General features: G+C 38.1%; 4 protein-coding genes across 5 annotated transcripts; 2 read left to right on the forward strand and 2 right to left on the reverse strand.

Moving 5' to 3' along the window:
- Positions 1–4,766: 4,766 nt before the first annotated feature.
- DSE (dermatan sulfate epimerase) lies at positions 4,767–38,554 on the reverse strand. 2 transcript variants are annotated; one of them, XM_036381417.2, is made up of 6 exons: positions 38,498–38,554; positions 26,608–27,076; positions 14,987–15,240; positions 11,035–11,274; positions 9,780–9,987; positions 4,767–8,302 (listed from the first exon to the last, which is right to left on the reverse strand). In XM_036381417.2, the coding sequence occupies exons 2-6, from the start codon at positions 27,021–27,023 to the stop codon at positions 6,541–6,543; spliced, it is 2,880 nt and encodes a 959-aa protein (XP_036237310.1). In that variant the 5' UTR covers positions 27,024–27,076; positions 38,498–38,554; the 3' UTR covers positions 4,767–6,540. The 2 variants fall into 2 exon arrangements, with proteins under 2 accessions (XP_036237310.1, XP_036237311.1); XM_036381418.2 differs by lacking the exons at positions 9,780–9,987; positions 11,035–11,274; positions 26,608–27,076; positions 38,498–38,554 and having other exon boundaries at positions 14,987–15,069.
- A 12,454-nt stretch (positions 38,555–51,008) lies between these two features.
- Positions 51,009–176,795, reverse strand: NT5DC1 (5'-nucleotidase domain containing 1). The gene is made up of 12 exons (XM_036380921.2): positions 176,561–176,795; positions 174,573–174,664; positions 172,888–172,959; positions 171,233–171,339; positions 169,515–169,594; positions 165,769–165,850; positions 95,551–95,725; positions 90,972–91,069; positions 69,281–69,399; positions 68,347–68,505; positions 62,174–62,342; positions 51,009–51,230 (listed from the first exon to the last, which is right to left on the reverse strand). Exons 1-12 carry the CDS (start codon positions 176,651–176,653, stop codon positions 51,124–51,126), a joined length of 1,353 nt encoding a protein of 450 aa, XP_036236814.1. The 5' UTR covers positions 176,654–176,795; the 3' UTR covers positions 51,009–51,123.
- COL10A1 (collagen type X alpha 1 chain) lies at positions 153,732–160,251 on the forward strand. The gene is made up of 2 exons (XM_036380920.2): positions 153,732–153,870; positions 158,357–160,251. The coding sequence occupies exons 1-2, from the start codon at positions 153,732–153,734 to the stop codon at positions 160,249–160,251; spliced, it is 2,034 nt and encodes a 677-aa protein (XP_036236813.1).
- Positions 176,796–192,398: 15,603 nt separating the features above from the next.
- On the forward strand, positions 192,399–237,087 carry FRK (fyn related Src family tyrosine kinase). Its single transcript, XM_036380345.1, has 8 exons — positions 192,399–192,829; positions 213,896–214,017; positions 220,401–220,561; positions 221,176–221,344; positions 228,895–229,053; positions 232,789–232,970; positions 234,858–235,023; positions 236,894–237,087. The coding sequence occupies exons 1-8, from the start codon at positions 192,399–192,401 to the stop codon at positions 237,085–237,087; spliced, it is 1,584 nt and encodes a 527-aa protein (XP_036236238.1).
- The last annotated feature ends 51,271 nt before the right edge of the window (positions 237,088–288,358 follow it).

A 288,358-nucleotide genomic window follows, 5' to 3' on the forward strand; every position in this document is an offset into this window, starting at 1 on the left:
AATGCTGTCTGCAGATTAAGTGGCAAATATTTGCTGAACGTATATGAAAATATATGATAGAAGCATAGGATTAGAAAGGTAGAAGTTATCATGTTTTATGATGAAATTAAGTAGCCTTGGTGAGGCAGATTATAGTTAAGACTAATCAGGCAAATCACCCTGGGTAGTTAACTAGTCAGTTCTAAGAAAGAAAAATTCGGTCTTTTTCATTTACTATGGAAAATGAAACACCATAAAATTACTTTGCAAATTGAAGCACATTAAACCCAAAATATTTCTATGCTCTTATTATAGATGTTTTATATTTCGTGCGTCCTTGCCTTCTTCAGGTTATACCATCACACCTTGCTGCCTTGGAATTGCTGCATAGCTGAGAGTTCACAGAGTCACAGAATCATAGAATGGTCTTGGTTGGAAGAGACTTGAAAGATCACCTGGTTCCAACCCTCCTGCCATGTGCTAGGAACCTTCCACTGGACCAGGGCACTCAGGGGCCCATCCAGTCTGGTCTTGAACACTTTCAGGGATGGGGCAGAACCTTTCTGGATGACCTGTCCCAGAGCCTCACCACCCCCACAGTAAAGAACTTCTTCCTGATATCTAATCTAAATATCTAAATCTTTCTTAAGGGCATTCACCCTTGTCTTAAGATATGATCTGTTCCACTCTGTGAGGGCGTATGTTTGTCCTAACGGTGCCTAACCATGTGCTACAAAACATGCTTTGTACTTTTCCAAACAATTAATTATTCTTTCTCTTTTCAAACTTGAACAAATTAATTAGCTGTTTAGTTCATGGTAGTACACTACTGTCTCCAGTTTCCCGTTTCAGGTTCCTTTGCTGCTAAATTTTGTTTCTCATAGAAACTTTTCTAACAGTAATGCAGGCCAAGAATTGAGACCCTATCCTTTTCAAAGTTGTCAGAGAAATGAAAAGTTTCTGGCTTCTGATCCTCAACCTCCCTTGCTCATATATTTTTTCTAATCAATCTAATCCTTAGCTACACAATACCCAAGCTGTTTCAGCTCACCACTACTGTACAAGCTCTGTCAGGCTCTCTGGTAACCATGTCTGGCTTGTATTAAAGGCTGAACTCTATTACACTCAGCAGCACTTGTGTGTGCACTTCCATTTTTTTAATGGGAAGATATGATTCAAAAAGAAAGAATGATATATGGGACATAAGGAGAAAATATTCCCTGTTGCCTATATTTTATGTTAGCAGTAACTTTCCAAGTCTCTCGGTCTGCCCTCATTTATTCTGCAATGTTCAAATACTCCATCATCATTGTCATGATGGCATTTGCAGCTATGTTATTGATCATCTTCTATTCCTCTAGCTTCCATAAAGGCAGAGTTCTTCAATTGCCCTTTTAGGGACTCTGGTCCTCTGCCCATTTCCCCTTACTACCAACTTGCAATTGGGTCCACCAGAGGAAACTCCATGACAAACTTAGTAAGTGAAAGAATACGATTACTTTACTTGATCAAAATAAGGGTTATGCCATATAAAAAAGGACATGCATGAGAGAAGTGAATACAGTTCTAAACTACAATTAATAGTAAAGGTCAACTATAAATGCTGTAGCATCTTTACTAGGTCATGGAGAAACTTGGCCTTCCTTAACATGTCCCAAAGAGTTCAGCTCCTCCTTTCAAAGACAGTCCAGTTCTTTAGGGATAGAAAGAAATGCATATGCTGATCACCTATTCCCTCTTGCCACAGGGTGAATTCATCTAGCTTACTCTCACAGCAGCATGGCAGTGTAGTGAAATTTCCATGCCCCAATCCTCCTCAAGTTTTCTTCACTAGCATTTTCTATAGGCATATCCAATGTGCCCAGCTTTCCTGGCATTCCTCGCTTCCCATGTCACATTAACAAAGATGGAGTGGGGAACCAGGGGTTTTATACTCATGATTTTAGAAGCATTCCACCTCCTTGAAGAATGCCTTCCAACTGGAGGTAGGTATGAAACTAGACTGAGTATGTAATTTTTGGTGAAAAAATGTATGTCAATATTTTGGGGACAGTCATAAACTCATATATACTTGTTATGGAGTATTGTTCACAGTAACAGAGCCCTGGGGGTTGGAGTGGGACAGGTTTACTCTTGATTGTCCCAGGGTCAGTTAGGAAACCAGTAAAATCATTGATGGTTTTGGACACAAGTCAAAGGGGAAAAAAGGCACAAATGTCTTATTCCATAATTCATTTCAGCTAGCAATTTTTCTCTGTGTCCTAAATTTCTGGAAAATCATCATAAATGTTCTGAATGCTTTATCAGCCTGAAGAACCTGGCAGGAAAGGTAGCATCTGGGGAAAATGCTGAAGGAATGCACTCATATATTGTATAGTTGTGTCCAGTCTCCTGCCTGTCTGAAGCATGGAATAATTTTGTTCCTTAGTTGAGAGGGTCCAGGGCTCTTATTTGAAGTGCTTTGACATTGTTTCAAGGTTGAACTTGTTTGGAAAACAGTCTCTATTCTGATGACAGTACAGACATATCCAGCACTAGATTGCATAGGCCTTCTGCTGCAAAGAGCTCCTGGAGTCAGCTGCCAAGAAAGGACAGAAAGTGACATCTTGGCTTCATTAGCTCAGTCTGACTTACCAGCCTCAAGTTACCCAACTGATTTTAGCCGACTAGACAGAGCAAAGGGATTGAAGTTAGACAAAAGTATTTATGATCCCAACTGAGCCTTTTGCAGACCAAGTAAATGTGAATGCAATGTCCTGGTGCAGAAATACAGCTATTTTCCGAATTCTATATGGTTTCAAACACCAAGAAAATGCTTTTCATCAGTGGAAAATACATAGACTAACAGAATTTCAGACACATAATTCTTCAGAATAAGCTTTCATCTTACAAGTTTTAAGAAATGAAGTAATGTGCTCCTTTCCCTTTGCTTCCTTGAGTCACAATGATGTATATAACATAGATAGACATTTTTTGACTGGACTCAAAAAAATAATTGAAAGAATCTAAGAACCAGATTCCACTTCCACCCTCAAACATATACACCACTACCTGTGGGCTGAATTGCCATTCACTTTGTTCAGAATACAGTGAATTAACTTTAGACTAAATTAGACTACAGTCCTGAAATGAAGCACGCATGATTGAAGAGCAGCAATTGAAGAGAAATTGAGTGAAGTCAGCAGGGTTTCAGATGAACACAGAAACCCATCCACATACATCAAGTTCTTGGATAGCCACTTTTTCCTGTGGCCAGAGATGCAGAAAATGAACATTTTCAGACATGAAAAAGAAGAAGAATAAGAATGGGAGCAGAGGCATGTGCCAGAAACACCTCAGTTTTTTTACTCCACTTAAAAGTTAAGTTTGCTGTTGGGTGCCATACAGTGGCATTTCAGAAGTTGTTCAGTATACCCAGCCTAGATAAACACAGTGGTAAATGCTTCTACCACGGACACAGAGCCCACCAAGGCTGCTTCTCTTGCTCAGCTCAGACAAAGGATGCAAAGGCAAGGAGAGCATTCTGTCCTGCATAACCAAGTGTGGAGGAACACCATCTTTCCCCAGCCCTCCCACAAGCCAGTAGGGCTGTTGGGCTGATCCCATTTACCTGCTCTTCCTCACAACACTTTCCTAGTGAAGCAAGGGCAGCTTGGATTTTTCAGAGTACTTCAATCTGAGGCCTCAAACTGTTTCTTTTCTGTGACACAGACATATCTAGCCAACACCCGATTGCCCATGCCACATTATTGATGGCATAGAACAATCTGTTCTTCCATTGTTTCAAAATCAAAATCACAAAAAGTTACAGTCCTTGGCAAGGAATGAGTGAGACAAGAATAGAAAAAAAGAGTGGAAACAGAACCACTGGAGACAGCCTTTTTAAAGGCTCTGGCCTGGAAAAGAATAACTAAGGATTCTTTTCATATCTAAAAGACAGTCAACACAATTAAGGCTTAATTTGCTTCTTTAGTTGCCCAATCTGAATCAAAGTCACATCTGTGCAAGTGGAGTTCAGAGTAGCAAGTAATGACAGTCATGTACACCTAAATCCTTAACAGATGCAAACCAAGCACAGGCTACAAAACTCCTGGATGCACACTTTCTGCTGAAATGGGTCTGGTCTCTCACTGAGGAGGGTCAGGCTGCTGCATTTCATTTCTCTTTACAGTATCATTGCACACACACCATTCGTTTGAATGCTGGTCTGCTTTAAAAGCTGCTTTAAGACCTGGCTGTGAGCACAGGCAGCTCTTGCAGCCACCACTTTCCCTTGGCACTGCTGGAACAGTGCAGAGAAGCATAGTGTAAATGAGAGCTAACGTGCAAAACCATACCTTAATTGCTGATCTCTGCAGTTTCATTTGACAGCTACACAAATCCCACACTAGAACTTAGAGCCACACTACACAGCAAAGAATTGCAGGCACTTCTGAGTCTTCTAGATTACAGCGTGGCTTTCTGCTTGTTCAAAGCAACAGCAAATTGACACAGGGGAAAAGTGCACAGACATTTAATAAACTCTTGATTTTTTTGGTGTTTCATGACAAATAATAGTATCACCTAATAATGGAAAACTAACAGTGTCTTTAAAATGGAACATAAGCCAACAGCTATTTTTGCATGTGTTTATGTCATCACAGTGTAAAGGCAGAAATAAAGAGATTTCCAGTTATCCACAGCTTGTCACAGTATAGTCGCTTTCAGCAGGTACAACTGGAGCTGTATGGGTGATAGTCCCCAGGCTCAGCTCCCTTTGCCTTAAGAAACAAAGTGAGTGAGTTGAAAGAGACCATTATCCACCACACATGTCCTTTGCAATCAGGGAAAAGGGGAAAGTATGTCTTGAAGGTGTTCCAAGGCCTTTGGTGAGCTGAGTTACTGTCTGAAGGCTCTCATAATCCAGACACTATGCATGGATCAGAAATTAACTGGGTACCTAAATCTTTGCTCAGATAAAATGTAGCCAATTTCATTGAATAAATCCAGGCACTGGAGACTGCAGTAGGGCTTATTTATGTGAATACAGTGCTCTGAACTGACTCAGAACGTAGTGAAAATATTCTGACCTATTCACTGAAGATGTTTAGACAAGAAAAGCTCATCACATTTCCAAACACAGACTTGCAGAAGGCTTAACAGGAGTAATGTAAATAAGATACATCTAAATGGTGTAAAGAATAGGAAGCAAAGGTTTGTGGTTTGAACCAAGTACTGATGAACATAATTACTGTAATTATCAGGAAAAATATTTAAATAAAAGAAAACCAACTTTTCCATAGAGATAATTATAATGCTTTTATTTAGCAAAGGTACTGAAGAATTTTTTTTCTGTAAAGACATACAGGTATGCCCCAATTCCACAGTTTCAATTCTCTCAAATAGCTATGAGTTTTTGAAATTAGTTTAATGACCAGAGGGGAATATATGTGGAGATGTCAAACTTATTTTTGTCATAAACCACATGATTCCATTTACCACTAATCCCCAAATAATTGACCTGGGGCCACCAAGAGCCTGCAGAACCCTTGCTGGTGCTTTATAGAGAACAGGCTGTTCGCAAAATTTTAACTGTCCTCTTTCTAGCCATTTGAAAGAAAAAAATACATTAAATACTTCCTTGATACATATTTTTCCATACTGGCAGTTGCTGAGGTTACCACAGGATTGCTTTGGTTCTTTGTATTTTTAAAATTACATATGGAAGGGCAGTGATCTAGGACATTATTTCCCTACTAAGATGTGCTTCAAACTATAGAAAACTTTCTTGAAACCCTGCCTTGTAAAATGGAGAAAAGACCCTACATAATTCAGCACTCTACAGCCTACACTTGGCTAAAATAGAAATGGTTTTATTTTCCTGAGAATTGCATTCTGTTCTACTTTGAGTTAAACCCATATTTGCCTTCTACTACTACCTACTAGTGATGTGCCCCTCACTTGGCAAGCACTGACATGACTGTCATTTCCCCACTGTGCCAGATTGTAAAGCATGTAAGAGATGGGACAATATAAGGGTCTGCAATAATGATACAGGGGTGTCCCATATTGAGCCATTCTTTGGTTTGGCAGACAGAAATGAAGTCTGCCGCTAAGATCTGCCTCGTATACGTATGTTTGAATGTCCTCGTCTTAGGAGAATGTCCAGAGACATCCCTAGCAGCCCGAAGTGAAAACTCACTACATGCAAATCAAATTCTATATAAAAAAAGACCTTAGAAACAAACCTATCAAGAGGGCTCATCTCACCAAAAAATTAATTACAACTTTACATTACTGAAGTCTAATGAACAAAGCACAACATTCCCTCAGACATGAGGCCCAACTCAAAACACAAAGGAGGAGTACTTATTAAGTACTGACTTTTCTGAGATATTAATTGCTTGCCCTATTATTTAATCTCTTCTGGTCTGAAAACAATCTTTCCCCAGATGTTTTTGGAATGTTTCAGAAAAAAAAAAAAAGATAAAAAAAAAAGATATAAACTTTGGCCCTATTAGGGTTAATGTTTTTGCATAGACATATATGACCATAAACTGGTCAACTAGTAGAGGTCTTCTGCTAACATTGTGACTGAGAACAGGAAGAATACAGCCACAATAATATACAGCTGTCTACTAAAAGTATTGCATACAGACATCTTTGGCCATGCAGTCTCTTGGCCTTCTGGAAATAAGTGAGCTGCATTGCTAGCATGACAAAAAAAATAGCAATGTTGAGAATTAGAAAGAGGCGAGTATAAGAAGCTGATATTGATGGGGCACTTCGAGCAGTTGCCACCATTTGTGCCAGCCCTGATCGGCCTTTGATTGACACCCCAGTTTTGTGCTTCACATAAGTGATATCTGCAAAGTCCAGAAGATCTTTCATTTCCTCATCTTCGTCTACAGGCAACTCTTTTTGTGCTTGAGTCTGTGCCTTTTGTCGCACTTTTCTTTCATTTACCTCAATCTGTGCAAAAATGTCAGGAACAGCATCAACAAATTTGTAGCCTTTGGCTACCTTTCTGTTTTTCTTTGCTCTGCCACGTTGCTGCTGCTGCTGCCTCTGTGAGATTGCAAATATCCTGTCAATGGCCTCCTCTGTCTGCCTCTTATCTGAAAACCTCAGCAGGCGCTCAGCAGTCTTCCTAAAGCTGGCCGTGTTGCGTACACGAGACAGGATTTGCTTCTCAAGCTGCTGGAAGACGGGCTTAAAATGTTGCAGGTTCCTCTCCACGATGCCTACGTAGTCCTTCACTTCTGGCACTGTGGAGCTCCTGATGGCAGAGGCTCGGTCAAAGACAATTTTCTGGCGGTCTGCAATAACCTGTGCAAAGGCAGAGCGGGAGCCATCCTCGACGGGCCACAGGTACACGGCGTAGGCGTGCTCACCAGTGGTCACAAAAACATCCAGCTGCGGGGAATCTCCACGCACGGTGAAGCTCTGCACGTCCACAGAGGGCCCAATGAAAAGGTAGATGGCCCTCGTGACGGGGTGCCGCAGCAGGGTTGTTACATTCACGTAGTTTGTTCCATTGTAGGGGTAGCCCCGGGGATACATCCTCGAGGCAATGGTGGCTTTCTCACTGTGGCCAGTGTCGTCCATCCAGTACATCTTATATATCCCATCACGGTGCCTAATAAAGGCCCCATGGACATCATCAACAACTGTTTCTTCAAAAGGCACATCCACATTGTGGAAGAAACTGGTCGCTGCCTCCAGAGGGCTGTCATCTTCTAGGTGGATTTGGTCCACTAGCAAGAGAAGCTGGGGATGGAGAAGTATAAGGTTTCGTTGCAATTTTCTCAGCTTCAGTTTAGGATTGTATGCACCCACTCCTTCTCCCCTGATAAAAACCACCCCGCTTCTCTCCATGGCAGCAACCACTCGTCCCTGACAGTCTCCAGCCAAGTCATGTTTATATTTAAGCCACTTTGAGGAACAGTCTTCTGTAATCTGCCCTTCCCATGGGGAGAAGCAGCTCTTAGACACAGCAGGGGAAAACATTAACACATTATTAAAAAAAGTATATTTTGGCCCATAAAGAGCTTCTGTTATGAAAGGTACACCATTGGGAGCGAAAGTGAAGGAGTTCTGGTCTGGGTGTTCGTGGCCAGCATTAAAGTTCCTCCACCCCTTGATCCACTCTTTGTACTTGTTCTTATGAACAATATCGTATATTGCACGTCCTCCCAGCTTTCCTGACTTGAAGGAAAGGAAAGGCCTGTTGATTTCAGCTGGCAAAGCACTTCCGTAAGTCACCACTCCCCAGTCCTCAAAATAATGTAGCTTAGGAACTCCATAGTCTGGTGGAGGTACAGAGCGCAAACTTGCATCATACCTGCAAAAAAAGATGAGAAAAATTGGGTTAAAAATCCCTTGACTGATTCCACTATCAGCACTTGTAAAAAACTCAAAAAAACATTCTCTATTTACATGAAAGAGCAAGCCAACAATATAAAGCCCACAGTTATGCTTCCGAATCATATAGCTGTAATTATTATTCATCATACTAATCCCTATACAAATTTGTTGTGTGCTTTTTACAGAACAATAGCTGAAAGCATCTGCTCTGCATTTAAAGCAAGCAGTCTTTTTGCAGCCCAAAAATAAGAGTACCACTAATTTCAAACTAGCCATGTTTTGCTCTAGATAGTCATAAAACTACCAACTATAACACAGTTAATGTATGTTAGTTTCTTTCTTCAAACTAGGCTGAAGAAAAATTTTCATGGTTTTTCTTGTATGAATTGTAAGACATAAGACATTTTGTTTAAAAAGAAGCTTTAATTCTAGAAAAGGTTAAAATTATTACAATTTTATCTGTGGGAGTTAAACAAGAAAAATCCAAACCAAAACCTTCTGGCATTGTTTTTAAGCAACGAAAATAAACAAAACCATATTAAGCCCACTAACATTTCTGTTAGATGGTTCCAGAATCAGATTTATTCCTACAACTAACCAGGAGTTTTTGGCAGGCTCTAGACAGTCACAGAATTTCCATGAAGAGACAGGAGAAAACAGTGATGGGATGAGGTTGTAGAAAACATATTTTGTATTTTGAAAGTAAGAAGATGAAGGCTGCTTGGAGCCTAAGAAACATGCACTCTAATGTGCACATCATAAGGGCAAACCAACAGATATTCAATAAGATTTTTCTTGCAAGAGAGAAAGAGCTACACTAACTCCTCAAAAATATACTTATCTCCACAAAGTAAGGGAATTCATATGTAGATCTAAAGCTTCTTGAGTCTTTTAATTTCTTACTTTAAGAAGATTGACATAGAAGTTAGCATAACTGTAAATTACATGGGAAAATATCCATCTAGCATGGCATTTTTTCCAAGCATAACTTGCTAATTAGTGTGCAAATCCTGTTAACAGTAGCCTTACAGCTTGGATTACTTAACTTTTAAAAGAAAGTTTATACTATTTTACAGAACTTTTGAATGAAAACTTATGCTTTAAATATTCACCTAATTCATCATAAAAGAACCCAACAGGATTAAATCCCATTAGAATAGACCAAATTAAACAAAGACTACATACAGGGAAATTTTCAGTTCCTTTGGAATGGCCTGTATTCTATGAAAGCAATAGACAGTGGAAAGAAACCATAAAATCAGATGTAGGACAAGACCAGGGTGCTCCCTGTGGCAACCTGTGCTAAATGAAGAAGTTCTTCTGTGCCTCCTGACCCGGGTGGCACACAGACAGCCTGAGCCCAGCCTCTACGGTGCACATCTAAAGATAATGAATTAACACTAACAGCAAACAGCTGCCAGGTTCCCTTTGAGCCCACTCATTCCCTTTCATACCAGAGAAATTCAGTGTGGAGAGTGCACCACCTCTGCCCTTTGGATGGTGTGCCTGGGCCCTCCACCACTCGGTTCCTTCTGATCTGCTCTGCCAGCCAGTTCCCGCTGCCATTGCGCATGACAAACTTGTCGAGAAACACCAGCTGGCTCTCCGGCCCGTAGAACCAGTTATAGTTGGAATCTGCGATGGCCACAGTTCTCTGGAACCCTTGGGGAAAAGTGAGAAGGAGAAAGCACAAATAAGCACACAAAGATGCTTTTGAAGAGCATGCCAGTGTAGCCAAGAAGCCAAGTGGTGCAAACAGAGGCAGCCTTTTCAGATGCTTATAGACCTGCTTGTAAATGAGCCGTAAATAGGTTACACAGGAGTGGTTTCCTTCTTCTGCAGCTAACTTGAATATTCACCTTTCTTCTTTGGCTTTGGGCTATGGACAGCCAAAGCACTACACAAAATCTAAGACACAATCCACTTCCTCTCCTCACTCAGGTCTGGCAAAGGTAACTTTCCCTTTACAGTTTTCATGGTTTTATGTGAATCTATACTCTGCAAAGGAATAAACCAGAGGTGCCCCCAAAGAACAAAATAATCAGCTTCACCTTGAAACTATCAGTGTGAGTTCATTTTGCTCTTAGGAACCTCTTCCCGAAGGATGCCTGAGGTCTCACATGGAGTCAGCACAATTCCTTATGTGCATGTGCTGGCAACACCAAAGCTGCATTCAGCCCCCCTTACATGGGTAGATCTGGGGTTCCAAGAGAGTTATCTAAGTTTTTTTTAACCTGGAATTTGAGCTAAGTTATTTAGCTAAGCTAATTGAGAGTTATCCAAGTTTTTTTTACCTGGAATGTAAGTTCCTAATGAAGTGTCCTGCAAATAAGCAACACAGGGGGTAACAGCTTTAAACTGAAAGAGGGTAGACCTAGTTTAGATATGAGGAAGAGGTTCTTTCCTTTGGGGATAGTGAGGCAGGTGAACAGGTTGTTAAGTTATGGATGCTTCACTCCTGGCAGTGTTCAAGGCTAGGTTGGATGGGGCTTTGAGCAACCTGTGCTAGTAGAAAGTGTCCCTCATTTAGAAGCAGTGATAAACAAGGCTGTTACTGTTTTGATAACTGTTGAAGGTAAAATCCAAGGAAATGGTTATTTTGAAAAATATCCAAGTAGAGTGCTATTTTAAAATGGCCTATTTAAAGTATGAAATTTATTGCTGCTTCAAAAATAAAGATATTCATCTTCATTCACCCAAAGGACCTACCTGGCAGGACAGTCCTATACATAAATGCAAAGTGCTGCTTGAGCCAGGGGTGGCTGAAGTGATTGATGTCAAAATGCCTTTGGACAAGAAACATGTACTGAAACAGTGATCTGGTTGTGTAGCTGCCATAAGCCACCCCTTCATAGAGGGAGCCATCTGTGACCTCCCGCAGCAGGACTACTGACTTCTCCATGATTGCCAACACTTGCTTGGTCCACAAGTAAGCTTCCTGAAGGTAGCCTGAAAGAAATGACAATGGCAAAACTAATTACAACAAAACAGTGCATAGATGGTGCTGTCTGTATTCCCACAGTGGGATCTTCACAGCAAGGAATCTGCAGTCCAGGGGTCTATAATACAACCTACTGCTGCAGCATCCCTGTACTAGCGTGAAAAATAAAATACTGCATTTAAATACAGCAAAGCAAGGTCACATGGGCATGGGAAAATCTATCAAACACATTTTTTTTTTGTAATAATATGGGGCTATACTTTACAACTTAAAAAGAAAGTCTTCTGAACACATTCAGGACATGCAAAAAAGGGAAGAACCAAACCAAGACTATTTATTGCATTTCAAATTAAAACTGTATGTAAACAAACCAATGGCCCCAGTAGAGGGCTCCAATAATGCAACAATTCTGATTGGTCATTTTTCACTGGCAGGATCACCAGCATGGTAAGGAGATCCAGAGAGACTAAAAAAGTAAAAAAGTTCACATTTGAGCAGCAGTTAACTGATATGACGATGAGCTAACTCATGCTCTATTTTAAGATCTGCTCTGTTCTACTTATATTTTCAGTTTGTTGTACAACCTAAAGGGTTATCCAAATAAAAGCTATTTTGGAAGAGTTTTGCATGGGTAATTCCAAAAGTAGATTCCTCAGTTCCAGAATAAAATTAATCTTCCAAGCAGATAAATTCTCAGCCTCCAGATATACAAGCCCTGAGCAGTTTCAGTTTTTCTAAAGAAAAGCATTTCAGAGATTTTACTGTTTTGGTCTGCTCTACACAAATCAAGACCTGGGAAGAGGTCACAAGAAACCTTCTCAGTGCCAGTCTGCTTTCACTAAACACAAGTATGAGGGCCTTAGCACTGTACTTATGTATTGCAGAAGTCAGCATAAACCAGCAGAGGAAAGGCTTTTTGGATTGAGTAGCAAGAGAGGCGGGACTAAACAGACATCAACTGCCTTGTGCTTCTACACGGCAGCTTAGTGTTCTCCCAGTTCAAAGTGTCTGGACACAGATTGAACCAGACTTAACTCCACCCTATAGCAAAGCCCAGCTGGCACATGTTACACCTCACTACGTGGTGAAGCAGTGCCTGCTGAATGAAGCACATGTGCCAGGCCAAGGGAGTAGGAGCTACAGTCAATCCTGTTACTCAGAGTGTTTCATCCCATTGCCACCAACACTGTATTTATGCTCAGCAGAGTGATGAGTAATTCAGGCATCCTACCAGCCAAGGCTGCCAAATCCTGTTCTGTTAACAGTGACAAAAAAAAAAAAAAAAAAAAGAGCAGTGTCTAAGCAAAACAGACAACCTGAGTCTATCACAGTACTTTAAACACCTGGCTGAAGAGAAAACTGTGATGGGGAAAGCCTGAGCAACAGGGACAGTGGTACTACTTACTTCCACTTCACTCCCAGCCATTAAGACACTCTTTCATTACTCTTCATGGAGTGGTAGCACAGTGGTCTGTCAGAATAAAATCCTGAATGTTTCCACTCCTGTTTTCCCTTGTGACATAAAAGGGAAGCTAGTTTTTGACTGCTGCAAGAAAGTGATTTGCACACTGTTCAGCACAGTGCCTTTACCATTGTAATGCATTAATGTTCTGTTTACTCCAGGTATATCTATGCTATAACACTACACTTGTAGTATGCTAAAAGAACAATAATACATTGAAATGAAAAAATTAAAAGACTCAACACCCTGTCAGGCTACATGACAAACCAGAACAAATCTCACCTAAATTTAGCAGTATATAAACCAGGTATCTATATCAATATCAAGGCCTTACTCAAGTTTCTGTTTTGAACATCTGAGTGTCTAAATACAAAGACTTTGCCATATGCACGTGCCTAGAATTAACTTCAATTAGTTTCACTTTCATTCCTTTGGAAACGTTTACATTCTTTGAAATTGGCTGTTTAGTGTCTACAAGCTTCAATAGTTGAATTGTGTTTAAACTTACTAGTTGGAATTTAAACCTTCTGTGAGAAAGGTCTACACTGAGATACATTATTTGCAATTGATATGTATCTGTTACAGAAGCATAACATGTTCATTACTTTTCTCCTTCCTTTTTTTTTCTCCTTCAGATTATTTTCTTTCATATTGGAATTACAATTTGGTTTTTTATTCATTTTAGACTAACAGAAAAACCTCATTTAAGTTGCTATTAAAAAAATGAAGTTTCTCTATATCAAAACAACAGCATTTAAATTTAGAAATATAAAGTCTGTTTTGACCTATTTTCATTTGAAATATTACAATTTTCAAATTGCTCAAGAATTCATTAGTTTCCTGCTTTTTTCCTTCCTCCTCCCCTCAAACACCATCACTTTAGTGAAAAAAATATTGCCCAGCTTTGTGATGCCTTCATTGTTTTACACAAGGCATACTTATGGTCTATACCTAATGAAAAGCAGAATTATCTTGCAAACTGCCAGCTTTCTGCTCCAACAAAGGCTTAGGGAAGGATGGAATTATATGAAATTTAGCAAACCCACTGAATAAACATGGCTTTGAGTCTTCAATTTGTGGAAGGCAAGACAGGAGAATAGGGAATAACTTCCACACATGCTCTTGATGCTTTTCAACATATACACATCAGTCAGTGTGTTTGTTTTGACAGGCACTTAGCAAAAAATGACCCTCCAAACAAAGTAGGTGCCACAGTTTTTTGTCACATTTCTTTGGGCACTTGAAAGCTCCAGTGATGTGCAGATGTGCCTCTGTTTGGCAGGGCTGAGCAGCTTGGCTGCTCATCAGCATCCAGAAACTAGATTTTCCTGGACTAGCAGTGCATAAGTAATTCCACTGGGAATCATGTTTTCAAAATACTTCTAGCACATATAAAATAACTACCTGATGAAATATGGATTCATTCTTATAAAAGCGGGAGCTGGCTCCATGACTTCCATCTCTCAGCTGAAGTACCTCTGGGGTTTAAAGTCAAGATTGCTCACCTGATTTCTCTCTCACTCTGTGACTTGCATTCTCCAGCAGGACAGGGACAGCCCCTTGACAGAGCAGGCAAAAGCTACTGGCCAGAGTATTCACCTTGGAAATGCGAAGGATGGTTTTATGCCCCCGAAGCAAAGAAGAGGAAACCAGGCACAAATGTTTGTTGTGGGGTGCAATAGCAGAGTTCAGAGGAAAAAAAGTACAGCCTCGGGTATCTCCATAGAAAAGGCTGTTGGGAAGAAAACTCCTAAGCTATGACACTTGGGTGGATAAAGTTACACTTTTGCAGATCCTCCAGGTGACAGGACAAAAGCCTTGGATGAAATTCCAGGCTATCCTGTTGTCTGGCTCCCAGGTCAGAGCACTGGATGTTTCTGACTGCTGACTTTCACAATGCTTTGTGTAAGGAGACCAAGCATCATTCTGCATTGATGATCTACTCTGAAAGACACTGTCCATGAATCAGGACGGACAAACTGTACACAAGGGGATTTTTAACTCTTATAAACTGTGAGGTAAGAATTTCAGAATCACTTAGAGAACTGAACTTATATACATACTCATAATGACTTGTACATCTGCCCACAGATTTTTGTTCTATTCACTAAATTAAATTTTACTGAGCAGCAAAAGAGTAAACCCAATAGTGCTGTACACTAAAGAAGCATTTTTATCAAATCCTGAACTTTGCTGCTTAAGTGGCTGATTTGAGTTGATAGACTTTAGAAAAAACATTCCTATGGCTTAGCACATACCTTGATTCATCAGCACCAGGCTTCCAGCCAGCAGGGCCACACAGTTGGTAGGCTGGTGGTTGTGAAGGTACTGGAAGCCCCATCCACGTCTGTATGATGCTTCGTACATGTATCCCGAGGCATTGGCAATTACTTCAAGAAATCTCTCCTGTTGAATCTTGCTAAGGTAGTTGTACAAGAAGTCATAAGCAGTGGCAAAACCAACCAAGGAGTGAGCAAGAGGTACTTCATCCCAGGGGGCATCCTTCACTAGCCTGTCAAAAAATAAAGACGGCAATTAATTGAGTTTCACCTACTTAGCTTTCCCCTTTACTCCACTGTGATATGTCTATGACTTTAAGTCTCCCACGTTAGATGTTTGTTGAACATTTGTTAAATGTTCAACAAATATTTTAGAATTTTAACACAGTAGTAAGCTACTTACCAAGTCTCTAAACTATTTTTTCCCCATCCTAAGTATGGACAGCATTAATCTTCAAAGCTCAAAATCTTTTTTATAAAGATTAAATTGCTAAATGTTAGAAAAATGTTTGAAATATTCTGGGTTTTGCTAGGAGAAAGATAGGCAGAATACTGATTGTGCAGAAATAGAACCTATTCATCTGAAGAATGATTAATATAATTTTTGATAAAGTAATATGCCATGGCTTATACTCCTCCAACCTCCTGTAACAGATCTTTTTTCTTTTCCAAAGGAGTGACTTGATAAATGTTGCCTATGAGACTAAAGCTGTCTTTACAGCAAATATAATAAAACAACTTATTACACTGTTTTTTCATGTCCCAAATGCATTCAAGGACAGAAGTTGAGAAGAGGAAACTTAGTTTTACTACAGCTTGAATTAACATTCTTAATAAACACTGGGGTTTTTTAATGATAAGAAAGAAAAGAGGTAAAATGCTGTCAATACTCAAAAATTATTTTCTAGGAACTACTGACTTGTGTCCAATGATTACACTGAACTTAGAAAAACAGTACATTTTGACCAAGCAAATTCATAAAATAGGTGGTATGGAGAAAATATTCCTCTTAAATCAAGAATACATTGTGTACCAATGACTTTAGTTTTGCAGTTCTTCCAGCCCACGGTTCTACAGAAAAAGAAAATGTGAAGGAATACATAGTGAAAGTAAACTCCTATAAACTGAAAAATCATCAGTTGCTTTCATGCTTTCATGTTCTCCTCTTTCACTTTTTTTGCAATCTATTTTTTATTACAGAAATGAATCAAAATTGTTGAGATGAGTGTCCTACTGCAATGAGTAGAAATGATGCTGTGCTCCTGAAGGCACACACATTCCAGTTTCAACTACTTAATGACTCGACAAATATGATTTCATCTTCATTTGTGTAAGCAGCAGTGTGAAGAGATGAGAAAAAAAATCCCCAAAGAGTAAGATAAAACCAAAGAAGTTCTGCTGCAGAAGCATTTATTGGCATTCCAAATGCATTAATAAAGCCTGTAAAAATTATGAGCGTCAGCCTAGGGCGCTGCAATGATGGTAAAAGATATCATGTGCAAGTTAAAAAAAAACCTTTAATTTTTATTTCAGCATTTTAAATCATTGGAAGAACTCAAGTTTGGCACATTCATACTGTCACGTAAAGAAACTATCCGTATGCTTTTTGATCAGATGAATTTCTGATCAATAGTTTTAACTGTTCACCTTCTCTCAGCTTTGATTCCATATTCTGTTTGCAGTAAAGTTAAACATTCTTTTTTCCTTTTTAAAAATTAAATATTTGTCTCACAGATTTAAATTAAATACATCAATCTGAGTTATCTGGTTATTCATCAATCTCAATTAATTCTCTATTTCTGCTTCTTCATCTTTCCTTATAATTGAAAGAGCTATTAAAATGCTGTTGATCCTATACATAAAACTAAAGTTACATTCTATGCTAATTATATGCAACACTGGCACCATGATTCCTGTCAGGAATCCTTTGACACAGAAAAATTCCTTTCATCAGCTATATCATGAATTCTAATTTCCAAGGTATTTTTAGTCTCATTAAACCTTTGCATATTCAGAAATCAGAGTTCAAATCGGTACAGGGAATTTCACTTTTAAGGCATCTGCTTGGAACAATTACAAAGAGTTTGAGGCTTAACTATACATTAGGGTGGAAGAAAAGTCCAATGAAAGAATTTGAGCTATTTAAAAAATTTAATTCAAAGTTCAGTATCTTTTTAACAACACACAAGCTCCTAATTAGATTCTGCTTAAACCTATTGTGCTGAAACCTGATCTTTACCTGACTAAATTTAAAATGGGATTTGCCAGTGGAACTGATTTATTGTAACCTTGACTGTTAAGGTGTATGCTAACTTTATGTTTAGCTTCTAACAGAGTACCACATCAAATTCTACTGTGTAAGAGCATATAATAGTCTCCATGACACTGCTTCTGACAAAATAGAAAGCAGTCTTCTACAAGGGAGGTGATAAATTGAGAAGTTATAACTGCATTTAGGCTCCTGATCTCTTCAGGAAAGAAACAAAAACCAAAAAAACCCAAAACAAACCCCACAGCCTTTCTGTGTAAAAACCTTTATGTTAGGCACCCTTATCATACATACTGACACAGTTACCCAGCTTGGGTTAGACAAGCAATTTTGTCACAACACCCCTCAAATTGCACTTCTGTACAGTTAAGTCTTGCATAAAATTTCACAGAGGAGATTCACACAAGTAATAGGGAAAATTAAAGATGACTATTTAAAGATCCTAATTTCTAAATACATAAACCCACAGTCAACATCTGTTCTTAAGGTGAAGCTCTTTTGAAGAAACAACTCTTCAGCTGCTATAAATCAGTGCTACTCCCCTTAACTTAGTTTCAAGGGAACCAAGCAATGTACACCAAACGTGGAAAATTATTCACAAGAAGAATGATCAAGTAGCAAACATTACATGGATTTGTATCTAAATAATGTTCTCATTTTTCAAATGCATCTCCCAGTGTCAGACTTGGTAAATAGCCTGACTGATAAACTGGGGGAAAGCACAGAGCCAGAGGTGTGCACTGAATGCAAGTGAATTAAGTGTTTTCAGGGCTAACTGTTAACTACTAAGAAAAGTGGTATGTATTTATACAAAGATAGGTAAAAACAAGCCCACACTTTGTCCTGTACAACAAGCTATTTTCTAAGCTACTCAAGACTAAAACTGAACATAAGAGAGTGTGAACTTCAGCTTCACAATTACTGTGTCTGATGACAGCGAGTAACCTCTACCTCAAGGCTGCATTAGCCTTGTCAGCCTTTAATGGCATCAGATCTTACAAAAGCAAACAAACAAATCCAAAGTAAATAAAAATATCTGTAATGGGTTTTTTTTTATACAGAACAGCTACTTAGTTGCAGACATATGAACTTTAAGCAAAGGCCACTGTTTAAAAATTCTAAAATATATTTTAAATTCTAAAAGATAAAGGCACCCCTACAGTACCTTTTTGCACTTATATACCTGTATCTGTAGGTATAGGTATATTTGGAAGAGGTGCCTATCTGGAAACTTGAGAAGGTTATGAAAGAGGAAAAAGTGCTGAACAGGTTTGCTACCTCATGATCAAACTCCATAAACATCCAAAACCATATGCATTGTTCTGCACAAAAATCTGCTGTCTGGACAAATCCTGTGAATGGCACAGGATAAATACATGCCTGGGGTGTTCTTTAAATTTGTGTTCATCTGTATCCTATAAAATATGTTTGTTACATTTAGAGCTTGGTATGAATCCTCCATGAAGAAACTGGAGAAATAAAGAGATCATGGATAAGGCTAGAATTATGGATAAGTAGTATGGTTTTCCTACACGTGTTGAGAATTTTAGCATGTTGCAATGTGGTTTATCTGTTTTAGATTTTTCACCTTCTGCAATGAACAACGAATATGAAGAGGGGGATTAAGACCCTGTTTTCCACTCATCAATTTTCCACCAAGAACCTGGTCAAGAATCATGCATGCACAGCATTTGTTCTATGTGTACACAGCACCTTCATTAAACACAATTCCAAGCTCTAAGTAAGTACACCATTTGCATAAAATTTTGGATGGAAAGCAAAAACCAGTATCACCAACAAAGCCAAGATCACTACAACCTCTCAGTTTCTTGACAACATTCCTGATGCTACTACTGCCTCTTCTCTTAGTAGAAATGTGTTTCTTTAATTTCTCACTACTCACTACCAAATAACTACTTCCTTACTGAAAGCAGGGTCACCTGGGCTGGGGCAGTCCCAGACATGAGTGGGAAAAGAATTCACTGAGAACAACCCTACAGAGGTGGATTTTGGGGTTCAGGTGGATGAAAAGCTGGACATGACCAGTGATGTGCCCCTGTAGCCCAGGAAGCCAGTTCTAAGCTCAGCAAAAGCAGCATGGCCAGCCAGCAGGACAGGGATTCTGCTCCTCCACTCTACCCTGGTGAGACCCCACCTGCAGTGATGCAAACTGCTCTGGGCTCCTCAACAAAAGAAGGACATGGACCTTCTGGAGCAAGTCGAGAGGAAACCAGAATGATGCTCAGATGGCTGGAGCACCTCTCCTATGCAGACAGGCTGAGAGAGATGGGGTTGTTCAGCCTGGAAGTCTCCAGGGAGACATTACCGAAACCTTCTAATGCCTAAAGGGGGACATAGGAAAAAGAGGGGTTTTGCATGGGCAGATAATGGTAAGACATAGGGGAAAGGTTTTAAACTGAAAAAGGAGATGAAGAGTTATGAAGAAACTCTTCACTGTGAGGGTGGTGAGGCACTGACACAGGTTGCCCAGAGAAGTTGTGGATGCCCCAAATCTGGAAGTGCTCAAGGAAGTGCTTGGCTGGATGGGGCTTTCAGCAACATTGTCCAGTCCAAGTTGTTCCTGCCCAGAGCAGGGGTTTTGGAACTGGAGGATCTCTAATGTCCCTTCCCAACACAAACAATTCTGTTTCTATGATTCTATTAGAATTTCTCTCAGAAATACAAGCCAAGAAGGAAAAACCACTATATGGCCAGTTCAAGGCAGGATTTAAATCAAACTCTGCTGCTCAAGTGAGTTCCTTGATCATGACCTGTGGGATGTTTACATTCATCTTTCCTTCACTGTGTATCCAGTTCTTAAAAACAAATTGAAGTAAATAGGAAAATAACCCTCTTTAATCTGAGATATAGAATACCCTTCCAAGCAGTGTGAGATGGGATTTCTGGCCTCTAGGTCAACAGCTAACATGGTATCAGTGCATGTAAAATGAAGAATTAAGCACATCCTGACGCATGCATTACACAAGTAATCCACATCCTGAATTTTAATGCTCCAAACTTTCCCATGACAAATCACTTCAGAATAACTCCTGGAGGAGGAAATTGAAGGAAGGATGCCAGTACTTGCTCCTCAGTACTGAAATTCTCAATCTCACTAGGTGCATGCAAAGGAAATGAGTGAGAACTCTCTCCTAATGGCTTAGAGGTGAAAATTACTTCTAAGACAGCCCTGTAGTGCATTTTGATGCCATCTACCTCAGATATTGGTACTCAGCTGTGAGCATGCTTGAGTTTAATGCACACAAGATGTCAAGTGTGGATGTAAACAAGGCATGCAAGGGGGCCAAGTGACCTCTTGATCGCTTGTGCAGTTGTACAGCCCTCCCAATGCCACAGGCAATGCCTTGGCACTCTTCCTATTGTCCTGACCCACTTCTGAGGGTCTGTCCTGACCCACTCCCTATCAAGAGGGAGAACACCTTTCAAGGCGAATGAGACTACCAACATTTATTTTATAAACCAGACCAAATCTTAAATATTTTTCTTACAAAGTCTCCAAAACAAAGTAATTTTTTTGATCAAGTGGAATATTTTCTTAATAAATGGAGCAATACTCTACAATTGTCGTTTTGGGGAGAAAAAAGAAGACTCTCTGAAAAAAAAAACCAACCTCTCAGCTTTTACCCTTCCCACATTTTTCTGGTTGGCTGCCAAAGCAAAAACCCCATTATCTGCCCAACCTTAGGCCTTGGTCCTTTGCAAAAACAAAGAAGTTAAAAAACATACTTGAAAAACTGATGTTTTATGTTTCTGGTGTCTAAGGTAAAACAGGTTTGCTTCTCTCTTTAGCAATCATGTTTCAGCAGCAGCCAATCTCACATGCTTGTGTTCATTGCAGCTCAGTTGACAGAAAGAAAGGCAAAGGAGTGGTTAAATGTAAAAGGCTACATTCATGTCAGTATAGGAAAAAGAGGCAACATATAGACAGATGTTTTAAGAGCTTACTATAAAAATAGAGTTGTACTGCTTAGGTGCTATGGGGAGGAAAGTAAACTTTAGCTCCTTAAAAATCTTAATCTACTTTTTAACCTCTTCCCCTCTGTTTCCTCATAGGTCTATGATCATCATTCTGATGCTTCTAAAGCTTCTTTCAGATCTTATCTCATTTTTGGCTTTGATCACAAGAGTCCTTCGCACACAGGGCTTGCTTTTATGATGCTTCTGTGTTGACACATTAATAAACTAGAACTGACTCTGTTTCATTTTTTCTCAATGTCATGTTAAGCAGACATAGAAATTTAATGATGTTATTTTTTAGGAGATTGCCTCTAGCTCTTGTTTTAGCAAATTTTTATACCAGTCATGCTACAAAGTGAGCTCCCAGTAGCTAGCACAGAACATCAGCATCAATATATCTTCTATACCAATTTAGATATTAAAGGAGCTCTCCAAAATCCAGCTAGCCATTTAATTTCATAGACATGCACAATTTCTATTTTTAAACACTACATATGTAGAAGATAAAAACAGCATAAGGGTTTGATATTTCACTTACTAACATAATATATATTCCAGATATCAAATTCATCCTCCTACCCTCCCTTTTCTTTCTTTTTCCTCTTTGTAGGAGACAGTGTATCAGCATCCTCCGAGCTTCTTTTATACTAACTTTTATTCCACAGTCTTACAAAGCCCCCCTAAGTTTTCTTTGAATGTGATTGCTGGTTGATTACTGGGAGTCAAACAGATGCTATAAATTTCTGGTGTCAGCACGGAGACTTGCTTTATTGCAACTTGACATATATGAATTCATTTTAGTTAAATCATTATCCACATGTTTAATTATTTACACATGCACAGATTGCTATTTTTACCTTGCAATCTGTACTGTTCAACATCAAGCACTATCTGGATACTAACAGCCAGGGTCCCATTGAGGGGGAGGATGCTCCAATACTTTTTAATAAGCAGTGACTAACAGAAGGCTACATGATTGCTAGTTTATAAGAAAGCAGCAGAAAGGTCACAGATTTGTTATTCCAAAGCCTCCTGTTAGTTTCTCCTTAGTTGCTGCTATTGCCCTGGAATGTCTGCATGTGCTTGACAGTAATTATCTGCCCTGTGAAACCCACAGAATCCCACACCTTACTGCACATTGGTAACATACTTGGCTTTAAAAGTGGGGCATCAACTATGTGCAAAAACACCCAAAAAAAAACCCACAGAAATTTCTTTCTGGCCATTGCAACTTGGAACCTCTCTCTTGCTAAAAGAAGGGTGCAGAATTTGTGAACTCCCAAGGCGTTTGTTTGTAAGGTGGGCTTAGTAAAGAAGAGAGCTTTTGGCTGCTTTGTCCAAACCAGAGAGTCTGACTGAAGTGTTATTTCTGCACAATGTGTGACTCTGATTACATCATTCTGCTCAGCACGGGAACGGGACGAGCCAGCGGCATATGGAAAGAATCACGAGCACAGATCTCCTTGGCCAAAACGCCCTTCTGGTGGGGACTGCTCTAGGGGCCAGTCGGAGATAAAATGCCAGAAAACACATCCATATCCTCTGTCCCCTCTAAAAAAAGGTAATACAGGTTCAAATATAAGGACAAACTTCCCATAAGATTTTAGACAGTATCTAGATATCCAACCCATGGAAAACTAACGGGGTTTATTTAATACCAGCTTTTAATTTTTAGAGGCAAAACCATTAATGCTCATCTATTTCAACTAAAATATTAATGCATGTTTGTTTGCTGTTGCTAGTCTCCACAAGTGTCGTTCCCAGATTATTTTGGGTGATTGTTATAGTTAGCTGTTACCCAGTGCCCCTCTGTTTATTTTAAAATGTAAACCTACTCCAGGATGTAGCCATTAGGGATGCTCTGCTAATGAGCAGCATGCCTGTCCACATGGGTTGTTATGACAAACGGCTCAACCTCTGTTAGTTGACACAAATGGGACCTCAGTCATGGGTGTACTTTATTATGTGACATAAAATGACTACTTTAATAGATGAGAAAGGACCAGAGTTCTTAATTACATGCCCCTTCCATGTATATATCAATTACCAGTAGACTTTCTCATAATTGGATCCTGGGATATTTGGACTATTGAGGATTCCACTAATGTAAAGAAGAAATTTAAAATGTCAGTCTCCTTAATCTCCTAGCATTCTGAAACATATAACCAGTGACATTTTAAACCATATTTCTTTTATTCAGCTACTGCATATGCTAAAAACATATACTTTTGTTTTCTGGTAAGGCTTAGATTTTACTCAATGTTGCCACAAAAACTAGAGAAAACTCATTAAGATGAATTTTTTTTTAATTCCAAAGCTATTTTAGAGTCAATGCCATAACAGCAGAAGTCAAAAGAAATCCAGATTATACCGCTGAAAGAATTAAGTTGCCAATGCCAGATTTAACTTTTCAGCTTTAACTTTCATGTTGATGAATCTGTCAGTGACAAAAAAGATATTTTTCCAGAAATTTTACATGTCAGTCTTGGCACCTACATTAATGAGGAGGTCTAAGGAGAGACCCATGTTACTTACCTTATGGATACGTCTTTGGAAAAGCCCTCTTTCCTGATGAAATAAAAAGTTATGGCAGAGGACTCTCCTAACACGCAAGGCTCCAAAGTCAGGCAACATCGAGACTCCTTCTCACCCTCCTGATCAGAAGACATGCCCTCAAATTATTTAATAAGGACAATAATAATAATATATCATCCAGAACGGCATTTTCCCAAAGTCTGAGGAAAACTAAACATGCCTAGATAGACTGACAAAAAATTCCACCACTCTGACACTGCCAGAACAGCTTATATAACAGCCATAACTCCTATTTATCATGCTTATTCTCCTAGTCTTATCCTAAGTGGAGAAGTACGTGCAGTAACATTTTCTGGTACTTTTAAATTGAGTTAATTAGGAAAAACAGATTTACATAATCTGTCTGCCCAGTCCTTCAGCCTCTGAACCCAGCCTATTTGAGCAAAGCCAGACAGTGCAGCACATGCCTCGGAGATGTCACATTCCTACTTTTCTGAAAACCACTGTTGGACAAGGGAGAAAGATCTGTATTACTGCCACCGCTGATGGGGCTACAGTATAAACTCCATGCTGACAGCATTCAGACATAAGTTCTCAGGGGGAAAACAAAAATGGAAACCAGATCCATGTTTCTGCCACAGCATTTGAAGAGCTGGCCAGCTGGAGGTTATACAAAGGCCAGCTTAGCCCAGCTCTATTGCCTATGTTTAAAATTTCCTCCTGTGCTTTCACTACTATTGCAGCCACTTCTTTTGCCAAGCAGAGAACCCTGATTAAACCTTGATTGATTTCTGAATGGGATGTCTACACCAGAAGGGAAAGACAGGAAAAGCATGGTTTCTCTTTCACCAGGGTAATGCAAGATACTTGCTTGAGAAAAAACAGTACTTGGAGGCAAGTAAATAACATCAAAGCCAAGTGGAAATGGGATATCTGCTTGGTTCTGATTGGTATCTGGTCCACTGGGACAAGGGAGAGCATTATAACAAAAGACAGAACAACCACAATTAATCCAGGGCAGGAATCACAGGACATAAGGAACTTAAATAACGTTGAGACAGAGAGTAAGATGTAGGAAACTGAAAAAAACAGACACAAACAAGTCCTCCTACTCAAAATAATGCTTCCCCCTCTTTCTTATTTCATTAAAACAGATGGCCACGTAACTATAGCCTTCCCAAAACAAGTTAAGAAAGAGTGTGAACAATGAAACTAAGGAGGAAGGTGTTGACTTTGGAGCAGCCTGTCTCCTATTGGAGATGGTCACACATCCTTGGATTCGCCTCTGTAAGCTATATCCCTCTGTCTGTGTGCCAAGAGAAACCGTCTCCACACTGTCTCCAGAGCTAAGACTGAAGCTTTGTATTGCTATGCTTCAGTGCAAGATTTTGGAAATTACCACCACTGTTGAGACAATATTTTCCTTCCTAAATCCCATGTCCTGTCTTCTGTGACATGCAGGCCAGTGAGTCCCTGCTGTCTCCCACCACTTCTTTTGCTCTAGCTCATATATTTCTGTGGCATTCACCATTTTAATCCTTAGTGCAGGGGAACCCAAACACTATAATGGCTTTTCAATAATGCCCATCAGGATCCCAAATATAGATACAGATCCCAAATTATGCTAGCTCAAATCCAGCATTATTCCAGTGATGGCCCATGGAAGTATAACATTTATAGGACATTACTAGTTGGTTACTAGAGGGTAAGGAATAGTAGTTTGAGCAATGAACACCGCTTGAACAGCTGATGCTTCTCTTCCTGTGCTGACTTGAATCTTGACGTACACTTGTGCTGAGCTGCTGTCACCGCAGAGCTGTAGGAAAGCAGCTATGACAGAAGGGAGCAGTGCCCCATCCAGCTCTATCTTGCTGCCCTGGGCAGATGCCACCCTCCTGGCAAAGCCCACATTCCCATCTTCTGACCTATTCACAGTGACAGCAATCCTGGACCATAGTCTGCAAAGGTGCACCAAGTGGCAGCTGCTGCAGGGACGTAGGGGAAATGCATCTGCCAGAGCAAAGAGAGGAGATAAATTGCAGGTGGGTATGAAAAGCAGGAGACCTTGGGGTCTCAATTCTAGAATCACTCCTATAGTGAGAACATCAACTTCTGTTCCCATAGAAAGAGTGTGGCACAGAGAAGACAGAGTAACTTGTAGGGATGGCAACTCAAATCCAGGGGAAGTTAATCCAGGAGGTGGTCATCAAAACACCAGTTACCCAGGCATTTCCAGTAATCAGATGGACAACTATCATGTCCTAGGATGTCTTAAGGAGAGGCCCAAGAATCATGCAGCCAAGTGAAGCTGTCAGCCTGAACTAAAGCTCAGACTGATGTTAGAGCAAACTGCAGAAGCCCAAGAGTGTTATTTTTACCTAATTATACCTTTTTCATAGGTCCCTCTTTCCTAAATTCTTCCTAAGGAAGAATTAGTTACCCAAGATATCTATGAATCTGGGGGGAAACATTTCGAAGTAACACTTTTAGCACTTCTTGCCAAAAAACAAATGTGAAACTCTTCCTTCTGATTTAGAGTGGATTACTTTTTGGTTTTTTACAAGCAAACAGGCTGGGGCATAAAGAATCATGCTCCTTTCAGCACCAACTTTCAAGAAGATAAGTCCAGTGATGGTGAAAAGCTGTGTGTCACTGCTGATCCTGATGAGGGTAAATGCATTCAGCAAGTTAGTCACTGTTAAAATGAATATTAGTATAACTGACATAATTTAAGCTATTCACTTATCCACTTACTCCTCCAACTGTAAGCAGTTTATACAGTAAGAATAACTTAAAAAAAAAAAAGACAAAAATCTACCAACTAGGCTGAGCCGCCATCCTCTCCATGTAATCCTTAGCCATGTTGATGGCCTCCATGTTTTCAGGGAAGAGCACACAGAACATTGCCAGGGCCCCAAGGTTGTTGCCATAAATTTCATTCCAGCGAGCGCTGAACTCCTTTGGGTCCCAGGGAGGAAGGTACTCCAGGGGATTTGACAGCATGGTTTGCACTGCTTCGATCAGACGAGCCGCAATGTGCTGGTGTGTGGTGCTGGCTTGGAGCCGCAGGGTCTCCACGTCCCCTTTGGAGAAGTAGAGCATGGGGTAGCTGTCATAGTTGGCGTTGACAAAAGGAACCATCGTGTCTTGGTCCTCCCTGGCGCCGCAGACAAAGGCGAAGCAAACCGCGTGTATGAAAAACACACTTGGGGCTCCCCGTGTGTGAGTCCTCATTGTGGCATCAGATCTCCAGGTCTCAATGGCAGCCAAACCATCTTTGAAATGTCCTGTGGTAGATGGACATGAAAGAATGAGTTAGAAAATGAATCTGTGACACACTATCATTCAGGAAATATGATTCTACCTAAAGACCCCCGTGTATTCTCCAGGTGACTTTCAAATCATATCTACTTGAATATGTCAGATGAAACATCTAAACAGCAATTCACCTAAGAGAAACAACACTTTGAAGAAAACCCCTTCCTTCCCATACCTTGCCCTCTAGCAGCTGATACCAGCTGAAGGGACACAACAACAGCTCTTGTACTCGAGATTTGAAATAATTGCAACGGTGCCTAATATGAAGCAGCACTGACTGCACTGGCAAGGGGAGCAGGGCGGGAAGGGAGGAGAAAGGGGGAGAGCCAGGAAGCTGGTGGCAGCCAAGCCTGCGTGCTGCCTTGGCTGATGTTAGCAGCTGGAGAGAGGGAAAGATGAGGAATGCTGGAGGTTTGCGCCGGGGTCACTTTATACAGGGCTCAAGGCCTCCAGTTCTGACACGTCCTCATTTTAAAAAAAGAAAAGAAAAGAGCAAGTCAGGAGTCAAAAAGGGAAACAGTAAGTGGCAGAGTCTTAGAAAAACAGCTGAAATACTTTGCCTTCCGGGAATTTAGGGGTTTGCATTATTAGTGTTTTTTTTCCAAAGGGCTTTCCATTTTACATGTGGAGATTTATTGCCAGTTACCAAGAAGGCTAAACATTGTATTAAAATGCATAGTCTTCTATGTACATTATTTCTTGAAATGTGCTCAAATGAGAAATCTATGCAGAGACAAATGTAATTTAAACATAGTAAGTTACTTTGTAGAAATTACCAACTATCTGGCCTAAAGTCACAGATAAAACATGGCCAAGATCCCCCTGAGGAAAGCCAGCAAATTCCTAGAATTCTTATGAGGGAAAAGGTTATGGAAAGCAGACTCAAGTGAGACAGTTTTATGTAAATAATGAACAGTAGTTTTCAATTATTAAAAGGAGAAATAGAAGGAAAGAAAACTTAAAAACAGATACTTTTTTTTTCTCCCATGGAAAACCAGTTTCATAGGATTCAGTCATAAAACTTGTAGGAAGTTAAAGTACAAAGCAACCTTTTACTTCTCCCCACAGGTCCCTATTCCACAGCCAAAATTTTCTAATAGAAGCTAGACTGCTAAAACCTTATTTAGAGACCCACATCCTGTTTGAACAAAGTCATTAATATGAGAAAACTTTGACAGACAAGGACCCTTCATGACTACTGGGTGCCCAGACCCCCTAGATTTTTGTGCTCAGATCCTAAAATTAATTTGTGAGCAAATCTCCTTGGCCAAGAAATACATCATTTCTTGTGAATTTGTACCTACAAATAATATTGTACCCTGTAACTGCTTAAATTTATCTATTACAGCGAGCAGAATAAGTGCTTAAACAGAGCGTAAGGGAAGATGAAATTTTCATAGTATTCTAATGCATTTTGCAAGTACATTTTGCCCTGTTTTGGAGGTAAACCAGTTGTTACAGGACACATTATCACAGGCTGGTTTATTTGGTAACACTTTTACTATATCTACAGAGTCTCTCACCACATACACATGCACCACAGTTTATCCAGACCTACTAAAATCTACTTGTATATATTCTTCCCTATGCTGAAGGAAACTATACAACAGTGTATTTTGAGAGGATGGAGGTAAAAACCAGCCAAAGCAATACATTATGGTTGAAATATGATGTAATGTTTTCATTGATGAAAAAACTGCTTTATCATAATAATAAAAAAAAACCCACTACAGTTTTTTTAAAAGCCTCTGTGATCCTTAGAACTGTGGGCAGAGGAAAGAACCTAAAAAATACCTCAAAAAAAGCCAAAAATGCCTGTAGCTTTTTCTGTGTTAACCATTTATTGAAAAAAACTTCCTGGTTCACACAAGCAGAAAAAAATCCCAGCTAGCAGTAAGGACTTCATGCATTCTTTCCTTTGGTTTGATTTCTGTAAGTGTTCTGCACATCAGTGACAATTAAGAACATACATAAATTTAGGGATGGTTTTAAGAGCTCCCTAAATTAAGTTATTTCTGATCAACCATTAGGGAATATACAGTAAAGTTTCCCAGAACTCCTCTGCAAATCTGAACACACATTTCCCAGCATTACACCATCATTAAACACATCCAGTCTTGCCAAAAAGTCATAGTCTGTACTATTAGGTATTCAATAGCCTCCCACATTTTCACCCTTTATTCATGTGCACATTTCACTGAGAAAGTAAACCCTATTTTTTTACCTTTACATGAGGAACCACTGTGCCACATTCTTTAGGCTAACAACAGAATAACTGAAAACGAACCTATTGGATATTTATTCAGAGTCATGATCTGGAAGAAAATCGATAGGCAGTGGCAAAAGCAGGAACACAAAATCATTTATTCTTGGTTAAATTATACTGGCACCCTTCCTATGATAAGAAGACAATAACTCTCAGCAGCCACGACTCACTAAGAACAGTGAGCCCTGTCCCATAACCTTGCAGGGCTCAGCCTGGTGTGACTGAAGGATGGCAGTAGGCAACTGGAAGGGAGTGCACCTTCCTTTCCACGCAAACCTCTGAACCTTGGTTATCAGCATAGCTTAGGTAGAGCTGGATCTGTGCAGGTAACTGTCCACATAAGCTTCAGCTTACCAGTTGTGAGTGAACTTGTTACAATTTTTTTGTACTTTGCCTGATACACAGGGCTTGAAAGAACTGGAGTCTGGGCCTTCTGATCATTTAATGTGCACTCACAATACCATTTTTTAAAGCTAAAGGAATTTCTTACTCTCATATTACACCGCATCATTACCAGTCATGTCTTCCAAGAAAAACTTCACCAAGCAACTCAACCTTTTCTGAAAACGCGGGGGTGATAACGTATTAAAAATTAAAAGGAAAATGAAGGATGCTTGCCCATGAAAGAAAATCATATTATATGGTATGCTTTGAAAATGTTGTCATTTAGTTCTAGATTGAAAGAGTATTTTGCATGATTTCAACTCCACTGCCAGCAGAAACAAACAATAAACACCATCAATTATTCCAGAAAAAAACCACCCAACACAGATTAAATCTTAACAATTTTAGTTCTCCCCATCTGCATCAACTGATACATGTTCAGCTGTAGGGAAAGAAAAAAAAGTATTGTAAAACTGAAACCACTAACTAAACTAAACATTTGTTTATACAGATAACTTTACCAAATAAACTATTTAAAATAAAAGAGAGGCCCATTTACTCCTGCCACATGTGCACAGAAATGTCACTTCACCCGTGAGAGCAGCGGAGTGAAAGAGGGGCAGAGGAGGAGGGAGAGGAAATGATGGCAGTGTTAGGATCACCAGCTTGCACAGCTGTTCTTGAAGCAATCTGACCTTCTTGTGGGTGATTAAAAATTAAAAACAGGTAAGGAACCATGTTTTTCTGTAGTATCAGTTCTGAAGAGCCACTCTGCTTTGTAGCTGCTTTTACCTGGGACCAAACTTGCAACACTTCTTAAAAATCAGAATTGCAGGTGTCTCTGCTGGCATCTCCCATGCTAGCCATGACCCATCTCTGACATGGGCACCTTGTCAACATTTACAGTCAGGAACAAAAAAGGTGGGATTTCAGGTGACTAAAACTTCCACAAAACGGAGGCATTACAACACCATACATTATTCAGGTTTCTGAATAAAAGATCTTCCCAGAGCCCAGGACTGGGACATGAACACATCAGACTCTTTGTCTTCTTTTGGAAGCAACTATTTTCCACAAAGGCTACAGTTCTCATTATGGTTACCTGAGATACCTGAGAAACAAATGTTTGCCTAAGAAATGTGTTCAAATATTTAAAGGAAAATCTGTTCCACCATACTGACGAAAATCAAATCTTCTGGTTCAGTGCCCGAACTTTTACCTTAGTAAATGACCTCTGAGCACGGATATAAATTCATCATTGCTTTGCACTTCATAAATTATTGACAGTGAAAATGAACTTTTTTTCTCCATTTTTTTCAATGCTTGTAATATTATAACATACAGTTTCATTCTAAACAACAGTGTCATTACAGTTTTGTTACAAATTGCATCACAAGAACTGGTATTAAAACTAAAATAAGCAATTTTAGAACCCAGTGCTAAAACAGGTAAGAAAGTCATAGGTATTTCAACAAGAAATGGTCAATTACCAGAAACAGGTGCTGTCCTATCAAAACTGTGAAACTAATAGATAACATTGCAATGAGATGTGTGTGGAATATTGTTCCATTAAATGGAGAGGGATGTACAACTGCCAAAATGTAACACAAGAAGTGGTAGGTTAGATCACAGTGGAGAAAAGCAAACTTCTGCAGGATCTCTTTTTTTTTGCACTTGGTTCAAATATCTGAAAGATCTCTTCACATACATTGCAATTGACTTTGCTGCTGATGAGAGATGCAGAATCTATAACATGGAATATATCAGTTGGAATTTTTGGTAACATATAATGCTAGAATTCTAAAATCATGCCAGTTACACCAACTGAAGAGCTGTTTTGTTCAACAAGGTCTGTTTCACCACCAATCTAAATATTTTGCAAACATATTTAAGAATGGGAGAGCAATTTAGTCTTCTAACTGAATGCAATGACATTCTGGTACTAAAGAATGCAGGATAAGTCCATGAAAACAGAGAGGTGAAAGAGTCAATGGAGACTAATTCCCATATATATATATATTGCCACTTGGTTCCAGAGAACCATATCCAATACAGCATAATTAGATGCGTGATGGGGCAGAACCAATAAAACTATAAACTTATCTTTGTGCTGTAATAATCACAGTCAATCTGTTGACTGAAGTCCCATGCTGGATAGCTTCTACATCAACAAGCAGTACTGTTGAGACCCTTTCAAAGCAGGACACCAGGGTGGGAAACTCCCACGTCCCAAGAGACAGGAGCAGTCAGGAGTCCTTCAGCCACCTTTTGACTGGTGAGCCAAAACCAGTGACTTTATGGCTCTCCAATAAAAACACTGGAAAAGTGTAAAAATCACTGCTTAAAACTTGAAAAACACCTATTACAACCTTAATCACCAGGGGACATTACTTCATTTCTTCCTCTGTTTTTTTCACTATGAAAAACATACTACAATTATAGAATTTCAAAGGTATTTCAAAACTTAAATACAGAAATCCCAAAAATAATTCAGAATTACATCTGCCATAAAATAAAGCACAGCTCAGGTACCCAGGTGTTAGTACTGCACTTGTTCTGAAATGATTCGAAATACCTTGAAAGAAGTTTGTATCAGCTTTTATGTCTGACTAACAGCTGTGCTGTGAAAATCCCAATGGCAACCAGAAACAGCCAGTTCCTATAGGGATTATCAGTATATGCCATCTTGTCAGCAGTCAAGATTTAAACTTGTGTCTGTCCTTTGATCTAACACAAAATTAAATGGATCTGTGTAGAGCAGTACACAGCTGTGTCAGACCATAATTCCAGGAGAATGGAGGGTTGCATTCATTCTCCACCATGCTACAGGTAAGACAGCAACTGCAAAATATTTTTATAAGTTCACAGTAGGATCTGTAAGACATCTGTGAAGGAAGTTTCATCTGTTCATTCCTTCCAGTTAAAAGCTTGTTTGTCTATTTTATCACAGTATATATAATTAACAGAGCATGCACACACACACACATAACCTTCTCTCTGCCTCAAGTGAAAACATGATTTAAATAGTCTGCATGTCCAAACCATAATCAGGGAATTTAGAATTTCCCTCTATTTTACAATTTATCCTCCTGTAAAAAATGCTTTCTCAGTAATTTTTTGGTTGCACTAATACTACTATTCCTAACCCTTACTAGGATCTTTTATTCCATATCTCACTCTGTAGAATGAGTAAAGAAGTAATTTTGACATCTAGAATCCTGCAGATGATCATTCCCAACCAGTACAGGCATGCCTGTTAAGGCATCCACATTCAGTGAATGAAAGCCCAATCACTTTTACCACTGAAGGCTTAAAACTATAAGCTACCAGAGAAAGATTCCTTCTAGAACACCAGCACTGTATCCTGTGCTGACATAATTTTAAAAGGCCATTTCAACAAAAATGAAATTTGATTTTTACTTTAGAAGTGTTTTCACAAATGTTAACACTATAGGAAGGCAGTTTGAGAATTTTCATCTAGGCCAAGAGGATATACTCCCTACCTTTGCTCCATTGATGTCCCAGAAGCCAAGCAAACCACTCATCTACGTGTTACACTATTACAGCATGTGGGGCACCTCTGGGGTTTAGGACTATGACAGTAAGAGGCACTTCAGAAACACAGAACAAAGGCTCCTGCACAATCTGGGTGGTGAAACAATATTCCTTTGGCAAGGACTGAGAAATAACTCATCTTCCTGGCCCTGGCAAAGAGGCCCACTTGGGTCAGTAAGGCTGTGAACCCTTTGGAGTTAGGTATCAGGAATGATGTTTAGGGTTTCCTCTGAGAGCAGCCCACAGCCCTAAGGCACAACCACCCACCACAAGAAGGGAGCAAGGGAACAGAATGCCTCTTCTGGAGGGAACAGAATGCCAGGCTGGAGCCTCTGTGCGGATCCAGTGGTACAGCCATGGAGCACAGGAGGAACTGGAAAAACTTCACATGGCAATGGCAATGCCCAGGAGGCACAAATAAAGGACAGGAAAAAATAATCCTACATGCAAAAGGGGAAAGCCAATTTACTGCTGCCAGAATTCCTCCTTGTGCCTAACCCACCCCAGGGAATTGCATGCTATCCATCTTCCCTCACTTCTGAGGAGGCTGATTACAACACCAGAAACTTCTGATACCAAAACAAGTGTTTTAATTTCAGACTTTAACTTTTATCCTCTTTCCAACTAACTCTACTTTGCTAGCCTTGACCTCTTCCAAATACTTGCAAATGTTTTAAGCCCCCTTATTTGTTGTTCTTGACCATCTATAATTAATAGTTTTAATATTCTCTGTTTATTGTTTTAATTCTCTTTCATTTGATTGTCTTCAAGATGTTGTAAACAAATTATGTGATTCTGCTGGAGTGTTACAAAACCAGTTCTCACTCTCTGTATCTAAAACTACAAACTTGAGTAGCTTAAGATATTATTTGTTATTTGTAAAGCATTTCCACAGAACTTCATATTATTAGACAGGAATTCTAAAATGCATCACATCCTTCAGTTGCTATGGGATCAAAACTCATTTTAACTATACTTCCATATCCTGTTTATGATGCAGTGTTGCACACAAAACTATATTGATATTTTATTGTTATTTTTATGTGATGGTTTTGGCTAGGGTGTGGCTTTTATCTATTATACAGACTGTATCTCAATCCACGAATGTTCTCACTTTAATTCTTCCAATTATTTCCCTCAGCCCACTGAAGGGAGGGAACAAGTGGCTGTGTGGGGCAGGAGCTGGGATAAAACCATGGCAATCATATATGTTAAATTATTGTGGCAGCATAGAGGAGCACCTGCAAAGTCCAAAGATGCTGATGCTAGTCCGTTTCTGAACCTAAGAAGTTTGTAATCTCAGCAATTTAAACCAACACTTACTTTTATATTATCTGCAGATAACCTTAGAGTGTGAGTATGCAGACCCCAAATCTGTACTTACACAGAAGAACCACTGGTTCATTTGTTACAGGATAAATGTCACTGTGGTTATAGACCTAAACTGTATCACCCTACTGGTCGCAGCATCTCTCTACAGATGAGTGTGTTGTTCATTCTTCTTCATACAATTCTGCTGTTATGTCATTATCTAGGGTTTCTCCACAGAGAGACAGAGCATATAGGTTCTCTCTCTCTCTCTCTCTCTCTCCATAGATGTAATACACATATACCCATATGCAACTGCTTTTTTCAGGGTACAAACTGGGACAGACAATAAAATGTATTGTCCTGTAGTTCCTTCGGGGCTATTATTGTTCTCCCAGTGCTCCCCAGAATACCCTAAACAAAAGCCTTGAAAAATGTGGTCATTACATTTTCAAGGACAGAAATCTCAACTGCAGATGGAGTTAAACAGCTCCATGATTCCTGCAAAATGTAGTTACCCACAGTGTGCATGAGCAATCTGTGAGTAGGTGTCAACACAACCATTAAATTATGGGTTAATTTTGAAATTTAGAATCTTATGATCACATTTCTGACTGTAAGTTGTGCAGGCATGGCTCTCAAGCAGAACTGAAACTGGACATATCATTTTGATAAAAGGTGTGATGAACCATAATTGCAAGGATATGATTAAAAGGAACATGATATCCACAGAAATGCTTGCGAACAACTTTTCAAAATACTTTAACAACTCTAGCAGCCACTTGATTAGAAGACTGAAGAAGGCATACCAGGTTTATATAAAATGTTCAGAATTATTAATATTACTGATAAAAAACCTCCACAAAATAAAAGCATAAACCAGGACAAACATGGTAAAAGAGCTTGTATGTTAAAATTACATTTCTCTTGTACTGAGATACAACACCTACCAAAGTCAAATTACCTACAATGCCCACTCTGAACAATGCTACTGCTGATTCCACTTGTATACTCAGTCTAAGCAAGGGGAAAAACAGAAAGAAAGACCAAACAAAGGTAATTTCAGACTGTGTACATAATAGTCACATTGTACCTGTGCTTCCACACCTGACCATGTCCCAAGAGTGGATGAAAGTGTCATGCCAGCACCTGATGTGAGAAAACACTTCCAGTGCTCTGTCCTTTGTGTGATTCCCAAAATGACCCGACCCCTTTGGTCAGCTCTCCGTTACCAGCACTTCACTTCTGCTAAACTTTTACTGACAAAGCATTCGAGAGAGATCTCTGGTGGCATTTGGGAAATTTCCCTTTTCCTAGCAGGCTTCTCTGCCCAGTTCTCATCCTGAGCACACAGCAGAATCTGCTCAAAGTGCAGTGCACAAGGGCTGGGGGGTTTACTAATGCAGCACTGTAGGACCTCACCCTATCCCAGCTGGGCTAAGAGACATCAGTACAAAGTTTACCCATATAAACAGAAAACTGGCTCAAAGGGAGTCAAATGCAGAATTATTTATACTAAACTATTTATTAGTAAATTATTTATATTAAGTATGTGGCTATAGTCTTGAATGTGAACCAGCACCATGGTTTAACAGCTTTAGGAGAATACAGTGCTGTAGCTATGCTCTTTGATCTACCTCAGCTGAATGGAGACAGCAAAGAAGGTGAGAACAGCCAGGACAAACTTGCTGCTGAGATGCCATATTTACCAATTAAATGCAATTTGCTAAGAAAAAGTCAAACTCTTTCACTCACCACACACTTGGATTACCCAGTCTAAGCAAGAAAACAATGGTTACAGAAAGCTGGGGTTTTTTCTTTATTTTTTAATTCCTTCAGCACCCCGCCCCTGCCCCCCCCCCCCCCCCCCGGCTTTATTTCTTGCAAAATATCCAGGAACAATAGCAATAGTAACTAGATTTATTTCTGCTCATTGCTATAGTATGCTGTGGGTGCCAGATGTGCAAGTTTCCATACACAAACTAAGAATGTGACTGCATTTTAGTTAAATGAAATCACTTCTAAGAGAAGGGACACTTCAATTTTATGGACATTTACCTCCTTATTTAACCTAGTTTTCACTGCTCAGACTGCTGGGTACTGATGGATGTGATCATTTCTCTACAAAGATACAAACTTCCTATGTTCATTCACAACCCAACAGCTGCCTGGTGATATGAACCACTCTTTACCACCTCTGATCTAGGTTTTACTTGAATTCAGTTTTAAAAAAAGCTTATGTACTGTGATTGTCCTTGAGGAAAAGAAACAGTACACACAGACCTCATGAGCCTTTAAAAAGTACCAAGCCAAAGATGTCACTCTAAAACCTTCTTTCAGCTACTCATTTTTACTTATAACTGTATGCAACCTATAAAAATCACATCTAACATTTGGCCAGGTAATAAAATGCACTTCCTCACCATTGTAGTGCAGATATTTACTCAAGACCTCGTTACAATAACTAATATATACTACAATAAAAACTGAGTTTGCCTCGACAACCAAAATCTATCAACCTTTACAATAGGTAATCAATGTTTCAGTTTATACATTTCTTTCTTGCAACATCCTCTATAACCAAAGAACAGGTTGTAAAGGAGACTGTATATCAATGTGTAGTGGAAAATCAGCACCAAGTGTCTTCTGAGGTCAGTGCTCACAGTAGAGAATACAGATGTGTTTAAAAGCTATCTCTTCTCATATTATCTTAAGAGCATTCAGGTGTTTCTCATGGCAATTCAAACCCATGCAAAACATCACAATACTTCAAACAAAGCAACAAAGGCAAGAACTTACTTTGAATAACAAGAAAATGACATTTTTAAAGGCCCAGTAGTCCCTGCCCCATTAAAATACACTGTGGTTAGTATATTTCGGTTTCAAGTCCCAGTGAAGTTTACAGAGAGTCAAGACAATCCCAATCCAAAACTGCTACTTTGCTGATTTCCCCTAAAAACTTAACAAATTCAGGTCACTTAAAAAAAGACGTATAAGTGATGAGACACAGTAAGGGAACTCTTAGTTGAAATAATACTTAGCACTTCAGTAGAACGATGTAGCCAAGGATCTACAAGTAGTTATGAAACTAATTAATTAATTAAACTTCTCAACACCCCTGTGAAGCAAGCAAGCACATTTATCTGTTTTATGAGGAAGAAAAGAGAGCCATGGGGAGGTGGAGTGACTTGCTCAAGGGTACCCAGCTAGAGTCTTTCAGAGTAATAAACAGCATCTGAATTATTGACTCCCACTGCCGCCCTTCAGCTGAATTGTTCCTTTTTTTGAAATACTCCACTGAGTTATAATAATAGTTGGCATGATAAACATAATGTGGCAATATTTAGGCTGAGATTTTCTTCGTCTTTGTTTAGACTACATTAAAATTTTAGTGTTATTTAAATTGCAGTTGATCTTCTTAGTGTGACTGAAAAATCTCCAGGGTTGAGCAATATTTCTTGTATTTTATTCACAGTTGTGACTACTTTTTATGTTGCCATTGCTTATGGCTAGAACCCAAGCCACTCCAACTTGAAAACACAGGAAAATATCACAGTTTTACATTGCTTCAAGAGCGAGCAATAGAACAACAGAGAGGGTGGTTACTTTCATTCATACCAAACTGAATTTTAAGAGCTGGCATGAGACACACCAAGTGATGATGCACTGCTTTCATGCAATAGGAATTGCAACTCGCTGCCTGGGGCTGAGAAGACTGAGCTTCCCGAGTTGACAGCTCTGGTCCCAGGTCACTTAAAACTTTCCCAATTAAAAAAAAAAAAATAAAAAAAGAAGTGGCAGGAAGTTGCATAGGGCAAGTCACTCTGTTCCCGTCTCTCAGCTTGCCTAGGTGCAAGACAAGGATGCTACTGCTTACCTTTCACACATGCATGCTTGGGAGGCTGAACTCTTTGGCAAAAAGCTCGGAGGGTGCTGCGGTCCCAGTGCTGCGGAGGAGCAGAGCTGTTACCCACGGCGTCCGCAGGTGAAGCTTCGCACAGAAAGCGCCACGTCCCCCGCACGCCCGCACCTCCCCCGGACTGCGGGGCCCGTCCTGCGGGTGCCCCGACAGCAGCTCCGTTCCGCCGGGGCCAGCCCAGCCGGCAAAAGCCCGTCCGTGCCCGGGGCTGCTCCCGCGGGACGCCCCGGCCGCGCTCCCGCCGCCCGGCCCCGCCGGCACCTGGAGCCGCTGCCCTGGGCCTGGGGACCGTGTGCCGGCGGCAGCGCTCGGACCGACCGCGCCTTCCTAAGCGCTCCGGCCAGCGGCGCCCCTGCCCCGCCCCGCCTGCGCTGCGCGCCCGCCCCGCACGGGCACTCACCGCCCGCGGCCCCCTGCCCTGCTCCGAGCGCCCACCGCCCGCCAGAAAGTTTCTCCTCCGCAGCCGCGGGGGACGGAGCGGGGAGGGGGGTGAGGGGTGCGTTTTTCAGCGCAGGAAGAAAGTGACTCCCCCCTCCCGCTCCACCTCCCGCTTCCCCGCCCTCCTTCCGTACCTCTCCCCGTCCTCCTCCTCCTCCTCCTCCTCCTCCTCCTCCCGCCGCCGCTCCGCCGGCCCCTCACGCCATGGCGGCCCGGCGCGCTGGAGCCCGCCCCGCAGCTGCCCCGGACCGGCCCGGGCGCTCCGCTCGCTCCGAGTGTGCCCCGTGTTTGTTTATCCCCGGCGCGCACACAGCTTTCCTCCCCCGCCCGTTCCTCCCCGGCTCGAACTTCACGGAAATGCCCTCATTCTCCCTTTTGGAGGGAGGGCTCGTTTCTCCGCAGGGAATGTTTTGGTTCAACACCAGAGCGCTGGCAGAGGATTCCCTGGAGCTCGAGAGTACGGCAGCGGTACCACGGGGCGGGCAGGGTGGCTGTGGAGGTGACAGCATCCCGGGTGTCCCATTCATATTCATTGTCCATCCCTGCTGCTGTCACCATACTGCTTGACAGGAATAAGACCTCCCACCCAAAAGTCCCCTCAAGCCAGCAAAGAAACAAAAAGTTAATTTGCTCTTTTAAGTATGGTGTGGCTACTTACATTAACGTTTCCCCTGTAAAAGAAGAAAAAAATAAAAGTGAAACGCTGTGACTGTTCAAGTCAGCCATCCCGACATTTCTCACAGCCACACAATTTCAGAAATTAATATGAAAGAGGATAAAATAAATGATCCTTTGGAACATTCCTTTTCAGTCACTATTGCCAAGACAAAGTTCGGAGTGAAGAATTCTGAATGCTGGTTGGGTTTTGAAAGCTGATCATATTTTATCGACTATGTAATGAAAGTAAAAATATTTACATGTGATAGATCAGGATAGTCTCCAATTACCTGAAGCTTATGTCTCACAAAGCATATTCCTCATTTTAGTAATGTGTTTACTGATGTTATTGAATCAGTCAGCAGGCACATAAGTGCTGTTTCCTGTTCTAAAATGCAAAATCTGTATTTTCTGGGGGTGGTTTTAGAGAGATTCATGTGGTTTAAAGTGTGATTTCCTGCTCTCCTATCAGGACTAATAAACTTGTGGAAGCTAGACAAAACCAGAAACTACATTTCCCTTCACCCTTCCATTGCTGGTGTATTTCTCAGCAATATCTATTGACAGTCTCAGCCCTAAAGAGTAGGGATCCACATGTTGTTGCTGCAAACTCCAGGAGCAATGCCAGAACCTGGAATGAAGCCTTGCTTTTTCACCAGTAATGACACGCCTAAAGCACAAAGTGCTTCAGTTTCAGTCATGCAAACACTAGATTAATCATTAGAAGATATCTTTCTGAACACCTATTTGAATGGTATTAGGATCCACTGAATTGATAGTAGAGTTGTAAAATATTGAGGCTGTGATACAAATGACATGTGAAGAGCTGCAGACCTCACAGTCAGACTAGATGTGGTGGATAGGCTGATTCTGCTGGAATTTCTAAAATTACCAGGGTGCCTAAAGTGATCAGGAGGAAGGTGTTTAAGTACTTGTCACATGTCTGCATCATTAGGTATGTAAATATATTCAGTACCTGACTCTAGGTTAAATGGAATTAGCCCTTACAATTCTGAAAAGCACAATGTCTGGATGGCTTTTGAAATCCTGCCCTTGGTCTGTGCATCTATGTCTCTGTATTGTAGAAAAGCTGCCCTGTGCTGCCCTGTGATCACAAATGCCCAGGCAAAGCACACCATGGCTCCCTTACAGGATGGGCTCTTGGCTTCCTGCCTCCTAAGGGATGAGACTGGAGGTGCTGCTTGGATCTTGCCCTGCTGTGCAGTTAGAACATGGTGGAGATACCAACAGGATGGAGAGCCATAAATCCCCTCTGCCTCATGTGCTCTTGTGTAAAACAGGGCTTGTTCTACTTCCCAGTAACTCAGAGTGCTTGTTAGGCTAAATAGATAAATTAAGATTTATAGGATGATTCAGCAGTATCTAAGAGAAGCAAGATCTGTTCACACTAGATTAATTTCAGCATTGCCACTGGTAATTTTGAAATGAAATGGCCCCAGCTTTAGCAAGCATCATGTACAGTGAAAGACTGAAAAAATTTGCCTCAGGAATAGAAGCTGGAGGAAGATTGCCTTCAGCTATATAAAAGCTGCTGAAAAGAAGATAATCTCTTATCCTCATCCTCTGAAAGCAGCATGTAAAATGCAGTAAGAGAAATTTAGACTAGCTAAGATTAAAAAAAAGTATTTGTAAGGAGAAGTGAACAGCACCTCTCTCCCCTGGAGGCTTTTAAAGTGCAGGTTGGACATATATTTGACAAGAACAGTTCAGAGCTAGAAAGTCTGATGAATATTGCCTCAGAGCAAGGGGTGGACCAGATGACCTGTCAAGGTCCTGTTTCATGTGATTATGTTCAAAATGCTACTTGCACAGGCAAGATTACAGATTGTCTTTGATCTTCTTCTGCCCCTCACTTCTTTAGCCATGGGTATAGCTCCTCTTGCTGAGGTTGAGTTTCTCTCAGTGGTTTGCTGGCCTTGCTGCATGCCAGTGAATTCAGTGCTGACAGCAAGAAGAAAACAATTAAACAATGAAACAATGTCAATTTGGAGCAGCAACTTTGGGTGGGATCCATCTAACCTCTGAATGTGTCATGCACTTTTGTTCTATACTAGACTGGGAACTACCTCTGATCTAGTCACTTTAGACTTTGTTTATAACACTGCAGAGAAAAATAAATTCTTTTACAGCAGAATTCATCTGACCTGTTTTAGATGTCTTCATTAGGATGTGATGAATCATGTCCCTAGGCTATCTGTTCTTGCCACCAACCATAAAGTAGGTTTAAATGACTGACTCAGTACATACCATCATATACTTTCCATTCCTCTGGTGCTTCTGTCCCTGAAATCTCTCACTCTCTTTCTCCTTTCAAGTATGAAACCCCTAGTTTATTTGTTCTTTTTTTTCCCCATTATTTAAAAATTTTATTTTATTTTATTGGAAAAGTCCTGCCGAGATTAATAGTTTTTGTAGCTGTCATTTCCCTAAATTGCATCATGTGACACTGAAACATACAGCAACCTGACCTTTTGGGTGGCATTGCTCCAGCATGGATTTAGGAAAGGAGCTAGATTTACCTACTGGAGCTAAGACCATTGACTTGGCCAGTTGTGCAGAGTATGTTTCATGGAAATTGTTTGAACACTGTTCAGGTCAGACACTGTTCTACTCCTACGTCACATGCTCATTATTTTTCCTTGGTATTTATGGCAAGCCCCCATTACATGCAATGTCTGCTGTCTGTGTGACTGAGCCAAACATATGTGAGAAATATGCTCTTTTCCAACAATGGCAATTTTTTCAGGTTGCACTCAGAGAAATCACTGTGCACCTAAGTACAGTGCATGTCTTGAAAATGTCTGCGGCATCAGAGACACTGTGAGCAGCCACCTCTTGGTAATATTTATCCTTTCTTCTTTGAGAAGGAAAAGCTTCCAAGAAAGCCCAGCAGTTATCTGGCTTGCAGGGGCAGGAAACACACTTTGCTTTCCTGCTGCATTCACAACTGGGCCATGAGGATGTGAAGAGGAAACAAACCTAGTCACTTCAGGAGGACAGGGAAAAAGAAGGCAGCAGGACCACATGGAGCAAGTGATGTAGGGCTCATTTTGGGGCAGACACCAAGTGTCTGCTGATGCTTCATAACTTAAAAACCTTTGATTCTTACTTTTTGGAGTTTGGATGTTTGGAATTTGTTTCTCTTCCTTGCTAACTGGAGCCTAAAGAGGGAAGCTGTATGTCATTCTACCTGTTCCACATATACAGCTTTGGCCATCCTCTTCTTTCTTCCTGCCCAGTCTATGCAATAGCATTTTTTTCTTCTTTGAATTTTCCTCTGTGTGCTTGGGGCTTCTTTTGTCTTATTTTGCTTGTTTGATTGATTTTGTTTATTTTGGTTTGGTATTTTTTATTGTTTTAGGTACCTGCCTCTCACTAAAGACCCTGTGTTCTCTATGTGATATGTTTGGTCTCTAATTTCCATGTAAGAAACAATTCTACAATTGCCATTAAATGTCAAAACTCTTCGAATAAAAAGAGAGAGAAACAAAAAATTCTCCAGATTCTTTCAGTAATTCTTCAAAACAATTGATTTGGTTATGACCATAACCCTTGTGTTTTCTTTGCCTTTTGTGTCCAGCTGTGATGATTTCTGATCCTAGCGCTGTGAGCTGAAACCTGTAGGACAACAGCACTAGGCCAATCTCTTCTTGTAGCTGACCTGCAGAACTGTAAATCTGGATACTTGCATATTGCTCACTCTGCCCTTCTTGATCTGAGGTGCTCTGCCCAACTCTTCTCCTTGGACTTTATTAGAGACACATGAAGGCAGCTTTAATTTTCCAATCTTATCCCTTATATGGGAGAATGTTGGCTATCTCCTATTTTCCAACCAGGGTGTGGACCAGACAGTGTCCCAGCTTGGTTGTTCCTGCTACATCCTTCAAGTTTATGAGGCTGTTGCATGATTCTTTCAATTTACTACTTGGACATTTGGGGTTCTGGCTCACTGCAGGCAATGGACAGAAATAGTCACAGCTCCAAAACTAGGATGAAAAGAAGTTGCCTGAAATCAGCCTTAAGAATCAGAAAAATTCTGATTCTTAGTGCTTATTTCCATCAAATTTTGGAAATTTTGAAATCTAATCTCAGCTCACCAGGATACCTGTCTGGTTGGGGCACATTCAGTGTGGCACAAAGCAGTTTCTCTCCCAGGAAAATCCTTCATCTGCTTCTACATCTACAGACTGGAAACACTTTCCCACAGATGCAGCCTTATACTCTTCTACTTTGTTGCAGCCAAACTATCAGTAGGGTAGCTGGAAGGGGAAAACACTAGATGTTTCCTAAACAGCTCTTCTTTGTATGTAAATGGGACATCTTTCTCTGCTTTACATTTCCTTTCTTTCCCTCTTTCTTGCTCTCACCATGTGTTCAGCCTGGTTTAGCCTGAGGCCAACAGAGAGGAAGTCTGATGAAAAAAAAGATGAAAAAAAAGTCCTGCAGATTTCTTAAGGAATGGGAGGCTGCAGCATCAGTAATCAGAGGTAAAACGTTGGTGAGTGGAGACAGATTATAGTTCTGAGATGTATCCGGAAGACAGTAACCATAAAGCAGGTACATAGGCACTTAAATGAGACATGCCAAGAGATACGTTGATCCAATAAAAAATTACTTCCATCATCTGTTCTGTGCCTTTAAACAGCAGAATCCACATTACTGCTTTTACATTGCTGTAGATGTCAACAGAGTTTGTCTTCTTCTAGCAGCTGTCCATCTGCCTAACTGGCCTGCTTGCTCTTTAGCACAGATCCCTTCTTTTCTGTACTGATGACCAAAACAGGTTGCAGAAGGGCAACTCTCCAGCAGTGTGTGGCTTCTTATTTATTTGAATTGGTCGTTACTTTGTGTTTTCAAATGAGTTACCTTTCTCAATATGTATGATGAGTGTCAACTTCTTTCCCTCCAAATTTCTTCAATGTTATAAGCCAAGCATCATCCCCTGGGAGCACAAACTGTTAATGCTCATACCAAGAGGAACCTTCCAAAGCCAGACTTCATCAGTGTTCTCTTTTACAGCTGACTGCCACAACCTCCCTCTCTGGATGCCAAATATGTCACAGCACTTGTAGAATGCTGGTTTCAGTGAAATAAATGCATTTTTAAGGCTAGAATCCACCAATTTTATGGAGTCACTTGGTATGTGGAAAACCAAGCAGACAACGAAACAACTGCTGGAATTCATGAAAATTTTTACAAGCTGCTTACTTATCCCCACCCCAGTCTTAGAGTTTCATAGTCCCATGTCTCTCTCCTCTTCCTTATGTGCATGAAAAAGATTTGTCTCAGAGACTGTATTTGAACCTGTCACTGATTCTCCATTTCTCTTTGTAATCTTCTCCCTCTGATTTACTGTGTTCTATTTACTGCAGCCAAGACTCAGGGGTGAGATTAGGCCTATTTTCTTAAATTCATGTAATCATATTCAGGTTACTTTTTTCCCCCCTCATTTTGTGTATGGATTAATATCAGTAACGTATCAGGTATCTCCAAGTCCTGCACAGTAACAGGGGAAAGATTAGAGGAAAGAGGAAAATCCCACACAGTAGATATATTTTGGTAATTATTATTTTCTGAGATATCTGTGAACTCCTTTCCCTGGTACCCTCTAGCCACATATTGCCCCGTTGAACTATTATTGTCAGCTCATGCTGACCCTCAGTCTTTTTGTCCTTGGCCTTCACCTATACTCAATTTTCCATCACCTGTCTACTACTGGTCTAGAGATTTCCTGCTTACTGCCTATGAGTGCTTAGTTTTTTAAATTGAGCTAAAACTCCACATCTCCTATGAAATGCAGGTAATTCCCTCATTCCCTTAGTCTCTGAGTTCCCATGTCATGGCATCCTACCCTTTAATTGATTACTGTTCATGTGTATACATTTTCTGGGCAGCTTTGAGGGAGAAAACAGGGATAGAAGATGTTCACTGCTGCCATCTCCAACATTGCTGCAGCTGCTTCAACAGCAGCCCTCCAGTATGCATTTTTGAGGCTTCTGTCAGAATAAGATAAAGAATTTTTAATCTCTTAATTTAATAACATATTCTTTCTTTTCACAAAATTTACAGTAGCATCTCTTTCTCTGGTTTAATAAAATTTACAGGCTGCTTAGCACCCAGGAGTGCACATTTAATTTTTCATTGTGGGCTGAGGTTACAGGGGATGATATAGAAAGAAATTGAAACTCTCAGGAATTATTTTGAGACAAGGCAAGAAAATAATTGCTATATTCACTTGTACTTTTATTCCTCAGAGATTGTGGAGGCTTTAGAAATTAATCATTTAATATAAATTTATTAGGCACATGGAGTCCCAATTTTTAGAGTTCATTTAGTGTTGTGACAGAACAAGGTCTACTGAAAGTTAATGGGCTTACTTCCTAAAATACACCCTGAAAATATCACTCCTATAAACTTTGAACAAGAGCACTTTTTTGTTCCTGCATACAGTGTAAGGTGGCTTATGATTTTCTTCACTCTTAAAAGGAATGTAAGTTTCTTTTAAGGTGGAATCTAATGGAGTGTTTAAGTGTTTGTACTCAAAATCTAGTAGCCAGTGGAAAGCAGAAATACCTTTCTGGCTGGAGAATCTGCTCTGGCTGGGCTGTTGGAGCTGCTGTTGTGCTGCTACCATTTTGTGTCTTGCACCCTCTAATTTGCAGGAGGAGCTGGAAGCCATCACATCATTTTGAAGTGGCTCTGATGGTTTCTCACCCCTGTGCAAGCACTTAAAAGTTGTTATGGCCATGTGTGAGAGAGACACGTGTGGGCTGTGGCAGTGGGAGTGGGAGGCATGAGGGATTTTTAGCACAGTTCTGATTAAATCAGTTTAGCTGCAGTGGGACAGAGGTTAAATGTGCTGCTTCAGATGTTTGCCCTTCTGTGAACTGTGACATCTGGCCAGCTGTGAAACCTCTGTGGTCTTGCCATGGCTGCCACAGAACAGCCGTGGGTACCCACTTCATACTGGAAAGATTTACCTCACACCTTTGTCCCATATTCAGGAACATGATCAGCCATGCTGGCCACAGCGCTACTCCTGTAGACAGGAATCGCCAGTTTGCCCTGTAAAGATGCTAGCAGGCTTCTAGGGCTGGAAATCACTGAGTCTGTTTAACTTCCTGGATTCCATCTTATTTTGGCCCTAGTCCATGCTCCATTTTCCAGTTAAACATTTCTATTTATAATGCTTACCAAAAAACAGGATTTGTTTCTTGCACCAAAAACATTCAAAAGAAAACCTCTTTTAATTTTTTTTTCTTTCCTGTGACTCACCAAGGGGGTTTGATGTTCCACTTAGAATTGCAGAAAACAAAATTACAGGCAACTGGATTTATAATGGGATTTAGCCTTTCCCCTGGGGGTTCTGGATCAGCTATGTGCTTGCTGGAAAGGCTGGTTTCTGGTCAGTTGTTAACAATAGATGTCTGTGGCTACACCATTTCAGCCATTATACCATTACAGCTGGCACTCTCCACAGAGGTAAGGTTCCTGTAGCTTAGCCATGTGCTTTCCCCCCTAAATCTGATGCCATGAGTCAGCTGAAATGCTATTTACCTCTAGGCATATGTACAGAAGGAGGCAGATGTTTTAAAAGTCAGTTGCTTAAATGTACTGTAAAACCTGTCTTTCTCCTTCCACGAGGCTGAGGAGCAGCAGGCTGCCCCATGCCATGCTCCCTTCCAGGGAAGTCCAAAGCAACATCTTCCTGTCAGATCCCTATGGTGAAGGGTGTGATTCTTCTACTTTCTTGCACAGAGGTGGCTTTATTTCTAAATCTGACTTTCTGAGAAACTGTGCTGTAAAACATCAAGTTCGTGTATGAAAGTGTGTTTTATGCTTACTGTGGTTTTGATCCCTGTGGTGGCAAAGGGCAGTTCAGATGTCACCTTCCCACTGGTGCCATCTCTGCTAAGTAACACATTCTTACACTCTGCTGTTGTTTACCTTGGCATGATTTAATGCATACTTGACCACAAGAGGAAAGACTTAAACTAGATTTGGGAATGCTGGTTCCCGTTGCCTGTCATCAGATAAATTTTCCTGGGAATTCCCTTAAGAATTGCTACTGCCACAGATCTGGGACTCAGGTGAGCTGGAGAGCCCCATCATTCCCATGGGGAAGGGGCAAATCCTGTGTCCAGCAGTGCCTCGTGGTCACCACAGACGATCTGCCTGCCTTTGTTTATTTAGCTTCTCACTGGGGATGAAGAAGGCTCTAGTGAAGGCTCTAGTCAGGAAAGCTGCACGAAGCTCTTCTGTTCATCAAAGATTACTTCCCTATCAGTATTAAAGGTATTAATGTATTAAGGTTTTCAGTTGTTTTATATGTCTTATGCTGAGCAGGTCAAATTTTGTTTTGTTTGAGGCTGTAGCAAAACCGCTCCTTGCACTGCTTTGAGACAAGCTTATTTCTCTTTTCTCATTTTGCTGCTCAGCTATAAAATAAATTCAGAGAACATTTTTTTTCAGAAATAAATTCTCTTTATTTTAAAATCCAGACATATGTGCTTTATAGCAAAACAGACACCAAAGGAAACTTGGTATTCATCTCTGGTTTTCAGCAAAACTGTGGCTTTCAGGATTGTCTAACCAGACACGGGGATTTCAAGGAAATTTTACAACTTTATGTCTCCCTGCTGATGCTCAAGATAGTTTTGCAGGCACTTTGGCAATCTTTCTGTCAATGGCCTCTCACAAGAGAATCCAAGAAATTTCAGAGATTTCCAGGGGTTAAAAAAAAAGAAGAGAGGCAGAAATAAGGATAAAGCAAAGATGGTGTCTTTACAATGTCATAATAAATATGGCGAGCTCTCTACCAACTTTCTGCCATGTGCATTTCCTCTCCCTGTTCCTTCACACCGTTTCCAACAGCTCTCCTCTTGCCACAGCACCAACTGCCTGCTCATTCCTCCATTGCCAATCTCTGCTTTGTAATAAGACCTGTATAATTTTCACAGATTCTTGAATAGAAGAGTCTTTATGTAACAGGAACTCTACTTTTTGGGCAACCACACCAGTTATTTTCCCCAAGTGTTCGTGCAGCCACAGACTACAGAGGCACATGGAGTCATGCTTACAGCAGCTTTCTGTTATCCTCTTCCTTCTCTGCTACTGTGAGGTGAGGTCCTTCTGGCAGCAAGTGCAAATGGCTGGTGACAGCCTTTGTCTAAGATGGGCACATGTATTTCTTCTGGTGAGCTTTGTGTTCAGGCTGTCCTTAGAATCTGCCACCTTTCCATTAAAAGAAATACTGCTTCTCCACTGAGACACCAGGACCCAAGGACTTAGAAGATTTTTAGCCTGATTTTCTGCAGCAATTCAATTAGTTTTCTTTAAAAAAATCAAGAAAAAAATCCCTACCCTAAAAAAATCAGTTCCAAATTCATAACAACAGAACTGTGAAGGCACACAATATGGGTTGGCACCATAAATTAGTTAGAAATTATTTGCAGAAGATTACTTGATTCAGGCTACAATTTCAAAGATGCTGTTTTCAGGAATCTGAGATTTTAATCTGGGTATCTCTCTCCTTAATACAAATCATAGCACTGTCATGAGCCAGATTTGCTGCTGAAGACATTGATGCTAATTAAAAGATTAACAAATAAACTCAACTTTTGCTAACTGTTATCATCTTAAATAAAATATTTTCAGCCTGTATTTTATGAGGGGAATGGCACTTTCATGTTCATTCCTCATCCACCTTGTCTTAGAGGAAGTTTTTCTCAATTTTGTCCCCATTTGTTTTATGTTTCCCTTTCAACAAACCAATGCTTGATGCTAGTTTGGAAATGTTTTTTACTTGCAAGTATACCGGTCCACAAGAATGTAAAACCAACATTTTATGTAAAGGCAGGAAAAAATACGCAGACAGAGGCCAGTATCTCCGAAATGAAGTGGAATGGTGTTTGTGTTTGATTCTGACAGAATATTTTAGCTGGTGAAGCCACGAAGATACAGAGTGAGCTGTGGTGACATAAGCTAAATCCATTTGGTAACTATCTAGGCCTAACAAAGTGAGTTCTTTTCCTTGGAAACAAGAAAATTAAGTTTCTGTTTATTGTTCTTTAAATTTTGAGGGAAGTTAATCCAAAAATCTACCATCCTAGTGTGGCAAAACTGCTGACTAAACAAATATTTGGCATCTTTTTGCATCTGCTAGCCTGTGTTAGTTACTGAGCACTTCCTGTCCTAAGTGCTGGAGAACAGGTCTTTGAACCTAAATCCACAGAGAAATGTCGTAGACATCTTTTATGGAAAATCCTTTCCTTAGGATTTTTCCTCCTGAGAAGCCTCAGGAACAAAATGTAAACAATGGTTATCTGCTGCTGTGGAATGCAACAGGTGGATTTGTGCTTGGCTCATATTGGTTGTTTGTAATGAATGGCCAATCACAGTCAGCTGGCTCAGACTCTGTCTGAGACAGAAGCTTTTGTTATCATTCTTTGCTATTCTATTCTTAGCTAGCCTTCTGATGAAATAATTTCTTGTATTCTTTTAGTATAGTTTTGATGTAATATATATCATAAAATAATAAATCAAGCCTTCGGAAACACGGATGGAGTCAGATCCTCATCTCTTCCCTCAACCTGAGACCCCGTGAACACTGTCAAAGAGAAGAGAATCCTGTTTGTTTAAATAAGCAGGTAAAAATCTCATATTTTCAGTTCATGCCTTGAGTCTTGCTCCCCTTCTGGCTGAGGCTGTAATTAGCAAAGATGGCTGGTTGTTATAGCTTTCCTACTCTTGGGAGGTGGAGAATGCAGGTTTGAATCCACTCCATCAGAGAAGGGAAATGTATGCAGGTTTCCCTCCTTCTGCAGAAGAGCTTTGATGCTTGAGGTATTGCAGACTCAAGGAGGAAAAGGCATGTAGGGAACCTTATGGCTGAAGAGTGGTCAGGTATTTTTCATTTTCAGGAATACTAAGTATGATAAAGTCTTTCCGAATTATCTGCATTTAGTTGCCTAAATCCCATTCAAATCTCTCTTTGAGTATGATGATCTTTCTCTTTGGGACTCAGTCTTTCTTTCTCTCCAAGAACAGCAGGAGAATTAACTCCTCAGAGCTTGCAAAACATTGGTGTATGGTCATAACCTGGGCTGCCCAAGGCAACTGTTAATTGAAATATGGCTGAGGGAGAGTACCTAAAATGTCCTCAAAAATGTAGAATGTAACTCAGAATGAGCTTTTACTATTACATTTCTCCTGAAGCCTGTGGGCAGTGCATGCAAAAAGCCAACAGCACTTTGTAAAAGGTGGTGCTCTAAGAAGACTTAGAGAGAAGGATGCATCACTCACCTGTTCCAGCTGGACTAGAGAAACAAGTGAAACACAAATCTACACAGAGTCTGCTTTAATCCATCACTCTATTTTATGAAGCATCACACAGCATTTTCAGCAATTAGCATTTGATAGCAGTTTAAGTAAGGGTCACAGGGTTATCTAAGGAAAAAGCTGAGAACCTATTTCATCATCACTGGCAGCAGCGCTCTTGGAGGGCTTGGGTAGTACCCAGCAGTTGCTGAACTATTTGAGGAAAATCGTGTAAATCTATAATCCAGTGGTAAATCTGCAAGACAGAAACATACCACATCTCATTAGCAACACAGCCTGTATCACATAAAAAACAAGCTTGTCGTAATAGCAATACTTCTTAAAACCTTGAGCTGTTAGCTCACCGGCACCAGAATTCAATCTGATTGCATGATTACACATTTATTTGACATCTTCAGCTGTTCAAGGGATTGACTTTCAGAGTTTTTTCAACTGTAGTAAAGGATATTCAGTTCCTTGATTGCTGAAATAATGTTAGTCAGAGAAAATTATTTAATGAATGCTTAAATACTAATGAAAAATCTTCATTGAGCCTAGATGCAGTTTTTCTCCCAATACACCTTCAAGTTTATTTGTCAATTAGTCATCCTTCTCTTTTATCTCAACCGTCTACTCAAATGAGGGTTATGTTTAAAACAAAGAATCAGTTCCTTTTTTTTCATGGCTATTGAAGCAGGATTCCCAAAAAGCACCCACTCTTAGACCTTCTTGCAATCCAGTGCTAACAACATCATTTTGTATCAAGCATTCTTAGAAATCTGCACTTGTAACTTGATGTGCTCATCACTTCCAGTCTGTAAAGAACACTGAATGCATTAAAATAGCTCTGAACAGTGAAAGCTTTATTTTCTGTAACTTTTCAAAAGCCTCTGCTGCCAACAGTGACCCACCCACCCTCACAGCCAGAAAACTGATACTTCCTGTGCTCACCTTGTACTCAAAGTTCAAGAAACCAACTTAAAAACATATAAATTAAACCCAGTTCAAGAAAAAATTTCCTTTCCCCCCCAAAAAGGGGCGAAGCTCCTTTCCAGGTTGTCAGTTCAGAACCAAAGTAAAGCATAAAAGCTATTACTAGGCTTATCTGTACAATAACTTATGAATTGCAATTTTTAAAATTTAATTTGGAGTAAATGTGGGGAAATGACATCCTGTCACTACATGCTGCAATTTTTTCCCCCACTCAACAGCTTCTATGAAACAGAAACCCGTAATTTTAGTAGTTTCAGCAAAAACAACAGGAAATCTAGTTCTGTCTCACAAGTGATTTGCAGGCAGGCACCAGGACAGCATCCAGGTCTGCAGCTTCAAACTCATATTGAACATAACACAGCAACAAAAGAGTACTTAGATCAAGCTGAAAAATCAGATAGAGGCTGGAATAAAGTAGGAATAGGAGGAAAGATAATTGGAAGAGAATTATTTAAGTGGGTGATTTTAGATTGTCAGAGAAGTTAATTTTCTCATTTTGTCTGAGTCAGGGAAATCTCTGGAGCACGGCAGAACAGGCAGATGTTTTCCTAGTATGCAGAAGGCCCAGTGGATTTACTGGCTGCTGAGTCTATTTATGACACTCAGTTTAACACAAAGGCTTCAAAAATGACAAAAGAAATGGAAAAAAGAAAGCAAATATTTCCAAATATCTTTACAAGCTATAAAAATCAAATGTCATACAGTTACTTTTATAAAAAAGCTTTTACTAGCTTAATAGTCTAGCAGCCTGGAGTTTCCCAAGAGTAGTTTAATCAAAGAGCAGCACAAATGGGGCAGACTTGCTACAGAGTTGATAATTGCTGAGGAAAAGAATCAGCTGGATCAAAATGGTAATTTCATTGGTATTTCTTCATAAACTAGCTTTACAGAATCAGCTTAAACACCCAAACCATTCTATATCCAATGCCAAAGGCTCCAAAAGAGATTTTTATATATTCACACTCCAATCTATCAATTTAAATGTTGCTTTTGTCTCAGCAAGCTGACTTTGGAAGATGACTCTAAATCATATCCATTTTTCAAAGGCATGAAAAAAACCAAAACCATACAGTATTCTATAATAAAGCCAATATTGGGAAAAAATTAGTTGCTTATTTCCAAGTTGTTGTTTTCCTTCTGTTTTTTTTCCCAGTAAATTCTTCAGGATTTGCTGTTATGCATGCTCCCAGCTGCTGCTGTGGTGGTAGACCTTTGCATCTGGGCACCCACTTGTCACCTAACCCTGATGGAGAGTAATGAACTAGGCAGGGGGCAGATATTACAACAAGGGGGTAGTTTGACAGCAAGGATCTAATGAATCCTAACCTGCACTGATAATGAATTCAGCACAAAATTCATCCAATATTGCCACTATCACAAAAAACCCTAAGTAGACTTGAACAAACAAGACAGCCTGAGACTGGAAGAAGGAACTAGCTGACACTATCCAATTGCTTGAGAACCACAGTCCCAGAATTTTTCTATCATTCTTAGGTAATTCTACCCAGACTAATTTTTTTTTTAAACCCAAGACAAACAGGATATTCCCTTTAAGAGCCGAAGACTCCTAGAAATCAGATGTGAAGGGTCCCAAGAGGGTCCGAGAGGAATACAGAAGGTCCTAGATCTACAGAAATGCCAGTCAGATCTCTCACCCTGAGCTCCTGTCCCACTCTTTTCTTTGCTCCCACACCAGCCTGAGTGCAAGTGAGTGATGAATACTGCTTTCCTTGATGGTGACCACTCAGTGGTGCTAGCACTTTCCAATGGCTTGGGCATCCCTCACAGGTTACATGGCTTAAGTTGAGCTCAGAAGAGCTCCTGCCCTGCCCTGCCTCCCTTGCAGGCCTCCAGCAGCCCTGGTGTGAGCAAAATAACAATGATGGTATCTAAACAGTAGCTACTGTCAGTTCCTGTGTTCCAGTTATCCAGATCCAGGTATTAAGTGACATGAAGTAGAACATTGTGTTCTGATGCTTAAGTATACCCAATCCATATCCATGCATTTATATCACAGTTAAAACATCCCACTGTCACGTGTGCTGTGCATTTGGTATAGGCCAGCTAAATCAATGCCACAAGCTTCTATCAGAGGAAGACTTGGAGTTCCACCCACAAGCAAGAAAGAGAAACCACAAGAAGAAGGGAAAATGTAATATTCTCAATGAGTGATCAGGAAAGTATTTGAGCAACTGGATGGAAGACAATTTTAATTTAATCCAGACACAGGCCTGCTTGATAAACTTACTACTCTAATTTTTTAAAATTTCCTTGAACAAACCAATAGATTAAACAAATGAAATCTTAACTAAGCACTTTAGGTGGATGTCATTGTTTTTCAATTAAAAACACAGTCCAAGACTGAAACAGATTTCTTCCAAAATACACAGCAGAAATGTCAGGAATAATTTTTCAGTATTGACCAACAAAAGCAAAGCCAACATTTTTTCATCATGACACCACAGCAGCATCCCTGGGATGAGTGAGAAGCTCTACAGAAAGCAGAACTCCCCCTCCCACCCTGAGATCTGCTCCCTGCCAGTGAGCAGGGCTGGCGCCAGATGCTGCAGAAGCCTCCTAGTAAACAGCAGGGTTGTGTTCTTAAGTGAATCCAAATATATCCTCCTGATTATCGCCATGGAAAAGGCACGAGGAAGAGAACTAAAACCTTGTTAGTGATACCCAAGTTTGAAAACAATCTTTAAACTGCTTAATTGTGTCAAAGTTCAGAAAATACCGTCAGAGCTCTATCTTACATCTCATCATCTGGGTGAGGTAATTATAGGGGCAGAGGGCAAACCATCAGCTAGTATAAATTTTTTCCTCTTACAGGATTTTCCATAATTAACGCTGGCTTAGAAGCTTTATAATGAATCTTTCATTGTATTTCAAAGTCACTAATGAGAGAAAATATTAATTTCTTAATGATAAGAACTTCTAATAATTATTTCTTAGCAATGGAGTAAGCATAATTCCTGCAGGGGAACTCACCAGTTTGGCTGTGCCTTTGGGTGACCTGGCTTTCCAGTCTGTGGGTAACCTGTAACAGGTGTTGCTTTTTCTTAAATGCTAAATGTTTTTTATCTCCTGACCCATCTCTATTTTGTAACAGTCAAAGCAGCACTTGCACTAATAGCTCAGGATGTGAGACAGCATACTAAAGGCAAAAAGAAAAAATCCCAAGGCCACAAGAAGATTTATCTGATAGCAGTTATTTTTAGAAAAACTCCTACGGTCGATTTTCCTAAACTGGAGGTCAGATGTTTGCTGTACTAAAGTAAAGCTCCCAAAAGAGAGAAGTCAGCATGAGAAAAGCATTCTTTCTCTCAATTACATGAATGTCAGTGCTGCTGTCTGCATACTCTATAACTCAGAAGTTGGAGAGGAGGGACTATCTGGGTGGTGTTGTATGGAAAGGGGTGACTCCTCAATATAGGTTTGCTCCACAGCAGGAGAAAGCTTCTGAGTTTGGATACAGTTGGTGATATGAGCCAGTGCAGTTTACTCCAGGCAATGTAGGAATAAAGACTAAAACTATTCTCAGTCATGTAGGAATAAAGACTAAAACTATTCTCAGTCAAAGTGCAGGTTTGCTGTTTTACTTGCACAAAAGCTTTTGCCAACACAGGTGTATCGGTTGGAGATCATGCCTGTGGCACTGCCAGCAGACATCTGTGGCCTGAGCTTGGCCTGAGCCAGAGCTTCAGTGCCACTGAGGTTTGTCACTGGTTACTTTTTTGTGGTATCTAACACAGTGCCATTGGAGAAAACCCAAGTGGCAAACTGCAGGGATATGTGCAGCAGCAGCTTTACTACCGGTTTTGCAGATGGACAAGTGCCTGGGGAAATGGAATGACTGTCCCATCGTGGCTGCTGAGATTGCTTGTGGTGTGCAATTTTACTGTAATTATCTTGGGAATAACAAGTCACATTACTTTGGGTCTACCCTATGGCCAAGGGACCGCTGACCCCTTCCTGAGCAAAACAGCTGTGCACAAGGCGTGCACTGACTCGCAGCTGAGCCTGATAAGGGTCTGCAGTGAAGGAAAGCCTTAGAAATTCCTTTGCTCTTTTGGGCTTTCATGAGAAAACTCATTATTTCTATGTGAGGGAAATGTTTCTCGTTTTTGTTTTTGTTTAAGCGGTGGTTTTTGAAAGTCTTGTAAGAAAATAGACACGTGTGGTTCTTTGCTTGATCTGGAAATGATCAGAAGAAAATATTGGACTATGATATTTTTAGATATCTAGGTGAAGACTTTAACTAAAAAAAAATCTTGAGAGAATGCCAAGATCCTACTAGGATGTGTTAGCCTTTCAGGGATCTGTTAATTAATTTCTTGTGTGTGAATGACTCATTCTGGATCTTGGAGCAGGAGGAAGGGCTTCTGAGGTAGGTTCAAGAAGTTAGCCTGGAAACAAGCAATTTTTTGAGCTGACAGGAATTTCTGGTTGATTAATAAAAAACAAAAAAGAGCTACATTTTGAGACTGTGAAGGAGCTACATTAAGATAAATGTGGAGATGATACACCCTTTACTTTCATTTTGAGATAAACTCACCAAGAGCAACCTTCCTCTCCAAACTCATGAGATGGGTTAATCTCATCATGTTCCCCTCTCTTGTAAAAAAAACGTTTTCTTTCCCTTTCCCTGATTTTTTTTTCCTAGAGGGGTGACAAACATTGTTTACCTCAAAATAAAAATCCGCACACAAACGCACATGAAGTCAAGGCCTACATAGTTTTTTGAGCATGTGTGACCATCTTAATCTAGAAGGAATATCTTACATACCAGTCCAGAGTACATAAATGTCCTTCCAGCAATGTTTTTGTTTTTTAACATGTGAGGTTGCAGGTTATGTTCAATTTCAACCTGGTCAGACAAGTATTTTCAATATTTGGTGATTTATCTATTTCCACTAGTTTTCACACTCAAAAATTATCAACACTTTGTATTACAACCAGGGTTTATAAAGTGTCAGTCTAAACCCACCCGATAAGCCTGTGATCCGGTCAAAACCCAATTACAGCTTTAGTTACAGCCTGCAAATGAAATTATGCTGCCTGAGTTGAAGGATAACTTTAAAGCAGGAATGACTGAGTGGTTCCCCCTTTCTTAATGAGTTGCTCATGAGTTCTCCCTTTAATCTTTTCAAGGTGGCTGTACTTTGACATCTCATAGAGCAGAATAACGATGGCAGGAACATTTCTGTCAGCTATTGGCTAGGAAGTAATCTTTTGGGTTCTGCATGATTTGACACGGTCTTCAGGGGCACAAGTCAATACACCTTTCTGGAGGAGGAAGGAAAGCCTGATCAAACCGTAATACACTGAATACTGTCCTTTCTACACTGAAAATCACTATCAAGTGGTCCAATCCTGTGGTAAAGATGAGGTCTCAGACCATTTGGGAAGTAGCTAGGTCCCAAGGACTTTTTATAAACTAGTCCTGAGTTATTGAACAATAATTTTTTATGATTAAAATGCTGTTTATTTCAGCTGAAAAAAATAGATGCCTTATATTTGTTGGTTGCGTTGGGCACGTTTTTTCTTCTTACTTCTAAAAGGAGAACATTGAAACTAGTTTCCTGGAACAGATGAATCAGATTTACATTATCTGATGTATTTCAACTGACACATAGATCAAGATGCTGTTTATACACTCAGAACACATATCTTCTCTCTATTCAGTTATCTTTATTATCTGTTGTTTTTTTTTTTCCTTGTATGAAACCTGAGGGCCACAAAAGCTCGGAAATGTTACTGTTGTGTATTTACACCAATTTTCCACCCAGTGTAAGAGTACTTTTTTTGCATAAAACTTTAATTATAAAAATGACCTCTTTGGCCTTGTAGCAGCAACTATTATTTGTAACAGCAAATTCCCAAAGCAGTTTAAATCCTCAAGCATTTTGATAAACTTAGTGTCTAGATGCTATTGTATAGATACAGTCTTACATGGAAGTTGTCAAGCAAAAGCACAATTGTAAGATAAGGCATTAAATATGAAAGGTTACTGCTAACTAGCAATGCATAATATAGATAGTTCTATGTGTTTAAGGGAATTATATATTATTGTATCATTTGAATAAGAGCACAGTTATCAGTCTACTTACAGCAAGGACTACTGTAATTTAATTCTAAATTGAGTTGGATTTTACTTTAGGTGATGTAATGTCAATGAAAAAGCATAGAACTAAGGTGCAAAAACATGAGGGATTTTTTTTTTTTTGTTTCACTTCAGCAACAATTGCAAATGTTGCTGTTCAGGATACAGAAATCAGTATATGGCTGATTAGTGTAGTATATGGCTGATCAGTGATTAGTATGTCACAAGATTAGCGAAATTCATGTCTTCCATGATAACAGTTGATTCCTCCAGGGCATTCACATTTAAAATACATGTGGAGGATGGTGTGTGAAGTTTGCAATTTGTAGTTGATCTCTGCTGGCAGACCCGTGTATCTGCGACCTGCACATTGCCAGTTCTGGAGCCCCAGCCACGGCTGCCTTGAGCTTTCCATTGTGCAGATAATTTGCAGCTCTAAGCAGAAACATGAACTTCTTTGTCATGGTTCACTGGCAATTTTATCATTATATTTATACAGCAAGCAGGCTGACAACTTAAACTCCTGCAGGAAGTGGCAGGGATCTGTAGGCATCTTTAAAGAGACAGCTTTGGTTAATTATTATGGAGATTTTTTTCTCTAGCTCTAGCTAACTGAAATAACAATAAGGCACAAAGATAAACTTATGCAGCCATATGGGCAAACCCTGATATAATTTCATATTGCATGCAAGATTAAAAAAAATGCATTATCCTCATACATGACACAAGCTTGGTTATCAAATCTCTCCAAAGTGTGAAATGAACTCTGTCTCCATAAAACATTTACAATTGTACTAATTCCTCTCTGAAAAGAAATTCTCTTGAGCTGCAACATCACTCAATCTCCTTTTCTTGCTTGCAGTAATTTTTAATCCTGTGACAAACTTCACCATTCAGAGGTTATCAGACAAATTTACAACATTAGGTTAAGAATGATGAAATTAGAAAAGAAGTTATGTTCTCCTTATTACAATTTAGAGGCCACTTTCTTAACCTTTTCTTTACAATGACAAAAAAAAAACAACTTACAAAAATCTCCTCCATAGCTCTAAAACTCCTAATGGAATTTTTTGAAGTGTGGCTTTTATAAAAATACCAAATATAGTGAGATTGAAAGGCAAAGCATTAGGTTGAAATATGCGTATCATATTTTTCAATCAAAGAACTGTTAATCAAAAGACCTGTCAGAAATGGTATCTTTGAAACTGTTGAAATTACTGTTGGAATACCCATATGATGAAGGAAATACAATTATTAACATGGGGATCTGGAAATGTGATCATGCGGTCACAGAGTAGTGGTTGCTGTCCTTGAAGGTAATGTTCAGATTATTCAGGTAGGAAAGATAAGAGTAATTGTCCTCTACTTGGCTCGTACCTAACCTTCTGACGTGGAGAAAGATGACCTGGAAACTGTGGTTTATGCAGAATGTAATTCTTCAGAGAGACCCCTACCCCTTTAATTTCCATGTGGGAGCACTAAAGCAACATTCCCACGGTAATGGATCCCAGTTTGGAAAATCTGTCTTATGATATAATTGTGCTTTAAAAATCTGTAAGGGAGCTGTAAATGAGGAGAGACTCAACGGCAGAAAAGTGGAGAAACAGATGGATTTGTGAGTGAGGCATGTAGAATAGAAGTAGGGACATTGGCTTCTACTATTTTATTAACCATGTACTGTCAATATAACATGTATCTGATTTCTAATCCAAACTGATGGAAGTGCACAGAAGGTATTGTAGAAGGTCTGCTTTGAGGAATTTTAACAATAAATGAAATATACTCTTTCATGCACAAAGAAAATGCCAGTTTCTCTTCAGAGAATCTGAGGAGAGTTCAGATGATGAACAGTGTGCAATTTCAGTAACACCCTCCTTGCCAGAGGCATCTCTGAACTGGTATTGAGTAAGTGTGTTACTAGTATTAAGTAATGCTGAATAGTCTTTGGAATAATCTTTTTCAATGTGTCATGAGAAGTAAACCAAGCTGTTCTTTATGCACAGACACTCATTGCAGCCAAACAAGAATCAGTCTTAAAGCCAGCACTGCAGCCATCTGCCACATTTCACCAAATATTTTTGCAGACCACAAGCCATTGGCATCCTGACTTGTACGTGGCACTTACTACTGCTCACATAGGTGTACAAAAGCCAGGTCAGACATTGTTGATAGAGAAGCCCTTGTGAACCCCCAGCTCACAGGAGGCTGCAGTGCACCTCCAGTGAGGTGGCAGCTTGTGTGGCTGGGTCAGGCTGAGTGAGGTGCTGCCAAGGCTGAGCCAGCCTGAGCTGAGCTCACACAGTCAGCACATTGCTGCCTGGGAGCTGGGCTCATGTGGTCAGCACGGTGGCAGCCTGGCTGCACAACTGGGCTCAGGGGATCTTGAGGAAAGGCCTGAGTTTTTGCAGCTTGGCAGTGGAAAGTCCTCTGCTGGTAATTGAAGCAGATGAATGGGAAAGGAAAAGCTGGAGAGCATCAAACTCACATAACCCATTTCAATCTCTTCTAGCAAATAGCTGTAGCTAAGATATGACTTACAGCTGCAGCCAAAAACTTCAGGGCTTGGCAGGGCAGGGATTCTCACAGCTTGCTGTGACAGGAGTCAGACAAGGTATTCAAGAGGAGTCAGGAATTCCTTAACATCCATAATAATGAACATCTGCTCTTCCAAACAAACAAACAAGAAATACCTCTCTCTGTAACAAAGCAGAGATGTTCTCATACCTTCACTTGAGTCTGCTGTCCAGTGCACAGCTGCCAGTTTAAAACATTATTTCTCCCCTGTCCTTTTGCACTGGGGTTTAACTTTTACAGACATGACTCCCTGCCCCAGCAGTGGTTCAATGCAGTGAGGGACAGCACACGGTGTCCCTCCTCATGGACAAACAGGAGCTTTGCAGGAGTTCCATGGCTGATGGCAGGCAGCTATCCTATCACTAACTGCCCAGATATGCCTTATGGGCTTGCACCCTTTCATCTGTAGCTGGAAAGACTGTCATACATTTGAGGTTGAAAAGCCTTGCTTGTCGTTTAAACTGAGCTGTGGGGTTGGGGGGGGGGGGGGGCGGTGGAGCTGCCTGGGAGGCAAATTTCAGACTGTGGCCGACCATTTTCTCCTGGTCAACACGTCCAAAGCAAGCCACATGCAAGCATGACCCTGGGAAGGGTATTAGATGGGAGTTTTATAGAAATTATCTCTCTGTTGGCGTTTTTTCCTTGGCATGTTTGGGCTTTTGTGTCTTTGGGCTGAAATACATTGCAAAATGGCAAATATGAGAGGCATAAATAAATTGTGGCAGTCTATGATTGTTCTGTTTTGAGATATCCATACAATGTAAGGACATGTGTAAAATATGGTTGTAAAGAAAAGGTCTATCATGTGTCCTGCTGTAGAAGTCATTGCTGGGCAAGCCTGAAATGCTCTCTTGCAACAAACCTTTTATTCCCTGGTCTTCTGCATGAAGCAAGCAAAAGATGCTGAATGGAGGGTTAGTAAAGTAAATGCTTGCTGTGTTCTTCATTCATTTAATAATTAGTTTCTTCCTTTAGGTATGGGTATGGACAAAGTTCAGTGATGCAAAATGATAGATGGAGCACATGGGGGTCCTCATCATCACTTTGTAATCCCAGGAATGTACGGTAGCTGCAAAGTTACAGTAAGCTGATAGGGGAAGTGTAACAAGCCAGATCTGTGAGAAACATTTTTGTAAGTATAACACTCCCAAGTAACTTTGCATGTTGTTTGTTTCGAATCTATCTCACCACTGAAAGTAGAAACAGCAAATCACAGTGGGGAAGTAGGGACCAGATTCAGGGACTAATCTACAGTCCGGTAAATGTTGCAACCTGTCTCTAACAGTGAATCAATTAAACAGCTCCTATTTGCAGACACAAACAAAACCCCTGGTGTATCAGGCAACAATTAAAAGCTCAAACATCCAGGTAATCAATGGTCACTAGTGCTAAGTGTTGCATCATATGAACAGAGTATTTTGAATGTATTTTAGATACATGCAATCTCAAAACCAGGTCTACAGCACTACAAACTTACTATGAATACTGCATGTTCATTAGAAAAAAGCCCCAAACATCTTCCTTACCTGCTATTGCTTCCAGACTAGGGATTGCAATAGTGCTGTAAGTGCTAATACATTTACAGGACCACGTGTGAACTAAGGTCTCCTCTGCATTTTCCAGGCCTGGTAATCTGTCCACGAAGAAAGAGCCCCACTGTTTAGATACAAAGTAAGGAACTTTGAGCTGATCTCCCTGAAAGAAAAATAAATAAATACATAAGCTTAAAAAAATAAATCTTTATTTATCCACAAGCATTAGTTTAGGGAACTCTAGTGTTTTTCTGATTGCCTGGGAAGCCTATAATGTATCTCAGGAGCAATGTGGCTTTAAAATATAAAGTCAACAACAATACAATAAGAATCTTCTTCCCATAAGTCCCCAAGTTCCTGTTTATACAATTTATAGATTCCCTAGGACATAAAAAGTTAACTGTAAATAGTTTTTAAACCTTTTAAGTAAACCCCTTTTATTTTCCCTGTTTTTCTCTTTATGATAGTGTGAATTGCTTGCTGTCCTTCTCTGCTGGAGAGGCTGTGTTACAGCTGGGATCTCCTCCTGGGGGAAAAGGAGCTTCCTCATGCTGGGTGGAGTAACTGCAAAGAATGCATCATGCCACCTGTGTTATCTATTTCTGAGCTGAGGAATGAGTAAAAACAGAGCCACAGAATCCATGGAGAGACAGTCAGTTGCCTAGAAAATTGTGGAATACGAATTTTTTAAATGTATATTTTCAGACAACAACATCTGTTTAAAAAAAAAACATTAAAGCAGCATTGGAAAAACTTTTTACAAGTTCATCTTGAAACCTGCTATATACTGTCATGAGCAATCAGAATAAAATGCCAGGACACATCTACAGAAAGATGAAAAAACGGGAAACAAAACTACACTATAGAAAATCTGTTAAAGTAATTTGTGTGCAAAGTAACATTCAGACTTGCAGAACAGATACAGCAGTTTGTGCCTCCAGGTTTGTGAACTTTTGTACTTTATTCTCCATTTAACCTCTCTCTTAACAGTTTTGAGAATCTGCTGGAGTCATTTGTGTTTATGACGGAGGCCTGTATCTTTTGATCACAAGGAAGTGGTTGAGGCAACCAAACAGACCACATCAGTAAACACAGAGCCACACTTCCATCAGTCTGTGCTACAGTTTATCCTCTGAGTTTAAATGGGGGTAAGTACTGATTTCAACAAAAGTAGATATTAATTTCTGTATTCTGAGGTAAATAAATTGGAAAAAAACCTCCCATATTTTGTTTCAAAATAAGCATTTAGCTGAAGTCCTGGGCTTTTTTGTTTGTTTTTTAATGCCTTGCACAAAGGGACAGCATGTTACTTTCTTTTTTCCTTCACTAAACCTTATCTTTCTATGCCAATCCCAGGACTTTACATCAGTTATAATTAAGTTAAATGCTCTGATGAATTAAAATCTGTTTGCCAGCTGGATGACACATGCAGAAGACTCTTAAGGCTATTACAGCTGTTCAGGTGATTAATCAAAACAACAACGCCACTACTGGCCCACATAAGCATTTGTACAAAAGACAGGGTCCTGTTTATTGATAAGATAAAAGAAGTGAGGGTTCTGCTTTCTGAAGTGGATGGTTAGTTCAGTAGACAATTAAAAATGTAACCGAGGAAATGAACTGATTTTTACAGAAGTTTGATTCTAGAGTGGGATTTTCTTCCTTATTAAGGAGGAGAGAGTTAAATTTTGGATTTACAAGCCAAGCCCTTGGTGAAATCAAACCCGGTTAGATATGAGACTTGTCATCACCTAGTGCAGAGATCCCATCATTCTGCTGCTGGCTTATCTACACATGACAGGGCTGGTCTGGTAGGCTAAATCTTGATTTAAAATTTGTAAAGAGCACTCAAAACTTTGACCACATCCCTAGGAGCATCTGACATTGCTTCCCCTTCCATCCCTAACTGATGCCCTGAAAATGTCCTTATCTCACCTGCAGCACACATCAGAGCCTGCAATGAAGGACAGACCACACATCATGAATCTGTACATCTGTGAAATGAGGCAAAAGGCTCCTCTCACTGTGGCTGCTCACATGCCTGGAGGCACATGCCCAGCAGCAGGGCTGATGAGCTCTGAAAGATGCATCAGCCACTCCTGCAGTCCCCAAACACAGAATTTGCTCTCACAGCAGGACAGCAGATCCTGGAAAGTGCTGGGCAATCCCTCTTTCTCATGCAAATCCCCCAGGCATATGGATTTGCTCTCAGGCATATTGGTCAGACAGCAGCAGGTCAGATGTTGATTGTGCCAGTTGAGGGTACAAAGCCTTGAAGAAAACATCTACACTTCAGGGAAATAGGGATGGTACCAGAAATTCCCAAGTTCCAGGGCCTTCCACAAAATCAAAACACCTGAAGTACGTGCTACCATCTTTGCTTTGCTAACTCTAGACAAATAGGGCCTGTTAAAAGAATCGACAGAATCTGTTAATAGGATCCTTGGGTAACACTGATTAGTTGGCTTACAAATGACCTTTCCAAAATACTAATTAGCAGGGAGCCAAGCTCTGAAGGTTTTCTACATTTGGTAAAGGGATGAAAGAATGAAAGATGTAAAGGAGAGAGGAGTGGAAGACCAAGCCAATAGTATTTTTAAGAGCTTTATTTAGATGCAGATTTGCCATCTATGCCATAGCAAGCACAGAGCCTGAGGAATACTTTACTGCCTCCAGTATGAGTGATGGTACTGATGATTGTATGCTCTGTCCTGAGGTAATAACACTCCACTGACTCTTGATGCCAGAAAAAAATCAATGCTCAAAACACTGTTTTTCTGGTGTAATAGTATTTGAGATGTTTCTGTCAGCACAACTGTGCTGACCACAACAATGGGATGTCCCTGAATCACACAAATGGACAAACCAGCCACTGGTGTGAATTCTGTTGCACAGAACCTGCCCTCCTACACATCATGCAAATATGAAACATTTCACACATGAATATTGTAGCTAAACTACAACAGGGATCACTATTAGCAAATTTAAAATAAAATGTGCTGCACTTCAGGGTGTTGCCCTAGGAATATGGCTTTAACACATCAGGCTTCACAACAACACCTCAGGTTGTTCCAGGAAGTACCGTTAGATTTGTGCCAAAGATAAACAGGAATAAAGAGACAAACAGAGCCAAAAGGCATAAAGGAAATAGCCTTGTCTATGGTCACACCAAGGGAGTTAATGGAAATACAGGGATTACAGACCTGACTTTTACAACAAACCAGTCACCAGTCAGTATTGTAAAAATTAAGTTTTCTCTTCTAACTACAAAATTATCATGTATATCCACCAATTAATTATTTAATTTCTGCTCTGTTCATTCATATAAGCCATTCATTTACACACTGACAGCTCCTCTGTAATAATTTTCCTCGAAATCCTGGGACAAATTCCAGCTTTCCTTTTGAGTTTTCATTGATGGAACTGATCACACATTTAAAGAACAGAATGCAAAACCAAAGCCTCCAGCCAAACAAACAAACCCCCAATTCTAGGAGAGAGGCAAATCCTGTTTCAATAAAATGCCTTGTATTTTTATTCACCCTGCATGTTGCAATTTACTTAGAAGCCAAGTAACTGCATAAATAGTTTTTAGTTTGCTATTCTCTTGCTTATTTGGTTATGACTCACATACTTAAAAGAACTGCAGTTGTTACCATAATTTCACAGTTATGTGTATCTGCCTTATATCATGCATTTAATTGAAGGGAAAAGACAAAAACTGCAAATGAAAATGGAAATCACAAGTCTCCCACTTGGTGTGTGAGGAGGTTGTTTTCTTCCACTCTCACTGTTAGTGATGAAATACCAGTCAAACAACTAAAACCAGATTTTTGTCATTTCTTTCTGAAAGATGCAATTGTCAATTAAAGTAATACTTTCTTACTTTAATAGTATTTTGTAAAGAGTGATAGCATTGAGAGTTGTACTATGTATTAAGTTTTCAGTCCCTCTCTGCACACACAGCATGGCATGGAAAATCTACTGTACTACTGTATTTTATTGCCAATGAATGCTAAGGCTGATTAACCAGATGAAATCTAATCTGTGACTAACTTTCCAGAAACACCTGACTTTGTACAATCCTTTGAATTGGCTTTTCTCCCTTCTTAACCAAAGGGTTAATGGGAGAAGTTGCTTGGGGAAATGAAAATAAAACTCTCATAGGTTTGTGAAGGGAGTCCCTTTGAACTAGTCCTGTTAAGTTAGTGGTGCCCAGTCAACTGCAGAGATATGGATGTGACCTGTTGTTCAGACTCCAGTGAGCAGCCTGGTAATGAAATAACACCACTGACCTGCCACGGCCCCCCTGGTTCAGGTTCCTTTAATCAACGCAATTCATTTCTCCCTTGCTTGCTCGCTGTCACTGGTAGCAGATGTAAACGGAACAGGGGCTGTGTGTGGCAGGGGTGGTGTCTCCCTGAGATACTGCAATCTCTTGTCAAGAGTGCTACAGTGTCAGTGAAACGTCAAGCACCTGCCTAAAAGTCTCAATTTGCTGCTTGACAACTGCTGCGATAGAGAAGACGGATCTTGTGAGGAGAGATGTCGCAACAAGGGAAAACCGAATCATCATTGTGGGCTCAGAAATAAACCAATCCATTACTCTTTGTACTTCCAGGAAAAGAACCACCTTCTGTCTCTCTGTTTAAAAATGTGTGCTTCAAAAGCATATATTGAACATGCTTAAGAAACCGTGTTGAACAAATCCCCCAAACTTTAAATTTTATGCAGCAATGCAGCAGAGTCTCCAGTTAGAGAATGAACAAATTTATGGAGGATTTGAGTTATTTTTAAAGCATTAATTATTTAAATCAAATTGTATTAACCTGTATGTGTTACTAGCTCTTCCTCCCCCACCTCCCCTTCCTACTGAGAAATACATTCTCTTGATAGGATATTGAATTTTTTTTGACTTCATTTTTGTTTATATACAACCCAGGAAAAGGCCTAAACATTAATGATTACATTTCCTTATTTCAGTGACTGAAATGTCTTTGTCTGACTACAGTTTGGAAATCAGGTAGTGGGGGAAAATATGAGATATGTCTATTAAAAAAATAAGATAAAGATATCACATCTATATTGTTTTAGTCCTGTTGAAGAGACCCTTTTCTACATTAAAACCAGGAGCTTTTATAACACTTGGATTAAAAACACACCAAGTATAAATGCACCTCCCAGATCTTTTCTATTGGTAAGTCAACTTTTAATCACAAAGAGTAATTATTTTAAAAGAAAAATAAAGTTTAGTGCGTTACAAAGAAAAGTGTGAAAAGCATCTGTATTTTTCTGCAGTTAGAAGAAAATGACCTATTTATTTAGTAGCATATGAAATGAGGAGACACTCCAAATGGAGAGTGAAGCCTTGCTGTAGTTCCTACCTACATGGGACATGCTGGAGGTACAGTGCTGCCTCATCACCCATCTCAGTGCTGTTTTCTACCTACTTTGCTCTTTGGGAGCAGAGGAAAGGATAAACCATAGTAACCTTCCACCTTCTGTGGGAAAATTAAAGGGTGACAGCAGTGCTAAGGCCCTGCTTCCCAGCAGTGATCAACCTGAAAATCATATTATTTATCTGAGGTAACTATCAGTAAGTCTTCACTGGGCTGGATTTTGAAGCCACCCCTCTTATCTGACAACAGCTGTCACCAAAATAACAACCTGTGAGGGAAGCAGCAAATTAAAAGTTATTTGTATATAAGGAAAGCACAAGCAAACCATATTTCACATAGACAGAAAGCAACCTTCAAAACAATGTAATAAAAATTCCTCTGTGTTTACAGTTGGCCACAACACACAGGGAAACGCCATGAACTCAGCAGAGTTCAGGCACTGGACTTGTGATAACTAGGCTTGGAATTTTTCCTTTTGGGATGGAGGGATCTTGTTACTAAAAAGGTTCTTGCTAAGGGAGAGCACACACAGCCCCTTTTCTGAGATCCATGGTTTAGCTCCAGGTAGAGGTGCCTTGTCACCCATGCATTGCTGAGCTGGGACAGAACAGCATCCTCCTGGTAAGACAAGAAGGACACATCTGTGGGGGATGCTGATGCTGCCAGCACCATGGTAAGACAAGCAGGTTGATTCCTAGTGCAGGTGACATGAGGCTTTTTTGTAATTTACTTTATTCTGTTCCAGGAAACATCTGCAGGAACCCTTACCTCATATTTTCCTTTCTTCTCCAATGGCTCAGATTCAGCCTTTGCAGGCACTATACCTTTGTCCCCTAGAAGCTCCTCTAAGATGAAGACAGTTTCCCAGTTGCTATAGTGACGAGCTGGGAAAATATCTGAGTGCATACTGTCACCAAAATAAACAACCTGTGAGGGAAGAAGCAAATTAGAAGTTCATTGTATATGAGGAAAACACAAGCAAACTGTATTTCACAGAGAGAGAAAAAGAGCCTTCAAGTGACCTAATAAAAATTCCTCCATGTTTACACTTGGTCAAGACATGCAGAGATCCTATTAATGTCAAGTTTGGGGCTTTATCTTCAACCAGCTCCATAAGGGAAAGGCTGGCCCCACACACCCTCCTTGCTCTCACTCTCCAGGGGCATTGGAAAAGGAAGCCTAACTGGGACCAGCAAAAGGAAGTGTGAGTTTTTTGGTTGACAGAAATAGCCTGACGGGAAGCCATAGAAAGATTACCAAAAAATACACTGAATTGGAACAAGTTTTAGACTACACTGGAAACAAGAAAGAACATTCTTCTTGGTGACTCAAAACTCTTCTGTGTCCAGGGAGGAATTTATTCATTATGAAAAATGTTGTTACACCATCTTTAGTGGCATTTTCACCTATCCAGACCTGTACTTAACGTACTCCTCATTTTTACTGATGCTGTCTTTTAATCTTTATGATCTATTTCCTCAGGGGTATTTCCTGATTACAACCTGATTCTTCCCAAAGCTGCTGAAATGTTTACCCTGCATACAGAAAGTTTACATATTCTACCGATAAGAAGACAAATATGCTACTTGCAGTTCTGGGCTGCAGAACCAATCACATCAATAACTATAGTGAAAGTTTGTCTGGTGAATTCTTGAGTGAAACAGGGTATTTTCAGAAAGATTTACTCTCACTTGTAACATACCTTGGGATCCAACTTGCCAGTCATCTTCTTCAGGAGATCATAAAGCTGGATAGCATTACCTTGGGAATACCAACCAGGCTTGTCCAGTGACAGCAGAGCCTCCTGCTCCTCATCATTTTCTGAAATCACCAAGCCAAATTGCATGCTGTTAGTGAGACCAGCCCATCCTCCTGTACTTGTGAGATGTGTGAGAAGCTGCCTGTGCACAGCTGGTCTATTTTGACATTAAACCAGCTCAGTGTCTGGCTGGAGTTCTGGTACTGACTGTGGATTCAGTCAAGGTGTTTGGTAGCTGGGGGCAGGCAGACATTTGTGAGAAAAGAAGAAGCTGAGCCTTGTGTGCACTGACTACAGAAGAAGACCTAAGGACTTAAATTCATGGACTTTGCCACCCAAACACTGCAGCAGCGAAGGCAGGAGGCCACACAGACCACACTGATGGAGCTGCCACAGATGAAGGTGAAACCATGAGATAAAACAAACTGTAAGAGACAGCATGTACCTTGCCATGCATAAAAATGACCCACAGTTTTTAAGCACTGACATACACCCAACAAAACAGACTGAAGTAGCTCCTAAGGGCATTCACCAGCCTTAGATCAGCACAAACAATGAGCAGTTCCAGTTATCATACAGTTTTGAAGAAATGATGAGTGGGCAAATGATGAGCGTACAACAACCCCAATGTTGCTGATGGTGGTATAACCCAAATTGACATGTACCCACTCTGGCAGTGTCAGCAAATTAGACAATTCAGTAGAAACTGAAACTCCCTGCTCATCACCCAGCTCTGCCATAGGCTTTGTCTCTGGCTGGTTTCAAAGCATGGATCTGTCCCAGTGTCCACGTAACCTTGTTGCTTTTTCAAATCCCTGTGTTATTGCCAGATGAACTTTAGCTTCTTGCTGGAGCCAAAATAGCAGTCTCAATGAACTGATAACCTACAATTTCATCAGAAGTATTAATATGAATGTCTTTTGTCTATTGAACTGGTGAAACAAAAGGTTGATTTTGCTATTTAGTCTCAACCATGTCTTAATTTTATGCTAGAGACAGAAGAGTTAGAAACCAATACAGTACTTAGATCTGACTTAGGTGTAACATCAGAACTTCAGTTTTTCTCTTGCTTTAGAGAATTTTTCAAAGCACTTAAAATGTGTTAGGAATAAGAGGAAAAGAGCAACTTCCACTTGGTTAGAGACTGCTGAAAGCTGAAATGCAAATTTTGGAGAACAGTGAAATGCTAAGACAGCTTTATGTTTTAAGAGCACTGAAGATGTACATGGAGAAATAAATTGATCTTTGAAAGAAATTAAAAAATAAACAAAAAGAGGGAAATGGGTATGTGGAGAGAGGAATGAATCCATTCTTTAATATTATGAATGTACAAATTTGAAGAAATTGAGACAAAATGATTCTATATTAAGGCTGTTTTATAAACTAGGAAAAAACAAGGAAATTCAAGTTGACATTAACAATTCATGTAGAACTTGTGTGGAAATTTTTTCCTTTGTTCTTCTTTAGGAATGTAACACTAATTACAATAACAATAAATATGATAGCATCCGTTAAAAAAATCTTAATTTCCTGACTATTAAAACCTTTGATCAAACAACTTCTGAACAAACAGAAGTTGTCATAACAGTAAATTTATTTTAAATTCCTGGTATTTTTAGACATATTTGGATGGTTGGCTGAACAAGTAGACACAATCTTCAAATGACATGGACATAGAAAAAGAAACTTATGAAAACAACTCTTTTGAGATGTTATAAAGTTTTTTGAAATTTTTGAAGATTTGTATAGCTATCATTGCCTTTCCATTTCAGTTAATCAGGAACATAATGGAGAAAATTTAAGCTTTTATGAAGTATTTTCTGAATAATGACATTGTATTTGCAAACAGAAGCCCTATGTATTACAGCAGTTTCAGAAGGCTCCAGTAAAAAGCAAAATCCTACTTGCTACCTCTAGCAATGGAATGGCATGAGGGGAAGTCCTGGCTGCAAAAATTCACTCTAATTACAAGGCAGAAGACCTCTTGCTCAGTGAGAGCTATTACTGTCACCCCTAGCAATGGGATTCATCTCATTTAACTCAAGGCATTTGGAATTTAGGCTTCTAATGCACAGTAACAATCTGAACTAGTTGGCCAGGAACCTGTGGTAGGCAAAAGACGGTGCACCAAGAATTTTCTGGGGTGCCAGCTCTGGACAAGGAAAGGATTTAGTTAAGTGAGAAACTTTGCTTTTAGGCAATGAAATAAAGGGAAATTAATTTCCCCTTTAGAAGGAGGCAGGAAACAGCACTGAGATGTCTAGTTCATTATGGGAACACTTTGATTTTGGAAGGAACTTCATAAATTTGAGGAATTAGGAAAGGTCCTTTAAATTATCTGAGTTGTAGGGTCATAGGGATAACAACTCTGAATGGATAAATCTTGTCTTGAACCATCTCATATTGCTGCTTGTGCTCACACATTGAGGGGTGACTCTGTCCATTTTATTACTCTAATCTGAAGTGGAAGGAAATGAATGGTGTTTCAGTTGTGATAAGTCATTAACAAAAAGTTTCTAATTCACTTACATTTCTCCACTAGCAAAATAGAGCTAAGAAAATTATTCTTCAGCACCACCTTTCAAGGCTTTTTGTAGAAGTTCTGCCATGTAAAAAATTAATACACAACTTAAAAACCCATGAATGACACCAATGGCTCTGGCCTTGTAACCTTTGGAGGGTAGCAACATGACAGCACTACAGAAGTCTGCAAATTTCCTGCAAAAATGTTGCTTAAATGTTTATGGTAGTTCCTAATATATGTTGGATATTCCAAGCTGAATACTGGCTACACTCAGTCAAGAAGAAAACTGCTGCTGACCTGCTTTCCACTTTGCTGTTATTGATTCTTCAAAGTTCATTCAAAGGTCAGAAATGCTATAAATATTCTTTCAGCAGGAAGAAGCATACATAAGTGGGGATGTTTTAGGTCTTATAAGCTAGGAGGAAAAGGAGATGCCCTGACAATTTCAAACAGACTGGATAACCAAAAAGAATTTCTCTGATGATTTAGATAGAGTGATCTGCTTCCTTCTGAAGTCTCATACAACACTGCAAACCAGATTCCTGGCTGTAGACTGAAAATGTGCCACATCAAGAAATGTAAAGGTACTAAGCAAGTAAAATTAAAATAATTAAACCCAGAAAATCGTTCTGTTAAAACACTTGCCCAAACCTAACTGTGATTCAGAGCAGTCTTCCTGAAGGGAAGTTACTGTTCCTTTTTAAAAACAAACGAAAGCTTGACTCATGCTGGGGCAATATTAACATTGCTGGGATGGCAATTTCCATATAGCTTTGTCTAACAGCTGGGAAATGGCTTCTGATTCAGAAATATACTTTCATCACCAATAAAAGATAAGTTTTTTTCAGATAAACCAATTCACTGACAAGACTCAATATCCTTTTTCTTGTGAGAATTTTCTTGCCTACCTCTAAATGTGCATTGCAGCTTTAAAGCATGGCCTGAGGAACATCTGGTTTCATTCTGAATGATTATGCAAAAAGTAATCAGTGAAGCTTATTCTCATTTAAATGACAACTGATGGTAATTTACTTTGGCAAAGAGTCACTTTTTGGGAAAGACTTTGCACAGCTTGCTTAGTGCCATCTGCTCTGTGTCCTCTTATGGGTTATACCTGCTGAGATGGAAAGGCTCTGAACCCGGGGATCTATCCCCAGCCTGACTGGTGTTTACACTGTTAGACCCCAGGCCATGGGACAGGCTTGGTTGGGAAGCATGAAGTTAAGAGAGAAGCTGAGGTGAGGGCAAATTTATGCTTCAACACTTATTCACCTATACTGAGCCACACCTACACCCCGGGTAATTTTCTTCAGCTCACCACCCCTGAGGAACCACCCCGTGCTGCTCCTCCGGCTGCACACTGGGGCCAGGACCCACCAAAGAGCCTGAGGACAGCTCACATCAACCTGACTGGGCAGACACCAGGGCAAGAAAGCAATTCCAGTGTCCAGAGGTCCTGCCAGCCGAAAGTGTGCTGTACATACAGCTCCACTACATCCCCTCCTTCTGCCTTTCTCTGGACAGCCTTTAATCCCTTTCCACACAGACCTAGTTAGACTGTCTATTAGGGTTATTTTTTTCCCCTTTGAGCTGTGCAGTAGTATGAAAAATGTGTGACAATTATGTAGCTGCTCGTGCCTGTAGCTGCTCCTGCCTCTTCTTGCCCATGGGCAGCTCCAGTGGGCTCTCTCTGCCTGCAGGCATCTCATGCAGACGGGCTCATGTGTTCTGCATGCTGAAGCTCTGCTTACCAGCATGGGGGTTACTGTAAAACAAATCCATTCAATGGTCCACAACTATCACACTGATACGCCTCTCTGCAATTCAAAACAATGCCATTTCAAACCCTGAGGGCATTACTAAAAAAGCTGGGTTATGTTCCAGGCTTGCAAACACAGTCTGATTCTGGAGAGCATTTTGAGCTCACTTAAGAAAGACAAACTCCTTTCCAAAAGGGAAATCAGAGCAGGAAAGTGCATCATTTTACAAGGACAAAGGGACCTGCACAGGTGGGTTTTTCCAGTTGTAAAGGTATAACAAGTTGGGATGACATAAGTTGTAGAGTTTCCCTGTGGGCATGTTCTCCATGAAGAAAGCAAGCACTTACAAGATTCCTGGATGTAAAACTTCATACCCTGTGGGCACCCTTCTGAGGGTATCACCCACCTGTGTATAGACCAATCGACTTTGCTGTGTGGTTTCCATGATTCACTCAGGTATTAGTGTGTGTTTTGCCATCCCTGAATTACTTCTGTGCCCTGGAAGCAGCTGTGAAATCCATCTGCCTGTGCACCAGCACGTGCCTCCCCTGTCTGACTGCAGGGACATGATAAAGAAAAAAATATTCCCTTAACTTGATGTGCTGAAAGGAAAGGTTAAGGCTTCCCAAAGTGACTGGTGATTTCAGCCATCTCCATTCTTGGATGTCCAATCTGTTTTGTTGTGGGGTTTTTTGTTTCCCCCCCATCCCAGAAAAAGCCTGAAGATCACCTCCCCTTCTTGCCTTTGAAACATTCTGCCTTTTTTGAGGTGGCTTGTGGTTGGTGAGATGGAGGCTGAACTAATTAAAGTAAAAATTCAGTTTTGAAAACTGGAACATGATTTTAAAATTGACATAGGCAGTGATACATCTTTCTTTTGCTTAGCAATCCCAACATGAGTGTGTTTGGTCATATGGAGGACTAAATAACAGTACTACTAAAAACTGGCTCTTCTCTCGAAGAACACCACAGATAAAGCTGAGGAAAAAATACAGATACCACCCTGTGGAAAAAAATAAACTATTTCATAATAATTCAAGTACTGTTTATCACATTACCAACAATTGCTTTTCTCAGGAAGGACTTCTGTCCTTCCGCTATTTTGCAAGGCCTAGTAAAACCAAAGTAAAAAATATTTGTACTTTGTGTATTTATATTTGTGCATTTTATATTTGTGTATTCTCAAATTGCCCTGGGCATATATAAAAACCACAGAATCCTCTAAGCACAAATTAAAAAAAAAAAAAATTTTTTAGTTTTACCAAAACCTTTTACAGTTTCATTAAAATCTGCCTTACTGCTTAAATTGTGCCAAGTAACAGGCTACTAGAGATGATATTGAAGTTTTACTTGTTTACAAGAAAATCAGTAGTTCCTTTAGAGACGTCAGCAAGTAAGTTCCTCTGAAATTTTACTTGTTTATAAGAAAATCAGTAGTTCCTTTGGAGAAGAATCAGCAAACAAGTTTCTCCTGAAGGTTTTGATTGCTGTGCTACAAGAACTGAAAATAACAGCTCCCTACAGATTAAGTAATTTGTTTTCAAAACTGTCAAAGCATTAATTTTCTGCCTTCCCAGGAACAGTGTGGCTAACAAAGCCTTTCTGTTTGAAACACTGATACAAGCAAGGCCATCTTTTTTTCTCAGAAAAGAAAAATCCCTTTTTGGAAAATGACTCTCCTACAAGTTCATTTTTAATTGTAGTTCATATGCAAATTTGGCAACAGTTTTCTGTAATTTTATTTAATTGCAATTATAGAAAAGAAAACTTATACTCTGCAAGGGTAAGGTGGACATTATATAATTTCACTTCTTCACTGCACATATTTTGTAAGGGTTTTCTTATTCTCTTGTTTTTTTAAATTGGGATCTTGGAAAGGTACAAAATGGTAGGAAAATAAATAAATTCCCTCTCTAGAGCAGTTTTCTTCTGAATCTCAAGTTTTGTAAAAAGATCCAGAGCCTTATAAATGAGGAACTTCCAATATTCAGAAAAATAACCATGTTAAAATTAGTACTATAGTCTTCCTAGAGATCCCTATATAATCATGGAGAGATACAGGCTTTTCCAGAAAGCATTTCCAATAAAAGTAAATTAGGAAAGGTAGGTAATTGAGGGAAAAAAACCCTGATATAAACATTCCAGGAATATACAGGTCAGTTCAAGCACCTGTCCATAGCTGGTCTTACCAGGGAGTACATGAGGTAGAAGCAGAACACGGAGGGAAACAGAAGAGATGAGATGAGGGCCATCAGACAGTTCTGACCTAACCTGTCACTTCAGAAAAATGTCCCAATTTCTCAATTAAAATCAAAATGAGACACACAAAGCATCTTCTTTACACTGTGCAGCCTTCCAGTTTATCTGAACTGTTTAAGTCTCTCGAGTAATACCTCCTGAAATAAGGCATATTGAAATCTCTTAGATCATACTTTTCCCACTGAAAACTGACACTGAAGTGTAATGGGGAAAAACTCCCTGCCATCATTTACCTTAGACTTTGACTTAAAAAAAAACCAAACACAACACCGGGGACCAAGAAGAGAACAAAAGTTCTTTAATCCTCAGTTACAGAAAAACTAAGAACTTTTATCCCTACATCTTAATACTTCAGGTATAAAATATATATGAAAACTGGAATAGACAATTTGATCCTAAAGAAATGTATCCCTACAAACCGATATAGGGACCCTGATGCAAGGGTCCTTAGCTTTTCATTTTTTCAGATCCCTAAAATATGTTATTTCAAAGGGAATAATGATTGCATAGGAGACATGAGCATGCATTGTTACCACACTGATTTACCTGGAATACACAATAGACTTTTTCATTAACTTTTATATGAAAACTATTTATACAACTAGGTTGATTTATCATTCATAAGTAGATCCATTCTTTTTTCCTCTCTTATTCCTGTCTCAAATCCCCACTTTAATTTTATTGATTTATTCTGTCTGAAGTTCCAGCTCCAAATATTGGCTGCCTCTGAAGGGGGGCAGTTTTATATCAACCTTTAAGGACTAACTTAAGATTTAAGATTTGAAATGCAGAAAAATAATTTGGGAATTAAAAATAAGTAAACAAATAAACCCACACAGCTCTCTGCTTGTTAGTAACTGTACAAGTATAGCTGCAGATAGTGGATAATAAAGCCTTGCTGAGCTTTAGTAATTAAAAATAAGAACCCCACCCAAACCCAGTATTTCTAAGAAAAACTGGATGTCTTAATCTTTTTTTCCCTCTGGAAATAAAAGATAACACCTAAGACTACTGAGAGAGGGGTTGTGGCTTCTGTTGATCCAAGAATTCTTTTTCTCTCATGGTAGCAGAGAAACATTTCATTACACATGTAAAAATCATAATGATATTAAACCCATTTGAATATCCCTGTCAGGGAAGTCACTACCTCAGCATTGCTTCACATATGTGTTAAATAGGGAGTAGCTTTTTAGGTTGTCATAATAGTTGGCATCTCAAGTAACAATCAAAGAAAAAATATTTAATTAGAATACAATAGCATTACATAGTTAAGGACCATTTTCTCCCAGAAAATATAGTAACTGCCACTAATAGTTTAAAATCATAGATATGAAAAAATATGAAACATACCCACAATCACCCTGGGTGGTTTTGTTCAGCAGCAAATACACTTTTTTTCTGATGTATTTTCTGCCTTATATTTTGTTTCCCTGTGCTTTAGAAATCGTTCAAGAGGCACTGAAAGAGGCACCTAACACTCACTTTAGATTCTCCCCTTGGAGTCATATCTCTGTTCATGTATCATTAATGAATCCCAATGGTGATTTTGCAATTTTTTTTTTGCAATAAGGATGATTTTATTACAGTCTCTACTGCATTTTATATTATTACTATTCCTTCTAGATAAAAACATTACAAAAGAAGGTAAGGAGAAGGTGTGAGTATGTGATGGAAGGCTATGGATATGACAACAAATTCACTCTTGAGGTCTGGGGACAATTTCATGGCGCTGTGGATCACAGTCATAAATGAATTCAAAGGAGGGACAAAGAATATGACAGGGTAAGAAAAACTGGCAGAGATTTAAGAAGGTCTGCTAAGGAGCCAGGTGTGTCAGGTGACACCATAATGAAAATCAACACAAAACCTTGTTCCTATATCTGTTGAGATTCAGAACAACTTCGTATTTAATAAACAAAATGAAAAATGTTAGGAAATTAATGTTCTAGCAAACAGGAAGAGTTCTTACATGTGAAACAGTCACTGTTAATCTCAGAACAATGTGACTGGGCTGGAGATGGCAAGTAAAACTGGGAACTATTCCTTTCTGGCAAAGTATATTTAGTTATCCTTTGCAGGGAAGACTAAGGTGAAAAGATTTGTAGTAATGAGTCTTCTGAAGAAGTAAAAGATAAATGATTCCTTAGACACTTCCTAAGGCACACGGAAGACAGGGACGAGAGTCCAGGTAGCCAGCATGGCTTCACCAAGGGAAAATTCTGTCTCACCAGCCTAGTGACTCTGTAATGGAATAACCACAACAGTGGATAAGGGGAAAGCTACAAATGTAATTTATCTGGACTCCTGCAAGGCCTTTGACAGGATTCCCCTGCAATATCCTTCTCTCCTGAGACTTCACTTGGAATACAGCATCCAGCTCTGGGATCTTCAGCACAGGAAGGACACAGACCTACTGGACTGAGTCAGAGGAAGGAGACAAAATTGATCAGGGGGATCGGAGCACCTCTTCTATGAGGAAAGGCTGAGAGAACTGTGATTGTTCAGCCTGGAGAAGAGAAAGCTTTGGGGGTGACCTAACTGGGGCCTTGAAGGGAACTTACAGGAAAGATGGGACAAGAATATTTACAAGGACATGTAGAGACAGGACAATGGGAAATGGGTTTAAATTGAGAGTAGCTTTAGATTAGATATTAGAAAAAAAATCTTTACGGTCAGGGCGGTGATGCAGTGGAACAGGTTTCCTGGGGAAGTTGTGAATGCCCCTTCCCTGGAGGTATTCAAGGCCATGTTGTACGGGGCTTGGAGTAACCTGGTCTACCTGAACGTGTCCATTAGGAGGAAGGTTGGAACTAGATGATCCTCAAGGTCCCCTTCTAACCCAAACCAATCTATGATTACCTTTCCAGTTCCTTATCTGTGCATTTTGTGTGGTTTGCAAAACCACTTGGGCATTTATATGAAAATGTGCTTTATCTTGTTTCTCAGAACCAAGGGCATTGTGCCAGATCTCTCTATGCAGGAATTTCACAGATAAAAATCTCTTGCTACTAGTATTCCAGAAAAAATAATAATCTTGGAGCATTCAACCTTAGTCTGGCAGTATCACAGAGGCACCTAGAATCTGTGGACAGTAATAATATATGAAGTGGTTTCACAGCAGATAAGAATCAAGATAGAATGAACATGTTTGCTAATGAAGAGAAAAAGTCCTGGGGTCGCTAACTCTACCTAACAAAACATGCAGCATACATATTGAAGTTAGGACATCTGGAGCCTAATGTGAATAATAAAGACAGATTGAAGAACAAAGACAGTGAGGAAGAAGATGGTACATCACTTTTGGTTTTGAGCTTTCAGGTTGCAAGAATTAATTCCTTTTGGAACATTAACTATGGAGGACTTAGGCTCACCTAAAGAACGCAGTGTTCCATGATTGCTTACCAGCCAAGGAATGTCCATTTTTGTATTTTCTGACCTATTATTTCCCTGTACTTGGTGGGAGAAGCAGAGCTGCTCCTGAACAAGGTGACTCTCTACACACTTGATATTTACCTCATGTGATAAATCCACATCTGCTGTTTGCTGCAGATCTCTGCCACTTGCCACTTTGTGGTTCCTGGTTGCTTCATAAACATTGGGTAAGCTGCCCTATTAAGAAACTGGGAAATTGAGGCAGAGATCAGCTGTCATATTAAACTGAAGCAGATCTCAGCCCAGGCTTTGATTATGACTCCTCTACATGTTCTCAGCTAATTTCTAGGGCTCTTTTCACTACTTGCTTCCAATAGCAGATCAAAAAAGCAAAATGTGCTTTCTGCAAAAAGCAATTCTAAAGACTAACCTTAATAAAAGCCTGACATTTTGGAGAACACACAAGAGAACTCTAAAGCTCCTTAATCAAAACCAGCACATACAGATTCATGGAAACTATGCTGAAGGGAAGCTTTCTGCATCCATTGCCAGCTCTTGCTTTGCCAGGAATGTACCATACACAATTTTATTTTTGCTTTACTACAAACTGCCTGGATTTAAATTTCCAAATTGGTTCCAAATCAAATCACAAGGTAACTCTTTAGGAGGTTCTTCGTCTACTCATCTATTCTTTTGAATTCTACTGATGAAAAAAATTACACAGAGAAAAAAACTCCTTACTTCTATAATGTATTGTTTATGCACATGTTATATATGTCAAAGAATGTTTTTTGCCCTGCGAAGTCATACTGGTAAGTCCCCCATTTCACAGGTAATTTTTCTTCCTTCCAGGAATTCTGTTTGGATTTTGACATCATTTTAAGTACTAGAACGTGAAATTATTTCTCACAGGTTTGCACTAAATGTTAGTGGACCAGCAAAGTTTACAAATTTTTACTACTGATCCATCCCGTGGGCACCTCATCTTCCATAGGGTCTGTGCCACTTCTGCATGACCTTTGGGTTCCTTGGGGCTCTTGATCAGCACTGCAGGTCTGTAATTAGCAATGAGCACACCTCAGCTGGGATTCAGGTGCAGAAACAGCGTGAAGGCTCTGCAACAGGAAACACAGCTCTGGGTCAGTGTGCAGTGCAGGCACTGCTGTTTAGGGCATGTGCAAAGCCCTCCATGGACCAGGACTGCTGGCCCTTCACTTCCTGCAGTGGGAGGTGGCTGAGGATATATGGTGGACAGCCAGAGCAGTTTCTACACACTGGTTTCTGTATCTATTCCTGGTACTTCATTGTTTCAAAACAGACCTTTGATTTTTGACGTATGGCAGTACCCTTAAAATGTAATTCTGAGTCAATTTTTGTTTCAAGGAACCTGGTGGGTGTCACTGGGGGAGGGTTAATTTTCTTCCAAGTGGCTGGTATGGGGGCCGTGTTTTGGATTTGTGCTGAGCACAGTAACAAAATAAAATATTTTTGTTACTGCTGAGCTTACACAGAGTCAAGGCCTTTTCTGCTTTTAGTACTTCCATGCTGGCAAGGAAAGTTGGAGGTGTCATAGGAGTTTGGGAGGAGACACAGTTGGGACAGGACCCCAACTGACCAAAGGGATATTCCAGACCATTTGACATCATGCCCAGTAGATAAAGTGAGGGGAGGAAGAACAAAGGGAAACACAGAGTGATGGAGTTTGCCTTCTCAAGTCACAGTAACGTGTGATGGGGCATTGCTGTCCTGGGCATGGCTGAACACCTGCCTGCCCATGGGAAGCTGTGAATTGTTTAGTTTTGCCTGAGTGCACAGCTTTTGCTTTAACTTTCAAAAGTTAACTTATTAAACTGCTTAACTTATTAAACTGTCTTTATCTTGACCCATGAGTTTCTGCCTTTTACCTTCTGATTATCTCTCCAATCCTGCTGGTGGGGCAGTGAGTGAGTGGCTTGGCTGCTGGCTGGGGTGAAATCACGACAGTGAGAGGCTTGCAACTCCATACAAAAAAATAGCTTCTTAAAATGATCCATTTCTCTGATACAGATTTGGCAAGTAAAAAAGCCAGGTTTGGAATAAGCTACCAAGGGTGTAACATCCTACTTAGAAACAGCAGTAGAGTCTGGTAATAATCTACATAAATTTATAAGCTTTCCAGAGGGACATTTATTATTCCATGGACAAAATAAAATGTATCTGTTTAACCAAATAATAAAATTGTACAAAACAAATAAAATGAAAAGATGTGTTCTCTTAATGCCAGAACAGCTGCTGAGTTGTGCATGGTTTGACTCCCTAGTGTTCCTTTCAGTCTTTTGAAATTTCAATTTAGTTCTTCCCCCCCAGACATGGACACTCTTGTATGTGCTGGGAAATAGAATGAAGGTGAAAAGACAATCATAACCACAATTTCACCCTTGTAGTCTAGAATTGTGGGTATTGAATCAAATTATCTGTCTAAAAAATTGCTACACACTCTTTAGCATTTCTAAGGAAACATAAACATGAGAACTTGAGGTATTATTTTAGAATGGCTGCTGCTACTGCTGCAACAAACCCGTTGGTGTTATTAGCACCATGGTCTAACCAGCTGAGCTAATCTCAGGGCTAATAAGAGTAGGTTTGGCAAGCCTTGCTCATGTATGGAAATATGCATTTGCTTTTCTCTTCCATACAGAACTGGGTCTCCACATTCTGTGTAAAATCTTCCATGAATCCCAAGCATTTTTATGCATCACATATTATTATCACACTATAAATGTAGTCTGAGTGCTCACTGCTTTGCTTCTACTACATCTTGTCTGTTTTTCTTAGAGAATATGAAGGGAATCATCTCCTCTTAATAATGTTTTCATGTCTTGGAGAAGAATTCCCTTAAGCCAGATAATCTGTTTGCTGAACACAGTTTTGTCTGGAATACAAAGTGGTCATTTAGGCATTTTGGCTTTGGTTTTGAAAATACAGACTCAGGTTATGGTAATTTATGTTCTGTGGGCACCCACTGGCAGGAGAGGCTTGGGTTGAGAGGCCCTTAGTTCATTCTGCTGTAAAAAGAAGCTGCATTTTTTAGATTAATTTGGCTTCCTAAGTGTGGCAGTTTCCCTGCCTTATCTCTCTGGTATAATCCAGATCAGACTGTACTACAGTTCTACTCTCTGCTAGCATCCTAAAATAAAGACAATAAAGAAACAACACCAGAAGGTGATCACAGAACTATGACTGAGGATCTTCTGTGGATGTTGACTTTTAATGACCTCCCAATTACATGGTGCATGTGTGTCTTTCAAGGCATTTGACATGCTTCTCTATGAAGGAAGTTTCTTTCATAAAATGAAACACAAACATGGCCTGAACCACTGGTATGCAGCTGTCTTCTAAAATAAACAACTAATTGAGCTTATCACTTTCAATAATTTGAACTAATTGCTGGATAACTATCAAATAATTTGATTAATTTCAATATAGAACACATAAAGTTCATGGGTCCACTTCCCTGAAATTACAAAGGACATATTAATGAACCATAAAAATTAAATCTAGCAGAATTAATTGAAATAATGTCAATTTTTCCATATGCTAAGTCTTTAAAAAGAGCTAAAAGGATTTTCACAATCAAGACTGATGAGCCCTTATTCAAACTCAGTTTTCTTCACTGCTTCTGGATTAGGACATTACATATCTTAGGTGAACATACATATCTGCCAGAGATACAGTGCAGGGGAGGTCACTCAATATCTTGGTTCTTTAGCTCAAACAAAAAAGCCAGTGCTTTTGTTTTTCTAACATTTGTTTATCTGGTCTGCCTGTGGGCTCCTAGAAGACAGAAAGTGACTCTTATCACATCCTTACACAACAGTTTAAAGAAAAGGGGTTTGAGTTTTATCCTTCAAGGCCTTGAATATAACATGATGTAATCAATAGCTAGGATTTTGTGATAGTGTTACTGTAGTAGTTACTGTAACTCCTTTTAAAAATGGAAATATACTCTCTATACACAAAGAATTCTGTTTTGGGGTACTTGGCAAATATGCTAAACATGTTTTCCAGTTTTAACAAAAGGAATATTGTAGATACCATGCTTTTGAAAGCAGCAGTTTAAACTCTCTTTGAACTAGTTGTCTGTAATATTCTTATCAGCTCTGTGCCAAACACGCTATTTAATATCAAAGGTAATCAGCTGAAGCAACCCCTGCTGTCTTTATGCAGAAGCAAGTTGCAGTTTTTCACTGTTTTGATTTTTGGATGAATAACTTATTGTTCCTTTTATCCTCTGAAGTACTTTGAACACTATGCAAACATATAAGGACCTTGGCCTGACATATTTACCATAAGTTTTTTTTTCTTTTAAAGAAGGATGGGCATTGAAGAATGCATCTCAATACTCAGCGACAAAGAGATGCCTTACTTCAAACACTGTTTAATTTTTTTCTTTAGAAAAGAAAAATTAAACAGGGAGTTGTTTATGAACAACAGTGAAGATAATGGGGACTATCTTCCTATGAAGTTTTCTTGTGCTGTTGCATTCACTGTAAGTTTCTTAGGGTGCAGGATCTCATGGGTCATTTTCCAGTAGCTGGGTCATTTGTAGCTACGTTCTCATGGATGGATACTCAGATATCTAATCAAGGGGAAGTTTGTACTGCAGCCTTTCTCTGGGTTGGCAGTGATAGGCCCATCTTTTCCTCTCCAGGGTGTAATATCTCACAGAATGCTAGGCCAGACTCAAATGTGGTTGCAATTGCAGTACTGATAGAGGTTTGCAGTAAGGGATGGGTGGAAATTCCTACCCACATATACCACGAGATTGCATAATCCTCAATGCTTAGGCAAACAGAGTAAATGTTAAAGAATTAGCCTGTGTCCTGGTAGCTCTTCTGGCTAATATGGTTGAGCCAAAGGAGCTCAAGAAGGAGCACCAAACCCAATTTCCACTGGCCAGTTCAGCTGATAACCAGGCACCTCCCATGGCCAGTTTCAGGCATTAGCTGAAATCCCAGCCCTTGGCCCGTGTTCCAGGTTTATAGTGAATTGCTGTAGTCAGGCCAACATGGTGCCCTCCTGGTAGAAACAAAAATAGAGCTTTGCTGCTCAACCTCCAGCTTCTGATGTGCTGTAAAATGCCTGAGTGAAACCCATAATTTGTGTAAATAAACTTGTATAAACGATGTGATGACAATCTGGCCTCACTTCTGAAGCAAGTACCAGTAAAGCCTGTTCAAAAAACAACCCCAAACAAACAGAACAAAACACACTCACTCCACTCCTCTTCCTAAGAAAAGGAATGGCTTCCCAGCTCGGATTGCCAAGAGGAATGTCCTGCAAGGGAAAGTCATTCTTTGGCTTCCACATGGTCTAACTACTACAGAGTCACAACTTGAAGAACTTACACCAGTTTAACCACATCACTGCAGTAGTGGCTACACACACTATCAGTGCAAACTGCAGTGTCTCTCGCATTTCACAAAAGGTTTATAAATGATGCACTGCCAGTTAGTGATCAATTGTATGTCCTCAAGTTCTAATTCATTATCTCTGTAATAGAACAAAATTGTACAAAGCATTTGTTTTAATGAGGCACAGACCATAAAATATGGTAGCCAAGGACTTTGGAAACTATCAGAAAGAAAGAAGCCTGTGACTTTAACAACCTGCTCTGCAAAAGGATGTGAGCATGTGCTGGCCCAACTTTATTTTGCTTTTTGCACCTGTTTTAAATTTACAGAACTTTGTTCTGAACACATAAAACCCAAAATCCAAACTGTTACCGTCTACTATGTTTATCAAAAATGAAATAAAATTCAACTGTTAGAAAAGAGTTTGTTAACCTATCAGGACAGTTTAATGACTCTCATCTTACGTATCCCATGACTTAATTACAAACATTGAGGACATGATAGGAAATGATCATCTCTGTTCTCAAATGATTCCCAAAGTGTTGATTTTAAACTACATACAGGTACCATCTAGCAAACCTTAAAAAGATTGATTGGTAAGTCCCTTTGATTACAAGGTAACACCTGTTGATTTTTGAAATGTTTGTCCACAGGACATAAATAATATCAGGAAACCAGTAGTCTCTGAGACAGCTGTTTACACTGTCAAGAAAAAAAATCTGGAGTGGCTGATATCTTTGCAAAGGATGTACACAAAGTGGAATAGTTTTAGACTAAGATCATTTAAACTAAGGATAGGAGGTGAAACAGTCATCGAAGAACCCTAACATTGTGGATTTTTTGAAATAATCTCTGAGCTTCTCCAGTGGATTATGAATATTTGTATGAAAACAAACCTTGGTATATGAGATGAAATTTCTTTGTATGTGTCTTCCACTGTCAGCCCTACAGGCCTGTCCTAGCCTGCTTTTCAGAAAGTGGAGTCAGACATTGATCATGTTGCCAAAGAGGGTGTCACCTGAAGGAAGCATCTTTATAAGGTACTTCCATAATCCTTTTGGTTTCTCATTATAAAAATTAAAAACAGTCAGGTTCTATCACTGAATATGAAGTTAAGTCTATATAGTCATCTGTACTAACCAGTTGCTTAAAAAGAAACTCCTTTTTCTCAGAAATCATGGATAAAATGAAAATCCCTGGCTGAGATTAGAGTAGGGAATTATTTCTCAGTGGTGGCTTGGGTACAGAACAAGATGCTTTATCCCTTTCAATCGTGGACCTCCTGCTGTCAGCTTATTACAGAATCTGTTTCTGATATTAGAGCACTAAGAGACTCTTAATCTTAATGTCATGTACTGTGAGGTACAAAAAGATTGAGTTTTGAAAACTAGAGTACAAAATAACATTACTTGTTAGTTTTAATCCTTTTTCTTTCCTAAAAAGCTGGAAATCACATGAAAAACAGTGCCAATACACTTTAAAGAATTGCTAAATGGCATTTCCCTTAAAAAAGAGTAGCATGGCTTTTAAGGGCCACATGGCACTGTGGGATGTTATAACAATATAAAGGCATCTTCCTGTAGAAGAGATATGGGAAATGGTTATAGACTTGATAGCTCTTGAATAATGCAGTGTGCAGCCAGTGCACTCTTTACATGCACTCTGTCACAAGCTTCCAGCAAAAATGCATTTATTATGTGGCCTCATGTTACAGAATATATCCACACAGACTGATTTGAAGAGGCACCATCTCCAGAAGAATGACAACAAGCACAGCTGCATTAGATAAAGGAACACCCTGAGCCAGGGGAGGAAAAGATTACACAGGTGCCATTTGCTGGTGCTGTTGTTCTGCTTGTGCCTCCTCAGAGATGAGAGATGAGGCCCTTTGTGGGCTTCCCTGCAAAAGGCTTCCTGAGCTCTGAGACCTGTGGGAGGACAGTGCTGCATCCCCCGCGCTGGCTGGAGGGCCAGCTGGGAGCCCCAGTCAGCCCAGGACATGGGTACATCATTTTAAGCTATATTTGACACACTAGCCTTATTGCAAAAGTCCTCCTTGAGGCAACAGTAGAAGTCAAAAAGCAAAGACCTGATATTCAGAAAACCCCATCAGTGTGAAATCCCTTTCCTCTCTATGCTTCCATGTCCTGCTCTGCTCTTACTCTACCTCCCTCCTCCCATGTCCCCACCAGCTGGATCCCCCAGCCCATCTCTGGCATAGTCAAACCCAGTTGTTCACAAAAGATGGCAAAAGAAAACTCAAGTAGCAGACATGGGATCACCACCTTCTGAAGTCTTGCAGTCCCTAATAACCAAAGATGGTCTTCATACCAGAGACACGGTGTTTTATATCCCATCTCCATATTTTCCTTTCTAATTGGTCCTTTCGGCTTGTAGAATTTTCTTGTATTTTTAGAAGGGTGGAGAAGAAGCTTCTGCACAGAACTGTTAAAATGGCAGTTACCAGAAAACCATAAAAAATTAGAGGACTGAAAGTTTCTTAAATGGGAAGCTACATTCTGCAGCAGAGGCACCTTAAGATGGACAGAAGTTGGAGTTCAGGAGGAAGGAAGAGAGCCTGGAAGTGTAACTGAAAGCAGGCTTTGAAAGTGGTATTCACTGGCACTACATCTGTAGGATTGTTTTCAGCCCGTACAGATACGTACACATACACATGAGGCTATACATAAGTTTTTAAGTGTGTGTTTTAAATTCAGGCACTGAACAGTCAGCAATACATTTCCAATTTATGGAAAAAAAAAAACAAAACAAAAACAAACCAGATCAGAAAAGACAGCTGTGCCTGAGCTGAAAATAAAAGATATATAAGCCTCTTAAGACCAAGCAGACTTCCCTGTGAATACAGACTTAGAGAAGGCTTCCAGGGAATTAAGGGTTACCTTTAGCATTTCAATTATAATTTTGGATGTATCTGGCAATGATCAGGACTAGCAGTCAGGCTAGTAATTTGATATTCATTAAAAAGTGATGTGATAAAGGGAAAGCTCTGTTGTCAAATGTTACAGAAATCTTCATGTATTGCAGATTATCATACAATTCACAACTGTCTTTTCTATTTATATTCCTTCAAGCCCTTCAGGAAATGAGAAATTATTTTAAGCTGGATGTAGCTGTTGAAAGCAAAGAAAATCCTTTCTTGTCAACATAGGATTTACGCAAACACTTTCAACTTGATCCTTAGGTCTTGTAGCTCAAGATATTATTAGTACTTTCAAGAACCATGAGAAGAATTTCCCTATATAAAAGAAAATACAACCTCATGAATAACAAGTTAGTTATGGAGTATTTATATTATGGTAGCAAAGTCTGGGGGTATTTTTATGTGCAGCTCTGTTTTCACAAAATATATAATTTGCTACATAAGTTACCCCTAATCATAAAAACCGTTTTGCCAGATCAAAATAAGTGTAGCTGTCCTAAAATCTGTAAAGATACAAATAAACTGTTCCTTCACTTAACAGAATGGTACTTTGAAAAAAATTATGCAAAATTAAATAAATAATTATTGTGCTTTTCAGTGCCCCAGTCACACAAATTGTTCAGGCTTTCAAACAGCGTTTTGGTTGCTTTAAATGATGTACATCTTGAAAATGAAATAGTGATGCAATTTTAATTGATCAATTAAAATAATTTTTCATGGTTTCTAAATGGATTAGCTCTAAAATTACTTGTCTGCTGAAAAAAACACTTTTTCAGAGCTGTTACCCAATATCACATTTCCAGACAATGTCTCCTTTGTCATCTTGTCCTGTTTTCGTTCTCCTTCAAATGCCTACTGAATACAACTGCCTTTTGAACTAATTCACTGAAAAGAATTTATCCTTCTCTTTAGTAAACTTCAAAACCTTTCCTTCAAAATCTGGAGCAGAATTCCTGTTACAGATAAATAATATTTAGCTCCAGCACACAATGCAACACTTGGGAAATTTGAAATTAAGAACACATTCCATATTTTGTGCCTTATCCTTAAGTCCATTTATAGCACTATGAAAAAGGTATCATTAGGAATTTATTGCAGCTCAGACCTAATGGTTGGAAGAACATGGCTGAGACTCAGACCTGGAGAAATGGGTAACAACGATAAGCAATTACTTCAGTTTATTTTCTTCCTAGAAACCACACATTACTTCCCAACACATTTCTTCCTAGAACAATTTTTACCCTAAATTACCTTAGCAGAAGTTTAGTCTCTGTGCTTTAAGAAAATATTTACTATGATTTTCACCTACAGATTTTTAATTTTTCAAAGGAAAAATATGAAAATTTTGTCCCCCTGATCTGCAACACAGTGGCCAAACTCTTCTGCCTGAAGTCTGTAGTGCCAGCAGGAAGAAAGAAACTAGAAACTGCAATTTTGAATTTTCAGTGGTTCTGATATGAAAGAAAGCCTTAAAAATTCTGAAAACTGGAAAACTGCTCCCTGTCAAGGTGTTAGAAGCTTCACTGTATACTGTTTCACCTGCTGTGAGGAACACAGAGGTGGGGCAGCAAAATAAACATTATAGAAATGTATTAATATTTTGGGAATTTTCACATATAAATGCTCCTAATTTTATGGTTTAAACTTTCATGTAGTCTTAAACAAGATCTACAGTACTTTTAAACATATCTCTAAAAATCTGTCCTAAGTGTATAAGTCTTTGCTGTGAATGTTGTGGTTGGTCTTGCAGAAGAAAGCAGTTACTGTCTTTGGATACAAACATATTAAGAAAAAAAATACACTCTCAGGTTAGTTGTTTCAACAAATTATTTATCTGATTATTACTTTAGTTATGTTTGTGTGCTTCATCTATTTAGATAGTGAAGTGTCCAGAACAAAAACTACATTTTATTTTGCATTAATAAGGTATTAACATAATGAGTGATTGACTGACATTTGAGCCCCTTTGCATTGTCAGGATATAAACTGAATGAAAACCACTAAGTCAATAAGAGGACTCCAGATAATGCCGTTCCTGTTTGAAAGCAGAGAAACATCTTCATGAAAACTCGTCCCTACAGTTCAATGTGGTGATTATGCCAATGCTACATATTATCAATGGAGAAAGTAACTTGGTCTTCTCCCTCTATTTTGCCCCTTTTTTGCACCAAAAAAAAACAAAAAAACCCCTCATCAAAGAATCCTGGAGCTTTTTGGCTGTCTATTAAATTTATTGAAACTGTCCAACAGGTCCAAAAGCTGCTGGCTGGATTTCTGACACAGGGACACAGCAGGATTTCCTCAGGAAGTCAGGCTAATCAGATTGTTTAAAAGAAATCCTAAGTGAATTACATTTTATTTTCAATTTGCTTTATACAAAACTAAATCAAATGGTTGCAGAACTAAGCCTCTTTCCCCCTTTATGATTTTATTCCTCTTTCTCCTTTCATACAAATAGTTTCAATTTCCCTTCTGAGATGACTTTTTTCTCAAATTGTCAGCTTGGCAACTATTTGAACTAATCCTTTAAAAATCACACCTAGGATACTTCTTATTTTCCTATATAAATATGGGAAACATTAAAATATAGTTTCAATATGTATTTTTGCTGCTTGTTCCAGACTTGCTGTAGAAGTTACACAAGCAAAATTTCTTTTGGGCTGGAACGGTGCCTTTCCTGTCATAAATTAATGATCAACTGTGGTTTAGTGTATGCTGACTTAAGTTATTTTGGCTATAAGATTAATTTTCAGGTAACTTAATCATAAAGGTATTTACCAAAATATGGAAAAGTAAACTGTCTTCAGCAATATTTTAGTGTTATTTGTAGTTCAATGAACATTGCTCTTATAAAGCTCCTGTGTTACAACCCTAATTACCTAATGGACAACGTTGCCAAGTGCTTCAGATTGTTTTAATTAAATTAAGTGAATACAGGGGTGCTTCTTTTTCACCTGCTCTCTCATTATTTAGCCAAAGTAAACACACTTAATGCTGTCAGATGTCCATCATAAATTCTTTCCTTCAGCTTTACAATTTTATTTATACAGTTCTCCTAATTTCCTTTAAATTCTTTAAATATTTCTGCTTTGTTTTTACCCAGAACTAAATTTGTTTTCTCTGTGTAACCCTGTGAGCACAATAGAGCTTCTTTTTCATTAATGATGAAATATCTGAACCCCAATGTATTTTCAATTACTATCACAGCTCTGCCTTTTAATTGTCCTCAACACTGTAATTTTTAATTTCTCAATGCTCCTCAGTCTTAACAGAATTTTAGTCCACTTCCCAGCCCACTGCCAGTGTTCAGTTGCCTTAATTTTCTTTCTTTTTTTCTTTTCCATAGAAGTAAGCAGATGAGAAGGTACTTACAGCTGCCACTTACCAAGAGTTCGGAAAGGTCTTTGATTTGGTGTATGGGAGAAGAAACCAGGTTTCAACGCATTTGTGACCAAAATGTCAAAATACTCTTCGAAATCATTCCTAAAAAGTAAAGTACATGTGATTAATTAAACTAACAAATTACTTAAAATGTCATGAAATACTCTTTAAGACTTAAGAAAATATCAGAGTATTTTTTTAAGGTACTTGCTTCTGTCACTTTTTTTTTTCTATGCTTGTTCAATGTCTATCATTCTTTTCCTGAGGCTGTCAAAAGAGAGTCAAACCCCCAGTGAATTATCTTTGAGAACACTCATTATTTGTAAAAAGATGTTCCTTGATCTCAGGAGAACATGTAACAGATGACATTTTTTAAATCTGAGATGGCAACATATGCATAGACATGGACTGAAAGTTTTAAATGAGGGATTTTCTTTTCAAAGAAGAAAATCTGAAGTGATGGGGTAGGAAGTGGCTGAAGAGACTTAAACACAGGTGCTCATTTGTAGGTATCCACACTGAAGATATGCATAGGCCTAAGATGCTCTCTTGGCAGACAACAGAGATCTAATTTACAGCCAATGGAAACTAGAGTGTAATTTCACATATTCCAAAACTGAAGCACCATTTTGATAGCTGAATTCCTTCTTCAGATTCCGCTGGCTGCTCTCACTACATCCCTGCTGGTTACAGGGAGGCTGGACATATGACTACAAACAAACAGCCACCAGCTTCAAGTCTTCATCTGCCTGCTGAATCCCACAATTAAATATAGATTTTTCAAAGATCATTTGGTTCATATATACAGATTGTTATCTAGACTATAGAAATCCCATCAGTTTAAATGGGTTTGAATGTTTCAGCATGGTATGTAAGAAAACATTCCTCATCTATGACACACTTTATTTTAATAGAAATATTTCATTGCTTAGGTGACTTCATTGCCTACAAAATCCAAAAAAGTGATGGATACTCTTGAATGGAACAAAGAAATCACAGATGGCAAGTCCAGGATGGACACAGGCACTGAAATGCTATCAGCAGTAGAGGAAGTTTGCTGGAAGTAAACCAGTTAACTGTATCACTTTCAAATAATTCATGATCTTCCATGGGACTGAGATATCTTATCAAAAACTGAATGCTCTCCCTATGAGAGACAGCTTTTGGGCTGTGCTCAAAGTTACATTCCAGCCTTAAAATAAAAGCCCTTTAAATTTCCTTTCTCTAATGAAATTTTAGCTTTGTCTAATTTTTCTCCACTGGTGACCATATGGAAACCTTTGCCTATTTAAAAGTACCAGTATCAAATATCACAATGATGTGTTTTTAAAATTTGCTTCCATGTGGAAGATTCCAGATGCTGAGCCAACAGGCTGGGTTCTTCTGTCCTCAGGTGAAAAGTATCAACAGAGATAAACTTTTCAAATTAGCACCTGGTGCACATAATCCATCTAGAGGTAAATTAAGCTTGAATTTGCAAAACAAAGCAAGCATTTCAGGAGCACAACAAAGAACAATTAATAAGTGAGAGGATAAGAAGAATATCCCTCATGTTGTACAAGAGTAGGTTTAGATTTGATATTATGAGAAATTTCTTCTCAGAAAGGGTGGTCAGGTATCAGAAAAGTCTGCCCGGGGTACTGGTGGATCCACCATCCCTGGAAGTGCTCAAATAATGTGTGGATGTGCCATTTGGTGATATGGGTTAGTGGAGAACACAGAGGTGCTTGGTTAATGCCTGGACTCAATGATTTTAAAGGTTTTTTTCCAACCTAAATGACTCTGTGATTCTCTGATTTGTGGGAAAAGTGGCAAGTGCTTTGTTTAAAGAAAATGAAACAGAACAAACAGACTTTTCAGAAGAATTGGTAACTTTTTATTACTCTGTTGAAAAACTGCTTTGTGTGAGGAGATGCTGTTATCTGTGGCCTTTTTTGAAACAATATATTCAATCTCATGTACAAAGCTACTGTTTCTATGAAAGACTGTGTTACATTATTATGTAACACTATACATAAAGCAAATCTGTTCCACTTGCTGCCTGTGATTGGCACAGTGGCCTGTGGTTACAGTAAATAGCACAATGGGCAGGATGTATCTTACACATGTATCATAACTTTCACCTTCTAAAAACTGCACTCCGAATTCAGATAGTGGTTGACACCACAAACAGAGCCAGTGGAGAAACATCCACAATCTTGAAAGGTAATCCATCCCACTTATTTCAGACATAATTCTACCATGCAGACTGAATTGCCAAGGATAGTGCCCAGTGGTTTCTCTCCACTAACCACAGAGGGAAGCAAAATGAACAGCTTCAAAAAGTTCCTCACTTTTAGGTGGCTAACATTCCTGAAAAAGTGAAATACAGTTGACTTCAGTGACTATGTGATGATTGACTCATCATGAGGTGTGCTCCTGCCAACACTTAAAGGTTCAATTAACCTGGGCAGCATCCTTGTGGTAGGCTAAGACTGAAAAGTCACACCATGATGCTGCTGTATGAATGAACTGGCACTTGCTTTTTAAGGTTTACATGTCTTATTTACTGATCCCAGCAGTATGTCTGTGCTCTGGCTGGGAAATAGTTGTCATTTTATTCCAAAATGAAGTTTTTTCTTATACTTCCTCTCCCTACCAAAATGTGTTCTAGTTAAGGACAATTTTGTCAGATGAGCACAATTGGGATATTTTGCTCATGAAATGGTAAATGATACACTTAAGCATGAATTTCCCAGCACAGGTTTTATGAAGACAATAATTTCTTTGCCAAAAAGGAGCTTCTTTAATAAAGTGCAAAAAAGGAAACAGTTACAAGGTAAGGATATTAGTAGTAAGAGGCTAAAACTTTACATGCATCTCTGTTTTTCATATTTATCATTATGGGTTTTTTTATTTCATACTATACAATTTTTGGCTTCTCAGTATCATATTGATTAACTGAAAGGAGTAGGAATAGAAATTAATAAAGGATTATGTAGGTGCAATTTGTAAGTGTTGATATCAAGAATAAAATGCAGTGTTGATGTCAAGAATAAAAACCGGTTAGCCTGGTCAAATAAAGTTAAGGGCAGAGATAATAAAGGTGAACCTAAATTATATTCCAGTACAGCAAAAAGTAGCACAGGTATGAAGAGTCTTTATGTCTCATATGAGAGGCATAGGAACAAACAAAACCACTAAAAAGTTTAGATTTTCAGGAAAATAACCCCACTTCACTAAAGTCTAATGGACAGTGGAGTACTCAGTTCTCCAAATGCTACTTGGAAGCCACACTGCATGAATCACTGGAAAATATGATTGTAATAAATACCATAGAACAATCTACACTTTTGTGGAAAAGAAAGTGACACAGTATCCTTCTAGCAGGATATCTTTTTTTGGTGTTTTGAAAGGCAACTGATCATTTCTGATATCTTGCTTACTGTCTTCCAGCAGGATTTCTACAGCTACCTTCAACAGCTGAACTCTATTCACCAAGGAACAGAAAGCCAAAATCATTGTATGCAGCCAAGAATGTACTTTTATACCAAATTTTCATTCAGGAAATAACTAGACAGATTTACACAAAAGAGTTAATTCACAGACATCTTGCTCATAAAGGAGAATTGCTTTTTGTCAGGAGGTAGATTTGTCCCTCAAACGAGCAAGTATAATGTTCATGCAAAGCAGTGAGAACTGGTATGGTTGATGCTTCGTTTTAGCATTTAGCCTAGAGAGTACAAAAGAGAAGTCACACTGGCAGGACTGGTTTTGGAAGGTAGCACTGTCTTTTACCTTACCTGTGGTTTTCTTACAGTGTTGCTGTATTCATTCTGCTGTTTCCCTGGCATATCCTGATAGCCAAGGCAGGGTCACACTGAACTACTTTATTTCTTGGATTAATAATAAATAAACAGTCTCACTCTGTCACCTCACTATTTGCATCACTGATTAATTTATTTTCTAGGTAAGTGATAGTTCTGCTGAATTTCACTGAATTTGACTTGACCAGCCATGTTCTTAACGTTATGCTATAAACAGCTATTGTGATCAGCAACTGCAACCTCCACCAGTTGCCAAGTGCAATAAACTGCCTGCTTTATCTTTTCTGCTGTGAAGGAGCACATTTCTAGTGTGCAGCCATCTTTTGAAAACCACTAATGGGAAAAAGTATTGGTAAGATTTTCCTGCAAATTTACTGCGAGGAAATGTAATAGTACTACCAGTTGCACTCACTGCTGGAGAAGCAAGAAAAGAAGTGGCTTAAATAAGACAGTCTAGCAAAAGTTTACAATAAAATTAGGAATCAGATGGTACATAGGATATTGGCCTGAAAGATAATTCCCTGGCATCTTCAATCCCATCATGATGCCTCCAAAAGGATGCAGGTTGTAAGTGTGCTGTGGGTCAGATACAGCTCACAGGCTCACAGATGGACTACTTTGTCTCTTGTAACACTCTACTAGAGAGGGGCCCATCAGAAAACTCGGAACCAAATAATTCACCATACATAAACAAAACTCAAATTAGCTTACCAATAACTCAGGCTTATCTCCAGTTGCTGTTGGTTAGATATAATTTGAAATGGACTTTGCACTTACCCAAGAACATGTTCACACAGAAGCCTGCAGTAGTCACTGTGAGAACTGGTAATTAACAGCAGAATCTTCCCAGCATTCTTCAGTTGTTTCAGCCACTTTTTTACAGACTCTGGACATCTTTGTAAATATTTGTCTGGATGATTTTTCACTTCTGGGAAATACATCCCACAGTCTTCTAAAAAAATGAAAACATAATTATGTTATCCAATCCTGCTCACAAACCACTTAATCCACACAACAAATATCCTTTTATGTGCAAACAACAGAATTAAAATAAGGCAAAGCAAAGTTTAACATTTTCTCTGGGCTGTAATACAATAGAAACCAAAACCCCCAAACAAACCAAGAAGATTCACTGTAGCAGAAATAAGATTGCATGACTTTTTTATTGTGGAATTTTCATAATTATTTTGTTTCATGATCTTTTGCTTGTAATAGTTAGTAGCAAAGAAATTTCAGATTATAGTTTCATGCAGGAAATAATTATTTCTTTTCACCTTTGCTCAATTTTTGGATACTCAGTTTGTGATTGTAAAATGAGCTAAATGTTTAGAGAGTAGTAAGGGCCTAAAATTCCAAAGAACACCTGTTCACTTATTCCTGACACTTTACATTAGCATTGACTGATCAGTAACATCCATTTTATTATTTTCGCATTTTTCTCAAGTAGCACTTTATCTATGAAAGGTTGATCAACTGCAAAGTCTTGCAGGTATTTGGAATACTAGGAACAGATATAAAAACCTGCCCTATTCAGCTTCAATAATGTTCTTTTTGCCAAATAAAACAGCAATAGAATTTTGCAAATACACTTGGAATGTAAGATTTTAAAGAGTGTGGAACAACACTAACTTGGCAGTAAAAGTTACCTATTCATAAAGTCACCAATAAATATTCATCTTGTTATAGCCCATAGCAGCTTTACCAAAATGTCAAATTAACATTAAATTTCCCTATGTATTTCTTCTGTGCTCAAACCCTCTGTAACCAAAATTGTCAAGCTAGTTAAAGGTTTAAAAAGAAATATAATAATTGTAGAGACAGAAATTATACAAAGTATTTGGCTCTCAGTCTGTGTGTGTTATATTATAATGAACATCATCATAGATTATTTTTCTTCCAGCACTTGTTCTATATGCAACTGTCTGTGGTCAACTTTGCTGAATGATTTAATAAATCCCAGACATTACTTAGCCTTCTGGTATGTGAGTAATGCTGTTCTCTAGTTTGAAAAAATAAGATTTAAACCACTTGAACTTTAGCTATTTAATGGAAGAGAACATGCATGTTTGAAACAGCAGTATCAAAGAAAGACAGAAAGATGCTGGGTGCTAAACATTGTTCCATACACTACACATTCAAACATCTACAGATGGCAGGGAACAAAAGTCTTCCAAAAGAAGACTGCTATCCCTGAATTAGACAGGAGGCTGTTATCCCTGGAATTAGACAGGAGGCAAAAAATGTATTATTCTGTACTACAACTTGGCAGATTTCTTCCAAAAAAGTAGACTGGTATATCTGAGAAGAGTCTCTCAAACAAAATCTCCCAACTCACAACCAGGCCACTCTTCCAGCCCTTTGCTGTATTTAGGTCAGGCTGTGTAACAGTGTCTACCAGGGATACAAGCCTGCTCCTGCAGCCAGCATTATGGGATGCCATGACATTTGCCTTGAGAGCTAGCCAAGAACAATGATATTTTTGATTAAACAAAGCAGATTTATGAAAGAAGGTTTCCTGTTGTGTTTTCCCTCCTTCTTTCCTGAGGCATGAATATTGTTTGGGATGAGCAATCATTTCTAGGAGCAGAATCTGCATTTTTTTTCTCCATATTATAACTAGCAATAATATTTCATATACTATCCTATGACAATTTTTATTTTTATGTTTTGGAAAGTGCACAACATTAGATGAGAAGGAAGGGGCACACACAAACAAAGCAGGCTTAGCACTAGCTCCTACAGGTACAAACAATTAAAATAAAGATGGCAAAGTTCATTTATATAACCAGTGACCTATCACTCTTATCACTCTCAGATGAAAAGATCTGTTTTACTCCTGGACGCTCTATGTTTTTCTGTCCTTATGAAATCCCTTCTACTGTCTGTGACCATTATTTGATGTGCAATTTAAAGCCTTTGAGTTAATTTAATCAAAACTGTCTTATCTCTCCATAATCTGTGCAGTATCTTCTATGTGACAAATCCATTATACTTGGCCTGTGAGCTACATCTGCATTGGAAAAGGCCAACAACTCTGGGTTCAATATATGAGCTGAAAGAGAGTCTTATTCCAGCTTTCTATCTAGACCCTGAAGCCCAGCTGTTAATTGCAGACAAGCAATGAATCAGTTCTTGACACTGAGATCTGACATTTGCCTCTGGGCTGTTTGCCATATCAGACAGAGGCAGCTCAGAAGAATCCTCATTAAAGCATACTCTACTGTAATTAGACCAGCATGGTCCAGGAAAGAAGAGTTTGACTTAATTCCTAACATACTATTGTATCTGGTGAAGACAGTTTGGTGGAATACAAACTCATACCTGTAAATGAGTTTAATCACCAAATCTTGCCAGATTTGATTGAAAGCCACATAAAAGCCAAAAAACTTGCTCATTAACCCAGGGCAGGAGCCAATTTTTATGAGTATAGCAGAGACACAGGCACCTTTTTGGCAGAAAGAATTGTGGAAGCTTTAACATGTGATGGAGAAATAGCATTGTGTCAAGCCTTCAAAATCAAATGGAATGATTTCTTAATGACCAATAAAGCCATTTTCTCCATTATGGCATAGGTTTTACTGTGTTTTACTAAAGCAAACAAACAATAAAAATATGAAGAATACTCTATTAAACAAAGCACCAGTGAGAAATCAGAAAAGAAATAATTTTATCAGAGACAACAGAGGAAAGCAAAAATGAGTGCTTATGCAACTGTCATACAGCTCGATTCTTGAAAAACAAAGTAGTTCATCAGAGTAACACTGTTCTGGAGAAATAAGAAATTTCTCTAGCCTGTACAACCTCCCTGACAATGCTTATGGACCATCCAAATTGGAAAATACTCTCATAAATGGAAATATAAGCAAACTTTAGGAAAGTTTTGTTGGTCCACAAATTCTGTGTATCAAAGTGGGGGACTTGTGGTCACTGCCAGATCTACAACTGATGGTTTGTTATCTGTACATTGCCTAAAATAAAAGCTCTACTTTTTTTCCTCTTTGTTTTATGAATATCACTTAACATACAGCTATATGGACATTGACATATATTAATACATACCCACAAATCAAGGAAAGCAAAACATTCACAAAACAACTGTCCCAACTTTCACCTCAAATTCTCTGTTGTTTTCAGTTACCTTCAAGCATGCCAAAGCCTTCATTAGTAACCTCTGGCTTTTTGGCAGTGTGAACACTTACACAAAACAAAAAGAAGTATTTAATAAATTCAAAACAAGAAGCCCGTGACAATTGACATAACAATTAACATATTTACCCCCTATCATTTTATGAGAAAACTTAATCCAATGATGTGGAGGAGGAAATCTAAGCATTTCATACACAACCTTGGAATGTATTATGTATATGTCACCATGGAACAAATGCAATTTTTTCAATCTCCATTCCTGTTATTAAACAACATGAAGTTTATCTCAAATCTCTGAAATACAGCCTGCTTTAGCAAATTAGCAACTAGACTCTGAAGGGATTTATAATAATTTTCCAAATACACTTTCAGAAACAATTATTGCTTTTGCAGTCCACCTTTCAGAAGGTATCCTTTCAGAAAAATAAAAGTATCCTTTCAGGAAAAAATTATACATTTTAAACTGAAGCTGGAAATAGAAGCAATTAAAATGAATTGTCTAGAACCACCACATATGAAGGTCCTGCCAGAGCCTCTTATCAGATCAACATCCTGGTGTATTTTCAAAGCAATATCATTTCCTCTGTCTATATTATCAGAGGTTCCTTTTGTGTCCAGTTTGGAGTTCATTTTTTCTTGTTTTATCTGACATTTTAATTTGAAAGTTAATCTGATTTTTAATCTGACATTTATCTGACATTGTGTTGACTTGTAATTTAACTGTGTGAGAGCTGTGATAGCAAGTGTGATGGGAATTTTGTGGCTGGAAATGCTGGAAATGCAGAACCCCCAGACCATACTCAGAGAGAGGCTGCACAATGCTTGTCGTGTCTTCCAGCACAGATAATAATCCAGTCCTTAAGCCAATGACCCTCCTCTACTACAGTCACAAAATTACTTTATTGAACTATGCAGTTTGATATTTGTGGAAAAAAAAAAATAAATTCTGCATTTCTCTTGTGCTCTGCATTACACTGCTTCTCCCAGCAGGATCAGTTCACACACACCTGGCCCTGGATTCATTTGGATTCAGTGCCAGTAAATCTGCACTGCCAGAACACTGCAGTTTTCATCCCTTAACTGCTATTTGGATTATAAAGTGGGCAAATGTTCAAGGGGCACCTTTCTGGCAAGGTCTTAGTCCAGAACTAAAACACAGGAACAGTGTATTTCTCAGTATTGTCACTGCTTCTGAGGGGAACTTACTTGATTAAATTAAAAATAATTTATCTGCTATTTATACAATTTAGCTAAGCAGAAAAGTATGAGGCTAAAAAAAACCACTAGAATTCAACCAAGAAAAATAAACTTTACACTACCAATTTGTAGCTTGTATTTAATGGCTTTAACAACTAACAATCTCTTACAATGAAAGCAGTATTTGGAAATGTGACTTTTCTCTCTTTTAAATTCAAAGGCAATATGATAGCTTAGCTATTTATACACATAACCAAATTCTCTGCAGCTCTGCTATGAGAAAGAACTTCTAGTTCTTCCCTAATTTTTGTCTTAATGCTGGCTTGCAGATAACAGTTATTCATTTGATTAACAGAGCAGAGCTGCAATAAATGTTACAATCAGCGATGATACAGACAAAATATTCACTGTATATTCCTATGCACTGTGGCCTTACAGCACTTCACGTTTTTAGAGTGAACAGAGACACTTTGACCATTGTTGCTGTCTTCCTCTCCTGTCTAAATAAACTAATACAACAACTATCATAAACATTCAACAGAAACACAAGAAAAGTAACTTCATCACAGAGGATTCTGAAAAAGAACTTAAATTTCATCTAATGAAAGCAAGTAGAAGAGAAAGGGGGTGATGGTTAAAATTACATTAGGCAAGTTGTCTTTTACTGCCTTTTATTTAAGCTGAAGTGTGTTCTAGTAGGAGCAGCAGAAGCAAAATGAGAGACAGAGGGAAGGAAATGTTTACATAAAGCAAGATAAAAAATAATGGTGATGCAGGAATGACAAAATATGGTTACATTCTGGAGGCCTGGGATGAGGCAGATATCAGGAACAGAGAGCAGCAGGAAGAGATAAATCATCCTCTCCTTCCCCCAGGAGATAAAAACTTTTAAAAACAGAATAAAAGGATGACAGTCCTGGAAGACAGGAGATTAGGAAGAGGCAAATGTCATAAGAGCAAAAACGAAGAGTGACAGATATCAAATATTTTGAACTTTCATGTTTTCTACAATTGTCTCAATTCTTTAGAAAGATTGAGAAATTCTTTAGAAAGACAGTGCCATTTCTGAAAAGGCCAAAGGGTTAAACATCCTGTTCCAGTTCAGGCAGGAAGAGCAACAGCTATTTACATTTCTTCATTTATTAGGAGCAGACATAAAAAGAGGATACTAAGTTTGGAGACAAAGGAGATTTTAATATTATGGTACCAAATCTCTCATTCTCACCTGAAAAAAAGAGTGAAGCAGCATTTCTATGATAAAAGAGAGGGGGGAAAGGAGCATGGGTGAATTGGCCAGTGGAGACCAGAAATTCAGAATAACACCTCAGTGAGTTTCTGCCTGTCACAAAGCTGAACTTTGCAACCCGATGAATCTCTGCTTGTTGTAGCTAAGAACTAGCTTATGTGCCAGATATATGAGTAGCTGCTTACACACCAGTATCTTTCAAGCTGCTCCTGCATATACAAAGGAAACAGAAATGTGACAGAAAAAGGAAAAAAAAAGCCTGAAAATCAGACAGAAGAGAGGAGGTAGGAAATATGAGGAGAAATAAAAATCAAACCAGTACTGAGGATAGGTTTCATTCTATTAATAATGCACAGTTTTAAATAGGGAACGTATATTAGGATGTCAAATCAAATTAAAGAAAAAAACTTTTCCTCCTGTGTTCTCAGAAAATTAGGTATTTTTATGATCACAGTGTGAGCCCTCTGCATGTGGCACTTGAGTTTTGAACTAATCACATATTACCAGTTGAACTACAGGATCAACTGGGTCTTCATTTGCCTCTTTTGCCTGTATATCTGTCAAAGATGTTTACCGCCCACATAACATTAACATTCTCAATATTTTTAGCAACATCCAACTCTGATCAGGCAGAAATAGATCACACTTTCTAAAATAACAAACTATTTTCCAGTGATGACAACTCTGTGCTTGCTTTGATTAATTTCAAGGGGGTGACCATAAGGTAAGGGTCCGTGGGGGGCTAGGAAAAACATGACTACTTGGATTAATAGTGGCTGCAGTGCTATATAAACACTTAATACACTGAAGGAAACATTTTAGCAGAACACACACAAAACAGCACCTCTGCAAATATTTCATGGGTCATTTCCTCTTCTACTTATTTTCTACTCCTGTGGCCTATGAGAAATTTACTGCAAGATTTAAAATGCTTTGGTAGCTAAAGATAGGTCTCCAACGAAAAAGGGTCTGATTGACTAAAAATTTTCCTAAGGAAGCTAAGAGCAGATGTTGTTTCTTCTGGCTTAATATTATAAGGCAGGAACTGCCACTCTCCCTTTCTGAGTTGAGGTTCCCATGACAAAGGCAGTCAGGATAGCACAGGACCTTTAGCTATATTTAAAGGGAAGTCCTAATGTCTAAATTAGAAGCTATTACTGCTCTGACATTTCTTAGCTGAACATCAACCCCTTCTTCTCCCTGTGTAGCAGGGAGTAGAACCAAAGACCTCTGATGGACAACCCAGAACCTCAAGGCTGTGCAAGGTTTAAGGGCTGGCCCTAATCAAAGTCAGCTTCAAGGTGAGGCTATATCATTTCTTGAAAACATAGCTTGTCAACAACTTTTCCCCAAAAACTTTTCAAGCAAGCTTAAAAAGTACCATTTCCTGACAGTCCCCACCATTTCCTATCAGGAAGAACCCCTTTCAGTCTGCCCCTAATCTTCACCCTCCTGCTTGCTAGCTCTGTCTCATCTTCCACCACATCAGAAGTGTTCTAGATGCAGAACAATCAAGACTCCATGTGACAGCCAGATGCTGGCATGGCTTTTGCATCTAGCGTTATTGCTACTTCTTACTGAGGTCCATGGACACTGAAAGAGAAATCCAGGCTATTCTCATATATTTTCTGTTCTTACTGGTGTTCCCAAATGGCTGATTTAACTGCTCCCACAGCCAGAGTAAGCCCCACTCTGCAGTCCTTGCATCATCTCATCCCAAGCTTGCAAATCTCTTCCTTTAGAAAAGGGTAAGAACACAAATAAAAGAAGTTATGAGAAGCACGGGTATGTGGCAAAGTCTGCAGCCTGACTTCACCATGACTGCTGACACATGACACTTGTAAAGGACATTGTCTTGATGTAGGTAGTTTGAATGACCTTCTATAGTTTTATATACACAAGTCTTGGAGAGAGTATTTCTTTCTTTCCTTGTTTTTTCTTTTCCTTCTGCTTTTATGTTAATATTTATATCAATTTATATTTATTTGTAGCAATGTTTCCTCAATGCACTACAAAGCAGGAAGGATGTACTTTGGACGTAGGACAGGATCTGTTGCTATATTTTAGAGAAAATTATTTATTTCTCCAAAGAATTCACTTCCTTGCTTTACATTACCATGCTAGTTAGAAGCATAACAGACCAGATTTATCAAACTCTATGAAACCAATCAATTTCTGATGACACTCTCACAACCCATGGGCTAAACACTAAACTTGTGCAGAAGTAACTATCCTTTGCTGGACAAACATTTAGCTAAATTAGTCTGATTGCCCAGATCCTCTCTACTGCACTGTGTGAACAATTAAAGTGAACAATCTGCAGGTAGAAAAATCTGCTTTGTTCCATTGTCAAGAATGTCTTCTGGTAGAATTTATGCAACACACTTATTTATGCTTGGAAGTAAAAGACTGAAAGCTGGCAGAGTGATTGCTCGAGGCAACACAACCCACATTTTTTCCTCCTGTTAAAGATTTACATGGATGATTTGTTATGTAAGTATTACCATGGTATTAATACTTACAGGAAGACACCTTATCAGTGGGAAATTACCATAAAAATTCTGGAAATCTCCATCTTCACCTATACTTAGACTGCTGAAGTTATTGATCCTTATACACATATTTTTCATACAAACTTGCCATAGAAGTATATTTGAGATTTTTCTTCTACATACATTACAACTATTTGCTCTCAACACCAACTTTCCCAAGAAATTTTTCATACTTCAATAGATACCTGTTAAACTCTGTTGTCAATTCACATACCTTTAAAATACATCCCCTGGTAAAGACATCCGAAAAAAACCACAAAACAATTTAGGATGGAAGGAGGAAATTGTTTTGTTCAACTGAATGTAGCTAACTAGGTGGGAAATGGGATCTGTTCAGGATGCTGCTGCAGTCTAACATGGCAGGAAGAAAAATATTCAATTGTGAATCTGATGAAGGTTACTTGAGTCCATTAGCTTGTGTAAAATGTGCTTTTATGCTTGGTGTGGAAATGAAGTGCATAATGAAGAAATAAAATACAGTAGATAGATAACTTACAATGACACAGACTATAGCTGCTGATAAACTAAAAATCCTACTCAGCTGTCCTGCTCCACCAAGAAGACGTTACAGGTAATCCATGCTTCTGAGATCTCAAATTAAAATAGCTCTGGACAAGAGATTAAACTCTTTTTGAAGCTTTGAATGGACCAGCTACTTTGAGGCACTTCTTGCTGTAAGAAATAAGTTTAAGTTCTCAGAAAAGTTTTTCCTGGAAGCAGCAGTATCATATACCTCTTATATTTGCACATGTAGATACTAACACACAAACAGATGAAGAAATAATCCTTTTCTGTCTCCCAAGACATTGTGCACCAACAAGAACAAAACAAATGGTATTAATTCCAACTTCCAGGTCTACAGCTGCAAACTTTCCAAATGGGTACAGATGGACCAAGAACTGTAAGCAGACTCATTTAACTTCCTACATAACATTCCTACACAGATGCCACATGCACACTTCATGAACAATCTGATTAGCAGTGGGAACCTGCAAGCAACAAGTACCACAAGAATGGGGTAGGGAGAAGAACTCTGTGTAAATGGAGGCATTTAAAATTGTATCAGAAAAACATGTCAGAAAACAAGACATTACAGAAGAGTGTGACCAGGGGAGATTTGCGACAGCCTATTCTCCTTTCATGTTTATCATTATTCTGTATATACACAAAGTTACCAGCCATGTGCTTTCTGTGATCTCATTATTTTTACAACTTACAAGTAGTGTCCAACAATTACTACTCATACTGTAGGTGATGTACCCCCTGTTGTTATGCTTACCATCACATTTTAATACATAAAATGAAAGCCTTACTCTTCTTGCCTGGGATCTCACCCTAGCCATCCTGTTAATACAGCTCTCCAATCACACACATACAAAGTGCTTTTCATGGTTCTTGCCTACAGAGCTGCATAGATCTGGCTACAGAAGAATATTTTCAGTTCCTGCGTATTAAATATTAACAGGAAGATGTACCAAGAAGGGCCATCGGGATAAGGCTCAAAGAGCTGAAATGACAAGGAGTCAGGGTACATTCAGACTGCGCAGTGAAACGCGGGGTAAAGGCGTTCACTGATCTCTAAGAAGCCGGCACAGCTGGGAGAAGCAAGGCTTCCACGTGTGCGCATTTGTTCTCCATCTCAATAGTCCGGCCACACAGCTGCGGAGAGAGAGAGCGAGCAACTTCCCGGAGCAGGAGCTCATCTCTCCCGGCACTCCTTCCGTCCCCGGTCCATCTGTCCGGTGGTGCCATCTAGCGAGCGGGGCCCGGGAGCGGGAGCCCCGCGGGACCGGCACCGGCACCGCGGGGGCGGCTGCACCGCAAAGCACCGCAAGCTCCCTGTCCTGGTTTAGACACCATGGCTGTCGGGAGCGCAAGTCCCAGCTATTAATTTTCCCCCGTTTCTCTAGTTATTGAAACCTTCTTAAACTTCAAGACAAAACTTTTAAAGTTTTGAAGAATTGAAACATGCAGTTCCACGGCCACAAATGGCAGTGGTCCTCAAACAGCAAGTGTGACAGGTCAGGGCATGGGTGTGGGAGGAAGGCTTCATGGAAAACACTGGGTGATTTGACAGCTTAAACATAGATCTAAGAGGGAAATAACAACAGTCTTCAAGCATGTAGAAAGCCCATGCTTGGGGCAAAAAAATAAAAAAGGAACAATCTGTCCTCTGAGGCACAGTTCAATGAGTCAAGAAGCAATAATCTTACACTTCTGTAAACCTAGATTAGAAATGATAAGAAGGTTTCTGATTTGAGTGGTACTGACACACGGGAAAAGCTGCCAAGGAAGTTGTATGGTCTTTGTCAGTGCAGGTCTTTAAAAAGAGGCTAGAAAGCCATCTGTTAAAACACCTAGCCCACCTTTTTGGCAATGGTGTGCTAAATGCAAGTTATTTTCTACAGTTCCTTAAAGTACTGTGATTACATATTACCAATGAATATGCATCCCCATGTCCATCCATTGCTTTAATGAGTCATGCTAGTGTTCATGTTTATCAATGTGATATGGATAATGACACTTATGGTCACATCAGGAAAATTTACTAGCAGGCAGTAAGAGGAATGAATTCAGCAAACAGCAGCAGCACAGCTCTGTTAATCACAGTTTTTGCTAACCCGAACAAGAAGTCTGAAACTTATCCAAACAAAAGAGATACAGCCAGCTGACTTCATGCTACCTTTCATTGCAGACCATCTCTTTCCTATTTGTACCAGCTCATTTGCCACAGGAAGGCTGAGAGGAGCACTCCCTAATGCTATTTTCATGAACACAAAGACTCCATTATTTTATGGCCAAGCCATCAGTTTGAGAACAAATGAAAAAAGCTACTTTCCTGAAATTTAACAAGATGTACGGCCTCCATTAAGAATGCTTTAAAAATGGCACAATTAAATGAAATTATTTTATGCAAGGCTCGTGTGCTGAGTTCATCACTCTCTTATGGAGAATGGAAAAGAAGAAATTAGTTAAGATTATACCTAAAGCACTGAAAAGGTTATTGCTGGTCAAGCTGTCAGCAAGAATTTTGGAGTTCATATTCTAGAGAAATCTATTTAAAAGTTATGAAGAAAATTTTTCTGGGTGCTTTGTTTGTGATTCTGTATTCCTATCTCTCCTGGTTTGATTCTTAACCTGTTTTAACATTATCCAAATAACACAACAAACAGATGAGAACTTTTGGCTTTCTGAGGCCATTTTTGTATGGATCTCTGCAGCTACTAGCAAGAAATTCTGGAAATTAAAGGCAATTTATATATTTGATATAAATAATAGAATCATAGAATGGTTTAGATTGGAAGAGACTTTAAAGATCATGTAGTTCCAAATCTCCCTCAAAATATTTAAGTGACTACAGAGTATCTCTTACATTTATAGTGTATTTACAGAGTATATCCCAAAACGCTGTGGCTGTTTCTGTCAATGCAAACTTTACAGGACTCGGTGTTTCAGGTTTCTTGCAGGCTGGCAGAGGGCGGCTGGGAACCCACCCTGCTCATGACAGCAGTGGGCACTCCTGGGCACGCTGTTCTCCTGGGTGGGCAGGCTGTGGAGCAGGAGGGTTTCCATGCACCTACACCACCAACAACCTTACTCCAATTTTCTTCCTCCTCACTACAACTTCAATTAAACAAAACTTTAAAATTTAATGAGAAAAAGCAGAAAGCAAGTGCCTGGTTACCACTTGAACCCTTGCTAGGCTGCAAGGAAGGATGTCCTGCCATTCAAATCCACTTACATGGGGCTTAGCCAAACAGGATGGAGGATTTATGAAAGCAAAGACTGCATGAACAATTCGTAGTTGTATATTTAAAATGTTTGTAGAGGCAGTTTCCACAGAACAACAAAAGTCTTCCTTGAATATTTATGAAGAAACCAGATGACACACAAACAGCTCTTTTGTTTTCCAGCTTGTGGGACTGGTTATTAAGTTCCAAGAAAAGAAACATATAAGGAGACCCACTTCTCCTTTAGTCTTTAAATTACCATTCCTGCCAAAGCCAATGACATATGCACACCATGTTTGCATTCAGCACCTTACATTCTGCAAAAATCATGCAACATCCTCATTCATTTATTTTTTTGGACAGACACCTGAACATTAATGTGCAATTATTGTGTTAATATAATTTGTTGTATGTGTTTTCTTTTATTACTACCCTTCTGCTGGAAGAAGTGAATTGAATATGGAAATGTCTTGAATGAATGCTGGTTTTAGACAGTTTATAGTGATGTAAGACACAAACTATGTTTTTTTCATTAAAACACTCCTATCAGAACCAATGTTAAATTATATCAGCAATAGTGGTTACATCACAGCTGCTTTTTAAAAGGAATTTCTCTGCTTTATAAGGACTCATGATAAACAAAAAGAAAGACAAATAAAGGTAGTATTTTATTTTTCCTTTTTAAGTGCAAATTTTCAGGCATTAGAAACCATTTGAGTCTGACAATAGCATAGCAGATATATGCCTGAGAGATATGTTCCCTCAAGAATTTGCTCATATCTGTATTCATTATGAAAAATTGCTATAAAACAAAATCCAATTTGCATATATTACACCCGCACATGTAAGATATATTTGTAGAGAAAGATAAATATACTTATATGGAAAATGCCATTATTACCATTATAGTAATAAGTTTATGGGCTAGTGGATAAAATAAAACAGTAACTATACTTAAAGAAACTTTAAATTATACATAAAGACTTCAATATTCTTTAGAGAAAGGACTATAAAGTCTTATGTGCTCATTTAATTGTTAGGCATTTGAATCACTTATGACTTTTTCCACATGTACCATCATTCTTCTACAGAAATGCATTGCCAGAAAGTATGAATACAGCATCACATGCTGTTATGAAAAGAAAAAATATAGAGAGTTTATAATAAGAGTTTTCTTGGAATTTTTATTAAACCTCATGCTCTTTCATGATTAGCTCACCAGAAACATTGGGGTAATAAAAGTCTTTGGTTGTTATTTGACCATGGCTGACTGTGCACTACAGTAAAATATTTTATAGCTTGGTAGAAGTATGCCCCTTAAGGATTTGTTCAGAGTTCCATGACAAAATTCACAGTGACTTCAGTGGCATAAGGGTTTACAAGGATCTTACTCTCCTCAATATAAGAAAAAGACCATCAGCTAATATTACTTTATTCACTCAAAAGACACAAGCTGATTTTGCTCCTACTCCTGCTCTCATTTTAATTTCTGTTGCAGATGATTACAAGAGATCAAATAAGCAAATCTAAGCACCTGGCAGACGGGAACCTGTACCTGCTTTCTTTACTCCCTCATTGAGTGTTTTATTTCACTGTGGGGACAGGTTTCATGCACACATATACAATCAGTCACTCCATCTCACCTGACAGGCAGTAACTTTTTATGCCACTTGCAAGCTCAGCAATATGCCCTGCAACATGCCAATCTAAAAACACCTTTCACAATGCTGTCCTGGGAAGTTTAAACTCTTCTTTTCCAGCTTGTTGAAAATATCCTTTGCTTGAGCCAAACAAAATTGATATAAAGAAGACTGCAGGAGTCCTAGATTGGGGAAAGTATTCTGGCTTATTAAGTGCAGAGAGCTAAACCAAACAGGTGGCAGCATTTCCCCACAGTGCAGTAAGAAGCTTGTCTGAGTGACTTACAATCTTAGGCATGCAAGAAACACTTCAGATGCTATGTACAGATTTTGCCTACATGGTATGAGCCTCATAATTTATCCAGTCAATCTTATTTGAGTTTTAAGAACATGTCCAAGTTCTAATACAGCTGAACTGGGAATGATTTAAATCAGAAGCATGCTTACATGCCATTTCTTTTCCTAGCTTGACAGCTACAAATAGCTTTACATTCTATAAAAAAAAAAAAAAAGGAAAGTAACAAGTGCTTTCTACATAAAGCTTCCAAAATCAGACAAACTATTTTTATTTAAATCCATAAAACTAGGGAATGCAATTCCCTATTTTTACTATAGTAAAATTCCCTAATTTTACTATAGTAAAATGAAAGGGTTATATATAGGGAATATAGGGAAGATGGCATTCAGACCAAGATGGGAAGGTATGTGTGTGGCTCTTTGCATTCACTGCAATGACACCTGAGTGTTTCTATGAAAATACTGACTGAACAAAATTTTTGTGTTTTTTTTTTTTTAAGCAAGATATAGCATGTTTAAATAATACTTTTACAGACTACAGATGCCCTTATTACTGTAATGTAATTGAATTGTAACTCTGGATTTAAAAGTCACTGAGCACTGTCTCTACTGAAACACCAGAGGGAGCAAGTTTCACAGAGGAGCGAATACTTTTATTGCAAACTCCTGGCTACTGTGTTTCCTCATTAAGAAGGATACAAAAGAATTCAGTCAGATTACCCGGAGTGGCTGGGAATGTGCCCTTCAATGCAAAGCCCTTCAACCTGTGATGAAATGTGTAACAAGGAGCCCCGAACAGCAGAGAAAGTGAGGATGTGCATCATTTGGGCAGTTGCAGGTTTTTATTCACAAAGCTGAAAAATCTTCTGTTACTGAGTAAGGGACAAAAACTAACAGCCTTGATGTATTTGCCTAATAAAGGTTATTTTGGTACTGTTTTTTTAAAAATTGACTCACACTCCTTCACAGCACAAATCACACTCAGTTGTGACAGACTCCTCTAAAAGACTTAAAAAAAGAACAATAGATAAGATCAAAGTCAAATCTACCATGAAATGAACTGAGTTACTTGGAAAAAACACATTTTCTTGTCCTTCATTGGAGACTAAACTAAGCAAGGCTCAAAGAAAAAATAACCCAAATCAGTTGTCTTTCTGATGATTCACATGTGAAAATAGATCTCACTCAGAAGTGACCTTGTTGCTGAGTTTTAAATGGGAACTGAAATTTCACAGCTACTCTTAAGGACTGATCAAGTGGCAATGTATCTGCATTGTTAATACAGTCTAAAATTTATCAGGGATAAAAATCCTTTTATGCCATTAAACTGGGTCCAGTTTGGTCAAAAGACATTGCCAGTCACCATACAGTGAGATCCCAAGGGATGTTTTTTCACAGCTGGTGGCCTGTTGTTGGTGGTGCCCTATTCCTGAGGGACCTCTAAGATCAGGTGTAGTCTTTACATTATGATTAGTGCAATTTCTCCTCATAAAGAATTTTTCAGCATGCACATGTCTTAGTCATTCCTGCTCTCTCCAATGAATGGTGCCTGATCTGGACTGCTAGCAAATAATTTTGTATACACAAAATGCACAGCAAGGGCTGTTTCAAACCAAAGAAAAGTTTGTGGTGGTTTCGGTGTCTGCTTTCAATCTAAGAACAATGAGTTTCAGAAAAGAGGGAGGAGGAGGAGGAGGAGGAGAGGAGAGAAGAAAGCCATAGGACTAAGCCAGGGAAGCAGAGGGAGAAGGGGAAAAAGAGCAGCCTCTTGAATGAGTAGGGTTTCTGGCCACGGAACAGCAACAGCAGCCAAAAGCAGAATTTGCAACAGGTTTTTTTGGAACTGGTCTGATTGGTACCATTGCAGCAAACCAGCACATATTTCTTTCCCTCCACACATTATGACCCCATGGGAGAAAGGCATCCCAAGGATTTGATCACCACAATTACTATAGAAAACAAATATATGGGTGCAAGGAGCAAGCAAAACCTGCCTAAATGACAGTACTTCACAATATACCCTCCAGTTGTATTTAAGTAAGTTAAGTGTGTCAAAGAAAAAAAGTATCAGAGATTGCTTTATTGCCCCAGGCTACCTTTGGGCAGCATTAGGAGAGTTTCTAAAGCCTACACAAAAAGTATTTTCCTTCTTCTAAAATACAGGATGAAAAAAGGAAAACTATCACTATTGACTTAAAGATTGGAGGGTATATTTGAAAGTAGAAAATAAAACTCTGATTTTGCAAACTCCACAGAGTGTTTTCCCTTCCTTTTGGTAAGCACTGTAATTAGGGAGTTCGTACTTCACCTGACCTAGCAGCTGGACCACTCCACTCATCCTTTTTAAGCTCCAAGGAAGAGGCTGTCTGGCACCTCAGCAGGCTACTGAGATCCAGCATCGCTGTCACTGCCTCCAGACTGGAAACAATCCTTTCCAGCCCTCTCACATACCACACAGGTCTCACAGTTCAACCCTCAAGCTCCTGGAGACCACAAAATATTTGGCAGTGCAAGAGGTCTATGATCTTTCCTGTTTGGTTTTGCTCAGAGCTCTATAAGGCAAATAGTTGGTGCAAAGGTACAGGAGGCTTCAAGGGTTTCAGCAGTGCTCTCCCTTGCATTTTGGTTTTTCTCTCTGTCCATGCAAGCAGCTGGCTGGTATCCTTCAGCCATTTGGAAGTTAGTATGCCTCCGAAATACACATTAGTGCCACATACTGGCTTTCATGCTGGAAGGTGGATGCATGCCATATGGCCAGCGAATGGATATATTTCACACTGCTTTCAAATCTACCAGCACAACAGTTCAAATCATCTTCTAAGGCTGATGTAAGTTACCAGGGTGATAATTCTGTGTTCAAGTACTTATCTGGCTTCCTGACAGATTTGATTCTTATAATTCTCCAAAAATAGCACGCGATCATGTATAAGTTTTTTAAAGTTCTGTCAGAAAATCATCATCATCATTAAAAACTGCACACAAAATTTATGTTCCTTTTAATCTTCAATCCTTTCCTAAGTACTTTGATTTTTTTTTTCAACTTCTTTTTAGAAAGAAGCTGATCTCTTTTTCCTGAACTTTGATAGCAGTACAAAGTTACAAAGTAGCTGGCACTGCACAGAGTTAGATAAAGCATTCCATCAGTATTCTTTCTTTTACATCCTCATTAAAAATTAGTACAATAATAACACTATACATCCAATTTCAAATAACTTCATCTATTTTACAATAAGAATATAGTTTTAAATTTACCAAGAAAACTTCTATTTAGCAGGAAGGTTTTTACTTAGGAAATCTCAGCTTTGGACTTATAAAGCAGTTTCAGTAACTTCAAGCCAGGTAAATGCAAAAATAAATGTACCTTAAAATATCAATTTGATAGAAAAGATGTATGCAAATAACACATAATTTTAATTTTTTTTTAGGAGGGGAGTTATAATTGATTAAATTTTCTCTACCAGTTTTCCTACTTTATTAATGCAGTGACTGAGGCAGATCCAGGCTGGTGATTTAGAACAAGAATTTTATGCGGGTGCTAACTTTGTAAAGGGACTATCACAGAAAGCTTATTGCTAATGTTTTACTGGCAGCTAATTGCTTCTGCTTGGGCTAAATAATTAGCAAACTGAAGTGTACTGAATAAATAAAAGTTCTAAAATCCAATCAAGTCACCTTTTAAGTTGCTTCATGCATCCCAAGAAACCCTGAGACAATCCACTGACAAAACTTACCCAAGGACAACAGAAAATATTTTCCAGTTCATGAGGTCAGGAGTAAGTTGTTGGTGATCAAGAAAACCTTTCATTATTAGTTTGTGGAATCTAGTAAGTGTATTTTTTCTTCAGTGGTTTTCTTTTCCAGAACTGGGAAGTACTGGTTTCTTTCCCTCCCTTGCTAATGACTAAGATGCAGTGCTATGCTGGGCTGGCCAGAGGCAGGGGGACAAGAAGAATGTGTGCTGTCTCCTTTTCTCTAGACAATTTCAATGTGGCTTGAAAGCAAGTCCTGTCCAGGTCAGCTTTAATAAGAAAGAGAATTCTCGCCAGGGATTGTGGTTACCCTCAAGACTTCATATAAAACTCTTGGGAGCACAAATATAAATTCCATTAACAACTTGCTATATTTTAGCTTTCAAAACCAAAACCCTAGTGTGCTTTGTAACACAGATGAATAGCTAGGATATTGAGAATATTACCAGATCTTTTAATTAATGAAATCTACACCAGCAAGAAATTGGAATATTGTTTGAATCACAAAGGGCTACTAAAGACTCAATATGTCTACTTTTTCTTGATTCTTTTTCTACTACAAAATATAGAACTAAAAATGAACAAATCAACCACTAACACTCTTGTTTTATTAAAATATTTCTTTTCTTTTTGTTTTAATTACAATTAGAATGCCCCCTTTTTGTTATTTCTGCCAGAAAACTTTATTTAGCTTTCTTTGAGGAAGAAAATAATAATACTGCAGTTGCAACACAAGCACCTTTGTCATCCTAACAGCTTCACTAGGTGGTTTATTATCACTATCTTATTTATGCTCCTTGGAATAAGCAGGTAAGTTCACAGAAGTATAGTGGCATAGAATCTAAGCTCCACAGACAATAATATCAGATCTGTCCTCTGGCAGGTCACCCAATATAATAAAATTTTGCAGCAGGTCATATGTGGACATAATCACTTTTTCTTTTTTTTTTTTTTTCACATTTCCCAAAGCTCACTACAATAAACTCTTTATTATGACATTATGACTTCATGCTGGTTTTATCCTAAATGCAGATCAAACACCTGATGCTTTATAAAGCTGAAGTGATGGGAACCTTAAAGAAAGTCTGCTGGGATGAAGTTAACCTTGATGATGTTTATGGAGAGAAATCTTATCAGCACCCTACACCAGTGCTTTATTTAATTTGATATTCTGCATGAGGCCCTAGGTGCCTTAAGCCAGCATCAGTTCATCACTGAATGTGAGCACACACATTCAGATTGAGCTAAAATGAAAGTGTTTGAAGATGCTTATACTCAGACCCTAAGGATGTTTCTAAATGCTCCCTCCCTTCTACAGTTGTCCACCATTACACCAGTTTTGGAGTAGTTACAATATTCTATTAACTGCAAACACTGTTTCTGTGAAAGCTTTGCTTTGTTTGAGTTTCCATACAGATAACCTCAATTTCTTTCCCTTTGCTGTGGGAACATTTGCAGGTGCAAGTGGAATGCTGGCAAAGTCCTGAAACTGAAGAGCAGTGAAGAGCAGTGCTGGGAATTCCTGTCTGTGCCTCAGGTCTTGCAGGGCACATTTTCATTGCCTTTACCCCAGTGCCATGAAAAATAGCCAAAACCCCCCAAAGCAGTTAATGCCAGCACTGAGGGGTCCCTTCCAGGATTGTTCCTGAACAGGAGCTCTCCCCTGAGTTACACACACAGTTCCAGCTACATAATGTACTGCTACACTGTAATTGCTGGGTAAGCAAAGAGGGAGAATGAGAAGTTTTTCTCTGGGACATGGAAATTTCCCAGCTCTGCAAGATGAGGACAGGACTCCATCATGAATCACTGGCTGGGTAAAAACCTAGCCTAGTAAAAGGAGAGTCCTTAAGGATGAGAGTCACCCCACCTAAGGTTGACAGTCCCTAAATCCGTGCAGGATGGCAAGGCTTCTTTTATAGTTGATGGAGACAAACGGGTGTCTCTAGCATGTTGCTCTTCCCACTTGAGTGTACACAGATGTCTAAAATAGACCATGTGAGTCACACGCTACAAATGCCCATTTCTTTCCTTTGCTCCAAAAAAGTAATCTAGACAACAAATGCCTAATTGTCAACATCCAGAGTCCACTTGCATGAAAGCCAGTCTGGCTGGAAGGATGTGATTTGTTCAGCTGGGCTAATTAAACATGAAGATCTCTAAAACAGGACAAACAGCAATGATTAGAATTAATAGGACTGATGAAAACCAAAGGACTAGAGGCATAAGACTGTCTGAAAATAAATTATCTACTTTTCTATCCTCTTCCTCCTGTCTTTCAGGAAAGATGAACATTGACTATGTAGATAAAAAGGACATGCCCCAAATCTTGACTGTCTTCTACAAACATCCATAATCTGGGGAAACTGAGATGTTTTAGCTTGAATACAGCCAGTGTCAGAGGCCATGGGGATAAAAGTAACCCTTGAACTAACATTTATGCTAAGCAAAATTATGTGAGCTTACACCTTTTACTTGCATTCACTCTTCTCATTAAACTTTGTACTATGCCTTTTACTGCAAATAAAATCCTTATCTTTTAGATAAAATTAAAATATCTTTAAGATCTGGTTAAACTGAATTAAAAAAAATCCAAACCCAGAGTAACTGGCTGGTCCCAGTCCTAAACATCAAGATACTTCAGCAGGTAACAACAGCTGTTTCTGCTTCATTCCATAACCTGGATTAAGAACTGGTGATGTCTGATTGGCATGAAAAACCTTTTGCAGACATTAAATGATGCAGCATATTCCCAATGGGGTACATAATAGCCTCCTTTAACACTTGCAAACGAGAATATTGGCTTCTCTACTTCATTAGTAACTTTCCAAAACCTCATTGACTAAACATTTGAACAAACTAGGTAAATAATTATCTTTCTCTCCAGTTGATACAGAAGTAAAAATATACAGCCAACAGTCATTGATGGTGAGGTATTTTAATTTCATAAGAAAATATTCAGTTGGGATGGTCTTTGTAACTGTACTGTACTCCCTTATTTACTGAATTATGTTGCTTGGATCATGGTCCAGTCAGTTACGAGAAAGAAATGAAGGAGCTTCAGTCCAAAATGGCATTAATCAATTGCAATTCTCCTTTCCTGTAAAGCCACTGGCTCAACACGATGGCATTTCAAAGTACTTCTAGATGTAGACAGCCAAAGGCTCCATGTAATGGGAGAAGCACATCCACAACTGTGGGGCATGTTTTTACAGGCATTTGCTCTTTTTTCATTTCCACAACCATCTGGAGAACCCAGAACCAATAATTCTGTGATTGTTGCTTAGCAATGTGGTGCCACTGCAGTATTATCTTACATTTCCTTTGCAAAATGTCTTTTAGTCTATTACTTTTTAATGATTTAAAACATTAATTTCACATCTTAGTCAAAGTTTTTTGTAAAAGTTGTCCTGTCACAAAGATCAAGGCCTTTTTCTTCCCACTTAAGAAATGATACAGTCACTGGAAACAAGCTTTCACTAACCAGAAGCTCTCTTAAAAGTGTGCAAGTAATATAAGCTTATTTTTACTGTGCATGGCTATTCATTTTACCAGGAAAATAAACTATTTGCAGAGAGGACATACTTGAAACCAATTTTTTAAGAGCTCCCTTGAGATTCATTTGAAAATATAAGTCCTCTCAGACAAAAAAAAAAAAAAAAAAAAAAGAAAATGAAAAAAAAAAGAAAAAGAAAAAAAAAAGAAAAAGGTAAAAAAGAGCACTTATGAAGGACACCGGAATTTCTTTATATCAAATATTCAGGTATTTATTGGAACTTGCATCTCAATGAAAGGGAAATCCCTTTATATGATGTCTTCAGATCCAAGTGGACAGAAAACAATATTTGAAAAAGCAGAAAGCCTAAAATGACTGGATACAAAAAAAAACCAAAAACCAAAACAACTTAAAATGGCAAAATGAATTGCTCCTTGAAGAAAAAAAAATGTTCAAGAAAATGCCAACAACTTTTTCACCTACCAGGGAATAAAAGTAGCACTAGAGAAGTAGCTGAAATATCACAGTAGAAATCAATGTGAATCCCAAATTAAATGGAAATCTTCAGTAAAGTCAATGTGTGATGTAAGTATATGTCCATAATCATAGTCAAGGAACAAGCAAAGTTTAAACAGCTTAATGCACTTGAGCCTACTCACAAGCTCCCTTTCATCTCAGAATTCTGAAAAATGGCCATATAATTAATACCAGACCCAACAGAAAGATTTTTAATGAAGATGTTGCTTAGACAGGGCTACAAAATATGCTGAAGTCATAACAGCATTTGTGCCAACACTGGAGAATAAAAAATGACTCAAAATTTTTTATCCTTTCACACCTCAGGCTCCATGTTAATCATATGATGAAATTTGAAGGAAAGAATAATTAAAGGCTTGAAGGTAAATGGACAATAGAATAAAATCTAACATGGCTTTAGAAAAGGTAGGTCATGTCAGACCAGCCTGATTTTTTCCTTTGATAGGACACCTGATTTCCCAGACAAAAGAACTGCACAGAGAGATTAGATTTTATCTGAACTTCAGCAGAACATTTGGTAAGGTGTCACAATGGAGATTGCCTGATAAACTGGAAAAAAAGAAGGTTAGAAAAAGACTGAGAAGGTGCTGACTAAGTGACTGTTGCAGAGGAAATGCCAATGAACTGTGCTGAAAGGGAAACCTCTGAGCTAAAAGAGATGACTCCAGTAGAGCTTCTCCAGAAGCAGTCTTGATATTAGTTTTATTTCTAATTTTACTTTTGTGATTTCACTCCTAAAACAGAAATGAATACAAAAAGTTTGGGAAAAAAAGTAAAAATAAAGAAGAGAAGCACTGACAGGGACAAGAACGCCATGAAAAGGAAAAAATGGAGCAGAATATTAAACATGGAATGGAAGTGCAAAGCTAAGATGGGATTCAACTCACCCAAGCTATCTAAAAACTTTATAACTTCCCAGTTCTTTGTATAATCACTAGAAAGATGTGAATAAATCCACTGATATTTTATATTATCTACTTTAGACCCATGTCTAAATGGGATGAACGGAGATTGTCTGGAGATTCTTCCATCTTTCTACAGTCATTCATAAGGTACATCTGAAATTCTTCCTTAGGAGCCTAACTTTAAACAAAACAAAACAAAACAAAACAAAACAAAAAAAAAAAAAAAAAATTCCCCAAGGACTATTGAAAAACTGCTTTTCAGTAGCTCATCACCAGAAACCAGGTAAGAGAAAAACATGCAATTTTCTTTTCTGACCTGGGACTCAATAGAACACAAATAACTTCTACAGACATACTACACAAGATAAATTCAACTGAAGCAGCAAAGAGCTAAGACAAGTGTAAAAATACTGTGAAATCTCATCTGAGTCAATATCTGGCTGTCCATATTCTGCAAGAGTCTTTGAGAACATAGCTTGTCTTGCAAGAAAACACTGCAAGAGCAAGAATTATACGAATAATCAAATGCTTCATTAGACCCCCCCATTGCACAAGGGAGAAGGACAGTTTCATCTTAAAACCCTCAACAGCAGCAGGTTAGAAACTTGCCACAAACAGATTTAGGGTGGAAACTTTCTTGAACATGAGAACAGTGAGGCTGTGAGAGTGCCTTCCAGAAGAGCAACTGAAGGCCAGAAACCTGAGGAGTTTTAAGTGACCTGCACTGTTTTGTGAAACAATTATATGATGCAGGGCCTGAGAAGAAGAGGTGTGCCAGAAGAATCTTGCTAGATTTATTTTGGCTTGAAAGAAGACCTCAAAAGCTAAATTCCTAACTATAACGTGGAAATGGGCTGAAATTCCCTGAGAACCTTTCTTTTATACTTTAACAGCATGGAAAAACCACCTTACAAGTTATTAAAATATTTTTTACAGTGTACCCTAGTATATTTGTACAGTTTTCAAAGGGAAATGACAGATTTGTCAATTCTGATGACAGTAACAGAACCAAATGTCTGAATTCAAAGCTAACATTCCTTTTTATGGGGGTGTGTTAATTTATTAATATAAAATATTTGGTTGTTGGTTTTATTTATTAATTTATCTATTTATTTACTTTTTAAGAAAGAAACAAAGGAAGAGTGATTTGAAAAATATAAGTGAGATAAATTTTTCATTTGGTCAGATCAAGCAGGTGGACTTTTTATAAAAGAGCTTTTTTCACTTTTTTTTTTTCCCTTGAGCTTTTCTGGTATATACACATTCTGAAACAAAGTAAATAATTAGTAAAATAATATATCATAATTAAAATAAGCATTACAACTTGATTTTGTTTTGGTAACTTTTTGCAATTTCATATAAAATAGGTTTAAATTTCATTATGAGATACAGCTACTTAATTTCTGATATCCTTATGCAAGTTTGAAAGATAGTTTGAAGAGTTTCATAGAAAAACATTTATTTACATAGACACCTGATGGTTTTGTTGCATGTACAGTTTAAATCATCACAGGGTAAGTAAAGAGTCAATAACTGTAAATAATCAGATTTTATTTCTTCCCTTAGGAACTGAAATCTCACTTTGTCATTTTGCCATATGCCTGTCACAATTTTAGTAATATCAAATATCTGAGGATTGAATTTATTCTTCTCTTATAAATGTATCTTCTTGTAGCATAGATTTGGGGAAAAATATGCCAAAACAACCATTTAATGATAAAAATACTGTAACCATAAAATAAATGTATATAAAAAAAGACATTTGTTAGTCTTTAATTCCCAACCTTACATTAATTCACCAAAGAAAAAGCAGACAGTTAATAAAAAGTTATTAATAATACATTACACTTGATATATCAGCTATTCTTTCATGCATCTTTGAAAAGTCCTTTGAAGCAAATATACATTATCTTGAATTTATAATGGAAATGGAAAAATGAAAAGTTTAAGTAGATTATCCAAAATCTTGCTTATTCAAATAAGCTTTCCACAAAAGCAAAAATACAGGTAGAAATAAAGACATCTCTTGATTTCTCTGTGATGTTGTAACCAAGAAAAAAAGCCGAAAAAAACCAGGATTATCAATTGAACTATTCACAGGGTATGTACATCTTAAAGTAAAATATTTTAGCTGTATTGTTCTATAAACTATTCAACCTGGTCATAAGGAAAATAATCTGTTGATTTCTATCTTTATCACAGATCTTGCTTGCCCTGTGCTGAGATGCAGTAATTCCAAGTAGTCAGAGCTATATGGATGCTGAAGGCCAACCTGTCCTAACTGCGGCCTGAAGCTTTGCTCTGATGCAATAATGCTCCCTCCATTCTCACAACAAAGCTTCTTAAGGAACTTAATTACATTTGAGATTTGAAAACTACTTTGAAATTTCCCAAACGTCTTCAGTTTACTCTGTGACATGCACACAAGCTACCCTTTTGTGCTCACATGGATTCCATATGTGTTTTCTTAGAAAGTCAGGCTAAACGTTTAAAGATAGGAGAACAGACCTCAAATATGTCATCCAAGATTCCTTTGCCAATCTCAAAAGGTGTCAAGGATCAGAATAATAGTGAAATTATGATCTAAAGCCAGAATTGTATAAAAATGTGATATCTACATATGATGATAGAGAAGAGCAAAGATTTCAAAGCAGGGCAGAATAGCAGACAAAGGTTCCCTGAAAAATCAGTGTGCAAGAAGCATGCTCTCAGAGACCAATAAACATCAATTTACTATTTTGCAACTAGAGTGCTTTTCCACACTGCATATTAAATAAAAATAACAAAAATGTGTCATGTGAATATGGTACTGATTGAAGAGCTTATAACTAATTTTAGAATGAATTTGCTATGTTCCTTTATGCAAAGTTATAGAATAATTTTTAATTTTGAAGACATAAAGATCAGATTGTTAGGGACAATCTTACCAAACAGAGAAACAATTACTTAGACAGTCAGTCTTCACTGCTGGGTCTCTCTGTCATTAGCTATATTATCTACTAAATGTTTCTTTGATAGACAAATTCTTTTAAAATAGAGCTGATGTGAATCTGTATCAGAATAACCTGAGCTGGAAGACACCCTCAAGGATCACCAAATCCAACTTTGAATGGCTCATGCAGGAATCAAATGCACAATCTTGGTGTTATTAGCATCAAGCAAACTGATCTACTCTCAGGTTAAATTATATATGTCAAACCCTGGTTGTAACATGCCAAGTGGATATGGTTTTATGACTAATTTTTGAAGAAAAGCTGTACATTTTCTAGGAGAGCAGAAAATCATTGCAAGTGTCAATGTGTTCACATTTCATACACATTCAGGAAAAAATATAGTTTGCATATTTTTAATAAAAATATAAAGGAAAATACAGACTGAACTATACATGCCATTACTATCTCATTCCTGTCTGTCTACCTGCCTATATTTTCTAATTTGTTTCACAATGCTTCAATATCATGTGGTAGATTACTCAAATGCTTTAAGCCTTACCTTTAAATCTCTTTTCCATTGACAAAATCAGTTTCAAGCTTTGTGTGCCTTTCTTCCCTCCTGCTTATCTATCAGTATTTCAATGGAGAGTCTCACTGAAATTTCTAGGTTTCTTATGAATGCCAACACATTTACTTTCCAAACTTGTCAAGGGCTTTATGGGAATCTGGCTGGTAACAGGCACTAGACCTGGGCTAGAACTATTTATTGCCATGGCTGTGAAATGCTCAGCAGCCTGATCAAGAAATGCAGAGATTCTTCTTCTGAAATAACAATCTTGCTCTTCCAGCTTTTGTACATTTGTCTGAACCTCTGTTAAAAGCTTATCAAACTTACAAGTTCCACGATATTTCCTTATCCAGGTGCTTTCCCTAAGCAAAGCAGATGGTCAGAAACATTTTGCAGCATCATTCCCTCTCTGCAAACTTTGCTACAAGTAGCTTTTATCATTATGTAACTGGAAATGATGAAAAGCAATGCTTGCACCGACCCAAGAGTGTATTTTTTTTTTATTTTGCTCTTTTCAGATATGTATTGTATAGTCTTTCCTTCCTAACCACAAGACTGTACCCAGCCCCTAGATCTGTTTATTTTTTTCAGAATTATTTGCATTTTTCTATGGCACAAAGAATTAAAAGCCTGCATAGACCAAGCTAAAGCCTGGGATCAGGCCAACCATTTTAAGTTCCAGGACTGTATAAGGACCTAAAATATTATTTCAAGCTATAATTTATTGTGCATTTAGAGCCTGGTGCTTGTTTGAAGGGAGGTGGTTGTATGCAAAGGAAATAAGAACATACAGAAGGGAGGACCATATCTGATGGATGAATGGAATTGCAGTTTTCAAGCGTATGGATGAAAGAAGTGTCAGTTAAGTACAGGAAAGTGAAGTTGAGCACAAAATTGCAACCAGAGCTTTAGAGAGACCACAAGTTTTTCCACTTTTGAAGAAACACCCAGTTCTCTTTCCCACAGAACAGAGCTTAAATAATCTTTATTAAGACGTCATTTCAATTTCTGTGCAAAAATAAAGATTCTTTCTTCACTGAAACAAAGAAGATACCAAGAATATTTGTATCATGATTTAGAAATTTAGAACATCAATATCACTTTGGCCTCATGGCTTTTTGAGATGTTAGAAATAAATGTTAACTTTTGGAAAATGTTACTGCAAAACAGATAAAAAACTAAATCTTGCTGTACACAGTAAGAAGTTGTAAATATTATTTTCTCAGACTAGCTATAAAAGGTAGTCTGAAATGACTTACTGAATAAAACACAGGGCAAAGATGTAATTATTTGATAGTTTTAGACATACAGATTTTTCTCTCTTTATTTAATAGAGGGAGATCCAGAAGACACATGGGTAATTTCTAAGAAAGATCAAATCTCTATTGAAGTTAGTCTACTGAAAAATATTTAAGCATTTGAATGAAATATCATATACTTGAAATAATCACTATAGATAAAAGAAATACAGATGGTGGTAAGGGTGAAATACAAAATGATGTACCTTAAGGGCATTCATTTGTGAAAAATATTCTAGAGGTGGTCTGGCTAATCTATCATATGGTGGTATAAATAGGCATGATGCAAAATAAATGAATGAAGCAAACTCGAAACAAAAGTTCTTAAGCAAGAGCAACAACAACCACTGGCACCTAAAAATCATATTAATAAGACTTCTTTTTATAATATAAATCCATAAAATTTATGTAACAGCACAAGCTGCCTCCTGGTGTTAAAGTGCTCTGGTTTTACACTTCAGCAACAATCTAAAAGACAGGCTTCTGACATTTGCGTTATGCATTTAGGTAATATAATTCTTCAAAGATTCCATTCTTCCTATGCATTTTCTATTCCCATATAGTGCTGCTGTGCCAGTAGGATTACATAATTCTCTATTCTTGCCTATGAACTCAATGCAAGTCTCTTTGAGGCATGAAGAGGACTTCATCTGCAAGTTCATCCCCCAGTGGAGAAGCAGCCACAGCTGAAAGCAGTGAGCTTCTCAGTTCTCAGCTCCCTTGGTATACTGGAGAGGAAAGTCCCCCAAGATTACAAATCTTGCATTGAAGTAGGGTGACAATTTCTAAGAAACAGACATAAGACAGGGACCAGTAAAACATGAAAGGAGAGGGGAAAAAGCAATGATTTACTGCAAAGGAATGATGGCTGATCCTGTCCTCATACAAGCCATATTAACTACCCAGCAGTGCTGGGTGAAAGGCCAAGTAAAAGTGCATTCAACTCAAAACAATTCAGAATGGACATAAACTGAATTCAGAATATTTTACACAGAAATTATTTTATGGAAATTCAGAGTTTATTCACTCCTAATTTCTGTCTTTCGCAATACTCCTGCAACACTTACCACTCTGGACTGTAGACACTGCAGTCCTAAGCTGGGAATTTAAAAGGATGCATTAAGGAAGTTCAGATACATGGCAAATAAATACAGGACAGGAAATGTCACTCTCATTATAAGATTTATCATAAAAATAAAGGCATGCATCCTTTAAATAAAGCAAACACCTGAGGATGAAGTTCCGAAAAAAATGATCTTATGTTCCTTCCTCTTAATGTGTTCACTACCTTATTTCCATATGTTTTTTTACATGCTCACATATACTCTGCACACAAATCTTTTTTTAAGGCTTTTTAAAGCTTCTATTGGCTTTCTTATGACTGTCAGCCCTACCACCCATTAAGGCATCCCAGAGTTTTACAAACATTTATGAACATTCATCAGATTCCTAAGAGATACTGCCATTTTGCTATTCCCATCCTACAAAAATCCCCAGTTGACTGAGGTAGACAGAGCTGTGGCACATATAACCACTAATTCTGGCTGCCACTTTCCCTGACACTTTTATTGTTTTCCAAACTTATTAATAAAGAGAAATCCCATTCATTGGTACTATGACTTTTTGTTCTGCCTTCTGCATGTCAAGCCGTCAGTCCCTGGACGATGATAAAAGGTATAGAAAAAACTGCAGGATCACCTGGAAAGAAGTGGGCCTTGTGAAAACCTTGTGTCTCTAAATGTGGAGAAGTTCTGCAGTTTAGGAAAAATTTGTCTTTCCTGAACTCAGTGTCAAAAATATTCCACAGAAATGAATGGGATCACTGCCCCCAGAGCAGCAGTGCCCTAACATGGGTATTCCCACTTAGTCTTCTCTATGGCACTAAACTAGAATTTTCAGTCAAATGTGAGTTTTAAGTTTAGAGTTTAATGAGACTCTAACAGAGTCTAACTCTTACAGAGTATGACTGACTTTTAATTTGAGTGAATTTAATGTTTTCTCAGAAACTGGCTCATCCTTAGAGTGGACAGACTCAAACTGAACTAAATCAGGCAGATTAGCAGCTCTCAAAGAATTCATTCCATGTAGCAGGAGGATCAAAAAGTGCAGACAAACTACTCTCATGATTTTGGCTACTCGCCCAAAAGAATCAACAGTAAAAAGTATTTCCCATATCATTACAGATAAAATCCAAGGCCATGGAGCTGACTAAAATCTTGATATCTAAAATATGAAGTATTTAGCACTAAGTTTTGAAAAATGGTTTGAAATATCTCTGAAGCTAAGGTGCAGGGAACATGACAATTAGTTGTGTTACATAGTTACCTGTCTCACATCAGAGAAATATTTAAATGAAACAGTGACTGTAAAAAACATGAATCTGTCTCAACCAAGGGATATGATGACAATTAACATCCTGCACTGTCATCTTCAAGGTTTATACTTATCTCTGTTTCCTCCCAAAGGCTATGGCAGTGACTGAATTTTCTCCAAAGGCAAGGTTTTCACCTTTGATAACAAAGAACTGTTTAGGCTAAATGAAGTAAAGTATCAGCATAAGAGATCTTATATGAACTCAAAAAAGCACAGTGTAGTCATCTTTGAAAGTCAGCTACAGGACTATCATAGCCATGAAACCAGTGCTCAGAAGGAATTTTCAAATCACCCAAATTCAATACCAGAACTAATAGATTCGAAGTGGTCATGAAAAGCAGGAAAATATCTTGATTTGAGATTACTCTCTTGGATTCCAGGAAACACTAATACCTCAGACTTACCCTCATTCCTTAATATGGAAAAAAAAATCACAGGTATTGCTATTTGACTTTTACATTAATAGAAGCAGAGAAATGGATGACAGACATGAAGGTATTTGTGTAAGATTTTCCAGGAAGCTTGTTTTCCCTTTCTGAAATCTGAGTTTTGCTACAAGAATATGAATAGACTGAAAAACTCAGGAAAATGCTGTAACTTTTTCTCATAAGAAGGAATTTTTATTGGTTACAGAACATAGAGGAATTTGTTCTCTACTCTCAAAAAAAGTCCATCCTGTCACAGAGACATGTCAAATGAATTTCATGCTCCTCTTTAACACAGATAAATGAGAACATGAAGGTTAAACAAGTGAGAATCCCCAATCCCCTTCCACCTCTCATATGCAGTCATTTTCTGCTGGGAAACAAAAAATTATTCTCTCCTGGAAGTGAATCAGAAGGCAGACCCATCAGTCAGTAGCCAGTATATGATTCAGCTCAGCTTTTCAATAAGTTAGAAAGTCCAAAAGTCACCAAAAAAGAGTTTTTGAATGAGAGGACTGCTTCCTTCTAAGTCTTTTGAATTGCCTGCTAAGCACTCCTGTGAATCACACCCGCTGCAAGAGGAGCACATCTGAGTTAAGAAAGCAGGGATTTTCGGTGGCAGCTGGCAAGCAGACACTCCCTCTATCGAGGGACAGCTTTCATTCAACTAAAAGGTAGGACAAACACCAATTCCTGTAGCTGGACACCAGAAAGAAATAATCAATTATTAAAATACATGGCAATTACAACTCTCCCTTCAACCACAGTGTTTTCTATAAGAAGAAAAATGTTGATTATAGATGCTTCATAAAATATGCTGATTTTTGCTTATATTTTATAATTATACTAGCAAACATTGAATAATTGAGAAATAAGCACTATTGCAAGTTGGAAAAAGACATTCCATTCAAGTCTTGGAAAATTATACAAAAGGTTAAAATAGCATTAAGTATGCCACTTATGTTAAATTCAGTGCTTGAACTGCAGAATGATTTAGCTGAGCCTTCCAATGCTTTAAATATTCCTCCATGAATTGCACACAATCAGAAAACTATTTCTGCTGTAATTCACTCACACTTCCAAGGCAATGTATTTTGAATAAGGGGTTTTTTCCTACTTGTTAAACCAATTGAAAAAAATACTACTTGGCTCCCGGATTAATCATATGCTAGATTTTTACTAGCCTGATCATTTAACAAATTACTAACAATGAACATTTCCTATGTGTTCACAAGACTTCTGTTTAAAATATTCCAAAGTAGCCTTGTAACACTTAGAGTAGCAGTAGGCAAAACCACTTGAGCTCTACAAAAAAGTGTGAGTTGCACAAAAGCAGTGAAATTTAGATTGAAAACAAATATTTAATTTTCTTTCCTCTGCTTTGATGTCTGCTCTTCTTGTTTAAATCATGCAGATGCAGAAAATGTATACTTTTTCATGTATCTGCATGAAAAAGTGTAAGAATAGGGTTACAAAAACTATCATCTTTATTTGGGGGACACAGCTTACCACAGCTTTGCAACTGAGGCTACATTAAAAACTGTAACTTTTTTTTTTTCCTTTAAACAAGATTTGAACAGATAGCTTATATAAAAGTTGGGGTTTTTTTTTTCTATTTTTAGGGGGAGTGAATGCTTCAGGTATTTTTCAAAGTCTATGCAGTAATTTCTAATAAATACACTTTACTCCATAATACTACTTGGAACTTAGGCTCTCAGCAAACACTTGTGGTGTTTGTCTTATTTTATTTAAATTTTAAGATTTGAAAACTGTCCTTTGAAGGGACAAAAATTAACTTTCAATGACTATTTCAGATGACCCTTAACATGCCAATTATTATCGCTGGAATCTATTTACACAGCTAGACTAAGCTGAAATATTTTCAAAGTACTCACCTCAATAAAGTGATAGTTCTCTTATCAGAGAATTACTGTGTTATACGTTAATAGAGAAGGGCCCAGATTTGGCATAAGAAGCCACCAATACAACTTCTTTTGTGCCTTATCTTACAGCTCATATTTTAAACTGCAGGTATGGGCTTATCTTTGCCAAACACCTTCCTCATACCTGAAATTAAATAATGCATGGTGATAACTCAGAAGAATTAGCTTGCCCAGTATTAAACAGTGTATTTCACACCTAAGCTCCTTGCAGATGATTTTTTTTTTTTTACTGTGTTGTATCTGTAGTGTATTTACTTAAATACATTTGACCCAGTTGTACTACAGCTTTCGTTATCAGAAGTTCTCAGATGCATCTTATTCTCATACAGGAACTTACACACCAGGACACACATCAATCAACATGCCCCAAAACACACTTGTAAGAGCATAAGAGCTGTCACAGCTATAGCTCTCAATTACGGTTCGAAGACTTTCTATATAGGAGGAGTGAGGACAGAATACCAGTGCTGGGTTTGTTTGTTAACTTTGCAATCTAAGGAAGATCAGAATCATAAAGCTATTTGAGTTTTGTTTCAATTAATAAAGTCCCCGGAATTTAAAATATAGGGCTTTATGAAGGCAAAAAGTCAGGCCAAAGATATTTCAAATCCATGCTTATGTCTGGGAGAGGAAAACTGCCTCTGGTACCAAAAGCTGATGTTGGCTTGGTCCATTTTGCTGCAGAGCCTCCCATCTCTCCAGTCTTCCTCCTCCAAATTTCTCTCCCTAAATCCTCTGGCTTTAAATCTTTTGTTCTAGTTCGTCACAAATCTTATCTTCCCAATCCCAGAGTGCCAATGCTTTGCCTCTGAAAGTTCCACTCTCCTAATGCTCTCCCAAACTCCCTTGCTTTTCCCACTCTGCATCCAGTTACTTTCTAATCCTTTTGGAATAGACCAGAACGTACTAGACTAGACTAGTTCAGCTGGACTTAAAATGATCATCACGTCCACTGCTTTGTCACTTCAGATCTGAACAAAAGTTAAAGCATGTTTTTAAGGGCATTGTCCATATGCCTCTTAAAACCTGACAGGTTGGGGACTCTGACCATCTTTCTAGGAAGCTCATTCCAGTACTTGACTAACTTAGTAAAATATGTCATACTGTTAAGTCTGCATCTCCCCTGAGGTGTTACGATGAAATTCTCTCCCACAGAAGCTTGTGGCATCCAAGTTCCCACCCAAAATCATTCTTTTCCTGATCTACTTCTTCCAACTCCACACTAGACCTGAAATCTACAACCACTAAACCCCACCGTTCACAAACTGGTCTTGTAGTCCATCACACTGGAATTACACAACATTGCTCAATGTGCTCATTACTTTTTGTGTTTTCACTTCTGTATAACAAAGTAAAACCACCAAAGACACTTTTAGAAAGTGGTCAACTCTTCTGAAATTAGGCATGTCCCTAACCTTAGTTGGGCTGATTCAGGGCTAAACACTGAGTATTAGGATTTGGGCTTCAGAAAAGATGTACCAGGAATCCCTAAAATCCAAGGTTTAAGCCTTTGTGGTTGGTAAAAGAGATTAGCATGGCTTACAATGAAAATTGATAATTCTGCCACTTAAAAACAGCTTGGAAGAAGAAATTATGCATTTTGATAGCTGTGCCCTAAATTACTTTGTGACAAGAATCACAGGAGAATATCCTTAATAAAAGATAGTGAGAGAGGAATGTACTAGACAGTACTGTTTCTCCCAAACACAGTGGTGATTGAGCATTATTTTCCCATAATAGACAGTTACTGAATACAATTTTTAAAGATTCAGCATATCTTCCATTGGTAGCCTAAAGGATCTCCAAAGTGTATAAGGGCATAAATGAGTCAGAACTTCAGATTTTCATTTATATTTCTATTCTGACAGGACCTGACTCATTTACAGTGCACTACAGCTTCAAGCTATGCTCTCAGTTTACTTCAAGAGATTATATGAGGATATAATGAATAAAGTCTTCTAATATGTTTATGGAAAGGATTGACATAGTAAAACTAACCTTATATGGAGCTATGATTATGAATCACCAAATTAACATCACTCTATAAAATATTGTTTGGCTTTGGACATCTTTTTCACCTGACAACATTTCTCATTAAAGAGCTTGCTATCTGGTGTCTCTATATTTTTTTTACAGCCTCTCTTTAAACTTGGTGACTTTCTGCAAACATATGGGAAATTTCAGATCTCCAGCCTTTACCTTGTTACACAAAGGAGGAAACAAATACTAATGACAATGCTGGGGAAGACAGAAAACATCTAGACCCCAAACTAAGAATATCTGCCTTTTGCAAAGACAACCTTTAAACCTGTACTAAGTGATACATTAGGACATAATCTTTTAAGACTCAGGCTATAAAATTAGGTAGTAATCCTGGGGAGGTAGTAATTCACAAGTACCACTGGTCACAGTTTCCTGCCCCAGCATCAAAAGATATATGGATTATTTGAATAATGGAGGTTGTCACCCCCATAATGCAGCAAAATAGGTGAAAGAAAAGACTCTACACAGTGGATTCTAACAACAGTATAGTCCAGGGAGAGCAAAACTGCAAGTCATGAACAACCCTAAAGCAGTCAGAACCAAAATGAGCATAAAGTGATTAATTTGTATTTTAGATGATAGCCTGGAGTTAGGAAGTGTAGTAGGCAGTGCTGGAAGTCAATGTGTTTGAGGCATTACCTTGAGTAGCATTGTCTGGTTATTTTTAGGATGGCCACCCAGATGGGTGGCATTAAGGACATTGTAATCCTCTGTTAGGCCACTCTGCAGATAGCAGTGTATGTGCAAATACAATACACAGCAATTGGCAGGGGCTCTTAATTTGGGGTCTGGATGAATAGAGATTGATAGCATATTCTATTCTCAAAATAGGCAGTCAGTAGTCAGACCCCATGCAGTCACTAAGTCAGACCCCATTCCATGGAACAGAAGAAAACAATAAGCCATTAGGTCAAGGTTTTCTAAATATAATGTATGTAACTGAAATAAGACTATTTCATCCTCGTTAGTATATTAGCATTTCAGTTACCCAAGTATCAGATTCCTTTCAAAAAGCTGCAAAGGAAATGACACAACACTGAAGTTAATTAAGCTGGTTTGCTCTTCTGGTAGAAAAACTGTCCCAATGTTCAAAATCAAAGACATGAAAAATGTATGACTTCTTCCTACAACACACACATCTCTCTGTTCTTGTTTCCCAGTAAGAAACAGTTTGAAATTAACTATTCTTTATAAATCTGAACCAGACTAGTTTGATTTCCTGTAGAACATCAAATTTTCACTGAAGATGTCTCAAACAGCTAAGTAATCCAAAGTTTTCAAATATCTAGAGTGCACTGATATAATCAACCTTTTAAAGTCAGAGAAAGTAAATTGCAACAGAGCTCATTTTCAGTACTTCAGTTTACCTTTAACCACACGAGGCAACAAATGTCTCTGTTTCATACACAAGGTGGAGGTTTAAAAAAATAAAATAAAATTGTGTTCATGGCTAGTCAATGACCTGAATTAAAAATACAGACTGTGGAGCATTCAAAGCAATTTATAGACCTGTTCCTCCTCTGCTCACTCTTTCAACCTAATGCTGATGGAACACCCCTATAATGCTCTTTCAATTTTCTAGAATGGAAGAAAACTAAACCAGTAAAAAGTTTAGCAATCTTAGCTAAAGCAGACCCAAGAAGAACCTGACAACTGCCACACATGGTAGAAGGAAATTAGGAGAACACAGGAAGGGGACTAAAGAGCAGAGAAGCTGACCTTATGGTGGCAAGCAGCCAAGCAGATGAGCTCGGCTGTGAAACTCTGGCTTTGTCCATACAGATAACTCTCATAATTGCACATTTACCATAGACTACTAAGTGCATATACATACCTTGCTGTTTTGATGCAAGATAATTCATTACATGGTGTGTTGCAGACTTAAAACACAGAAATATGGGGATGACAACCAGTGCTGTGATTTGGGCTTTATCCACATGTGACTTATCCTTCTGCCTCCAAATTACTTTGAATTAACAGACTACAGGTGCACATATTACACATAAAATATTAACCTCCAAGTACCTGCCATTGGTAACACATATAAACCATTCCAATGATTTTAACACTTTGTGAGGAAGAAAAAATTTAGGGTTACTGAGTAAGAAAGAAGTACATATCTTGCAGAAATGTAGGGGATACAATTTAGGAGGTATAAAAACATGGATTTGATAAAAATGCTGTGTAACATCTGGGAAATTATTTAAAGCTATTGCTTAAAAATAAGAGACAGGTGCCAAAATTGGAAGAAAGTCTTCTCTTGGCATTTTAGATATTAAGGTTAACTTGTGAAAAAATGTCTTTTAGTGTTACAGATTTCTTAGGTTTATTCCAGTCATTTCTTAGGCCAAATATTATCTTGAAAGTTATTTAATAAGGAAGCAGCATTACATTACAAAGAAAAAGGGATGGAACACTTTTAAAATATGGAAAGTAACTAGAAAATGCTGCATATGCTGAACATATTATCTCCTTTGGCTTCTGTTCTTTTCTTATTAAACACTTTTTTTGTGAAACGAATTACACTTCTACAATTTCAACTGTGAGCCCCCTTTTCCTAGGAGCTAGGCTAGTACTACTCACAAGAATAGTCACTGGGAAAAAAGGGCAAGAAACTGGTATTCCAGTAAGCAAGGGATAAATATTCTATATGGTCTCTTGTCCCATGTAGATGACCTTTTCTGTGCTGGACTGAACACTTACACATGAAATTTTAGGCTGAATTATTAAAGGTAACCATAATGTTGCATCTGTGGGAATTCCTCAGAGATACCTTTGGTTTTAAATAGAAATATTAGAGTACTTAGCACTCGGGTATGTATTATTTTTACTCTTTACAAACACTTTTTCCTTTAAGAGAGGAATCTGGAGGCAGGAAGAGAAACCCTGTTGCATTTGTCCCCTGTGCTGACCTAGTACGAACACATCTCTGTTCATTTATCTTACTATAATGAGAAAGAATAATGCAAAGGAATATAAGGAACATTTTTTTATTATGAATATGAATATGTGAATGCTACTGGACAGTGGTGAAGCTGCCTTGATATGATGGCTAGGGTGTGCTGCCATAAGGAACACCTCTTTCCAACCATGGAGATCTTGGTTCACTACACACCTTTGTCCAGCTGAAATAAGGACAATAACTTGGACATAAGGTGTTCCAAAGGTCACACAGAGAAATTGTACTGTTAGGCTGAATCAACTTAAAGCAAAATTTCATATCAGTTATTATCTTTCACAAACACATTGCTCTTCCGATTCTGGAAAAGAGTTAATGCTTCTGCTTTCATCAAAATATAATGTCTGTTGTCCTTTGCATACAAACCTTTGACAATTAAAACCAATGGAAAGTAGGGGTAAACTTCTCATATTTGTAACAACAGCATAGAAGTGTTCAACACACAATTCCAACAAGGTGCTATTTTCATTCTATGTAGGTGCTTCATTCATTCTATATATTGATTACAAAAGATATGCCTTGTTTCCATTTTTCAATTAAGCAAGCATGAACAGACAATGCAATAATTACATATGCAATTATGCAACACCATCTAGAAATATCCTTACACATGGAAAATGAGAAAAACAAATGTAGATTTTAAAAAAAAGGCTGCAACAAACTACGCTGCTGATAATAAAAATTATAATCTGGACAAAATTAGGGAAATCACAAGGAAAAGAGATTAACAAGAGATGAAAGGTACATAATGGTGACAAAGATGGATAAAAGGATAAATACAGCACAACTGTTCTACTTGGTTTTCGACACAAGGCCTTGTTTCTTTTTATGAAGTGCCTTGTGAAAATCATATTTTTCTCTATTTCATCACATCATTTTTTAACTTTTAGGTTAAAACTCAAAATACAATGATAAAGATCCCAACTTATGCTTTAAGATTACAAATTTAAAGTTATTTGCAGATCAGTTGAGCTGCAATTATTTATGGACTCAATTCTCAGGCAAACAAAAGAAAAAACAACTGCATTCCAGCTGCAGAAAAGCCAGGCTAAACTCAAACTACTGTTAATAATGTTAACATTTTCTCCATGCTCAGTATTAATATGAATTTTACATTTTTTCAAATTGCTAAATAAACAAAATAGATCTCTAGGAAGGATAAGAAGATAATGATTTAAGTCTACAAACAATTGACATCTGCCAATGTTGCACTGCACTCTCAGGTAGAAAAAAACCCGCTTCCTCTACTACCACAGCAAGCGGTTTCATATTTTAATACTTCAGATAGTTCAAATAAATAAGTAGTATTGTTCCTCCTTGGCCACTTTCAAATGTTTTAACAGACTTTCAACTAACTTGGCACTGTCTGCCTCTCATACCACGCCTGCCTAGAGGTCCTGTGGCCAAAGCAAACATCTTGTGTTTAACTAGCAAAAGCCAGTTTGGAAAGAGGAATTTACTAGTTGACCATAAGTTGGAATGGCTAAATCAGTGATGGGAAAATATTTCTTAGTTGTCTGTCACCTTTTCCAGGTTGAAGGTTGCCCTCCTGTCCCTTTCTCACTAGAAATTCACATCGACACATACATATGTGTAGCTTTTAATTTGTTTTTAGTGAAAGAAAATTAAGAACATATGAAATTTAGCCACAAAATTCACAGTCTTTCAAAGTAACATTTGTGAAACAAAAGGTTTTCAGGAAAAAACATATTAAAGTTTTTCCAACAAAAGTATTTCGGCATAAGAAGTGATTTTTAAAAAGAATCCCAAATTTTAAAACATTATCAAGATCAATTTCCATTTGTGAGGGACAGAGGGAATTTAGTTACAGAGGAATACAATGACATTTCTCAACAGTTCACTTCATCAACCTTACCAATTTTATCTCCATCCACATAAAAGCAACCAAATCTTGCACACAACTGCATATAACTGCACCTGTTGCTCTTCCAAGGTCCAACAGCTGAATTCTCATATTGTATTAGCAACACTGTAAACCATTACTTTAGATTTCCCTTAGGCTAATTTGGTAGATTTAACTAATCCATGATGGTAAAAACTATGCATAGATGAATTGAAAATCAATAGATTGAACTAGGTATTTAGTTGTAGCAGCACTAAACAATTAGGACACTTTTCGTTTTTTTCCTTTTTTGATCAATATGAACTTTGGGCAAATCCACTGAATTAAGTCAGGCTAGTTTAAAGCACCAACTTGTAGTCAATGTCACAAGTATCAAAGCTGTGACTGGTCCTTAAACAAGGCACTCATAGTTTTTTCTGATCCTCCACATTTTTTGATGTATAACTACACCTATTTATCTAACTGCAATAGCTAGAAAAAGTTTAAAAGTCTTCAGGAACCATTAGCTTGGATTTATTTTTTTAAAGGAATTCTCATCAAATTCACTTTTAAGTCCCAAAATTTGTCTTCTAAAATATCTCTGGTAGATGCCACTACTTCTCCTAACCCATGTTTGGAGATTCCTCCTTCCATAAATCAGCCCCAAAATAATGCTTCTATCAGTAGACCACCGAACATTTTTCAAAGATAGGTTAAACTGTCTTCTGTGACTCTTGATCTTCTTTATGGAGAGAAGAAAAAGCACCATCACACTAACCAAAAAGATAATCATTTCTTGAATCATGTGAGCAGTCTGTGCAATTCTATGGGGCTGTTTGGGTGCTGTAAGCAGAACCTGTTCAGCTGAATCAGTAATTAAAAGCATGAGTCAGCTTTTGAACTAAAGAAGGTGGCTCTTGCACTATTATCTGCACTAGCCTTTTTAGGAGATAAAGACTAATACTACCTAATGTCACTTACACAAATACTTAGCTTTTGGCATTGTCTGCTGTTTAAAGCAGGTCTTTTGATACACCTACATTTCCAGAATACTAACACAAACTACATCTGTTTAAAGTGATGAAAGACAACAGCTCTGGAGTTTTGTGGGAATGAGGCTGTGTAGTCTTTTTTGTTGTTAGTATGTTTTGGTTTTCTTTTTTATTTTCTGTAAATTTATGTGAATAAGAGATTATGGATGTGTTTCATATGTTACCTTGATATATAAGGTTAAAGGTAAAATCTCTCTTAATACAACAGAAGCATTTATGTTCTGTATAAAGGGGATCTTTAATACTGAAGTACTCCTCATCTCTTCAGTCTTTACTGTTTGTAAAAACAACAGTTGCTCTGATTTCCCAGAAAAAAGTATTTCATATGTAAGTACAACAGATGTTCTCTGCTAAAAGGAAAATATCTGCTTTTCCAGTGGGTGTGGAAGGATTTATCTTTCACTTTCTTTAAAATTGCTCAATCACAGAGTGAAGTTCTAGGAACGCACTGTAACAGACACCAAAGCTGCTCTCTCCAGAGCCACTGCTTCACAGAATACTCCATAATTGGTTATGCATATTTGTTACAAACCTGACTATTTGCCACATACCAACTGCCATATTTTGCAGTTCAGAAGGAAGAAGTTCTGTTCAAAGTCATAAGCACACAGAATAGGATTTCCAGCCTCCTCACTCATCCAGCTCCAAAGCCACTTTCCCCATAGCATCCAACAGAGAACTGCTGCGTGGAAAAAGCTCTTGCCAAATCTTAGTTTTGTGTGCTCTGGCATTTTGATGGAAATAGTTTGGTGTTAAAAAAAATTCTTTTCCTTTTCCAACCATGTTCTTTTTCCACTCTCCTTGTATTTTGCAACAGTACGACTATTTTTTTGCTGTAATTTGATAATTTATTTTTAGGTGACTAGAACTGGCAGTTCTACACAATCTCTTGGACACAGCAATGGTATCTATGCAGGCAGGTGCAACCAGACTCTGCTTATACCCTGGTCTGGCTGCACACAAAGATGCATTAGCATGCATGTCCCCTAGCTAACATGTGTATTGTGCTGCACCACTCTAGATGGTCACACAGCTTCCAGCAGAGGCCTGTTTCACATCCACGTGACTTCTGCAGGACTGCAAAAGTCTGGCACCAGCTGTATAAACACATCCAATATGCTCAGAGGCTCAAACAGAAAAAAGCAGAATTTGCTTTGTGTAGCTGGCCAGAGGCATAAAATATGCTGAGGAGCACCTTTCTGTAAAGCTGCAGCTTCCAGAGAAAAGACAAGCTCTCAAGAACCCGAATGCAAGCACAATAAATCTTCATGGGGTCAACTAGACTTTAGCAAAGGAAGATGTAATGCAGGACTTGGGAAGAGTTAATAAATGACAGTCAGAGGAAAAGTACAACCTGCTACCACAGACACAAATAGAAATTGGCATCTCAAATTTACTTGTGTACCTTTGGCAAGTCACAGAAAAGGTTTTATACCCACTCTTCTGGTCCAGAAAAAAGGAGCGGCTTTGGTGTCTCTCAGCAGGACTTGCCAGATGCAAGTTCAGTCATGCATCTGTCAACAGAAACATTCTGAAGGGCTTCACGTAGGTCATGTAGGCTTTGGACCTGCCAGATTTCCTCTGTTGATTCATATTTGCAGTCACAGCCTTATTTCTACTTTAGCCTTTTCTGTTTAAAAGTAATTTTCTGGCTTGAAAATACACTTCAGACTAATTTAGCAGACTACCCCAACAGAAACCCTTTGACAAAGGTAGGACTTTTGTCAATATGGATGAAGTTAGGATCCAACAGACTCTACTTACAGATGCAGGGGACCAGTCCAGACATTTGCTCTGGTGAACAGTACAGTCTGTCATTCTGCTCCCCATCACTTCCAAAGGAGATGAATGCTGTTCTGATGCGTAACATACGAGTTAATTGAGCTCTATATATAAAAGCATCAATTAATATTTCTCAAAATAGAATTACAGCATTTAAAACTACTTGGGAAAATGGGAAATTAAAGACACTTGAAAAACTGAAGATTTTCATGCACCTGAGGGTAAAGTCTTGAGAATAGTTCAAGGAATGTTCCTCCTCTGATAAGGAAACAATGCTTCTTTTTCTTTTGAATTTGCAGACAAAGATATTAAATAGAATTTTTACAAAGCTTTTCTATAGCATACCCAATTCTGACAGATATCTCTTGGATGCCAATTAGTATAAACATTGAATTTTTAAGTCAGGAACTAATTGCAATCAGAGATTAGAAAAAAAATGGTTAGACATTTTCTATGCAATTTCATAATTTTATCTGGATTAATTTTTGCATTACTTTTCAAAAACTAATTTGTATTTTGTAATGAAAATGTATGATTTTTATGTATGGCATGAAAATTGTTTTGGAATTAAATTATAAAATTAGGTGATACTTAATTTTTCATTTCCATATATACAAAAGATGTCTTATTGAAAAGAGTATTTTAAACTTTATTTGTTTAAGTCTGTTATCCAAACAGTATGCATATGAATATATATGCATTAATTTATGTTTATGAATAAATATGCATTAATTTTTTTCATCTGAACTTATGTGCTGTATCCAAAAGACAGAATATCTAACATATCCAAATAAGCAGGAAGATGACAGGACAAGAAATTGATCAAAAGAAGAAAGATTTGAAAATAAAACCACTGAAATGAGAAAGGTGTTCTCGTAATACAAAACTAAGACAGTTCTTTTGGATGTGTAGGAGAGATTGTGTCTGTAGTAGCCATCTATGACAGTTTCTGATGCTTAGATTCTTCCAAATCAAAACAAGTTAATATATCTCCTTGCATGCTAAAATGGTATTGTACAACACTCCAATGCAGAAGGAAAAAAAAATGAAAAAAAGGAAAAAAAAACAAAGAAAAAAAAGAGATGAAAAAGAAACTCTTGACAAACAACTGAAAGATGTGATAACAAAGGGAGCTCTCCTCTGTGGTGTGAAACAAGGATTAGGAGCAGTTTGTGAAGTAACTGGAGTAACTCACAGCTACATAAAGGCTCTGATAGAATGTTATGCCCTTGACAATATGCTTTGGGTAGAAACAGAAGCTACTGGGCAAGCTTCTTTGGCTAGTATTATGACAGTAGGAATGAATTATTTTAATGATCCAGTTTGGCTTTAGACACTGAAAATATTTAAAATTACATTTTGCTCAAGGGAGAATAAGCTGTAGACACATGTCAAGACTCCAGAGAATTACTGGGAAACCTGGTAGTGATTTCCCAGATAGCAAGAAGACTCTTCAGTCCCAAAGGGTTTAAATGAATTTGAAGAAAACAAGTACTGAGCAACTACAAGAAAGAACTTGAAACAAGTGGCATATCATAAAAATATCCGTATCTGTTTCCTTTAGGAAAAAGCTTCTTTCAAGCTCACAGACACAAACAAAAGAGCAATGCCCCAAATTCCAAACCTGACCTGATGGAATGGACAGCATTCTTGGGCTGTCACTACAGCAGGATTTCATCCCCTGCCCAAGTTCCTCTGCAGCTTCTTGGAGCTAAGAGCCAAGAAGCAGGTTTTTCATTTTGCAACTATACATATAAAATGAATGGGAAATTTAAAGCTTATTTTTATTTAGCATGTCGAGGCTAGGACTCAAACTCAGATGATCTTCAGTTCTATTGAATAAAAAATACAGTATTTGCAATGAGACAGATTGAAAATTCTGATCTTGGACAGCATGACAGAAATTATAACAAAATTAGAAAATCCAAAGCCTTCAGCAAGAGTAGACAGTGATTCTCTCCGAAGTTTCAGGATTACTGACTTTTGTCTCAGGTTGCATTTTTAGAGGAATATATTTTAAAGTGACTCAGTGGACAGATATTTTTGGTAATAATACTAAATACAGAATTTTATATATAGTGTTTTTGAAGAGAAATAAAACATGACCTAATTATGTTCTAGCTGAATTTTTCTATTTCAAAGCAGTGATTCTATGTCAACATGGATTGGACAAGTTGCAGCAAGAACATTTTATACAATGCAGCAGTTTCTTGCTACCTAAAGACTCTGTACTAACCAGCTTCAAAAATGTATTTACTTTTCTGTTTTGGTCTTACTTCTCAAAAAAATGATTCACCCTTTCAAAAAAGGACTCACCTATACTGCTTGGCTCCACGGAACCCCTGTTTGATAATCCATGAGCATTATTACCCCACCCACACCATGGTGAATGGGCATAGGTAGAGCACAATAGTAAGAGGAAGCATCAAATACACTGAGAAGCAGAGAGAAAAGCTAAAGATATGGAGATTGGAAAAAAATGCATAGGAAAAAAACACTGAAAAACTGAGATAAGCCTTCAGTTCTATACATATTGCTTGCATGTTTTATGTAGGAAATGTGCAGTGTGCACATTAGTTACAAGCTAAATGTCTTCTCCCTTTACACCCACTTCCACCAGCCCAGAGAGTCTTCAGGAGACGAAGTTCTGCAGCTCTTAAGGGAGTAAAACCACATCCTGATGTGGTATTGGAAAGAGGAAAGAGAATAGCCTGAAAGCAACACAGATTTCCTTTGTTGTTTCCTTATGGTTTGCCATTTTGTAAACTTTGGAAAGCAACTTTCAAGAGGTGACAGGCTGAGAAAAAAATCAGTAGTAATAGCAGTAAAGAGAAATGGGGCTATTCTTAAAATATATTATTTTAGTATTATATTCTATTATCCCCCTGCCCCAAACTACAAGCCTACAACCCAACATCATAATGAAGTCCAAAGAAATAAAACTAATCATCCTATCTTCTACTGCCTAACTGTTCTAAATAGGAACTATAATAGAAATGTAGTCAGCTATACAATCTTATCATCCTCCACCAATGAAGGTACTTACAAGTGCATTTTAGGAAGGTTTGACTAAAATGTGGACAGCACCTGGCCTGATTTAGTCCTTTTGGGTCGCTCTGCCTACAGGCAGTGGATGTCACTCATCATTATCAGACATTAAGGGCCAGATGCAGAGAGATGAAGGCATTACAGAGCATTCAGTACTGAATAATAATACATATAATAAGGACATAAATGATGGCACAATCAGATAGTTAAGAATCTGGATTTCTAACTGACAGAATATTGAGTGTCAGAATACATCAATCAGTCACTAGAGAAAATAATGCATTCTTATCTCCAGCCTCATCTGAGGACAGCAATTAGTTGCCTCTATAAAAGTGGTATTCAGAGGATGCCTCACCTAGGATGAGGCCATCTGGGGCATGGGGTTAAATGTTGCACTGCCTAAACAGAGGTAATATTGTGATTACTTCAAACACCTTCAAAACTTATGCCAGAATATGTGGTGGCTAACAAGGCAGCAGTTTCTACAGGAATCAGTTTTACTGAAGTGAGACAGGACTCTGCAATAGCCACAACAACTCAAATCCCTTTCAGTGTTGTATTTTCCACTATATATGTGCCTTTGGCATGCAAGATTCCTGTCATGAGGACACTAAGTAAAGCTGGAGGTCTGTGTAATTGTGACAATGCTGAAGCCCTGCCTAATCACAATATCCATAAGGAAACCAAGTGCAGGGGGAAAAAACCCTAAAAGAGCCTTAAAAATAAACAAATAAGCACACATATGCAGTGTTTTAAAAATCTAATCTTCTCTCTGTACTTCCATGTTGTAATGACCAACCAGTTTCAGAAAGCATCTCCATGGGATGCAAACCAAAAGATATATTGATATTCTTAAACATAGTCTTCTACAGTTTATTCTGATATACACAGGAGGATAACAATAACAGTCCGATCAGCTCAAACCACAGAGAATGCAGACAGTTTTTCTTAATTTTTGTCATTTAAAATGACAATAACTGAAATTCAGAGCAAACATTCTGTTCTAGACCAAGAAAAACAAATGACAGATCTTGGGAAAATAGAATTTAAAAATACAGTTCTTATGGTCCTTGCCACTGTTTTTCATACTTAAAAAAAATAAAAATCCACTGTTCTTCAAAAAGAGCCAGGAACATTGCAGTACACATCTTTAAAAGGTTCTCCAAGTGCAAACTTAATAAATATCCAGGATGAAGAAGGAAAGAAATGCCTTTGGGAGGAGATGACAAGCCTGAAGCTAGTTTAGTTGTGTTTCAACTTTTCCAAAGCACTACTTTCTTACTCCTAGCATCTGTTTGGCAAGAGGATCTCAGAAGGATACAGTTACCAATAAGGAAACAACAAGTTTCTCAACAAGATAACAGAGATAACAAGTGATCCTGCTTTAAATTACTCTAAAGGACATATCAAACAATTGCATTCTTGGCACTTTTTTCCTTGGAAGATTTCATTTTAATTCATGGCAGTTGAGTGATAGTCTACAACTTTCAATATCAGTTTTTGTAGATCAAACAGCTTTTAATAACAATATGAAATACTATATTTTTATTTAAAAATAAAAAGCAAAGACTGTGAAAATAGTTTTCCTAAAAAAAACCCCAATGCCCTGAATTGTAAAAGCATAATCGAGTTTAGCATTCAAATAATTACCTGATGTTGTAACAGGAAATATATAATTCATCTTTAGTGTGAACTGTGAGGTTTCATCAGGATCGGGTTTTCTGATAACACCGTCAAATTTTCACCAGTCCAACTCAATACTTCATTCATGCAATAACTGAAACTTCTTATACCTTGTGCCTTTGCTTTTTCAAAAGTATTTGTTTAAAACTGTTTGTTCATCGTTTAATAAAAAGTCAGGGAAAAAAGTTTCTACCCTAGTCTTGTACATACATCTTGCAAAGCAGTTCCAAGGCATGAATTCTTTCCATAGGTTTGGAACTTGGGACATAGTGGTACAATGAGCAAAATATCCAATCTGCCACTATCACAAAATTTTATGCAATTATTACAAATTTCTGATTGTATTTGCACAATAAAAGCTTGTTAGAATTTGGCAGCTAAATGCCCCAAAGAGCTTATCTACACCTTCAGTGTCAAGATCTCACACCTACATAACTGCTTAATGGAGCACTCTCCAAAAGAAACAGACTCTGTTTCTTTTGGAAGAGGCAGTGACAGAATATAATCACATTTACTTTGTCCTCCTAGCACAAGAACAGAAACTTGAGATGCTTCCTATGTGCCTTCAAAGCACGTGGCATAAATACAGAAGTCAAGGAAAAATGCTGTGCTGTAGCGGTATAGGGAGCTGATTAAGCTTTAATGGGCCATAAGCTTGACTGCAGAAACTCAGAACCTGTTAGACTCTGCTTATAAATTCATTTTCTGTTAAATACAGACTTAGGGCACATATGTCCTTACAAAAACATCAGAGGCCTGATCCACATTTCCATAAACAGTGCCAAAACTGGAATGTTTTACTTCACAGGCCACTGTGCAGTCACCTGAAATGTAATTAGATGCCATTAGGCCTTGATTATAAGCTGATGGTTGAGACTTGGACAGCCTAAAGTCCTTTCCTGAACATTAGTATAACTTGGAAACATCATGTTTTATTTCAAGTAGACATTTTAGATGTAGGCCATAAAATAACTCCAAACACAAGATGTAGTCTTGCTGATCATCACTTTTTTGTAGTTGTATGCAAGTATGCAAGCCAACTTCTCCCAACTACTAGACACAAAAAAGCACCTGCTTCTCAGGTGTCATATTTGTCCTTCGGGTATCTTAGGAATGAAGGATTCTAAGGAGCATTTTAACAACTTTGGAGAGAGGCTTCTGCCAGAAGTTTGAGCAAAGGCCATGAGGCAGTTTTCCCTCAGAATAGCTGGATGGTAGTACATCCTGCATTATCATTCCATAGAAAAATGGTTTAAAAATACTGGAATTTTAACTTGCTTTCTATTCTTGAATCTGCCAAGTCTCAACAGAAACAGGTCCTTTACATCTATGAATTTTTTTGATTTTTCCATGTCAAAAGATCAAGAGAAAGACCAATGGTCTCTGTGTTCCTAAGAGACCATTTAGCCTTGTGAGATTCATAGGTAGCATCATTACGACAGCTCCTAATCAAATTCTCCAGAAACTTCAGATTGTTTTCTTAGAGAATACAAATTTTTTACATTGAGGTCTTTCTCTCCTTCTAAAAGATGATCCAGTAGAAGTTTAAACATTCCAAATCAGTTTTAGAAGTAATGCGACAAAACTGTGTCCACTATTCCAATTAAGTTTGTAAAACAATCTTGCTTTGTCAATGCAAAAGTTTGTCTTATTTTTATTTGGCATTTGGTATCTCTAGAAACTGGTAAAGGTAGTAAAATTATCCTATATCGGTATTAAATAGTTTGTAAGGTTGACCAGACATTATTTCACATATCAAATAAATTCTGCTCATGCTCTTGCCAGCTCAATTTTCCAACAGTGTTGGCACTCCCTATGCGATTAGACTAAATATATCTTCCCTTAAAGTACCTGCAAGCTATTGGTGCACAAACAAACAAAACCCCCTGTTCTAAACGACTTGAGTGTCTCAGGGATATAGCACTGCAGGAGAGGCTCAGAGGGAAAAGTCTGCCATAGTTCATGTAAACATCCTGTGGTCATCAACACAGCCAAAGGTGGAATCCAACTATGAAAGCCAATTTTTAAATACAATTTATGTACACAGGACACACCAAAAAAGATCTGGATTTAGACAGGTATAAAAAGGAAACAGGAGAAAAATATTCTAGTATTTTAATTTTGCTTTTACTTACTAATATTTAAGTAAGCAAATACATCCCACCACAGGTCTATAGACACAGTAGGTCTATTTTCTGAAACAATAAGCTCTCTCTGAATGAACTAACATGCATTCTTGGTGAACTAATATTTCAACAGACAAACAGTGTTATGTTTATGTCCTGAAATAAGGAGAATGTTTCAAGATTCTCAGCTATATTTAAAAATATTTCAAGCTGGTAAATGAAAAGAGTTTCAATCAAAGAAAAAAATTTCTAAATCTCATTCTTTTAACTTCTACTGAATTTGCAGAACGATCTTCTGAATATAAGGCTTCTTTTTGAATCTACTACATCTAAATCTAATCCTGAAGTCTATTGTTGGAAAAATGTGAAGTATCTTTAAAAAAAGGGAAAGCTAGCATGCAGAATAAGATTACAAATATGCAAATATAAAGATAGAACCTTGCCCTGTTTCTAGTGCAGAAAGGGATAATGAGACACTAATTGGATAAGCCATGCAATGGCAATAGAATCATTGACTTGAATATACCAGATTTATTGTTAAATGATGTGATGACTCTAGCATTGATATCACGTCAAATAACAGCATTTACTTTAGCCACAGCTTCCCAGATACGACACTTATTTTTGGTTGAAAACTAATTTAGAGCAACTCTTATTTTCTACTGTTAAAAAGTCCTCCCCCTAATCATCATAAGATACTTTTCCCTACTGAAGACAAATACAGTCGCTTTTAAACTGGAATCCACAGCTTTTTGGAGGACAAACCCAAAAGTTCTACAAGACATTTTTCAGAGAGATGTTGCATGAGATAATCATACAATTCAGAGTCCACATCACAACATGGATAAATGAGTCTTTCCCTCCATAGCCCATTTCCTATCCCCAGTTTTACTTTTGTATGCAGCAGAATTACAGTGGTGGAGTATCTGCGATCTGTGGAGATCACTGTCAATGGGTGCAGAAGTCATTTCACATGACCTCCAGCAGGAGTCCAATTTTAAATTTGTTTTTTCATCATTCAGTGCAGTATCAGCAGGGAAACTGGAAACAGGATGAAGTCTGGTCAGGCTGTCTCTCCTGAGTTCAGGAGTACCTATCTTTCCTCGTATCTCCATACGTTTTTGTATCAGTTGTTTGGAAAGTATCTGTTTCACATATGAGTCTCTTTATATAACTCTCTTTTGGTCCTCAAAGCTTTGAATGCAAAAGCCTACTAGTAAAGTTCATAAAAAGAGTTCATCCCTCATATTCATGTGGTATTCCTCCTATGGAGGAAGATGTCCTACAGGAAACATTGAAACTTGTGATTTGAGTCAGGTAATACAGCAAATGTCACCTATAAAACTTTGTAGCCCTGGTTTTCTGTGACAGGGCTGACACTGCATTAGCACTTGATTAAAAGCAAGTAATTCTGACTCTCCTATGTGACAATATAATGCTTGTAAAAGTTCAATTTCAGCTAATTGAAATGAAAACTAGTCTATTACTAATATCAGGAACACTTAGGCTTTATGGACTCAAGCTTATTTTGCATAAGTGAAAGAGCATAAAAAATTTATACAGAATCATAGAATCATTTAGATTTCACAAGACTTTAGGATCATCAAGTCCAACCATTAACTCAGCACCATGAGTGAGTCCAACCATGTTCCTAAGCACCACATCTACAGGCCTTTTAACACCTCCAGGAATGGTGACTCCACTCCTTCCCTGGGCAGTCTGTTCCAATGCTTGACAAACCTTTTGGTAAAGAAATTTGTCCTAATATCCAATCTAACCCTCTCTGGTGCAATTTGAGGCCATTTCCTCTTGTATCACTCTCTACTTAGGAAAAGACACTGGAACCCACTCTAACTTCTTTTCAGGTAATTGTAGCATGAAAAAAGGTCCCCCTGAGGCTCTTTTCTCCAGGCTAAACAAGTTCAACTACCAACTACTCCACACAGGACTCGCACCCACTTTATGCACATGCACCCACCAAAAGAATGTTTCAAAGTTTCAATTTAAATAAATTAAAACAAAACAGCAATATTTAAAATGCCAGACTTAATAAAACAAACAAATCCCTTATTTTTAAAATTAACTCAGACAACTTTTTATTTTTTTCTGGTTGTAAAAGTCTGGATTTCCCCCACTGGCACCTGTTTTTAAACATGGAAGTTTAAAAACAACTCTGTGCCAATTGTCCAAACCACAGCAGGTAGTATAGTCAATGAATGAGACTATTCAGCAGGCTGACTACATGCTCCAGTGGCTACGCTTGAAAAAGTAGCTCAGTTACACCTATTTTTGACCAAGTATTTGGAAGATTCCCCTAATTATGGGATACCAAAGGAAGCTGCATGAACTTTTTCACCTCTGGGATAGCAGAAGTGGTTCTCATTCTTTTTTTCCATGGTTTCTACTTTATTCGCTGTGGTTCAGGGCACTCTGACAGAAACCTTGAGTCCAGCAAGCACAGAGGTAGAGAAAGATATTAAATAATCTAATAAAAATCAGTTAAAAAAATAGAGCATGAATTAAAAAAAAAAGAATAAAAATAGTCCTCACTGGGAAAATATGACTACTTAGCGTATTTACATTTCTATGTGAATGTTCTTTTAAATAAGAACATCAGGTACTTACTAAAATAGAAAGAAGACTTGCAGCAATTTTTAAAGATTAATGATCTATTTAACATATTTAAAAATAATTTTAAACATACTGTGAAACGACATGGACCTACAGAAAACAAACCTCCATCCTCCATCACTCTCAAGAAAGTCTTGATTTTAATCCAAATCTAATTCTTAAAGAAAATTTTCATAAACCATTGTACTGCCACAACTGGGAGTGCAATCAGCACCTACCAGAAGGCTGAAACTGAGCATCTTCAGCTAGAATGAACTAGAAACCTCATCTGGTTATGTTTAAGTAGCTCCAGAAAGAGTTCTGTGGAACTCCCTTGTCAAAATCCAAAGCAAAATCTTTGCATTTACTCAGGCTATTCAGTGACCAGGCATCCTGGGAATTTTATTTTCCTGAACTGTACAACAAGTTAATGAAATACTTCTGCTCTTTTTCTTCATGCAAGTCTTGTCATCAGTTGCATGTCTGCATTTTTAAACAGAACTAGTGAAAATAAAAAACTTCATATAATTAAACATTTACACTAATTAATTAGAAAAGCATTTGTGAAAGAAAGGATGAATATTTAATATATAAACCCAGCTTTGTCTTTTTAGTATCTTGAAACTGATCGGTTTTCAATTAAAGCCACATATCTGATAGGAGTTTCAAATGAATTTATTCATTTAAACAATATTTGTTGTTTTTACTTTCAGAAGCAAGGGAGGGAGAAATAAAAATGAGGGCAGAACAAGGTCAGGCAATAGGATACCCAAGGAAAACATCTTTTCTAACACCAGTACTTCTCTTTGGTATCTTTTACTTGGTTACCAGAAATTCTCTAATGTGGGTGAGGATTGTCTTATCTTCATACAATCCTAGCGAACATGGTGATAAACAATGTAGTGCTGTTAGAGAGCAATAATCAATAATACTATTTGTCTCAGAGGACTGTTCATCAAAAATTCATGTCTGTCTCAAAGCTTTCTCTATAATCTATGTAGAACACATCTTCTCTTGAGGTTTCAACATGGTTATTCAGTGTCCCTGCAAGTTAACTCAGTCAGAATACAACTATAAATATTTAACTGGGTGTCATCTATTTAAATATATTGCTACACTAAATAGAGCTCTTGTGATCAACAGTTACTTGAGCTGAACAGAACAAACTGGTCAGCAGTCAGTTTTGCAGTGCCAGAAAAAATACACACCATCTTTCCATTACTGCTTGAAAGGAGGACATTTACTCAACCACAATTACAAGTGTTAAAAGAGTATAAGGACTTAAAGTCTATTAAAAGAGTACAACAGGACTGTAGGAGTAACAGAATTTGTTTTGCTTTGTTTGTTTAAAGAGAATTCTTTATTATATCCCAAAATATGGATATAGATAGGGCTGCACAGCCCCACACATTACCTTAACAAGCCTCTTAATTAAAAAAGACAGCATGCATTCTAAAACTCAAAATAAATCTTATTTATTTTTCAATTAGAAAGGTAAATATTTCCTTCACCAAGATGTTTTCTAGTCCTGTGCAGTCCAAGCAGCTAGCATTAGAATAGAAAATACCCTCCATGTAAAGAGAATGTTACAATAAATACAAAACAAACAACCAACCACCCAGATTTCCCATAGCTATCAAGCTAACAAATTTTCCTTTTACCTATTCCTTTGTGTCCATTTGACTGTGGGCAATGAAAAGCTGGAACCCCTCTGTATTAGCTTGGCCCGTCAGGTTCAGTGGAACACTTTGCTGCTCTGCACTCCCACTGAGGGCTTACCTGGCTGCTATAGTGGGAGGATGAGAACACTTCTCACCACGGTGTGACAGAAAGGGATAGAGGACAGCTTTAAACCACAGAGTTGACATGATTTAGGATTTTCCAAAGTGCCATAAAGCATACCACAAACTAGAAATCCAATTATTCCTTTAATTTCATGGCAGGCTTTCAAACTTCTCGAGGAAACTCTTAAACACCTTTCTTTGAAAACTTAAAATTGGAGACTGGAGAATTCATTCACCAGAGATGGTGCTAGAAGCTGTTAGAGTTCTTTGCTGTTAGAGTCCTTTCCAAAACTACCATGTTTTGGGTACAAGCATTTGAATAGAAGAAAACTAGTCACAGATGAGGACATTCTTCAAGGTTACTTCAAGCAGGTAAGAAAATTGGACTTGAGCCAGAAGCAGCAAAAGCACAGTGTCCTGTTGCTGACAATGTTTTGATTTTATATCGCCAGTAACAAATTACTCCCCATTTTTCAGTCTACTTTTTAAATTAAAGGAAAAATCTCCCACCAGCACATTCTTGACTCTTTCTTCACAACTGAGATTACTAATCCAAATAAAGAGAGTAAAAACCCCTACACAGACCAGGTTCCTTGAGTACCATTTTTTACCATAAACAGTAATTATAATCTATGACAGCAATTTGAAGAAAAAAAGTCAGGATTAAGACTAAAGGCCAATTATTAAAAACAAGACATATTTCAAGTTTAAGTTGTGAGTTATTACTTTCAGAGAACTCTGTTATTTGAAACTAAGCTCAGGGTTTGGCTTAGATGGTTCAAAAATTAAGATCACATACTCCAAGTCAAAACAATAAATATATTCACATTGAGTATCCTCAGCATCAAGAACATAACTGGCCAGTTCCCAGCTACTGCAAGGACCTATTTCAAGCCATTCTGGAGTTTTGCTTCTCAGCTTTCTTTTTTTTATTGAAGGATGCATGACAGGGAGTGGTTTACTGTTTTATTACAATTTATGTTTAATTAAGATGTTCTATGCCTCTTCCTTGTAAGGAGTTGCTTGTTGTGGGACTCACTCAAAGTCACTTTGTGAGTAACTTGCAGGGTTGTGGTGGAAGTCAGTTCCCATTTCCCAAATCATGGCGTCACTTCCATGCTACACGTTTCCACTGACTCTGTGGGAGTAAGAGACCGAAGCAAAAAGGGGTTTTGGAAAGCATGAGTAAGTGCACGCTTTCCAGCAACATTCAACAACAATCTGAACACCCAGTCAGCAAATGTCATGAAACACTGCAGACTGCTGCAAATGGCACTGGAGGCTTTGACTTCAGTACCATTCATGTGGCCCATAGAGACTATTTGGAGTCTTTATTGCAGTTAAGCTTAGGACTTCAGCTATTGCATCGCCATAACGTGACTACCTTTAAATGGGAAGATGCAGCCATCACACCACCAAAAAGAAAGTTCTGAAGTAGCAGAATGGATCAAATTTTATTCCTGACTATTACTTCCCCCTATTTGTGGGAAGGAGGGAGTGAAGACACCTTTGTTTGTAAGCAAAAACAACTTTCTAAACGTGTTACTATAAAACAAAAGCATCTGAAGGTTTGTATTTTGAGAACAGCTTTGCAAACAACCTTTCTAGTTCACAATGTGCTGTTACTGTAAATAGAGATACACAAGTGTGTCTGTTGCATATATTTTTGCAAGGGCAAATACATAGCACAGCACACCTTTCATATGCATGCTTAGCACTAAATGCATGTTAGTGCTCTGCCAATATGAAATAGTCACAGCAACAGGGAAAATACACAAAACCTGTGAACTCCAATTCTACCTCAACTTCCCACACCCACAAAAAACAAAACCTCAAGCCAAAGAAGTGGAGTAAGATAGCACAATAGGGTGGAGCTCAGGTTAATCACAAGGACAACGGGTTTGCCTGTATATACCTTTTGACCCCACAATCATCCCCTATTTATGCAGATACACATAGAGATTATTCACCTTCCTGCCCAGAGGGAGCTAAGAGGCAGGAAGTGAGGCTGCTGGGCAAATATCAGTGTGAATTATTGGTGCTTTTGTAACATAAGTGTGCCTGCTTTGGGGGTATTTATGAATTAAGCAAGAAATTAGCACAAAACTGTTATGTGCACGAAACTGTCGCCTGCTGTTCTTAACCAAATATTATCAAATTAGCAACAACCACACTTCCCACTGAAGGCTGTATATTTAAATGCTTCAAAAAATCAAAAGCTATTTTTGGATTTATACAAACCAAAAGAGGGGCTGGAGCTGTGTTTTTTCAAGGAGGAAATAAACTTTATGCCCATATATTTGCTACCTCTGTCAAAAGTGGAAGACTGGATCCTCATTTGAGTTTATAGAGACTAATTTTTAAAATAGAGAACCTTGAGAAGTTACACAAAAAACCTGAGGACAGAGTTTCTTTCTCTGAAAGACTAAAAGAAACAGAATACATATGTGGGGAGCAAAAATGTCATCTCAGATATGCAAATTCTCTGAAAATCACTCACCAGGTCAGACATGCAAGCTTAATGGAGAAAGCAGGCTTTAGTCTGAAGACCCCTGCAGCAAAAAGGGTTATTTGCAAAAATAGTATAAGAACAGTGTCTTTTAGAGGATGGCCAGGAAGAAGAATAGAAAAAAAGAACTGTTCAACAATACATTGAATAAATTATTGCACTTATTAGTGTAAGTTAAAACATTAATCCAGTCCTCTACTAAGCAAAGGTTATCAGCACAATTGGAAACAGAACAGACTTGATGGTCCATTGGTCCCTTTCAGTACAGTAACTTGTGTTCTAGGATGTTTGCCATAATACATAAAAGCCAAAAAGCTGAAGAGTGTGGAATTAAACAAAGACATGGAGCAGGTAAAATTCAGTCCATGTTAACCTGTCATTCCACAGGACAGCCACAGGGTTCAGGGCCACCAGCTCAGTCTTTTGGTTGGAACAGTAACAGGTGTTCCTTCTGTACCTACCATGCATGAGAATTGACAGTAATACACATTATTTATTAGTATACCTATAACTCCTACAAAATTGAATACATACCTGAATATCAAAGAAATCTGCAATTGGCAGAAGAGTTTCAATACACAGATAATTTATATGTAGGTGTTTTTTCTTAAAGGAAACTGCACTACATATTTAATTCTACAGTTTCATCCTTAATTAGAAAACTTGTTTCTTTTGCCTCTTACTTTAACCTTCAGTTTTAAAAGATTATTCAGAGTCACAAACAATTCAAGACTGAGAGTTACTGCCTATTTAGGACTGAACTTCAATAAAGTGATGCTGAATCACTGTAAGATTTATTAAAAAACAAAAGAAGTTGCAGTCTGTGGGTACAGTCCATTAAGCAAAACCAGTTTAACAAAATCTCTTAAAGAGCTAAAACTATAACCAGGTTTGATCAACACTAAAACCAGCATCAGTTTAAATTTACTAAACTGAAAGCCCCAAACATCACCCTGTCTAAACATTTGCAAAATAAAGCAGGGTGGATTTCAGTACATTTGTTATAACCGGAAACAATAAAGTTTTCATTCTGTAAGTAAACTCACATTTCAAGATTTCATAATACAGAAACATTACTTGCATTATATGTGTAGTAGTATACCTCAAACATGAAAACAGAAGTCTAGAGATATAATATGAAGATAATCTCCTAAAATAACTGCCTAAAAGTAATCAGGTTCTCTGACAACTCCATTATTAATACCTTAATTGATTTGAAGTTTCTCACTTGTATCCCATTGGACAATTACTCACATAAGTAGTCTTTAGTTACATAAATGCTCTCTACAAACTTTAGTGGGGTTACTCCTGAAAGTAACAACTCACCAAAGTTCAAAATGTATAGGTCTTTCCTTAAAACATTTACAGAGAAATTTAAATGAACACTTGGAATTACTAACCTTACTTACTAGTTCATTATTTCTCCCAGTGTTACCTGTATCAATTCTTAAAACAGAGGGGTCAAAAAATTTTAGGAAAAACAAGTTATGAGTAATACAATCTCATAAATAATAAGAAATCCAATAAAATATTGAGAAAAAAACTAACAAAAAAAACCCCTTAAGAGAATCTAGGATGACTGCCCAAAATAGCTCTCCCCCACCCCTAAAAAACACACTTATACACACACAGGTAATTACTGCTTACAGATTTTGGGGGAGGAGCTTATGTGCTGCAGTCACCCAACTAAGGGGAAAACCAGATAAATACTCAAGGGTGGCACTTGAAATCATCAGCTTCTGCTCACTCACCAGTGGCAGAACTCCTCCTCAGTAGAGGAGGATTCACTCCTCTACCACTCTGCATTGGAGCTCCACAACATTTTGGTATGTCACAATTTTATTTTATTCTCTTTGGTTTTGAAGGTAACTTCTTCAGGATACCTGTTTTCTGTCTGGGGAGGGAAGAGGGTTGATATTTAAGGGCCAGTGAAAGCACCCTTATGCCACTGGGGCTCTTTGTAAGGCTACAGGTAAAAACCAGCTTTCAACCTTGCTGAGATTTTTGCCACTGATGTTGAAGGAACCAGGACTTCATCCTTCATTTGCTACAGCATTAGACAGAAGTAGTAAGACCATGGAAGTGTTTACGTATTTTCACTAAAAACTTTTCTTCTTTTCAGGAGTTTTGGTACATGGAGCTCCTGAACTTACTTTGGAGGTCTAGTTAAAATAGTCACTCTTTCTGAATACTGTTGTCTTGAATAGACTGCCATACAATCAAAATTATTCTTTTCCTAAGAGTGAGACTATTGCCTCTAATCTATCTATGCAACAGCTCCATCATTCAAGGTGATAGTAGTGCTGATTCCATTTTTTTAGAGCATTTTTCAAAACTAGTGAAAGCAGATGGAAGTAAGCACAAAGTATTGTTACTTTAAATACCAATATTTTAAGAAAACTCATCTCTAAAACCAGAACTTAACAGCTTTTCTTTACAACAAACTTTCTCTACCTTTTCTAACACAGAACAAATTTGGAAAGATGCATTTACAAGTATCTTTACTGCTGCTGTTTTGTCTGAACTTTGTCCATGGTGGTGATGGGTATTTTTCTGAGCGATATCAGAAACAATCCAGCATCAAGGGGCCACATTTTCTACCATACAATGTAAAGAGTCAAGGTAAGTTTACTATTTTTTCATAATAAACTAATACAATTATTCCTAGAGGTTCAATACATGAACAAAGGCTCTTTGCTTATACTACTGATATTCAAATTTCACTAACAATTTAGGTTTATTGAAATGATTTTATTACTGCAGAAAGAATTTACAGTGGCTGTGGAGTTGCCTCCTACTGACAAAGATGCACACCTGCCAGACAAATGTTTTACACAATAAACACCAAAGGCATATAGAGCAGAAACAAAGCTCCAGATCTCTGCTTCAATAGTGGGAGTAACATAACATGATTGTGTACATAATGATGTACAACATGCTAATTATTAATTTCTTGATTCAGCACTGGGGTTTCTAGCAACAGACCTGTCACCTAAAGCTTACCTACATTCAGGAAGAATTTTTACATATTTTGTCATGTTATCTGTACGCAAAACAGACCTTAGGTGTGAATTTAAATATATATATGATACATATGGGCAAATGAAGACCCATTTAAGGCCTAGAAAGACAAAATAAAATTATATATAGTTGTACAAATGTGTCATAAACTTATATATAGTTTTTCATGAGTGATTTAAGCTTATGCTTTAATTATCAGGATAAGCACATAGTAATATAACAATTCTAGCTTCAGTATATTTTTAAAAACCCTCTTCATTGCATAAATCAGTCTTATGGCAGCTTGGACAGGCAATACATAACTGCGATGCTACATTGTTTCATCTTATTTCTGGTTATGCTCTCTGTCTCTTTAAGATGAACAGGTGGCTATCCCTAATGTTTGAAACTATTTGAGTTCTGTTTTATTTTTCCACTCTTAGGCCAACATCTTCTTCAAAAAACTTGAACTCAAAGCTTCTGATCCATAATGACTATTCAAAATTGTCATCACTAAAATTAATAGTGAATCTTCCTTGTAAACATTCTACCTTACGTCCTGAGAATAGCATTATTTTCTTTCAGACATCATTAGGCTATTCAAAATAGTTTTCTTTTTTTGCTGTATCTCATCCACTTTTAGTTGTAGTAATCACACTTGGGCATTAGCAAATAAGCATTAGCAAATAAGCTTCTCTTCACTAGAAAAAGGACACGGGCAAATCTGGAGAGCAGAATTGCTGCTCAGGACATTGCATCCCCATTACCCTCATTCAGGTGTTTTGATTCAGAATAGGTCTGCTATGGACTGTCTGATCATGAGCAGCACACATGGAGACCAAAGAAACTCTGGTCTCCTACCAGCTGGTATGAGCCCTGGCCCCATAAGAATCAGCTCCAACCCACATGCTCCAAGAATCCCCGCAGTGAGAAACAAGTGAGGGCAGCATGGCTGGGAACCTTACCCCCAAAATACTCTCCCAGGCTGTACCAAAATATTGTCATAGTTTCATCCCTTATCTTATTCAGCACAAGGACTTCCTGGAACCCTAAGACTCCTGGATCAAATTTAGGTACACGCAGATACAACAAAAATTCTCACTGAATTTAATGCTTCATTTCCTTCCTCCTTAACTTTTCTTGTGTTTTTCCATGACTTAGAATAATTTACATATTTATACTATTTTTAAGTGAAGTGTAATATTTACTTAGCTATCCTCTACCATACTTTACTCACTTCTCCTAATAGTGGTTCTTCTTTCCCCCTGTATAGAAAACATTTGGGAAGGGGGGAACCAACAACAAATTAAGCAAGAATCAGGGTAGACAGAAAATAGTGTGAAAGGGGGAAATGAATTGTCTTGAGCCAAATTTTCACTTTGTATACAAACACAGAATCTAATGTGAGTGAAAATTCATATTTAGAATGAGAATGATTATATCAAAACATGAGAAGTACAAAATTCTCTCAATTTAGGAAATGTAACAGATGACAGATTTTGATTTGGTGAGCGAGCATTGCAGAAGGACTGTTATTCCTGAGTTTGGAAAACAAACATCTTATAGAGAGTTTTTAGAAGAATTTAAAGAGGGACGACGGCTGGAGATTATCACTTCTAATCTGAGATGATCTTGGAAGAATAAAACAGGAGCCTACAGAACCAAATGAATCTAGCTTTTTTTCTAGTGAGTTGTTCCATTTGCAAGTATATGAAGTAGCAATGGCAAACTTTTCATCATAGCTTACTTTTCCAATTTCATCAACAAACACTGACTTCTATAGATATAGCTACCAATAAATTATCTTTTTGCTTTGTATAGCTTTGTCAAAAAGCAGCCTGGAACTGAAATTTCAGTCTAAACCCAAACTGGTGAGTCAGGACAACATAAAACAGACCACACAATTTCTGTTGGCAACCAAAGCCTATCAAGGCTTCATCTAGTTCAGTGAAATTGTTTAAAAAATCTTGGTCTTGACAGCTCTCCAGAACATAGTTTTTTAACCAGTATATCTTTGGCTTGAAATATTTGAAAAGCCCAAGTTGAAAACAATAATTGAATGAAGTCTCACTATTCAGCAATGCTTAAATAAGCCATTACTGCAGGTTATGTTAAAGTCTACATATTTAATTCAATATGTATATGGGGTTTGATGGCACTAGAAAATGTAAAGCAATTTTGCATCAAGGTATGTGCTGAGACATGTAAAAGAGTAGCCAATCAATACTTCACTGTTCTTGGTATAAATTCTACTTCATTAATAGATTTAGCAGTCCTTTCCTCAGAGGAATAACCATTGTTTTTAGACAGCACAATTAAAATTACAATCTTAATGTAAAAGCAGCACAACTTCAGAACAATACATCTCACAGAAAATCTCTATAACAACATGAGTGCTGACAATGCCTTTAACATCTTAGGCAAAACTGGCAGCTCTGTGAACCTAGGACTGATATTTGCATCTAAAATATGGTAAAAGTAATAAGGAGATACACTCTGAGCTAAAGTCTGATGCAATTTGCCACCAAAAAAAAAAGTCAATATATCACAAATAAATCACCATGCTTGTTTTCTATGTGTAGGATTTTAACAGCTATCTTCCTGTTCACAGCCTTAAGAAGGATGAGATAGGAAGATGAGCAAAATAAGTTGATATGCATTTGTGTTGATTCTATGCACCAGCAGAAAAGAAAATGCACCCTCTGCACTTTCTAGATAAGAACAATTTCCCTGTCAATACAGGAAGAAGGCAACCTTGCAGATACAATAACAAACCAAATGTATTTCATAAGCATACCTCAATTATTTAAAAACTCCCAACAATATGTAGAAGAATAGTTTCCTCCTTCACCTCACTTTTGGTTCAACAAAACTATCCATATATTGGAAAATGCAGTTTATTATCTAAGAGACAGCCAAACAGTTATTGTATATAATATATACATATATATACATAATGTATATAATATTATACATATGTACATATGTATATAATATATATACAAACTTTATATATATATTATATATACAAACTTTCATGTGTATATATATGTAACACTGGTCTTTTTGTGGGAGACTAAAAGGAAAAATTGTAGCTGATGCAATTGTTGATCAATTTATAATACTTTCTAAATAAGCATTCAATAGAATGTGTTGCCATTATAAAAAACAGAATTCAGGCTCTTTTTGTATCCTTCAGTTTTTATTTTTAAAATGACTTCTTAAATTAACAGCCATCACAGATATGCCATTTTGTTCTATAATGCTGCCAATTGTGTGAGACTACTGAAGTAGCCTCACAGTATCTGTGTTAAACTTGTTAAACTTAAATGTAATGTCCAACAAATCAGCATGCCAATTTCAACATCAAGCTGAACGCTCCTCCCAAGCACACACAAACTAAGCAGTAAGCTTGTTTGCTTACTCTATTTGTGACACTTGGTTAAGTGGCTCCACCTGCTGTTTTGGTAACTAAGAAAATGAAGTAGTATTAAAAAACTCCATAACAATGCCAGAATTGTGACAGCAGTAAAATGAATTATCAGCTGTGACCTTGCCACTGAGTGAAATTTTTATGACAGACAATATCTAAAAACATAACATTCATATGTTTACAAAAGAACTAGTGCCATGGGCCACTTTTGAAAATAGGGGGCAGGGAAGAACAAAACTCTCACTACTTAAATGTAACAACAAGTTGTTTCCGAAAAGCTGCTGCACCTGCACAGACAGCTTCCTGTGATTTTACTCATCATGTCTGATGACCTGCTCAATCTGTTACCTGTCTGTCTGGGTTGCTTTTTCCTTACTTAATAGTCTGCATCTACTTGCACAGCACTTTTTAAGTTCTTTGATGATCCTGAATGTATTGAAGCAAAAAAAATTCTAGAGGCCTTATATCTCACATTTCCAACAAATTTGCATTTGTTACTTGTAAGGGCTGTGAAACACTTTTACTTTGAATGTCAGGTTCTCAGTGACAAATACAGCAGCTGAAACTTGACTTCCATGAAGTTGAATTAACCCTTCATGCATTTTACCACCATGCTACATTGCCTGCAAATATGTTGTAGATGCCCTGGTTGATCTGGTTTCCTCTCTCTCACAGGTGTCCAGGTAAGGGGGGAACAAGGACCCCCCGGTCCCCCAGGCCCTGCTGGACCAAGAGGACAACCAGGTCCTGCAGGAAAGCCAGGGTTTGGAAGTCCAGGTCCCCAAGGGCCCCCTGGTCCCCCAGGACCACCTGGGTTCTCTGCAGTCGGAAAGCCAGGAGTGCCAGGTCTGCCAGGAAAGCCAGGAGCAAGAGGACTAAATGGTGAGAAAGGAGAACCTGGACCTGCTGGACTCCCAGGAGCAAGAGGGCCACAAGGGCCGCCCGGCACTCCCGGCCCCGCAGGACTTACTGTCCCTGGCAAACCAGGACCACAAGGCCCTCCAGGAGCTCAGGGGCCAAGGGGACCCCCTGGTGAGAAGGGTGAGCCAGGTATCCCAGGTATAAACGGACAAAAGGGAGAAAACGGATTTGGAATTCCTGGCCGCCCAGGTGGCAGGGGTCTTCCAGGCCCACAGGGACCCCGGGGCCCCCCTGGTCCTGCTGGTATAGGGAAGCCCGGTGAAAATGGCCTGCCAGGTCAGCCAGGTCTGAAAGGTGACCGAGGTTTTCCAGGTGCACCTGGAGCAGTTGGTCTCCCAGGTCCCCAGGGTCTCCCAGGTGAACCTGGAGAAGCTGGCATTGGCAAGCCTGGGCCAATGGGACCACCAGGAGCAGCAGGTATCCCTGGAGCCAAGGGACATCCTGGACCTGCAGGGTTGCCTGGATCCCCAGGACTCCCAGGTTTTGGAAAGCCAGGATTGCCAGGGATGAAGGGACACAGAGGGCCTGAAGGTCCTCCTGGCCTTCCAGGGCCTAAAGGAGACCAAGGTCCAGCTGGTGTGCCAGGAGAACCAGGGCCAGTCGGGCCACCAGGGAACATGGGCCCTCACGGACTCAAAGGTTTGCCCGGCGAGAATGGCCTACCTGGGCCCAAAGGTGACATGGGCCCTGCAGGACACCCAGGATTCCCAGGGGCCAAGGGGGAACGAGGCCTCCCAGGATTAGAGGGAAAACCAGGACACCCAGGTGAGCAGGGTCTTGCTGGTCCTAAGGGACACCCAGGTCTCCCAGGCCCAAAGGGTGATACAGGCCCTGCTGGGCTACCTGGGCTGCCTGGTCCGATGGGTCCACAAGGAGCCAAGGGAGTGCCAGGGGCCAACGGTGAGCCAGGCCCCAGAGGCCCTTCAGGAATACCTGGGATCAGAGGTCCCATCGGCCCCCCTGGCCTGCCAGGAGCCCCTGGTGCAAAGGGTGAGCCAGGAGCACCAGGACTGCCAGGCCCAGCAGGCATTTCCACGAAAGGCTTGAGTGGACCCATGGGACCACCTGGACCCCCTGGTCCTAAAGGCAGCAAAGGTGAGCCTGGCTTGCCTGGCCCCCCAGGTCCTCCTGGTCCCCCTGGCCAAGCTGTAATCCCACAGATGCCCGAAGGCTATGTTAAAGCAGGAGAGTCTCGGGACCTATCAGGGATATCTTTCATAAAAGGAGGAGTAAACCAAGCTCTGACAGGGATGCCAGTATCTGCTTTCAGTGTCATCCTCTCAAAAGCCTACCCTGCAGCAACAGTCCCCATCAAATTTGATAAAATCTTGTACAATAGGCAGCAACATTATGACCCCAGAACAGGAATCTTCACCTGCAGGACCCCTGGACTGTACTATTTCTCCTACCATGTACATGCAAAAGGAACAAATGTTTGGGTTGCACTCTACAAAAATGGTTCCCCACTTATGTACACCTATGATGAGTACAAGAAAGGATACCTTGACCAGGCTTCTGGCAGTGCTGTCATCGATCTCATGGAAAATGACCAAGTATGGCTCCAACTGCCCAATTCAGAATCTAATGGTCTCTACTCCTCTGATTATGTTCACTCTTCTTTCTCAGGTTTCCTGTTTGCTCACATCTAATATCCCACTTACCCTGTCCTGACACACTCTCCTTCAGACCATGTGAACTAGGTACTGCTCTGATTTGTCCTTAGCAGCTCGTGCAACATCAGTGTTGCAACAGGAATGGAGGAGGGAGTGAGAAAGTAGAAGAGAGTGGTTCAAACATAGTAGTATAATATTGTATGTTTTTAGAGAATTGTCATTAAAAATTGTTTCGAATGATGATTGTCTGACTGAATGCAACATAAAATTTTTATGAATTAATATAATGCACCAGTCTGTCTTTTTTTCTTTTTTTTCTTTTAAAAGGAGAATGAGAATTTTTAACTATCACACCTCATAACACAATAAAGAATGCTAGATCATACTTCACTATACTTAAATTAACTGAAGGCATTTCATTCCAAGTAAATGGTCTCAAATTCACCACAGTCACCTCAACAGCTAGACAATACACTTAAGGAACATTCTACATCTAGCTTTATTTTTAAGCTATCCAACAGGAGACAAGAATGACAACTCTAATAGAGTCCATATCATAATCACAGTTTTCATTTAGTTCTACTGTTCTTATTAATAACTACCTTAGAGAAAGGTGGATTTACAAATTATTACATGATACTGAAGATCTAAAGTTTCCCAATATGAAAAAGCAACCCAATTTCACACCTCAAAATCCATTCGGCTTTCATTAATGCACATTGATGCAACAAACTAGTTCAGTATTTTTAAATCTCCTAACATTCTGTAACATTCAGAGAACAATAAAGCAACATTGACCAAATCCAAACCTTAAAAACATATCCTCACAAGCATGCAGACACACTTACAAAAACAGAACAGCTTTACCACCCCAAAACTGAAGATAATTCTTGCCCTGATTTTTCCTGAACAGTTCATTCCTTTAAAACACAATAGTGTGAGGAATATATTTTACTTATTTGGTAAATTTATCAGATGATGGCAATAATTAGTCAGTAGACACAACCATATTTACCATACAAACATGTCTCACAAAAAGTTGTCATTTTATCAATTTGTTACGCTACTATGACAAGTTAGCTTAGGAATTATGAAACCTTAACAGTTTGATCACACATTTCTTCCAGTGACAGTTGCCATTCATGTGCTTTAAAAGTATCACATACATCAAAACCTTATGAACCCTTAAATCTACTATAGTTAGCTTTTTTTCTTTTTAAACAAAAGCTTTTAATCACTTGCACAGGAAGTATGTAGGCCTACCTTTAAAATTTTTGTGATATTACCATTTCTTCATGAAAGTAGAACTTGAAGCTTTTTAGGTTGTGTACATTTGAAATGAGCAATATCCTTAATACTTGATAATACACTGGAATGAATAAAAAAGCTAGGATACCTTTTGCTTGATGGTTGACCCATCATTAGCAAAACTATATAATATTTTGGAAACTTTAGAGACCTACAATGAAAGTAACTTTAAGAATTTTTTTTCTTCCTCTTTTTAAATGCTGCTGGATAAGGAAACCTGTGGTTTAGGCTATAATTTAGTAAAATAATAAAGGAACATTAGTTCAACAGCGCTTGCCAGTATTTAAACAGCACATCCTGCTGCCCATCCATTCTACCAAATTGGAACTTGTGTTTCAGAAACAAATAGAGGGACTGGAAAATATGACTAGGTAGTAGGTTTCTGATTTATTAGTTCACATATGAAATCTATGCCAAAGCACATGCTTGAAATTGTTGGAGATGCTTGGTGCTCAGCAGCTCAGGACTCCATTGACCTGTGATTCCAATTAACTTAGAAGAAACCGGGCCCAAGCAGCATTCTTAAAAGCATAGTTCACTAACACTTTTCATCCATCCATCCATCCATCCATCCATCCATCCATCCATCCATCCATCCATCCATCCATCCGTCCATCCATTTTAAATAAGGTTTTGTGCTTTATGTCTTTGTTCCTCAAACACGTGGGACTTCAAGTAAGTCTACAGCTTGGAACCTCACGCCTGGTTTTTTAAGTCTTTTCATATAAAGTCTCAGATACTAAGTCACTAAGAAAGCAACTCTTAAAACTTAAAAGCTAGAGATGATACAGCAAATTGTGGCAAAAGCACAACTTATACTTTGATTTTAGCTTTGGATTTTCAGTTCAGAGGAGACCTTGAGAAGGTCTGTAAGATTTTTATGTTTATTTTTTTAATATTTTCTCCACAAGAAGATCAGCAATCTATCTAAAGATAAAGACCATCCAAAACCACTATTTCTTCTGCATCTTGGATATTAAAGGAAAGAAAATCCAACATGAGATTCAAATGAAAACTTAAGAGCCTGTCATAGTACAAAATCACTTCCAAAGAAGTACTGAAATTTCTGAAGCCTTAAGTGATCAAAAACATGAAGCACCCAAAAAATCCCTTCTGTATTTACTTGGAAAACACAGCAAAGAAATGTAAAAAATTTACTTTTCACTCGCTTCTTTGGTGCAGTTTTCACAATTAAGACAAATAAAGATATCTCACTACTGCTACACCAACATTAGGAACTACTAATATTTTGCACAAGATTGTTTTTCCTTTGGCCAGAAAAGCATCTTTGCTTTTTGTTTCTTATATCTGAAGTTGCATATTAAAGATAAAACATACATGTCACAGTCACCTAGACTGGTTATGTTCTGTGAAGACCATAAACTTGTGATCAAAAACATGTATCCTAACAAGCCTTGTTATGGGCAATTTACAAAGTCTGCTGCCATACCAGCCATGACTTTTCACTTTCAAAATTAAATATAATCTTATAAACTGATTGAAAATATTTCAAATATATAATTTTAACTATACAGCCATGGATGCTACAGTTTCCAGAAGTGTTAGGAAAATTACAGGGAAAGGCAAGTCTTCCGGAGAGAAAGTAGCCTTTAAGATAAGAAATGTTAACAAAATTCTGCTTTAAGAAGTTATATTTGGCAACATTTCCCTGAAAAAGCCATTGATTTTTCTGTCCAAAAATTCATCAAATCTTTAAATTTTCACAAGGAAATAATTATACAGTACTTCAAGCTCCTACTAATCCTCTAAAGAGCACACTTTGATTCCATAATACATCCACATAGCTTGATAGTGTAAAATACATCGTCCCATGATGTTTTCTTTAAAATTGTTCTGCATTACTATCTATAAAACATCCACTAAATCCAATACAGGTCAAGATAATGTTAATCACCTTACAGTCACAAACTATTCCAGTAATAAGAAAGAAGTATTGAGAATAAAATGGATTCTCGAGTAATGTAATGCTTAGCTGGGATATCAATTGCAGAGAGAGAGCTCTCTTGCAGGTATTACTAGGTAAGAAATGACCACATTGCAAATATCTCTGTTCATTGCTATCTGACACCAAGCTTTTCTGATAGTATTGTTTCATAGATTTTTCCTTTCTTTTTCTATTTTTGAGTTATTTTTCACAATGGAATGTCTAAAATAACACAAGACTATTTGGGAACCTCCTTTCTTTTTCAAGCTTCAGTTCTTCACTTCTTTACAAGGAGAAGAGTGGGTTAATACCCTTTATCAAGCTGAGTCAGGACAATCATGCCTATCTGAAAGAGCCATCCAAAAAAAATATCATAGGGCAATTATCTAAGGCAATTACCATAGCTAAGACAATGAAAAGCAAAATCCATCAGACACCTGATTATGATCAAAAAAAATCCTGTGAAAAAGAGAAGGGACATAGAGACACAAGGGCATACTGACAACAAATCAAAGTGAACTGCAAACACTCGTTGGATTTCAAAAACTAAAGCGGTCAGTCGTTCTGCTCCTGCCACTGACAATGGCACCGCTAGGACAACGTTTCCAGTTGGGAACTTTGCGTCCCCTCAACTGACCACTTAATAAGTTTGCCTTTGAAATTTTACCTTGACTAACTGTTAATGAGCACTGCTTTTCTCTGAAGGGTTAAAACCTCTACAAGACATGGAGTTAAGTCAAAAGGCTGTGGTTTTCAGGCCAGATTCTGGGCTATGATAGAAAGTGCAGCTTCCTGGTATGTAGATGTTGGGATCCAGGTTTGACAGTTTCCTCAAGAAATTATGTGAGATGTGAAATTGAGGAAAAAAAAATCACCTTTGTCAGCAGTGATAGAAGATTAGTACCCTTATTCTTGTATTACAGAAGGACCTGAAGCAAAAAGAGATGTTCCATGGGAGTATCACTGGTAAGTGATACAGGAAGAAAATATCTCTGGTTCTTCTGACTCCTGTTCAGTGCTTTAGCTACTGGACTATGTTATTAAATGGAAAATAAAACCACTGCGAAGCCTTTCAAAGTGATGCATGACAGAGTATATCACTTTCTTGTATTACAGTACTCGAGTAGTGCATATCATCTGTATTGTTTCACTTCTGATATCACTGAGCTTTATCTATAAAACTTTTTCCTCTCACTTACTACACTTTCCTGTATTTTTAACACTCTTATGCATGCATGTGCCTCTGACAGAAGCTAGAAAGGATGAAGTCATATCGCAAATGTTGTTTGCAGATTCCAGATTTACATGTAGAAATAGGTACCTGATTGATAGGTATAAACATAAATGTCCAAGTGGTCACACAAGCAGACACATATAAATAAAACTGAGCAATTCCTTGTATGACTTCAAAGTTTAGGCTTTTTTTTTTGGATCTCATTAATTTCTGAAGAACACTTTTAAAAATGATGCTTTTTGTTGCATGATATGAATGTTGCATCAACCAAGGTAATTCTAATAGTACTGCAGAATTCAGAACTGAGCTGCATATAAACATTTTAAAAGAAATATTGTTAAAAATAATTTCAATTAACTGCATGCACAAGTAATGGTTAGCCTTTATTATCAACTTATTATCTTATATGCCTGAGAGTAACTTTGAAGTTATGTCTGTGAAGGAAGGAAAATAATTTCTTGCTGAACAGTATACAAGATGCTTTCCAACTCTAATTTATATTACACTATTACAATGTTGGTTTTGGGTGTAGAAACACTGTTATTAAAAAATGGTCCTCTGCAAATGTTAGGAAGTTCAAAACCTCTCTATTGTGTCAATACTACATGAAGAATTCTAATCAAAACTAGAGCACTAAAGATAACCATCAAATATTAGTACTTGAATTTCTTTCCCCAATTCATTTTGGATTTTATATATCACTACAAGATCATAAGGAATAGATTCAAAACACAGTTCAAGGATGTCCACATTACCATATCAATCACAGTAAGAAACCATTTATCCTTCTAAATGGAGTTGAAATAGCAATAAAAATTGAAATATTGAGTGAAATAGTACATCAGAAATGTTATTAAAGTTATCAAAGCAGTGAAATGAAACCAAAATAGTTATGATAAAGATGTTTTATTCCAGAGAAAACATGTGTTTACTATACAACTATTTATAAACTTGAAAAGTAAAAGCTGTGCTGAGTAGCCAACAGTGTACTTGCAAACATAATTGCTCCGGAGAGCACATGTAGTATTTTCAGCTGTTATAGTGAGTCTTCAGTGAACCCACTTACCTTTAAAAGCTGAAATTTTATAATTATGTTGAATAGCAGCCACCATGTCCTTCCAGAAGTCATACTTTTTCTGACCATCATGCTGTAAGTGTCAAAGGGAACCTAGTCATTATATAAAGTATCAACTATTACAAGCTTTCATATCGAAACAGTGACAGAAACGCCATGAAATAACAAAATTATACAGAGTAAGACAGTCTTAAAACAGTAGGATTCAGAACATCAGGATTCAGTAGCACCCAGATTAACAGCAGGTAACTGCAGACAAGTTATGTCCCTCTTAGACAGTTATGATGGGAGGAGGAAGGGAAAAGGAGAAATGCTGAATATTTGTGAGGAACTCTAAAACATTACAGCCAAAAGGGGCATCAGCTATAACAGCAACTTACAGAATGAGCATGCCATCCCACCGACATTTGGGAAAAAGAAATGCCCAGGGCTGCAGATACTGAACTTAATTAGCATGTTGACATTATCAATATGCCTGGCATTCATATCACCTTCCACCTTAAGAACTGGCAAATCCCTTTGCTATAATTTAGAGGAAATGCCCTTATGCCAAGAACCCTACCCCAAACATGGTATAAAATACTCATCCAGAAGCCTGCACTCATGGCATTGTGCTCTGAAGACTGCCAAACCCCAGCTCTGGCAGAAGGACGGGGAAGGTGATCCACAATTGTGAACAGTCTCTTGCCATTCCTAGAAAGCTTCCCAGGCACAGCAGGGCTCCAGCTGACCTCAGCTTCCCCTTCAGCCTCTCACATGGGAGAGGAAAACCTCAACCAGCTGAGCCCCACAGCACTCTCAAACACGACACATTTTAGTAGTGATGAATGAAACAGATGCAATTACAGAGCTAGCCAGTATTACAGAGCAGAGGATTAGCTACAGAGCCCGTAAGAGGTGCTCAGGTACACAGTAATTTGGCAGCAGTAAAGCAGGTGGTATAGTCTTTGAGTTTATGTGTCATGGAAAGTATTTCTGTAATGCTGTTACAGGCCTTCCACGTCTATATCAGGATAAATTTCAAGGCAACTGTTAGCAGCTTCAGAGCACTGCTGCTCTCTGTATTGATACCTGCACTGATACCTGAATAATGAGCCATTTTGTAAGCATTAAGCGTTCTGTAGAGAGGGAAACATTCAGAAACCGAAAAAAAACCTCCAAGTCCAAACCCTTATCAGTGCCAAACAAAAACTATGTCGCTTATATATACACCGAAGTAAACTGCTATTTCAGTCCAAACTTGTCATGGAGGCTTCCAGAGAACAGTCTGCCTTTACTTTCACAATCAGCAAGTCACACAAACAAGGTCTTTTGTGCATAACTGACAAGCATAGTTTGTTTATCATCCATCAGCTCTACAGGTTAAGAGCAGGAAATACGGTGCTGTGGCTTTCAGAAGTTTTTTTTATTCCATTCCTATAGCTAACTGCCACAGAAATACATAAAAGAGCTAATAAAGAGAAAAGGTTTCATATGTCAGCTTGAGCTAGTCAGGGGTGCTAACCAAGGGTGATTATTCAAAGCTATGTACAGGAAATACTGGGGACCATCTGTCTAGTGGCAAGGTGAGTAGCCTAAGCTAGCACTCTTCTCAAGACAGAAAGATTCACCTGCCTTCTCCCCTCACACTCTATGTGGCTGACAGCCCTTAGTTTGGAGTTTTGAGTTTTTTTGATTGTTTCTCTTAAAAACAAAAAAAATCGGTGAACTGAACCAAAAGCTCCTCGGAGTGCTGTTCTGAGGACAGACGGATACTAGTTTAAAACTGGGTATACTTCCTTCAAAACATTTGAACTCAGAGGAGACTAAAATAACTTAAACTAATTTCTTGCAGATCTACAGCCATTGCATACAAGATCTAAAGGAATACTGACCAATTCCAAAAAGCAGAGAAAACTGTATGCATGGCCATCCAGTCCACCATGATTTTGGTGTGATTATAAAATGTGATTTTATTAGTTGAACCACCAAGACAAAGCATTGTTTTGTTTAGCTCATCAGTGTGAAGATCAAAACCACTAAGAAGCTCCCATGCTTTGTCTGAAAACATGCAAGAGTTCTGGCTCTGGACGCATTAAAAACAGATACATTTTTAACAGTGCAGGGTAGTCCAGCATCCAACTTATGTCCAAACCCATTTTGAACCCAAATGTAGTAATTCTTGCATCCGCTTCCAGTAGAAAGCTTTCCTGAATCCATAATGTTGTCTGGAAATGGTAAGAAAATATCACTTTGTAAGCAGGCTTACAGAACAGGATACAGAAAGCTCTACTTTCTTTTAGAAATGACGAAGAAGAAAATGTGATGGTTTCTAATCCTTAGGATGCAGCATTTTGCAGGCATAAGTTCTGGGCTGGAGAGGCTGACCACCTCCTGCCGTGCATCTTTCTCAAGTGGCTGATGCTAACCTTCCAGGGAATTACTGTAGCCCTCCTGTTGAAACAGGGCTGACATCCAATAAAATACTTGAGTACTGCTAGGAGATAAAGAGGTTGCATGACCCACTTCTCGTGGCTCTCCAGAGAAACGACACGTGTTTAATTCCCTCTGGCTGAACATGGCACTGATCCTGGGTCAGCGCTCCAGCCTGTGAGCTAGTAACTGGATGTGAAAGCTTACTACACACACGCTATGAGCTTTCTCTCTTAATAAGTGGGTGATTTGTGCTGAGTCTAAATTAAAGTAAACACAATACAGGTGTCACAACTGCAACAGGTTCCTAAGCTGTGAACAGCTTAGGGGGAGGAGATTAATCAGGCAGAAAATTAAGAGTCTTACCGAGCACCTGTCCTGCATGCTTCCCTGATAAGCTAGTTTTAGCTAACTCTTCATGCAGCACTTGGACTTAGGCAGCAATCTACTCAGCATGCTATTTTGGAGTGAAGGCTAAAGCAGCAAGCCACCTAATATCCAATGAGACCCAGACACTCATCTCACAGCTTGGATTTTCACTCTGCAAACAAGGTTAAATCCTGACAATTTTCAGGCCTGCGGTGCTTTGGCCAGAAGATTATCTCAGTACTCTTTTGACACCAACACAGTTACTCCATGAGAAGAACCCTCTCCTATCTCCAGCCGCATGCAAGTTAAACATTAAAACCTTTTAAATAACAAAACAATTACCACCAAATTTCAAAAGCAGAATTTAGGACATTCTATCTACCTAAAAAGCACTGAAAAAGGTTCAAGCAATTGTATTTTCCACCTTAAGAATTTAATTTACTGTTTCTCAGAGGAAAAACAATTTTAAAAGATACTATGCCAGAGGTGTATTTATATCTGTGTAGAGAGATCAATGTATTTAGGACAAAAACAAGCTTAAAAAGGGATGAAATGGAGCTTCATTCACTCTTTAACAACTTGCAAATTAGCAAATCATGTAATTCAGGTAAGTTATACTATATTTATTTCAAGTACAATCAAGCATAATTAAAGGTGTCTTTAAGAACTACATTGTGCATACCACAGGGTAAACTTGAGGAAACAGCACAATTCCATTAGTATCCTAGTTATTTGTGCCCTCTGGTGGAAGAACCTTTATTTTGAACAAGCCAAGTGGCTCACAATTATCTTCAGAGACAACTTGAATACAGTAAGTCCAACATGGAATAGTCCAAATGAGAAAAAGACCTTGGTGCTGTTCAATACCCAATTTGTATGCATTTAATAATGCATGCAAGAGATGTGGTGGTGGAGGAAAAAGATAATACATAATTTTCAAACAATCCAGTTCTTACCTGATCTAAGCTGTCCACAACCCTTGCACACAAGAGAGCTCCTGGCAGGTCAAAATAATTATCATACAAATAGTATTTAGCTGGAAAAAAATAATTAAAAAATATACTTTAAACACCCCTGTATTGTATGCTTTAATCACAAATAAAAATTACATTTAAGTAATAATATAAGCTCCTATTTGGATTTTACTGGTAATAAGCATTATCTGTTTCCCAATCTCCATTAACAAAGGCTAACTTCTGATTGTCATACCTGGTAACTAAGAGTTGTTTACCTAAATGAAGGCAGTGAGATTTCAGTAAGATATTTTAAGATTCTAAAAGCCCAGGTGAAAGAAAAGGGGGAGAACCATGAGTTTTAATACAGGACAGTATCTTTCAACTCTTCCAAAATATCTATTTCCCTAGAAGTGCAAACACAAAGAAAGCGTTTAAGAAGTTCACAGACACTTGGACAGGTCTGACACACTCATGTCCTTTGCACACACATGATGTGGACAGCTCCTTGGCCCAAGGGGAAGCGTGCTCACGTTATTACATCAGTCCCAAAACCAGAACAGTATAAGGAGGGTGCAAATGCCCCCTCAGACTAAGGTCATGCTCAACAAACTCTCTTCAAGAAGTGAAATTAACCAGCGATTTCTTTTTCGTGATCTTGTCTGTGCTGTCTCAAGTATATTCAAGAACAAGCCAGCAAAATGGGGATTAACATTCACAACAGAGACCAAGTGCATGTTTCAGTGAAAAAGAAAAGCACATTTCCTATATAACCTCAGGAAACCCCTCTCTTCCTCAGTTTTGCAAAAGATTATCTGCAGTTTAGAATAAGTATTGCCTTTGCAGTCAGCAAAATCTCAAGGAAAGTATCTCCATTACAAAACAAAATGCACCTTAAGTGATCACTTTGTGTGTGTTACTCTCAACTGCCAAGATCAAACTAAAACAGAGAGGAAACGCAGAGCAAGAATGCAAACCTAGCCACAGCTCCTTCAAAGTGACTCCTATCTTAAACACAGGAACTGCAAATGCAAGGGGAGAAGTTTTGTTTCTAGATTTGTTTTGTTCATTGCACCTGCACCTAGGCCTCCACTAATGGGACTGGTGGCAACAAGTCAACAATTAAGAAAAATTTAAGATATGTCCTAAATGAGACAGAATATCTGTAAGCAGGTATTGAGCAATTGTATTGTACATCACCGTTCCTCTTGGGTTCTGAGGTTTTGTCTCCTTATCACTACAATAATTATTATTAGTATTATTAGCATATTTATAACAACATTTCATTTCAATTAAAAATTGTTCTCAACTTATGAGATTACCATTCTTTCTGATTCTCCTGCCCACTAGGCCTAGGCAGGGTGGGCGTGAATGAGCAGCTTTATGGTCCTCTGTTGCTGGCTCAGGTTAAATCATGATACTGGTTCTATCAGTCTACTTCATCAATAGTGCGTGTGCCCGTCACTATAACCAAAACATGCCTATAATGTCAGCTCATTTGTCTTACCATAAAATAAATACCATGAAATAAATTTAAGGTGATTTAATTCTAGTACTAGAAGTTAAAAAAACCATAAAAACCAAGTCTTCCCCAATACATTTACCTGTTCCAGTAATTCCCAGTTCAAGTATTTTTACAAATCTGTGTTAAGAACTAACAGTACGAGGCACTGAAGGGACAGAGAAATTTCAAAGAAGAGGACATGCTAAAGTATAGCTACCTGTGCGTGAAACCATTCCACTGACTGTATTAAAATGCTTCCACTCCTTCCTTCCATATATCTCCAGGACCTCTTCGGATGTCATGCTCTTTGTACCATGGCTTGCCCTGTTCCATGCATTGTTTATTAAAAAAAAAAAAAAACAAAACAAACCAGAAGAGAGTTGAAAACACCCAAACTACAACTTGTGCAAAGTAACACACTGCAACTGAATTACAGTGCATGCCAGCTGATCTAAACTGATCTCTTTACAGCTTACAAGTTTCCCAGGACCTACTAAGCTTTTATCATATACATTCCAGCTCTTGATAAAGGCCTTACTGCACAAAGGTCTGGTTGGCTGGAGGCACAGCTACTGTGCCTCACCTGCTAACACAATCACTCTGTATTGCTCGAATGTTTTCAATTGTGTCAGGACACTCGCTATACTTGAGCTATCAACATACACTGCACAATAAAGCACAGTACAGAAAGCCTATACATCATTCTGAAGCCTGGTAACATCACAGAATGCAGGGCAGAACTATAGAAAAGTGCTAGTTTGAGCCCTGCAAGCAGCTTTTTAATACATAAGTACGCACTAGCCTTTTTAGGCATTAAAAATTAATTACTTGGACCATCAAATTGGGTCCCATTTTGAAGCAAATGCATGAGAGGCATTTTGAAGCAATGTCAAGAGAGGTAACCCTGTACCAACTCTTCCCTTTAATTGAGGTATACCCTGTTATCTTGAATTCTGCATTCAGTACTCCAAAATTCATGCTATTAAATGAATTTTAGGATACATAGCAACGACTCAAAAGTATTTCTTTCTTCTTTTAATGAGATCTGACTTTCCTTAGCATCTTCAAGCTCCTTCAGAGAGCTATCAGAAGAAAAAAAAAAGTTGAGTCTGTCTTGCATTTTAAATTACACAGATTTTCATTCTGGAACAAAATTAGGGAGAAATGGGACTAGGATTGGTATATTTTAGATACATTTACTTTTCAGATTTTTGATTCCAAAAATAGCAGTCTTCTATATTAAAGGAAAAAAAAAAAAAGGAAGGCAAGAAAGAAGAACGAAGAATTTACTGAAAGCGACAACTGAAAGCAAAGTAGCTTTTAAGCGGAAACCCCCCCAGAATTCTGAAAGTGAATGTATCAGTTCCTGTGGTTAATTTATCTCAGACTGTTTAAATTATAAGTTGTAAACTTGCAGAATTTTGAATGTCTACAGCACAAAGAAAATAGTCATTCCAGTCATTAGTATTAGTCATTAGTACTGCCCCCCAAGCCAGGTAATTCTCAATCCAAAGAAAAACTTTGCCCAGGATTTTAGCAAAACTGGACAAAGAGTACATTGGTAGCCACCAAAAAAATGAATTCACTTTCAAGATCAATGTGTATCTCAGATTGTATTAAAAATGAGGTATTATTTACTACCAGCTAACATTAAAACATTTCCAAAAGATTCCATATGTAACATTAAAAGAAACTAAGCACCATGACACCAAAGAGTATTTAAACTTTTACATCTAATAAATGAATGCATGCTGAAATAAGTATTTTAAATATTTATAAAATTGAGAGACAGCATTTAGGAAGGAGATTAAATGTTAGTGTATTTAATAATACAACTTATATTTAACTATATAGATTACTTGCCAATATTACCTTAAAACTGTTCCATCTTCTGCAAGTTTCAGGAAGTTTCCTTCTTCAATGTCCAACACCAAGCCTTTGCAACTAAAAACAAATTAATTTTAGGGAAGAAACAAAAAATTAATGCTTTCAGAGGACTGTTTTCTTATCTATCAGTGATATGCAGTTACAGAAGTTATGGTGCTTCTGTAGCTATGATGCTACAGAAAACCAAACAAGTCACAATCCTTCCAATATTTCCATGCTTGAACAATCCTCTCTATACGAAATTGCATATTATTACAATGAGAACTGGATTTTCCTTACATAGCAAAATCCTACTAAATAAACCTAGTTCCATGTCCAGTAAATTTAGGGACTGTCATATAGATTGGTTGGAGGTTTCAGGTCTAAACATATAAAACTAAGAAATGTGATATTTAAGTAATTCCATTAAAGAAATTTTTTTTGGGTGGCAACTCCTCTAGTTATTACTTGACTGATTACACCAGTTATTACAGAAAAGTGGGGTAGAACATCACTCTAAACGAGGCAACTCAATAAGCTAAGAACACATGAAGCAGAAGCATTGCCATGTTAGCCAGCACAAACAAGGGGAAGAGTTGACAGTGTTGGAGACACTTGGCAAGAGTTTCTAATTCTCCCTAATAAATCTTATGATCCAAATTTGCTTAGGTTCTTTGAAAAATTAATTCAGAGTTTAGTGGTTAGAATACAAATGAATAAATGAGACTGAGGAAGCAATGGCACCTTCATCCTCTATGAGGCCCCCAAAGGAAAAAATATATTCCATGAAGGCAGCAAGCAGATGCCAACCTTTCATTTATGAATTTCTCCTGGGCAAGAAGTAATCACACATTTGTTACCAGCACTGTGGACTTGCAGGTCCATGTTAATGAACCTCCTGCTTCAATGAGAGACCAAACCCAAGATATCTAGAGCTGAAAAAAGGATTTCTTGCATCATAGGCCTCAAAATATGATATAGATACATTGCTTGTCTCATGGAAGTTGAAATTAATCTCATTGGAAATTGTCCAGTGAAATATTGAATTGTAAAGAACCATTACACAAGAATATGCACATTATTTAAAAAAAAAAATCTGTGTACATCTGTATCTAATGATTATTTGGCCTTCAAGTCTCCACCCCCATGCCTAGATAATAACCATATAAAGTAAAAAGATCAAGATTCAAGTTTAGTTCCTGCTCAGATACCACTGAGTTCAAAGCAGGGAACTTGGGTTTCAGTCTTTTTCATCATGGCTTTGTGTCTGAGGTGCCAAGGGCTACCTCCTGGCATGTCACCTTTTCGTGGCTGTTGGGATTAATCTGCCTTACACAAACAAAACAACATCTGTTGAGGTAAAAATTACTAAAATCTGATGGTTACTGTTGAATAGAATGTAGAAGACAAAGATGATATGTAAAATAAGAGAGTGAGACTAAAATGTTTGTGTCCAGACAGCTGGAAGCACAGACAAAGCAAGCTTAGATGCTCAGTTCCCTCTTCAAAATACCATGTTAGAAGTATCTCATAACAAATACTTCTTAGAACAAGTATTTGAAATTGTAATTTTGGATTTATCCATTGCACTTGACAATCATAACATTAACTGCCTAATAAATGAAGCTATTCTCTGAGCTTTGTAAAAAAGTTACAGTGTAAAGGAATGACATTATTTTCAATATACTCACCAGAAGTCTAAGCTGTCTGGAGCTAGAGTCAGCAAGTCTTCATCATATCCCTTCTCTGTTACCAGATACTGGGCAAAACTGTCATATATTAGCTACAAATGAAAAAAAAAACAACATTGCATTTATTATATTGGTTAAGTGAGATCAAAGACACTGCTTCCTTGAAAAGTGGCAAGATGCAAGTGTTAATGTTTCCTAAGTGAAATGAAACTATGGAGCTAGGGGCCCTGTCCCACTGCCTCCACTGGGAAATAGTGCCTGAGGTTATTTCAGTCATGTCTGGAACACATACAAGAGTTCTGGTGCAATGTGTTCATCACAACCCAGATTACAACATTCTACTGCACAGTCCCTGTGCTTCAAGACTGTTGGGAAATCAAGATGCTAAGTACTTAAAGGCTAGTCAATATTCCCCCCCCCCCCATCATCCTTTTTGCTTTATTTTTTTTTTCAATTTAAAATGTTGTGGTTACAGACATTCAACAAGCAGCTTCTAAACCAGTAAACATTTATCCTTAGGGGCATTTTAAAACTATTTGAAGGAATTAATTTTGAAGAAAATAGGCAACTACTGAATAAACAGTTATTATTTCTAAGTTCAAATGGCCTAGCACAACACTCAGCAATTTATTAATGTACTGTGCAGGTAAAGTTTTACAGGAAGCTCTGTGGAGATGCTGCCATGTCCTTAAAGACTATCCAAAAATAGTAATTGCTCTCTTTTTCTTGTGGTTCTTTCATTAAAGCTGTTCCTTGGCCTTTTTTCTTTAATTACAACAGATTCGGATTTAGTATGAATAATGTCTGAGAAAGACAAATTATGGAAGACAACGTTGGAATAGTAAGAACTAACTACATCTTCAGCTGGGCCTATGAGCCTTTTAAAGTATTTCTTATTTCCAAGAGATAAGGAGGCATGCAACGGGCATGTGTCAGTCTGCCTCTGTCTCCTGTGAGAAGATGAAGAGTGTACTAAGTTTAGTAAAAGTTTTGGGATTTTTTTCTCCACTTTGTTCATTGGTTGGTTAGCATTTTAAAAAAACTCTTAAAATCGATTGTCTAATGTTTGCCTTCATCATACAGAATTTGTATCAAAAAGAACATGCTTGTGTATGGCAAGAATATGGAAAGTAAGCCTAGTGTTACACAGTTTCCACCTAGAAATTTAAGAGCTCATACATTTTATTGTTACTGTTGAATCCTCCTTTGTAAGCAAGATGCCTCTCCACTTAAGTTCACACATAGCTAAGGGAAGCAATGCACTTTTTCAGCACAAGATGCCTATTAATAAATGGGACAGCTCATAAACATTTGTTTCTGTACCAAATTCTGAAATGATCTTGCAATTAGCATGGGAGTCCGGTGCAGTGCAAAATGTACTGTAAGTGAATGGAGAAAATGAAAGGGGGAGAGTGAGACACCATGAGCATCCATGACACGAGATACCTCCAGAACAATCCTGACATCAACAGAGAAGGACGAGTCAGTGTAAGATAACCAGGGAGTTGAAAAGCGAAAGTGACAAGGGCGGGAACGCACAGCACAGGCAGTAATTTCTCTTCGAAAGAGACCACAAGACTAAATCAGAGGCGCCTCTAAACTCGGTTTTATTACAAGCACCAGAAAGTTCACAAAGGTCCAAAGCGCTGCGGGCTCCTCACTCTGCAGCATCTCTGGATTTAGTGGGCGGGCTCTACCTTTTCCTCAGTGCCGCTACGGCCAGGAAAGCAGAACCATTTTCAAGGAACGAGACATGGCTGTCCCCTCCGCTTGGGCAGAGAGGCCTGCTGAGGAAGCGCCCGACGAGAGATGCACTTGTGATTCTCTTATCCTCCGCGGATGTCTGAGGCTCCGGGCCGGCCCCGGGCTCGCTGCCCCCGCCGGAGGGCTCCCGGCCCCGCTTGCCTTCGGCGGGGCATGCAGCGGCAGCGGGCGGAGCGGGGCCCCTCCCGCGGCTCCCTCAGCCGCGCCGCGCCGCCCGCACTCACCCGTGCGCTCTGCGGGAGGTGGTACCGGCAGAGCGTGTGGTCCAGGTCGAAGCCCACCACGTCGCACTCAGCCAGGGAAAAGTGCTGCTGCATCGCCGAGCCGCCGCCACCGCCGCAGGCGGACCGAGGAGAAGGAGGAGAAAGAGGCGGGAGGAGGAAGGAGCGCGGGCGGCGCTTCCTGCGGAGCCGAGCCGGGCAGAGCCGAGCGGGGCCCGCGGGACACCCTCGGCCCGCTCTGCTCCGCCCCGGCGGGGCCGCCCTCACCTGCGGCACAGCCCCTCGGCGAGCCCGGGGATGGAGGGGCGGGCACACGGAGGATGGCCGGAGGCGTGTCCAAGCGCTCGAATTCGAAAAACATGCTTCCCGCCGCAGCTTGGTGCGCTTGGGAGCTGGCGTGGGAACGGGGGGCTCCCGCTCGCCTGGCAGACCGCGAGTCCTCGGGGGGTGTTTGCTGGGACATGGTGAGCAGGGAGCAGCGGGGAACAGGAGACAGCCTTGGTTAGTGACAGGACAGCCAGTGCCACACCGCAAGGGCCCTAAGGGGGACGCTTAGCATATATAAAAGTAGAAAAACTCTACTTACTACTTCGTTATGAGCCCTCAGCACATTTGTGATGACACCAAGCTGCGTGGTGCAGTCGACTCGCTGGAGTGAAGGGATGTCATCCAGCGGGACCTTGGCAGGCTTGAGAGGTGGGACTGTGCGAACCTCGTGAAACTGAACCAAGTGCACGGTCCTGAACCTGGGTCAGGACAATCCCAAGCACAAGTGCAGGCTGGGCAGTGAATGGACAGAGAGCAGCAGAGACGGACCTGGGGGTTATTGGAGAAGAAGCTCACGTAACCCGGTAATGTGCACTTCCAGCCCAGAAAGCCAACTGTGTCCTGGGATGCATCAAAAGAGATGGGGGGAGCAGAGTGAGGCAGGGGATTCTGCCCATCTACTCCTCTCCTGTTATGTCCAGCTCTGTGGCCCCCAGCATAAGAAAGATGTGGACCTGCTGGAGCAAGTCCTGAGGAGGGTCACAAAGATAATGAATGAAACGACCAGAGCACCTCTCTTATGAGGACAGGCTGAGAGAGCTGGGGTTGTTCAGCCTGGAGAAGAAAAGGCTTCAGGAAGATGTTACAGCAGCCTTCCAGTACCTAAAGGAACTTACATGAAAGCTGGAGAGGGATTTTCTACAGAGGCATTTAGTGATAGGACAAGGGCTTTAAACTGAAGGTAGGTTTGGGTTAGACATAGGGAAGAAATTTTTTCCTATAAGGGTGGTGGGGCACTGGAACAGGCTGCCCAAAGAAGTTGTGGATGCCCCATCCCATGAACAGTTGAAGGTTAGGTTGAATGGAGCCCCAGGCAGCCTGATCTAGTGGAAGGTTCATGGCAGGAGGGTTGGAACCAGATGATCTTAAAGGTCAGTTCCAGGGCAAGCTGTTTTATGATTCTATGTATCAAAGTCCCTGCAGTGTATACTGTATACAGTAAACCACATTATGCTGTGCATTTGGCTGTGGAAAACCCAAAATTTCATAGGTAATTCCATAGATACCTTTTAATTTATTGGAAGTTTTGGTAATCAAACAAAAAAAAATTAAGAACAGTACAGTCTGTGTCCAGAATACATAAATGAGATTTTGATAAGTAGCTGCTGAATAAATAATGCTGTAGTGCAATTAGAAAGAAAGTGCTGTCTGAAAGGAAGTACCACATTTGGAGAAAGGCAAACAACAACAGATGAGAATTGCATTGAGGTAGTCTTATGCTCAGTGGTTGAACTTGAATATAGCAAAGGCTGGACTCAGGATGCTAAAACAACTGGGCTTGACAGCCTTGTTTGAAGGACCTCCATATTCTTCAATTCTTTTCTCTCAGTAGGTCAATTGTCTCAGTCTCTCTGTGAGCCTCTCAGGAACCCTGGGCCAGTCCCGAGTCGGCAGACACCGGGGGCAGCCCCGACATGGCCGACAGCGGGGAGACACTCTCTGTGTGTGCCCCGAGGGTACTGAGGGCACCTGGGCTGGCGGGGAGACACTCTCTGTGTGTGCCCCGAGGGTGCTGAGGGCACCTGGGCTGGTGGGAGACACTCTCTGTGCCCCGAGGGTGCTGAGGGCACCTGGGGTGGGCGCCTTTGCAGCACAAGAGACACCAGAGACATCGGTGGAAGATAAAGGGCCGACTCTTAGCAGGGGTTAATCCAAGGTTTTATTAGGATCCCAAAGGAGCTCCTGCACCTCAGGCGGCCTCCTGCCAAGAGCCCCGGGAGATGTGCCAAGGTCACATTTAAAGGGAGGTGGAAACCAAAAGTAGATAACATTTTACCAACCAATAAGTAACTCTAAGGGATGGGTACTGGGGGATAGACATATAGGACAGCGTAAGGGGCAAGGCTTGGGGGGCTGACCCCTGGCCTCTGGCTAATCACTCAACGACTTGGACAGAAACTTCTGGATGGAGGGGATGGGATGCTGAGCGATTGACAGAGAGCCAGGGTGGGGGTTTGGGGATGATCTCATCCCAGGAGAGGGATAACACAGGTAAAGGGAGGGGAGTACAGCCTGGGATAAACCATTTGGGAAAAATATGGGAATACAAAACAAAACTACTTCAAAGTATTACAAAATATAAAAACACACTACAACAGTCAATGACACAATCAAAACTTTGTTTTGATTCACAAAACATGAAAAATTCTTGATTATAAATACACATTTTCTTTTAAAATTCTTGTGTGGCTATAAATAGAATAGTATAAAAGATAAATGGTTTTTAACAGTTGCTCTCAATCTAATTAATACAAGTCATCTTTTCCAGTGTTGCCTACCTTTGCACAGCTGTAAATTCTGTGCTTTGTAGATGTTTAAGTTGGAGTTCATAACCATAGTAGCATGTAGCAGAAATTTTGATTATATCAAATTATGATTTGATTTTTTCAGGATCACTCAATGATACTTTGGTATTACAGAGAAAAACACTTTTGAAAATACATTCAAGTAGTGAATAGATACAATTTTCTTATATATTAAGAGCTACAATGTACTTATATATTAGGATTCAGTTTGCTATGTTCAGGTAGACACAGATGAGAGAAATTTAATAGCATGACCTCTCATATACATTTAAAAATTCCACTGACAAGTTCAATATCAGATTAGGAAGTGAACTAGACAGGAACAGATATAGAAACTGGGAATAAAGTTCAAAAATGCTAGTAGTAGGGCAGGATGAGCATTTAAGGTGTCAGAGCAAGATAGAAATTGATGACACATAATTTTACCAAAGCCCATTGTACAGCAGCTTCTCAGAATCTCTCACTGACATTAATATACTTTCTAATGCTGCTGTATATGTATATATATGCATACCATATAATATATACCCACACCATACATAATATATCTATACACACCATAAATTACATAGAAATATCGATACATATATGTGCTTTAGACATATGTTAAAGAAACATATATATGCCTAAATACATTAAAAAAAAATAACACTTGTGAAACCTAAGCATACAAAAAAGGCACATCCAGGACCACACGCAACAGGGACAATAATGATGCAGCAGCTGGGAACTGAGAGCAAAAGACAATTTACCTTCCTAAAGCTTCTTACTTCAGAAAACACAGAGCAAATTCCTGTCCCACTGAAGTTGATGGCCACAATTTTGATTGACTTCAGAGAGTCCAAAAGATCATCCACAATTAGTGTTTCATACTATTCTCATATAAAGTTTGTCTGCCTTGCAGATTATATCAGTAAAGCTATCTTATTTCAGTTACTTTTTTTTTCCTGAAAAGGATTCAGATAGCTCCCAAAATTGTGTTTAGGTTATGCCATTTTCTTGCTATGCTAGTAAAGCATTTTATACAAAAAAACTCATCAAAAAAAGCAACTTAACACACTGAAGTATTGAAATATCTGAATAGATACTGAAAATTATGTATTCATTGATAGAATCATAGGATCTTCTGGGTTAAAAGATTATCTAGTCCAACCCTCTGGTCATGGTATTCACTGTCAACTGAATGTAATCTTGAACATCCAGATTTCATGAATGCTGGACAATTATATTGATAGCAATGATAAGCTATCATAGAATTTACAACACAACAGTACTAATCATGCTTATCTTAAACCACTTTGTGTAGGGAACAATATTCACCCATGGAGGGATTCAGCAAGTTAAATTTCAGATACATGAAGCTAAAGATTAGATCAGAAGTTTGACGACAAGAAATATAGAAAATATTAATGAAGAGAATTCATCTTCAGTTCTGGGGAAAGAAAAGATAGAGTGTTACTCTCTCATTTGTCTTCAGTATTTACAGCACAAGCCTGGTAATAGTCTCAGCCATTTACTTTCACGTTGTCATCTTATTGTAAAAGTTCCATACCTTCTTGGTGACATCTTGCAGGCATCTTCTCACAGCACCAACTCCTTCTTCTCTACAGCCAACAAAATTGAACTTGCTTCTCACCTACCTAACCCACTCTTTTATAGCAGTCATCCTCATTGGACACAGCTGTGGCCTGTTAAGGGCAGGCCTGTTCCTAATCTTTGGTAATTAGTACAGCTGCAACTCATCAGGGGTGAGATTGTCTTCTGCACTATCTTTATTTTCTTACATTCTACCCCCCGACACTTTCAGTACATATACACCACATTTTATTTCTTTTTCTTTTGTCTGTGTCAAAAGTGTTTTGTCTCTCAGTTTCTTCCTTTCAGATGAATTCTTTAAATATACTGATATCCCATTCTAGGGCCTTTCTCAGAGAGGAGCTGCCTTTGAAAATCCTCTGCAAAAACTGAAGTACCTTAATGTGTTTACAGCACCTTTTCAGCACTGTCCTTCAGGTTTGATAGCACCAAGAGACACTCAGAGATGTCCACATAACTGAAGTTGAACTGTTGGGCTATCAGGTCCTAACTGAATTTCTTTTAGGGTGCCCCATGGTTAATTTATGCATCACAATAATTTCTTTTATGTTGTAAATATGTGGCAATTGGCAAATTGGGAAAAATCACAAGTCCTGTCCTAGTAGGGGAAATGACTAACTGGTTACTTTGTGCAGAGCTAGAATTTCTTGTGGTGTGGCACACCTGAAGACCAGCATCCCTCAGGCTGGGGCTGCAAGGCTGCCTGGAGGGACATTCCCTCTCCAGCCCTCAACCCCTGGTACACAGATCCCCATGGAGCCTGCAGGAGAGGGCAGTGGCTTCTGCACACCTTCAGCACCCTAACGTTTAGCAACCTGCAGGAAACATGTGAAGCAAGGGATTCGATTTGTCAAAGCCTTTTGGAAATACAAAAATGAGCATTTTGGTTTCCATCTGCTGCATCATGCCTGCTTTCCATGCAGAACAGGCTTCTAACGCCATGAAGCTTTAAAGCACAAGAGCTTACTAATGTAGCCTGGAGAGCAAAGGGGACACAACCGAGTGTGGTAATGTACATAAAGGCATGAGAACTGTGTCAAAATCCTAGCTGTCACACAGAAGTTGTAGGCCTCTGAGCAGGACAAGCAGTGCAGCTCCTCGCTTTCTTTGTCCTTAAGGGGGCAGCAGTACAATACATTGGAGCATCCCTCGGAGTTAGCTGGGAATCGTCTGCGCCTTAGGCTATTTCACTTCCCTTAAACTTCGTGTGCATTGTCCTAGGACTGTGTAAGTAAGTTGACTTTGTCCCAGCTAAGCAGTTGCAGCCGTTTGTCTGTTTTGGCAAGGGTTATAAGGGTTTTTTCTGTTTAAAAAAAAGGTAGGGGCTCTGATATTGTTACGGAAGAGTATGTAATAGTGAGATGTGAAAATAAGAATTTGAACAAATACAGATCGTTTTCATTTTAGACAAGGAACACCTTCTGACCTTATGAAGTAAGGTCAGAACATTCTAGATTTTTCCCTGCTGGTTTTTAAAAAACATATGCAAATACTTTTGGAGTAACATTAGTCAAACCAAAAAGTGTTGGGTTTGGGGGTTTTTTAAATTATATTTTATTTTAGCACCCTGATAAGATATGTACTCAGGTTTGTACTTGATTTAGCTTTTAACCCATGCATTTCTTCAGTGCACAGGTATAAGAATGCCTCACAGCCCAGCATCCCCACCCTGAAACATCCTATGTTTCCTTCAATGGGATTCTTCATGCATTTAAATAGGATTGTTGGATTTGGTTCCGTGATTTTAAGTTTAGGACACTAAGAAGGAAACATTTGTTTAGGAACCATCACAGGAATAAACTCAGGATATACAGAAGTAGGGTATGACAGAGCAATACTTTGAGAGACATAGGACTATCAACACTAATTTATTTTAGGGATAACCTTTGTCTCTGCAAGACAGTGAAATCTGTCAAGAATATATTTTCTTTGAAAAACGGTCTCTAGCACTTACTATTTCCTTAGCAGACTTTTAAAAGTTGAACAAAATGCTAAATAATTTTCAAGGCATCCCTCTGTGGCACACAGGGTGCCTTGTTACTAGGTAGAGAAGCTTGGCAAATTTACTTAAGTATTGATCAGGATTTAATGTTCAATTAAATTCCAGTGACTTCACAAGTTTTTCTGTTTATTGGGATGTTTAGCAGCCTTTTTATATGGCACAAAATATGGACATATCAATTTTCTAGTGGAATTATGCACAAACAATTTATAGTGTCCTGCTGGGATTAGGACATCTGGCACCTCAGTACTATATTCCCTACATTCTATCTGACCAGAATAGAAATGAAAATCAGGATGCTAAAGAGACAAGATTCCCAAAACTAAACCCAGTAGCTCATCAAAAGGTTAAACAGACAGTAATCCACTAGGTGCTCCGAGTCTCTCAAAAGCCTTCTTACTGTCCTTATCATCTCTCTCAGATCTTGTAATCTACCTCAGGCTGTTCCCACACAACATGAAAGAAGGAAATGAAAATCAATTTTTTTGTCAGAATGATTAATAACCAAGACTGATTGCTGGACCCTTAGTGAGCATATACTTTAAAACTCTGCATAGTTGTTTAAAGGTACTTTGAAAGATTTTTCTTTTTGACCTGGATGAATGTTACATTTAGTCAAAAAAAATTGCCCTAGAAATATGGACTTTTGGGGAAGATATGCTTCCAAAACACACCCTTTTGTATTTAATGGGGAGAGAACAGTGCAGTTTCTATGATCTATGGGACACTGTCTTATTTTTCCTATGTTTGGGATTTTTTCTTGTTCTTTTGGGCCTACTTGTATGTTTACAATGTGAAGTGTAAAATCTAGAAGATTACTCATTTTCAGTCCTCATTTTCCATTCATTCATGGTGTATTCGTGGACAGATAATATAAATTGCTTATGGCTTCAATTTCTTCATGTAAACCAGGAATAAGTCTAATTCAGACATTCTGAAGATTTCTGAGTTGTCCAAGTAGGTTACAGGCTTGCATTTCAAGCCTGACATTTGCTGGTTATTGCATAAAAAAATCTAATGTGTTCCAATCTGCAGTCTGCACAAAAGAACAGAGCTATTGAGCAGCCAGTGGGAAATGCCACAGCTATAACACTGCAGACTTGCAGATAACAGAACTAGGAAAGGCCTAACAAGAGCCATGTTCTGCCCTGGGACAGGATCAATCTGACTAAAAACACCCTTAGAAGTCAACTGTCTACTTCTTTAAAAGTACCCCTTTGAAAGAGCCACTGAGGCAATTTCTTCCAGTGTTTACTAGTCCTTACATGCAGAACACAGAGTTTTCTCCCTCCCTTAATTTCAAAGCAAAGTCTCTGTTGCTCTAATGAATCTTTTTTTCTTATGTTGTGTCCTATTCCTAGCAGATGTGAGAACCACATGCACCAGACTTCCATCTATTTGAAGGCTGCTACTATGTTTTCCCACAGACTCTTTTTGTTTAATTGTTTAAGTTCCTTTCTTAAAGGCTGAAGGGTTTTGAGCCGGCTTGTCTTTGATTCTCAATCTGGATGATGTTCATTCATCACTCCATTATCAAATTGATCATTATCAAATTTTCTGGAATACAGGATGAAAAACTGGTCATGTTGCTCTAGTTTTGGTCTTACTACGACTGAGTACAGAAAAATTTACCACACTGTAACATAACACAGAAATCTGTGCTTTCAAACTAACATACGAGTTACTTAATTAATTACAATCCTTACCATGTTAGGATTTTCAAGACCAGATTTTATCCTATCACTATGATGAGTAGAGGTCAAATTTTTCCTTCTTTAACTATAAATCCTCTTTCTTAAGGAGCATTTGATCTTCTATTCAATACATATTTTCTTCTGTATGTGTTCATTGCTAATTATAATGAGAGTGATATTTCTTGGGGCTGCAATAACAAAAAGCTAATATTAATGCTTATAAATCTAAAATACAAGAGCTTATTTTGAATATAAATGGGATTTCATGTTTACTGTTCTGCTTCTAGAAGATGTCTAGTAGTGGTCTGATGGAAGGATAAAAATAAGTATGCTGCATTTTCATGAGAAGGAGGTGATGTAGAGGAATATATACTAAACATCAAGAAAAGTCCATCATGCTGATATAACTGTTTAAATATCTGAACTCTGTATCTATGTGTGTCTGTGAAGTAGGTCAGAGCAGCCTCTTCTGTTTTTGGGAAAACTGTATGTCTGCATTTAGCTACCTTCATGTTCTTGTCAGGGGGATAGGCAATTCTGATAAGGTTTAAAGCTGTGGAAGCAAAGAAAAAGGAATATGAATTTGGGAAACAATTTTCAGAGAAAGAAAGTGACAGAATTCTTCATCAGAAGTCCTTACTGAAAATGAGTATCACCAAGGCTGGTGGCTTCCTATCCCCTCTCCCTGTGTTTATAAAGATCATGTCTTGGATGTTGGGTAATGTTCTTTGTACAGCATCTCATTGTACAGCTGTGAAAGATGAGCAGAAAGAAAAGAGGAGGCAGGAAACTATACAGAAATTTTCTACATCTCTAGAGAGACAAGAATACTGAAATGAAAGAAAAGGAAGAACAGTAAGAAAATACATATTTGCAAGACAAGTTGCATCAGTTTGTGCAACACATACCTACCTGTCTGCTACTTCCTAACATAGTTTTGAAGCATATCCCAGCTTTAAAGCTTTCTTTCTGCCTATCCTTTACTTTTCATAGGGAAAATATGTAAGTGCACATCCTGAGGTTGCTGTGGGGCACCTTTCCTCTGGCTTATAAAGAGTGTCTTACCTTTTGGGCAATGTTCTTTATACAACATCTCACTGTGAAAGGCAGATACAGCAGAAAGAAAGAAACAGGAAGTAGAAAACTATTTAGAAAACGTACAAAGAGAGAGGAGCACTTAATCAGGAAGGTGGGTGGACCATGCACAGGATTCATATAGTCATAGGAAGTGATTACAGAACCAGTCCTTTTCCTATGGAGAGATTTTAGATATATATAAAATCCTAATGTATGCACAGCTCATGGAAATGAGTTTTGTTTAAATATGATCTAGCAGGAAGAATAAAAGTAAGATGGATGAGAGAGAGAGATGCTGATCTCTTGTCCCTGAGATCCAGTAACAGAGTGTAGAAATGGTTCAAAGTTGAACCAGGAGAGGTTCCAGCTGGATGTTAGGAAGCATTTCTTTACTGAGAGGATGGTCAAACTGGAACGGTCTTCCTAGAGAGGTAGCTGGCACCCCAAGCCTGTCAGTGTTTAAGTGTTTGGGCATTGTCCTTTAAAACAGGCTTTAACTTTTGGCCAGTCCTGAAGTGGTCAGGCAGATGATCATTATAAGTCACCTCCAAGTGAACTGTTCTGTTCTGCTCTGTTTTATTCTATTCTAGAATTAACAGCTAGTTTTTCTAGTGGTTTTGCATGCCATATTTCAGTAATCTTAAGTCATTAATAAGATGTGTTCCTTTATGTGGTATATCAATATATTCTAATAGTAAATTTCAGCTCCCTGTGAGGTGCTGACTTTTTGAGGTACAGTGAAGGTCAGGAGAGAGTGCTGGTTTTTTTTTTGGAAAAGAACCCCAAGCACTTTTACTCGCAGGTGAAACAATGACTGCAGTACTTTGATACACTGCTCCTTTACATCAATCTCTCTTTGGACTTCTCTGCTTCTTTTGATGCAATTCCAGCTTCAGATATAAATGGTAAATCATGTTCTCAAGTCATCTATGTTGTAGCATACAGACTTTGATAGAGTTATGTGAGAAACGATCTTGACCCATCATAAAATCTTCATAAATAAATACACATTCTAAATTTAAAAACTATTCATAGCAGGGTCAGCTTTGGAATACATTTTCTTAAAAGAATGGCAAAGTCATGTTTGCTGATAATTCTTTGTCATCCACTTGCCATATTTTTTCCCACACAGAGATAAATTTGATTAGAAGTGTTTTTCATGCCTTAGAGAGCTACAGCTCTTTGGTTTTATTCAGAGAGGCTGCTTCATAGAAAGCAAATTAAGTTACAACTTTTAACACTGTGGGCTGTATATCATTTAGAATAATGTACAATGAAATGAAAAATAATGGTTGAGGTCTGGTCCCATTGCAGATAATGGCAAAACTCCCATTAAATTTGAGCAAAGTGGGATCTGTTTGTTTGAACAAATAGAGGAAGTCTCTATTCTGTCAATCCTTGACAGAACCTTATTCCTCTCTGTTAATTTGTTGTCAGATGTAGCATGTTTCAGGCCCAAATTCAGCTAATAAATAAGCAACCCTCATCACCAAAGCACTTGAAAGTATACTTTTAATGTTTTTTTAGGGTAGAGATGGATTACTGGATCAGCCTTTTGGAAATAAATAGCCAGAGTTTTCTCATTACAAATGCAGAAAGATTTCAAGTTGGAAAATGCAGAATCAAATGTAACTCTATGTCTTCATGGATTTATGGTTTAAGATAATAGACAAAACTAGGAAAGTGATTAATCAATAAGAGTAAACAATTTTGTCAAGAGTAAAATTGCACACATAATTTATTTTCACTGAAAAAAGGCAACTTGCAAATTAGAGAAACAAAATGGAAGTGCTGATTAAAAGGAATATAAAAAAGCTACAAAGTGGTAGTAATATGTTCCATTTTAATGCGCAAATGGAAAGAAATATAGCTGAAAAGACAGCTGTAATAAAAAAAAATCACTGTGCTTTATTTCAGTTTGTTACCTTAAAAAAACTACAGAACTTTAAAATGGTTAGTCATTTAAATTATTCCCCAAGAACAGATTTAAAGCAATATGCTTTTGGTTTTCTGCTAACTTCTTTAAAGATCACATTATTTGAATATTTTACTTTGCTGAAGGGTTTGACTTGCTTTCTTGTAATGCATTATGAAATTTTTCTAAGTAAGGTAATAATGTTGAATATTTAAACTAGCATATATTAAATGCAGCAGTATAACTTCTGTCTTGAAAAAGATTATACTGTGTGGAAAGTGATGCTACAGGCATCATAGATTATTTAATTAAAATTCTTGTATTTTATACCTTAATTTCTAATTTCCTTACATGGAGTCTTTATTTCCTTTTATAAAATTCAATGCAATTATGAATGAAAATGTTTGTTTCTGTTGTGATCTCATTAAGAAAAACCACTGTCTTTTTTCAATTTCCAATTTCAACTGACTCATATTTCATAAAAAAATTGTTGATGGATATTGCCTTGGAATTTTTTTTTCCCCAGCAGAGCTGATCAGACTACAATTCTCTGCATGACGTAGGGAAATGGTTTCAAATGCCATGTATCATCAGTACTGAAGACTGAGTCTCAGTGATGTCACTCTTTGTCTCTAAAATATGAACCAGCATATTTATGTGTTGAAGGAGGGTCCATTTTTTCTGAAACTCCTATGTTTTTATGTATTCATGCCAATAGTTCCACACAGAGCATATACAAATGAATAAATGTAGAAACTATCTGTAATGCAAACTCATACAACATAATTTTTGAAGGCATGTAACTCAAATAGAACTTCTATCAAAACAAGGCTTTTAAAATGTTGTGGATTCAAATCTTATCTGAACTTATTTTATACAACTTAGTCTGATACCTTAATTCATGCAGAGCAGGACCTGATTCTAATATCACTTCAATTAATGTCAGTGTTGCAGATTAGTTTTGTACTAAGTTTACTAAAGGATGTAATGTTAGCACATTATTCTTCTGTCCCTTCAGTCAACTAAGAAAAATATGTTTCACCACTGCATTTAAACAGGAGTGTTTTGTGGAATAAGGTCTAAGGGATATTGACTCTAAGTTAATTAGAATTTGATTTAATGGATTTAGAGGACTTCAAATTAATTGTTTAAGCAGGTGCAAAGCTCCTTGCAAGAATCTTACTTATACTAGACTTTATAGGCAATATATATAAAACATAAAAAGTAACTTCAAATATCTGTTATCCTCAAACCTATAGTATCAGTGTACACTCTTTTCTTTATGGAACAAGGAAATACACACTAAAAGAAATGGGGAATTACCTAGCATGAAGGGGGAAAGTAGTGCTTGATTGAATAGACCTGCTCTGCTTTCTAAAGTCTAAGTTTATCTAGTCCTGTCAGACACAGCTTTTAAATGATCAATCTTTGTTTCAAGGTGTTGCATATTTTAAGAAATGACTTACAATATTAGTGTTTGGTGTTTTTTTTTAATATAGGGACCAGAATACTAAATTTCAGTATTCATACTGTAAATGTGCCATTCTGGTTATAATAAATTCATCTTTTTTGCTAGCTATTGTTGGCTGCACAAAGGAGGTGAGACCCTTGCATTCTTCTTAAAGCACTTTTGCCAATAAAATTAATCAATATCTCTGATTAAGTCTTTTACAGTCACTCTACCTCCAGTGGCTTATTTTTTAACAATTTCTGCTCTGATATTCATACTTCTAAACAAATTAAATAAAGTTACAGGAAGCCAAGGAGCAATGCAGAACTCTTTGGCCCGATTTGCAAAAAAAGGAAAATATAGTGGGGTGCAAGACAAAAGAAATAAGCTAAGTCAAGGAATAGGTAATGCAAAGATTATTCTGTCAAATTATATGTAATTCAAATGCAGAGGACTTGGACAACAGTTTATATTGAAAAGCCCCTGAATATACATGATTTGTTCCAAACTGTGAATATGAAAATCAGGATTATGGGATTTATCAGATTTTATTTTTTTCTGTAAAACCAGCAAGAACATTTTTATTACATGCTAATTTTCTTTTCTTGCCTGTGATAAAATTATATAGTCTCTTAACCATTAAGATAACTTTTTTATTTTCAGAAATGCAGTGAATCCTCAATAAAGTCACCAGGATGGGAACAAAGACCCTTGCAGAAGCTGCTGCAGTGTGGCCATGACAACTCACTTACTGTCCTGTCCCACATGGGATAGGAAATCTGCTCAGTGGTTCTCAGCAACTCCAATCTTCTCTCTTTTTGAGAAGTCTTTTAAATCTGATTAATGATTTTAATGGCTACTTGGTTAATACATGGAATTGGTCCTCAAGATCAGGGTGAAAAGAATCTGATTTATAGTTATTTATCACTTCCAGAAAAAGTCTTTCTGTTCTTCTAAAGCCAAGCAGGGACACAGATTGAGCGAGAAGATGAATTTAATGCCTGGAGCTCTTTGAGATAAGGTAGTCATATACACAACTGTTTGTAGGCTTAAGCCCTGTTGTAGCTCCAGTTGTACATACTTATCTGAGTGGTCTCAGTGAATGCAGTGTGATTTCTAATGTGTTTGTATATTGGTTCCTGAGTGTAAAGGTGAGGCTTGGTCCTGGAAATGATTGTGCAGTGTACAGCTTGATTCTGTATGATGCAAATGGCTTTGTTGTCATGATGAAACTATTCTGGGCAGTAAATGAGTTTGCAAAGCTTTGTCAAATTAATGCCCAAGTTGCCAGAAGCAAAAACCATTACAGGAAAAGTTGATCAAATGTGCAAACTGAAAATTGTGAGATTACTTAGTAGTAGTTTCTAATATTCTTTGATTTCAATAAATGTAATCAATTACTTAAACAAGACTAATTGAAGATATCAACATTGGCTTTTCTTTCCTTTGGATAGTGTTATTCACACCAAGGGAAAGCAAATATCTCTTGGATATCTGTGTTCTTACTATTATGTGGTTAATAACCACTGGTGAAAAATCATCTCCAGTGGTGCTTCAGAAATGAAATAAGATTATCATAATCTGCCAAATCAGCATACCTTTTTTTTTTAATCAGACTCTAAAGATGATGAGGTTTTTAGTGGTGACTTGATGTGTATGGTACTTTCTCCTTTATTTAATTTCTTTTGCAGCATTGCAGAAGTGTTTATAAGCAGTTCCCCATTCCTCTTCAGTGGAGATGCACCTGATACTAACATTATCACTTTCAATGGAGATATCCTTTAGTTAGTCATCCCACAGTCTCTAGTTGGTCAGTAGCCTACTGCCTCTGCCACTGGTCTCCTCACTCAAATGAATGAGAGACATGATGAAAGCAAGTGACTTTGGTTTCTGTTATTTAGGTGTTTTCTTTCTAATAAAATAAAACCACAGAAGTCAGCTTCCTGACCAAAAAAAAAAAAAAAAAAAAAAATTGGAAAGGAAAGAAAAGAAAAATATAGGACTCAGTTTTTTTAATCACCAGGAAGTTATAGGTCTGTATGTGAGTTTTGATTGATCTCAATAAATAGACTCTGATCTGTAAAAGTTTGTCTCTTACTGAAATGCCACCACTGTGTGCAGACAGGCTATCACTGTATCTTCTGTGCTTCCTGCTCCGGTTCCAACCAGTCCCCCAGGCTGTGGTGTTTTCCAGGGGTTACAAAGCTTGGGGTGCACTGCTGTGATATGACAGCCAACCCTTCAGCCTGCCCTGCCACAGCCACACGGTATCCAGACACCCATGCTTGGTCTGTATGCTGGATTAGAGATACTTTAGAAATGGGAATATACTGGTCAATGCAGAGTCATTGTTTAAAAGCTGACTGGAAAACAGCCATTATTTTTATATAGGGTTGGTTTGATCAGCCAGCCACCTAGAGAAATGTTTTTTGGCTAGTACCTTGGTTTCCTTAAAATGCAGAATAAGGAATGCCTTAAAATATATTGCTTTATTACTGTAAGCCATATATATTTGGTTTTCCTTGTAAAAAGTGCCCATCCCAGCTGAATTAAAAAAAAAAAAAAAAAAAAAGCCGTAGTGTTTGTTTGAAGGGTGGGTACTTGGCAGGGAATGCGCCTGGGTGTGAGTGAGGGCAGGAGCCACAGGTGCACTCCTGCTGAGGGCCTCTGTCGTCTCAGGGGAGCAAACTGCAAACCGAAACCAGTACAAACCGGGAGCAAAAGGAAATATTCATTCAAGCTGTCCACGTCAGACTGCTGAGGAAGCAGTTTGGTTAATCATTGCCAAGACAGACATTCACCACTGATCACATGACCTGACCACATCTGAGATAAGAAAACACCCATCCCGAGCAGAAGGAATTGAAAAGCCTCCTTTATTTACATGTTCTGGCTTTATTGTTTTGCTGTAACAGAAGAGGCTCACACTTTGTTCTCAGGGCTCAGCCCAGCACAGCTGTTGTGTTGCTTTCCTTTTTCTGAAGAGGAAGTGAAAAATTCCCTCCATACCTGTGCTGGCACTTGAACGCTTAGGTTTCACTCCCTAACTGGGAGGCATCTGTAATGAGCTCTCCGTGGGACGCAGAGAGGAGCTTCCAGCTGTGTCAAGAGTTGATTCATTTTATGCCTAAGGAGAAGGGGGAGAAGAAGTCCGCAAAAAGCTAAGATGTGGATGGTGCAAAAATTGGTCTAAGGGTCTTGCAACCAGGAAAAGCAAAAGAAAAGCAGAAGCAGAGGAAGCAACAAAGTATCAAGATGGGAAACTTCTTCCAGAAGCACTGTCCCTGTTTGAAGCGTTACCTTCCCTGCTTATTCTTTGGGACAAATGGTGAACAGGAAGACAAAGGGGGCCAGGTCTTTGCCAACATTGCTGTGGTAAAACCTGACCTCCAAGCAGGACAGAAGGACTTAGAGAGTAAGATAAAAGAAAAACCTTTACCTCCACTGCCTGGCCAGGAGCTAGCAAACATTTGCAACTTTGTGGCACTGTTCGATTATGATGCTCGCACGGAGGATGACTTGAGCTTTCGAGCTGGGGATAAGCTGGAAGTGCTGAATGCATCCCATGAGGGATGGTGGTATGCCAAGCTCCTCCTGCCAGAGGGGTCAGTCTGTCCTGGCCGCAAGATCACGGGCTACATCCCTGCCAACTACATTGCTGCTGACCAGAGCATCGAAGCTGAGCCGTGAGTAACCCATATTGTGTGAAATGAAACTCTTCTCTGTCATGTTAAATGGGTTTGGGACAGGTCATGGCCTGTCTTGCTGGGTATTACCCTGCCACACCCAGCCTCTGGTGGTCCTAGAGGTGGTAGCACTAGTTGCCGTGGGCAAGGAAAAGACACTGTGGCCACAGGAAAACAAATTACTGAAGGCAGAGTGTGGAGCGTTTTTATTTTGTTTTAAATAATTTCCTTCTGTGATATACACTAATCAGTTGTTTAAAAATCACCTGGGAAGATCAAGTTGGTTACTGCTGTGTTGGTTCATTATTTTTATTTGTATAAAAGTGTGTATCAGATGATACCCAGACAGTAGAAATATATGACCCCTGCTCTAAATAAGTGTTCAGCTTAACCAGCTGCAAAGTTACCAGTTAATCAGTTAAAGCAAGCTACCTTTACACCTTTTCATCTTCCAAATGATGGGTGAGTCCCTAGCAGATAAGTTTCAAATGGTTCCTTCTAGACTATGTGCATCTTCTCTGGAGGCAAATCTCTGCTCTCAGGGCAAAATTAACTGCAGCGAGTACTGCAAAGGGCAAAAGTGGATGTAACAACAGACTACAGATGAAGTTATTAAATTTTCACAGAGTTTAATTATCCATCCCATCTTCTTCTGCCCTTTGTAAGCATGCTAGATCTTATTAAATATTCTGAAATAGACCAGAAATCTCACAGAATCAGTTACTTGGCTCCCTAGTAATGATGAGTAAGATCTGAATCAGCCTAGACTGTACAGTTACTTCTGTGTGTTAAAGTCAGAGTCAATGTTTGCTGAAATCGGTCTGACTGCAGTTCCAGAGGTATATTTTGGAAAAAATTATCACTGTGTAAAGAAATGCCATAAGCGACATTCATTATTAGTCTCAGAATGAATGTTGACTTTAGAGGGATGGTGATGCAGTCTTTCAGTTAAATCTCATTTGGACCTGAAACATCATCTTCGACCTGATCTGCCCACTGTACTGCCACAGGCTAGAAAAATTGGCTCAGATATGATTATACTAGTCTTTTATCAGCTGTAGGATTTTTGCTGGAGGCATTTTAGGGCAACTCTAAGATTAATCTCTAACCTGAAGACCTTAATTTCCAGAGTTTGACCAGCTGTTTCTATTTCTATATTCAGGCAGACAACATTTTCAATGGTTGTGTTCAAAAAAATTCTTCCAGCTGGAGAAATTAATCTGCAGGGAAGGCATTTTCTGAATCACTAGATAAATGGTGTTAGGCTCTAATTTAGCTCAGGTTGGCCTTTGCTCTCTTTCAAGAGCTAGTTTTCTTAGAAGTCATCAGATTTCTTCATGCTCTTAATACTTTGAAAGTAATTTTTCTCAGTTATACAACCTCTCAGCTCCTAATGTCCTTATCTTTCTATATCTAGAGCTTCAAACACAAAGTTAAGTTTGCTGAAGTGCATTGTTGTGTAACCTCTGGTTTTTTTACTTGTTGCTGAATCAATTGTATTGTTTTTTACTTTTTTATATACCTTTCTCCCTTTATAGTAAAGACTAAGTTACAAGAAAATTTTTTCTCTATAGATTGTTAGAACACTGGAGAGGAAACAATGGAGAGTTTTTCCAGCTCACAGATGAAGTAATTTCTCCCAAATATACTTTTTATTTCACAGCAAGATTAATGTGGCTTAAACATGTTGTCTTTTCTCAGATTTCTTTCTAAGTCACTTGGCTTTAGTGATCTTAACATATGTACAAGCCTGTCAGCCCACACACATATAACAATAGACCAACTGAGGTCAGAAGGGACCTCTGCAGGACATTTGAAGAGTCATCCCAACTCAAACATGGCCAAATAAAGCTAGACCTCTTTGCTTTGTTAGGCATTTCAGGTTGAGCTGTTCATCCTCAAGATGAGGATTTTTACTGCCTTGTATCAAATTGGAAGAGCCCTTGCTACAATTTCCTCAAAGAATTCCCTTTCACCCACCGTCTGTAGTTTATAATTCAGTTATCCTGGTGAAACAGTAAGAACAAAAGTATTGATGGTTTAAAGGGCCACTATTTGTTTTCCCTAAAGATATTGCAATTAGAAAAAAGCTTGTTCTAGTATCTCTTTTATTAAATTTAAAGATTAAATAATTCTCTCTACCCAACCTGAGTTTATCTTCTCTCATCTCTCTATTTTGGTTTTATTTCCCTTTGGTGTTGGCGAATTTTTCATGGCCATGAAATAGACAATCGTGGAAATATGCAAAGTTTCTAATGCATCATTGCATCCTGTATGGCAGGATCCTTTGTGGTTCCAGCACAGAACTGACAAAGAATGGAAGACTCACAATCTTGTGTTCACCTGCCAAAATATACATTTACCATATATGTGCAGTGTGGTTTTTATGCTTGTAATATTTGCCAGGCACAGTTGATCAACAGTCTTTGACTTAATTGAATGCACATTTTGTAGCACCAGCCAGCTTCTGTGCATCTGCAGAGACTACAAGAATTTTATTTCCAGATTGCATCTCCATCTCATTAGATAAAGAAACACTGGCTATTCTGTTCTGAGAAACAGACTTAATTCATGGTGTGACCCTTAGGAAGCTTGGGAAGAAAACCAGACTGATCACATTTTTTAGCAGCTGATTTCAGCATGTTTGTGTAGAAACTATTTTAGAAATTGCATTCATGTGCATGCATGGCTACTCCGTAAAGTCACTGAAACAAAGGAATAGAGGGGCATGAAAGGTTCTACAGTGAGAGGTGACAGGGACACTACATAAGTTTAGACAATAAATGCTTGAGAGCTGCTTGCAGAGTAGTCAAATTTCTTTTGCTTATCATTTCAGTTTTGCCTGTGACCTTCAAGAGTATTAACAAGCAAATCTATCTGGCCCTCTTTTATCAAAATATTGACATGGTCTTTCTTATAGAGATAGTTAGAGATCAGATAGTCCATCTGGCACTGTATTGTCAGTGCTGGCAGAGAATAATGCTGGGTCATTGCTTGCTCTCAACAAGTTCTGCAGCAGACCAGTTTGTCTCCTTGCTGAAGTGTCTGTGAATTTTTATCAGGGAGAAAGGCATGCCTTTTTTTTCTTACTTTTCCTTGGTAAGAAAGAGAATGAAGTAAAGCAAGAAGGAAATTAAGAAACTTCTTTAGATAACTTCTTTTTTTTTTCCTGGGTGTCTCTGACTGTCTGATATGACTGAGGTAGAGCTGATAAGGTGGGTCAATGTGTGGGGGAAAGGGCAGAAAGGATTTGCAATATCTCATCTGGGAAAAACAAAAAAATATACACTATTCACAACAAAGGCAATTTTAATGTATCCTTGGCTACCTGAACTGAGAAAGAATGAGATTTCTTTACTGTGTTGCTCTCCTTTGACTAAAGGTTATTGGTAGAAGTCATATGTTACAATTGAAGGGGGCATTTTTAATATTTTGCTAGTATATTTATATTATATAATAGAACTAAATTATATCAAAATCAAACACTTATTTGTACACAATTTCTTGCTAAGAAAAAATGTCATTTTGCTTCCTTCCTTTGGCTTAAGTGATCTCTTCATAGGTGGCTGACTTGGATGAAATTAGTGACAATCTGTGTGAATAGGGGAAAAAAAGGTAAATCCATGGCTTGACTTCTTTTTGTTGCAACATTTTAGTCCAAACATGTGCTGCACAAGATGAAATGCATCCAAGAAGTGCACGCCTGCTACAGTGAAGTCATTTTTGGACAGACTGGGGAAACAAGGCCTTTCATTTTTATTTTTGCCAGTAAAGCATCTTCTCATTGCTGAGCTCTTCTAGCACCTGCTGTACTTCCTATACCAAAAACAACCTGTCAGGGGGAGAGGTCATGAAGGAATTGTGTTTAGTGTCTCTGCAGACAGGTGTGTTCTCCTGGCCTCACCTGCAGTAGGGGAGACAAGGCAGTTGGGGGGTGGAAGCATTAATCTGACAAACCATAGTCACATCGTGAACTTTCTCTTCATGAGGAGATAAATCTGTTACCATGAAAACATTATTTTATATTATATCTGACCAAAAGCAAACACAAACTATGCTAATGATATATTAACAACTGTGAGAGCACTTGGTGCTTTTCTTCTTTCTGTGTTGCAGGTAGCAGTCAAAACCATGAGCCAGACAGATTTTTCATTTCTAAGGTAGTTTGAATGTGGTTGTATCTGCTGCATCCCATGAATCTGAAATGCTCTTCTTTCTGTGTTTAGACACTTGGAAAACAAAAAATGTTATTGGAGATAGAATCACATAATTTAATTTGCACTTCCAATAAAGGATGATCAGAAAGAACAACTTGACAAATACCAAAATTTGAATTAAAAGATAGATCTTCTTGGCAAAGTGTGTGACCTTCCTGTCTCTGTGCTCTTTTTCTGTGTCTGTTATTCTGCACTACAAACAGGAACCATAGTAACATATTCACCTGCTCTTGTTTTATTACTGCCAGTTGTTTAAACTAAACAAGAAAATGACATAGTGCAAATTGTTCTGGATGAGAAATACAGCCCAGCTCTACAGTCAACTTTAATGAAGCTAAATAAAATAAAACACCTTGCTGTTGGAGTGGCGTGAATTCTGGTTTTGATAGAGGAAAGATGGATTGTTCTTGCAGGGGACTCTCACCTGCCTGTCCTGATGGACCTGTTGTCTGTTTATTGAAAGACAGTTCACAATCATAAAATCATAGAATCACTGAGGTTGAAAAAGACCTCTAAGAGTCCAACCATTAATCCAGCACCAGTGTTTGCCACTGGCGCTAAGAGCCACATCCACATGCCTTTTGAGCACTTCCAGGGATGGTGATTCCACCAGTTCCTCAGGAAGCTTGTTCCCGTGCTTGATAATCCTTTTCATGAAAAATGTTTTTTAAAATAACGAATCCCTTCCTTGGCACAACTTTTCCTCTCTTCTTGTCATTTATCTGGAGGAGACTGACTCCCACCTCACAACAATGTCCTTCCAGCGAGTTACAGAGAACAATGAGATCACTCCCGAGCCCTTTTTTATTTAGACTAAACTACCCCAGCTCCCTCAGCTGCTGCTCCTCCTTGTGCTCCAGACCCTTCCTCAGCTTCATTGCCCTTCTCTGGACATGCTCCAGTACCTCAGTGTCCTTCCTGTAATGAGACAGTCCAAAACTGAACACAGGACTCACCAGGGCTGAGCACAGAGGGACAATCACTGCCCTGGTCCTGCTGGCCACATCACTGCTGATACAGGCCATGGTGCCATTGGACATCATTCATTCCATGTGTTCTGTCCTGGCCCTGAACCAGGACATGTTCATGCCAGCATTATTGACACAAGACTGCTGTGATGAGGGAAGCAAATCCATACGAATTCCTAGTAGATTGGGTCAAAGAAGATCATAGCAATTACTTTTAACTTTTTTCACTTTTGAAATTACTTATCTCTTATATCTTATGTAGGTATTTCCCAGCTGGTGGAAACTGAGCCCCAGACCTAATCAATGAACCCTCACCAGTCAATTCCACAGTGAGCTTTTTAAACAACCCGCTGAAAGCAGAAGTGCCTAGTAGATTATTTTTGTGAATCTCCATAGTTCCTTCACCTTCTGTTACCTGACTCAGCTTTAACTGTTTCATACATTGACTGAATTTCAGTTACTATATGAGAACAATAAAGCTTTCACTGGGCTGACTTGTTTTACACTTCCCATGAAGTCAGGCTTTTGGGGTTTCATTGGTTCACATGGGACATTTTTCAAAGTGGTATTTACAGTCAAAATGGGCTAGAGGCTTTTTTAAAAGTGAAACCTTGGATTCTACTGAATACCTCAGAAATACATTCAGAAAACTGAATGTAATCTATTGTGCTTTCTGTGTGCTCCCTCTCTCTTGCTCTCATAGCTCCTTATGCTGGAGCTACAAACTCCTGAGACACCACCAGAATCACCACTAACCCTTATACTGAAATAAATGAACTTGTAAAAATTGTTCATTGCTAAATGACTGCACAAAGTTCTAGTAGTTTGTTTGCACATTCTTGGAACCTGCCAAGTACAAAAGTCATTCTTACATTTTTTTTTGGTAGAAAAGGTGTCTATCACCAAAATACACATTTAGTATAAGATTGAAAGGCCTATATGTAAAATTAATCTTTTCTTTCTATTGATATACTTTATCCATGGGGGGGGAGAGGTGTAGTTTGTGTGTGCATACATGTGTACACACACACAATATAGAGAAAGTTTATAAGACTGATATTTTTAAGATCATGCAATACAGCCCTGCTTTCCCTAAGGCTTGGTGGCCTTTACAGTGCCTTTTAGAGAAAAAAGAAAAAAAAAGGCCACATACTGGTCATAACAACTTGATAGTCCTGTTTGGTGGGGTTTTTTTTCTGTCTCACTAGGGATAAACATTGTGCATGCTAGCATAGATTAGCTGTGTTTGAGCAATGTTGTTGGCAAAAACATTTTCCAGGTATTGTACAATGTTTTCTCAATAGCTGTCTTTGATGGCTCTCTGCCCAGGACAATAGAGACTCTGCAGAGATGAGGGATCTCTGAGCAGGTTTAGAACTGAGAAATAGCCAACCAACAGTTCAGCCAGGCTAAGAAATCCTAAAGCTGGGCTCATTTTAAACAAACTAGGTCAGGTATCTCTGTGAAGAATTATTGTTATGTGAAAAGCACTGTTGGTTATAGAAGACTTTCTTTGTTGTAAGATTCTATCTGTACTGAAGAGATTAAGACATAAAAATATAAGAGGTACCCTACAAGGTCAAATCAATGGCTCTCTCTAGCCCCATTGCTTTCAGAAAGGATTTTCTGAAAAGTGCACAAGCCCATCTACTTTCTTTGGTCTCTTACTTTTGTACTTCACCATGGGCTGGAACAGTTGTATGAGCAAAGTCAAGGGTACATCACTGCCACGTCTAATTACAGACCTATTGTCAAGTCTGCTTAGCAGAACCATAGGTGTTGACACTGCACAACTCTTTTTTTATGTTGGTGGGCAAGGACCAAGCTATTAGGACAAAAAAACAACCTCACAAAAAACCCTCTCATCTCTGCGGAAAGTTTTGTATTTCTAAACAAGTGTTTGGCTTTCTTTTTTTTTTTTCTAGATTGTTGATTGCTTAGTCATGAGTGACACAGAAAAAAGACATGCTGAAAATAGATAGGCACAAAAGGAAACGGTAGCATTGCACAGGTCCCTGTGACATTCAGGGACTGCTCCTTTTCAGATCTCACCTGTCTGCCCCATCTACACTAATGCCTCGAAGTCAACCCAGGCTGCAGCCATCAGTGACTTCACCCTCACAGATTTATCCATCCATTATTTTGCTCCCTACCAAAGATGCAGTGCTAAACCCAGAATATGTCCTGTTATTATTCTGAAGACATTATGTTCCAACATGAGGCTGTAACAGACACTGCAAAGATTTTGATACTGAGCGACTTTCCAGCGGCATAGTTTAGATGATATTAGATGATACAAAATTTACCTGCACTTTAATTTTAAAAGAGATTAGGAGAGAAAATATGATTCATCAGACTCAGATGCTTTTCTGTAGTAAAATGTTTTTTTCCTTTTCTTGTTTTTTGTTTTGTTCTTTTTCTTGTTTCTTGTATTTTGTTCTTGTTCTGTTTTTTTGTTTGTTTTTTTTTTTTTTGCTATGTAAGCGAGGTATACATAGCAGAGAAAGAATATAATTTCTTAAATGATGTTTTTAAAAAAGGACAAAATATTATTACATATTTACTATTCTGTGTAAGAGGAAAAGTACATTTTCAATTATTTTTTAAACAATACTATATAGGATACATTTGAAGGCCGTTTTTGTGTTAAAACTAAAAATAAGAGATTAAACTTCTTTACATAAGAAGTTTGTCCTTCATCAGAATTTTCTTAAATGTTGACATTCAGGTTTTCAATTCATATGTGTGTAAAGAAAACCATGAGTGTTATAAGCAACTAGAATGGAAATTTGCAACTTTGCATTTCTATAGACAGGCTTAGAAATCATCTGGAAATAGCTTTTTAGAAGATCAAAATATTGATAGTGAAAAAGTATTCCTTTTCCCCATCACTTAAACCACATGGAAATATATACTTTTTTTCATGCTGGTACACTAATCCTAATCAATAAAAACTGGAAAAACAAAGCAGTGATTTAAGTGATAAGTGATAGCTCCATAAAGGATTGCACTAATTGACATTTCACTACTTCTTTGCAGAGTACTCTATAATACTGTACATTATAAATTTATCTACAGTAATGTCAGTAAGAATTTTTCCTTAGTTTTCTCTAAATAAATTAGATATATTTTTAACTTAATTAAAAATTTTATTCCTGTATTTATAGAATAAAAATTTTGCAGCACAGCTTTTTAAATCTCACCGCAAAAGAAGAGAAAAAAAGAGATTTAAGACTCACATGTGGGAATGAATATGTACCATACATTTCAGAAATGTTGAGAACTCACCAGCCCCAGTTTTCCTTTTGAAATTACTGATCTTTTCAGTTAGTGGAAGTTTCTGTAAGGGAATACAGAAGGAGTCTTTGCTTCTCTAAGGGTGTGTAGTGACGGGAGCTATACACAAGAACACACAGACAAACCTGAGGGGCACACGAGGAGGGTAGTGGTGATTAGGAGGAGCTGCTCAGTTGCACTAACAGAGAGTGGCATGTGGAGTGTGGGAACATTTCTTTTTCAGGATTATCTGAGGACCTTGCCAACAAGGAAAGGGAGGGAGACAAAGCACACAGACAGCAAAACTGACAAGTTAATGTTAACAAAGACAATAACCAGAAATAAACTCAGTCACACTAGCTGATGAGCTACCCAGAAATGACAGGCAAACTCAGACTATGCAAATGATAAAGATGTAAACCTGGGGATTCAAAATGTTCTAGAATAACAACTTGATTATAATAATAAGATAATTATTAGTTTTCTGAAAATGTGAAAGGAAAGAAAAGAGAAAATGAGATCTTGTTATTACAGAGCTAAAATGCTTGAAAAATCACCCAGAAACTTCCTGTGATGCCAACATAAAGCTTATGTGGTGTTGTAATCTCTTGCAAAAGAAATCTGTGTAAGGGTCTCGGTCTGATAATACACAACTGATGTGGAGTTTGATGTGCTCCAGCTTTACTTATGGAAGTCAAATGTATATTTATTGTTTCACCCTTCACATCTGTCACCCTGAAAAGGTTAGTCTGGAAGGTGGAAGGCCCTTCATTTAAGTAATTTGTCCCCCCATGAAAGAACCATTCTGTCCTTTGGCTTAGAGTCACCTGAGGATGCCAGACTGCACAGTTTCTTTATGAATCCCTCTGGGGACAGAGTGTCCTGGTTGTCCTCCACTGAAAGCTGACCTGGCAGAGGACACAAGTCCACCAGACTTCTGGCAATGGTCTGAGGTGTGAACCCAAGTGCCTGTCCAAGAGAGAGCTCTACACAAAATGGCTGAAGATATCTGCTCTGCCACCAGTGTCTTGGGCAGGCACGGGGCTATTTGTTTCTGAGGGTTTCTGTAGTATTCCTGTACTGAGTTTCTCTGTAAGAAAAGAAAATAATTTCTCTGGAAGGATTTTCTCAAGAAAATCAATTGAGGGCTTTTGGAAGCTGTAATGGTTTAAGTGAATGTATGATTGAAAATTTTCTTGTCTATTTGAGTTTCCCATGGTGTTGAATCAATTCATGTTATTTGTGTTCTCTGTACCATGTTAACATTAAGGCTACCTCAAGATTTCCACTTGGTTCCTCAGTTACAAACAGCAGAGTTATTGCTACTTTTACAGTATATTATATCAGTGTGGAAGTAGAAATGTATACAGACACTACTAACGTTGATGCAAGATTTTACAATGCTATTTGAGAGACTCTATGCAGCAGAAATAGGGTCTCAAGAATGTATTTTAAGTTTGAGGTTTTTTTAAAAGAGGTGATTATATGGCTGTATTTCACACCCCAAATCCTAAAGCAATGGATGTTAGATAGTGTTAACCTTTCATTGATGCCAAATGCAAGTCGTTGTTTCAGAACAAGCTTTAAATGCAAGGGAATGCTTTTTCAGGTGCAAAACTACAAGAGAGAATAAACGTTGACAATTGACCTTAATCTCTTAAATGGGACTTGTGTAACTAAAACACCACAAAAAGCAATATGATATCACTTTCACATACTGTTTTTTTTCTCATACAGAAGAACTTCAGAGTAGATTAAATAATACAGCATGCAGATGACTAATATTGTGGAGAATGAATACAAAAGTTAAAATTAATTACACAATAGCCAAACTAGGGACTCACAAAATGAGATAAATTTATGGATATTTCCAAAAATTAATGTTATCACATTGTGATTTTTTTTCCTGTTGTGCAGTGAACCCAGTATTGGGTGAGCTGTGCTAAATTACATAGCTCATGCCTTCGGCCTTATAATACAATTCCTACAGGAGAAACAGTCACTTCCAGTCATTACTGAGTGCATGAGTAGCCAAAGGTACAATGATTTGTCATCCTGCAGCAGACTTGAAGCAAATAAATTTCCATGTTTGCAGTGTGGTCAGCTGCCATTATCAACTACTGAAAAATGAATGTAGTATTATTCATAATCCCTTACAACAGGTGACAGCACAGTCATGGCCCACCGTGTCCTTGCGGGAAAGGTTTACACACAAAGTGTCACAGATTTTTAGACTAATACACAAGTAATCTTGGTGTTTATGTTGGCAAGATAGTAAATTTGCTTTAGACTGGAAGAGGAAATGCCTGCCATTGTGATGGGTTTAAACCAACTTACTTACTATTGAATTTTCCCTTACCTAAACAATCCCACACAGTTGCTTTACTGTAAAAGCCTGTGGAGCTCTGACAGGCCCTTTATTTAGGGTGCTCTATTTAGAGTCCTTTATTTTAGGGCACAGCTCATTATTTATTACGCTGAAAACAGTGGCGAAACACAAAACAAGGATATTTCTTGGTCCAAAACAGACTTTAGGGGCTCAGAGTCCTTTTTGACACATCTGTTGCCCTCTTCACATGAGAAAGTAATCTCCTGCAGTTTCTTCATCTCTGTCCCAGTGATTTCTTACTGGAGCCTGGGGCTCCTTTTGTTTCTCAGATACACATAAGGTCAGTCTGCCAGAGTAGGTGAGAGTTTTACGTTGGCAGCTGTTGGGATTGTGTGGAGTAAGCTACTGTTCAGAGTTACAGTCCGGTTGTCAGTGATTAGTAAATTGAAACCATCTGTTTTTAAAGACACTACACAATGAAAGTGTGGTGAATCTGCTCCTTCAGTTTAGAAGTATAAAGACTTTTTTCTGGCAATAACCTTCATCTTGCTACAAAGAAATGATAGCAAAAGTAATGCCTAATTTTGGTGGTAAGCTCAGAGACATTCAGTCCCCAAAATATCACCTGTGTTTATTAAAGTGATACGTTTTCCATATCACGGAATTTAAGCATCTATGCACATTATAAATTCCAGCAAGATAGCGCCTATAATATATTAGAAACATAGGTTTAAATTGCCTTGTTTTAGCTAAAGGTCCCCTTTTATGTGGATGAACATATCACTTGTGTTCTAATGTGTATATTCATTATCAAATAATTATGGGATGAGAAGGAAAAATGTCTCCTTTCACCTGGAAGAAAGAAGCAAAGCGGTTTCTCAAGAATCCTTCATTTTAGCTTTGTATGAAATCAAAATATGCCCTGAAATAATGTGTAGAGTATTGCTTGGTTTTGTCTTGTGTTCAGATAATGTTCACTTCTGAACAAAATTAAAAGGAAAAAAAAGGGTAATATTTTGTTGGAACTTCTATTTGAAAATAGAAACAAAAAGCCTTTAAATTTTAAAATTATTCAAATAGAGTACTTTCTCAAATTAAACTATAATATTTTGTTTAGAAAATGGATGGAGAAGTATAATTCAATTCTCTTTTCCTTTTTGCTTCTATGCCTCTTTTCATATCTGCTCTTATATTCTGCCATTTCCCCAATAAAAATCTCTCAAGTCTAACATAAATTTAGTGTTTCTGGAAAAACACCAACCAGTCAGCTATATCTGCTGACAAGAACACTAGGAAAACGTTATCCAAAAGCCAAGAGCAAAATGGGATCTGTTATTTTCCAAAACTGTATTTCACACTGTAATGGTTATTCAAAGAAAAATGGCAATGTTGATCTCAAAGTGTGGAAAATACAGCAAAACTTAGAGCGTGTTACGACAGACAGTCACTTTCAAACATACAGACTTTTAAAAACATAAACTAGTGTTGCTCTGTTGCTTTGATAGATCTCTGCTGCTTATGTGGTGTAGAAATGAGCCTTTTTTTTTACACAACTATTTTATATACATCTATTCACATGTTGTGTTTTCTCTGTGGAAAGAAAAACAGACTTATTCTATCCACTGTGAAAGATTCAGAAGCTCCAAGTCCCGCACACAATGCACACAAGAGTCTTCATTTTAGTTTGTGATAAGTATTCAACAACAGGGTTCTGAGCAATATGCATGACTCAGTTCTTTCCGTATGAAGCAAAATAGTTACCAAAGGTTAGGTGTGATGCCTGACATAATTGTTCCTGAAAACCTGAATTTCTGGTTTTACTTGGAGGGAATTAGGTTCTTATTGTGGTAAATAAGTAATCAGAATTGTGCTGAGTCACTGTACATGAACAGTTTAAATGTTTTTTTTTAATTTCAATTCCAAGTCAGGTAATGTCTGCAATGTGTTAAGAATCTCAGATGATTTACTTATGTAGACAGAGAAAAGTGTTGGTATATTAATGTTTTTTAACAACCTCTCCTGCCTCACTTTTTTGCGGATAGTACTTTGGTGAATGAGATTTAAAGCAATGACTCCTAGATAATAAATACGTGATGAAAACTAATGTCAAATTATTCTTTTGTCAAGTACAAAAAAGAGTGGTGTGATGAACTAAGAAAGTGACAGAGAAAAGATCTGTGTAGAGCAATCCTCACAGTGAGAGTTAGTCTGTGAAATTGTTTCAAGAGATATTCTGTAAAATTGTTTTCCCAAGTAGGACTGAAATGGCTGCCAAAGGCCAGGCTCCCTGTGGGAGCAGGGTAAGATGAAAACCAGCATTTGCTGAACAGTGCAGCAGCTCAGCAGCAGGCTATAGCCCTTGGGCACTGAATGCAGTCAGTCCTCAGCTTTGTGTCTTTTCTCATCATTGCCTACTAACTCTGACTTTCTTCTCTCAATCCATCCACTTGCTAATTCTGTGGTCCTCTCAGCTTTGAATTTCTACTGTCCTGTTTTCCCCCTTCCTCCTGTAATGTCCTATGACTTCCTTTACCATTAGCTTTAAATTCCTTACTCTTAAATTTTGTCCTTCCATGTACCCTTCAGTACCTGATAGTAAATGACAGTGAGGAACAAACAGAGTTAAAAGTGATCCCAGGCATGCCTGTGGAAAGAAGTAAGGAGGAAGGGCTCTGCCTGAAAAACAATCAGGTTTTCTGGATTCTGGCCAATTAAAGTCTGCAAGCCCTAGAGAAATCCCCTAATTTCCACTGTTTAGATTCTTAGGCCATTTATAGGAGGTTTGTGTTTTTGAAAATGCTCTTGAAAGGAATCTTGCTGGCAAGTGTTCATCTTTATGGTTTATCCAGACTAAAGATTTTTCTTGTTTTGGTTGGTTTTATCTCATATGTTTTGGGTTTTTTTGGTTTTGCTGTTGTTTTGTTTTGTGGGAATTTTTGTTGTTTGTTTTGTTTTGTATTGTTTGGTTGGTTGGTTTTATCTCATGTGTTTTGGGTTTTTTTTTGATTTTGCTGTTGTTTGTTTTGTGGGAGTTTTTTGTTGTTTTGTTTTGTTTTGTTTTTTTCCCTGGAAACTGTCATCAGGGTTCACTGTAGACTATACATGGAAAAACTGAATCAGCCAGTGCTCATTTCTGACTCTCTCCTTCATGCATACACCTCACCATTTGTAAAGCACATTTTTTTCTTAGGTATGTTATGTCTGGAAGGCTTTCATCTATGCAGTAATATTTCCTAATTTTTTGAAAAAGCAGCTCTTGAAGCAATGCTATTACTTCATTAGTCTTATAATTAAAACATCCTAATATTTTCTATCAGAAGAGCTTGCTTAGTTGCTTTTAAATTTCCAGGCTTTACCTGATTGTGTATGAATTTTCCAGAATTGATACCAGGCACTGATGAGGCACAGGGTGCCTCTTCCTCTGCCTGAAAGCAAAAAATGTGGCTCAGAACAATACAAGAAATCTTCTGTTCATGTGCATTGGAGAAAGGGCTTGATATTTAGTAGGGAAGATTGGTGCACTAAAAATAGGTGCTTTTTTGCTATCTAAAAAAACTTTGCTTCAATATAACCAAGGCCTTGAAAATAAAATTATATTTTATATGTATTAACTGAACTTATTATTAAAATTTGAAGATTTCATTCTCTATTTTTAATATTTTGTGAAAACCCAAAAGTGCTTGGAGCCTTCCTGTCAGCATAGAGAGGACTTGCTGGTGGCTCCCTTGGTAAACCTCTGCCCCTGTTTCTGCACTATTCTTTACTCACAGCAGACTGCAAACCTGGCATGGATTAAAAGCTGGTTCAGCAGCCTTCTTTGTCCCTCATGGATGAAAGCAGAGAAGAGTGGTGCACAGAAGCCTGTTCAGGTTTCCATATGCTGAGTAAGGCCAATGGTCACAGGGTGGTCATATGATGAAAGTAATTGAATAAGACCCTGGAGGATCTCTCTGTCTCTGTCTCTTTAGATTTCCATTCACCCCTCCTTGTCTTCTGTGGCTCAGAAGTTAGCACCTATTGCTGTCCAAAAAACTGTTAAATTGTGCAAAATGTTGAATTCCTGAAAGGCAGGCCCTGGACTTTTCAAGTTGGACATCCAAAATTAGTAGAAAATACTCACAGTATTTTCATATTGCCTTAGTCCCTTTCTGGGCTGTTTCTCCACCGCAGAAAGTATATTACAAGGAAAAGAGCCACAAAAAGAATTTAATGAATATTTGCAGAGCATTTGGATATTACAGTAATGAACACTGTAATAGAGGCTGCTAGGAAAGAAGCCATTCATGTAATTTTGTAACTGGCATGGAGAGCAGATTCTAAATAATGTAAATTGTTTAAAACAGTAAATGAACTCTATCTATGCAATGACAAAACAAAATAGAAGGTAACTATTCAGTGGGCAGCATTCATATTAACACTGTGGGGAACACTGGATATGACCATGTAATTAAAGATGGTATCACAGTGGATCTTCTGAAAATGGCTGAGTGGATGCCATGAAAGCAATATTAATATTGTCATCTCCTAAGTTTGAAGTACTTCAGTGTGCAGTTACAGCTTTCTATGACAGTAGATTTTGAGGCATTTAAAATGTAAACTTCATATGCTGATAGAGCTTTTCTATATTTGTTTTAGCTCTTACACAAGCTTTCTTCATTCCAGAAGAAGCTGGGATATATGTGCTTTCAGTATAGAGAGTATCTGGGTTTCTTTTGTTTTGTTTTCACCCAAGAATTTTGCTCTAAATGCAGTAATTCTTTGCTTTTCTCCATCAAAGAAACCTATTCTCTTCAGCCTAGTAGTACAGACATAGTTAATACACTTGAGTTAATCTTCTGGAGGGTCAGATAACCTTTTTGTCAGCACCATTTGTTCCCTAATGGAGACTTCTGGTTGAGAACTACAGGAATCTCAACAAACCCTCTCAGCTGTTGACATTTAGCAGACTCAAGAGACTTACCCCAACATGAGAAAGTAAGTCCCAGTTGTAAGCACTTATGAAAAGTGAGAAGCAAGATGCCCTTATGCCACAAAGTGCTGATCCAGGATAGGATTGTGTTGTTCATTTTAATATCTTCAATAAATTTGGAAAATAAATCTTATGTGATTTATTTGCTATTATTCATCCTGTTGTTTCTCCTTGCTATTTTTCAGCATTTTTCCCCTTTCCTCCTTCTTCATTGCTGTTGTAATGATCACAGCTTCTATATGTGGTTGTACCTTACTGCTGACTCAGCCCTCAGGGCTTTTGCTTTTAAGTGAACATTAACAAAATTAGGAGTATGTCATAGACCTCTGCTTTTAGTCTTATCTTACCTCCAATGTCCTGCAACTTGAATGAAAAACTGAAATAATCTCCCCATATATATATAATATATATAATCTCCCCATAATAAGTAGCTACAGCTACTTATTAAAGGAAATTCAATGACTTCAGATATGACATTGTAGAGTTAATTCTGACTTTTCTCCTGTACATATTAAATCTAAATAATGGTAAAAGTGGGAAACTGGTGAGCCTTAAAGGAAATGGGTGAAAAACTTCTGCATCATTTTCTCTGCTGGTTTTCAGTGGGAATAACAAAAGTGAATCTGCTGAGATTTCCGAGAAAGTTAAAGATTGCAGATGTTATTTCAGGGTCAGTGTTTAGCTTGGTCGTGAGCATCTTACCCATGTCACCCAGGGAGTGACATCTCCAAAGAAATATTTTGTCTGGCCCATGAGTGGAGTGTTTTGGCTAGGGTTTAGCACACACCTTATGTTAGAGTCAGGATTTAGCATGTTAGCAATTTAGGAGAGACCAAGAAGAGAGGCAGAATGTAGGAAGATGTGGGGTCTGTGAAAGGGGCTTTCCAAGGAATGGCAGGCTGCCAAAAAATATATTTTCCCTGAGAGCATTTTCATCTGGATCATGACTGGAAATCTTTTTTTTGCAAGGGGATTAGTTCTGTGTATTGGATTGAGTTAGTTTTGGGACAGAAAAAGCCCATAGTTCCCAGATTAGTTGAGATCTGTAACACCTTCAGTCTCTATCTCAGATAAGTGCATTGCGCAGATTTTATTGGAGGGGGATTTTGCATTAATGAGAAGGAAGAAAATTCATTTGCATACTCTTTCTTTTTGTTATGGGGATATTTGTGGGTTTTTTTCCCCCACTGGGGCTTTTGTCCTTTTCTAGGCAAGTTACCAGGCAGTGGAAATGTTGCCAGAGATACAGCACTGGAGAACTTTACCTCCACATTTTTCTTTGCTTTATGTCTTGGCCCATGTTACTTTTCCTCTGTTCTACTGTCCAGCTTGAAAGTTCCTGCCATATCTTCCTGCTATAAGAAGTGTAGAAGTAGGAGTGGCTACTTTTATTTTAGCAGATTTTTATGTAGCAAAGCACAGGGGAACAGAAAGCAAAGCCAGGCAAATGAGGCTTTGACATTTAGATGGAGATCAGCAGTACATTGCACCATGGAGGACAGAAAGCTTCTCAGGAAAGGCAGTGGTGGAGCCATGTAGCACTACCAACTTCCCTTGAGCTCATGACTCCATCTGAATTCAAACTGGGCTGAATAGGTTGGCAGGAATGAGTGTAAGGTGATGTGATGTCTGTCTCTTAAGAAAATTACCCTTCAAGTATAAACACCAGCATTCAGCTAGATGAAGATTTCCTTGGCTGTAGGAAAGTCTTTAGAGGTCTCAGCAGTGATACTGTCACAGTCAGGGAACATGCCATGACAAAACCTTCAATGATCCGTGATGTGACATGGTGACGATAAATGTGCTAGTGGAACTGATGGCCAAAACAGATGTGATTACTCTGTTCTCAATAACCACAATAAATCTCACTGGTATTCCAGTATTGAGTATCATCTGCAACAAGTGGGGACTGTGTTTGTTATGGACCCCTACGAAGGTCATGTTTTCTGGCTCCAAAGTCATCCTATGTGTGGTGGCCAAAATGACCTGGAAGTACCCTGGAATTTTTAATGAACATATTCCCGATAGCAATGAATGATGGCGTTAGCAAGGGATTTAGATGAAGCTGCTAGAAACAATCCCCAAAAACAATCCCAGATCTGGCATCCTTAAAAGGGAGCTGGGGTGTTGGGTGCAGTATTGGCCAAGAAAGCATGTTCCTGGGTCTTGCTGACAGAAGAGCACTATTGCTGTGCTAGCCAGACAGCTCCTGCTCGGAATGAAAAATTGTGCCCAAGTCTGAATGCACTCATTTGTGCCATACCTGGTATCTACTGATCCAGCACTGACAGGCCACCAAAGTGGCCAGTTGTAAGCTGAATTTCAGGCTGATACTGTGTAAGAATTGCTAATTCAAACTTCTCCTGGACTGTCTGGTGCCAATACACTGCACTGAAGTCAGAGAAGTTACTTAACTAGTTCAGTGGATAGTGCTTCATGTTTAGTTCTTGTTTTCCAACTGTTCTGTTTTAAAACTTTCATCTGTCTTTGAGCTATAAAACATGAATAGATTTACTGAGGATTGGGTGTTGTTTTGGTCTGACCTTCTTATCCTGCAGAGCAATATCTCGTGGTGAGCAATTACTTTGATTCATTATTACTTTTTAGAGCGCTTTTGCCTCTAAGATACACACTTTTGGATGAAGTAAAATATTAAGCCTTTTGAAGCAGAAGTTCAATTGCTAGAAATCGAAATAAGCTCTTCACGCTTTATAAAAGGAATTTAAACTTCCATTACACTGAAAATAGTACTTTAAATTCAGATGTGCTTTAGTTGAAAAAAAAAAAAAGTGAATAACAAATTAAATTATTTGCTTTGAAGTTAAGAGATTGTTTTTTTCACATTCAGTATTGCTTTTGGTACTGTATAATTATTATTGCAAACCAAATGGCTTTGAACTAAGAATCAAATATTCAAGGGCTATTAAAAGTAATTTTCCCTGTATTTTCTGAAACATTTTAATCAGATCATATAAAGTCAGGCAAATGAGGTAATACACAATATGGATCCACTTTTCACCCTCTGTAATTGCTTCAGTTACACTTACCTCCTCTAATACTGTTCCTCTAATTATATTATTTTGCAAGTTAGGATATTTTTGACTGCTAGGCTTATCTGGAGTCAGAACCTACATATTATATATCCTCCATAGGACCTTTAATGGTAATTTCATATTGATTTAAGTGAAGTTTTTCAAGCCTAATAAAAATAAGCGTATAAGCTGAAATGTTTTGAAATCAAATGTTTAGAAATCATCACAATTATCCTAAATGTGATGCACTTATGTGTATATTATTTTCCCAAATCATGGTTTATATTGCAGACATGGTTTTACATACACAGAGTAATTAATTTATATATTCAAAATAAACCAACAGTTTCCTCTAGTTGCATAGGTTGTATTACTGCTCAAGTTTTCAGCTTTAGAAGTTTGAATTACTAAGAGTGTATATTCAAATGTTGAGTCACATAAAGACTGGATTTTGACTATGGCTATCAAATCCAGTCTTGCTAACAATGCACTAGAAGCTCTTTTGGGTTTGGTACAAAATTAAATTCTTTTGAAAAGGTACTATCCTTGTAACCCAAGAAGAAAGGACACAAAAAATTAAACACCTCTTCTTATACACTCTAATGAGGATTAGTCACTTTGGACATGATTGAGTGATAGCTAATACTTCAAGGTGACAAATATTATTTTTTTTGTCTCATATGCTTTGTTGGATTTCAGATGTTATTCTCAGAGCAGGTATATTTAGAAATTTCAGAAAGATTCTAATTTAGATTTTAGGGCAGACAGATTTTCTTTGCAACTTGAATACAGTTGAACTTGTACTCTCCTTTTGACAAGAACCTTAGTCAAGGATTTGAACATTTATTGATTACTTAGTTTTCTGCAGTCTAATGAAAGAATTAATTAAATTAATTAGTTGAATTATTGAACACATTTAACTAATTAAAATTACTTCTAACACATTACAGCTTTCTAGTGAGATTACTTTGCTTGCCAAATATGTATCAAGACCTATTTTATCCAAATCATCTTCAACTCAGTGGACAGGAATATGGTCCGGAAAAATCTGTCTTTAATTTCTTTTCATTTTCTGTTAATAAAGCATATTCAGCGTGGGTTAGTGCTGTCTGCATTTGCCTCTTTTTATTTCCTTTTTGTTAATACAAACTCATTTTTCAGTCCTCCTGCTTGATCAGCTAAGGCATCACCCAATATTCTCATTTATTTCCTCCATTCCTCTTGATGACTACAAGCCTTGCAGATACTAAAATAGTTTGTTGATGACTCCGTCTGTACTTTTCACCAGTAATTTACAAATCAAGTAGGCAACTTACTTGCGGTGCATTAATTTATATTTGAAGTTTGTGTAATAGTTTTAGCTATGATTAATTTAAAAGAAATTCTCCTATGAGCTTGTGGCATCTTTCTGATGCCTATTTATCATCATTTGCTTCAAATAAGAGGTGGAGCTAATCTTGGAAAGAGCTTTGCATGTTTGCTGGAAGGAAGCTGAGCACCACCCCAGCTGAAAATGCTGACTCATCTTTGTCTTATTTATCTTTAATTTAAACTCAGCACAAAGCAGCAAGCGAGGTAAATCTTATCTTCAAAGGACCAAATTAAAATTTTTGTTCAAACAAACCTTCCTGAACTACAGGGTTTAGCGAGGAAAAATATTTTAAAAGCCATAGATCAGAGTAGATTTTCACAGAACACAGGTGCAGAGATTTTTGTAGTGACTTGAGGGATACACTGGTTTTGTTTGTCAAAAAGCAGCAAAGCTGAAAATTGCCAGTAACTCGTTTGAGGTACTGACGTGGCAGTGGAATGGGGGAACAGGGTGATTTACACCTTGGAATCTGAGAACCCTTCTGCAGTTTGAGAGCTCTTTTGTCTTTTAAGATGTTGGGTTGTTAGCACATACCTGCACCTCTACTAGTTCAAGTGGCATCAATAGATTTGGCATCAATTTCCCTTGTAGCCTTGGCAAATTTTCTTGGTGATTTTTTCTGGGACAAGGCCAGTCTGTCACTTCTGAATGCTTGTTGCCTTGAAAGCAGTAAGACTTTTCATCAGCAATAAAATCCAGATTTCACTCAAATGTGTAAACGATGTTTTCTAGCAATAAATTTGTTCTGTAGTTCTTGTTGGCTTTTTTCCCCCAATACTATTGACATTTAATTAACATAGCACAGATTATCTCTTAGTAAATATGCAGCATGTTTATAAAAGCTAAACTGTCTTCCTGGTATATTTCACTGAGTGGTAAAATTAATGTTTTTTATTTGTTCAGATGGTTCTTTGGCCCAATCAGACGAGCAGATGCCGAGAGACAACTGTTGTACCCTGTAAACAAGGAAGGAGCCTTCCTAATCCGAGAAAGTGAAAGTCTAAAAGGCGAATACTCACTCTCAGGTATATTCTAGTTTTTTATCTGAAGCAATGTTTTAAAAATTTTTCAGGTGGTCTGGGCTTTTTTTTCTTCAAGAACAATAAACTGTGGGCATGAAAATGAAATTAAATTCATAATAAGGGGGTATTTTTTTCCCAGGAGATATATAAAGAAAACTTGGCAAAAGTAATTTGAGTTTATATTTTATAGACTTTGTTTATCAATATACTCAGAACAGAAATAACTTTTTTATGCTTAGTACTTACAGTGTTCTAGCTGCCTTAATATATTTTCATGACCAAAGCATAAAAAATTACGTTAAAAATTGTACACTACAGCTGTGATTAGTACACAAAACAAAAATAAAAATAAAAGCATGTTGACAGATATTTGCAATTTAAGAAAGGAGATTTCTGTTAGAACTAACATTTAGGTTTATATTTATTTTTTTTAGGGATAAAATAGAGGGAAGGTCATCAAAGCTGTGCTTTAGAATCAGCAATGTTTCATTGAAAATTTCACTGTAAACTTCAGCAAAAAATAGATTGATGATGCATTTTGAAATTTAAGTCCTTTATTTGAATCTGAATGATTATCAAATTAGGACACATATTCGTTAATATTTTAACTCACGTTTAAGAACATCATGTTTTTTCATGCTGTACATATTTGCGATTTTAGATAGTAAATGTGATTGTTCATTGGTTGCTTTCTGTGAACATTTCCCATCAAACTTGTCATACTGTGAGTCACGAGTATAGTGTTGTCCCTGAGACAACAGGGCTATACACCCAAACTTCCTAATATGTTCTACCTGTATTAATTCCAGAGCCAGGAAAGACTTTTGATGTTTGTGAATAAACCATGAGTAGTCACGTGCAGAATTATGTGAAATGAGAGGCACCTTGTCCATAACCAGATTCTTTCATATTGACTCTTCTTTTGCCTGGATGATTATGTGTCACTCACCTTCTGAACCTACACAGAAACACAGCTTAAGTTGTGAAGAAACATATTCTTGGTTCCCTTTTCCCAATTAAAACTAAAGTGTATGTACCTGCAGTGTCTTGTGGTAATGTGAGGAATGCTTTTTGTTGCCAAGACAAAGAAATGTGAAATACAGGGGTGTTTATTGAAATAAATGTGATATTTACAGTACTGGGAGAGTTTAATCCACAGTTTTCAGTTTGCCTCAAGGAAGTTGGTCCGTGCCATGAAGTGCTTAAAGGAAAACTACCTTTAGCAAGGAATCAGACTGCTCCTGAGCTGTGACAGAACTGACCTCTTTGTGTGTGCACACTTTTGTCCAAGGACTGTATTACAGCCACAGACCTTTCAAAATGCTTTCTCTACATGTGCCAATTTATTGCTGTGTTACATGGTTTCAGCTTCCTTCAAGTTCATCAGTGAGCTGATTTCATCCAAGAACTGGGCTAGGATGGTGTTATGCAGGGAAGGAAAGACAATCCTGTACTATCTTCTTAATGATGGTACATAAATACATGGCACATTACCAAAAATCAATGAAAAGTCTTTCATTTGTGCACCTGGGGGTGGAAATGCAAATTATTTTTATTACTCTCTCTCCTTTTAGGAAAGATTTTAAATATTAATTATTTATCCTGCATCCTAACTACCTCTCTAACAGGAAAGTAGAAGTATCTTAGGTAAACTAGAGAAAAATCCAAGAGAATGAAAAATAAACATTAGGCCAGCATTTGTAGTGGTATAAAATCACCCTTTGATGCTGCTGTTTCGTTTGTTCATTACAAATTTTGGACAGAAAATTTATTCCATCTGATCTAGTATATTTGATTCAATTATGAAAGCTTGTAGACATTTTTTTTACATTTTTTATAAGCTTATTTGAGGAGATTTGATGATGAATGATAAGAACAAGATATGAAACCAACAGTGTGGGTTTGTTTCATGCTGGTTTGTTTGATTAAGAAAGGTAAGAGTGGCACTGAAGAAAGTAATATACATAGAGGCAAGGCTTCAGCTGCAGGAGCCAGCTCTCCTTCATGCACAAATATGGCTTGTCCTCTGCAAATATATGCATGAATATATGTATCATCTCAGATTTATTGAACATTTGTGCTTTTAGTTAAGGAAAAAGGATAAACTGAAGCAATCTGTAGACACTACTGGTGGCATCATTTCCCAGTGCTGCTGTATTCTTTAGTAGCTTCCCAGAGTTGAACATAATTTATCCTTAACATGCTACTTCATCCCAAAGAGCTAAATATTATTTGCTGCTTACTGAATCAGCTTAGCTGAATGGCATCTGTTTGTATTTTGCTCCCAACCTAATAGTATACATCCTGGTCTAGATGTTTTATGTCCATAATCTCATTAATTACTTGACTCCTTGGAAAGCTAGTGCATTTTAAAGCAAACAACGAAATGTTTGTGTTGTGGGAAGCATTAGTAGGAAAGAAGGTAGTTCAGTTCACCAGGTTCTATGGAGAAGAGAGTTTTCCTGCATCTTTCCTGTTTGTGCCATCAGTAGGAATTATGCGACACTAAAGCTGAGGCAGAAGGATGGCTTCTATCTCTGTGGTAGCTGATACACTGACAAGAGAGAAGTCACAACCCAATAATTTGGAATGTGTCTCTAATTTCTGTTTCAAATTTTTTCAGTCCAGAAACATTAGGCCTCAAAAGTCCCATCTTCTGTAGGACTGATTGGTTTTGCTCTAGGTTTTATTGCTGGTTTGGTTTCATTGCAGAGTAGATGATATTGGCTTGAAGAGAAAACCTGGCTTTCAAAATTAAGATCTTTAAGAAAATATTTTAATTCTCCATCCAGCATGCCATTTAGGTAAAAAAGAAGTTGAAGAGGAGGATTATTTTTTCTGTTACCCAAGAACCCATAAACTGATTTTATGACTTTTGTGCTTGATTTCATACTCATATGGACTATGAGATATATAAGATTTTATGTTAATGGAGACAAGTGATCTCCTTGGTAAAAAAAAAAAAATTAAAAATTCAATCTTTCATGAAAATTACACTTTTAACCTCTAAATTGCCTTGTTGGGAATACTCTCACTTTGGAAGATTTGGATAATAAATAATTATTTAAATTAAAAACAAAAATTCATGTTCAGAAAGGTTTTTATCATCTGTGAATAGTGAAATGGAAAGCTCATCAAGCCAGATAGGCCCCTGACATGTGTTACTATAAATTTAGGGTGTTTGACATTTCAAAAATAGGTTTTTCCATTTTAAAAATGCACATGTTGTCGACAGATTTTTATGTTGATGACTCCAGCATCTGGTGTGAAATGTATTAAATTTTAAACATGTTGGTGCCATCTTAGATGTTGCCTCATTTTAATTAAAAGCCATAATTTAGATGTGCTCAGCTTAATTGAGTGTCATTGCCAATGATAGCAGGAGGCTCTGTACTTAGCCCATCACTGAATAATGGTATCTGAAAGACTTATTGCATTAAATAACAATGTAAATGGTTTGTGTTTTCTTCAGCTATTTTTTCCATGCTCCTAAAAGAATGTTGTGTGTTTTCCTCTTGGCTTCCAGTGTAGGAAAAACAGGTAGTTGTTTAAGGCAGCAGATTCATAGAACTGGCAAAATCATGGCTGTAACTAAGAGGATGATCTTGGATCTGCCTCTTCACCCATTCTGTGCTGGTGAGAGTGATCTCATGAGTCACCTTCCTCCCACATCCACTCTGGGCATGGAGGCAGAGCAGAGGTGCTGGTGGCAGTGCTGTACTAAGAGGATGATCTTGGATCTGCCTCTGCACCCGTTCTGTGCTGGTGAGAGTGATCTCATGAGTGACTCTGGGCATGGAGGCACAGCAGAGGTGCTTATGGCAGTGCTGCATGGTGAGTGCTGGGGCAGGGCTGTTCCACGTTGTTTTTGGCACTAATGGAACATTAGTGTCTCCATGACTCATTTGGTGAAGGTGTGGACTCTGCTGATGCCACCATAAATTTTTGTGCCCTGGGGAAGAAGTAGTAAATTATTTTGTTCACATTCTTCAGGTGGCAAAATCTACTTCTGCTTAACCTATCAAGTGAAGATGGATAGCTGGGAGAGGATAATCCTTTTGCTAGACTGAAACCATGTAAAAATCTAATGGGGGGCTGTAATTCTTTTGGAAAGGGCAAGTTGAGGAGAAAATCTCTGCAGTCTTCAAACCCAGTTACTGTCAAGCTGTTTGAGACTGAAATTACAATCCTGTCCTGGTTACTAGTCTGGCATGGATGTAGAGATGACTGGAAGGGGTTATGGGTAGTTCTTTCCTAAGTGATATATGCTCTGTATAATTTTGGCAGAGGAGCACACCATGCTGCAGAACTCCAAGTCTGTGCTGCAGGCCTTATACAGCCAAACTCAGCCCTAAAATAAAAGTAAATGACCCCCTGTCAAACACTGCACTTGTCTCAGCTACTTATTACAGGATGTGAGAGAGTATCAGTGCAGAAATTTTCTCCAGCTTCTCCACACAAATCACCACCTGACCTCCATGCTGTCAATCATAAGGCTTTGTAAAAGGCTCATTTAAGAAATTAGAGCACATCCTTCAAAACAGCTCTTGCATTATTAATGTTAGCTACTTCACAAATAATAGTTATAATACTGCTGATAAATAAATCAGGTAGGCAAACTGCTATTACTTGTGATATATAACTGAGACTGGATTAACACAGTCATCCTGTTGGCCTTTTGTTCAATGCATCATAAAGACTAATTAATTTGTCTGGATTAATTTTCCTGTGAACTTTGGAAAAGTCATTACATTTTCAATCTGTTATTACTGAATTACTCTTTCCTTCATTTTGCTTCAGCACCATTTCCAAATGACACATCACAAAAGCATTCATAAATTTTACAGTTAAAAAGTAGTAATTATGGATGTAAATTTAAAAAAATAATTTGAAAAGTGCAATGTAATATGGATTTTGTTTACAAATATTCTCATTCCTGTCCTCATGCAGAATCGTAAGTTCCCAGATTCCTAAAAAGACTACCTGAGGTAGAGTATTTTGAAAAGCTCCTGTCTGCTCTCTGGTGGTCTTGGATGACAATTGCACAGTACAGTGCAAAAATATTTGATCATCCACAATAGTACTTACGGAAGGAGAGATTTCCTCTTTGATTTCATCACTTAGATGGTGAGAGAAATTATTCTTCCTATCAGCTTTGCTTATTTCTTGCAACCAATCCTATATGCTTTCTACATACAATATGTAACCACATATTCTTCTGTTATTATAACCAAAGCTTTTGCCAAGATGCATACAGTGGTACAATATAAAGAATTTATCTTCTAGGTTTATTGTGTAACACTGTTAATGTTAGAGCTAACAGCTGTGGACTTCTTTGGAGCAAAATCAGTTACCCTTCTGTATGTAATATAAACTCTCTACTGCCCATTGAACATGGACAGTGATGTCTAAATAATGGAGGGTCTAGGAAATGACACCCACATAAGCAACTAAATACCTTTTCAGCTCTTCTTAACTGCCTTCTCTGATGATTCTGAGCCTGCTATTGCTTCTATTGATATTCATTTGTAAAGCTCTCTAAACTAGTGGTCTCCAAACATTTTTATGTGTGTGTGTCTCTGTGTGTGTGATTTATATACATTTTCTGTCTCTCTTTGATCTTGTGCTGGTCCATGTCTAGCCCTAGCATGCAGTGACCCAGCCTTTTTTCTGACACATCCAAAGAGTGCTCCAATGGTCACAGGGAGGGACACTGGCTGTCATGATAAGCAGATAACTTACAGGAGGTGAGGAATAGTCTTATTGATTAAGACACAACAGATTAGAATTAAGAACATTGCACGGAAAAGGAATTAATCAACTGCCTGAAACACAGCATTATTCACCTGATTTTTATGTATTCCAAACATGCACAAAATTTAAAAAATCTCTTGGAAGATTTTTTTTACTTTTCAGAGAACTGTGGCTTGTGGAGGGTATATCTGCTTCCTCTAAAATGCCTGCCAGCCCAGCAGCTGCTATTTGGAATGTTAACACTAAAATAAAGGAGGATACAGGAAATATTAAAAACTGGCTAAATGACTGCTGTCAGTTAGATGCTTTTGGCTGCTTTTGGCTTCTTCAAACATGGGAAACATGAGCTGCCTCACAGAAGATATATTTATGTACTTCTACATCAGTTCATTTGCTGGAAAATCTCCAAATCTGAATAGCTGAAGACTGATATAGATAAGATGTGTTAAGCTATCTGAACAATGGGCTTTGGTATGAAAGAGGCTTTTTTTATAGTTGTCTTATTTGGAACTAAAATAATTTATTTTAAGGTCTTCATAAATGTATTTAGGAACATTATGGTGGTTTGGGTATAAATGATATTTTACCACTTCAATAATTCCTAGAAACTTAATATATTTAAATCTTTTTAGTTTTTGATGGTACATCTGTGAAGCACTACAGGGTCAAAAGGATGGATGGAAGCTTTTTCCTAACCAGAAGGAAAACTTTTAAAACTTTGAATGAGTTGGTTGACTATTACAGCAAGAACAGCGATGGCCTCTGCGTGTTGCTCGGACAGCCATGTCTAAAGGTAAGGCATGGATGCTACACTGTGCAAACTATTTTTTGTGAGCTAACTCATCAGATATCTGTCAGAAAGTGTTGACCCCATATCTGCTTCTACCATTTCAGAATGTTAATGATCTGCTTGTTTTCAGGAAGTTTTGGGTAGTGTTACAGTTTCCTTCTTGAGTTTGACAAATTAATAATAAAGTACCATGCCATTTTGAAAAAAATCATCAAGTGTTTGGTTGGGGGGGAGGAATATGCCAGATCATGATTTATGAATACCTTTTATTAATACATATGGAAACGAAATCTCCAATTTCATAACTCTAGCTGTCCATATGTAATTACTGAGACAAAACCACAAGGTTCTGGCAACCAGCAAGTCATTGTTCAAAAAGCTTGCTAGAGGGATGATTTCTAATTTGTGCTTTTCATGGGAGGATATTTTCTTTAGCGTATTTCTAATTTCTAACAAAGAGCACCCAGAATGAGGGTTGTATTTTATGTTCTTGGCTCACTTTATTGCATGTGTATACTCTAAGGAAACATTATTTATATCTGTTCCAGCTTTACACGAAATAGTTAACAATGATTTGTATATGTTGTTGATGTGTATTATTTATTTTCTTTTACAAGATACAAACTCCTACTACTTTTGATTTATCTTACAAAACTGTTGATCAGTGGGAGATAGACCGACGATCTCTGAAATTAGTGAAAAAATTAGGATCTGGTCAGTTTGGTGAAGTATGGGAAGGACTGTGGAATAATACCACCCCTGTGGCAATCAAAACATTAAAACCAGGTATGTGAATTATTCTTAAATGTTAATGAGCTATTAGCAAGAGTGCTCCTTTACTTTTTAAATGCTGCAGCAAACAGAGCCTATCTGTATATATGCATTCATTCTTAAAATCCACACACCTAGACATGAAGATTAGTAAAGCTCTAGGTCTAGATAGTCTTTGGTATTTTGAATGAGAATTTAATGCAGTTTTCTGTTTCTAGATGAGCTGAATTAATTCAGCATCTGTATCACATAATAAGGCAACCACAACAAGAGTTGTACCTATTTTTTACAGTATTGTTTGTGTGGAAATGAGTCACTATAGATTAAATAATCTGTAGGTGAAGTAATTGATTGCAAACAGTCTGTCATCTGTAGGGTTTTTCTAGGGATTAGGTGCTATACTGCAGTGATTTCTTCGGTTGTATAGAATATTTACTATGCTAAATTGGTACTTAAGGAGTGCTTTAATCCTAGTATTGCTTTTAATTTTTAAAAGTTTTTGATACACTACATTTATACTCACTATTTGCATGTAATATAAGATTGTGACTAATACAGTTTTTAGCATTTTTCTTAATTATGTTTCATTAACTTCAAGTAATTTGTGCATTTTCAATTGACAACATAAAATATCTGCCAGCAGATGGCAAGAACCACATAGATAAGAGAGGCAGCTTGTATGATATACATGTTTTTTAAAAAGAGATAACAACATGAGCTGTGGTTAATTAAAAAAGCTTGTGTTGGGCACTAATGAACCTGATTCAGGAAGCAGAACAGATTCAGGCCTTTGATTCAATATAGCATCAATATGCTTGAGCACTGCTTGAACAGTCTCCTAAACAGGGAGGAATTTCAGCATATGTTTCAAGTCTCCCTTGTATCAGGATATCTTTTGTGTTTTGGGACATGCAAAGTGAAAGAAAATAAGCCCCCTTTTTTTTTTTTCTGCTTAACTGAAAATATGACATCTGTTCAGACTAAAGACCTTCTATAGTTCATATGAAAGACAATACTTTTTTCACTGAACAGGTGCATCTCCCTAGTGACTCAGCAAACAAAAAACAGCTTGAAATGTCTTTTTCACTGGAGTAAACATAGGACTCACTGCAAACTTGTTATCATGTATAGACTAGTACAGTACAATGGAAGAAACTCCTTCAACTGTGATTCTTTTTGTAGTATCATAGTTCACCTGGGAAAAAGGGCTCGATTAATCAATACTTTTCCTATCTCTGTTTTTTCCACTCTAGTCTGATTCTTGCTAAGGTCAACAGCAGTAGTTTCACTGATTGCACGCTGGGTTGTATTGAGTTAGGGCAGATAGAAGCCCCACCTGGATGCAGTGCTTGGATAGCAGAGAGTTTGTGACCTAACACTGTGATAAGGAAGCCGAACGTCGCACATAGTGTTGCTCTGAATGAAGACTTTGATTCCCAAAGCTGTCTTGATAAATTATGTAGTTAATGTTGAATCTCTTATCACTGTACTTTGTGAACTATCTCATTCTACAAAAACAGTTCAAACAGTCACAAATGTAAGCAATTAACCTTGTAGTAACACATCTTCAGGGAATTATCTTCTTCTATACATTTCTATATCATTTCTTTCTATACATTATCTTCTTCTATACGTTTTTCACTGTATAGTGAAAGGCATTTGGAGTGCCTTACAGTAATCAGCACATTGGTTTTCCATAGCTTGTTCTCATTGTTACTCATGAGGAATAACACTTCACTAATTAAAGACAAACCACAATACCCTCACCCAAATCTGAGTAACAAATGTTTATCTTGGTACTAATAAAATTTCAGCAAAGGGTAGGGTTGGTAATTTCATTCACCATAACATAAAGTTGATAAATGAATGAAAAACATAATAGTTAATGAGTAATCAAGAAATATATAGTGTTGATCACTGAAGCTTCCAATATTCACATAAGCAATGTTTCAGGCTTCAAGTGTAACACACTGTAAAATATGCCTCTCCTGTAGCTTGGCTCAAAGATCTAAATCTCTTGTCTTTACACTGGGGCAGGAGGGGGTGTATTTTAAACTACAGACTTTTCACTAAGCTGTTTTACAGTGTAGACTCTCTGGACAAGCAAGTCATCAGAAAAACAGAGGAGTGTGTTAAAGTGATCTGACAAATGTAAGGGGCTGAGATGGAAAGGGCTCTGCTAAAAAAGCTTTACCACCAGAGAAATTGTGAAATGGAACAATGCTCTTATTACCAAGCAGGAGCAGGTTGATCAAGGGTAATCACATGGTGAACAATAGAGAAAGTATAATGCAATCAGAATGTCATAGATTTATAGGTCTTAGGGCCAGAAAGGATTTCTGTAACTTTGGGGTTTTCTGTTGAGCATTATTTTGCAGTGTACATCTGTTCTAGACCACATATAGTCAGAATACTTTGCTGTTATATGCCATTACACATCATCCCTCTGCTGAGATTAGCATTTATATTTAATCAAAATACAGCTTGTTCTTGACTACACAATAATGAGAAGTCCTCTAGTCCTAAGATGAAGGAACTGTAAGAATCTGCACCTAATTTCACATTTGAATTTACCTGATGTCTTCTTTTTAACCCTTGCTATGCCTTCTTGTAATAAAATAAAAACCTATTCAAATGTATTAACTGTTCTTTCCATTCTTGTTTAACTATTTTCCACTTGTCTTTAGAAAGGCTAAATGCAGTTTCTTGTTATATAGTGTCCTTCTCATTTCTCAAACAATTTTTTTCTGGACTTAAAATAATCTATAGCTATTGCTACTAAAAGGCTTAAAATCAATGATGCCAATGGCATCCTGGCCTCAATCTGCAATAGTGTGGCCAGGGAGACCAGGGCAGAGACCATTGTCCCTCTCTGCTCAGTGCTGGTGAGGCTACACCTCAAATCATGTAGAGAAAAATCCTGTCCAGAAAAAGAATTCTCCACAACAAAAGCAAAACACCATAATCACAAAACCAAAGTCAACAATTTGCACATAATCCACCCCTTGTCCCTTCAGCACAATTACAACAACTGAAAATATCTGAGATCATTCCACTCTTTGCTCTCAAATATCATTGTCAATATCTTGCCAATTACCTCTCCTTATTCCTTTTACAATCTGTTGATCAGTGTGACTGTATACAGAAAGCAGCAGTAATGTGATGCTTTCATTCAGATAATTCTCTTATTTGTTCGCTGGTTCACTGTCTCTGCTTTGGAGACATCTGTGACATTTTACCAGCCACAGCCACAGCCATGAATGTGTGAATGAAAAAACAAAACTTAAGAACATCTTTGCCTCTGACTTTTGAGCTGTTGACCCATAGTTTTCAAAGAGGTGCAGGGATCAGTAGATAGGAAAACATCTAGAAACCAGCAGTTACTATTTCTGGTTTTGGCTCTGCACAGCACTGTCTTGATGCAGGTCCCTGAACATGTCATTTCACATTTCTGTTTTTATTTCCTCACTGAGACATTGGATTTTTCTATTTAAGTGGAAATCATTGCAGCAGGGATTTGCACTTTGTCCTGTGTTGAGTGTGATGGATTTTCTCGAACCTATTGTCTGGGCTAGCTTGCTTCTCCAGCTGTCAGCAAGTGAAGCAGACATCTATCATCACCAATTAATTGTATCTGATAAAGTTCCTTATGCCTGTTGAAGCTGACGCATACATTTGTCATTATCACATTGTAAAGCATCTCCCAAGCTTCTCTCTGCATGGAAACTGTCCAAGCATGATTTTTTTTTTTTTCAGGAGGTTTTTCCAAAATAGTCTCTGGGTTGGTACTGCCAGTGGAGTTTTTCATAACATTTTCATTTCTCTAATTTGTCATCTCTTTAATACATATGCAGTGTAAAAAGCTTTGCACTCAGGGAAATACCCCAGTTTCCCTGAAAACAAAAGAGATTTTTTTATTTCATTTAATTCAGTATGTGGCCTTACACTGATATGTAAGTTTACTTCTGTATGGTGACAAAGCTGCTTGAGAACATCCAGAAACATATATTATTCATCTGTTAATATGAATAGGCTATTTTAGTTTCTTGTGTTGTCAAATTCTTAGTTTTTAAACTTTATTTCTTTATTACTCATAAAATTCTTCAGAAGATCATAGTTATATGTTTAATGCAGTCTCCACATAAATTAATTTTCTATAAACTTTACTTAGAAGGCTAGGTTCTTCTGAAGCACAAGGGTACTTTGAAGCAATTTGGGAAGGTTTATTGAAAAGTTGCAAACAAAGGGTCTTGTGATGGGTTTATCAAATATTTAAGGGCCATTTACATTTAGAATAGCAGAATCTGGAAAATAACTAACCTTCCTCTCTAACTCATTTCCAGGTTATCAGTGTTTATCTTAGAATGTGAAGCTTCATCAACTCTAGAACAAAATATTTTCAAAGATAAGTTAATCAGAACTGATATATCTGTTTTAAGTAGACTTAAGTTAGAGGTGATTCCTGGCAAAGCAGCACAACATAGAACATCTCAAAGGAAGAGATTCCAACATTTTGTTCTGGAGAATAGCTCTGACATTTAGAAAAACATTTTTCATTCAAAAAACAGATTATCAAGACCATATTTTCTTCAAGTCCTGATAAATTTACTCCCAAACGGGTATCTTACACAAAAGAAACCTCCACTTGTTTCAATAAAGGCTTATGTTAACTAATTGTTTTATGACCAAGTCGTTTCTACTTACAGTAACCTGCTCTTTATCTTGTGTTTACCACTAACAGCTGAAAATGAGTATTTCATTAAAAACATACATATTCAACTACAAGTTAAACCCCCCTCAGTTATTTGAAACTCCATTTGGCATGTGTTTCCTGCCTCAAAGGGATGTACTGTAAATTCTTTGCCACTATTGTGACAGGCTTTATCCAACTAATTTGTAACAAGCATGTTTGGTTTCTTTTAGAGGCAGTTTTTAATTTGCTTATTCAGTTGCTGAAACATAATCTTAGGCAGAACACTCATAAAGACACTTTTAATTTTTTTTCATTTGGCATCCAATCTTCTTATGAAGTACAATATAAGATCTACAGGGCTGTGGGGGATTGGGGCACTGTCTGCTACTTGCGCTATTTAAAGATGTAAACTAAGTAAAACTGAAGGTTACATATGCTCTGTAAAACATGCAGGAAATACTTATTGATCTTTTTCTGTTTTTTTTATCATTATTGTCACTGTTATTTGCTTTTACAGTGTAGAAAAAGATTTGCAGCTATTCAGCTAATGGAAAACTTCCTTCTTGATCAATTTATTGAAAGTTGTCATATCTGAAAAACATGTTGCTTGGTTTCAGTTTATTGGGAGAAGTTTATAGCATGATTAAATTGAGAAATTCCTTGTAGGCAAACTTTGATGGTGGGAGCAAATCAGACTGTCAAATTCTATGGTGTGAAGAAATCCTGTATAATGATCCATAGAGGGTCCATGATTTGGTAGACCCTAAGTGAGCAAGTAGTTCATCGTTTTTAGGATCAACTTGTCAAATCTTGGCACTGATGCTAAATCATAATTCACGCTGATGCATTTGCTTCTGGAGGCAGAATGCTTCACACCATGCAGCTGTAGATTTTAGGTTGATTTTTATGACAATGCATATATCTTGAAACAAGTAAGCAAATGGGGTAAAATTTTAAATAAATATCAAAGTGAGTCCAAACCCTATAAAGACAACCTTATAAATTATTTTTTTAAATCTAGAATTGGTGGAAAGTTTGAGTAAATCTGTAAAGATTGTGCTGTTCTAAACAAGAAAAGGATGTAGAGTAAGCATCACAGATATTTTGGGTTTTCTCCCTGTCACAGTCTCTACTTTATCCATCAGGTGTGATCATCTACTTTATCCAGACCAGGTGTGATCATTTACTCTTAGTGAAGGCCCCCACTTTCTTCTGATAGTGAGTAAAGAAAATGAGTATAGCTTGTACCTGTTGAGGAGATGTATTATTGGCTGCTTGCCATTTATTGATGGAAATCCAAATACTTTGACTACTCCTCCTAATAACATCTTACCAAATTGGGCAATATGGGATTGCCAAGGGAAGTATGAGGAAACAGAAGTGAGGAGTACCTGTTCCTTTCAATGTAATCTTTGCTCTCCCAAATAGCAATTTCAAGTGGCTCTTTTTTCATAAAGTCTATGTCAGGAGCATTTCTGAATCTTTCCTCTTGTATTGATGTGAGGATAAGAAATCACACATCATTCCTATGTTTGGGAAATAGACCAGGGCATTTTTCAGGAGGTGGCATTTAAGGTAGATTTTGGGTGAACAGGCTGATTTTCTAGTCCTTTTTGTAGAACAGATTATCGGTTGGAATTTTATTGCTGAGCCATTTAACATCCTCCAAGAGTTTCACCTAATTTAAACATCCATGTTTGGAACACAATCAAACTCCCAAATGAACCTTATAGATTACCTAATATTAAAAAGAAAAACCATAAAGACTCTTAGTCTTGCAGCCTTGGCTTCTCAAATTACTTAGTCTGCTTGCTGAGTAAGATGAATTTGTTTTTAAACATGGCATAGAGCAGAATAAGTTGGATAACTAGATATTTTCCTCTCCAATCTTAACTGTAATATTTTCTTAAAGTATTTTTATTTGGGAGGAAGGAGACATGAGTAGTTAAATAATTTCACATTTGCATGTAAAGCATTTTGAAGGAGATATTATTCACCAGCTTCCTCAAACACCTGACAATATCTGATCACTACTGGATCATTCATCTAGAAAGCTTTGATTCTTTATTTGTTCGTGTTTTCTTAATAAATCCCCTATTCAGGATCCATGACCTTTAATCCTACATTTGCCATGACTTTAGCTTCCTATACCACTTCTGACTGCTTCTTTGACATAGTTTCTGCATTGGTTCACTATATATATGAATAGAACTAGAGATGTTATGATCTTATGTAACACTTAAAAAGTTGGCATCATTTGCTGGTAAGACACTTTGGTATTTAGGGGTTGTAAAATTAATGTTACATCTGTGCATACACTGGTATTTCTGATAGGTTGCTATTGCATGATCATTATAAATAGTTATTTGTTTTTGTATATATAAAATGCACACACCATCTCTGCATATGCTAAACTGATTTCAGTGCTTTCTGGCTTTAATTGGTGAAGCTGAAAATATAGTGCAACAAATTTTTATTGCAGCACTAGTTTTCTCTCAGAATTTTATGTTCATTACCTAGACACTCTCACCTCAGTTTCTGATCCTTTCATTAACCAGTTGTTTGTTTAAAATGTATCCCTTAACATTCTAGCCTTGCTTTTTTTTCCTGTTTTGGGGAGTCCTGGGGGTGGTTGATTTTAGCCTTTATATTTCTGGTGGCTGGGACACATATGTTGTCTGTCCCTACACAACTGGCATGTTTCACTCATTAAATGTTTGTTTCAGCTGCACTGTCTGTTTTCTGTGGGAACTGTGAAGATTTGAGATGTTAATGTACTTTCAAAACCAGAAAACAATATCAGTTACTCCCTTAAGATTGCTGGTAGAAAGCCCTTTAATAACCTTGGTTTTGCTATATGCTGTTGTTTCAGGTTCAATGGATCCAAAAGATTTTCTGAGGGAAGCACAAATAATGAAGAACTTGAGACATCCAAAGCTTATACAGCTTTATGCTGTCTGCACATTGGAGGATCCAATTTATATTATTACCGAGCTGATGAGATATGGAAGTCTTCTAGAATACCTTAAAAGTAAGCAAATGACTCTAAACTCATTTTAAGGGTGCTGCAGTTGAGTAAATACACTAACATAAAAGACAGAATTACAACACCCTAGTTTAATGTAAAAGCTGCATTATTTGTCATGTGTGGGGGTGAGAAAAGCAGAAAGGCTTATGAATTTTTGACAACCAAAATATTTTAAAAGTAGGAAAGAATCACATCCACAGTCTGATTCTTGCCTTATAATGGCTCATATTTTTTCATCCAGTTCTAGGAGTAGATGGGAACATACACAAAGGAATAAAAATATAAGTATCCAGAAGGATAGGTCATCATATTTGACATGAAATAGAAGCACTTCCACAAAATGTACTTAACAGCTTTGAAAACTATTACTAGTCAGGGATAGCTTTTCACTACAAATTTGTCCCTTGCCTATCTCATCAGGGCTTTTATCTCAGTAGCACTTCAAAGTGCTCTTTTGAAGGCAAATAATAATTAAAAATAAAATTGTACAGCCTGGAACAGACTAGCATAATGATTGCACTTTTAAGTTCACTCCTGTTATTGGGAAATTCTTGATTCTAGTGTTGCTATCCATTTTTAGTTTAGCAGATGTCTTTGAGATGCTAAATGTCTTTAAAGCTGTAATGATTTCTTGAAGACAAAATGTTTGCCACGGTTGTCATGCTGAATTTCTTCTCTGTTTACAGCCCATAAAGTAAAGCCCTGTGTAATACCACAGACAGCATTTACCATGACACATGCCTTCCCCCATCTTCTCTGTGGAACCATTTTTAAATGAGGGTCTGTCCATGCACAATTACAGCTAAAGAAATCTCTGACACAGAGACAGCCCTTCCAGGAACTGCCCACAGTGGGTCTGCCATGACCTTGGGCCAGATCATCCACAGTTTTGTAGGCATTTGCTGGCCAGACGTAGCAAGGCACAAATTTCCTTCAAATCCTCATCTTTGGTGCCTTTGTGTGTAGATTGCAGCTTATCTGATTGAAAGAGCCTGGCACATCAGGAAATGATTGCTGTGCATGGAAACATTTATTGCAGTGGAGAAATAGCTCTGAGAAAGCCAGGATGAGTCACAGCTGTGGCAGAGGTGAAAATTGGCCTATTAGTGTGCATAGTGTAAACATGTCCAGAGCACATCAGTGCTGCAGCCTCTGTGTGGATCAGCTGCCAGCATAAGCACAGCACCTTGCTCCTTGCCTAAGTGCCCACTCCTGTAGCTCTTCATCAGAGGCTGTGGAAAGTCAGCTGGTTTCCAGGCAGCCATCAAGATATCCACAAAAATGCCCAGTTGAAACCCAGTCTAGTGGTATCCCTCCTTGTCTGATGACCGATGCACAGGGAGGTGCACAGAATTAAGAGGTGGAGGCAGAGATCCAAGGGTTTTGATAGGTATTGTGGTCAGAGAAAAGTCATTGCTGTCAGTGAGACTAATAAGGAAAGAGATTTGAAGCTCGTATAGAGCTCTGTGGCTGGAAATGATCTATATCAGCTGGAGTGCACAGCTCCTGGTAGGTTTTCTTGAGATTCAGCCTCTGTAGGAAACAGGAAAATATTTCCAGAAGGCTTCTGTCTCTGTGTGCACTATGGGTAAATAAAGCAAACTAGAGTGGAAGAAAGTCCAGAGATATTCTTTGTTCCTATTCCCCTTCTAGAACTGTATGGTATGCTTTTCCAGCTTTAAAAGTCCCTAATATTTTATTCACAGTTACTATCACATTTCCCCAAATTGACAGCTACTTAATAATGATGGACATGGGAATTCCCTCTGCCCACTGTAAATGTACTTTGGGAGAGTTCTTGATGAGCACTGCTATGCAGAGTTATTGAGCTGCCACCAGTATGAGAAAAATGCACCTGAAAACTTTTCTTTGTTATTGGAAGTGAATGAAATTGTCATAAATATATGAGTGCTTTTATCAATTCTGATGGGCCTAGGGCTTGTTCTGGCAGGTATGCAGTCTTGAAATTCAGTGAATTATTGTGGAGGCAATGTCCTCACTGGAGAAAGTGCCACTTATTTATTTTTCTCTTTTTTTATTGTCAGATATCTGTCAATGAGAATATTTTCCTGTCTTTTCTATATGAGTGGTTATGATAGATTGCTTAGAACAGGGTGCAGACCCCAAGACGTCTTTAATATTTTCTCTAATAAATTTTTCATATGAGGTTGAAGGTTTTGTCAAAAAATATTAGTAAAAAAGGACATGGAGGTGCTACATTTTCTCAATCAGTTAAAGAATAATCCATGGGATTATTTATAAATTTAAAAATTCAGCAGTAGGGCCTGATTTTGAGTGTGAAAGTTATATAAACATATCTATATCTATAGCTAGCTAGCTAGATATAAACTTAGAGTAGCCTTCCACTACCTAATGGGAACCTATAAGAGAGCTGGAGAGGGACTTTTTACAAGGCCAGGTAATGGCAGGACAAGGGGGAATGGCTTTAAATGGAAACATGGTAGGTTTACATTAGGTAAAGTGGGATGAAAAAGTTCCATCAAATAAAATGCCAGAACTGGAGAAGGCTATTTAAAACAATACTAAGACATGCTATCACTGTAAATCAATTAAAAATAAGTGAGAGAAAACCGCCAGCTACAAAAGTTTTATTCCTCTAACACAGAGGCAGTAAGTAAAAGTCACCAAGCTGATGACAAAGAACTGCTAATAAGCCTAGCAGCAAGGATTCAGCTTTTTGATATCAAGGCTCTGAAACAAAGTTGAAATTGTTTTGAGTGTTAGAGACTACAGAGGTAGAAAGCCATGCTTCAGTGCTGCAGCATTTGGGATTGTGTGAAATGGTCCTTGAATGTAATACTGATTTGGTTTACAATCAATTACTTCCTGGTTTAAATTCTTTGCATTGAGAAGTTTGGTTAGCTGTTCCCAAAATGCCACAAATTTGTACTCAAATGTGTTATACCCCAATGAATTTTTATTTTTTCTTTGTTACCATTTTACAATTTTTGGCTGCAGTTTTTCATGGCCTGAGACTTTCCTTAATTTGTAGAGGCAGGTTGCTCAGCTCAAAGTTCTTCTACTACATTGTTTGAACAATGATCTTCAATTGCCAAATCTCAATTTCTGGAATTTGGTGGTAGGAATGACATGCACATTGCTTCAAAAAGTTCTACTGGAGAAGGAGGCAGCTTGAAATCATCTCAAGGAGTCCTACTCCTGAGTAGTGACAACAGAGATGACAGCGTGAAGCAGTCAAGTGGACTGGAAAGTGAAAATGAGTTATACTTGACAGCAGATGGTATTTTTCCTAGTCAGAATCATTGTAGAATAGGGAACAAGGATAATTTTGTGATTTTCCATCTTTAGTCAGCTCTAGCTACAACTACTGGGTATGGACATTAACTCTTCCTCACAGTTCGGAACAGTTTTATGAACCCCTAATGTCAGAAAGGTGCATACTATGTTACTATCAGTAGATAAAAGATTTTCTTTTCAGACTGCATCAGCAGCTCCTTCCTGGCCTTGATTAACACCTGCATGTAGTATCTACTGTTTTAGAGAAGATGGGACAAGCACTGTTACTCAGTTATTGGGAAATAAGTAATGTCATTCAGAAATCTCTGTCATTTGGCTGGACTGTTGCTTTATTGTATTGCATGATTTGGTTTATTTGTGCTGGCTTTTTTGAACCAGGCAGGTTTTCAGTTATTTATGTCTGAAATCAGCATCTTGTTAATGTTCTTACGTTGTTCTTGTCATCTCCTTTTTAAACAGAAGATGGAGGCTCTCAAATCTCCCTGACACATCAAATAGACATGGCTGCTCAGGTGGCTTCTGGGATGGCATACCTTGAATCTCAGAACTATATCCATCGGGATCTCGCAGCCAGGAATGTTCTTGTTGGTGAGCACAATGTTTACAAAGTGGCAGACTTCGGACTTGCAAGAGTTTTTAAGGTAGGTTATGAGAGGCTTAAATGTCCCCACTTTTACCTCTGGAGAACAAGGTGGAAGAGGCCAACTAAAGAATGAATTGATGGGTTAAGACAAAGGCAAGCCCAGGGAGAAGAGGACCTATAACCTGTTCACTTGTATCTTCTACCTGCATTATCCCATGCGAGGTCAGAAGTTGTCCTGTGCCTTTGCGTCAGTCTGAAGAATCTTGGTGTCTGCTTCCTACCCAGCCACCCAGGAAGGACCCTGGCAATACCCAGCTTTATCCACAGTGTTTGCAACATGGAGAGGAATGGTGGAAAGGTTGTACACCTGGGCCTGTAAGGGAAGGCATATAAAAATGTATTGACATATATTCTCTTGTTGTTAACTTCCCCACTGCCTCCATGGTGCTTGTGATCACAGGCAGTAATCATAAAAGGACCTTATTCCTCTCCACAGCTAACAGCAACATTTGTAAAGTGAGCTCTCAGAGCTTTAAGTCTGATGCAAATTCTTTGTCACTGCACTGTTTTGGTTTTTTTCTCTAGTCCTTGAAGGCAGAATGCCAAGGGTCACCAGCCAAAGTATCCCTTTGGAAGAGCTGTGGTTTAGAAATGAGATTTCCTACCTCTGAAAATTATTTAATCAGTGTTGGAAAGATTTATTTTGCTACATTTTATGGATTTCAATATGAAATCCATAATTTCTGAGGCTATTCTTGGATTTTATTATTTATTTATGTTCTTGCACTGAGAAGGAAAAACAGAGAAAAAAAATTTCTACTTCTCATTTTGTTTTTCCATTCCAACAGCAGAAATTGAAGTTTATAATAGAACTGGATTTATTACATACTGAAGTATAGAATAATGGCTTAGCAAAGGCATCAAGGGACTTTGAAAATTCTTTTAATTTAATTTTGATTATTCTAAATATGCATAAGTTCATATTACAAGTTCTTTAACCTAAAAAAACATATCTTTTTAAATGAACAATGCTCATAATGCATTTGTTTCTTGTTTCCAAAGATTAGTGTTATGGTCAAGATGCCAGCTATATAAGTATAGAGATATAAATCAATAACAACCAATATTTTTAAAACCATCGAGCATTGCAGCTGGGAAATATACATTCTGTACTTAAACAATCAAAAAAGCAAAATCTGGTACATGTATGTCTGGATATGCATGTGAAAAACTTGACTGAGGTTTTAGGTGTGACTTATGTATACTAAATTATGTGTAGGAATTAAAGAGAGAAGAAATGTTCACAAAATTTAGATGTCCTTGCGATAAACCTTTAAGGACATGATTCTACAAACTGGCAACTCAGCAATTTTTTTGTTTCTTTCACCTACACTTTACATTAATTAGCTCAGGGGAAACTAATATATTAACTTGAATGAGTGAGAGTTTATTCTTTCTTCCCCAAAAACCTGCTTAAGCCACTGTTATCAAAGTCAATGACCCTTCAACATCACAATAAATCACAGAAGAAATCTGAAGTTCATTAGCTCTTGCTCTTGCCTTCTCTCTTTACTCTAGACCAGACGTGGAGACATTTGGTCTCTAGTGTCAGCAGGATGCTTAAACTGCCACTCCTGACAGACTTTTGAAATCTTGCATGCTGGGTCCAGAATTCACAGCAACAAGTCATAATTAATCAGGAGCCAGTCCAATGCTGTGTGCTTGCTTGAAATGATAAATGCTTTAGAAAAGCCTCTGATGAAGCCTCTGGACTTTTCAACTGCAAAGCAGAATCCTATGGTAGACTTCAGAAAATGGGTACTTACCTGAAAAACAAGAGTTTGGTTAAAAGATAAGATTAAGCACATGTTAAGCTTAGTCAGATGCCTAAGTGGTTTGCTGAAGCAGGTCTGAAACCAGGCTTGTTTTGTTTTACCCATGATAGGTAGAAAATGAAAAAATATATGAAGCTAGGACTGAAACAAAACTCCCAGTGAAATGGACAGCCCCGGAGGCAATCCGCTACAACAGATTCAGCATTAAATCAGATGTCTGGTCCTTTGGGATACTTCTGTTTGAAATAATCACCTATGGGCAGATGCCTTATCATGGTAAGTACTTTTACCTAAAGAAATGATGGCTAATTTTTTTCTTGATTTCAGAATAACACAAAAAAAGAAGGTTGAATGCCTGTACTATGGGCATGTTAAAGGGTTAAAATTTTAAAGAGAGGAAGAAGGTTGTTCAGATGAGGTCCATTTAGTAGGGTAGACCTTCTGGCTTCCCTGGGCATCCTGGCAGCTTTGCAAAGGCTGCGGTTAGCGCACATTCAAGCTTCCTCTTGATGGAATCAATCTGCACTGCAGAGGCACCTAAGCCAGCTGGCTATTTTCCTCCATCATCAGATCAAAGATGCCAATTCTTGGAATGTGAAAAAGGGAAGAAATAAAGGGAGGGTTTTTTGTTTCCCAACCTGTCCTTTTCAAATTTTTTTTTTTTTAGTATATCTCATGCAAGAATAGATTATGTCTGAAGCGCTGAACAAGCACTTCAGAAAGAAGGTGTCTGAAAAATAAATCAGGGTGCTTTTACCCCCCTCCCTCATGTATGATTGCTGCAGTGAAAAGTCTTCATAAAGGGAAGGATCACAAGAATTAAATAATTAAAAAATAAAATGTCACCAATCTCAAAAGTAGATATAGTAGTCTGAGAGCAGCTACTATTTCTAGTACGGTGAGAAATGCTCAAGGAACTGTGGCTCCAATAACACAAGATATCAGTGAGATGATTGACTGTGACTCATTTTGTGCTGGTGAGTAGAACACAAGGGAAGAACTAAAGCAAAAAAAAGTTATGTTGTCTGTACAGGCCTGAGGGGTGGTGCGTTTGCCATAAACTACATTTCACTGGGTCCCAAACGGATATTTTCTGCAAAAGGAAAAATTGATTTTGCTTTTTGATTCCCACCCTCACCTCCTGCGAAATTGTTCTGAAGAAAAAAAAGCAAAGCAAAATATCCTGAAGTCTTATATAAACTATAGTTGTGTACGTATGGACACACACACACATAAATAAATCATTTTAGTATAAAAAATATGTAACACCGTAGCTCTGGATATTGTCTGAAAACTCATTCAGTATTACCCCTTTGCAAAGGCATCTGTATCTTAAAAGTAGAAAATGTCATTTTACTATTTGCTTACTTAGTATTACTTTCAGGAGTTTGTTCTCAGTAATCAGTTAGTTTATGTTGATTTGTGGTGGCAGTGGATAATGTGCAGAGGAAGCACCATCAGAGATCTAGGGAAAAGAAATTAACACAATTCAAGATTTAATTTAAAGAGTAAAAAGATTGGAAGAGAACAGGACAATAGTCTTAGTATATAAAGGTATAGCAAAGATAGGGAAATGAATGGTTTCTTCTCCATGACTGGTGGTGATGGAATAGGGGGGATACCATTGCCCAGCTGCCCCTGTGGAAACAGGGCTGACTTTAGGAAAAAGTTTCTAAATGTGAGGAAAATTCAGCAGCAGATCAGGTTTTCTTAGGAGATTTCATAGTCAGTGAGACTAGAGGCATTTAGGAACTATTTAAGTTATATAGATGTCTGAAAATTTTTGACAAACCCAGATGGTGGAAGAAAAGCCTCACATGCAGACATCACAAACTTATTTGTGATGCCTTGTAGCTGGCACAGTCAGGGTGACGTGGTGGGGAAATGTTGGAGTTGGTTTTTAATTGCTGGTAAACATTAAGAGATGAGGCTCTCCTGGAATCATTCAAGGCCAGGCTGGAAAGGCTTTGAGTAACCTGGTCTAGTGGAAGGTGTCCCTGCTCAGGGCAGGGGCTTTGAACCCTGTGATCTTTAGGGTCCTTTCCAACCCAAACCATTCTGTGGTGATTCTGTGCTGAATAGAGAGGAACATACGGCACCCAGAAGCAGGTCCTGAGTAGCCTGATGAACTCCTTTTGGCTTGCAGGTATGCCAGGACACCAGGTGATCCAGCTCCTGGACAATGGTTACAGACTTCCTCAGCCAGAGACATGCCCAGCGCCGCTCTACAGGATGATGAAGCAGTGCTGGAATGCAGAGCCTGATGAGCGGCCCACCTTTGACTCCCTCAGCGACCAGCTGGAGAACTACTTCAACAATGAGCTCTATTCCTTTGCCTAGGCCCAGGCCATGGGACATGAACTCAGGATGCTCCTGAAGGACATGTCCTAGCCAACATGGCTAACAGAGGCTGTGGAGTCAGCCTAAGCCCAGGTGTGGGGTTATTTGGGGGTGCTGAAGAATCCTGGTACACTTCCTCCCCTCCCTGATCTTCGAAGACTCAAATTTTTTGCTGCTGGCAAGTGTTTTGCAAGACAAAGCATCAGGAAGCTGGAGGGTGGATGTTTCTAAAATTTAGTCTTCTATTTATTTTAAAACGACATGTTGAAAGAACAAACAATTGAAATTAGTCTAGCTAAGTAACTATTGTAGCTTTTTGTAATTTCTTTATTGGAATAATTATTTACTGTTAGACTTTTCATTCCTATCAGTTTGTTCTCGGGAAGGAATGTGATGGCTCTACACAGCAGGATCTGTGCTCACAGAGTCCTTTCATTGTAAAAAATAATAAAAGTAATCCTGTGACTGATGGCTCTGATTTGTCAGAATCCAAATTAATTTCCTTGCTTAGAATTGAAGTACATGTGCTTTTGCTATATCTGAAAATAATGGGAGATATTTATGGGAGAAAAGGAATTATTTTGTTTTGTAGTTGCACAGGCTGATCTTTTTATATTTTGTCTACTGTACTCCTTTTACAAGAATAAACAAAATTATTATTTTGAATTATTCTTAGAAGTTTGTTCTTAAGATTGTTAAATATCTATGAGTTATTGTCCATTGAACTGTAAGGGTTTATTTTATGGCTCTTAATTTTAGGGATATTGGAGGAAGGGATATTTTAACATGAACTCAAGACTGTCTCAGTGTTTTAGAGTGACAGCCTTTTCAATCCTGCTTCCCCAAATCACAAACCCTCTCCAATAGGGCAGGTCTAGGTATTTTGCAGAGTAATTAGTAATCTTTTCTTCTACTTTCTTTAGGTTCAACTTTAATACAGGAGATTTAAGTAACAGATGATCCATTTTATTTTGTTCAATGAGAAATGGAGCCCAGGTGCTTCTTCCAGCACCCTATATAGCCGTCTATAGATATTAAATTTTTTTGCCCTTTCCCTAACCACGGTATCAGTTCTTCAAAAAATCTGGTATCACTGTGACAGTTTTATTTTCTCAGTTGTGAGGCTTACAGAACCAGATTTAATTATTTACTTATGATTTATCAGTTAATTATTTAACAATATAATTCAGGAATTAAGAGCTGTATTGTGTTGACATAATGTGACGTCAATACAAGTGTGCTACCATTTTCCTCTAATATCAGAAAGATCCATTACTGGATCTGGGTGGCTTTTATTACATCTTTTCCATATGATTATCTTCACTTTATATTTCAAATCTATTCATCTTGTTTGCTTGCCTTGCTTCTAATTTTTAATTTCCTTTCCCCCTCCTCTTACTTTGGAAAGTAGCACACTGCTCATTTCTTTCATACACATCTCTTAAATACTCATTATTCAAAAGCCCTTTCCTTATCATTTTTCTCCCCTTTCTATCTCACTACAGTGGCTTTCCAGCACTGTGTCTATGTTCAACTTAATTTTCTGTGGAGTGTTTCTCTCTACTAATCCTCTTTATACTAATTAAATTTGTAAAGCATAACACAGCTATAATTAATTAGCTGTCATAGCATCCATGTGATTTTTGGAAAGTAATCGTCCACTCTGAAAGAAGAAAAGGTTGAATGGCTTTGCCAAACCCATCTGATAAGAATTGGCATGGAAGAGCTTGGGAGATTCCCAGTCAAAGTCTCCTGCTGTCCTCCATCCATGCTTGTTTTGAGACTTGTGCTAACTTCTGGCTCATGGCCTCAACAAGATATTATTTATGATTATCAAACTTCCATCAATCCATGCATCTCTTGTCTAGCTAGGAGCTGTGTTTAACACTGTTACAGTATGAGGTTAACCAATCTCACAGAGTGGGCTTATGTAATAATAGGAGTGCTGTTATGTGGAAAGATCTCTTCATCAAACTTGTGATCTTCCTGTTCAAGCAGTATTTCTAACATGATTTTTCAGACTTATGACATTAAGAATGTTGCAAATAGAAGTTGAGTTTGCCCAATCAAAAAAAAAAAAAAAAAAAGCCAAAAAGCCAACAATCCAAACCCCAAAACTGCAGCTAAAAGATCAGCCTAGATGTGTGAATTTCACAGGAGACAAGCTGCCAGGAAAAAAAAAATTGACAGCTAGGAAATAGGAAAGTTTTCAGAATTCCAAATTACACTAATTTGGTCCAAGCTGCTCTGTGCTGGCCTCTGCCCTTGGGTGGAAGTCAACAGGATATTGCAGAACTCTACTGAAGTGACATCAGTAATTCTGAAGAAATCCCACCTATACAGTGGGATTCCGAAACCAACATTAAAGGAGTAGAAAGTCTGTTTGTCCAGCTAAAGTGACTTTGTCTCCTTAATTTCTCCTATAGTCAAAGGAGAGAGAGGCTCCTTGAGATGATGAGTCAGTGCCCCAAAACTTCATTTTTCCTCGGAAGCACCCTTGGCAGGGTTCTCTGTAGTTGCTGCTGTGAAGGAAACAGCTGAGGAGGGTGTGTAATAATCCACCTGCTGCAAACTGCAGTCAGCTGCTTCAAGATCCCTCTACCAAGTGCAGCCTCAGGAGCCACCTGAGGCTGAAAGGAGCAGAAGCTGCAAGTGAGCTGCACCCTGCTGAGCTGTGTGAGGAGCAGGCACCTGCATGTGACGGCCTCCAGGTGATGCAGCCTGGCACACTGGGCTGTTGCTGGCAGGCACCTTTCCCTGCCCTTGCATCCTGCCACTCTTTCTCTTCGCATGCTTGCACAGCCACAGCTGCTTAATGGAGTTTGGGTCTGCCAGCTGCCTCTCCTGTCTGCAGGCCCAGGGTGGCAGACCTGCAGTGCTGTCTGAAAAGCAGCAGGTATCTTCACTTTGGTGTGTCTCATTATAGGCACTACAACAAATAAATTAATTTTGTGTTCATCTTTGAGGCAGCCCGTGCATGTCTGTCCTCCCCAAGATGCACTGTAGGTGAAAAGGTGTGGTGAATCTTTGACGTCCAAGCCTGAGCTCTGTTTCCATCTCACTACTATGTGTCCTGAGACTAGTGCACTTTCTTTTCACAGCAAATTGAAAAGCAACGAAAAGCAGGAAAGTAGGCTGTTCATTTTTCTCTTGCTCTAATTACACTAAATCTGGTGCCTGGTAGAGTTCCTTTGCCTCTATGAACAATCCAGTGGAGGCCAAGCTTGGGAAGGACCATAGGTGCTGGCCTCAGATCCATTGGTTTTCTGGCTTAATCCATGCACTTGCACTCACTCCCTCATTTTGCCTGTCTGGAAACTGCTGCCATACACGGGAAATACTACCACTCTAATATGAGGTCTAATTTTGGATTTTTGTTTTTCCTTGGGCTAGCAGGGGAACAAAGGAGACAGAATCACTAAATGCAACAGAATCAGTAAAGCTCTGGAAATAAAAAGTAATAGGGAAAATGATTAATTGGTTTTCAGCTCTTTCCATATATTTGCAGTTGAATGGATCCATTATTAAGAAAGACTGGAGGAAGAAGGCAGCAAAGAGTGATAAACCTTCACAGAGTTCAATTTGCTTACAGGCAATGCAACAAGCAAAACTGTACCTTTTCAAGCCCATTTCCATTTAATGATAATTTTATTTATGTGACAGATAACAATTACAGTCAGAAGTCTTTTCTATGACTTGTTTTAAATTAAACCTCAAGGTTATCATTTCCAGTTATAGTGCACAGCAAGATATGTTTAACAGATCTCATTCTATTCTTGAGGCCTTTTATGTTCAAGGCTCTGCTAGAGCTGTCTATTGCACTTGTTTTTACCTGATGGATCATGGAGGGAAAATAATGGATTCAGTTATGAGAAACAGTAATAGTTTTTTTTTGAACTGACATAAATTTCTATGTTTAGATAGAATAAAAGGATCAGGAAGACATAAGTTGAATTTTCTACAATAGACTGGTTCTTGTGAAATTCACTTCACATAAATTGTACTGAGATGTCTTTTATGTAATGTTTTATTTATGTAATTCAGTTATTCTTTGACAACTAAATCATTTTATGTGGTTTTACAAATGATAACTTAAAAATGTCCAGCCATAAAGAAAGAACCTCTATTTTCCTTAAACTCTCCATTCCTCAGAAAGTTATGGAACAATGCAGTTGAGAAGTAAGTATTAGAGAGTCCCTGGTGTTTATTTTTACTTCTATTGAAGAACTCATTTCACTTAATCTACACTCAACAACATATGCAGGGGTATTAAACATGATAGGGTAAGAGGGAACTTTGTGTCTCTCATACTGCTTTCTTTTATTGTCCATTGTATGCCATACTTGCTCTCCAAATTACTTGACTATGAGCATAAATTTTCTTTGTGTATTTTTGTAACTTACAGCAAACAAGGAACTAAACCAGACGAGTGCATTATTTTTGTGGTGGTTCAGATTCAACAAGTTATCAGCACAGAGAAATGGAGGACATGACTTATTCAATTGATTGCTCTCTCTCCCACATGCTTCTGTTTCATGACTTTAAAAATTGCTGTAGCAACACATCCCCTCAGTGCCCCCCAGCCATTGTGACTGGTCAGCTACTTGTAGTGTATGGATCTTGGAGCAAAGAAAAATGCTGCATGTAGGAGCTGCTCCACTGTGCTTGAAGGGGTGTAAGTGTCTGGTATATTTTTATGGAAAGCTTCGTAGCTTTCATCCTGTCCCAACAAGACCTGGGCCAGCGTGTGCCTCAGCCAATGCTGCAAAAGTTTGCTCAGAAGCAAGTTTGTCTATGCTTGAACAAGATACTGAACTGGGGTCAATGAAAAAAGACTTAATTCTATCCATGCTTACTATTAGCAGGTCCATGTAATTTATTTTTTAGTCTCAGGCTTCTCAGAAAAGACTAATGTGAAAGAAAAAAAAATCAATGGTATATATGAGCAAGCTGGAGAAATCACTGAAAAGTACTTTGGCATTTTAATCTTCATGGCTATATTAGGCTGAAGGAGTCAGTCTGGCTTTAGTTCGGTATAGAGAAAATTAAAATGTATGTTTGAAGAATTCAGTAGCCCAGAAATGAATTTTAGCCAATTTCTGGATCTCAGCATCACTAGAAATGAAAACTGTGATAGAAATTGTACCTTGGATCCCACCACTATTTTCAACAAAATAAATTCTCCAAAATTAAGCAGATGGAGAAGACAGATATCATGTCTTAATTTCTTTCTCCTTCCCCCATTTATTTACCAGTATCATTACAGGAAGATTAGAATTGTCACTGAGTAAAAAGACTCTTTAGTTATGCTGGGAGATAAAGAGGTTTTTTCTGTTATTTTTCTAAAGTAAAAAAAAGAAAAAGTTGAGCTATAAAAATTGTTCCTAAAGCTACCTTAAAAAAATGTTTCTAAAATTTCTTTTGTTGGTCATGATGATTTTCATAGTTTTCAACATTACTTTTTTCTCTCACTAATTTTTTCTATCCTTGATATTTAAAAAACATTTGCTTGGATGTTTTTATGCTATGATCTATTTATTTACATTTGCAAAGAGCAAAACCCACTCATATTCCAGAGTGCTCTATTACTCTGCCAAAGGTTTAAAAATACAAAAATGTAAAAAAAGAACACAAAGATTTGGTGGGTTGTTTTTCCTCTGAGGCAGCTTCTTATAAGAAATAGCTGTCTGCTCTGTGTCATCACCAGGGTCTTAGTTGCACAGCCCTCTCAGAAGCCAGAAGAATGAAAACTGAACTTGTTTGTTCTAGAACTCGTTAGTTCTTAATTAATTTGCACCAAAATAAAAGTTGGAAAAAGTACCTTTCATCATTCCTTTTACCTCATCTTCCAAACATAAACAGCAGTCCTCCAAAGTCAGCAGTGTCACCTGAAGCCACACGCTTACCACAACACTTTGGTAATAACTGTCTCCTCTTCTACCATCAGCATTGGCTGTCTCCTTAGCAAGCTGGCTCTCATCCATGCTATCATCTCTGCCAGATACCAGATCAGTTATGGAAAGAGAGACATGCAGTAACAAGTTAAAAATCCAGAAGTCATCCCTGATTTATTTAACTGTCCTTCTGCCAAGCACACAGACACTGGATTACAATAATAACATAGATTCCTATTGCAGCTGACAGACTGCCTTTGGAGCTGATGAGATAGGACTCCAGGCAAATCTTTGGGAACCCTCAACTATGAATGAATAATGCTACTATAGTCAGATTAATAATGTACTCAATTTGGAAGAGATGAGGTATGAGAGCTGCTACTTTACAAACTTCACTGCATCCTTCCCTGAAAGAGAAATACAGGCTTGTTTCTTTAGGAAAGCAGTGATGGAAAGAGAAATTCATTGATGGAGGGGCACAGGAGATTGTGATGCCTCCCTAAATTCCTGATGCCAGGGTCTTAATATTGATCTGGCATTTTCCTGTGCAACTAGAATTTGAAAATGGACTAGGCTTTTTCCTTTCTTAGGAAAAAGCAGTGGTACAGGGTGTGACTCTAAGGTGTTAGTAAAGCATAAATTGGCAAACACGGCTGGTGGGAGAGAAGACTGGCAAGATCTTTTTCTATCTGTACTGTGACTACAGGAGGGTCTGGCTCCTAAGCTGTTTGCCTCAAAGGGCAAACACACAAACTGGAGACCAAAACTGAGAGGAAATTTCACCACTGTCAATTACCTTTTAGAAAACTTCTGCCTTACAATCCTGTAAGGCAAACACTGGTGACAAACCTTAAGTATTTGTTTGCACACTATGGATATGTGTAGGAATATCCCAACTAGCTTCAGCTGTCTGCCTCCAGTAACTGCTGTCATCTGGCTATGGCATGTGAAAACTGCTGTTCCTGATTGGGATCATTCTGACTTCTGATGTGGATGAAACATCTGATTTCTGAAATAACAGTGGTTTGTGTTGGAGCTCACACACAGCCAAGTCTGTGTTCTTGTCTCAGAAATTGTGCAGGGAAAGGCTTTGTTTTGGAAAGTGCTTATACCCTGCTCAGCTGCTTTTCCACGATCTCTGAGAGATTTTACATGACATCAGGTTGCAGTAGCAGAAGACCCAATCCTACTGCCATTGACTTTATACATCAGCAGAAGTAGATAATGACCTAGGTAAGGTAGCATAGTTTCTCAAGAGAAAATAAATAAGAGATTAAAAAGGAAGAAGAGCGTTCAGATCAATAAATGAATTGGGGTTTGAATCAGTTATCCATTTAAATCTTCAGGTTTGTATGGATATTTTATTTTGCCATTTAAACTTGGAAGTTTCTAAAGTTTTTTGGGGTTTTCCCCCCCTCAGGAAAAGCAAGTCCTAACCAAACATTCTATTGTCTAGAATTTCCAGCTAATTTTATTTTAGTTTGACAAGTGAAACTTTTTAGTGTCAAACTGACCCAATTAGACAAAAGTTGGAGGCACTCCTATGCAAAGCTCATTTCCCATCCAGCTTGTAGCTTTAGCCCTCTGTAGCCCAGTAAAGTTACAGATCCCTGGCTGGGGTCACTGGTAAGATGAAGCAGCTGCAGGGTGATCCAACAGCTCTCCCCATCCTGGCACTGCAGTGGTACAGGATTATATCTCTGCATGTCTTTCTCCTAAAACACTTGCCCTCTCCATTTCAGGACCATGCAATGTAGTTGTGATTTCCTCTAATCAGTTGTTATGCTAATAAAGGAAGGGTATTTGCTAATCCTTGCCTCATACAGTGATAAGAGGTTTCATATACGTGTGGCTTCTGGAGGTCTGATAAGTGCCTATCATATCCTCTTACAGGTCCCAAAACTCTAAAATAATTTTGTTTTTCTTAATCACCCTTAATATAAGAAATGTGGCTCTAGCCATCAGTTATCATGTGAAATTATTCTTAAGGGCAGAGATTAAACATCCAGAGAATTAGAGAAGAGCCATATTTTATTTCTTTAGTTCTTCATATAACTAAATAAATTATAAGGAGATATTACAAAAGATTTATTTAGGATGGGTTTTGGAACATCATTGTGGGAAACATACAGTTATTGTATTGTATTGTATTGTATTGTATTGTATTGTAAAGTTGTTTATTACATGGTTCTTCTTTAGCCTGATCCGTGGAATAATTGTATTCTCAATAGTGAATTCTTAATGTACTTTTGAGCAATATAATTTAAATATAGTGCAAGTGTTGAATATTGATCTGGCATTGACTTACGACTGATATCTAAATCATAATGGTGCTGTGTCTTAAGGCTACAAACATCCAACCCCTTACTTTATTATCTTTTATATTTTATTAGCAAAATTAAACTTCTGTCCTTCTAAAACTAAAATTTACAGTGAACACATTTAGAAAATCTACATGAACACATTTCTGTGGCTATGAAAGCAGCCTAAAAACCTTCTGACACTTCAAAGAGGCTTTTTGAAATTAGAAAATAACACTTTTCTCTATGGTATTTCCATGCTGCAGTCAAAGGTGCAACTTCATTCCCTGTGGATAATATAAAGAAAGATTTACATGACAAAGTAACTTGGTACCATTACCAAATAGTTGTAGAAAATTAGAACATATTACCAGCCTTTCTGAGAAAGCTGGAAAAATGCATCATTAAGTTAGTCTCTGCAATTTTGTGATGATTTGGCCTTCCTGTTAGCCTGCACTGCCTGGTGAAGTTAAATCAAGTCGGTTAGCAAAAGTTTCAATAACTGCAATGAGGCTATATATTCTCTGTACTTCTGAGAAACTGATTAGGTGAAGGCTTTATCATCAGGTCATCCATGCTCAGTCAAAAGTGGAAGATGAGAGTTTAAGAGCCTCCTGAGTGGCATTTTGAGCTAGGTCTCGAAATGCCATTGTTTCTTACCCATCACAGATGACTTGGAGCTCAGTACTCTGCAGGTGTCCAGCAAAGTGCTGGTTTTACCCTGTGTTACAGCAGATGATGCTACTGGATTCAGTTAATGGGTGAAGAATGGCCTGTACAAAACACAGACTTACTTTTGATTTACAGTGAAAGCTACTGAAAATAATTTGTCTGCCTTAAGTGGGTGGAGGTAGGATTAAAAGACAAGCAAAGAGTGAGAATGCCTATAGGGATAAAATGTTCCTGACTGAAGACCAGCACTGCAGTCAAGAACTGTGACCGTGTTCACAGGGGTTCTTGGATGAGGGAAGAGACGAGAATGTTGACTCCATGTTCAGAAGGCTTGATTTCTTATTTTATGATATATATATATTACATTATAACGATACTAAAAACAAATAGAAGGAAATGTTTCCTCAGATGCTAACTAAGCTAAGAATAGAAAAGAAAACAATGATAACAAAGGCAGCTCTCTCGGACTCTGTCTGAGATAGCTCGGTCCTTGATTGGCCATTAATTATAAACATCCAAGATGGGCCAATCACAGGTGGACCTGTTGCATTCCACAGCATCAGATAACCATTGTTTACATTCTGTCTCTGAGGCCTCTTAGCTTCTCAGAAGGAAAAATCCTAAAGAAAACATTTTTAGTGAAAAGATGTCTGTGACAAAGAACAGACAGCTAAATATCTGGGATCTTCCTTTGGGTGTTTCCAAGATAATGAGGCTAAAAGGCTGTGTCTCCTTGTGACACATCTGAGTTTAGTAGGATTTAGATGTCCTTTGTTTATTTTGGCTAGGAAAAATTTATTTAAAGAAAGCCATCAAGTTGTTTCAAAGGCACAAATTCCTTTGGCATTTTGACTGGCTTTCCTTGTGTTGTTATAGGAGGTAGTAGTGCTGAGATAAAATTTACAAAAGGTTTTTTCAAGGTTTATGTGGTGCATGACATCAGCAAGCCTTCGGCACAGTCTCTGTAGTGAGTGCAGCAATGAGATGTGTAGTTATAGAACAGTCACTTCTGTCTCCAGGCTCTTTGGCATAGGACAGAGCTGGGGCAGACCCACATTTTACAGCATCTAACAGCTTACATCGTCTACTTGGGTTCTGCTGTAATGAATAGGGAGCTACAAAATAACAGTATAGTTCTCATTGTCATACTCGTGGAAAATGCAACTAAGAAGCTCAGTCCTTCAGAGTAGGGGTTTTCCAGCCTGACCCTCACCCTGGTGACTCCTGCTTTTTCTCTTGCTCAGTGTTTCAGATTAAAAAGGAACACTCCAGCAGTCCTGCAGTCTTTGCAGGTTACATTTAATTTTTTTTGAGGTGTTGAATATGTGATTGTGAGTTTTGTGTGGTTTGATTTTGCTTTGCTTTGTTTTTAAATTTTCTCCAGCAAAGACATAAAAAATTTAAGTAATAGAACAGTTTGGGAGGCAATTTAAAACCCTGTGTGGAGAACCCAGCATGGTCAAACTGCCTCCTAACCCCAAATTTTACTAAATCATCTTTCAGTTATGATGCCACATATGCTATTGACATGCAGGTATTTGCTCAACTTGGCTTTACCTGCTGTGATCCTTGTAGCTGTGGAAAGTCTTGCTAGTCTTGAACTTTAATTCAACCTTTAATGTTTCTGAGAGAAGAATTTCCTTTCCTGTCTTTCCTGATGTGGGGGGATGGGGATGATAGAAGACAAATGCTGGATGTAGAGGCAGACACTTGCTAGCAGTTGCTTACTTGATTCCTTCTCCCCCTCCTTCATGGAATCTTACTGAAGTGCAGGAAAAAAGTAGAGCAGAAACAGACTGGCATAAATTATTCAAGGATTCTGCTGTTTCTAAGAAGAATCCAGAAGGAGTCTGCCTATAAAGCATCAACATGACATTTTTGAATTGTGATAGGTGGGTTGAGAGAAGAAAGCTTAAGAATGGCAGAACGCTGATGTAAGGAAACAGACATTGTTTTAAACTAAGCAAGCCTGCTTTATCACTGAGGTGCACACAGCTTTCCAGCGATTATGAGTTTGGGAAAAAGGGACATGGGTGTGGAACAGGACATATTAAAATCTTACAGATTCTTTTCAATAGTTTAAAAAGGCTCTGTTCAGTACTACTATGGGAAATAAAAAAGAGAGTCCAACTGGGCTTCTTTGCTATTTTACTCCTTTGGCCAAAACTGGGGAGCGATCCACTTGCCCAAATTAAAATGTTGAAAACTCCTTTTTCTTCTGATTGGCAATTTGGAATCTTAACTTGTTTGTGATCTGCCTGATTTCCCTGTAGACTCCAAAGTATAAGAGGCGCAAAGAAGCTGTAATTTTTTATTTAGCTTCAGTAGATAGTAACAATGCAATGGTGCCAGATTCCCTTATTTGATAGAGCATTTTTTCAATTGGGAAGCCCTACGGCAATGTCAAATGCTCTCTATTTAATGACATCCCTATATCTTAGAACTAAAATACTATTTTGGACAGACTGAAGGCAATTTTCCAGGTGAATAAAATATCTCCCAGGACTAGAGACAGTGAACAATACCTTATGTTGAATGGAGCATCTATGTAAAATTCATGAATTTGTCCCTGTATTTTTTGGCTTTGTAGCTTTAGCTCAATATTTCAAATCTTTGACTCTCATGATTTAGCCCTATGGCCTTTCTCTTTTTCCCTATAGGTGATTCAAGCTTTCTGTTCCTAAAGTAGGTTTTATGAAAAAGCAAAGTGTGCTACCTATACAGAGGCTAGGCATAAAAGTGATACTCACAAAAGCCAGCCTACAGAAGTAGATTTCCTTCTCTCTCTCTTTCCATATATAATTTGTATATAGTACGATTTCATTTCCCAGCTGAATTTCTTTCTTTACTGTTTTTGTCCCTTTTGGGCTGACTTTTTTCTCTTCTCTGTCCTGCAGTGTATGATTTTCTTTTTATCTGCTCACCATTCCTTTTTGCCTCAGATGCACAATGCCAATACTATTTGAATCAAATTTTTAACAGATGAATACATTAAAAATAAGGCAAAGTTATCCAGCCCACTTTGTCCAGGCAAGGACATTTTCACAGGAAAATGTGTGCTATTTTCCACAGGAAAATATCTTTGCATAGTTAGCCAAAGGTAAGATTCAGAACTATGTCTTTGATTAAATTTTTATGAAATAGATGCTCCTAAAATGGACCCTAAACTTTATGGTGTAGATCTCTTTTAGCTCCCTCTTGTTATTGAAGGCATGGCCAGAAAATACTGGGTTATTTTTTTTTTTTAATGCCACAAAAGGAAACTTCAGACTTTTAGGTCTGCTTTCAGCATGAAGGGGTAAATTTGGGGCACTGAATGTCCTTTATGAAAGCAGCAGTTAGACCTGCAGAGCAGGTCCCTGTCCCCACTTAGGCTGGCCTATCATCTCCTGTAAAACCAAAGATCTTTCTTTGGGAATGAGGGACTATTAACTCACAGGAAATCTAGGCCAGCCCAGGTAAGTCTGATCAGAGAAATACTCTCTGGTGTTTGCAGCTTGTACTTGTAACAGATGAGGGGATAGTATTCACCCAAATATTTTTCTTCCATGCAGTTTTGTTTCTTTTGTATCCCCCAAGGTATTAGCCTCTGCAGCCTTCCCTGCCTGCAGGTGATGGCTGAGAGCACAGAGCAGCAGGTCACCCTGGCAAGAGGCAGCATTTGTGTGAAGCTTTGTGCCAAAACTCTACTGCTGGAGTGCTCCAACTGTTCACTCTCCATTTTTGTCTTGGCTCAAGGAACAGCTACCTCCTGCCATGTCTGCTACTACAGAGCAAAAACTGGATTCCCACCATTACTGCAGTTCATCAGCCAACTCCTACTACTTTTACCAACTGCAGAATGGGCACGAGCAGTCACATTTACTCAGTGTGCATGCTTCCCACATGTTAACCCAGACGTGCCTTTGGCTTGCCAATCACTTGCTACTGTGCCTTTAGAATAGTACATGCAATGCTCCTCTGTCTCCTGGATGGAGATCTCACCTGTAAGACAGGAAGCTTCAGTCCCTGAATTAAAAACACCAAATCAAAGTGCTAAGACAAAATCTCTTTTGTTCATAAAGTTTGACATGATTCTTGAAGGTAGTAGGCTGAGTAGCCACATGGGAAATCTGTAAGTCTTCAGGCTTTTTCACCCCCAAGGACTGGATGTGAGAGAAAGCACAGCTCTAACATGCTGAATCTTTGGCAGGAGTGAGCCAGGCAAAGCAGAGAATGTTTCTTCAGTCCCAGCTGCTGGTTGATTGATGGGAACTGAGTTGGTGATAACTCTGGAGGGAGATGTTTGCCCTTTCTTCCATCTGGAGCTGCTGTGTTATGACTCATGGGAATGGCTATAGAACAGGCTGGGCTGGCAGACGTTCTCCAGCAAATCAGACTGGAAGCTGTGGAAATAAGCAAGTTATCCAGGGGTGCTTGTAGGGAATGCAGTTTGATTTATCTAATGCTGATGGCTTTCATAAAAACACAAAGTGCTGGGAAAGCAGAATGTGTCTATATGGTGAAGATGGGGAAACAATTGCAGATGTCATCTTCTAGTTCTCAAAATGATTGTTTTTACAGGGCCAGATTCTGCCCTGGGATCTACTTGATGCATCACTGTAAAGTATTTATTTTGCATGTAAGGTGGTGCCAGCTGCCAGGGCTTAAATTACAGAGACTCCCATCTCTCCTTAATCCCAGTGCCCTTCTGTGCCCTTCTGTGAAACTTACGTTAAGGTTCTGAGCCATGTAGGTCATTACGAAGCATTGTGTAAGGCAAATGCAGAGGTGCTGCTGCCTAAAGATGGAATACTTTAAATGATATTCATTAATGGATAGCTAAAGCAGGTGTAATATTAATAACTTGTTTCAATTTTGGTTGTGCAGGAAAAACATCAAGCTCAAGAGTATCCAGGAGAAAAGAAAATGTAGACATTAATTGTGCAATATGGTACAATGAAAAGGGATATCCCATGGAGAATCCCAACTGAGGTGTGATGTCTGGGGTGAATGTTCATGTCACAGAGTACTTGAAAAAACACCATTCAATTTCTACAGCTTTCTAAATATGCTGAGGAGAAAAAGTGTTTCCAAATAATAATACAGAAGAAAATCAAGGAGTCTTGTCCAGAGCATAGTGCTTTTAATCTTGAAATGCATTGAAATTGGTCTATGTGCAGAATTTCTGCTGTAGGGTAGAAAAGTCTTTCAGCTCTGTTCAGAGAAACAAATCCACTCATCCAAAGCACTGGGGATGGGAGGTCAGACTATGGTAGCTGTTATATTAATACCTGGGTTTGGTTATTTTAGCCAAAGGTGGGGTTTGTTTGTTTTTTAGTGAGGTTTAAGACTTTTTAAACTTTGTAACCTACAAGCAAATTGCTGAAAGAATAACATTTTCCACAATATTTTCTATGTGGTAAAGAAATTTGACTTTGTGTGATGATTAATGTTCAGTGGGTTCAATAGATAACTACATAACAGTGGAAAAATAATTTTCATTTTTTGATTTTCTGTAAATCTTTAATTATTTCTCCTTTTAACTCGATATTTAATTTCAAACCCTGACTTTGCTTCCTCATATTTTTAAATTTTCACCTATAATTTAATGGTTTAAACATGTAGCTGTTTATGGTAATTCAGACCAGACAAATACATGCCATTTTACTTCTTTTATATCTATTTTTCTTTGTAATATTTATTTTTTCCTGAAAAGAGACATCCTCCTAAAAAAAATCGAAAACACTTTGCTGTAACTAATTTTCATATCATAGATAAGAATTTTTCTTAAAAATAAAAAAAAAAAGAAAGGCCAGGTATTTGAGGCAAAGGAAGTGCTTAATTGAAAACTTCTGACTGCAAGGTTTATAACCCTTGATGTCTATCCAAAAGTTCCACCTCTAAGCTCTTTTGCATTCAAAGGGAAGTGCCTGGCATACAGAGAAGAAACGTGTGAAGAGAAAGGATTGATCATTTCTTGTCCCATTAAAGTTGTTGGAATTCCTTAACATGCTCTCCAGTATTCTGTCCTTCATGGTGCCCTTGAAAATGACACTTTCTCGTTGCTGGTAGGCACAAGTTTGCTGAGCAGGTTGAAGTTAAACATGAAGAGTTTTGTAGTTTTCTCAAGCTGAGACTCTGATGACCTTAGATACTGTTTGTCCCTGAAATTTAGACAACAGAACTACTCAAAACCTCTTCACACACACGCAGATCTGAAATATATATATATATATTAATATGAATTCTTCTATTTTCCCCATTTTTTTATCAATCTGATTAGAGGACTTTTAAAAATGTGTATCCAAATAAAACTATTTTGTCTTACAACGTCAATATGATTTTCAACACTATTGTGAAATACTAAATTCACTTCAGATGTTAAAATGTTTTATTTCACTAGAAATAGAAGCATCTTTACTTCTTTTTATGCTAATGGTTTCAAAATTTGCTCTGAACAAAGAGAGCACTTCTGCTTTTCATTTTAATTATAAGCCAACTGGAAAATCTTAGAATCTCTATAGAAATAGAATGCCATTTTCCTTTAAACAACTTGATTTGCACAGATAATCTCGAAGAGATTTTCCAACTCCCCTAAAGAAGTTAAAACAGTGAAGTGAATGTTTAGACACTTAAAAATCACATTTTTATGTTATTGGAATCCCAAGACTATTTGATAATTTGATCAAATAAATTATCTAGAACTATCTATCTGAACTATCAAATCTTATATTTCTTTACAACCATGAATAAACCCATGGGTTTATGTAATTTAAGATAGCATTCCAATTTTTTTTTTCCAATTTGTAAAAAGTAATGTCATTAGAACTGCTATTAAAGATTTAGAAATCAACCAACAAACCTGGATAATTTAACATGAAAATACAGCAAAAATAACAATTTCCACATTAATAACAACTAATTATTAATTAATAACATTTTTTGTTATTAAAAATAACAAAAATAACAAATTCTATGCAGTGGAAACCTGTTGAAATTCTAAATAAAACAAAAAAGAAAGTGAGTGTAGTGTTTCACTTTTCCCTAAACCAAATATCTCTCTTTTGTCAACTTTTAAAGACTGCAACAGAAAAATATGTAAATCAATGATGAATGAAGTAGTGTGAAACATAAAAAGGGAAAGATGTGATTTTTTTGTCAGAAAGTATGAAATGTACTGACTTTCTAACATGATTTGTTTTTCATTAAAAAGAATAAATCAACACAAAATCAAATGAAATGGGCACACATTTAGAAAATATGTTGCTGACCATATATTTATATTTTGTTTCTTACTTTTTAACCATGAATATTTATGAACAAGTGAGATATCCTTTGGACTTAATAACATCTTTAGGCAGTCATCTATTTTGGAAGGAGAATTCAATGTTTGTGAGTTGTTTGTAGTCACATTATCAATTCATCATGAAATGAAAACTGGGTTGTCCATCCTCTGTGAGTATTTTGGCAACAATGGACTTAAAGTAGTGAATTTGGTACCTCTGTAACTCTTTGGCTTTGAAGTACCTTGGGGGCACATTAATATAGTTTTACAAGGATATAAAGGTTCATCAAGAGCTTATTTTAGGATTTTGCTATTAGATGTAGATTACAGTGTGTGTGCAAAGTTGGATAAAGTCTGTAGATGCAGACATTGCTTTTTATTATGCTAGATAGACAAAATTAGTAACCTTTTGATGGCTTGCAAAAAGGCTTTTGCACTTTCTCTACTTTTTTACAGCTATAGTAATTCTAATTACTCCATCAATAAATATTTATTTGCATATGCCTAAACACTATTGGCATCAAAATCTACTACAGTTGGACTACACTAAACAATCCAAAATCTTAGGATTCAAAATATTACAGCTGCATTTGCATTGGATGTCACCTCTGGGCTTAAACCCTGGATTTAAATATTAGATAACTTCCTTACTTGTTTCAAACCTTTCCTAGCCTCTCATCTTTTGGATTAGTATAAAGGAGATGGATAGCTATTGCTATTTGGTCAGCTACCCCCAGAGCAGACATGAACTCTGAGGTCAGCTCCAAAACACAGCTGGGCTCCGGAGCCAGCCTTTCCCAGCTGGGCTGCCAGCCTACCTGTGGCCACAACACAGCAGCCCAAAGCATGGGGGTCTGATTCTGGCTGCACACACGTTGAACACATCAGTTCACATCAGTTCAAGGTCTCCTGACAAGGACAAGGCTTGTAAAAGAAGGTGGTAAAGATGCCAAAGATGAAGAGGCTTCCCTGGCCCTTTTCCCCTACCAAAGGATCAGCCTGTCCACATTGAAGTCAGGGACAATCTTTCTACTTATATATGTTGAAATCTGTCCAAATTACCTTAAAAGCTGTAGCAAAAATGTCATTGCCAACTTTGGGGACTGTCTTATTTCTTAATACATCTTTGACTCTGAGGCTCAGTCAGAGCTGCTTTTTGGAAGATGTGTGAACTTTTGCAGATTTGTCTAGAGCTGCTGCACAACTCTGATTACCAGGTGAACTATTTAGTCTGGTCTTACTATTTGGAAGTCACAAAATTCATAAAAGGCAGAAAACCAAATTCTGAACTCCCAATGTATATAGTTAGATCATGCTTACCTTTTAATTTCTCTGACACACAAGTTGTGATATTTGTGTTCTGTATCTGCCTGGTAAACCCTTTATTGCTTGTAATGTTTTAGTGGCCTTTTATATATGGTTAAGTGTTGTGTGTCTCCAGAAAGATTTAATGGAAACCAGCACATGTGAGCACAAACATGAGAACGGGCTCTCAGAGGAGAGTATTGTGAAAATGGAGTGTGGTTTACTGGTTGCATGCCTGGATAAAATGCAGCTCTTTTCCTGCTTCATTCTTCCCTATTTTTCCCTTTGTGGAGGATTTCTAATTTTATTTCTAGTGTAAGCACATATAAAATCTATTCAGTAATATAATGATAATAATAATAATAATAATAATACACATATTTTCATATATTTGCCTACTCTATAGTCACTTTTCAAAACAAATTTTAAAAGGTAACTGTGAAAAAAAAAATGGGACAGACTCACTGTTTAATAAAATCAGACAGATACACCCCCCAAAAATTTGCTTATTAAAACATGTGAAGAAGGAAGGATGATTACCACCCAAAATGAGCAATGCTGTTTACTGTGAGACAGCCGCAGGGACTATCAGAATCAGGAATATGTTTTACTGGTATAATGGTTTTTAAGGGAGTTGTATAAAATGTGTCTGGAGTAAAATTCTAGTATTCATATTTATTCTCGTGTGCTTAAGTTCAACAGTGAAAAACATTTCTGTTAATGCTCTAATTAGCATCCATTCTAAAGTTCATGCTTTGATTTTCAGACTCAGATGTCAGGATACTTGTAGGCCTGGATCAATGTAATTTAAAAAGTTCTATGTATTCCTTCTCTCATTCTTGCTTTACTTCATTGTGTTACTCAGTGAATATAAATTTAGGACAGTTTTGTTGGAAGGGGATAAAAATGACGCTACACCCCCATCAGCCTTTAGATCCAGATTTTTATTTGTTATGCCTGTGTTATGTTGAAAGAATTTATGCTGTGAAAAAGCAATATTTACAGGTTGGCACAAAGAAGGTAAGTAATTTTGATGATATCATATGTGTCACAATTTTTAATATTTTCAGAGGTAGTTTATTTAATATGATTAAACAGGAAATGTTCAGTGAGAAGAGTTAACCTGATAAGAAGTCACTGCAGTCAGTATTTCATCTTTGACACATGGTTGAAACTAAATCAGACATTTTCAGAGGAGAAAACAGCCCTTTTCTGTCATCATATTGTTGCTTGAGATGAAACATTTTCCCTCATCTGAGTTCTGCAAAAGTCTTCTTAATGAATAAATCTCATTATCGCCTTCATTTAAATGAATAAATGGAGCAAATTATTAAAGACCACTTGATACTTTTCTGGTGGAATTGTGAATTGAGTTCCTGTGTGTACATATCCCAACTTCTGATGTAGATTTCACTTCACCTGCCTTTAGATAACAACAGTCTCAATGTTTGCAGTTTGACTAATAATTGCAGCTTCTTTTGTAGTTATTGGAGAGACATGGGAAGGAAGTTTTTGGCTGTACTTTATGTGATATGGTTTGGTTGGTTGTCTCAGGTCAGGATAGACCACTTCCTAAAGATGCTTTCTTTTCTGTGACTACAAAGAGAGTCTAGGAAGAACTAACTCAGATGTATGCATACACATTTGTTGACATCGTGCATTTATTCAGGTGACTGCTGTGTTTAATTCATTGCATTCACACAGTAGTTAATAAAGGTGCTGCCTGTAGGATGCTACATTAACCATGTCACACCAAGCAGAAATGGCAGCTAGTATACATTCTGAGCAACGTAATCCTTAGTACCATTATGACCTTTTGTACTTTCTCTTTCAGCAAAGTACATAGCACTTGAAGGATGTTTCACAAAAAGAGTCAGTGATTCTACTTCTCTTGCATAAAAATCTGCAAGAACTATTAATTAAATAATGTTTAATAGAGTATATGATGTTTTCATAATACTATTTATTGGGTACATTGTGACATTTGGATTTCCTTCAAGATCTTCTAAATCTCTATCATGATGTGCAAGTATATACCATCAAACTTGATTCTCCTGTAACAAAGTACCAACAGCACATTAACTGAAGCCAAAAATTATGTGACTTGCACAAAACCATAGCGAGCTAATTAAAAAGAACCAGAATCAGACTTGACCCTGAGTGTAGCAGCCATGTTTCAATTTGGTAACTAAAATCATCATTACTCTAAAATACTGGCAAGTTAAAAAAAATTCTAATTCAGGTTTAACAGTAGAACACAAAAATAAAGGATAGTCTATTTACTTTGGCTGATTTTCTTATCATGAAGAACAGGTGTGAATATTCATTCCCAGCCAGGCAGGTGTAGTCATCAGAGGCATTGCAGAGTCTTTCATAACTCAAAGGGTTTGTTTCAAAACTGGATTATTTTCATTTATAAGCTTAGAAACATGAACAATCCAAGGAGTGTTTCTCCCTTGCAGTGTTCTCTGGAGGACGCATGATGGAGCCAGTAAGTTCACAAATCTTTCTGCAGAGGATCTGCAGCGAAAGCATGATTATGTATGCTGGCTTCTCTGAAATGTGTCCAGGGACAGAGATGTCAAGGTGCTTCATCACCAGTGCCATTCACAAATCTTCACTAGCTCACACAGCAAACAAAAACAATTCAAGACTATCAGGCAGAGTCTAATGTTTCAGTACATTTCTTTGGCAAAAATACCTACTCTGGGGAAGGTGGCTGAACACCTCTGAATTGTTGAGATATTGTCCCAGAAGGTCTTCCTTGCAAGATCCCAGTCTTTCACCAGTTCTTCCATTTTTCCTACCTTGGAAAGACCCAACTTCAAGAAAGGTGGATTAGAGCCTCTATCCTCAAAGTATAGGCTTGTCTTAGGTGTTTGTTCTGAAGATTTGAAGTACTTTCTTCATGTGGAGGATTTGAACAGGACACAATGATGCTGGGTAAACTTGGGTGTGTCAAGGGACGAAACAAAAATTGGGATTGTTTTTGAGTCTGTAGTAATAAGAAAGTCTTAGAGAAACCAAGAGACTTCTCTTCCTCTTGGCTCTTGGGCTTGGTGGGATAATAGAAACAGCCTGGATGGCAGAGGCAGAAACAAACCACTTGAGGCCTGAAAGAGATGGTTAGCCCTTGCCTCTACTCCCCTCATGCTTATGGGTAAGCTATGGGCTTACACAGTCAGTATCAGTGGTTAAACACCTCTGTGTTTGCCTGGGTCAGTTCTTTCTGTATTTACCATGAAATGGCCAAAAAAAAAATTGAAATATATTTACAAAAATGTCATCACTTCCTTAAAGTGTCCACTGAAATACCTGTTTGTGTTCAAGGTTTTTCTGGGTATATTCAGGGGAAATTCTGAATTTCCACAGTAAAAAAACCTCTTTTTTTTTTCACAGAATGCAAGATGCTTCAGAGAAGGTGAACTGATTTCTTTTATTTATGTTACCCTATTAGCCCAATTTCATCACAGGGGCATATTCTACTCTAAAAGTAAAGTAAATTAATTTCAGTCCTGCAGCCTTCATCTCTGGTGGATTATCTGAAATTCAGAATTGGAAGGTTCAAAAGCATTTTGAATGATTTAGGGAGATAATGGCTCTCTCTTATTTGTAATCTTCAAGGTAAAAACATACATAAGGAACTAAACACTGAAATTTAAGTAAAGCTGTAGGTCAGATACCAAGGATATCCAACCAGTGGAACCTCAGATGGGGGGTGAGACAAGCTTTTTGCTATGGTTCCAGAAAAACAAACAAACAAACAAAACAAAAAACAAAACAAAACAAAAAACCAAAAAAAAAAGGTGCAAATGCAGAAGCCCAGGATATTTGGAAAGATTAGTTTTTCTCTTTTTTTGTGGGGAATGTGTGTGCTTGCAATGGCTATTCTTGGTAAGACGAATATAAAAAGAATGTTTCAAGCAAAGATAGCAGAGAAATGCGCTGGTGTATAAAAGTAGTGCTGAGGTGTAAAACACCTCAGTGAGAAACATTCTTAGTGAAGAATCATATGGGAAATACAACTACTCAAAAGAACACTGGAATAAATTATGCTTATGAGAGAATGCCTCCTGCAGTCCCAGTACTTCGCTGTATAGTCTGGGAAACCTAGAAGAATGTAATGCATAACTTCTAACCTTTGCACTTCCTTTCCCTGTTGGAACTCCCCCAATTTCCCAAGGGAATCAGGCATGAATACAGGACGGATTGTGATGTTCCCTCAGAACTGCAAAAAGACATTTGAGATGCATAGTGGTACATAAAGAGAATCTGGAGCTGAATGGAGGCTACTCCTCTGGCTAAAGTGAGATATACCAGAGAATACCTACATCTCTGAATGATGCTCCACACAGAGCTGGTATTGCACAGGCCCATCCTGAACTGTGAATTGAATAAGCACAGCACTACATCTGAGTAAATGTTCACTGTTTTCAGGGTCTGAGCTAATATTGTTGTGCTCTGTTAAAAGACATAGCGAGACCTAACTTAAGGACCAGGAGAAATGCTGCATTTGAAGTATTCACCCTGACTTTAATTGCTGCTGGTTAGGATGATATATGAAGTTACTTTAGTCAATAAAGAGAGATTGATGGGAATAATTAATTAAAGGCATATAATATTTAATAATTTAAATAATATTTTAATAATATAATTTAATAATTAATTAAAGGCATCCTAACCTGTGTACAACGGTGTGATAAGTGGGGTGAAAAGTTAGCAATACAGTGAACAATAGCCAGTAGGTAAAACAAAAGGAGTAGGCCTGACAAGCTTTGTCAAGAAATGGTGTTTGTGAAAAAAAGATTTCAGGGGAGACTTGCAACATTCCTTCACTTCACCCCCAATAAAATCCAGAGTGGTCTGGTAATCAAAGCATGACTTTACTATCAATGTCTATTTCTGAGATCAGTGAAGTGAACAAAGTAGTTATCTTGATCAGTTGTTTAACGCCGGAAGGATATACCTCATTAGTAGACCTGCAGCAAAATCTAACACAAAATAAAAAACAAGTCCATAAAGAAAAGTTGGTTATGTCTAGCAATAAGAGAATTCAGATGATCAATTCATAAATTCCATTTTTGAGGGAAAGTAGTGGTTGAGATGATTCTGCAAAGGCAATGGTTTAACACTGCCCTACTGAATAAGTATAATTAATAGGTTCTTTTAATTTCCTTGCTACTACACTATGACAGATTGAGATTATGAGGGATTATACATTCCTATCACATAGCAAGTATCAGAATTCAAATATCTGTTTTTCCAGGATTAAATTCACCCTGTTAAAATTCATCATCAGAATCAACAGGCAGTGATGTGTTACTTGAAACAATTTTAAGTTCTCTAGTTAGGAAACTAACTCCTTCATGAAAAGGAGTGTATCAAAGCAGATCAGAATATATGAGCACAAAACCGTTTCTATCCTATCTGGGAAAAAAATATAGTTATATCCTTTTATGCACATTCCTGTGCATAAGCTCACTCTCATAGAGAGAGTTGGCATTATTGGGTGAATTTCAATCTTCAGAACAGAAGGATGAGATTCATAGATACTTGCTATCAAGAGATGCTGAAGTCCAGATTCTCAGATTTATTTATTCATGTATTTCTGCTCAAAATGTGTGAGAACCTTCTCACACATTTAAAGGCCTCTACCTTTATAGAGCACAGACTTAGCTATGCAGTGGTTACAGTGTATTCTGTAATTGTAGTAATTATCTGTGTTTAAGAATTTAGTGAGAGAGATCAGAGGGTAGAGAAAAAAGAATATATAAACCATGGCTGATTCAGAAAGAATATCTCAGATGGTTGAGAGAAAAAGACAGAAAGATATGTAAAATATGGCTGTGATACAGAAGGCAATAATCTCTCCCTTGATGTTTGTAGGACAAGGAGGGTTTCATTGCAGGTAAGACTTAGATCAGACTGCGAAAAAAATATTCTCACAGTTAAGAATAAGAGCAAAGTGCTGAAAACTTATAAACTTCACATTCCTGGGTGTTTCTGAATCAGACAGGACAAGCTTTTGTGAGGAATGACATCAGTACAAATGATCCCACCATTGGGAAGGGGGTAAATGAACCCACCTTTGGATGTTGTTTTCTTGTCTTACTGTCTATAATTGCAATGATTTATGAGGCACAGAGCAGATCAGGTTCTACATTTGTGCCAATTTGTATAGCTGAGAAGTTGGCTTATTGTGTACCTAATTCTTTACCAGCCATTAATGTGAAGTTAATTATCCTTCTGTTCTTACATGTTAGATTGATTGGATATACAGAATGGTCTTCATATCCATTCTGGATAGCATTAATGGAGTGCTTGCAATCTCCTTCCCACTTATTTTTGTTGAACTTCAACATGATGAGGAATTTGTCAGAATAGGCTTAGCTTTAGTCTTTGTGGCTGTGTTTGATGAAAGGAATATGATTTACAGAAGTTCAGCAGTTATTCTGTTATACTGCTTATGAAGAATACAATTGCTAGATTGCATTTCTTCACCTTAATTAACTTGTCTAACAAAAGATTATATTAAACAGGATGTATTTTTTTCAAGCTCTAAGTAACAAGATTGAACCCTTTGGTGTAATGACAAAACATTGTTGAAATGGCAGAATTTTTATTGTCCAGAGAGTTTTTATTAATATACTTTGTCACTTGGTTTCTGCAATGCATCTGAATGTGTTCTGCATTCTGTATTTTACACTGTTGGGAAGCATTTGTCTGGAGATATACATTTGAATTGGTTCTTGGAGGCTGCTACCACATCTCTGTGGTGCAAGGATGTAAGGAGTATTACTACACACTTCTTGGTATCCTTAAACCATGTCTCAGCAGATACGGCACTGCCAACTAGTAATAAAATCCCAGGAGAGGTTGGTGTAAATGGCAGAACTGGAACAATTCAGATAGGGTCCCATAAGGAATGAAAGTTAATAGTTCAATTCAAATTGAGATGGGTTTAAAGGATCCCTTGTCCTTTTATTTGACTGTGGGTTTTACTCTAGTTTTGGTACACCAATCCAATGCTCCAGAGTATTCTGTATAGTATTAAAGTACGACAATTCTCCGGAACTCTGTTTCAGCTAATAAGAATTTTGTCAAAAATTTTTGAATAGACCATTGAGGGCTTTCTTCATCTTTAACTTCAAGGTTAGAGTCTATACCACTTTTGGTGCCAGACAATAATCCAGAGAAAGGAGCTATTCTCTGAGTGCTGATTTTTGAGGCAGCCTGGACAACTAACTTAGGTTTGGCTTATCACCTAAGTTGAATGAGATAAATGTGAGGGTCAGGATACTAATAGACAACCTCAACCTGATGTCACTCTTTCCACCCCTCATAGCAGAACGATTAAGAGCAAACTTGTAGCTGTGCTTCAGCTGTGCAAAATTATCTGGTACTGGAGAACCAGATAATTTTGGAGAGAAGAACTTTTCTTCCACATTATTATTGCTATGGATAGAGTTTGGGGACTCTATCAGAGGGTTGTGGTGGTGATGGTGTTTATGTGTTCTGTTTGTTTTTATCTTTCTCTTTTCATAGGCACACCTTACACCTAGGGCTGCCCTGTCAGGTCAGAAGAATCACCTTTGGATCTGGGAGGAAGAATGAAAGAATATAAAAAACACTGAAGAACATTCTCAGCTACTGCGTGGCAGACACTCCCAATTGGGAAGTGTGCAAACAGCAAAGTGAAACCTCAAAGTACCAGTAGGCTTTCATTCACTAGACTCTAACAGTTAAAAATCAGTTTGCTAGTCCAGACAGGGTGGTCAGAAAAGAGACCACAGACTACCAGCCACTAAGTGCACCGACAATTAAGCCTCTATCCCCATCCATGTCATAGAGCAGCCAAGCTTTATTTCCTCAGGATGGCCCCTCAGGGAGGCTGCCAGTCCCTTTCATGAGCCAGCAGGCTTCCACTGAGACACCTTCTGAAGTAGACTGTGTTGACTTACAGGCAGGTCTCCTAAAAGAGTGGAACCCAAGAAATGTTTGCCACTTCTCAGCCTGCAAGAAAACACTATGCATCCTTGTTGGAGTCCGTTCATCCTTTCCCAAGAAGCATTCTGCAGATGGTGGAAGGAAAGCTTGGAAGGGCTCACAAAGCATTGCAGCTCTTAAGCTGACTAGATGAGGGGAAACAGAAGAAGCAGGAGAAATATGATACACTCTTAGGGCCAAGTCTCATCCCTAAAGCTATCTTAATATCTTCTCTATCTTCCATTGGACTTGAATGCAAGTACATTTCTAGAGACAAGTTATAGATGCTATTGCTTACCTTGAATATAAAGATTGTTAGAATTGGTTTGCCAAAAACCCCAACATAAAAAAAGATACAAAAAGATAGCAGAATCTTCTTTACTATGTTGATATAATCACAACTCTTTTCTGTTTTAAGGACTAAGTGAGAGTAGTCTGTGTTTTCATTCCTCTTGTCTTTCCTTTCTGAAGAGGCCACAAGAAAGCCTGAACATGTATGATTTTAGACCCATTCTAATGGGGGCCCATTCCATGCCTTTAAAAGCATTGTGGCTAAATTGAGTTTGCCCTGTTGAAATAAGGTGTCCTATATGAATATATTCTCCAGATACAGGCTCCATTTAATCCCAGTAGGCATGAAGGAAGTATGGCCTTTTCATACTCGAAAGAACAAAAAGTCTTGTAAGAAATAGACTGCAAGCAGGAGTTCAATGCCTATTTCAATGCCTATTTTCTTCCTAAAAGCCTTTTAATGCAAGGGCATCATTTCTGCTCTCTTTTGACAACAAGAAAGTGCTTTCTTAGTAATGAAAACTGTAATTTTCTTTTACAGTGGATAATATGTATCTGTTAGCTTAAATCGATACCTGTGAAAACCTGCAGAAATGAAATTCCCTCTACTGCACCCTAGGTGGACCTAGCAGCAGCTTTTTGTGGGAGTAGGTGGTAAGGTTCATATGCGGGAAGATAATGGACAAGAAGATGTAAGAATGGAAGAAGGATGTAAGATAGGGCAGCTACACTTGGCTCATCAGGGGAATAAGAAGGGAATCTGAAAAATCTCTAGGCAGGAATTGGTCATGGTCCAATAATTTTCTATGCTATGATGCAATAGTAGAATGGCAAACAGATGGGAGAGGTGTTAGTAAGACCTTGGAAATGTCTTTCCTCCTTCCCCTTATGAACAGAATCAGCCTCCCTCAGGGTGATGCAGAAAGGTAAAGGTGGAATGCAAAGAAAAAATGCCTTTTGTTTGATACAGTTTTTGGATTCTCAACTCCTTTGCATGCATTAGAGTGCTCTGTGTGTTTTGGTTACAAGTGTTTACTGTGTGGGAAACAGGAGAAAGCAATTATCTTCCCAGGTGAAGCAAGCTTTCCCTCTGGACAACAAAACAAAGAAGGCAGTCTTCCTCACCTTATCAGTATCCATGCAGTATATTGCAAGAGTAGCATGGGGAAAGATATATGTGAACTCTGAAATATGCAGATGTTTTGCCTTTGCCCTTGCCCTCTAAAACTGGTTTAACTGTGTAATTTGATTTTTTAGAGTCAGAATAGAATCAAAGAATGCTTTCAAACCTCTCTAGCAAATACTGGATCAGAGTCTTTTATCAGCCTTCTGGTGCAATTGACTTCCCTCCTTTGGGGATGTACTGATGTTTAGGATGTCACAGATGAGTAAGAGAAGTAGACTATGCAGTATTTGGTTTTTTACACTCCACAGCAATGGACTTCCTGATACAATTGTTGCCCTGCAGTTTCTGTTCACATCTGGTATAGATGTAATCCAAAGGCTGATACTGGATCAATTCAGGATTGAGTTTAGATGTAGAAGTAGGACTGATGCAATCAGTCTCCCTTTGTTTCAGAACACAGACAAATTGGCTTTTTGCTCTTGGACATTTGTAGCTTCCTGCAGCTTTGAGTCTGGAGTTGTGGAGATACAAAAGGTCGAGATGTGATTTCCTACAAGGGTGCCATTGTGCAGGAATACAGTTTAGTATGCCTGGGATGAGGCGCAAGGCTGGTGCTTGCACTTAAGAGAGGAAGTAATCAGATAAAATTACCAGGTTATCTACACAACAGGATGTAGTTTTGTGGGAACTAGCTTCTTGCTGTTTTCTCCTACTCTATCTTGTATCTCTCCCCTGTGTTAATATTGCTAGGATGAGCCTGCTGGTGCATCAGCATCAGGGATGGACAAGGGGGTACACCAGGCTTGTTATTACAATGAAAGAGGTTGTAAAGTACAGCATGACATAGAGGAACCCAGATGTATGTGATTACTAGAAGGGCTTAAATGTTATATGTCTGGCATATACCTGGGCTTGGGGATCTAGTTTTATCCCTAAAATCCCACACCTGTGTATGCAAATCCCATAGAGGGGGCATGCATGAACTATCCTAGAGCTACTTTGTGAATGCAGACAGCTGCTCCAGGCTGAGTCTCCATCACTGCTGTCTCAGCAGTGCTCTAGCAGATGAACAGGAATGTGTCCATACAGGCTCTGAGCTGACTGCACGTGTGTGCCTGTTTCGCCTTCAGGAACACATGTTCAACTCCTTTTGGCTTCAAAGGAATTAGGTGCTTAAACACTTAGTATAATCAGAACCTTGAGCTCTTTCCTACCACATATGAAATGTGAGTTCAAAAGTGAATTTACTAAGATTACCCTTAGCACAGTGTTTAATATCCTTTTTCCTTGTGTTTTTTCATTGCACCATAGGATTATTTTTTGAGCACCAATGAGGATACTATGCTTTTCTTGTGCTTATTCAAAATTTATTTAGACCACCTGTTTGGAGGTGTTTTATTGAAAAACAAAAAAAATAAGTATTTACTCTACTTTAGACATGTTTTTATATATGTCATACTTATTTACAGTATAGAGATAAAAATGTCTCTTGGAAAAATAAAGATCAAGTAATAGTGGAAAACTTATATGCTTTTTTCATAATTGTTATTTTTGCACCTACAGGTAATTTAACATCCTCTCTACCAATACCTTCATTTTCTATATTCAGTGCATCACATCTTAGATTAATAATGGCACTGGCCAAAAGAAGGGTGCAATATTTTTTATCTCAATGTCAAATTCTATTTGGGAAAAAGAGCGTGTAGTTACTTACTTGAATTATCCATGGAAAACCTATTGTTGTAGCAACTCAAGCAATCTAAATTGTTAATATTCATATACGAACATAAGATCACCAGATTAATTCTTTGCTAGCATGTAAGAATGAAAATGGTAAATGTTGCTGTCGATAAAAACAATACAAGTGAACTTGCACTGTTATTAAAAATTGTCAATTGTTATTAATTTTTTTGTGATAAAATAAGTGTTGATTTTAATGAAACTATTTGATTTTTTCCTCTGGGGAAAATATTGGTTGGATTATATTGTCCTAATTATAAATAAAAGAAAAGAATTACTAGTAGCATAATCCTTACTTTATATTTTTAATTACTTCTGCTTTTTTTCTTTGGGTTATGCAATATGAGCTATAATTCATTACATCAAGACATTCCAACATCTCTGAAAATGTTGTAAATAAATGCCCATAATGAAAACCTCACGGATACTGTGTAATGGACTTTATTGTAAGAGAAAAGGAAATATATTTATGGTGTTGGATTTTAACCACCAGGACCACTAGCCTTGAAAAATATGGTAAGAAAACCAGATAAGTTTCTTGGAAAATGAACTACTGATTATACTTTAAGCTTTTCAAAGGCACCTATGCTGAACTGTCCTTGGACTTGAAAAATTATAAAGGCTATTTCACGGAACACATTCTTAGCCTAGCCACTGGTGACTGAACACTGAAACGACAACTGCTGTCATGTCCACTGACATAGGTGACTCACTGCACACATGATTTTCATTATTTGTGCATCTAGTCCTTCCCCCTGAAGTGACTGGGCTCCTTTGGTGATATATGGGCAATGCCAGTCTGCATGTCATTCCATGCTGATAATATCAGGGATTAATAAGAATATTCACTTCCTACAGTTCTTTTCTTAAATTTGCATTCCTAATGAAGGGCTAAATCCAGCATATATCTTACCTAACCAGGTAATATGTTAACCATTGGAAGGACATAAGTGTGATTTTAGAGCCATCAAAGCAGAAGTCCTGCATCCCTTTCTGAACAAAAGTGGTTATTCTCAGAACTGCAGAATGGTTGAGGTTGGGAGAGACCTCAGAAGGCTGTCTGGTCCTACTCCCCTGCTCAAGTATGGCCACTTATTGCTGGTTGTCCAGGACTGTGTCCAGATGTCTCCTTAAATATATCCAAGGAGGACCACAACATCTATGGAAAAACTGGGCCAATGCGCAGCTACCCTCATAATAAAAGACTGCATCCTGGTGTTCAGATGGAACCTCCTTTGTTGCAGTGTGCGGCCATTGGCTCTGGTTCTGTCCCTGGGCACCACTGAAATGACCCTGGCTCCACCTTCTTTCCTCCCTCTCTGCAGGTATTTACACCTATTGATAAGGTCCTCTCTGAGCCTCCTCTTTTCCAGGCTGAACAGTCCCAGTCCTTTCAGCCCTTCCTCCTATGTGAAGGTCTTTCATCATCCTAATGGCCCTTCTCTGGGCTCTCTCCAGGAGCTGTGTATCTCTCCTGGGCTATGGACCCCAGAACTGGCCACAGCAGTCCAGGTGTGCACTCACCAGCACAGAACAGAGGGGAAGGATCACCTCCCTTGACCTTTTGGCAATACTTTGTCTAATGCAAACCAGGATACCACTGTGTCTTTTTGCAGCAAGGACACTTGGCCTGCTCATAGCCAGCTTGGTGTCATCCAGGATCCCCAGGTCCTTTTCCCACAAGTTGCTTTCCAACAGGGTTATCCCCAGCATAAATTGATGTCTGGGGCTGTTTGTCCCCAGGTACAAGACTTTATACTTCTCTTTGTTAAACTGCCTGAGGTTTCTGTCAACCTATTTCTTCAGACTATTGAGCTCCTTCTGGACGGCAGCATGATAATCTCTGGCACATCGTTGCTCCTCCCAGCTTTGTATGCTCATCAAACTGACCTGTTTTCCAGATCATGGATAAAGATGCTGAATGGTACCAAACCCAGTACTGGATATTTATCCCAATTGCCATGATCAATTCAGAGATTATCAAAAGTGGTGTCACAGTGACATAAGACAGCCTCAGCACTCATAGGTGCAGCATATCAGGGTCTGGGAAATCCAGGGTCCTTAAAAACAAACCTATTGTCATCATATTACAAAGGTTCTATTGTCATTACATTGCAAGGGTTCCATATAGTTAGAATTTCATACCTCCTTGATGCTTCTTGTAGGCAGCTCCTCTAGGCACTGACTCTTCCTTGTCCTCACAGCAGCCAACTAACTCCAGTTCCCCTCAACCAACCAATCCACTCTTTTATAACACTCTTCTGATTGGCTACAGCTGTGGCCTGTTAAAATCAGGCCTGCTCCTAATCCTTAATAATTGGCTCAGCTGCAACTCTTTAGGGGGTAAGATTATATTCTATACCACCTTCATTTACCATACTGTATCCCCCTACAAAAACCTACAAACATTTTTGACCTGTGTGGCTGTAGATTATCTCGTTTTAGGTTTAAAATGAAATATAATATTAACCATGCTCTTTTGCCTTTTGATTTGAAACATCTATGTTCTTGTCTCTATCCCAAGCCCACAAAAGCTTCCTGGCACTATACCGTATGGTCACACATCCCAAAGCTGACCATGAAGTGAGCAACATGATGACAGCAGTGTAAGCTATAAAGTTCTGCTGCTTTATCAGGATTAAGAGCAATTATCATGTTCAAGTGGAACTTCAAGAAAAGGGCACATAAACAGTATGCTTTGGTTTTCATGCTTCAAAATATCCTTCCTACCCCTCCTCCAGGTACCAAGAGCTCAGTAATTCATCTTAATGTCCCCATTGCTTACCATAATTATGGATAACACAGTTGACCTTGCAGTGTGTTTTAGTCACCAAATTCTACTTTAATTATTACTATACAAAATTCTTTCATGGTAAAGGCCACTTTCCCTCTGGGTCTGACCTATGCCTCTTTAAGCATTTTTCCTATGTGGACAGAAATTACAGGTACAGAAATATAGCTATTTTCCTCTTTAGATTCACTAAGCCATTAGAAAAATGTTTGAGTTTAACCAAAATTTCTTAAGGTTATTTAATGATTTATAGTTTTCTATTGCTGTGGCTCAACATGCTGTTCTTATTACCTAAAACAGTAAACAGTGTAGTCTGGAAACCACAAAAACTGAAAGAACAGTGAATTGTAGATGAATGGCTATACCAGAATCTTTGAGAACAAAGTCACAGGAACTTCTCAGAGTTGACTACAGGCTAGATTTCAGATGTGAAAGCATGGGTAGATCAGATCCATCTTAGCATTTTCCTTTGTTGAATTCTCAGGCATATCAGAAATTGTTTTGCTGTTTCTCCTGAAAGCTTACATTAACATTCTTCTCATTTCTGGAAATATTTTTTTTTTTATTTGATTTCTTAAATAATGAAATTTTAAAATACAGGACCTTGGTCTTTGATTCTGTGGAAGATAAACTTCTTTAGGAAGAGATAATTGTTAGAAAACTGGACTTTCTCTTGTAGAGAATTTTTTTAATGCTTACCAAACTAATCCATTCATAGAAAAATAATGAAAAATAATTCAAAACCATGAAGGACCTTGACTTTTGTGGATTTGAACTCCTATAGCAGGAAGTCCCTAAGGGAAGAAACCAGCTCTATTACATAGAGTTAGTACAATATAAAATATTGTGATAAAAGCCAATAAAATATTAGCACCCCAAACCTCTATTTCTGCATTTTTTTGAAGATTTGACACCTCTATTGCTGAAAAATTTCACTCTCCTCCAGGCCAGAAAATTGTCTATTATGACCTACATATTTATATATTGACCTATATTATGCTACACTGCATAAAAACACACTGTGTGCTGTGCTGTTTCCACATAGGAAATGTCTACAGTGTTTTGAAGGTCACCTGGAAATGTTTAATGTGTTTTTTAGTCTTTTTCTTAAAAAAACCCAAAAATCCATACCAAATCAGCCAATCAACCAAACTTAATGCCTTCTTTCTCATCAGTGCTCCTCCTCTCCTCCCCTTCCCTCCATGTTTCTCATATCTAAATATAGTTCATGGATTTCTGGCTCTCTGGGGTAATCTCTAACAGCTGGACAACTAGACAGAAGAAAAAAAAAAAGATAGAGAAGAACAAGAAAGGGTAAGAGTAAAGTTACTTGTGGATAGCTTTCTTCAATAATTGATTATTTTCTGTAGTTTCTGCAGATGTGCTGGTTATTTGACCAGCATGGTGTGTCTGTTGCCATAATAAACTAATTGAGCATTTGGATGGCAATGGCCCACGGCTGTGTGTAGTATGACAAGTTTCACCACCTGGTCTGTCTGCAGTTTCCACTGTGCTCACATGGGAATTTTGAATCTGCTCAATCTCCATTCATCTGTGACCCTCTTTATGGATTTTCGCATGTGTGATCCCTGCCCCAGGGGAGACAGTTTGCTTCAGAAAATTGTCCTGTAGGTAAAAGCAATAGGCCATCCATTACCCTCTTTCTTCTACTCTCAGGTTAATGACTATATAAAATATTAAACGGGGTTCCATCTCCAGAGTGTCTGCGTAAGTGATTTTACATTATCTCATTCAGCCCCTCTCTGATTTCTTCTAAAGCGTGTTGCTTCTTTCTAGAATAACTCTAGCAGTGAAAACCATGATTGATTTGACAACCATTAACAGAATGTTTAGTACTAACCTTCCTTATCAGGGAGAGAAGAAGATGGTGAAAATGGAAAGAGGAAAACAGGAATATATGATGTGAAATTGATTTCCCTTATTTAAAATGTTATTTAATATAGTTTCTACAAGTTATTAACAAGTAGGCAAGGACTTCAGCTTTGCTTAAAGGGATGAGTGAGAAATAAATAGAACCTTTTCAACCAACTGGAATTAAATTTCATAAGCAAATTGTTTGGTTAGCAAATCACAGAATCATAGAATACTTCTGGTTAGAAAAGCCCTTTAAGATCATTGAGTCCAACCATTAATCTGCCAAGTCTACCACTATACCATGTCCCCAAATGCCACATCCACACATTTTTAGAATTTTTCCAGGGACAACCACTTCCCTGGGCTCAATGCATCACTATAGTTTTGGTGAAGCAATTTTTCCTAATAGCAATTTAAGCTTATCCTGGTGCTTCTTGAGGCTGTTTCCTCTTGTCTAATCACTTGTCAAATTGGAGAAAAGACTGAGCAGCCCCTTGCTCCAACTTCTATTAAGGCAGTTGTAGAGAATGATTAAGCTGACCATTCTGTGATTCTGTGATCTTATGTGCTGCTAACCTAGGAGTTGACTAAATACCAGGAAAAGCTGCAGCATAATATAGCCCAGCCCCTGAGGAAAAGCCTTGGAAATTCACACCAGAAAAATCAGCATCTATTTTGGTATATAACTTGTGATACTGTAGAGATTTTATTATATATGAAGATCCATGTTTGGATATTACCAACTTCTAAAAATTTTACCCAAACAATGAAGAAGAGATCTCAGATTCTGCTTTAAAATGTACCCTCTAAATCCTTCTAATGTGTTCATTGAGCATAGCAAAAGAAAAAGTAATCCTACTATCTGTATCTGTAAAAACGTTATCAAATGCCTCCACTTCCACTAGAAACATTTAGCAGGGGTAGTCAGTCTGAAAATGAACACTTTAGTGGTGTAAATCTTGATTTATAATGTTAGAAAGAAGTGAGCCAAGAGGGTTGCATTTGAAATGCACTGAAACTAGAGTAAATGCTAGTAAATGTTAGAATAAATTCTCTGCTTATCAGTAAGTAGTCACAACTGTATAACCAGCTACAAAGATGTTGAATGTTTGAGATTTTTTCATATTAGTCTCTGATGGAAACCAGAGAGTTCTGCACCTCTTTCTGTGAGCAGAAGGTGTCAATGTATCTTTTTGCTGTCTTGACCTTCTCTTCTGGTTTAAGCAAGTACAGTGAGCACAGCTCTAATGCACAGACCCAGTTCCCAGTTTGCAGAGTTACAAACCCAATGAATGACTAGAGGTTGAAAACAGACCCTGACCCAAGAACCAATTTAAAAAAAAAAAAAAAAAAAGGCCAGATAGCTGTGAGGAATCCAGTGTGAAACAAGTTCCTTTGATTTCATTACTCCACTCTGTTACTGCTCATCAATTCCCAGTGTTGCCCTCAGCAGCAGGTTATCTCATAGCTGGCTAAATGTGCAATCTCTGTGTGGCTCCTGGCACTCTCTGCTCTAGGCTGAACCCCATAGATCAGGAATAAGGTGCACTGATGGGACTGTCGAACACAAAAACTCTGTGATGGATCTTCACCGCTCTAAACCTAATAAAACAATTGCTGCAGAGCAAACTTAATTTTCAGTTTCCTTTCTGTTTTCACCATTTAATCATAGCTAAGTAAAAATGTGTCACATAGTTTTTATTTGTAATGTATTCTTGAATCTATGTGAATTTAATGAAACAATGTTTGGGTTTTGGGGGGAAAAAACCCCAAAACCCAAATATTTTTCCCCCCTCCTTCTTATTTCTTTCATTTCATTTCACCTCTGGTTTTGTCAACCCAGTATTACATCTGTAGTCAATCATTCTTACCAGACCAGCTTGCTAAATTATCCTCTGAATGTCAGAAGAAAGCAGCCTGAAATGATGATTTAAAGGAATGATGCTTACTTGGGTCAAGTAAAACACATAAAACCCAAGGAGGTATTTTCATAAATTCTTTAGCTCCACTTGAATTTCATTTCTTTTTGTCACCTCCTTTGTCATTACTGTCACCCTTCACCAACAAAGCACTGGCAATTAACACTGAGGTAAATTGTTGAGCTAACATTTACCTTGGCATTGTCATTATTCTGTGGTTGATACATAGGAAATCACAAGCAAGTGACCAAATGGGCTAAAAGGTTAGAATTTAATGGTCAAAATACAAATAAGTAAAGGATAAGAAAATGCCAGGTATTGGTAACACCTTGTAAATGGGGCTATTTGTTCTATAGAAGAACCAAACAGATTTTGCTCCATATTTATCTTCATTTGTTGTTAACTGGAACAGGCTGTGAAAATCACAAAGGACACACACTGTCTATATAAATTTAAAAAGCCATTTTTTCCCCTTAAAATCTAAGCACCAGTTAAAAAGAGTAAATCGGAACAGATTTAATTGGTATTTACACACACCAACATTAGCAATTAGCAAAGCAACAGCAGGGGGAGAAGAACAATTACTGCACCCAGTCTAAATGGTCTATTTGAATGAATTAAAGAAACCAGTCAAACTTAACCAGCTGTTTGCAGAAAGAATTTTTCTTTATTTTCATAAACATATTTATTTGAATGACAGTGGGGCAGGATTAGAGTTGTTTTCCTCCTATTAGTTTGTGTATATTTTTTGGAAATATCAGATATTATAACTATTAACAGATTGCTTGCTTGGCATAATGATCATCCAAGTATGATAAAGGATCACAGATTAATAGTATTTTTAATAATGTAAAATAGCATTTGTCCACAGATTTTGTTGGTATGGATTTCCATACCAGTTAGAGAGATTAGGAGAAAGCACTGATTTGCCACCTCCCTCCTTTCCTTTTAAGATATTATAAGCAAAAGACTAAAGGGTATTTGAAGATGAAGATGCGAAGATGCCTTTGTTCCTTAATTCTGAAAGTCAATGCAACATACAGAGAGCTTATCTTGCAAACATGAAAATCTCTTCTAGCTGGGAAGGTGAAAAGTAGGAAACTGAACGAATTTTACTGCTCCCTCTTCTCAACCACTTTGACCAGGTGGTTGTTGTTGCATTTGTCCTTCACTGTTTGTGACTGATGAGACATGCTGGACATATTTTGTGAGAATTTGACAAGCTGATGCCCATTCCTGGGTTTACGATTCTGGGTGCTGTAGTGATGGATAGCTGACCTGCTGTTCGAAGAGTCAGTGCCATGTGATGTGATTTGGGCTTAAATCTGAGAAGTCTTTATGAAAACAGCTGATAGTGATTGTTAGAGACAGAGTTTGGAACAGGAATTTCAACTGTGCCTGATTTTTTTCCATGCATATTTTATTTGATTTTAATTAGGACTTTTATTTGAGAGGGCTTGGGGTGGGGCGGGGGCTGCTATAATTTTTTTGCATGCGATAGGTTTAAAATGGGAAAACTTCAGCATGCATAGAACTAAGGAAACATTTACCCCAAGACATTATGTTTTCACCACAGAAAAGCTTGATACATGGAAGTGACCTAAGTGTAGACTTCATAGGCAGGAACAGAGCTAAGACATCCCTGAAATTAATGTTATGATGTATAGTTTGGAAATAAAAGAACATGGTCAACATAATTCTTTCAGCAAACTCTGATGGTTAACCCATAGAATTATTTTAATATTTTTGGAGACTGTCTGCATTTCTTAAGCTCAGCAAATTTTAGAAAAGGGATGCAAAGTGTAGCAATGATATTATCTATTTTAAAAATAAATCAACCATATGCCCAAACCCATCAGATGCCAGAAATTCAGTAAACCAGGAAAGCACATGGGGCATCTGTTCAAACCTGCTTAAGAAGGGGCAGCAGCCATGAGGGGAGTAGCATATGAGGAGATATATGGTGAGTTACACTGGGAGAAATGCAAAGAGACACACAGAGAGATGGGGCACTGCTGTGGAAAAATACAGCCCAGGGTGCACACTTGGCAGGAGGCACTCCAGTCTGAAGGGGCTTTGGCCTTCAGATAGACCCAAACTGGGGCAAGTACACCCCGAAAAGACTGTTGCTTACAGACTGATACTAAAATGCACAGAGGAGTAGAGAAAATCCAGTAAGGAGCACAAAGGAACAGGGAAAAGCCATTAGGACATTAAAAGCAGCAGATAGAAACCAATACACTCCACTCCAACCTTCTGTGCTGCCTGTCACCTTATTGAAGCAATTTGGAGGGACAGTCTATTAAGGGTGGACAAAACAATGATTTTTTTTTTTTTAATTAATACTGGAGCCAGTGAGTACATTGTTTGTGTTTATTGGAAATAAATTAAACTAAATAAAAATTCTCTCAGGTGAGGCTGTTTTGCCTTCTACAGTTTATAGCCCTTGTGAAGGCATGAATGTAATAATTGCCTTCTTGGTTGACAGCAGGGAACTTAACCAGTGCTCAAAGAAAATGCCAATTATAGTGACATATACTTTTGCGTCAATTTTACCCATTTGTAGACATTCTCCTGGAAAAGTTTCCCAGGTTCAAAATGGAACATGCAATAAAAAAGTAAGTTTTCTGGAAAAAGTAAGAGAATACTACAAGAAGATACAAAGCTCTTTGTACAAAGAGGACAAAAATATTGAAAATAAATCAAAACCAGAGGAACAGATGTGATGGAGAGAAACAGAGAAAATGCATACCTTGCTGAACTGTGCAAAGACATGAAATGTAATAAGTGACATGATATTCAGAGATGTGAACTGTGAGTACTTAGCATCTCTGAAAATCAAGTCAAAAACTCCTGCTCAAGGGAGATTTGTTTTGTGTGTTTCTTTTCTATAACAAAGACAGTGAAATTGAAGGGAGGTGAAATACATGAAAATAGGTTTTACAACATCAACACATACAACATGATTGATTCAAAACAGAGTGAAGTATGACAATAAAAGAAATGAGGGTCACTGTGTGAAAGAAATATAAATAAGTAGTTAGGAAGGACTATTGCTCTTGGGTTCATGAAAAGATGCTTTGAGTTTTGTGGAATGTATTTTTTCTTCCAGAAACTTGTTTCTCTTCTGTGATCCTACCAGAAAGAACTGAGTCTTCTATGCAGAATTCTTCTGTTTTGAAAGTAGCTAGAACAACTGCTTTATTTTGATTTTTCATTCCTTTCCATAAGCCCCAGACCTTTCAGTGTGGTCACTCTCAATTTATCTCAATTTCTTCCAAGCATTTATTTTCTGTTTTGTTCATCATCTCAAGCAGCCATGTCTCTTGATTGAGATCTGAGGACTGCTACCAGAAATAATTCATGGAGGTAGGGAAACAAGAGTAGTGTCAGCATGTATCCAAGGAGAGCTACACAGGTGATGGACTTTCAGCCATTGATTATTAATACAATCCGTATCTCTAAACTGATGTAGGACTTAACAGTTCATTAGCCAAAATGCATGACAATGAGCAGAACACTGGTTAATGGGTCATTCCTAATGACCTGCTAATCAAAAAACCTCTTCTCCCAGGCAATTAACAGTAGGACAAGAGGGGATATTTAGGCTGAACATTAGGAAGAATTTCTTCACAAAAAGGATAATTAGATATTGGAATGGGCTCCCCATGGTGATGGTGGAGTCACCGTCCCTGGAGATCCTTAAGGAAAGACTAGATATGGCACTGAGTGCCATGGTCGGGTTGATGTGGTGGTATTTAGTCACAGGTTGAATCACAACCTAGCCAATTCTGTGATTCTGTGATTAATGAATTGACATTAGCTATTAGGTAAAACTTCACAAAATGTTTCTTCCTATTAAAAAAATTGCTGTTCCATCATTCTCACATTAAATTACTTCTTTTTATCTCCAACATGTTAAAAAGCAAACTAGATTTGAAGTTTCTGATACATGGCTTGGACTTTAGATAGCAAGAGTGGAATGGAGTATAAGGAATATTAATCCTAATATTTCTGGGTGGGACATGCCTGGCTTCGTCTGACCCTTGCTGCTGGGCCAAAGGAGGCAGCTGTGGTGTTTCACCTCAGAGATACCTTTGGCCAGCTGGATGCTGCAGCTGGGCACTCAGAACAAATCCAGGCAAAGTAGAAACTCAGTTTAACTCTGGTGGAAAAGGTTCAGGCGACGGTGAAGAGAAAAGGAGAGGATTCTGCTGTAGAGTTTTAATCCAGAGTTTTATTCCAGGATGATAGACCTCTGAATCTTGTAACAGCTCCCAACAGAATCCAGACCGCATGGTCCCGTCTCCTTTTAAGCCCGGGGACAGGGGGAGGGAAGGCACAGGTGAGGCACCAACCAGGTGTGAGGAGGGGAAGGCTCAAGGGATAAAGACGCTTGGACAGGCCAATGAACCCGGACCTGAGGGGCATCTTTTGAACTTCTGCCAACCACACCACAACCCTGCTGGAATGTTAAGATTGATGGACAGCTCTCAGCAGGAGGGAAAAGGGGAAAGGAGAGGTTGGCACACCTGGGAGGTTGGGATAGGTGAAACAGGAAATGGCATCACACTGCAACAATGGAGAAGTGTTAATTCTCTTTGAGGAACAGGTCAGCAAGGAATATGCAACTAACATTAATAATGGGTCATATATCTTTCTCTACCACAGTCCCACAGTGCTGGGAATGTTTACACTGATGTGTGCAAGAGACACAAGTCACCTGTCTTTTCTTGCATAAGAAAGTTGAAAATATACACTTAAAATAACCACTGGTGGGTCTAAATTGATGAGATTTGTTGGGTTGATATTCCCAGAAAGAGGGATTCATCAACATGCCCTACTTACTGAACAAGATATGCCAAGGATTTCTCCTTGGTGTCTCACTGTGGGATCTTTAGTCTTTCATATTCTAAACTTCATTGTTCAAGGTCAGTTCTCTGTTTCTCCCTTTCACTGGAGAAAGCCTTCTGCTGGAATTCAATGGTTGATTCAAATACTTGAGAAATGAGTGACCTGTTTTGAGGCAGGGCCTGAATCTGTGAGGACTCAAATTATTGTGGCTGTTCAGCAAATGGTCAGTGTATAACATAACTGCCCTCGAATGCGATTTTATATTTTTCTCTAGATTCTTCTTTTGAAATTGCACCCTGTCTCTTGTATCTGGACTGGCTTTAACTTTTGCCACTTTTTTTGTTATTTTATGTTTCACACTTTAAAAGCAGTCTGGATCTGAATTTCTGCCCCTTTGTGTGTCCAAAGTGGACATTTATTAAAAAAAACCCAGGAATCTAGAGTTTTCTAAAAAGGTGTTGTTTGATTAATGGTATTAAATAAACTGTAAAAAAGTTTTAACCTTTTGACTGGTTTGGAGAAGAGTGAATGATAGTATACAGGAAGGTATACTGACCAAAGGTTGCAAATGTTACAGAGTAGATTAAGCAAGAATGTGAAATGGATAAGATGCAGAGGTTAATTAGCTGAATTTAGTGTGTCATGCAAGAATATTTTGGTTTATTATCTGGTTTGCTTAATATTCTAGTTTTCTTCTCTGATTTTCTTCTTCTCCTCAGTAATTTTAACTGCAAAATATATAATTTTACTACCCTTAAAACTGGAGTGACACTCTTGATTAAAAGGATTTTTGACAACAAGGATTTTGAAAGATGCAAATAAAGGTAGAACTGCAAAGCAGTAGGTTTTGATTGAAATTCTGTGTGTTTCTTCTGTCTACAGCTTGGTTTGTGAGTGTTGTTTTCCTAACACTGACAGTTCTGTCATATCCTTTGTTATGATAGATGGCCATGTATTCCTTAGCAGTTGTAACTGCTCAGTGGATGGCAGGTCTAAAAGTAGAAACTATGGAAGGCAACTTTACTTCCTTTTCCAAACAGTTCAGTGCAATCTTTATGATGAAGGAGATGAGAGTTTTGCAGCTTGTGCTTGCACTGTCCCTTGCCTCCTTTTTAGGAGACTGAGTGATCTTTTTTTTTTACCATTCTCTGGCTCTGGAAAGTCATTTATTCAGGAAGTTATTTCAGAATAGATCCCAGGCAGCCCCACCTAGCAAGTTAAATTAAACATGCTCTGCCTGTACTAATAAAGGGAGAAAGGAAATCTATATTAGTTAAGCCAGATAACTTCTTTTGTTCTTGAGAAAGAAATCCACTTCTCCAGCAAGACTGAAGTTCCTCCTTATCTGCTCCCACTCATGTTTTCTGGAACAGCAGACACAAACCAAGACTGGGAGAGAAGGTCAATATTTTTGAATTTCAAAATGGGAACCATGATGGGCTGGTTTGAAATGAAAGGGACAGAGGATACTGTTTGCTTCATGGCATGAACAGGATATTAAAGGCTGGGAGATGTCCTGGTTTTGTCCAAGACAAGGTTTATTCTTGCAGAAGTCATGAGGGGGGCGAGGCCGGGACAAGGAGGTTATTCTATACCACATCACATCATTGATTGAGGTGGGGAAAAGGAACTCTTTGGGGGAGAAGATGTTCCTTCCAGAGTGAATGTGGCAGAAGGAGCCAGAGGGGTTCTGTGTGAATCATTCCTCTCTAGTACCCTCTGCCATTAGTATTGTTGCTTTTACTGTTCATTTTCTTATCTCATTGCTGTTTCCAGCAAATTGTTCTGATCTCAACCCATGATGTTTACCTTTTGTGCCTCCAATTTTCCTCTCCATCCTGCCACAGGGAAAGGAGGAGGGGAAAGCAGGGGAATGAGTGGAACAGCACATGAAGAGTCTTGGTAGGGGCACTGAATTAGGGAGTACCATTCCTAGACCATGACAGCCATTAGAATTCTCAAAAAAAAAAAACCCTAGTGAAAATTTATTTAAGAATTTTATTGCACCTTTCCACAAATTCCACGTTCTGTACCATCTTTGAATTAATATCAAAGCTAAACAATCCATTGAAAGAATTGGTGTATTAGAACAATGTAAGATTTATTCATCCTTCCAATTATTATACTCTCTGTGAAGAATCTGCACTAACTCGTTTAAATCTTTCCTGAAGTGGGTCACACAGTGAAGCTGATTGATAAGGAGTTGGAGAATTGAACTTTATGGCTGATCAGCAGACCTCCATCAACTATGGGAAGGGAGGTGTGCCACAAATAGAGCTGTCACTGCAGCAACCTTGCTATTAAATCTTTAAAACTGCCAAATTTATGGCTTGGAAGAAGGAGCATGGGCTGATCCATACATACAGATTGAATATGTAAGGAGAATACTCTGGAACTGCAGTGAGTTGTTGGCAGGAGACTTGAACTCTAGTGAACAAACCTATCTGAGCTCAGTGGGGAAAAGTGTGTAGTTGTGCTGCCTTTCATAAGTTTAGTGACAGGCTGAAAAGCACACTAAATCTAATACAGAAGCATTAATCTCAGTCCTCTTTTTTTTATATTTTTTTTTGTGAGCATGAAACTGTGAGAACAAAAGGGACAGATATAAGCTTCTTCCTCTTTTGTGCCAAAAAAAGAAAAAAGGAAAAAGTAGAAAAAAACATGAGAAAGGAAAAAACTGCACATAGAATAAAGACATATGCACATGCAAAGGAGTAAAGAAAAGTACTTTTATTCACATCTCAAGGCCTCATATACAGGCAAGGGGAGCAGGAACCTTCTGACACTTCGTGATGGAAAACTGGAGCTGGTTGAGATGTTATAAACCTATGACCCATTTTGAAGAGACTGCCTAAATCTCCTGTTCACCAGGATGAGGCAATTGTACATGTATGACTAAGAGATGTTGTGCTTATCAACAGATGTCATGAGTTCAGGAGGAGTTTGAAGACATTAGCTTTTTGGACAAGGGTACAGCATGAACTCTGCTGGCAGTGTAATTCAATTTAGCCGGCATAAATATAAATGCCTATATGTAATCAAGAAAAAATTAAGTGACTATAAATTCTGGTAGTAAACAGAACCTAACAGAACAGAATAAGCAAGCTATCACTTTAATAATAACACTCTGCAAAAGAACCACTCTTGTGTGTTTCACATTTTCAGCAGTTTGCTATACCATAAACTTAGAAAATTTAACTACATTGTAATACAAATCATTGTACAACCTCACTGAATCATGTGCATCATTTAAATTCTTCTATTCTTTTTTTTTGTTCAATGTTATAGTATTGGCTATACCTGAACTGCTGAAGTCATCCTGTATCCTGACTCCCAAGACAAGAGAAATGGTGTCTTTTTGGAGGAAAGTATCCATATCCATGCCTCATAAATTTTTCCAGTGATGTCCTATTCAGCAATGCCTGTGATCAAAACCTTATCCTTTGCTGTGCATCTTATCTAAGTTATTAAGTATTGACTGATCTCGCTAAGAAACCAGGTACAGCTTACATTTCCTTTAGTGGAATGTTTTCTGTGTGTCATTCTGCCATTCTTGTCAATCACTTCTGATTATGATCTATACTTAAATCCTATGGCAGGATCAAATCAAAGATCAAAATTATGTGCTTAGCCCCTACTATATGTAGAAAAATGTACAGATATTTTATTGGTGTTTGGTGGATGTCAAAGAAGAGATTGGGTAAAGATGGAGATATAATTTATGGTTAGAATCTTGTGGTAAATGGTTTAAAAATCCCTTCCCCATGGACTGAAACCTAAACTTTATCAGGTTAAAAAATAGGGAATGAAAAAAAATCTGTATTTTGTTTCAGACTAGCTGTTAGTTCAAAATATTTGTGTAGGTTGAGTAAGATGCACAAGCCTTTGTTCTATCTGACTCAAAACAGGGACTTGAACTCCATTATCTCACATGTCAAGTAAATATCCTATCAGCGTTGACCTTTCTGTTTGCTAATGTCATTTTTGTCTCTAATTTTGATCAGCTATTCTATCTTTGCTGAAATTGATATGATCATTCCTGCACAAGGTCTGAGTTTTAATGAACCTGAACCTTCTAAAGAAAAAAAAAACCCAACACAATAATTTCACTAGAAATTCCTGAACAACTCTATTTATTAAGGGGTGTATTCATTCTACTGGTGCAAATCTGTAGTTACATTTACACAACAAATAAACCAGAAATTGTTCTCTGGCTCTGAGGCTGCCTGCCATGGCAGAGTTTGAATTCACATGGCTGTCCCTTTCTGTAGTGAACAGATTTGTCAGCCTGATAGTTTCCAGCCTGATCAACTCTAGAAATACCCTGGGCATACCCAAGGATATTAGTGGTTGGCTCAGGCCAAAACTGGACTATTCATTTAACAGTATGGAAAACTACAGCATGGAACTCACTTGTGTTTTTAATTCACTAGCATAGATGTAGCCCGTGTTTACAGCCTGGTCCTGTTCTGTGCTTAGTGCTGCCAGTGTTAGTTATTGGGTTGGATGTCTACATCAGTGCGTGGGTGAGCAGGTGTGCATCAAATTAAATATTCATAGGCTCATTGAATCTCTTAGCTAAACTGGATTATTTTTTTGTTGAAAAAAATTCATCAAAATATCTGTAAATCAGGGCAAGTGTTCACTGTTCCTATCGATGCAATCTGTAGAAAGGTGCAGTCTGAAATTTGAGCAAAAATTTCAGGGTTGATGACAAAAATTTTAGGCAAAACAGTGACGTTATCAAGAAGAATAGTAAAAATACCCTTAATGATATTTTAGAGACTGACTAATACATAGGATAAACATATCTGAATTTCTACAGCATTTTGTGTATGCCACTGGCACAAACAATAAGAACTATAGATGACACTTCTGATATTCTAGAGGAGGTTTATGTTGTAAAATTAATCTCGGTGAATTTGTACACAGCTAACTAGGAAATAAGCTGAAGGACAGTTGTCCAGTTGGTTGTACTGAAAAGGAAACTCATGCCTGGATAGACTGCATGTGTTCTTCAATGTTATCTTATGTAATATTTCTATTAAAGGCTTTGGCACACAAGTAGGTGTATACTAATGAAATTTGATAATGACACATGGGTAGGTGGCTGGAATTTATTCTTTTAATACTGAAGCTAGAATATATGATTTTCATTTTATCCTCTGGGCACATGGAGGAGTATATGTGGGCCCTAGAGAAGGATTTTCTTTTTTTTTTTCTCTCACTTTTTGTGCAATTTAACTGGGAGATGGAACTACTGACCTTGGCTGTTGCTGTTGTGAACTGACATTACCTAAAGAATATATTCTTACCATAATGCAATATTTCTTAATTTATAGTGCTAATTCAGCATCTCTGAGGGCTTGTTATTTAAAGAAACATAAAGTTTGGAATTTTTTAGGTCATTATTTAAAGCAACATAAATAAATTCCTTTTTTGCTAGTTTTTTGTTGTGATGATGCATTTAACATAATAATGGTGTGTTATGAGGGAACTCTTACTGGAGGCTGAAATAAGCATTACTTGAATACAAAATTAATTCATCATTCTCTATGCTAATATGAAAATAGGTAGGAAATGAATTCATAATGGTGCTACTTAATGTGCAACTTTTTCCTCCTTAATTGCTTGTAGAAGGTGAGAGAAGTGTTGCAAATCAAAGTAATATTGGAAATAGTCATCTGTTAGTTCAGGAGAACAGGCTTTTAAGAATGTTTAATATCTGTGTATATCTTGTATGTGATCTGTATATATTTGAATAGGCACATATTTATAAGTATACACAGCCAAACCTGCTTGTCACACTGTGAAGATCACAGAAATATATACACACATACCTCAACAAGGCCATGGATATGGCTATGGGCCTGGTTCTAGGCTAGTGTAAGCCCCCAACACTATTACCTTCTGCTCTGGGATGAGGATCTATGAGGAAATTCCAGAAATCCATCAGACTGGTGCAAAGAGCACACCACTCAGGGTGTCAAGTTGTGACACACACTGAACTGAGGCTATTTTCATATGAAAAGGGGAATCCCTTTTCACCTGCTTCCACTCCCAGGTCTTCTCTTCACAGTGCTTGTCATGGTGTGACTCACCACTGGTCTGCAAACAACTCCCAAAAAATCCTTTAAAATCAGACTAAATTCCCTGCAAGCATCCCAGAGGTATACTATCCAGAGGCAGCCAAAAAGGAGGCTGTGCCTGAGGATGGGCAAATAAATCAGATTATTTTTTTTGCTCTCCAACTCACAGATAGATCAGAAAATTGTCTGTAAAACCCTAAAGTTCAAACCATGGGTATCATCTTTGTATATATCACACCATTTAAGTGCAGGAGTTCTCTTTGAGGACTTTGTTATCCCAGTGCCCACTCACTTTGTCCTTTTCCCCTGTGTATCACTTAAACCTTAATGAACTAAAACACAGTTTCTTTCCTCAAAACTCACCTTTTACATGTTGCTTGCTCACAATTGTAAGAATAGGGAACTGAATTATGTTGGCTTTTAAATTAAATCATTAGCTAAGTTTCACTTAAAATTATTATGACCTGAAGCCAGTGTAAGTACACTCAAGTAACTAGACATGATGTCACAATCTTTTCCATTACTGCTCAATTTTTAGGTTTAAATTTGGATGTAGGGGAAAAAGTAGACATGAGAAAGATATTTCCAACTAGTTTTAATATTTATAATGTATTTTTTTTTCTTTATAACTCCCAGATAATCAATTTGGGATCAAATCTTTTCTTTTCCAAAAATGAACAGGATTTGGTATTTCAGGGTAATTTGACATCTGTATGCCAAGCACCTTTCACCAAAGGTAAAAAGGGACACTCTTCTTACAGAATACTTTTCTCTGCTCAGTCACAGGACTTCCATGCAAATCTCCACTTAACTATGGACTAGAACCACGTCTGCTTTGACTCCATACCCCAAGCAAACCAGGAGCTCAGAAGAGCTTTTGTTTATCTTCTTGCCTTTACTTGTTATCAAACTAACATTAGAAAGTAAATATGAATGAGATTAAATATTTGTCTCCTTTGATTATTTCTGTCCAGCTATGTTTATGGGAATCTGAGTACATAGTCTGTCCTCCCAGATAACTATAATTCATGTTGAGGCAGGTAAAAGGTTTAAACAAGCTGGTACTCATCCTTGTTCTCTGGCTCATGGCTGCCACCATATGTGTGGTGGTCCCAGAGTCCCAAAGTCCCAGAGTCCCAAAGCCTTCTGACATGAGTCAGCTCCAGGACAATTTCAAGTGCTGAATGTTTCATCCAGTAAAAAATAATAAAAAAAAAAAAAATAAATCTGGTGTAATTAATTTTTTTGTAAAGAAATCTCTCTGCATTCAAAGTTCTTTCTGCTTTCTAGTACAGGCTTCCCAGGGGAAAGGATGAAGGACTGATGTTGCCCATTTTCCTCTTTTAAACTCACAAAAGAGTCAGTCTTAGTTTCTCTGAAGAAGGAGATGAAGTATGAAGTAAATTTGGAAATGCTGGGAACAGCAGAGGAGTGTTTCTCAGACCTAGGAAAGGGCTGTCTGACAAGGACAATTCTTATGGTTAAAACCCAGAAAGGGTTAATATTGCTTTTAGAAAATTCAGTCCTAAAATAATTGAGAAAATATGGGGTGGAACTTTCCAGAACAAACTGTCTGTATCCTTACTCTGCAGTTGGTCATCCCTGAAATTTTCCTTAGCTGTAAAAGTTGCCTTACCAAATTTCTTTTTTAAACAGATATGCAGCTTTTTTTGTTGTTGTTGTTGTTTTGTTTTGTGGTTTTTTTTTGTTTGTTTGTTTGTTTTTTTTTACTTTGGGAGAACAGCAGGACTTTATTTTAATTAGTTCTGTACTTCTGAAGAGCTAGTTCTAAGGAAATCGATGGTACACCTTTCCTTTAGCCTTCTTAGAAGATAAGTCCAATACTTTTGTCAGAATATTTATTTGAGAAAAAGAATATTACTACATGTGAAGTTTATGGATTCTAGAACTGGTAATTAAAACTTTTAAAAAATTCAATTAGGAGAATCTGTGTGTAAGCTCTGAAATCTAGTCTATGATAAATATAAAAGTTGGGTTTTGAGTGGGCTTTAATTAATTAACTACTTTGGAATTTATTGTGGGGTATTTCCTGACCTCCACACTCTACCTTATTTTTGTTTTGTTCATGAATCTTTAGCTGGTCATCTCCTCAGGATTCCTGCTGTCATCAGTGGGGTCTGACCTTACACCAGATGTCAGTGCACACAGGAGGGTGCAATGTGTCCACAAGAGGAAGTTTTTAGCAGTAAGGAAGGGGTTGCAGAGTTGGAGAGATTGATACTCTGCCTCTGAAGACTGCTTGAGCCTTGGAACAAGGGGAACTTTTGTACTAGGATGTTGTTTGGAAATCTCAAAATCTATAGCAACAGAAAAACACTGTCTGGCATTTTTAGAAGCACTTTCTCTTTGTTGTACCTCTGTTTTTTTAAGCCACATAATAATACTGCCGAATGATCATTAGTAAGCCTGGTCTGAGTAAGCATAATCACCACTTAAATGGAAACAAGTAGTATGAGTAAACAAGAGATATGAAGTTCATTATTTCACTTTGCAAATCACCAACTCTGGGGAAAATTTCATTTTAATATGTTGTTTGTTTCAATGCAATGACTAAGAGGTTAAGATCACATATATCCTGTAGATAATATAAACAAGCATTTATTTCAACCTCTTTTGTTTTCTGAACAGAGGCTCATGGGTGTAAGGTTAGTTTATTTACTTACTTACCTGCTTACTTTGCCAAGTACTTTGGTATTTGTCATACTACTGTTCCTCCTTCTAATGTCTATATTCTTAATTCCTGCAGAAAATATTTGCTAATAATGGCGTTGTGCATTAATAAGTTGTTTTAATGCAGAGAAAAGAGGTGGTAGAATATGATTTTACCCTTTACCCCTGTATTTTATAGAAAACTGTATTTTCTCTGGACACATGTTATTTACTACACTGTGAGGTTTACATCAAAAGATCAGTGATCATGCCCAGGTATTAGCAAATAAATAAGGCTGTGAACTTCAAAGGTGCTTTGCATGACATTCAAGACTCCATTTTACCCTAAAATCTCACCCTACTATTTTGCCAATGGCTATTGCAGTGATGTTAAAATCTTTAGAGAAAGCATACACTGGATTTTTAGAGTTCAAACCAGAATTTGCTCTTTATATTTTTCCTCCCTTTTTTTCCTTCTATTTTACTGCTCCAGGGTAGAATTACATTAACTTAGCAATGTTGGGAGGAATGGGAATTGTATTACTTCAGAAAATATCTTCCGTGCTTATGAATAAATAAATAAATAAAGTAAAAAGATTACCTGGAGCACTGGCAGGTTGATTTAGCAGCGAGGCTGGGGTGAAAGATTTTCACTTGTCTTAATGGTCTTCATTAGGGAATCAGAGCATCCTGTTGAGAAAGACTGGCATGCTTTGGCTCCACCAGTGTCAGACTGCACAGTAAACATTCTAGTACCTGACTTGGGAATTTCTTGCCACATGGATGAATGTTTGTCACAGTCACTGGGACACAGATGTCACAGCCTAGGGAAGGCCTGCTTATCATTCATGTGGTCACTTCTATTACCTCTGGTCGTACTGTGCTGACCTGCTATTAGTGACTCTAATTTAATTTCCCCCACCAGTGTCATGGGTTATTTCTTCCATTACTTTAGAGATTTAATTTACAGGGTAAACTCCATCACTTGAACGAAAGGATTTTTCATGACATGAAGAACAAGTTATTTTTGAAGATTAACATGGTTATGGCTATTTGTCTTGGTCATCTCTGAGGCTTAAACACCAATGAATGACATTATATTCATATGTTGGTGCTGTTTCAAAACCACATAAAATATTGTATTTTTTCTCATTTGAGCTATATTGCGACATCTAAAAGGGATTCTGTGCAGTGTTGTGAATTACCAGTTATGTTTTTGTTACAGCTATAAATAAGCTTGTCTGGAGTTGAGCTTGGGATCACAATAAAAAGACTGACACATAGCATAGATAGGACAGTCACTGTAATAGGCAAATATGTTAGCACCTGTATGCTTGTTTTCCCACATATTAATCATTCCAAATACTGAAAAAAACATGAGGAAGCAATCCTAAATATCTAAATATTAAATTCATGGCATTAATATAATGATACACATTTCCTAGACTAAAAAAACCTTGTAATCACTAACTGATTTTTCAGTGTGTTCAAATTCAAGCGCTTGCACCTCTAGGAAAAGTGCAAACCTTGAATGCTTATTTAAAAAACATAAATATTTCCTTACACAATCAGTGTAACTACCAGAGCTTAATATAATTGTATATGTTAGTGAAATAATTTTAACTGTTTGCCAGAAGCTTGTTTTTCTATGTGGCTAAGACAGTTCTTCACAAAAATATTTGCCAGCCTTTTGGGATTGCTTTTTCAGAAATCCTGAATTAATTTCTGGTGCCTCAGAGAATTTCTATGCCTTTAGAGCCCCCAGTCTGAGGGCACAACCCAGGCCCATGAAAACACATTGGGGTCACTGAAAGGAAGAGGGCAGGGCGTATAAACCTAAAGAATGAAGAAAAGAACGAATGGGAGAAAGTTTTCTGCTAAGTTCTTCAAGGGCTACATGACTCTGAGGTCAACAGAGAGGACAATGAAGGGAAAAAGCACCATGATTACCTTGGCTTCCAAGGAGAAGGCACAGCATGGGTAGGTATATGAGAGGGTTGACTAAAATTTATGCCAGATCATTTGGACACCTGCCATGGTTTCAGCTGAATCAGCCCAAAGACTCCAAGCACAGTGGGACTGTCTGTAAGGAGTGAATTAAATGATCTTGCACTTGAATGTCTTCACCCACGCTCTGCCAGTCCATTACACATCAGTTTTCATAAAACAGAGAAGCAGACAGTGAAGAAGTCTAGGCTTTCCTATTACTAAATTATAATTCAGTAAGACAATAATATATATTTAAGTGTAGACATATCCAAGTACATATGTATGTATATGTAAACATGTATGCATTTTTACTTGCAAGAAAGGCAAAAAATTATTATTTTTTCAAATTCTATAGCAATAAACTTGGACTGTATGGCATCCATATGAGTTCCATAGGAGTATTTGCTATTAAAAACTGCTTTGGCCAGCAAAGTAGGTCATGTTGCTCTTTCTGTTCACATGAAACTCAGAGGGAATTGAGTTTTCGCTATGAAGACTTGTGA

Source organism: Molothrus ater, chromosome 3 (assembly GCF_012460135.2).
Source record: "Molothrus ater isolate BHLD 08-10-18 breed brown headed cowbird chromosome 3, BPBGC_Mater_1.1, whole genome shotgun sequence".
NCBI lineage: Eukaryota > Metazoa > Chordata > Aves > Passeriformes > Icteridae > Molothrus > Molothrus ater.

Coding starts and splice junctions, on each gene's coding strand:
- DSE (XM_036381417.2), bottom strand. CDS start 27,023: ATGAGGACTCACACACGGGGAGCCCCAAGTGTGTTTTTCATACACGCG. Junction 9,988..11,034: donor GTATAGGACTGTCCTGCCAG/GTAGGTCCTTTG, acceptor CTTTTCCCCAAG/GGTTCCAGAGAACTGTGGCC. Junction 8,303..9,779: donor CTCCACACTGAATTTCTCTG/GTATGAAAGGGA, acceptor CTTTTTTTGCAG/GTATGATGCAAGTTTGCGCT.
- COL10A1 (XM_036380920.2), top strand. CDS start 153,732: ATGCATTTACAAGTATCTTTACTGCTGCTGTTTTGTCTGAACTTTGTC. Junction 153,871..158,356: donor ATACAATGTAAAGAGTCAAG/GTAAGTTTACTA, acceptor TCTCTCTCACAG/GTGTCCAGGTAAGGGGGGAA.
- FRK (XM_036380345.1), top strand. CDS start 192,399: ATGGGAAACTTCTTCCAGAAGCACTGTCCCTGTTTGAAGCGTTACCTT. Junction 232,971..234,857: donor GACTTGCAAGAGTTTTTAAG/GTAGGTTATGAG, acceptor TACCCATGATAG/GTAGAAAATGAAAAAATATA. Junction 235,024..236,893: donor TGGGCAGATGCCTTATCATG/GTAAGTACTTTT, acceptor TTTGGCTTGCAG/GTATGCCAGGACACCAGGTG.
- NT5DC1 (XM_036380921.2), bottom strand. CDS start 176,653: ATGCAGCAGCACTTTTCCCTGGCTGAGTGCGACGTGGTGGGCTTCGAC. Junction 172,960..174,572: donor CCAGACAGCTTAGACTTCTG/GTGAGTATATTG, acceptor ATTTGTTTTTAG/TTGCAAAGGCTTGGTGTTGG. Junction 95,726..165,768: donor TAAAATTTCAGCTTTTAAAG/GTAAGTGGGTTC, acceptor TCATTTTTTTAG/AAGACTGTGGGATGTATTTC.